Source organism: Rhinolophus ferrumequinum, chromosome 27 (genome assembly GCF_004115265.2).
Source record: "Rhinolophus ferrumequinum isolate MPI-CBG mRhiFer1 chromosome 27, mRhiFer1_v1.p, whole genome shotgun sequence".
Taxonomy (NCBI): domain Eukaryota; kingdom Metazoa; phylum Chordata; class Mammalia; order Chiroptera; family Rhinolophidae; genus Rhinolophus; species Rhinolophus ferrumequinum.
This window is the reverse complement of record NC_046310.1, coordinates 19774208-20062565: the sequence shown is the minus strand read 5'-3', so window position 1 is coordinate 20062565 and position 288358 is coordinate 19774208. Positions and strand designations below refer to the sequence as shown.

General features: G+C 39.4%; 1 protein-coding gene across 2 annotated transcripts; it reads left to right on the top strand.

The window, feature by feature from the left end:
* Positions 1-68343: 68343 nt before the first annotated feature.
* CHRM3 (cholinergic receptor muscarinic 3) lies at positions 68344-278436 on the top strand. 2 transcript variants are annotated; one of them, XM_033099339.1, is made up of 2 exons: positions 68344-68449; positions 275113-278436. In XM_033099339.1, the coding sequence occupies exon 2, from the start codon at positions 275132-275134 to the stop codon at positions 276902-276904; it is 1773 nt and encodes a 590-aa protein (XP_032955230.1). In that variant the 5' UTR covers positions 68344-68449; positions 275113-275131; the 3' UTR covers positions 276905-278436. The 2 variants fall into 2 exon arrangements, with proteins under 2 accessions (XP_032955230.1, XP_032955231.1); XM_033099340.1 differs by lacking the exon at positions 68344-68449 and adding an exon at positions 111210-111242.
* Positions 278437-288358: the final 9922 nt, after the last annotated feature.

Here is a 288358-nt window from a genome sequence, read left to right as displayed (position 1 = left end):
TTACCCAAATGACTCAGGTGCATTTTTAACTTGAAGTTCCTTAGTTTCTTCAGAGAAGATAGAAAACACTGATTGGTACTCCTTATTTAGCAATCTGAATTTTTGGCAGGCTGAATTGCTGGATCAAAACCAGAAAGATTAAATATAACAGGAATAAACATTAAATCCTATATTTAAATTAAAAATGCTATGCAGATTTTTAAAAAGAGAAGACTAACTTACATGAAAAAAAAATCTGAGGATTTTAGTTGGCTATAAACTTAAGTAGAAGTCCATTGTAGGACGTGGCTGCTAAAAAGCTAAGTCAACCTCTTGCTCAAAGTTGGCATTTACGGAAACAGTCTTCCCATCACAGTATTATTTATCCTCATTATGCCGGGCATCAGTAAGAATGTATCTGAAAAATAATCAGCTTGGTTCTGTGTCACATTTACAATTATGGAAAACCGGCAAGCTCGTCTGAAGAAGAAATCCACATGTATATACCTAAGCTAGCCTGGCTGCCATCTTGCAACCAACTGCTGAGCTTCTCTTTCATCTTAGTTTGTAACCTTTATCAGTTGTTCAGTCAATTCAAACAACTCTCAATTCTCCAAAACAAAATTGATCTTCCTTCCCTGTGACGAGCTCCTCTCTCCTTAACGCACGCTTCCATTCCTGGCACCGCGGCTCTAACATCCACCCCGATGGAAAACTTTGAGTTGCTCTAACTCTTTCTGATTTGCCTCTGCTTTTCTAACATGCTCTGGTAGCAGAGACGGGGATGACACACTTCATTGTCTTGCCTTTAGCTTTGATCATCCTGTTCTTTTGGGTCTGGTATTCAGTTCACAGCTAAGGAAAAAGAATTAGGGTCACATGGTCTTAGCAGGCTAAAACAAGGACTTCAATCTGCAACTTAGAAAGTGTTATTTCTTTTCATTTTAAAGTAAAGACTATAGCAACATTTACCATGCATGCAGTCTTTATTGGAAAAATCAAGACATTATTGTGGTCTAATATTCTGCACTGAAATTTTCATAACCACTTGAGTACATGTAAGTGGGTGTCAGCTGAAAGTTCAGAATAATTGAGTCCCGAAGAGCATGTCTGGGAATGCACTAAAGTAACACAGTTTGAAAGTCGAACCGCTACAGATTTGTCTGGACAAATGACAATGTCTTGTCTATTATTATAAGGAGGATGGATGCCATTTCCACTTCCTTGAGAGAGAATGCAGGAAGTAAGATGGGAGACGGCTGTCTCTGCTTAGGCCCAGGAAGTCAGCCTTCAGAGTCCGGGACCGCATGGCCTTTCTTTGTGGGTCACTGAGAAGCCCCGAATGGCAGCTCCAGAGCTCTGAGCTTGCAGAATCCAGTCTTTTATTTTTTTCTCTTGCAGGGTAGTTTGCTGTCTGTAAGTGGAGCTTATTCATTTGAATTAGGTCTTCTCACTATGCCTTCATTAAAAATAGATACAGTCCCTGATACATGACATCAGTACATCCCTTAGTGTCCTGGACATTACAGTGGCACAGTTCTATTTAAAAAAAAAAATGAATTTTATCTTCAGAAACCTTCATTGCAGTGAAGAGGTTTTGGCTTATTTTCCCTCAAAACTATAGCTAGTCTAAAAATGTGTACCCTTATAATTAGTTGAGCATAAATTGATCTACCATGATTAAACTTAAAACTAAAATTTTATTCTTCACCCATAGTAGCCCTGCCATTTTTTTCCTCATCAGAAACTGTCGGGTTTATTTTTTTTTTTTTCTCTTCATTTTAATGCCTGAAGGCCCTGATTTCTTCTTTAGTTTCCAAAATCTGTTTGGTGTCAAACCAAAGTAACAATTGCATATACTTGATTTATTTCTTACTTTAGACCATTCCTTTAAAAAAAATAATTATAAAGCCCAAATATTTCATTTGGCTGAGATCAGTTCTTTGATCTGTTTAGTAGGTTGTCATAATTCAATACTGAGTTCATATCATCTAGGAAAACTATATTCATATATTAAAAACTGTATTAATTTCAGCTGCCCCAAACTTTTTCCCGTTCCATTTCAAAAAAAGAAAAACAAAGATGCCAAGTTTTTTAAATTTATTTTCTCTTGTTTTTACTGATTTCTCTAACAGTATGTACTTGTGGACCAACTCATAAACAGAAGATAGTAGTTTTAAATTTATTGCCTATTGGTAACTTTACCCTAGAGAATATAGACATTTCTTTACCAGGCTCATATTTTCACCAGAAGCACAACTTGCAGTAATTTGAGTTAAAAGATTAATATTACTGTGATTATTTCTGGACGTTGAGTAGTCCAGAAAAGTAGCATTTCTCGACTAGTGGATACAGTGTCAAGCAAGCCCTTAGTGAAGCACCAGGTTCAGCAAAACATCCACTGATAGAAACTTTCATTCGTACCATAGTTGATTAGAAGCTTGTCAAAAGCAATCCCTATCACCTGTAACCCTTACTCGAAAGCAACTGACGTTAAGTTGTAAATAAAATCTTCAGAATTGTAATTAAACTCTGACGTTCAAATTCACTGATAAGCTAGTTCATCATTTACTGCTCTATGTAACTATTTTAATTGTGCTTTTAGGTATTTTCTGTGTTATTAACATCTTTTTGTCCCTTGTGAACTGTATTAATAATTATCAGGCATGGTATATATCAAAGTTTTGTAAAACGTGTACTTAGATAACCTTTTTCTCTCTTTTAACACCTAAATTATTTTGCTAGGTCTAGATTATTTCCGTATTCTGCTGTATGACAAATTTAACATTATTAGTTTTAACATTTGGGAAGCAGAAGTGAAATACTTTCCAAATGATTCGTTTGATTTACAAGCAAGGGAATAAACCTGCATTTCTAAAACCAGACAAATTTAATTCATTTGATTTACAAGCAAGAGAATAAATCTGCATTTTTAAAACCAGGCAAATTGGAACAGTACAGTTGTACTGCTTGCGAGTTGGTTGACTTTGTTTGAGGAAACCAAAAGTGACAGCAACAAAACTTTTCCCCCAAATGATCGGATTTTCTATATGTGGTATGTATGGTGAGATGCATTGGCAAAGAATCTATTTTGCAAGATGTTTGTGTTTGTAAGAAGCACTATTTATGTCTATACAGGATTATCTTTATTGTGAATATAGCACTGGTACTGTCGTACCTATATTTAGATTATAATCTAAAACCTGTGAATTTATTGTTATGAAATCAACCTGTCATTGGTGGCAAGATTCAGTTAATTTAAAAATTGGCTTATGACTCTCTTTAATGTTTCAAACTTTTAAGGTGTTTTGAGAAAGTGTACTTTCACATACATTGGTGACCATTACTCAGTTTGATCAAAGTTTCACTATTTCAATTTTGATAGCCAGAATAACAGTACATTCAGAAAACTGTTGGGACACATGATTAAAAGAAGGTCTTTTAAGAATAAAAAATAGTATTATTTTGATAACTGAAAGAATAGAATATCTTCAGTACTGTTTCCTATAACTTAAGATATTGACACATACAACTAGACCTCTACTATCTTAATTATTTGTCTATAATTTATTTTTATAGAACACAAAATCATTGGATTTGTTTAAGTATTTGAAAACCATGCATTTCTAAGATGTTTGGTATATCAGAACACTTTCTTTTTTACTTTATTAAATTGATTGGTGTGACATTGGATAGTAAAGTTATATAGGTTTCAAGTGTACAATTCTGTAATATATCATCTATATATTGCATTGTGTGTTCACCACCCAGATTCAGTTCTCCTTCCATCACCATATATTTGATCCCCTTTACCCTCTTCTACCACCACCACCCCTTGCCCTTTGGTTACCACTAAAATGTTATCTGTGTCTATGATTTTTTCTTTGTCTTGTTCGTTTGTTGCTTTCAGTGTTATATCCCACATATGAGTGAAACATTTTCTAAACTTCTCTTTCAAATACCCAATTCTCCAAGGCTGTGAGTGTAAGTAATCTTTGAAACTATATTTAGTATTTATTCATCTGGGTGGAAGAGATTAGAATTCTCCTTACATAAACAAATCTTGAAGTACTTTAACCATTTCATTATAAAATAGTAAAATTAGCTCTAGTGTGGTTGAAAATTGAATTGTGTACCAAGACAAATATGTCTTGACATGAACACCAGTGCCAGAATTCAGTCCTATTATTCTTTTTTATACTTTATTTCCTGAATTTTAGAGTTAATTTTTAGAGTACTGCAAGGTTTTGCAGATAGTCCTGTGATTTTGAATACTAAATTATCCCAGCGTTTCTTACTACGTGTTATACTGTTATATTTCAGAGCCAGATCATTGCCTAATACATACAGTCACTTTATACTAAGGATCAGGGTTCATGCTCTAAATTAGCTGTTAGTTGTGTTTTTTTTTAAAAATCCACTTTAAAGTGTGTTTCACCTGAGTGGATTTATAAAATTCCAACTTTAAAAAATGTGATACTGAGTGTGTTTTTTCCATCTCTCTCTTTTCACTAGACCATTTGAAGTCTCATAGAAATAAGTCATGTTGGGATAACTCCTCTCAGACTGCCTTTGTTTTCATCTTTAGTGATTTTCCAACTCTGACTCTACATGAAAATCATTTACAGCCCCTGGGACATTTCAGCTGTTGACACTTTAGAAACCTCCAACTCTGTGTAGGTGTTTTGAAGTAAATTTGAAACACGGAGGTGGAAGAAAAGCCATATGTCCCTAAAAGTTTAATTTTATTTTTTTAAGTGAAAGGATTGCTGCAAGTACAGGACAGACAGTAAGCAGCTCATACGTTAGAAAAGTTGCTAAGAGGAGAACCAAAATACGGCCTCTATTATTTTAAAAAATTGGTAGCAAAAATAATAAACCATTGCTTTACTGTTTGGTGACTATAACAAGTTAAAAAATTAGCTACATAACTATGTTGTTTCTTTTTTATGGGGAAAAATTTATCAAAGCTCAATGTTTCATCAGATAAATTTTAATTAACAAATAATTGATTAATTTAAAATCAGAGAATGGACTCCTGTTCTAATCCTCACACTTTGGAGGAGAATGCTTTCTTGCAGCAAAATACATGTAGTTTTCCAGAATGCGAAATACCTCTTAACATACATTAGTTACCTCAGATGTAATCTCTGTTGATGATTTTAAAGTAGGTGAATATTTAATGGATAAGTGAGCACAAAATCTTTTCTTTGAGTACCCGAATAAATAAACAAATACTTGATATACCTGCACAAGTGGTCAAAAATTTTCAATAAGATTCAGCGCTCAGAAAGCAAAGAAGCTTCATTTTTTTTTTTTATGTGTGTCTATGGGAGGGAATGGAGGACTGAACAAGAAACTTTTTACAAAGAAAATAACTGTTCGTTGATTTTCCAAATAGTTCACAGTTTTAACAGAAGAGTCATAACCCAAAGTAAAATAAAACAAACACATCTGAGTAAATAAAATTAAAACAAACCCGAAGATTTAATGGATAAAAACTTAATTATTGTTCACTTCAATTTATATATTTTTGAAATATTATTCTTTTTACATCATCCTACTATTATTATTATTATTATCAAAATGCATTTTGGGGCATTGCCTATGAGCAGTGTGCTGAAGATACAAGAAGATATAGGGTGTGTTCTGTACCATTATTTTGTGTCTTATAGAAAAATCATTGCACCATTTTTTGTTTGTTTTAGTGGCTTTATCAAGGGGGAAATTTATTTCTGAAATGGTGCATAATCACATAATTGTTAGTAGCTAACCTGTAGCAGATGCTGAGATATCTTGTCAAAGGTATAAAGTGAAACCACAGTAAGAACGCTGATCTCCGAAGTCTGTGATTTCCTGGCTTTTTTGTTGTCTGTTTTTACTGAACTGAGTGCGGTTGCCTTTCTCACTATGAATTGTTTCTCATGATACCTTTTGCTTTGTGTTCACTATCTCATATTAACGTCAGGCCAGTCATTGCCATATTACCTTGTGTTTATTCTCTCAGCTTTCCTTTGACCCCACTCCAGCGTATAGCCACGCTTTTGTATTTTCTTACCTGTGTTTGTTTTTGTACTTTTTTTTCAGTCATTAGCTTTTCCTGTCTTCTGTGAAAGCCTAAACTTGTTGAGGGAATTTTTGCTCCTGTGTGTCTGTGAGGGCAATAAGAAGAAACAGTGACTTGCCAGAGCCCTGCCTCCCCCTAAAACACAACTGCGACAGTTGGGGTCTCTGAAAATCAGGGTCCCTTGTGTCACTCAGTGGCAGTGCCTGGGGACACGGCAAGATTCTGGAGAAAGCTCTAGCATGAGGCTGGGCTTAACATACGGTTCTTAATTGTAAAAGCAGTTCCTGTTCTTACACCCACCACAGACCCAGTGGCTCTGAAGATGAAAGCCAGGGGCCAGCTGACAAATGACAAATGACTGTTCTGATGCATGCGGGCTCCCTCTGTTGTGGCGCTGGTTCATGGGGACACCAGGCCCCTGGAAAGGCCTCTGTGTTGAGATCGTTACCGTTATTGTTTGGATTTCCCTGCCAGCCCTGCAGAACAGAGGCTTCAAGTTGGGTCTTTGTTGATTCAGAGACCATAAGTAGCATGTGACTGCTTGGCTCCCATACGTCCTGAGTGTCCCTGAGATACATTCGTGCCTGGTTACCTTTCTGTTCTCGTGAAATTGGTGTAATGAAAAGGCTGCGGGGCTGCAGATGGAGAGACTCGTTCTCAGTGTGGAATCGCTCCTCCGTCTTTGTATAACAGGGACTAAGTGCCTTGTAACTACATTGAATGATGAAACTGACACTTTACCTGTGTCCCCCAATTTAAAGGCTGGTTTGCTTTATTAAAGGCTTCTCATTACAGATAAGACACAAATGTGGTTCAAGAGTGATGTCACAGATAACTCAGAGCATGGTTGGTCCCCCAGACTTGTTTTGGAGTTTCAGTTTTTCATACTTTAATTTGGCTCCCAAATTTTGAGTGTATACAAACTGCTCTGAACTAACTTTTCTTTTTCACACACCAAAATGCTCCTAGCCTTTTTTTCAAATTTTTCTAGGTTGTGGGCTGTGAAGTCAGAATAGACGAGATTGTGGGCAGCTGTGTTCCCTCTCCCACACCCAGCCCTGTACTGCCATCAAGGTCTGCACAGAGGGCACCGGCTGGAACAGCCTCGACCTCCCATGCTGCCCCCTAAACCTTTATGTGCCTCTCTCACTCCTGTTTGGCTCGTCCGTCATCTATTCTCAGCCGCTCCTCCTGTGACAACTCTTTTGGGATCTCTGTCTGCCCTATGGTTTCAACCCCTCTCTCTTTTGTCTCCTTTCCACAGCCCCTCCTGTCTTTTATTTTGAAAAGAGAAGCTTCCCGTCCTCCGGCTGTCTGAGGTAACACAGCTCCATCCCATACCTTCCCCTTGTTAGCGGACTTCTTCAAAGGTTGTAGGACCTTTGCTTCCTCCACTTCTTTACCTTCATTTTCAGCAAGACCAACCACTATGCAGATTCTCCTTTCATCACCCAGTAAAGCTGTTCTGTCTCAGGTTAACAAGGACCATTTTGTCACCAAATCCTCTAGACAGACACTTCTCCACCCCCCTCGTTTCACTCATCCTTCACAGGGACACCACTCAACTCTCTTCTTCCAGTTTCTACTACATCTCATCTTTTGTCAGCCTCTCCGCTGCTGGCTTTTGTGCCTTTCTTCGATCCTTAAACCTGAATAATGTCCCATAGAGTTACTCACTGAGCCTCAGCTTTTCTTTTCTGATGCTGTATCCAAGGGTGTTGCGTCCTTTCCCTTGGCTTTCATGTCTCACCATTAGCTGGTGATGCCCAACATTTATTTCCCACCCCTTCCTCTCACCACCGTAGTGCAAGACCCACGTCCACAACGTACAGTTCATGCCCACTTGGCTGCTTCTTAGACATAACATGCACACGGAAGAACGGATTTTTGCCCCCAAACCTATTATTTAATGTATATTCTTTCTTCTGATTAAAAGCGGTGCCACCCACCACCAAAACCAGAATCCTCAAAGTCATCTGTGACTGTTCCCCTTTTCCCCCTCTTCACATCCAATTCAAAACTAAGTCGTGTTTAGGTTCAACACGACTCAAATAATCTCTGGTATCTTCCCCTTCATCTCTCTCCTCACTGCCACCTGCTTCGTTCAGGCCCGTATCTTCTCAATCACGACTGTATCAATAGCCATTGGAGGTTGCTGTTGGCCACCCTATCCCAGTACGTTCTGTGCCCTTCATACTGGACTGTGCCCTGACAGGCTGACCTCCATGATGGCACCTCTGCTTGAGTTAAATCAATGGGGTGCACTGCAGGATGGTGGCAAATACCAGGAGAGAGGGTTGGTCCCCATGCTCCTGGATTTGCTTGCCTTCCTCCAGGGACTCAGCTTCTCCAGGGAGGCCTTTCTTCCATCCCAGATCTCTCCAGCCTCCACGGACATTGGTCCCTCCTGCCCATTTTTGCCTTGGGGCGGTAACAGGTTTTCACTGCTGTGGTTCTCTGGGTGCTTCACCTTTATTGTGTGGTTGCTTACCTCTGCACACACCTCTGCAAAGACCCCTTCTCTAAGGTGTCTTAGTTAAACCCCTGAGTTTGTGGTCTCTTTCATGCCAGGGCTCAGACCACACACCTTTTACTGGCTCTGTCCTTAGCCCCCAGCACTTCTGTAATACCTCCCACAGGTACTTATGCAGAATGAACTTTTAAATGTAAATCTGAGGTCCCCCACTTACTGAAAACCCTGTGTTAACTTCCTTCTCTCCAAGAATGAGAATGGTGGCTTCGTGGTGGACGGTGTGCTCCAAGATCTGGGGCCTCTCAGGTTGCTGCCACATCACTTGCCCTGTCACAGGGTTCACTTGGTGACGTCTGAGTACTTATGAACTGACTCTGTGTCCCAGCTCTGGGGACACTAAGCTTCTAGCCACGCTGTTGGAGCTGACGCTGTGTCTTTCCCAGTCCTACCACCATGGGAACTGAGAGGTGTTTTTGCAGATGGTGCCACTTAGGTTAATACCCAGGAAAATCAACGGGAATGACAAAGATTACTCTTTTGCCCCTTCCTCCCCCCAGTGGATGGCTTTTCTCAAAACAATGTTAAATTGGAAAGAAGACATGTTTTATTTTTCACAAAGATAAGAAAGGTGAAGTGATGGGTTTATTCATGAAAGATCAAGAAAGAGGTACTTTCTCACATACTCAACAACCACCTCAATATATCAAAGGAGCATTTCTTCCCTCCCCACCCCCGTGCCTCCCACCCTCTTTCTTTCTCTCCCCATCCCTTTGTTCTTTCCTTCTTTCTCGCTTTCTAGTCTCCATGTTTCATTTTGCATCAGTATCTGGGCACAATGTGTCTGCCCACAGTGCATGAAGTATATTTGAGGTTTTTGAGCCCATTGATTTAAAGTCTGTGGGGTAAGGGAGGGGATGAGAGGAATTTTAAAGCCCATGATGGAAGGCTGGACTCATCCTTTTCATTTGAAATATTACCTGTAAGAATCCAACAGAGAGGATTATGTAATTTCTTAAGTAGATCTTCACATTTCAGGGAAGTTATCAATTATCCTAAGGGAGAGAATCTCATGCTGGAACGTTCTGCCTGTTCCCCATCCTCCACTCTCAGGTCTGGTGTTTTCCTCAGTTAATTTGCTGAGGTCTGGGCTGTTAGGCGATTGATGGGAGATTTGAGAGAGGCATTGACTGTGAGTGATGGTGATACCAGTAATGATAATGTTGCATTGTTTCCTGATCCATAAAACAAGCAAATGATTTTTATGACCTGAATGGTCCCTTGTGATGGAAGTGGTTTTTTTAACTGTATTTTCTTGAAGGAAATGTCAATATTCATGAAAATCTGGCAGCCCTTATTAAATAATAAAGTGGAAAGGAATGGGAATGAGGTTAGAGCCAGATAAAGGGCAGATGTCTGGGCCTATCACAGTTTTATGGTCCTAAGACCAATTAGAAAGAAAAAAAATTGGTAGGTTCGTGGATACCAACTGTGTGACAGTGGCTATATTACTTAAATCCGCTGCGCCTCAGTCTTACATCTAAAATGAGGGGAAGTAGCCTGCCACCTGTACTTATTGTGATGACTAAATACAATATCTAACGAACTCTAAAGCATGAGTGCCCAACAAATGGATAAATGACGGCCCCTGCTCTGTTCTGTGGCTGCTCGAAACATCTGTGTGCTTTTCAGTGTTTTCTGTATCTGTGCTTTTTATGTTAATTCAGTCTCTATCTTTTTGTTCCTGGTTGTGCAGTAACTGTTTCCCCACGTAGGTCTTCAGTTTGAAGCTTCTGCCGTGGCCTCTTTCTTCCTTCTCATAAAACCTTTAATGTACAAGGGATCATGACGCCAAAAGTCGGTCCTGGTTTTTTTATAATCATGTTTTAAGTAGGAGAAGTCACTTCTGACTTGATTATGGTTAAGATTATGATTTTTCTAATAAAAGTCGATTCTAGTAACAAACCTGGACAATTTTAGGTATTGTTAGAGAAGGAATATCCATTTAAGATCATGAATTTTGGTATGAAAGGAAAGGAAATGACTGAGTGTGTGAAATGCTGAACTAATGAGGGATTTTCATTAGTGATGTGTTTAGGTAGGAGAAAATAGAAGGTCTGTGTGCTCTGAAAAGCCCATATCAAACTCTAAAAAAATAAAGTATCCATTGATAGATCTTGCTACAGAGAAACTAGTGTTTTAAACAACAAATAGTAGGTACTTCATACATATTTCTTAAATTAATGCTCAGTCTGTAAAAGTTACAAAGCTGGAAGTGTGTCCATATAGGACTAGAAACACTTTTGTAAACATCTGGAGACAAATTGTTTTTTAGAGCTATTTTCAATAATAGTGTAAGAAACTTTAACCGTTTCTCAGTGTACAGTTGTATGAAGAACAGTCACACAGTTGTGTACCCATCTCCACAACTTCTTCATCTTGCAAAACTGAGACTCTATACCCATTAAGTAACAACGGCCCACTCCCCGCACCCCCTGGCAAGCACCATTCTGCTTTCTGTTTCTATGACAGTGACTCCTCCGAATACCTCATGTAAGTGGAGCCGTACAGTATTTGTGTTTTTGTCACTGGTTTATTTCACTCAGCATCATGTCCTCGAGGTCCATCCATGTTGTCGCGTGTGTCAGAAGGCTGCATGTACACACCACGTTTGCTTATCCACTCACCTTCGGATGAGCCGTTGGGTAGCTTCCAGAGCTTGTGCATAGTGCTGCTGTGAATATGAGAACACAGATGTCTTTTTGAGATCCTGCTTTCAATTCTTTTGGATATATATACTCACAAATGAAAATGCTGGTAATTCTACTTTTATTTAATTTTTTGAAGAGCCTGAGACTGTTTTCCATGGCAGCTACACCATTTTACATTCCCATTTCCAGCCCACTCCTATTTCTTCACCTCTAGCACTTGTTATCCTTTGTTTTTTGATAGTGGCCTCCCTAATATGTGTGAGATGATATCTCATTGGGGTTTTGATTTGTATTTCTTTAATAATTAGTGACACAGAGCATCTTTTCATCTGCTTGTTGGCCTTTTGTATGTGCTCTTTGGAGAAATGAGTATTTAGGGTTTTTCTTTTTTACCTATTTTTTAATCAAGTTATTTGCGATTTTTGTTATTGTTGAGTTGTGTAGTTCTTTATATATTCTGGATGTAATCCCTTAAAAATGGATGATTTACAAATAGTTTCTCCCATTCTTTGTGTTACTTTTGCACCCAGATTATGCTCTTTGATGCAGAGAAGTTTAAATTTTTTTTAAATTAAAATTCATTGGGGTGACATTGGTTAGTAAAATTACGTAGGCTTCAAGTGTACAATTCTGTATTACATCATCTACATATCACATTGTGTGTTCACCACCCAGAGTCAGTTCTCCTTCCATCACCATATATTTGAACCCCTTTACCCTCTTCTACCACTCCCTCCCTCCTTACCCTCTGGTAACCACCAAACTGTTGTGTGTGTCTATGCGTTTTTGTGTATTTGTTTGTCTTGCACATTTGTTGCCTTCAGTTTAATATCCCACATATCAGTGAAATCATATGGTTCTCAACTTTTTCTATATGACTTACTTCGCTTGGTATAGTAATCTCAAGATCCATCCATGTTGTCACAGGTGGCAGTATTTCATCTTTTCTTATGGCTGAGTAGTATTCCATTATATATATCTTGTTTATCCAATCATCTATTGAAGGGCACTTTGGTTGTTCCCATGTCTTGGCCACCATAAATAAAGCTGCAATGAACATCAGACATATATATCTTTACGGATAAATATTTTCAGATTTTGGGGGGTATATTTGAATATAATAAAATTTGTCTATTTTTTAGAATTACTTTAAAATGTGGTTTTTTTCAGTGAATGACTACAGAATCATTTTATAATATTTTTTGTTTATTTTGTTATAGTAAAGAAATACCACTAAAATTTTTAATAGTTCCTCATCACAATAAGATAACATTTTTAAAAAATACAATGCTTTTTAATTGTCATCTCCAGTTTTTTGAAAGGAATTTCTACTATTAAAGGCAGGAATTCAGACAAGATAACTTTTTGGAATAGATAGGTGAATCAAGAGTAAATAATAAAGCAATATTTCAGGAATATCTGAGTTTTTCTAAACAGATGCTGTCACTACTATGCTTCAGCGATAGGTAAGGCCACGGATTCTGTATCCTGTGGGCAGTGTATCACGTCGGAGGAAGGAAGCACAGGTTAGTTACACGTCGGTCATCACCGTGATCTGACCGGGGTCAGTTGTTCAGTCTTTCTTTGCCTTTGGAAGGAAGTAGACTCTAAAGTAAGAATGTATAGCAAAGTCAACGAGCTCTGGGTTTGACCTTTTTATAGCCAAGGGCTTTCTTTTTGTATTTCTGAATCTAGATCTAGAAACTGACCCTTTGCTTTACCAGAGAAAATATAGGAATGCCCCATGAAAAACAGCCTTATATGATCTCTGAGTTATGGGTGCACGTGTCTTTCTTTCAACTTTATGTACACTCATGTATATACAGATATAGACACATTATGGGCAGTTTATAGACATAATACATTTCTCAAAAAATACATGCTTTACATTAAGTTGTTGGGAGTGAAGATTATAACTATAAATAATTTTCTGTAGCTTAGGCACTTGCCTCTGGAAATAGTAGTTTTATGGCCTAAATTCTATTTGATTTTCTTTGATGGTATCATGAAGTTTCAGCCATGCAGTAAAAGATGAACTTAGATAAGAACCACAAGATACCTTGTATTAGTCAAAATGAAGATAATTTGTAAAAAGTAAATCTAACAATTGAAACACATTTTTAAAAATTTCTCTCCTTGGGTAAATTCTTATCCTTTTGAATTAAACATCATCTCTGTTGTCAAGTTTGAGATTTAGATTATGAATTAAACATTTCATGCCCGTACTTTTGTGTTCAGTGAGTAAAAGATGGTAATTATTTATACTTTAAGAAGTAGCAATTATTAAGTTGGAAATTTAATACAACCTGAAATGGATTAGAACACTCTTAGCCTATCTGGGAAAACTGAGGCTGGATTTTTTTTTTTAATCAACCAAAGCATTCTGGGGAAAAAAAAACATTTTCTAAATACAACTTTAAAATATTGCCATGATATTCTTTTATTCCATTCAATTCATGTACCCCACTCCGTTGTTTACTGGACTAGATGAATTCTTGAACATATTTCCACCCTTCTTCTGATAGGACTGAAATTATTAAGAAATGGAAAGATTCTCTAAAGTCTCTGAATAAAATACCTAGGAATAAATTTAACCTAGAAGTGAAAGATTTGTACATTAAAACTATGAGACACTGATGAAAGAAATTGAAGAAGACACAAAAAGTATTCCATGCTCATGGATTTGAAGAATTAATATTGTTAAAATGTCCATACTACCCAAAACAGTCTGCAGATTCAGTGCTATCCCTATCAAATTTCCAATGCTATTTTTCACAGAAATAGAAAAATCCTGAAATTTGTGTGGAACCACAAAGGAGCCTGAATAGCTAAAGCAATCTTGAGAGGATGATCAAAGCTGGAGGCATCACAGTTCCTCATTTCAAACGATTACAAAGTCAGAGCTATAGCTGTCAAAACAGCATGGTACTAGCATAAACGTAGACATAGATCAATGGAACAGAATAGGAAGCCCAGAAATAAGCCCGGACATAAATGGTCAATTAATTTACCACAGACGAGCCAACAATATGCATTGGGGAAAGGCTAGGCTCTTCAAAACACTGTATTGGTAAACTGGACAGACGCATGCAAAAGAATGAAACTGGACTTCAATCTTATACCATACACAAAAATCAACTCAAAATGGATTAAAGACTTGCATTTAAGACCTGAAACCATAGACTCCTAGGTGAAAACATAGGGGGTAAGCTCCTTGACATTGGTTTGGATGATGACTTTCTTGGGGGGGATTTGACGACACCAAAATCAAAGGCTTTTGTTAAAGCAAAAATAAACAAGTGGGACTCCATTAATCTATAAAGTTTCTACACAGCAGAGGAAACCATATCTTCTGTTAACTTGATAATCACAAATGCTTCACATTATACCCTGTGTTCTGTTTTAAGATTGTGATGTAAGTATGCATTATTTTGTTTGTGTTTAGAATTAGGGAAAGCTTTCACAGGGTACTTCCCATTGCCTCCTAAGAGTTTACGTATTTTAAAAGGAAGGTACCTTTTCACTGGAAGAAATGCCCAAGTATTCATTAATACACAAATCAGTTTTCATACTTTCAGAGGTCCTAATTTCCTTTATTTTACTATATGTGTGTGTGTGTGTGTGTGTGTGTGTTTACTATATATATGTATTTACTATATATATGTATTTACTATATATATATGACTATATATGTATTTACTATGTATATATGTATTTACTATATGTATATATAGTATGCTGTTTTATAATATATACTGTTATATAATATATACTGTTTTATAATACGTGTGTGTGTATATGTGTGTGTGTGTATATATATATAAAATGCACCTACATCCTAAGTTAAATATACTTTTTTTATAGTAAAATTTTAAAGTTTATAAAAAAAAAGAAAAAGTTTATGTATAATTCCTTTTTGAAATGATTTAGTTATAAATGACTCAAACTCATTTGTCATTGGCTGTGGTTTCTTGGTAAACATCATGGGAGCTGCAGGATATACCAAAGTATCCGCCGTGAGTCCTTATATGCTTATCACATATGCCTTCCTGAGTCAGAGATTGCTTATGAAAATGTTCCCCACATACTTATTGTGTAAATGAACTTTTGTGGGTTTAAATAAACTAGCTTTTCTGAAAAGAGCTGCTCTGACAAAATTCTTGTTGGCAAGATATTTCTTCCTAGATACTTCCATCTGTTTTAATTGTTTGGTGTGCCCTAAAATAAGCTGCTAGGGCACTCTTGCCAAATCATAAAACAATAAACCTTCATAGTCCTGTGGTTTAGAAAATGGACAAATTTATTTGGTACTTTTGAGACCATCTTGCAAATACAGAGAATGACAGTGGCACTGCTAAACAGTAGCCCACATAGAAACGTTAATAAAAGTCAAAGTGTATCAGTCCATTACTCAATTCTAGGAAAATGTGCCAATTTTCAGCAGGACAAAGGTTTTAAATATAAAATTATTAGATATAGTATTTGTTCAACCAAGAGTTTTAACTTCACAAATCAATGATATATATATATATATATATATAGTAATTCATGCTATATGTAGCAATTCAATCCAAAAGCACCTTTCTTGCAGACCCCATTTTTCTTTATTTTCTTTTTTATTACATTTGTTGACACTGGTTAATAACATTATATAAATTTCAAGTGTACACTCTTTAGTACAGAATCTGTATATCACATTGTGTGCTCACCACCCGAAGTCTAGTCTCCTTTTGTTACTATATATTTGACCCCTTTCACCTCTTCATCCTCCCCCACACCCTCCCCCCTCTGTTAACTACCATTCCGTTGTCTGTGTCTGTGAGTTTGTTTGTTTACTTTGTTCATTTGTTGCTTTCTGTTTTATATCCCACATATGAATGAAATCACATGGTTCTTGTCCTTTTTCATCTGATTTATGTCGCGCAACATAATCTCAAGATTCATCTATGTTGTTGCAAATGGTAGTATTTCATCCATTCTCATAGCCAAGTAATAGTCCATTGTGTATATGTACCACATCTTCTTTATCCAATCACCTATCAAGGGACACTTAACTTGTTTCCATGCCTTGGCCACCATGAATGATGCTACAGTGAACATAGGGAGACATATATCTTAACAAATAAATGTTTTCAGTTTCAGGCAGGACACTGAAAAATACTATAAAATGAGCCATACAGTTGATTTATTATTTTTCAGCTTTATTGAAGTGTAATTGGTAACTATAAATTGCACATATTTAAAGTGTACACTTTGAAGTTTCAACAAAAGCCACATAGCTAATGAGTATGTTTTGTCACTTTGTAATGTGTTATAATTCGTTGTAATCCTGCCCTTCCTCTTCCCACCCTTCATTCCCCATCACCAGGGAACCACTGATAGGCTGTCAGTTGAGATAAGTTTGCATTTTCTAGAATTTTTTATAAATGGAATCATATAATAGGTATTCTTCTTTAATCTAGCTTCTTTTATTCAGCATAATTGTTTTGAGATTTATTCATATTTTGGTGTGTATCAATAGTTTGTTCCTTTTTGCTGCTTATTAGTATTGCATTATGCCAATATATTACAAGTTGTTTACCTATTCACCACTTAATAGACATTTGGCTTGTTTCCAGCAATGAACTATTAAAATAATTCCGCAACAAGTATTCATGTACATGTCTTTGCATGGAAAATGCTACCATTTCTCTTAGGTAAATACCCAGGAGTAGGATGTCTAGGTCATATGGTAAGTGTATGTTTACCTTTTTAGGAAACTGCCAAACTGGTTTTCAGAGTGGTGGTAGTTTATATACCCAGGAGCAGGTGAGAGTTCAGTTACTGTACATCCTTGTTACGCTTGATATGGCCAGTGTTTTTAGGTTTAGTTATTCTGGTAGATTTGTAGTGGTACTTGTTTTGATTTGCATTTCCCTAATAACTAATAATCTTGATCTTTTGGTGTCGTTTATTTACCATCTGTTTATATTATTTAGTGAAGTGTCTACTGAAATCTTTCTTCATATTTTCTCTTGGACTTTTCTTCCTGTTATTGAGTGTAACAGTTCTTTAAATACTTCAGGTATAGTTCTATAAACTAAAACTTACAGCTACCGTTTAAACAGATACTGTTTAAATTACCTTTTATCCACAAATTCAACAACTAAATTTCTATATCCTTAAAACTAATTTTAAAGGAACAATCCAAAATGTGAATCATTTGTAGTATTACTATTCATGCTTCAAGAACTATGGTATCATTACTTATGCCTCTTATATTTAAGTGTGTATCTTATATGTAATAGATTATAATTTCTTCCTAAATGGTATGTTGCTGTCCCATTTCTCATGTCATGATTATTAAGTTCTCCCTAATGCTGTTCCCAGTCTGTAATATATTTCTAAAACCTTGTAATTCTATATAGATATAATAATAGCAAGAAGTGAATAGCACGTTCATTCGCCTGGCACTGTTCTAAGCTCTTTACATACATTAAACAATTTTGTTCTTACAGCAATAGAGTATACTATTGTGATCCCATTTAGAAATGAGAAAACGGAATCACAGAAAGACACCCAAAGTCACGCATGAGTACACAGCAGAAAGCTCTGGACATTAATGATTTTTCTGTCATCAAATTATACATCACACACTTATTTCCCCCCTCCAGTAACCTTTGTAGAAAATAAATAAATTTGAGTGTTAACTTTATTTCCTTTTCTAAGCAATGAAATTGCCAAAATGTATATAATGGGAGGGGAAAAGCAAAGTCAAGCTGACTGGAAAAATCTGTAAATTGTAAACTGAGTTTTGTTTTGTTTTTTTCACCCAGCCACCCACCCCTTTCACCCCCTTTAGCAACCATTAGTTCTCTGTATCTGTGGCTCTGATTGTTTTGTTTTGTTTATTAATTTGTTTTGTTTTTATAGTTATCTCCTAGAAGTGATATCATATGCATATGGTATTTGTCTTTCTCTGTCTGACTCATTTCACTTAGTTTAATACCCTCTAGGTCCCGCCATATGATTGCAAGTGGCAAGATTTATTCTTTTTTATTGCTGGATAATATTTCATTGTGCATTTGTATACCATATCATCTTTATCCATTCATCTATAAGGGACATTTAGTTTGTTTCCATATCTTGGCTATTACTAGTAATGGTGCAGTGAACATAGAGTGTACACATATCTTTTTGAACTAATGTTTTTTGGGGTGTATTTTTTTTTCAGATAAATACCCATAAATGGAATTGTTAGGTTGGATGGCAGCTCTATTTTTAATATTTGAGGAATCTCCGTACTGATTTCAATAGTATCTGTACTAATTTATTATCTCACCAACACTGCACAAGAGTTCCCTTTTCTTCACATCCTCACTAACACTTGCTTGTTGATTTATTGATGACAGCCATTCTGACAGGTGTGAGGTGACGTTGTGGTTTTAATTTGTATTTTCCAAATGATTAGTAATGCTGAGCATATTTTCACATGTCTGTTGACCATTTGAATTATGCCAATATATTACGAGTTGTTTACCTATTCACCACTTAATAGACATTTGGCTTGTTTCCAGCAATGAACTTTGCCAATTTTTTAGTTGGATTGTTTGAAATTTTTGGTGTTAAATTGTGTAAGTTCTTTATATATTTTAGATATTAACCTCTTATCAGCTATATTATTTGCAGCTATCTTTTCCCAGTCAGTGGGTTGTCTTTTTTGTTGGTTGTTGATGGTTGTTGGTTTCTTGGTTTCCTTTACTATGAAAAAAAATTTTTTTTATGTTGTCCTGTTTGTTTATTTTTTTTTTGTTTGTCTTGCTCAAGAAGATATAGCCAAAAAGATATTACTAAGAGCAATGTCAAAGAATTTATCCCTATGCTTTCTTCTAGGAGTTTTATGGTTTTAGGTCTAACATTTAAGTCTTTAATCCATTTTTAGTTTACTTTTATAAATTGAGTTCTTAACCATTTTATTTATTGAGAATGATGTTCTCATGCTAATCTTTCCAACATAACTTTAAAGAGTATTTTATATGAACAGACAATCCATTAAACATTGGCTAAATCCAGTGTTTATACATGACATTTTTTGCATCTAAGAGAAAATATAAGACTGGTCATTTCTCTATATAGACAAATTTCTATACCATGGCAAATTCAGACAAATCTACCTAAAACTTACTGTCAGTGGGTTATAATTAACTTAGTGATATTGGTGTTGATGAAAAATGAAGATAAAATTTTTATAGATTTGAAGAATTCTAAGTACAATTTATAAAATTCTAATTTATGTCAATGAATTTATAAACAGAGATTCATTGATAAAATAACCACTGGATTATAGATCTAGGGGTTGTTGCTTTCTAATTTTGATCTCATTTATCATCTCCTCATAAACCTGGCAATAACTTTCTCTGCTTAAAAGTATTCAGAGTTGAAAATACTATGTCTTTTTAATTATAAATCTCAGTATTTTATCAGTCCAAGGAACAATCACAATTTTTACTACTCTGACATTTTTAGAAGAGAGATGCTTAGAAGACGTGTCAGATTTTTAACTTTTATTTTAATTAGTATATCACAAGACAATTCCACATTATTATTTAGCAGCTCTTGCTTAATTTTTATTAGATAGCTTTATTAATTGATACGTAGCTGTAATGTGCATTTTGTGTATTGTATAGCCATTGCTGTAAATCAAGGATGTCAACACTTTCTGAGTTTTAAAAAGTCTTCTTTACAATTTAAAACTTTTCCTTAAATCAGGAAGTATCTTTTTCCCCATTCTGGAAGTTGCATGCCCTCTACTTCAGAAAATAAGAAGAAAGCAATCAGACCCACAGATAAACAGAAACTGGTCCATTTTTCACTGCTTGCCAACCTCCCTCTTCATAACCACCAAGAAATGCCGGACTGGGCAGCGTGTCACTCAGCTCTTCCAGGATCAGTTTCATTTCTAGTTTTTTTGTTTTTTGTTTTTTGTTTTCCTTTTCCATAATTTATTTTCCCATTCCCTACAGGGTACACCCAAAAGAATGCTCACCACTGTCTCACACTTACAGAACTTGCTCCCCACTCCATGTTTCCCTGTGAAATGAGGTGAGATAGACTTACCAAGTGGCTGTTATGGAGCCAGACAGTCCAGGTTCAAACTCTGCCACTGCCCCTTACTACCTGTGTCATCCCGAGGAAGCCACTTAGCCCCTCCTGACTTGGTTTCCCCTTCTCAATTATAGAGAGGATAATAAGAGTACTCTTGACATAGTTCTCATGAGAATTACATGAGGTAATTCATGAAAACCCTGTGGAATATGTTCAGTGCTGTAGATGTATGCTGTTTTTCTCTTTCAGACATACACACAAGATTAGAAGAATGCTATCTAAAACTACATCACAGAACAGGTAGACATGATTAGGGGTCGTCTCTTCATGTCCGATGTGGCTCTCCCCAGTGCTCCTGAGAGGACCTAACGGGAGTGAAGAGGTGACGTGATATTTCATGAAGCCCACATTTTCTAATCCAAGTTCAAACAGCACTTACTTGTGCACAAGCAAAAGTTAGACGTTCGTTCATTCTCATGGCAATTTCTGCCATGTTAACGCTTTATGTGTTAAGAGCTGCCAGTGACTTGCAGCAGAACAAGAAATTTCAGAGCAACAAATTGCTGTGATTTTTTTAAAAATAGAATTAAGACAATGTACATCTTTATGCATATTTAAGTATAGGGTTTATAGCTATAGAAAAGCGAGGATCACACATATTATATATTTTTTAAAGCTCCCAGTCTCAGAGTATGATTCATGGTCAGCACCCCGCCCTCCCTGGAACACACACACACACACACACACACACACACACGTAGACACACGTACACTCACAAAAGCAGAAGCCGTGAGGTAAGTGATGATAGTGATGAAAGGTCTATAGGTACATGAGAAATGGAAACAGAAGTGAAGAAAAACAATGTCTGTCATGTGTATGTGTGTTTCTGTGTGTGTCCTTGTGTCTCTTCTGTCAATCTTTCCTTCGGCATATGTTTCTTACTCTCCTTTTACTTCTGTCTCTCTCTCTCATTGTCTCTCTTTCTATCACGCACATGATCACATAGACACACTCACCCCAAATTAATGACTCCAGTCATTAATCAGAAATGTAAAGTCTTGACAAAAATAATCAAGAAAGATGCAGTATCACATTTAAGACAAAAGAATGAGAATAGGATACTTCAGATATTCGTGTCTGGCCTGTGCTTTCTTAAAGGCCAAGATTTATGTCTCAAACTAATTAGTTTTACTTCTCAAAAATTAACCTATCATGAGTCTGACTTCTAAAGAAATGCAGAAGCTAGGAACTTGGCTGCTTATTTGATAAATATTTGCAATCGTGTTGATCCCTTAAAACTAAACTAATCAAAGCATCAATTGGGTATTATTTGGATGAATAGCCAAAAGGTACAAAAGAACAATGTTGCATATAATATGAAATTCAGATAAAAATCTGAGTTTTTATTTTAACCTAAATTTTCCGTGTCTTTTTAAGGATTATTTCATCTAGATATTTGTGTTTATAAAATTTTGGACATGTTGTCCAGACAGCTTTAGGTTTTTTGGTTTTGTTTTTCCCTTAACATAACATAAAGGACATTTTGCCATGTAATTGTTCTTTTAAAATGTAATTTTTAATTAAGAGTTTCTTTCTCTGTGTGTTTGCTCCATGGACCAGGAGCCCTGGGCTCCAGACAGACTGTTATTCAGCAGTGTATGTTAACCATTTACCAACCACAGATACTGCTTACACCAGTAGGAAAAAGCTGTATTACCTTGGAACACTTGAGAATGTTTGAAACATAATTAACAAGAAAAACTCCAGTGAAAATGATTAAATATGTTGTTTACACCACTGACATTATTACATTTCCTGAGAACAGCTGTACAATAGTTTTGCCAAAATTATAATTCATCCCATCCAAATTGACCTTTCCAAATATTTGAGATTGAAATTTTAGCTAAATATAGTTTCAGGAGCTCATTAGATTTTTAAGAGTGTGTCTAAGGATGTCATGGTTGCATTTCAACTGTGGTAGTTAAAAATATATATCTCTAAATATTGTTATGAAGTGTTTTTTTCCTATCCCAAATCAATTAATTTTTGTTGTGCAACACACCATGCATTATTTCCGTTTCAGAAAGATAAATTTATTTTTAATTATGTTATAGTCTATGAATTTGGGGAAATTACTTATCCAGAATTAAGAGCAAGTTCATTTTTAAGCTAGGCTAGATTTTGGAGTGTAGATCTTTTTCCTGTGCTGTTTGTGTAATGCAGCGTTGACCTGGGTCCCCTCGGAAAACCTCACCTGGCCAAATGACTAGAAAATCAGAAGTCAGAATGTGTCTTCCTTTAAGAAATTCACAATGCACATCTCAGTTTCCACTTCTGAGTCATCCTGTTGTAGAGATAAATGGTGAAATAGCATTTAAGTCAGTACTTTTCAATTTTATGTGAGCACCAGATCTCCTGTTTTGAGTGTTGTGGAGCCCCTGGGATGTTGGGTGCCATATAGAAAATGTAAACGCCTATGGAGAGTCTTCTGATTGCTTGATTTTGCCTGCTCTAACTGTATCATTCTGGTCACTTACTAGCATCTAGACAGTGGCTCTCCACCACAATACCAGCAAGAGTTAATTTTTGTAAAAATGATGTTGTATGAAAAATTTTGGATCTATAATGTGACATTAAAACACATGTTTTATAAGCATAATTATATGCAGCACGCTGTGAATGATGGAAAGTTCTAACACTAATTTCCATTGCTATACACACAATCACACAGTGGATGTCAGTCTATAGAAGAGATGGTTGCTGTAATAGTCAACTGGACGTTCCTTTTGTGTCTGATTGAAACACTGGTGTTAGTCCGGTTTATGTCCCCATACTATTGCTGTATGACAGTGTCCCTAAGTATCCTGCTTACCTTGTATCTTAAAGGAACATTTATAAATCTTCTCAGTCTCTGCATGCAGTTAAGTTTGTTTGTTTGTTTAGTCCACTATATTCCTAAGGAGTATGGCTTGGCTGCAGTGCATGCTGAGAAGTGCCTGTCACTTCAGGATTTTCCAGGCATGACTTCATTTGCTCTGGTCGGAGCTGTCTGTGTACCTGGGCAGGCACGTAGACTTAAGGGCACATCTGGGGCATTCAGTCCTTACCTACAATCCTGTGAAAGAGGCAGACAGGCACATGAATACATAAGTAGGGATAACTTTTTTTTTTTAATTAAAGTTTATTGGGGTGACAATTGTTAGTAAAGTTAACATGGGTTTCAGGTGTACAATTCTGTAATACATCATCTATAAATCCCATTGTGTGTTCACCACCCAGAGTCAGTTCTCCTTCCATCACCATATATTTGATCCCCCTTACCCTCATCTTCCACCCGCCTCCCCCCTAACCCTCTGGTAACCACTAAACTATTGTCTGTTTCTATGAGTTTTTGTTTCTTCATTTGTTTGCCTTGTCCCTTTGTTGTTTTCAGTTTTATATCCCACATATCAATGAAATCATATGGTTCTCGACTTTTTCTGTCTGACTTATTTTGCTTAGCATAATAATCTCAAGATCCATCCATGTTGTCACAAATGGCATTATTTCATCTTTTCTTATGGCCGAATAGTGTTCCATGTGTATGTATACCACATCTTCTTTATCCAATCATCTATCAAATGTCACTTTGGTTGTTTCCATGTCTTAGCTACTGTAAATAAAGCTGCAATGAACATCGGAATTTTTAATTACCAGGAGTATGGTAGGCACAGAAGCCAGCCGCTGAGAGAGGAAGTGTAGGGATAGAGGCTTAGAGAGGCCAGCAGGGCGTCAAGCATGAAGGTTCTGTGTGACTTGGAGAGGAGATCAGGCTTCATATTGTAGGGGATTTATTTTCAAGTTATTCATCAAAATGTAATACATTCCCATTAAAAAACAAAGTTGGAAAACAAGAGTGTTAGGAAAAAAAAGAAAATTACATACATTCACATCGTTCAAAAGAAAGCCACATTGTCATTTAGATGTAGCGTTTCCTTTCTCTTTTCTACAAGGTGTAGTTATTTTATATTCCTTTGAGGAAAGTTGATGCTTTAAACTTCAAGCAGTGGATGAGAAAACCAAGGCACCAAACCAAGTGACTGCCCAAAGTCCAGACTCAGCTACTACTGAAGACCCAACCTGGAAATGTTCTATGCTTATTTAAATGAACAGTAAAAGAGGCGGGGCCGGGGGGGGTGGGGAAAGGAAAACATTATTCTCCAAACAAGTAAATCCTAGGCAGGTGCAAAATCTACTGTCATTATTAGTATTATTTTAAGATCGTATCTGCCTAAGGGATGATTTTCAACTAAGCCAATATCATTACTGATTCTTCCTCATTGAATCAATTCCAAAGTGAAGTTGATGAGTCTGACTGTTCCAGTACAGGGAGGGATCTTAGGTTGCAGATCCCTAGTGGTCCTTTCAACTTCAGGTACTTTTTTTCCCTTTCAAATTAGATCCTTGAGCCCCTTAATCACTGTTATTAGCTCAGTCTCTGTAACACTGATTGGACCAAAATTAAGAAATACCCCTTCCTGGCTTTCACATTCATATTGTGACTTAATTTCAGAGAGAGGGAGGGAGACTGAGATTTAAGGACTGTAATTATGAGCCACCTGAGTGGGAACTGCTGAAAGGTTACCTGAAGAAAAGGGTGATTAACATTTCCAAGCATCTCAACCAAGTCATCTCGGCCTGAAGAGCAGCGTTTTAAAAATATAATGTTGTTTATGAAATTAAGGAACTAGAGACTGGACCTTTTCCTTTATTATAGATTTTTTTGAACTTTTAAAGAACACAGGAGACCATTTGGTGAGTTAGACAGTTTTTAAATTATGGTGTTATGGAGAAAATAATAGAAGTGACTTTTAAATCAGAATGTTTTTCCATGTAGAGAAAACTTACTGAATGGAACATTTACTCATTTTTAGGCAGTACAATAAGAGCCTTTAAAAACCCTTACTCTGAATAGTAGTTACTGTTGTTTTCCCTAAAACATATTGTTCCAAGCACTATCTGCCTCTTATGCCACAACATTGGAACAGTGGCCAAAGGTTGTTAAGGTGGTACAAGATCATCTCTGAAGCCCAACAAAAAGTAAAGAGATACCACTGAGAATACTGTTTTTCTTGCCAATAATCATGTAGATTTACAGCCAAGCAACAGGTAGATAGACAGAGGTGATACCCAATTATGGTGAGGAAAGTGGTAAACACAACATTTATGACAAGTAACTGGTATTATCTACTAAAGTATAAAATGGAAAGACCCTAGGACCTATAAATTAGAGCTTTAGGCATATATTACTACAAAAATAAACATACCTATATGTATATGCAATGAATATTATTGTTAAATTGTTTATAATAGAGACAAGGAAACACTCCTAATTCCACACAAAGCAGAAAGATTGAACAAATTATGGCAGATGCATGGTGGGGTGGGTTTACCAGCTCTTTGGAGCTTGAGTTAGACCCACAGGGGTTGATGCGAAATATGTACCATATTGTTGAGTGAGGGGAGCTTACTCGTTGTAATATGAATGGTAGGACAATAGTAAAGGAAATGGGTAAAGGTGCATGATAAGACAAGTCACTTAAACAGATAAGCATCAAACTGTTAACATTCACGGGGATTGAATTTGGGACTGAGAATGGGGAAGACAAAAATCATTCATTTTTTTTCCCCTTTAAGTAGGTATCATTTGGTTTATTCAATGAGCATCATGACTTTATAACTAAAAAAAAGAAAAAGAAAAATACTTTATTATCTGTACTATATGAATGGTCATCTTTCAAATTCTGTTCCTAAATTGTTGGTTTCCTGGAATTTGGGCTGACAGAGATGAAGGCCCAAAAACAAAGTTAGTGGAAGAACCTGGGTGAACAAAAGGCCTGCTGCCCACCTTCTATCTTCCCACTCTGTTTCCATAGATTCCTTGGAACTACAAATGAGTTAGTCTCCTAGGCCTACCCATAAATGTGTATATCAGCTCACAACCAGCTCTAAATCCAATGTGGATAAATAGGTAGAAAATAATAATTTTCTGTATAAAAGGAAAAATGAACATGTGTAAACACATGGCTCCTCTTTCTTCCACCTCATTTCTGCCTGTCACACAGACTAAGTCCTTTTGACCACCTTACCTCACGAATTTTAAAAATATGATGAGTCAGATACGATAAATTACCCTTTCACTCTTTAATTCAGACATAGGCCCTCATAAAGCCCATTGCTATGCACTGCCTTCAAATTATACTACGAAAGTAAGTAAGGTTTCAAGATTTGTCTCTTTGTTTTAATCCTTACACTGAATGATGTTGGCAAACAGGGGGATATATTGTCCTCATACATATTCTACTTGAAGTTCAAAGTTCATTTTCAATTCACCACTTATAACCAAAGAACAAAATTCAGAAATGGTAAGACTTGGGCTAAGTGATTCTTTAATTCTTTCAGTTTCAACATTCTATGACTTTTAAAGACAACCAAAAAAAAAAAAAAGAAGAAGAAGCCAAAACTAGAGGCAAAGCTAGAGATCACCTCCAGTAGGTTTTTGTTCACTGTAGAACTGAATATCAAATTAGGAGTGTATTAATCTGCTCAGGTGGCCATAACAAAATACCAACGACTGAGCAGCTTAAACAACAGGAGTTTCTTCTCTCACGGTTCTGGAGGCTGGTTGTCCAAGATCAAGGTGCCAGCAGGGTTGGTTTCTGGGGAGGCCTCTCTCCTAGGTTTGCAGACAGTGCCTTCTCATGGTGTCATCACATGACCTTTTCTCTGTGTACAAGCAGAGAGAGAGGGAGAGTTCAAGAGGAAGAGGAAGTGAGTGAGAGAGCTCTGGCGTGTCTCTTCATCTTCTAAGGACTCCAGTCCTTTCGGACTAGAGCCTTGCACCCCTATGACCCTACTTAACCCTGATTACTCCCTTAAAGAACCCATCTCCAAATACAGTCACATGGGGGGCTTAGGACTTCCACATATGAATTTGAGAGGGATGCAGTTCAGTCTGTAACAGGAAGAAAAATAAACATAGAATACTGTAGGATACTAAAATTGTGTATATTTTGTTTTATGCTAAGTTTCTCCTTTCTAAGTTTTCTTTGCACCTTTTAAAATAATATATTGAAGTGACATTTAACTGCCTACTGCAGCCAACAGGCATAATTTTATAAGGTCATGAATTAGTTTATGAAATTGTTAAAATGACTTTATATTTAACATGTTATGTAAAATATATACATATATCTCTTTAAAAAGTTATACTTAATACTGCTTTAATTTTTTTTTAATTTTGTTTTAAAATAGCTTAATACTGAAGAACTGATTAAACCTCAGTTACCATGTTTCCCCAAAAATATGACCTAGCCGGACCATCAGCTCTAAAGCATCATTTAGAGCAAAAATTAATGTAAGACCCTGTGTTATTTTACTACAATATAAGACTGGGTCTTATATAATATAATGTAATATAATATAATGTAATGTAATTAATATAGTATGATGTAATATAACATACCAGGTCTTATATTAATTTTTGCTCCAAAAGTCACATTAGAGCTGATTGCCTGGCTAGGTCTTATTTTCGGGGAAACACGGTAGATGCAAGAAATCAGTTTCTGTTATTTAACTGGCACTGTAGAAATACTAGTTGTTAAAAACGTCTTTTTCTGAATTATAAAAAAATAAAATATAGGGGAACACTAAAATCACATCTAATTACACAAAAAGCCAGCCAACAAGTGTTAATATTGTTGATGAAATTCCTTCCACTCACATTTCTGTGTACATGGAGTGAAATATGAAATTACAGAGTTCGGATAATACCTTTCACAAAATTTACATATACAGTTGAATTCAGCATTGAACTTTTATCTCGACAGTATGAGATTAGTTCTGCTGAAACTGGATTGGTGGGCAGTCTTTTTTCCATGGACACAGGCAAACTTTTCTTCTCCCATACTGCTGTCTGCCAAAATAGAAATGGGGTACTTTTCTTTTCACTTAATTGTCTGTTGATATTACCTTGAATTTCTAGTACTGTTGGTGTAATGAGACTTTCTAAGCTTCTCAATACCCAGTTTCACAGGCCTCAGGCTCAGGGATCTCTGAGAATTGAAAACGACCACCTGCAAGGCTCAGCCATGCTGTTTCTGTCAGTAAGGAAGGAGAATCGTCCCCTCCGGTTGGTGCCTTCTGGGATTGTGTAGCCTTCAAGAGGTCTGATGGGGTCCTGGGACATCAGTGTTTGTAGTTCATGTTCCTTGAATCCTGGTTTGCTCACCTCATTCTTATTTGAAGTGGGCCTCCCGCCACCCCCACCCAGCACACCTGCTCTGAAGGCTTTGCTTCACCGTCACCAGTCCACTCACCAGAACACTAAACCTTGCTGTGTTCCCTACCACTGGCTGTGGTCTTGTCTGCTTCTGTGAAGCACTGAGCCTGCCACCATCCTGATGACAGCTAAGGAGATGCCGGGAAGACTTCTAATGCTGTACCCCATCAAGCAGCCTGGCTCAGGACATTTCCTCAGTCACTGCAGTCGGGGTGGTGGTAACACTCCTTGACAACAAACCCCACAGTGAGGTTTTTCTTCAGCTCCAGAGCACCATTCCCATGACTGCCTCCTCCCTCCCACAGCGCTGTGTTCTCAAGAAGACCAGGAGCGCCTGTCTATCTCAGAGCACACAGTGTCCACCAACAGCTCCTGTGCCACTTGGACCAACCAAGGCCCACCGAATATCCAGACAGCTCATAAAACTTCTCAAAAAAGCCATAGAGATTGCTGGACCTACTGAACCTTTATGCATTCAAACCAGAAGTTGTGTTAATTTTGTCACTTGGATGACCGAAATGGACAGAGGACGATGGAACATGGGAAAAGATGAAACGGCACCAAGTTTGCCTCAGTAATCCCTGCAGAGCTGTGATTGTACTGCAGAGACAGCAGGTGTCTGTTTTATCATATGTGGAATGCAGATAACAATGGACAGGGCTGTGATGAGTAAATGGTTGGGTGTATGTGATTGGGTGTATGCGAAGGGCTGGGAATAGTGTCTGGAAAATACAGTGAGGATGCAATAGTTTTGCTGTTGCTGTTGTTGAGACTGATGTGTGGGATTTGCAATTAAAAGGATCCAAGCTTATATATCAAGCTTAGCAATTACTTACGGGGCAACTTTGCGACAGTAACTAGATTTCTGAGCCTCGTCTGCAAATTGGGAGTAATAACGAAGGAATGAATGATTTCATTCATAAGAACTAATCTGTGTTTTCATTATCTCTGTGTCCCCCTGTCTAGATGGGTTGGCTGAAAATGAGAAGATGGGCTCTGATGGGAATAGATAAAGTACAACAGGACATCACAGTGAACACAGAACTTAGTGCTGTTTTTGAATAAGAACTTAATGCAAACCAGACGTAGCATAATATATACACTTGGAACTATGTTTCCTATTTATATCCTGTTCCCATAAAACATGCTGTCAGGCTCAACTTTGTCAAAGCACTTGTTATTTAGATCTTTTGATAAGGCAGATTAAAAAAAACTAAAGATACACTGCAAAGTGAAAAAGGAGAATATTCTAGGTCCTCCCTGAGAGGCTAGGATCTAATTTCAGCTGAATACAAGAAGTTAAATTAGTTAATGGAGCTTATTTATTTCAAGACTGTGAGCAGGTATAATGCAGTCCAAGTCAGATGGCTCCAGAATCATTCATCATCCGCTTAGATTGGAAAACATCCGCTCAAATGTTCTGCTTCTTCCTAGCGGTAAGAGCAATATGCACACTCAAAATAATTAGAAAGTAGGCAGATACGATTTTTAGGAAAAGTTTTAAGGAAATGGACGGTTCTGGCTATCATACTAAAAGTCCCAAATGGCTCCCTCATTGATGCTCTTCTCAGTCACCTCCATGAACGCTGATGATCCGGCAGAAGCAGCTACTACTTTGAAGACATTAATAAGAGAGCCTGCATTTCTCAGTATGCATCCTAAATCAAAGTCATGTTTGTTGGCCTGTGGGGAGAAGCCTCTGCTCTGGCCTTCCATGATGACGTTCTGTCTCTGGCTTTGTTTTCCCTGTTTGTTAGACTAACTGCATGCTTATGACAACAATCTCTGGAATCACCAATCATATTTTGATTATGTGATCTTTTCAGCCATGTTCGCAGGGCTTTGGAGGAGCCTGTCATCTATATTCAGAGATTTGAAGCCGGCCCCTAAATGAATGCCGCGTGCGATTAATTTGCAATGGACAGAACTGGAGGCTAGGGTGAAGGCCAGTTCCTGTACTGGTTATCAAAATGAATGTTTTCCTGAGTTGAACTCTCAAGAAACATGGTCAGAAACACTGCAGAGTGTTCCATCTCAGTTATTGTTCTATAGTTCATTTAGTGAACACAGTAGTTTTACTAGCAGACACTTTAATGACTAGTGTTTATTTCTATGTTATCATTAAGGGTAAACTTAATTTTATATTATTGAGACTTACACATTTACTTATTTAAACTGATGTGAATCTCAGTATGTAGTCATGTTGGGACCCCTAATTGTAAATTAGGCAAATATGTTCTGGATAATTGTTAATTTTTATTATAAATACCACATAACAAATACTAATTGAGCAACTACTATGTGCAGGACACTTAGTAGGTTACTGTGAGAGGACTGACACGTGCCTCAGTGGAATTCACTACACCCTTAACCTGTGGCTCATAAGATTGTATAAGGAATCTAAAGTGAAAGGTGAATTCTAGGTTTACTGGTTTGCCCCGTATGGCAGAAAACGTCTGTTTGTTCAATAGAGACGAGGAACAGAAATGACTCTATCCTCCCCATAAGTATTCTTTGATGACTGACCCATCAGTGCCTGTAGTAGGAATGGGATGTTAACACGATTGAGTTTTCTCCTGAAGTTCCAGTTGTACCCACAGTATTTCCTGAGGAGATGCGGATATCTGAAAGAGGCAAGGCAATTAGAGGGAAGAGTCGGACTGCCTGGATTCAGGTGACGTCCGCTCACTTACACTCTCAGCCTCAGTTTCCCCATGCATAAACTGAGTGGATCTCTTGAGGTGATCAGCTCCAGCCATTTCCTTCCTTAGGACACATGCTTCAGATTGGGGCTCCGGGAGAGAAGCAAGCTAACAGCACTCCCATGGCCAGGTGTCCCCCTTTTGCTGAGAGAGGGTCCCTTGATTGACAGTTCAACACTGTGAGCAGCAGAGCCCCTAGAGAAAGGAGAAAGGGACACTGAGGCGACAAAGTGGTTGATGTTCTCTAAGGTAGTGCTTCTCAAACTGATGGGGGACCAGTGGCTTTTCTTTCTTTTTTCCAGATTGATACTTTAAAAACATGACAATGCAAAATACAAATCTATTTTTTCATTATTAAGTAAACGTTTCTCTTCATCCCTGCACTTACTTTGTCCCAGGCCATACTCTCCCAGGCTGCACTAAGCTCCTGTTTTCCTTGCTGAGGAAATCCCTCCACAGGCACCTTGGACCCCTCTACTTGTCACCTCACAGCCTCTCGTCCGCTTGTCATCTGACTTCACCTTCACCATTCTGTGGAAACTGCAAGGTCCTCCTTTGAAAAATTCAATAATATCAGGTTTCACCCTCAAGTTCTCTAGTAGCACTTCCTCCTCCTTCCTGACCCCCTGTCCCCAAAGATGTCCTTCACAAGGACACACGTCCCTCATTGTCCTCTCATGGAACATAGTGCCTCTTTTTCTTTCTCTAGGTCAACCTTCTGAAAGAGATGCTTTCCTAAGACAGGCTTTCCTGGCCTATATGCCAGGCTTGGACAATTTAAAAATGTGAATATCAGTGTCCAACATGGAGAGAGGGGATTTTATTTAAGATTGGATTGTATCCCTGTGTGAGAATTGGACTAATCATTAGATAACTCTATGTATATATTTCCAGTAGTGTCTGGGAGAAGGTAGCCAACTGGAATTCCTAAGGCACCATTCCCATGACTTCTTTGAAAGTAGACCGGACTAACTTACTTGTTATACGTGGAAAGCAGTATCTCTAACATGGAAAATTAAGGGATGCGTAACTTCATTTTTCTTCTCACTTTACTGATGTGTCCCTTCATTGTGACTGGAGCTTTGGAACTATAGGAAGAGCCATTTGCAGGAAGTTAATAGATGCATTTCTTTTGCCAATGACAGGTTCCTCACCTCTCTGACCACCTGTGCCCTCATTGGTCACATGAGATGGTTAGGTACCATGACCTAGGAGATCACTTTCAATAGAAAATTCTGTATTTTTCCTTCACTTTCTCAAATCTTGTGTAACCTATTGATTTTCCCTTTTCCAGGGTCCTGGCTATATGTTAACCCCATTTTCTTATTCTCTTCTAGCACCTGGGGTTTGATTACAAGCCAAATAAATGACATCCAGAACTTCTGCTGAGATACTATAAGGTAAGATCTTTTTTTTTTTTTTCCATTGAATTACTTGCTTTAGAAAGGGGAGTTGTGGTTTGATCTGAGAGGCCAGATTACTGAGGAATAGGAATTTCTAAGTTGATGTTTCTCAATACAATTTGTAATTGCTACTGTATGCGTCTTAATATAAATATACAATTATGCTCAACTTTTTGTGTCAATGAAGATACTTTTTTGCTTGCTTGCTCATCAGATTCAAAATTACAAAGAAGCCATGTGTTGAAATATGAAGAAGGTTGGTTTTGTTAAATACTTATTTGTATCTTAACCGTAGCAATATGGAGTTTTTTGAAATATAATCATTCGCCACCTCTAATGTCTCCGTTAACAACAGACCATGTATGCGACAGTGGTCCCGTAAGATTAGCATGGAACTAAATGTCCTGTAAGATGTGGAAGGATTTGTGGTCCGGAGGATGTTTTTTCCCTGACAGGAGCCAACAGGAGTATCTGTGGGGCTTGGCAATAGATGCCCCCTCACTCACAGCACCTCAGTTCTGAGCGCACAGATTACCTCCCAGTCACTCAGCCCCTGACCTGCCTGTCAGGAGGACAGGAGGAGCCTGTCCCCCCAGCGTTACACAGTCAGAGGGAGCTGCAGCCCTCCCAGAGCTGGCTGGATGGTCTTCAGAGGACATGGCTATAATTCTTTATTGAGAACCCGAGATCCTGTACAAGGACTCAGGTCCGCAGGAGCCACCTTCACAAGTGTCAAGTGCCACTGCCACTTTAGTGACAGCTTTCTGTGGTGGTGTGGGACCAGCCTGTTCCTGTATTTTGGAAATATTTCCAGGCTGTATTGGTCTACAGCATAGATGAGTTTTATTTCTTTCATCAGTTCAATGCCATAGAGAGCCCTTTGTGTCAAATAGGGTCAACAGAACCAAAAACCAAATTTCCAAATTTAAATACCAAGTCCTTAGTTCTCCGCCCTGTCCGTGTTAAACACCCTCTTTTTTATGAATACCACGGAGTTCCTTAATCTGACCACTGCTCCAGTACGTAAGAGCCCAAACCACATTGCCATGATAACCCCCTATGTTCTTTTATCTCTTTATCTTGGTTTCTTATTCCTACGGGACCTCAGGCCCCTTTCACTCCCTCCCAACAGTCACTATTAAGTGATCTATGCCTCACCAGCCAGTTTCTCCTCCATATTTCCCATCAATCCAGCCCACATCCCTGTTCATGGAGCAGCAGTGCCAGCTGCCAGCTTCCATGTCCTGTTTCTGACCTTGTTGGAAGGAAGCAGGGGAGCACAGTGTTGATAAAGTCCCCAGTAGTGGACAGCCATGTCCTAGGTCCTGACATGCACTCCCCACGCACGCACTGACTCACCCAGAGCAACTTCTGTCCTGCAAGCTCCACTCATGGTAAGTGCCCTGTACAGGTGGACATTGCATTATCTTTTTTAATACCATATTTTTACTGAACCTTTTCTATGTTTAGATATGGTACACAAATATTTACCATTGTGCTACACAATTTGCCTACAGCATTCAGTATAGTAACGTGCTGTACAGGTTGTAGCCTAGGAGCAACAGGCTGTACCATACAGCCTGGGTGTGTAGTCGGCTGTACCATCTCGGTTTGTGTAAGCACCTTTGTGATGTCCGCGCAACAATGAAATCGCCTAACAGCACATTTCTCAGAGCGGATCCTTATCATTCAGTGGTGGATGACTATGTGCACAATGTTTACATTTTTAGCATAATGGGACCTCACAGCTTATCTAATCCATAAGAAGCTTAAATATTACTCCTTGATTTATATTGCCTTATTCAGAATGTTGTGCAAATCTGATTGTGAATATAAAGAGCAACATTGTGAAAAAGCTCAGTCTTTTTTAAATGTTCTCGTTAATACTCCTCTCTGTATTCAGCAGACAGTCCTAATAGGCGACCTGATATCCTCTCTCCCCTTCTTCCTTCCTAAAAAATCCTGATATTCTGAAGGACGGTAAACTGTCTAGTTGAGAAACCTTCGCCTTCCAGACTGTTTCACTGAAGCCAGTGGCCCAGCTCTGGCTGCTGAGCGCTGGGAGGCAGTCCAGCCCCTGGGAGGGCTTCCCTTCTTGACTTCATCCCCTGCCTGAATTAAAAGAGCAGATCTTCAAGAAGGCACTATATTTGGAACATTGTTTTTTGTTATTAATATTACCCCATCTTCCTACCTGAAAAGGCTGTTTTTAAATTTGTAGCTGTGAGAGTTTAATTTATGAAAGTGAATTTACTGAGTGATGACACAGAGAGGCCAATGCCATTTACTAGTTACCTTTCCTGAGAGAAGGCACCACTCCGTGCCACACAGGACCACATGGGTGAAATTCCTTTCCAGAGGAAACCATGCAAGATATTGAATGGGAACTGAGCTGAGTCAGGCAGGTAGTGATAGATGGTGGAAAAGTCTGTGGGCTGGAAAATACGAGGCAGAAAATGCAGGTGACAGCCAGCTCTTTAGGAGCTATTTCACCTCTCTGGACCTTTGTTCTTTAGTTGTCAATTGGAAGTGTAGATATTCTGCCATTCTCTTAGTATAAACTAACAGCGTTCCTCTTGGGTCTCCTTTGCTCATGCAGGGAATGCTGTGTCTACTGAAGCAAACTTTCTCCTTTGGGTCATTGAACCTACAGGTTACCTGTTTTTTCTTTTCCTTTTCTTTCTGTCAAATGCACTCTGAATCTCTTCACTTCTGTGTTTTCTGCCCTGACCCTACTCCAAGTCTATCATTCTCTCTCGCCTGGATAACTGCCTGAGCTTCCTGGTCGTGTCCTGGCTCCCATTCCTGCTGTACCAAGTCCATCTGAGTATAACAGCCAGCGTCTGGGGACGCAGATCAGAGCTTCTGACTCTCCTGTCTGACACCTGCTCAAATCCCTTGCCTCCTTGCTCTACAGTTAGAGTGAAGCCCAAAATGCACTGCCATGACTTACGTATCCTCCGATAGGGTTTCTACATGTACCTCTTCTTTCCTTCCTCTCTCCTCTCTCTCTCAGCGTCCCTGTGTTGTTTCTCTTCCTTGACCGTGTCCTTGTGTTCTTTCCCCTGGGGCCCCGGCCCTTCCTTCAGAGCTCAGCGGCCTTCTCTAGCCATGCTCTCAAAATGAGTGTTATCCCAAGCACCCAAATTTGATTCCTTTTAAAAGCTAGCAGTTTTATTTTTAAGGCGTATTAAAATACCCCCTTATGTATATGGAACAAATATGTATGTAGCTTAAGGGATTTGGGCAGACACATTTGTTCCTAGTTTGCTGTTTATGTGTCGCCACAGTGTGATCTAAGCTTCATGGGGGCAGGGCCTTGTCTGTTTTCTCACAGCTGAACCCACAGGGCCTGCAATGATGCCTGTTCCCTGAGGAGAGTGGCACACATTCACTGACAGAAGGAAGGCAGAGGAAGAAAATGCCAAATATCCCCCAAGAAATTAATCCATGCTTATAGATGTCCCCGGCATGTCTATTGCTTAGACCAGAAGGAAGGGAATGAAATAGAGGGGAAAATGAAAAACAGAATTTCTGGGAGGAACAACAGCAGTGCCCATGGAAATAGCAGGAAGTCCATGGGACGGACTGACGCCTCGGGCAGTTTCACTAGTAGCATTTCTGAGCTCTGATGATGAGCGATAGCACCAGTTCTTGGGTCTTACATCGATTCTTAGCTAAGCTGCCACACAGCGATGAGAAATGTGTATTGAATGAAAGCCCAAAAGAAAGAAATAATAAATTATTGAACTGCTCAGAGCAAAATGTTTCCTTTGGAAAAAAATGGGCATGATGGGATCCCCTTGATGCCAATATTTAGTCCGTGTTCGTAACAGACATCCTAGCTAGAGTGAGTGTGAAAAATGCTCCATGAAAAGAACTCAGGCACTGCTCTAGGCATCTCCCTCAGAGCATTTCAGAGATCATTCCCTCTTCAACTAAGTTGTCACAGTGACGATCCAGGATGGCACCCCGTGCAAATGGATTAAAATGCTGACGGGAAAATGGAAACTAGAAAAGTGTCTCATCTGTCAGTGAAATGATGTAGCCACAAGGTTAGATTACAGCAATTTGGGGCTTTTTGTTTCCTGCCAATTTGAGATTTGACAGCTGTTTATAAAATATTTACATTCTTATTTCAGTCACATTCACAGCACTTGTGGGTCTTTGGAAAATGATAATTATACGTTAGGAAAATGTTAAAGAAAAAGTATAAAGCTGATCTGTGAAGGAGGTGAAACAACTGTTTTTAAAATTGTGCAAAGGAAAGAAATCCACGTAATTAAAAGATACATGTTGAATAAAAGTCAGAAGTAATAGACACTGGTGATCCAAAGACGTGCTGTATGCATGTGGAGAGATACCCTCTCTGTGTGCTCTGGGCACCTCAGCTTGTCATCAGCTCTGTCTAGCTGGGTACATGCTTCTCCCCTTCAGTCACTTCATTGTGCCCCGGGAATATTTCAGGGGTGCAAGGGTAAATTAGATGGAATTTGGAGGCATCTACATGGAAGGGGATGAGAAAAATCCATTACATATTCTTCGTAGTAAAAGAAGAGAAAATAAAAAGTATCAGGAAGAATACTACCTAAGTATTGACTTTATATAAAATTTCCAAATAAAATATTTTCACATCTTAACGATAAGTATAAATTCACATATAACTTGTTCTGAAGGATCAGGGTTATGTTAGAAATAGTGACCTGTGATTCTTGATCAGGGGTGTCCCCACAGCCCTGACATTCATTGTCTGCGTGATGCTTTGTAAGAACAAGTGGATGACAGAAAATTTAAAGCCTATTTTATAGTCCTTCAGAAGTTTCCTGCAATTGAAATTCTATGTCATGACTGTAACAGCTATTACTTTCTTTCACTGACAAATGTAATGTTGAAATTCCTTAGGATAAGGCAAAGGATTTTGGAATCCAACCCAACTTTTCAGTATCGAGGATTTTAAAAATTAGTGGAAAGCGTATATTTTTTTTATAGCTGTCAACTCGCACGTAGTTCGGACCCCACTTAAAGGGCATATTAGCTACAAATGGGAAAAAGTGGGCTTGACCTTGTCTGTGGAACCGGGACATTGGCGGCCCTGTGCCACCCTGGCTCTTTCCTGCTCCTCCGTGAGCCTCATTCTCAGGCTGTGCCTGTGGACACTGAACCTGGAAGTTCACCACACCTCCTCCCACTGTGTCATAGCTGTGCTTTAGCCCCCCAGAGTCCCGGGCCACCAGAGGAGGTAAAGAGACCACCTAATGCCCTAGGAGTGAGCAGACGTCGGCCTTTGGGTACTGGATTCTGGGGACCTGAGGATATGAAGCCTGGTGTAGGGGAGACCCACTCATCGTGGCATTTCCCTTATAGAGGGTCATGGCCAGAGGAGAGCCAGAGGGGACCCCCTGATGTAGCGCTTCTCAAACATGAATGTGTGTGTGTGTGTGATTACCTGCTAAAATGCAGATTCTGATTCCGAAGGGCTGAGGGACCCTGAGCTCTTACATGTCGGAAGTCCCAGGTGTGGGGACTGAGTGCTCAGGTGAGGGGACTGACTCTGACACCAAGTGCTCTCTGAGGAGCAAGGCTGTGACACACAGGGCCCAGGCTGGGTCTCAGAGCAGTACTAGACAGAAGTATCCACTTTAGGTAAAGACAGAGACGTGAGCCTGCTATGCAGAGCTGTCCTACCCCCAGTAACCCCCAGCCTGATCCTTCACACTCTGAATCTTCCCAGTTCTACACTATGCTTTTTGATAACCCGGACCTCCAGTCCCTCCATCAGCTCACAGCCCCATGTCCCTGAGGGGCAGCAGCTCTGCCTGTGCCCACGCACTGAACTGGATGTCCAGGTCGCAGAGCTTTCCTTGCTGTGCTCAGAGCATCGTGGAGGGGCAGGAAGTGCAAGGTGTCCTCACTATGCTTGCCGTCTGTGAGACCTGGAGCTCAGCACCAGACGGCGCCCGGCCACACCTGCCTCATGACTGGCGCCCCACCCAGGCACTGCTGGCCATACAGGGGTCTCAGGGCTCTGAGCCCAACCTGTGGGAATCCCTACAATTAGGTTCAAAAAGGCACGTGAAGTGGAAGTGGTAAATCAAAAAGTTCTGTAACAAGATTGTAATATACTATATGGGAATAGATTAAAAGACAAAATTAAACTTTTCGGAAATGACCTAATGAAAGCAATGCGTTAAAAATATGCTTGCTTACTCATACATTTTTGTAGAAACATTTGAACTGAAAGGAAAAGAAAACCCAAATCAGGAACAAAAGAAAATCAGAGACAGTATTTTTTTTTTTGACATTCAATATTATATTAGTTTCGGGTATACAACATAGTGGTTAGACATTTATATAATTTATTCAGTAATCCCCCTGACTAGTCTAGGACCCACCTGGCACTATACATAGTTGTTGCAACATTATTGACTATATTCTCTATGCTGTACTTTACATCTCCATGACTATTTTATAACTACTAATTTGTATTTCTTAATCCCTCCCCTTTTTTCACCCAGCATCCTCACCTCCCTTCCCTCCTGCAACCATAAGTTTGTTCTCTATATTTATGAGTCTGTTTTTGTTTTGTTTGTTCATTTATTTTGTTCTTTAGATTCTGTGTGTCAGTGAAATCATATGGTATTTGTCTTTCTCAATCTGACGTATTTCACTTAGCATAGGTCCCTCAATGTTGTCGCAAATGGTACGATTTCATGCAGTTTTATGGCCGAGTCTTTGCATAAATGTACCGCAGTTTCTTTACCCATTTGTCTATTGACAGGCACTTGGGTTCGTTCCTTATTTTGGTGTTGTAAATAGTGCTGTAATAAACATAGAGATGCATATATCTTTTTAAATTAGTGTCTTGGATTTCTTCAGATAAATACCAAGAAGTGGAATTTCTGGGTCATAAGGTAGTTCTACTTTTAATTTTTGAGGAAACTCTAAACCATTTTCCATAGTGGCTGCACCAGTTTACATTCCCAACTTGCATGAGGGTTCCCTTTTCTCTACATCCTTGCCAGCACTTGTTGTTTGTTGATTTATTGATGATAGCCATTCTGACAGGTGTGAGGTGATATTTCATTGTGGTTTTGATTTGCGTTTTCTGATGATTAGTGATGTTGAGCATCTTTTCATATGTCTATTGGCCATGTGTGTGTCCTCTTTGGAGAAATGTCTAATCAGATCCTCTGCCTATTTTTTAATTGGATTTTTTTTCTCTTTTTTTTTAGTGTTGAGTTGCATGAGTTCTTTATAAATTTTGGATATTAACCCCTTATCAGATGTATTGTTGGCAAATATCTTTTTCCATTCGGTAGGTTCTCTTTTTGTTTTATTGATGTTTTCCGTGCTGTACAAAGACTATTTAGTTTGATGTAGTCCGATTTGTTTATTTTTTCTTTTGTTTCCAACTTGCCCAGGGAGAGATATCAGAAAAAATATGACTAAGAGCAATGTGTAAGAGTTTACTGCCTATGTTTCCTTCAAGGAGTTTTGTGGTTTTGTGTCTTACATTTAAGTCTTTAATCAATTTTAAGTTTATTCTTGTATATGGCATAAGAAGATGGCCCAGTGTCATTTTTTTGCATGTATCTATCCAGGTTCCCTAACCCCATTTATTGAATAGACTGTCTTTACTGCATTGTGTATTCTTCCCTCCTTTTTCATAGATTAAATGACCATATAGGTGTGGGTTTATTTCTGGGCTCTCTATTCTGTTCCATTGGTTTTTGTGTCAGTCTGTCTGTTTTTATGCCAGTACCATGCCATTTTGAATACTATAGCCTTGTAATATAGTTTGCTATCAGGTAGCATGATACCTCCAGCTTTGTTCTTCTTTCTTAGGATTGCCATAGCTATTAAAGGTCTTTTATGACTCCATATAAATTTTAAGATTCTTTGCTTGTAGTTCTGTGAAAAATGCCATTGGTATTTTGATGTGGATTGCATTGAACATATAAATTGCTTTGGTTAGCATATACATTTTAATGATGTTAATACTTTCTATCCATCAGCATGGTATATGCTTCTACTTATTTGTATCTTCTTAAATTTCTTTCTTCAGTATCTTTTAGTTTTTCGAGTACAGGTCTTTTACCTCTTGGTTAAATTTATTCCTAAGTGTTTAGTTTTGTTTTTTGGATGCTATTGTAAATGGGATTGTTTTCTTAATTTCTCTTTCTGACAGTTGATTATTGGTGTATAAAAAAAGGCAACTGATTTCTGAATATTAATTCTATGTCCTCCTACTTTGCTGAATTCATTTACCAGTTTTAATTTTTATTTGGTGGAATCCTTCAGGTTCTCTATATAGTATCATGTATGTAGTATATGTAGTATCATGTCATCTGCAAATAATGACTGTTTTACTTCTTCCTTTCTGATTTGGATGCCTTTTATTTTTTTTTTCTTGTCTGATTGCTGTGGCTAGGACTTCCACTACTATGTTGAATACAGCTGGTGAAAGTGGGCATCCTTGTTTTATTCCTGATCTCAAGGAGAACACTTTTAGCTTTTCCCCACTGGGTATGATATTATCTATAGATTTGCAATATATGGCCTTTGTATGTTGAGGTATGTCCCTTCTATTCCCACTTTGCTGAGACTTTTTGTCATAAATAGATGCTAGATTTTGTAAAATGCTTTAACTGCATCTATTGATATGATCATGTGATTTTTATCTTTCATTTTGTTTATGTGGTGTATCAGGTTAATTGATTTGCAAATACTGAACCAACCTTACAGGAATACATCCCACTAGATCATGATATAGGATCTTTTTAATGTATTGTTGAATTCAGTTTTCTAGTATTTTGTTCAGGGTTTTTCCATCTATTTTTATCAGGGATATCAGTCTATAATTTTTTTTTTTTTTTTTTTTTTTTTTTTTTTGTAATGTCTGTGTCTGGTTTTGGAATCAGGGTAATGGTGGCCTCATAAAATGAGTTTGGGAGCTTTCTCTTTTCTTGAATTGTTTGGAATAGTTTGAGGATAGGTGTTAATTCTTTTTTGAATGTTTGGTAAAATTTACCTGTGAAGCCATCCAGTCCAAGATTTGTTTGCTGGGAGTTTTCTTTTATCATTAATTTGATTTTGTTAGTAGTAATTGGTCAGTTCAGATTTTCTTTTTTTTCCTGATTCAGTCTTGGAAGATTGTATATTTCTAGGAATTTATTCATTTCTTACAGACTGTCTAATTTCTTGGGATATAATTGTTCATAATATTTTCTTATACTCCTTTGTATTTCTGTGGTGTCACTTGTCACTTCCCTTGCATTTTTGATTATATTTATTTGTGTCCTCTCTTTTTTTGATGCATGTAATTAAAGGTTTATCAATTTTGTTTATCTTTTCAACGAACCAGCTCTTGGTTTCATTGATATTTTGTAGTTTTTTTTAGACTCTATTTCATTTATTTCAGCTCTGATCTTTATTATTTCCTTTCTTCTGATCACTTGGGGCTTTATTTGCTGTTCTTTTTCTAGTTCCTTTAAGTGTAAGGTTAGATTGTTTATTCGATATTTTCCTTATTGTATCCATTGTTTTGAAGTTTATTTTCTCTGATATAATTACTGTTACCCCAGCTTTTTTGTTTGTTTGTTTCCATTCGCATGAAGTATCTTTCTCCATTTCTTCATTTTCAATCTGTGTGTGTCTTTTGACCTGAAGTGGGTCTGTTGTAGACAGCTAATGTATGTGTCTTGTTTTCTTATCTATTCAGCTACCCTGCATCTTTTGATTGGAAGATTTAATCTATTTACATTTAAAGTGATCATTGATAGATACATAGTTGTTACCCTTTTATTATTCATATTTGTCCCTTCTGCCCATCTTCATAAAGAAGTTCCTTTAACATTTCTTGTAATACTGGTTTCATGGCAATGATCTCCTTTAGTTTTTTCTTGTCTGGGAAGCTCTTTATCTCTTCTTCAATTTTAAATGATACCTCTGCTGGGTAGGGAGGTCTGGGTTGTAGGTCCTTGCTTTTCCTCACTTTGACTATTTTGTGCCAGTCCCTTTTTGCCTGTGAAGTTTCTGTTGAGAAGTCAGCTGACAATCTTATGGGACCTCCCTTATAAGTAACTAGTTGCCTTTCTCTTGCTGCTTTCAGGATACAACACTATGATGTCAATGTTGTTATACTTGACATTGTCCCAGAGGTCTCTTAAACTGTCTTCATTTTTTTTGATTCTTTTTTCTTTTTGCTGTTCTGTTTAGGTGTTTCATGCTACCTTGTCTTCCAAATCGCTGATTCGGTCCTCTACTTCATCTAGTCGCCTGGTGACTCCTTCCAGTGCATTTTTCATTTCAGTTGTTATATTCTTCATTTCTGACTGCTTCTTTTTTATGGTTTCTATCTCCATTTTTATGCTCACTATGTCTTTATTGAAATTCTCACTGAGTTCATCTATTCTTCCCCTAAGTTTATTGAGCATCCTTATAACCATTGTTTTGAACTCTGTGTCTGATAGGATGCTTGCCTCCATTTCTTTTAGTTCTTTATTTTGAGTTTTCTCCTGTTCTTTCTTTTGGGACATACTCATATTTCTTTGTTTCCTTAGTTTTGCTGCCTCCCTGTGTTTGTTTCTATGTATTAGATAGGACTGTTATGTCTCCCAGTCTTTCCAGGTGGACTTATGTAGTAAGTGCCCTTTGGGGCTCAGTGGCACGGTCTCCCTAGTCACCTGTGCTGGTGCTCCAGGAGTGTCCCTTGTTTGGGTTTTGTGTGCCTTCCTGTTATAGTAGAGGCTTAATTGCTATTGGCACATCAGTGGCTGGGATTGACCCTCAGGCTGACTGACTGTGGGGTTTGGCCACATCCACGGCTTATGAGGTGCTATGCAGGGGGCTACCCCAAGGAGCATGATTTGTACCAGTAGGCTCGGATACCTGCAGAGACCACCCTTTGGGTATGCCACTTGTGGGACTAATTGGATGGTGCTCTGCTGTAGTCTAAAGCCAACCTCCAGGTAGGCTGGTTATGGGGACTCTTGGAAGGGTCTCCAGTGCAGACCCAGGTCAGCCACTGCCTGTGACCATCCCGTGACTACCTGGTAGGAGGTACAAAGCAATCCACAATTGGTCACTCCCTGTGCTAGACCTAGAGGAATTTGGAAGGGGCCATGCTGTCAACCAAGGATGTCTGCCACCAGTACCAGTCCTGGCGTAGCTCTGCAAAATGCTCAGAATATCCCAAGGCTTGCTGGTACCTGCTAGCTCCTGTAAGGCTCAGCCACTAATAGAGCCTCATGCAGTACTTGAGTGAGGCAGGGTCTCAGGGAGTCACCAGAGTGGGACCAGTGGTCGTCACCAGGTTAATGTAGATTCTGATTTGGTGCCAGTGCTGAGCCTGGAGCTACTCAGCAAGTCTCTGAGCACACCGAGGCCTGCTACTGCCATCCTGGGCACACAGACCCCGAGAGATGTCCAAGAGTGCAGTGCGGGCTAGGCTAGCTGCTGGCCCAAAGAGAGCCAGCATTGCGTGAGTTGGGTGGGGCTGGATCCCAGGGAGTTACCAGGGTGGACTGAGTGGAACACACCAGGCCAGTGCAGATTTATTGGCCGTGTGGGGGATACTCAACACAGAAAAGATGGTGTTTGCCCTCCTGCTGCACAGGAGAGGAATTCTACACAGGGAAAATGGCAACAGTCTCTCCAGTTCTTGCCCTGAAGCTACATAACTCAGTCTGTATGTCTCTGATGCCTCCCGAGTCACAGTCCCTTCTCCAGAACCCAGAGTGAGTGCCTGTGAGCAACTGGTTTTGTGTATGGGCTCTTTAAGAGAATGGGTTTCCTGCAGCCTTTTGTCCCACTGGGAAGGTTGGAATCCCCAGCAATTTTCACAGCCAAATGTTGTGGGACTTCTCTTCCCAGCACTAGTAGTCTGGGCTGGGGAGCGTGGTGTGGGGCTGGGGTCCCTCACTCCTCCAGGGTAACCTCCATGGTTGAAATATCTCTCCCAATTCTCAACTGGCACATGCATGTGTGAAGCCACTCATTTCATGTCCCTCCTACCAGTTTCAGTGTGGCTTCTTCTTTACATCCTTAGTTATAGGACTTCTGTTCAGCTAGACTTCACATGGTTCCACAGGTTGGTTGTTCTATAATTTAGTTGTAATTTTAATGTGGTCATGGGAGGAGGCAAGCACAGTGTTTGTGTACTCTACCATCTTGGATCACTTTAGACAGTATTTTTAAATAAAAGGAACATTTGAGAAACAGATATCCATATTATATGGATATCCATATCCATACAAAAGAAATAAAATCAGGAAAAAAAATCAAAATAAGTTGATTAAATTAGCAAAATGTATCACAGAATGGCATATAAAATAAACTCACAAATAGTATCAGAATACGGACATGAAAAATAAAAGAAATCTTATGGGATGGCTATAAAAACTTGTAACTAAAGAGCAGCTATAAGGAACTATAGTAATCGAGTGAAGTAATAGAGGTGATTAATTCATGAAAATCCAAGTTTGGAGTATACTTTTCAACTAAATGAGGGTTTTAGACACAGCTCCATCACATGGAGAAATTAAATTACATTCCAAGTGAAATGAGAAAACTCTTAGGCTGAAAACATTATAGGAATGAATATGAAAACGAGAGGCATAATCTTAGCACCAAACTATGTGCAGCATGCATGCAAGTGTAAGAAGTAAATTCAAAGCACATACAAGAAAGCCTTGAAAAAACAATCTCATAATGTGATAAAAGGCAAAAGCTGTGGAAGTGCCATATTTACATCTCAGCATACCATGGGATATAAAAGAAAATTCAATTTACAGTTTGTTATTCTTCTGAGACAGCAAACTCTATCCAGTTTTACTTTAAGCAAAATAGTTATTCAATTCCTGCTCTGTTCCTGAGATAGAGACGTGAGATGATCCGTCCTTATGCTTTAATGCACAGCTTCTATCCTTGAAGAGCTTGCCGTTCAGTTTTGATGACAAGCTGCACAGATATGTTTTTAATGTCATAAGTGTTCAATGTAAGGTCAGATGTAAGTAATGTAACCAAGGAATTTAAGTACCAAACAGATTGTGGCCCCATTGTTGTCATGGGCTGTCTCTTTAGCGTGTTTATATCCTTGATGCTTTCACAGTGATAAACATATATAAGCTTTGCAACATGTTTATACTGTATTAATGACATGCCAAGAGAAAATTGTTGTGGCTTCAAGGGCATAGAGATACCCTCTATAAGAAAGAGGTGATGTATTATGATACTTGAGAAAAGGGTAGAATGTATATGGGCAGAAAGAAAACAGAGGGCATTGTAGGGGATTATAGGAGGGGAGTAGACAGGGGATGGTGTCAGAACCGTGGTGTGTGTAGTGTGTCCAAAAGATCCAAATGAGAAGGACTTTGTGTTTTTTAAAAAAGCTTGGATTTTATCGTGAAAGGAACAGAATAGCACTGAAAGGGTAGGAGCAGGGAAATAACATGAGGAAAATTAATTGGACAACACTATGAGTATGTGGAACTAGATTGAAGTGGGAAAATACGTATATAGATCACTTGAATCAGAAAAAAGGAGATTAAAAATTAAGGAGGAAGCTGCCAGAAGGAATAAGGAAAGAATGGACTCAAAGACAGCATGAGCTGTGGGTCTTACTCCTTTAGACCTCAGGTGTGTATTTGCTAGCTCCTGTGTTTTCACACTTTTTAGTTACTTTGATGATTTGCCTTTCACGTGTAAATGTAAAATGGATTCAGATAGGAAACACACAACACCTCAACACCTAGGTTCTCTTGTGATTTCTGTCACTCCTGACTCTTTCTCCCACCATCCATCACCCTGTTCTTTACTCAGTTTCCTCATCTTCCCACTACTCCTCCCCCCACTGAGTTTATCCTGATTCTCCCACTTCACTAGAACTGCAGTTGTCAAGATGAACAAATCCAGTTGGTAAACCCCAAGAGTTCTTGACCCTTAACTTTCTTGTCTTCTCTGCAAATTTTGTTAACCACTGACCTTTTTGAAATTCTCTTTCCTTGAACCTCTTCCTACCACTTTCTCCCCTAATTGTCAGTCAGCATTTTTCCCTCCCTCCCATGCCCCTTCCTTCCTTTCTCTTTTCTTTTGTCTACTGTTTAAGTCAAATCCCCTTCCCTGACTCCCAAAGTTCAGTTCTGAATTATTTTCTTCTTCATTCACTTAACTTCTAGGCTGAAACTCTGACCTTCAGCCCAAGGACTCACATCTGTGCCTGCATCTGCGTCACACCTGTGTAACTAACTGGACAACTCTGCATGGTTTTTGCCATATGCCCCAAATCAGAATGCCAGAGCTAAGCTCTGCTTCTCTGGCCTCCCCACTTCTCTATCTCTCACCGAGCCTGTGTGCATTACGCAGGTACACCCCAGAAACTAGACATATACCTTTATCTTTCTGAAATGAAGCTCTAATCGTACTTCAAACTGAGCCACTTCCCATCTGCGTGACTTTCCGCATTACTTAACTTCCATGCCTCTCAGTTTTCTTATCTATGAAATGGAAAAACAGCAGTACCTGCCTCACAGGGTGTTGTAAAGATAATAAATGGCACATTGCAACCCCTTGACACATATAACCATTTCATTGTTTGAATCAGTCATACTACCCGTTGACTTAAAAGGAAAGAAACAAAACTAGCTTTCTTAGCATGTGATTTGTTTTTTGCCCAATTCTCAAATTTTGTTCCTCGCATTTCCTGACTTCCACCCTTCTCTCTACCCTTGAAAAAATGCTCTAAGTTGCCAGGCTCCACCCCACCCTCCCCCAGGCTCAGTGGTGCCTCTTTCTGCTGCTAGATCATGACTTTTGTGTGATAACATCCACTCATCCTCACAGTGTGTGGGGGGTATCCCTTCTTGTCCTTTTCTCCCCAAATCTAAACTTGTTTCCTCCACATGCTCCTTGAGGGCCATTATCTTAGAGGTGGTTCTTTCTCCATTGCCTGTGAGTCTGCATCTGTACCTGCATCTCTGTCCTGTCAGCTGCTTGGTGGCAGAGGTGCTCTGTGTGTTCACCTGGAAGTGTTTGGGGAGAAAGTATAAGCATAGAGCACCGACAACAATGGAGACAACAGTAGGATAAGTGGCCCTGAGTAGCGGCAACCCAGCCCTCTTTCCTCCTCCACTTACGTCTGAGCTGAAAAGGAAAACCTGTTTGAAGAGGAGAAAGCTAAAGGGAACATGATGGTATGAAGGAAAAGCTAAAACAAAAGTGTGAGGAAAAAGATGGAAGCCAGTTGGTAGCCTGTTCACAATGGATGTGAGATGCCACAGGCACAGAGCTTATACTGACCTTTGGTACGTTTGTATCTGCATAAGATCTTCTGGAAGAAGCGTCAAACTAAGAGTGTTTTAGTCTCAAGAATGAGGAAAGGGCAAGACTGATACGGAAATTTGTGATATTCAGGAAACTGAAATGTAACATGGACATAGTAAGAGCAGTACAAGGTTTATTATGGAAATATTGGTCGTCAGGAAAATGGCAGTCTGATGTGAAATGGGGTTAAAAACAGGATTGGAAGTGAGGGGTCGCGACAACTTCATAGGAGAGCTTGATCTTCAAAGGGGGCAGAAACACATAGGGCAGTGCTTGTGGTCCAGACAGAAGAGGCAGGACCTGAGACCAGGTGAGAGCTTTTATAAGCAAGGAGATACTAAAGCTTATTTGCGAAATGGTGGATATAACTGAGGAAGGAAGACAGGGCAAACACAGAGGATGAGACCAAGGGACACTTGAGGAGTAAAGCCCTTGAATGGGTGAGAAGGAACAACGGAGGATTGGCCCTGGGTGGATGCAGAGAGGGAAGGTGGCGTCCATGGGCACAGGTGTCAGCAGTGGAAATACAATGATGGTCAGAAAAGGAAGTGGTTCTGATATTACTATTTTTTTTCCTTTTCCCCCAACTCGGAGGGACTTGGCAGCAGGGCCTCGTGCTCACTTGAGATCAAATAAGGTAGAGATTGAAACTTGTTCTGGGTTTAAAGGGATGGCTCTGAAGAAAGCCAGCCCTATACAGTGACTGAGCTCTGTGCCCCAGCTCTGTCACCTACCTCCAACTGAGGGACCCCCTTGAGGTTAGCTGGTGGGGATGAGAGCCCAGCTCTGGACTAGGCTCCTATGCTGGGACCCCTTCCTCTCACCGACTGGCTGTGTCAACCTGGTCAGTCAGCCATGTGGCCCTTCCTGCCTTGGCACTTCTGGTGTGACCTGGAGATTAAAGGTGACCTGACTGGTAGGCGGGGTAAGCACGAATGAGAACACTGTCCAGTTTGCAGAGCTGAGCCTCCCATGTGAATCTCCTGCCCAGTGAGGGTTAGGGCTGTGATACGCTGCTTGAGCCTTCCTTTCCATCTATAAAATGGGATGTCAATACGCCTGCCACACATGATGCTGTGAGAATAAAGACCATCACACATAAATCCTCCAGGTTACAGCAAGTGTGTGTAAAGGGAAACAAAGAGGTGTGAGTGAGTGTCACTGGGTAGCCAGAGATTGCTAACTTTCTAAAGATTGGGAGAGAGAAAGTGATTTGTGATTTCAAGGCAAGTTTTAAAAACCTAATTTGTAACAGAGTGGAAGCCAATTACAGCCTGATGATGTGTCCAAGGACCAGCCTTGCCTTTGAAGCTGATAAATTTAATACAAATTGATTCATTTTCACTTCACCAAAGGGGAGAGGAGGTTTTGTGTGTGTACGGGCACATTTTAGAGCAAATACCTGCAGAGGCTAACTGAATGTAATGAGATTTATATTGGGAGGTGACATTAATTTAAGAACATGAAACACTTAAAACGAAGTAAACGCAATGTATTTAAAATACTATGTTTTGTAGTATTATGCATATACTATGAAAATGGCGTATTTAAAATCTTTGGTACGTGTTTTGACTTCCAAATGGAATAAGCGTATCCCAAGGGCAAACCTAGCATAGTTCCTGGTCCATCGTAGCTAGGGCAATGATGGATAAATAAATGAAAGCCCACATGTGCAACTTTGTGCCTCATGTAGGTCTCCATCTAGAAAAAAATAGCCAACACATTCTACTAGTTTCTTCATGAACTAACATAACACAGAATGATGCTTAATGATGGAAAACTAGATAAACTAAGGAATTTTATGAGCTGATGTGTCAAATCAAAGACTAAAAGCAGGACATTGTGAAATGCATATAGTGTAAGGGTAGATAGGATTGTGTTCCAGACACAGAAGGAGGTTATGATGCAAAATGATACCATTAAGTATTACTTGAAATAATGTTGTATGTACTTCAAAATGAACATATTCTTATGAGAAAACAAGGACGGCAAGAGTCAAAGCAGGAGGTGAGAAAGTGTAGCCCAGGGAACAGTGAAGGGGTGTTTAGAGAGGCTGGAATAGGAGTCTTGGCTGAGACAGAGTCAGGGATCCTCTCTCCTTTCTTCTTTTCCTGCCCCGGGCTGGTCCCCAGACTTGGGACATCAGTGACTTGAGGAACTAACTCCATCACTGTCTGAGAGAAATATAATGAGTGTGGTACTTGAGTGTGGCCCATGGGCCAGTAGCACCAACATCACCTGGGGACTTGGTGCAAATGCAGAATATTCTGAGGTTCCATACAGCCCTGCTGAATCAGTATCTCACTTAACAAGTTCTCCAGGTGATTCACATTAAACCAGAAAATGAAGATGTGAGAAGTAGTGGCATACTGATTAGATTTGTGGGCTGGAATACAAATTGATCTGGATGCAAATCCCCGTTCCACCTTGGGCAACCTAATTTTCTGATCTTGTTTCATCGTCAGTGTTCTGTAGTTATAGGTACCTCACAAGTACTGTTGTGTGTGGTAACCGAGCTAGTTATATGCAAAGAGTTGTGCAGTGCCTGCCGTTTAGTAACCATTAAGTAATCCTTGCCTAGCTATTTTTTTTTTTAATCCCTCTGCTAAGGGGGCAGGAAAGGAAAGAAGGGTTCTCACTGTGACCTTTCTCTACTTTCCCATTCTTATACCCAGCACGGACTTACAAACAGGTCTGATAATCTTCCTGAGTTTTCTTCTGCCACTGTAAGTTTCTACTTACGTTACCACAGACAAGTCACCTAACCTCTCCCAGCCTCATTTTCCTCCTCAGTACCAGGGATGGTCACATCCACCGATCTCACAGAGTTGTGGAAGTCAGGGGAAGTGGTTTATAAGCCAGCATTTTGTTCACTGTGAAGAGCTATTCTGTAGAGTTAGCAATGAGAAAGAATTATCTTAAGATGAGAGGCTAAGCAACGAAAATGCTGAATTAACATCACTTATGATATTGCAGGGTATAAATGACTGATGTGGCCATTACCCCCTTGACAGGAAGCGACAAGGAGGATTTGCAAATGGGGATAAGGGCAAGTCAGTTCCATTTTCAGAGACAGAGGCCTCTGTATGTAGATTACAGATTTAAAAATGACCAAGTCATTTGGTTTCGAAGGACCTTGACCGTTCAATTCCTAATTTCTCTTTGATGACTAGTGATATATTGTTTCTGAGTTGGGAACTGACAGGATCAGGGATGTGTTTCAGAACATTTATCTGGCATCCATTTGTGAGTTGCTTTAACTCGGGAATAAGTAGGGAGACTAAATCAGAGGAGATATTTTAGTAGCCCATGAAAAGTAATAAGGCCCAGAGCTGGATTTGCAACACTGGGAATGGAATGGGAAGGGAAGTGCAGAACAATCACCTTTCTAACAGGTTCAGGTTGACTCTTTCGTATCAGCAAGAAGCCTTGATATTAGCGGAAAATAAAAATCATTCACTTCGTTCTGGGCATTGCTCTTTGCCACATCCCATCGCTGGATATATTTTTAAAAGTTAGTATGAGTAGAAGTAACATACTGGTTACTTGTTCTATTTTTGTGTCCCTGTGCAGGGAAAGAGAAAGGGGAAGGATTCTATTCATGTGTCACACTCTGAGACTTATGGTAGTTTGCTAATTATAAGTTCAATTGTCTTGATCTCAAAAGGCATTCAAGAGCCGAACCAAGTATAGTTCCAGTCTCCCAGACCTCAGTGATTACACAGCTGCAAAATTTGTAGCTAAAATGTCAGCCTGCCTAATTTTTTTTGCAGGCCAAAAGGCCAAGCAAAGTCAAACTTTCTCATTTTTACAAAAATTTGCAAGATCTAACAATAGAGCCCAAGACAGCATCAGAAACTCTAGTCCCTTAGACCTCCTGGACTGTTGGATGAGATGGGTTTTTCCATCTGTTGAATGGGGGGGGTGGTAGTCATACTTTTATCTATCCTTGCCTTTGTAGGAAAAGCTTTTTGAGCTCCTTGGTTTCAAGATATTTTCGTAGAACCCCAAATTAAACATACTTTGGATGTCCTCAAACACGTGGCTCTAGGTCAGCTTTTGCTCTTGGTGTAATTCTTTAAACTGAGGATTAGCCATCTTCATCTCAGTTACTCCAAGAGTCTGGTGCCCACCTGAGTTCTCTAAAGTTAATTCACTAACCTGCACAGTCAGGCATGATATTAGTGTAATTCTGAAATCTCTGGAACAGTCCAACAAGACATTTCTAAATGGACAGTCTTTGCAAAGGCTTCCCAAGTAATATGAAAGGAAACAATTAATTTAATGCTATCTCCTTTTTGTAAAAACCATTATTAAGAAAATGCAAAGAAAAGGAACGGATATAAAAATAATTGATGTTGGGATCATAAGTGACTTTTTAAACGTTTTTATTTTTTCTTCTTTTCAAACTCTCCATAATGAACAAATATTACATTTAGGACTTAAAAAAAAACTGTTACTAAACCCTTTTTTGTATTAAAGTTATTTTTTTCTAACTAATCATACTTTATTTTTATAACTTTTATGTTTTCTTTCTAAAAGCACATCCGTTGAAATGTTTTGATGATTGTACACATCAGAGTCATTTTCTTTTATAACAATGGTTCTCAACTTTTAGGATTGTCAAATAAGTTAGGAGACTGATAATAGAATTATGAATTTTTGGTTTTGAAAACGGCGGTCATTTTAAAAAACGGAACTAATCTTTGCTGTCAACATTTTGAAGAAAAGGGAAGGATATTCTAATACAAAGGATTTAGTATAAAAATCAAAAAAGGGACTTTCACAGGAAAGGCCAATAGATATATGTATACAAACATTTGTGCAAGGTATTTTTGTATTCACATATGTATATTCCATTTCGAATCCTTTAAAATTTTATCTGTTGACATTATAGTGAATAAAATTATTTTAGAAGCAGTCATTTGACAGGGGAACATGAAGAGAAGCTGAAATACCTAATACGCCCCCGTGTTTTGTCGATATCATTGCCATCATAAATTGATCCATCCATTTGATCCATTGCCAATTGATCCAGTTGATCCATTGCCATTATAAATTGTCCAGTCCAATCAGACTGCACAAGGATATTGAGGCAAATGGGAAGAGCACCTTTTAATACTGTTGCACTCAGTTTGGAATGTTCCAGGTGATCGACCAACGTATAATCAACCACCTTGGCAGATCTTTTTCCTGCAAAGCCTGGAATTAAGGAGCCAGGTGACTGGCTAATGAGGCAGGCTCAGCAGTCAGGGACTTGATGATTCAACACAAAAGATCCATTAGCCTCTGTGACTTTTGTCATAAAAATCTATATGCATCAAAATTGATCGCAGAGCAAGCATTTGAGAATTCCCTTTCTTCTTTAATTGCCTCTTTAAGCTATGACATTTTTTTCCCTTTGGTCAGAAATATATTTTAGGTTCTAAATCTCATGATAAAACCAGTTTCAATCCAGTTTGATTCTATGAGATGAAGCATGGACAGGTAAGTCCTTAGATCTCAGAAATGTTCACATTGGAAGATTATCTTTTAAAATAAAGCAAAGTCACATTAAAAATACCATCTGTCTTCACTGCCGTTGGTTGCTCTGTGGGCTTTCTTTGTCCCTGATTTCACTAACCTATCCATACTCTTCCTTTTACATTCCTTGGAGAGAAATTACGAGATTTATTTTTTTTAATTCTGACAGGTCTGTTATTGCACAATCCCTGAAAAACTGAGAACAATGGAATATATTTGATCAGGTTATTTTTAAGTGGTCTAGTCTGTGCCTCTTTGTTAATTTTAATTTATTATTAATTCTTTATATGCTCTATTGATTATTCTTAAAGAAAAGTTCCTAGATTAGGCATTGAATAGCTAATATAGTAAGTCCAGCTCTTGAGGTTTACTCTTTCATTCTGATGAGTGATGAACTCTGGATTTCAAACAGTGAGATGAGTTTATGATTATGAAATACATCTGTAGCTTTACCAATGGCTCCCTCTGCATGAGTCACCCTACATTTCTAATACTATTTGTACTAGATTTGCAATCATTTTTCTCTCTCCTACTAACTAGTAGTTTGAATAATGGGTATTATTCATTACCCATTGGAATGAATAATACCCATCCCTTTCCAATACCCCGTGGAAAGGGATCCCAAGGTTTCTTTGGACTCAACCAGCACTGTCAAGATATATTCATGATTTTGGCAAAGGGATAAGAGCCAAGAGTTGCCGTGTGAGTGCCAAGGGGTTGCTATACCTAATTTGAGATAACATTTTAAAGCTGTACTCTATAATTTAGCACTTGTTTATGTTATTCTCTAAGTTCTTTCTGTAGATCCAGACTTTCTAATGTCATTATAAGTTTGCTCAGAATATGTGGTACATTAGGACCTAATAAGTAATAATAATTGACCGGTTGATTAATGGATGTACAAAGTAACACACATGTTGGCACTGGAAGTTGCCAAGTTATAAAAAGTATCTGTGCATCCTCAAAACAATTGTACTGATTTTGACTTTCAGTAAGTACATTTATTCCATATCCATTTTGGGAAATCACGAGTCCGGTCTAACTCCTTCAGCCTCTGCGGTAGTTTGTCCTGCTGCTCAAGGTTAACGGGTATGAGTTCCTAAAACTTCCACTTCAAATTATCTATTTCTATATATGTCCTCACTCCTTATGTCCCTGAAGAGAAAGGAAGGGACTTTTCTCTTTTACCAACTCCTGCTCTGCCTCTCCTGGATCTCGCTACTCCAGTTGTTCCCAAGTTTTCTAATAACTGTGGCCTTTCTCTTATGTGGACCTTCCGCCTTCCGTAGAGACCTACCAGCCTCTCCTGTTACAGTGTAGACTTCACCTGGTTCTCTGTGTTTCTTTCGATTGTGGCCTCTAGACCCTTTTTCTCCCAAGAGACTTTCTACTATGGACCTGTTCTGTGTACACCTGAGCTGTCCAGGGCAGGAGCCACTGGACACTTGTGGTTATCAAGAATTTGACTACTGTGACTTGAAGGGATGAATTTTTAATTATTTGCATTGAATTTAAATTTAAAATAGTCGTATATGGCAAATGGTTACACTATTGGACAATCAGTAGACTTTCTCAAGCAATTTCTCATCTGAGCCACAGAACACAATTATTTGAATGTTTTTCAAATGAATTTTTAATTGCAAAAGAATCGAAATATCTTCTAAATTTTCCCAAGGATGGTACACAGCTAGTACTAATCCAAGATTCACAGAGGAGTTAACGCCCTTCACAGTGGATGCCTGAGGGCATTAGGATTTTAATTCTCTCTGCTTAGGTCACTGACGTCTTTCTTCCCTACCCATTGAAAGAGGAAGTTTGAATATCTGTTGCTTGCAAAGGTCATTAGCATCCCTAAAAGGCAGTCCTATGTTTCTCTTTCCTGTCTCCTAACTATGCTTTAATCAAATTGCTCACTAGTATCTCAGAACGCTTCTTTTACTTTTCTGCTTTTCAGCCTGGTTTGTCATTACATCCTCAACCTCTTACATCACTCCTCCTCTCTGCACCTACCAAACTGTATGCATTCTTCAAGGCTCACTTCTGGGCTTTTCTGAAAAGTCACTACAGACCAAATAAGTCTATGAAAATTGGAATCCTTCAGTCTTTGTTCTTTTGAAATATGTATTGAAGTTTTACTATATTCCAGGCAAACACTAACAATAGCATGAATGATAATAATAATAATAATAATAATAATAATAATAATAATAGATTAATACTTGTTGACATCTTATTGTGTACCAGTTCTTCTTCTTAGCTCTAAGTGTACATGATTCATTTTTTCTCAAAACTAACCAATGAGAAAGATATTACTATTACATACATTTTACACATTGAAACTGAGGTGTATAAAAGTAATGTGCCCAGGTTCATGACCAATAGATGACAGAAAGCTCCTGCTTTTACAAAATTTATATCACTGTCATGGATGGTAGTTGCCAGTGTGTCCGTTTCTTCCTCAATACTAAGGAATTCCTACGTTGTATATCCCTTTTACTTTTGGTTTCTCTGTTGTTGTTCCCTTTTGTTTTATTATTACCATTTTGTTACTAAACATCTCACAGATGTTGACTTTTCCTTCCCAATAATGTTCTAAACTCCTGTTATCTTAGGACCAACGTGTCTGTCCCTTTATGTCCAGCAAGCACCTAAGATTATATTTTAGGCAACAGTTTTTAAACTACAGACGTGATCCATTCATAGGTTCTGGAATCAATTTACTGCTTACCTAATTCACAACCCAATTATTTCAATGAAATAGCATGCATTAGTAGTATCAAACTGCAGTACATTCATTGAATGGAATGCTACTTAGCAACGAAAAGAATGAGCTCTCAAAGACTTGGAGGAACTTTAAATGTATGGTGCTGTATGAAAGCAGCTGTGTGAAAGAAGCCACACACTGTAGAATTCCAACTGTATGACATTCTGGAAACAGTAAAATTGTGGAGACAGTAAAAAGACCAGTGACTGCCAAAGGTTCGTGGGGAGGGAAGGAGTGAGTGATAAACAGGTAGAGCACAGGTGATTCTTAAGGCAGTGCCACTCTTCTGTATGGTAATGCCATGGCCCCTTTTATCCACGGTTTCGCATTTCAGTTTCAGCTACACATGGTCAACCACTGTCCGAAAATATTAAACAGAAAATTCCAGCAATGTTAAACAGTTCATAAGTTTTAAACGGCTTGCCGTTGTGAGGCGCATGATGAAATCTCAGGCCATTCGGCTGCGTTCGGCCAAGGACATGAATCATTCCTGTGTCCAGCGTCTCCAAGCTGTATACCCTCCCTGCCTGTTAGTCAGTAGCCCTCTGGGTTATCAGAGAGAGAGAGAGAGACCACATTCACATACAGAATATTATTGTAATTGTTTTCCTTTTTTCTTAGTTGTCGTTAATCTCTTACTGTACCTAATTTAGAATTGAAACTTTATCACAGGTATATGCATGTAGGAAAAAATACAGTTTATCTAGGATTCGGTACTATCCACGGTTTCAGGCATCTAGTGGGGGGGTCTTGGAACATATCCCCGTGTTTAAGAGGTGGTGAGTGTACAAAACAAAGAGTGACCTGTCAGGTACACTGTAGACTTTAGTTAATGAAGATACATGAATATTTGTTCAATAAATGTAACACATGTGGCACCTTAATGCGAGATATTAATAATAAGGGAAACTGGGGGAGAGAGTTGTTGAGGAGAGGGCTATATGGAAATCTGGGTAGCTTCTGTTTAGTAAATCTGCCAACCTGAAACTACCCTGCAGAATACAGTGTTCTAATGGGAAGAAAAAAAAAGAACAGAAAATATCGAAACACGCCATGCATTGTGAGAATAAATATTGTTTGAGGAAACATTTGTTGCAGTTTTAGATACGTGTGTTTGGCCTGCATGGATGCACTGGATTGCAATATATATATATATATATATATAATCTTACTGTGGATAAGAATTCAAAAAAGTTTGAAAGCCGCTCTTTTAGAGATTATTACAGATACACTATATATACTTCCTTGCCAACTGATTGAAAAGCCAGCTTAGAAGCCTGGTGATGATTGTCAGCCTGGCTCGCCTGCGTAGGTGTCATCTCTACCACACACGTTTGCAGGTATGAAATGTGACAGGGGTGATGTGCCCATTTCTAAAACAGCTGTACAGATAGTTACAGTGATACTTTATGAAAGCCTTTAACTATGGACGTAACAATGTCAACTCAGAAAGCACAGATGACAGAATGATTCTCTTAGGACATGTGTCAGTGTTTCCAGTTGGATGTGGTAGCCACTTACTCAAGTTCTGTCAAATATTGGGAGTATGTTGATTTTTCTCCTTAGTGCAGCAGAACTGTGTGATGACCTCAAAACAATACCAGGCCATGATTTTAGGAAATATTTGAAGTAACCCATGAGCATAGAGACGATGTTCATTTGGTTCCCAATGTTGTCCCCCACCCTTGGTCAGGGTAGGTGCTCAGTAAATCCAAGTCCAGTTTTTGACTGACTCAAGTTAATTTTCTGCAATTGTTATTAATAAAGCATATAAGTATTTATTTTGTTTGTTTTCGTTGTTTGGTTGGTTTTTCTTTCTGTTTGGGGGGTTTTGTTCATTTGTTTCCTTGCTTTTTTTTTTTTTTTTTAATGACTCACGTGAATTCCTGTGTTTGGGAAGCAGAAGGTCTTCATTTGGAGCTAGTGGCATCCTGGTGCTGGGGCAGCTCCTCAGTGGGGCTGAGGTGCTGCCCTCTGACTAACTGGCTTCCTGCCTTCCCAGCTTGCCTCTTTGGCTCTTCCTTTTTCTTCCCCCCTCTTTCCACTCAGATCACTTTTGTCTCAGAACTTTAGCATATCTCAGCAAACCCAGGAGGATATTAAGAGCTAACACATTGAATTTTGTCAAGGGTGCTGAACTCCTGGATCCTATGTAGCTCACAGTGAACATACTTTTCTTTCCCAGCCTCACATCCCAGGAGAGAGAAACATGGCAGCTTCCCCATGCAAATCTACTGAAGGTGACCTCATCACCTGTCAATGCCACAGTTGTCAATGGATGGAATCATAGAGAAAGGAAGAATGTATGGTAGTAAATTAATTTCTAGTTTACTGCCCAGTTATTTTAGGCCAATTTTTTTTTTTTTTTTTTTTTTTTTTTTTTTAAGGAGAAATAAAGCTAAAGCTGTGCATATGAGATTTCCAAATGAAACAACAAGCTAGTCTTACATCTGGGACAGGAATTGAGTGATACCAATGTACTCTTAAAGTTTGCGCAGTGCCGGTAAAAATGTATTTATTTTGCAGTCTGTTAGTTATAATCAGCCCTCAGCAGTAGAAGACTGTTTCAGTATTCCTTTATAGACTTTTGTAAAAATACAGATTCCTGGGTCCTACCTTAGGCCTCTTGAGATGGTACCTGGAAATCTTTCCCTGTAAAGAAATCTTGGGGAATTTTGAAGGGAACCAGTGGGATACAACCGTGGGTGGTAAGTGAAAGCCATTTAAATATTTTTTTAAAAAATTGTCTAAAATATATATAACACTTTAAAAATTAACTTACTTTTTTCTTAATCATGAAACTAAGTTTCACAAATGTGATACTCAAATTTATCCTCTAGGTCTCCCTTCCAGCACCATGAAGAACTGAAAGCTAGCAAAATTCTAATGTAATGTCCATTTAAAAAATATTGTCGTGACATCAGAAAGCAATAGGCCATTCACTTATCTAAGAACTCTCCTTCCCTATAAATATTTAGGGTGCTTTCTTTCCGAGCAGACAGTGCTAGCTTCACGTAAGTCGTCCTGTTCCACCCAGATCTCCTAGCTGATGTGCATAGCCTGGAAGGAAAGCAGCTTTCATTCCATGTTTGATTTGTCACTGATTCAACAGTATCAAAGCATTTTTAAAATTCCTGCTGTGTGTGGCCCCGTTCTTTGCTCTTCATGGAAGTTACAGGACACTGGTCTTGCTTCCTTAGACCTGACGAACCTTCTATATATATCTGAAATACTTTCCAAACGTTTTCCTTTTTTTTATTCTGTGAGATGGAGAAAACAATTACCCTGTCCCTTTGGCAGAGCGACCTGTAGGTTTAGGAAGTTTATCTTGTTCTTGCACACCCTTATTATCTTCGGAGTCTCTCTTCCTCACCTCATCTGTTTGGGGCTCCTTTTCTTCCTCAGGCTCCTGTGCATACTGTTCTGAGAATCCCTACAGGCCGCACCAGGCACCTCGTCCAGCCCGCTCACTGCCACCCTTTCAGATGCACAAGCCTCTCTCACCCCTTCACCCTCTGCTGGGCTTTCCCTGCCACCCTCCTCCTCACGCCTTTTGTCCGACTCTGGACTTTCCCCATCACCCTACTGGAAGCTCTTCTCTTTCAGTGTCAGGAGACGTGACTGGAGAAACCCACAGCTGTGAACGTGGGTCGTGCTGGCCTCTCGGCATACTTCCCATCAGCCTTGCCAGAAGTCCCCCTTCGTTTTGTGCCCCTACTTCTGTTGTCCTCCCACCAGAGGTCTCTCGGAATACCCATCACCTGCTTTTCTGAGCATCCTGGAGCTCACAGATGTGCCCTCACAGATTTGCAGCCCTTGGCAGCAAATCTGTCCCTAGTCCTCTTCTTCTCCTAATACCCCCTCTGTCTCAGAAAAGAAGCGTCTCTTCAAGTAAGACGCTCACTTTTCTCCCTGGAGTGTCTTTTTCTCATCGCAAGAAAAACATGTTTTGTAACTATGTACGGTGACGGGTATTAACTGGATTATTGTGGTGGTCGGTTTGCAGTATTTACAAATACTGAATCATTATATTGTCCATCTGCAACTAATAGAATGTTGTATGTCAATTATACCTCAATAAAAAGTTAACATTTTTGTCTTAAAAATTAAAAGTGCTTCTTGACCTCATTCAAAAAGCCATGAGGCCCCTGTGTGTCTGGCGCTGTCCTCCAGTTAGCATATGTTTCCTGCTTTCCCTTCACTGCCAGGTTCATGGGTGTCACCTGCCCTTCCCCACTGTCCCCTCCTCCCCGTTTTAATTAACTATTTGGCTTCTACTCCTTAATTATCCTGAAGTGTTGGTCTGAAAGGTTATTGGTAAACCCTCTCATTCTTAATCTAAGCTACTTTTTTAGTTTTTCCACCTGAAAACTTCTTAGAATTTGAAGCATTTGTTACCTGTTTCTTGACATTGCCATCGATAATGTTTCCGAATCCTTGTGTTCTTCTGCTTTCTCTTGTTGGTTCCTGGGTTTGGGCTAGATTCTTCTTTTCCATTTCCTGCCTCCAGAAATAGTTACTCTCTGAGATTGAGTCTGCCTCTCCTATTTTACATTTTTTTCCTCTAGCCTACATCTCTCTTTCAAACTACTCCCATAGCTGTTATGCAGGTGAGTCATTTCTACATTTTAATCTTTAAACTACCTTCCCAAAGCTTAATTTCTGTGTCACTAATTGTTTGCATGGCCACGTGAACTGCCCTCACACCATACTCATCATCGCTAAAACATAGATGTATTTACCATTAGTCCTGAAATTTGCACACATGCAACAAGTGTGCACGCATACACACACACACACACACACACACACACACACTTCCTTTCCCCCCCTTTTTTTAACTCAAAAGAATTAATATTCTACTGATTTCGTAGCTTTATAAAATATGTGAATACTCTCCTTTTTCTTTTATATCCAGTCAGTTGAGAAGTTCTTTCATGGCTGAACTTACCCTTGTGGTCTTTATTATGATGACAAGATGCACCTAAGCAAAAAACCATCAGGAAACTCTTAAGAACAAGATTCATTACTCACAGGTCCTGCCGCACAGCAAAGTTCAGAGTAGAGAAAGATGGAAGAGCATAGACCAGACCTGAGGCTTGACTCTCTATTGGGGTCTGAGGGTGGGGTGCCTAGCGTTTCACAGGTTCTCTCTTTATTGGCAAATTTAAACCTAAGAGTGGGAATTAGGGTGTGGAAAGGGAAAAGCAGGGTCATTCAAGCCATCAGTTCTGTAGATCACCCAGGTCTTTCTAAAAGGGTGACGTTCCCAATCAGGAACTTCATGGGTTGGATGACCTATTTCTTATCTAGAGTTTTATTAGCAGATATATATGTACCGATGGCAATATGTTTATTCAAGATGGATTTCTTTGAGTGGATGCCTGGCAATCAAAATCTTAATGTCAGCCACTTAGACTTCCTAAGTCTAGTGAAATGTTTTCTGGAGAACATCCTTTGGCACGTGCCCCTGACATCCCAGCCCCACCTGAGCATTCAGCCCGCAGCTCTGCTCCTGTTCCTGTATGCTGCAGGCGCCCGGGTTCCATCAAGGCCTGTCTGTTCTCATGATTCCCACTGTGACTGCTCCCCATGAGCACTGGATTCCAACACTCACAGATTATCATTCAAATTTGATAGGTCTTCAGTATGAATCAAACCATAAACGTTTAGCGCTTCCTGAGGAAGGTGAAGCTCAAAGGAGAGAAATAATTTTCTCAGAGAAGGGTCCCTTCATGCTCTCCTTTCGTACCTCCCACAAGTCAAAACTCTATTCCACTCTACAGGATACACATGAATCAACTTTTTCCGTGTCCTCTTTTCTTTCTTCTCCTGATGGATGAGAACCCAGCTCATCCTTCTTGTGCTTTGTAACTCCATGACATTCCCTGTTGTGTTTCTCATACAACTTAAAGCACCATGCAGTACGTGTTTTGTGCTGAATTGCTTTGAAATTCGTCAATGTGTGCAGACTCTAAGCACCTCATTTTATTAGGAGTTTACTACTACTTAGAAATGTGCTCTGTTCATCACATAAGGTCAATAAACTTTAAAATTTTGATTTGTCCTTTGCTTCTTCAGTTCCTTGCCCTAAACATTGCTTCCAGAAATCTTTCGCATAAAGACCATCTCAATCATATCTATGTTTCATAGAAGATACATGTGGTATCTTTGTGATGATAGTAACTCTGCATTGCTCTCAGGATAAAGTACAAATTCCTGAAGACCAGCGTTCAAGGTTTCCCCGCCTGGCTCCAACTTAATTTCCTATAGCTCAGCTCCGTGTTATTCATCTTTATTTTTGATCCCGAGCCTTTGTTTTTATAGTCCCCCATTCCTGAAGCACTTCCCTCCTCTGTTATTTTATGAAGTGTACCCATATTTTAAGATCTAGTTTATCTCACACAAAGCATTTCCTTCATTCTCAGTTTATCCTTTCTGAATTGATGCCTTTCCCACAGTGCAGAGGTACTCACTGCCTGTAGCACTGAGCGCTCCAGAGGGTAGACAAGACAGACATACGGACACATAGATATCCATATCATATGCATCTAGTGTAAACACACGTATCGTTTGGACCATTTTACTTACGACATACTTACCTTTTTGACCAAAAGAGAACATAAACTTCCCAAAGGCAAGGGTGATCATTTCCACTTCACTTTATCCCACAAAGAACTTACGTGTCACACTCTCTACCTGACATCTTTGGAATGACTAGATATAGGACATCTTGGAAAAGAAACAGGAGGAACATGTCTCTGTTCTAGGAATGTTTTGACCCTTGTTCTGTACTCAAACTCCTTTTCCTTTTCCTTGTGCTGCTTTAAACCCTTATTTCTAAGGTCAAACATTTTGTAAGAAGTTGTAGTTCGGTAAAGGAATCATGTCTGAAGGACCGTTGAGCTCCGTGGGAACAGGGTCTTGTGCTGCTCTGTACAGCTCATGTTCTTCAACACCATGAAGCTTTATCGTTCCAGTTCCACACTACAAACAATTCCCAGTTCATCCATCCATTCTGTTCGTTTCTAGAGAACAGAATTCTAATTTATCACATCAGAGTATAACTGTTGAAAATGGGTTCTTTGTCGGTGATCACTACTTGTGTTTTGTCCACTCGTGCTCATTAGGTAAACAGTTTGGAGTCTTATTCACAGAAACAACAGGTGGTTCTAGAGATAATAGGATCAGGGTGGAATGCTTTATCCATTTTATACAACACTAAGAAACTGAAAGGGACATTAATTTCTCTAACGGGCATCCCTACCCACTTAGATGAACTCCACCTTCTACATAGTCAATCAGTTTCTGTTCTGACTGACTGTACCCCGAGCTTCAGTCTCCCTGGAAAATCTAAGAGGCCCCGTTAGCCTGGAGCCTGTTCTCACTCGTGTTAGCCAGGAGCGGGCTCAGCACTTCCCAATCCAAACCCCACGTATGTGACCCGAGCCTGGAGCCAACTTTCCCTCCAGTTAGCAAGAATTTGACGCCTTAAAAGGAAAAGGTAGACTGAAGATTATTAAGTGCAATTTCCTTTTCCTTTCAAATTTTTTCTACTGTGTCTTTCTTTGTGTTCATTGTGTTGAATCGGTGTCTTTGTTCTCTTGGTTTCAATCAACATGTTAAAGCAGACTATTCAACTTCACTTAACAGAATGTTGTTTCTCTACACTTTGTTTTGTCATTTGTCCCTAAAAGGGCCTCTCTTTTGCAGGCCAGGCTCACTGAAATTCACAGAACCTGACTCTTGAGATTTAACTAATGTTCTGTCAAATTATTCAGATCTTGACGTCTATGTGTCACACATGTTGAATCCAAGATGAGAGCCGCTGTTGACTAAGCTAAAAGGAGAACAGTAAAGGACGGCATAGAAAGTGTGAGAAAGACCCAGAAAGATGGTACACACAGTCAGGATGAAAATGTTTAGAGGAGAGGCTAAAACAGACATCTGATGCCAACTAATGTACTAACAGTAGTGTTTTATTAAAGGAATGCAATCCACTCAATGTTTCAATGCTTTAAATCAGAACCTGCAGACATGTTCAAAATTAGACAGAACAGCACATTCAAGCCCCTGCACTCACCCCCGAGCTGCAGTACTTAGCAGCACACAGCCAACTTGTTTCTTCTGTATGGCTCCCTTTCTCTCACAAACACTCGATTACTTTCAAACCAATGCAAGATGTGAATATTTCCTAATAAGCCTAAGTTATTATTTTAATATGGAAATTTTTAAATATTAGCCTTTTAAGATATCAGCTCTGATATCTGAAGAATAAGAAGCCAGGTAAAATTTTATTTTAATCAGTTATATTGAGGTATAATGTATGTACAATAACAAGCATCCATTTAAGTATATATTTGGGTAGGGTTAAACAAAATTTACCACGTTTCTAAGATCAGTCATAGTATATATGCATTATCACACAGAGTCCCCTTACATCCCTTCCCAGTCGGCAGACACACACCCACCCCACCTCCAGCCCCAGACAGACACTGCTCTGCTCTCTGGGCCATACATTAGCCTTCTTTCTTCTAGAGTTTTATAGTAATGGAATCCACAATACATATACGTTTTTTTGGCACCCCCGTATTTTGTACCTACTGATAATCAGAGCATACAATTTTACATACTGCTTTCTTTATCAGTATCCATATTGCGACTTATTTATTACTTTAATGTCTACTTAACATACCATGGACTTAATATACCAACATATTCTGAGATGTCCCCCTGTGGGATACACACATAGATTCTATTATTCACTATTATGAATAATGCTACAATGAACATTTTCCTAAGTATACCATTTTCTAATTTTGAATTATTTCCCTGAGAAAATTTGTAAGTGGGGTTATTAGGTCCAAAGAGATTAATATATTTAAGGATTCTTAATAGAGATGTGGGTTAGATTGGTGATTCAATGGGCTGTGTGTATCTACAACATCCCCAGGAATATCTGAGGTTCTCAATTGTTTCCTTAATAGTCCCAGTTAGTACAATCTGCGTCACTTTTTGAAATTAGGATTTCTTTGCTTGCCACTGAGAATTTCACAATTTACATGTTGCTTACTGTGTGAGAATTAGTGCGGCTTCATTAGGGAAATCACTTAACTATCAGACAAGCATAAGTTCAAATCTCAACTCAGGTCACTTTGCATTGTGTATGAAGTGAATTAGCCTTCCAAAAAAAAAAAAACACAACAATTTCTTCATATGTAAATTGCTGATTGTGCTGTCTGCTTCACAAGGTTACGGAAATGAGGTGAGTTAGTGGCCGGTTCATCAGCGGCACACAGGAATTGTTACCACACCTTCCCTGGTCCATCTACAGACACTCCCTATTCTTGCCAGGATCATTCATTCAAATTCTTTGGTTTAAAGCTTCATAAAACCTGTGTCCTCGCTCCAGAGTTTCCATCGCAGAGGCTGATTGTCAGCGCCCAACCCACCAGCACCAGCTGAAATAGATTGGGTATCATTGGGCCCCATGAATTACTGAAGTGTTCACACACATGGGAAATACACTCCAAATAAATGTCTTTCCATGGATTTCTCATTTTAGAATTCTGTGCGTAGTCCAGTTTCTCTTTGAAATGTCTTATCCAACTTTTGTTGCATGTTATTTCTCAGAGGTATTTTGATCTGTTTACTTACTCCTTTGTTTTGGTTTTGGGTTACCAGCGAAATCTTCTATCTGTTGCATCCTACCCAAGAACAAGCTTACTTTTGTGGTAATGGAGTGTAGTTTGCCAAGCAGTTATAATGGCCAGAATTTACGTATCTGGATGACACCGTCACTTGGATTTGTCTGTCTTATGTGTAGTGTCTGTTTTCTGGGCATCATTGCTCACCTTTTGCTAAGATTGGTTTCTGTGTTGAGGACCTTTGGTAGCAGAAGTCTTTATGAGCAGCCACTCTTCTTTGAAGCCAAAATGATTCCTAATATGTTGCAAGACATCAGAAAGCCTCTAACAAGCATACATTTTCTAAATCAGAAAAGCATTGAAAATATAAACTTCTAGCCACTTTCATGAGTGCAAGGCAGTGTGGGGTCTACCAAAAGGTTTTTCATTCTCGTGATGAGCCGCATTTTAAGCAGTTTCACTTTAGGATCTAAAAGAGGAAATGGGGGAGGAGGGAGAAGAAGGGATGATATTCTCCAGTCTTGTCAGCCTCAGCATCTCTATTTCTCATCCTCCAGAGAAATGCACAGCTCTTTTAAGTGTTTTCTTTCTTACGTAAGCCTCTCTCTATGTATCATAAACAAGGTTTCTTCATTTTTTATATTATTAAATTTGCTTTTTCCCCATCCCCATGCCTACCGTCCCCTGTCTGAATAGATGTGTCAATTCTAACTTCTTAACCACATCAAGCCCCTTATCCACAAACTACAGCAGCAAAGTTATAACGTGCTGATGTCTTCAGAGCTGAGGACGGCAAGTCCTGAGAGAGGCTCATATGCAGCAGTTAAGTCCACAGAGGGAATTTGATTGAGGATCACAGCTGAATTTAGACAGAATGACTGCTTTTTTTTCATTGTGTTTCTGGACAGTACACAGTAGCCAGCCATGTCTGCAATATGGCTTTACAAGAAGGCTATTATTGAAAATATCGAAACTCACAAGGTGAAAAAAGATGGACTTAGTCACCGCCTTGTGTTTCTACTCCCTGCTTACACTCCTGAGAGTACAAGTAGGAAGGGCGATAGTGGAGACAGTCCAGTTTTGCCTGGAGCCCACGCTGCAGCACACGCAGGAAGGCACTTGTCAGGAAACCAGGACGGTGACCGTAATGGCCGCAGCACATTCATCATTGCAGCATGTTTGCACTTCCTGAATCCTGGCCTCACGAAGCTCTCCCTGCAGCAGAGGGAGGCCTAGCGCTATCTCAACCTCTAGTCGCCTCGAATCCCTTTATGATCCTAGGCAAGCCCCTCAACCAGTTATACTGTCCTACCTTGGAGAGATTGTGGAGCCAGACCGAGGTAATATTGCACAGGATTTTAGAAAAAGATGTTCAAATTCTGTACAAATATTGGGGCCAGTGCTCTTGTTTGTTCTGTTAGGCTGATTTATAGTCATTTAAATCTGTACAAGGATGTTCTGCCATTTCGATTGTGTACGTCCTGTGCGTCTCACATTGTCACAGGCCCTGTAGGGCAGCTCTCAAAACCTGCCATTTGAACATGCGGCCTGGATGCTCTTCTCCTTCCTCTTGCCTCCACCTCCCTTGGTCCATTGGACACTCCCCTACTCAGCATTTGGACTCAGCTTAAAGACCCTCTGCGTGGTGACATCACCTCAGTGCCCTGTCTACAACCAGGGACAGGCAATGACTAGTTCTCGGCACCCTACTTGGGGATAAGCCAAGCATCCAGCTTGGCTTTTCCTACTTGACTGGGTTCTTTGAGGGCAGGACCAAGTCCCATTCATTTTACAACCTAATACCTAATTCATGTTATTTGCTCAGTAAATATTGATCATAATGATGAGTGAATATCAAACACTTGTTGCCATGAAATAACAAATTGAAGTATTAGGTGAGTGATTCCTTGTATATTTGCTATAAAACTTGTGAAGGAATCTCAACACCTAGATTTCTATATATAACAGAAATATATGTGCATTATGTGTGCATATTAAGGGATGAATCTTATGAAGTATTCTCAACGTTATCATTACTGGAAGTTTCAAACTGAGACTCTGTGACCATATGACAGAGACCACACAAGGCGACCTCTGCGTGGGGAAGCAGATTGCACAGACTCATTGTTTCCTCGGTAACTGCTGAGATCATGCATTCAGCAGGCCAAGGACAAGGGTGTAGAATAAAAGGGTTTCTTGTTGAAATATATTTGGAAAACACTGGGATAAATACCCATTTATGAAACCTATCACTTAATGAAAGTCCCTTCTCACAGTTTAGTGATCTAGGTATCCTGCTTTGCCTGGTATCATGTGTAGATTTATTTAGCACTTCTTCATTTGTTTGATTTTCAGCTTTCATGGTGACATGGCACCTAATTTCTTTCTTCAGAGGAAGTTTAGCACACAGCACGGTCCTTGATACGCTGGGTTGGTTTGACGGTCTACCTGGAGTAGGTATGTAAAACCTCCACTATATTCTCCACCATTCCTTTGAATCATAACTATGAACACATATCCATTCCTGTTGTTCTTGTTGTTTTCTGAGGATGGAATTTGCTCTGAGGAGTAAAACTCATGTGTCAGAGATGACGTTTGTCTTGTCTACTTAGAAGTATGTGTTTTTAGTATGACATATGAGGTTCCTGAAGACCCATTCATCTTGTGTGTTATGTGATAAATAGAAATTAAGAATGCATTCATTTCAGGAAAGAGGAGAAATTCTGTGCTGATGTGGTTCTTAAAATAATAAGACTTATTTACAACTCCATGGAAATCAAGTATATGAAATCAAGTATATGAGATATACCTAATACCTGGTATGTTGGTCAGTGTAATATCAATAGTTCAAAATTCTAACTGAAAGATATAAACTTCTTTTTTCGTCCAAAATTAGTCTAGGCTTAGACAAAACTGAATGCTAAATTATTATGACTATACATTGAATTAATTAATGATCCCTTGATCTCTGAGGTTTTATGACAGTTACTGCTTTGGTGTATCATGACATACATATGACATGAAAGCAAAAAATTCAGTATTTGACAGGGTTTTTTTTTGGATTAATGAATTCTTTTGAAGGGAATAGAAATTAGATTTTCATAAGTTATAAACCTGTAGCTCCTGATTCAATCCAATTAAGACTCCTTGGATGTGTAGTGTGTGGGGGTATATTATCACTTAGGGATACTTTATTACAGGATTCATTGCTGTCTCATATTCAATTTTTTAAATATATTAGGAATATGACTGGCTTATTGATATGCTGATACATATTTAGAAAAGTTTCCCATCTATATATATTGTACTTTCAAAGGTAAAACTCTTTAACAGGTCCTCTGCCCACCCCTTTCCCTCCCCCCAAAAAAAGAATGTCTGCTGAAAACCATGTTTGGGAAGTAATGCCAACCTGAGACTTAATTAGATATGAGACCTAGATTTGCTGCTTAACGTATGACCTTGGTGACCATGGTTATGCTTTTATTAGAAAGAGTGTTATTACTTAATTTGGAAGAAAGGAAGGGAACGGGAGGTGGGGGTCAAAGGGGACGACCAATTCACTATTGCAATGCACCAGATCACCTTGTTGTCATGCTAGAAATCCCGTTGTTAAAGGAGATACTTCCCTCTTCTGATCCTCTCCACATCTGACCCATTGTGTCCTCCAGGGCTAAGCTCTGACCTGGAGTCCTCAACCCTCCCTGTGATAAGATACCAGTGTTCAGGCTACACACTCACAATGAAGTCCATACCTGTGAGGTGGAGCTGGGTCTTCAGAAGGTTTAAAAAGCTCTTCAAATGATTCTAATGTGCCACTGGGGTTTAGAACCACTGCTGGATACCTTCCTTCATCTCTAGCATACGTCACTTCCCTTCCCTTCCCATCTTCCACATTTGTCCTTAAATCATCTTCTCATTTCCATTCTTGTCTCTATTCAAGCTATTTTCCATCCAAGAGACAGACTATTTATTTTCAATATAAAAGTATCTGGTCATTTCCTGCTTAAACCTGTTCAGTAATAATAGTAATAATGATAATAACTGATAATGATCATTTATACATTGGTTGAATAAAGAATCTGAATTCAGGCTTTGTTGGAAGACAAAGTCATTGAGGTAGTAAGTTTCATGAGGAAAATAGGGGGGACTTCATGAAAGGTGCAGCTGAAGATGCCCAGGCAGGTTTATTCAACTCCTACCCCAGGACCTTCTGCTTCTCAGCTCCTCTAGGTGATGACCCTCGAGTATTACCTACCTCTCCTACTAATGTCACCCATTAGTGTCCTGATCTCATACTACTATCAGGGTTTCATAATTTGGCAATGACGTTATTGTAAGATTGTTTTTTATGGCACAGCAACCAAAGTATATTAATTGTCACCTCTTTGTAGTTGCATGAGTCACCCAGCATTGTAGGTTGATATTGGTAAGTTTTTAGGCATAATCACAGAATTAGGGTTGTTTATCAGGGTCGGTTATAGATGGCGTCTTTTCTTCTGCTTCTCAGACATACAGACCTTCCTTTTCACCAGTGAATAATTAAATCCAGTCACTGATGTGAGCCGTAGTAGAGACTTTTTGTCTAAGAGTGACTGTACAGTGATTGTATGGACCATTGTTTTAGCCACTGACATCTCTCATTAAACTCTAACCACACCATAACTGTAGATTTTACACTTACCACTGGAAGGGAAGAAGATAAGGTATCATCAGAGAATTTTCATCAAAAAAGATACCCTTGGGGGGTTTAGTGATATTATTTTAATCAGTTTTAAAAGAAATCAATAAATGCAAGGTGCACTGAAGCGGAGTCATAGCTTGGGTCTGTGTGAATACCCATTGTGCATGATCAACTTTTTACCCCAGAACCAACAGACCTAGTGGTAAGCTTCAGATCACACCAGTGCATCACCCAACCACCTCCACAAATGACACACCCAAAGGGCAGACTGGGCAGGCACCAGAGCCCTGATAAAGCTAACCTGCTCCATAGGGTCAGTCCCTGCAAATCAGCTCCTCCACTGTAGTCGCAGCCATTCCTCACAACCGATTAGCCCAGGGATCAATCCTTTCCATGAATGTACAAACAGCAACCAAGGTTCAGCTACAACAGGAGGACACACACAACCTGTCAGGTGACCAGGGAGACTGCACCACTGGACCCCACAGGACACCTACTACATAAGGCCTCTCCATCAAGACCAGGAGACATACCAGCTCTACCTAATACATAAAACCAAATACAGGGAGGCAGCCAAAATGAGGAGACAAAGAAATGAGGAGACAAAGTAAGTGAAAGAACAGAACAAACTCTAGAAAAATAATTAAACAAAATGGAGACAAACAATCTATCACATGCAGAGTTCAAAACACTGGTTATAATATTGCTCAGTGATCTCAGGGAGGACTTCAACAAAGAGATAACAAATATAAAAATGGAGATAGAAAACAAAAAGTAACCAGTCAGAGATGAAAAATACAATAACTGAAATGAAGAATACATTAGAGGGAATCAGAGTAGATTAGATGAAACAGAGAATCAAATTAACTATTTGGAAGGTTAGGTAGCATAAAACACCCATTCAGAACAGCAAAAAGAAAAAAGAATCCAAAAAAATGAGAATAGTTTAAGAGGCTTCTGGGGCAACATCAAGCCTACCAACATTCATATGATGAGGGGCCGGGGGGTAGCAGAAGAAGAAGGAGAAGAAGGAATTGAAAATCTATTTGAAGAAATAATGACTGAAAACTTCCCTAACCTGGTGAAGAAAATGAACATAAAAGCCCAGGAAGCACAGAGTTCCAAACAAGATGAACCAAAAGAGGCCCACACCAAGATACATCACAATGACAACACCAAAGGTTAAAGACAAAAAGAGAATCAAAAGACATAGGGTGGCTGAATGGATAAGAAAACAAGACCTTTACGTATGCCGCCTACAAGAGACTCACTTTAGATTGAAAGACACACACAGACTGAAAGGGATAGGAAAACATTTCATGAAAAAAAAACAAAAAACCTGGGGTAGCAATATTTATACCAGACAAAATAGACTTTATAGACTTTAAAACAAAGGCTATCCCCCTATAACAAGAGACAGAGAAGGACCCAGTAATTCCACGTTTTTGAATTTATCCAAAGAAACCCAAAGCACTAATATGAAAAGACGCAAGCATCTATATGTTCAATGCAGCATTATTTACAATAGCCAAGATATGGAAGCGACCTAAGTGTCCATCAATAGATGAATGGATAAAGAAGAAGTGGTGCATATATACAATAGGATATTACTCAGCCATAAAAAATAATAAAATCTTGCCATCTGCAACAACATGGATGGACCTAGAGGGTATTATGCAAAGCAAAATAACTCAGACAGTAAAAGACAATTGCCATATGATATCACTTATATGTGAAATCTAAAAAAACAAATGAACAAACAAATCAGAAACAAACTCATAGATACAGAGAACAGTTTGATGGTTGCCAGATGGGTGGGGTTTTGGGGCTGGGTGAAAGGGGAAGGGATTAAGAAGTAGAAATAGGATGTTACGCAGTAGTCACAGGGATGTAAGATATAGCATAAGGAATATAGTATAATAAAAATTACTGTAATGATGTATAGTATCAGATAGATACTAGATTTATTGGCTTGATCGCTTCGTAAGTTGTATAAATGTCTCATCACTATGTTGTACACCTGAAACTAATATAATGTTGTATGTCAACTGTAGTTGAAAAATAAAACATAATTTAAAAAATATTTGTAGAATGATTGAACGAATAATTCAAATACATTTTAATTTTAGACACAAGCAGATGAAATTGTACCAAAACTGGGAACTGACTTAGCCAAGAGACTAGATACACAAAATGATGAATAGTAAGTGGTAATTCATCAGATTAGAGACTGTAACTGGTATTGTCTACTGGAGCAGAGATGGGCATTGTTTTTAAAAGGATTTGGACAAAGTCAGAGGGCCAGAAAGCTAACATGTTGGTTAGCAGCTCATCCTGGTTTTATTAAGACATGGCTGTTTACTTCGCTGTCCTTCTTCAGTAATATTTTCATCTTTAAATTTTTTTCCCTGTAACGTGAAGGAGGTGTTCTAGTAAAGACTCCTGATTGAGGTGTTTTATCTGCAAATATTTACTGGAGTCATGTGGACAAACTTTAAGAGGTGAAATATTACAACATTGCTGTAAATACTAGTTGGTGCAAAAACAGCTGCACTGTGCCAGACCGCTTCCAGTGTTGTCCAATCTGGTGACATGCCACCCAGATAAACTCCAGAGGACACTTGAATTGTTCCCAGGCCTCTGTCTACTTATCTGTTAAGTCTCTGACTTTTCTTGGCAAAGCTCAAACCCAATTACAGATGATATGGTTTACATTGCTGCACTTTTGCATTTTGGAAAAAAAGTAGATGGTCCAAAATGATCGGATCGTCTTATCAACAGTAATGTAAACCCTCATGCATAAAGTTATTTTCTCAGCAGTTGTATAATTTCACTTTGAATTTAAATTGCATTCTTAGTAGAACAACATTCTGTTCCTCAGGGAAAAGTAATTTAATATATTTAGAATTTCTAAATTGTAATCCCATATGGGGGAGATTTTAAAAGCAAACCATTTTTCTTTATCAGAGTATTCATAATATGGTCAATGATAACTTTGATGTCAAGGGTTCTGAAATCAAGAACTTTCCCATATTTAACTTGGCCGTGTCAAGGTTGAAACATATTTTTCTTTACATTATTAGCTTTTCTAAGCATTTTCATCCTCTACCCTTTACTTGTTCTTATTTATATACCTGCTCTCTGCTTTCCTTTTTTTTTAACAAGAAAAAAAAAGATTTTAGGTGGTTTATAACAAGAATAAAATAATTATAAATGAAATAGAAAATTAGGGCAGGACAAATATAAATAAAACTGGAGACATATCAGTCACAAATAGGAAGACCCCAGAACCTACAGTTGCTAATGTTGATCCTGAGACTTGACTCTGAGCTTTTTAGTAGCTAACGTAAAATTTAGTTATATAATTTTGTTATCTTCAAAAAAGAAAAAAAGCCCAAGAAAAGCAAAGCTTTGCCTAACATTAAAATATTCATTCTCTAAGAAAAGAAATTACATACCTGATAGGCATGGAGGTGAAAGCATGCTGATGATACTCCAGGGCCAGTGGACTCACATCCAGGATCACAGCAGCAGGAATGACACACGGTGGTCCTGGCAGGTCTATCTGTCCTCACCCATTTTACTTATATTTGTAGTCAACTCATGGTTGAAAGAAATTCATTGAAGTCAGGATTTTATGTGATGAAATCCTCTGGCCTTTTAACCTCAATGGTCCCAGAGGTCTTGATTTTGTCTTCCTTTCTCTACCACTGTCAATTAAATTTCGAGTGTTTTATGGAATCAAGTTAAAGCGGTAGTTTCCAGATTGTTGTCTAGGTCCTCATAAAATTATTTCAAATTATGTAGTTTATTTCATTAGGCATAAAATTGTGTGTTTGCCTAACACTGTATTTATTATATTTGATACCTGTATGTTTAATTTTGTTACCCTTTAAGCTTTTGAAAAATGCGACAGTCTTTATATATTTTTGAGAACATTGAACAGTGAGAAGTAAACTGCCACTTATTGTACTAAATAACAACTCTTTGTATTAGTGGAACAGACTTTACGTCATTGTCCTTCTCTTCAAATATACTTCATTTTATATTTTATATCAAAGCTATTGTAACATAAAAACTGTTGTGATTGATCTTCATAAAAGTATGGCACACAATTTGATCCTTTTAAGAAGGAAAGAAAGGGGAGTCACATATTTTGCAAGCAACATTCTATGCGATAAAGAGAGTTAGAAATACTTGTGGATGAATTCTGGCCTTAAAAGATTGAAAAGACGATTTTCAATATAGAAAAACCAGTGGAAGTAGATCTGTAGGAAATAGTGAACCATCAATAAAACAGTCCTTGCCTATGTTCATACATAACTTATTTCCAAATACTTCATTAAACCGCACACAAAGTGTTAAAACAATGTAGCGAATAGAACCAAGTAGAATGGCCCAAGTCGCACATTAATATTCTTCTTCCACTAGTTACCTATGACTTTGGGCATATTCTTCACTTCTGGTTGCAATACATTTGCTTCCTGTTTAGAAAAAAATACACAGAAGTTTGAGAGCTTGTCTCAAAGTTGTAAACAAAATGTCATTGTGGTCGTGCTGGAAGCTGTCCTTCTGGGATACATTTTCAACTAATAAAGACCATTTTACACTAAGCTGTTTGTACTGCAGAGCAGTTACCACAATTTAATCTGCTCGACCATCTCATATTTTCGAGGTACTGCTGTGATCCGGTACCTAGGGAGTCCCCTGACACATATTAATTATCGTTACTTCAGGTTATCTAATTAAGCAGCAAAGCAGCCCTGTGAGATAGATAATATCCACAGTTTACATATAACAAAAAAGTGTTACAGAAAGTTGTCAAGAGTAATTCCCATTCACGTCCTAAAAGGGAGAAACCTGATAACCTGAACTTTTCCTTTTTCTCAATGCAAAACCCTAATCCTCTAAATCAGTGCTTCTCATCAAGGGCGATTTTGCCCAATAGGTGACACTGGGCAATGTCTGGAGCCCCGTTTGGTTGTCCCAGAGGAGAGGTAAGTGCTACTGGCATCTAGTGGGCAGAGGCCAGGGATGATGCAAACTTCCTAAAATGCATGAGATTCCCCCCCACCCTACCCCCACCCCACAACAGGGAATTATCCAGACCAAAATATCCATAGTGTCAAGGTGGAGAAACCCTGCTCTCAATAACTGCCTTGAGGAAAATATTCAGTAATCAGTGAAAGGATACATAGGTGAATAAGACAGGGCAGTGCATGGAGAGTGTGTGCGTATTCTGAGATGGGGACCTTGGAGAGAGTGAGATTGGAGGCTGGACAGGGAAAGTCAAAAGGGAGCATGTCTTTGCAGATGGAGCCAAGAAGAGATGCATGTGGAAATATGTATGTAAGGGAGCCTTTTTCCTTTTAAATACAAGATGGCATCTGCCCTCAGAGTATCATGTCCTTTCATGAGAGACAAAGGTAGAGATAGTCTGTCTCCATTTCAGCCTCTACTTGTATTTTGGGTTATCCTCGGTTTCCTGCAACTGAACTGTTGAGCTGTTGCTACTTTCACTCACACCGTTGGTCGTAGCCTTCTCTTGCTCCAGCCTCACCTCTGCCTACCTTCTCTGATTTCACATTGAACCTCTAAGACATGTCATGGCCCACCATGCTCTTAGGGCTCTGTCTTCCCTCACATCTGTGTTTCAATTGTAACAATCATGGAACCCCAGCCAGGACGTCTGGCTCTCTAATTTGAGAAGAGATATTTAACTTCTCTGAGCTTTAGTTTCTTCATCTACAAATGAAAAAAGAAATGTTTTCCTGGGATTGTTGTGAGGAATAAATGAGCATCTTATTCTTAAATGTTATGCTAACTTCTCAGTTTCCTTCTAGAGACCTTCCATTGGCTTTCTCAAAAGAAAGGCAGTTTTATAACCTATAGTCCACGTTCATCCCCAAAGAGTACAAACAAAAGCAATGATAAAAACTTCCTGCGCTGCTTCTCCCATATTCTCAAAATTCGTTCTATCTTTGACTCACGCTTCGTCCACCATCTTGCTGTTGCTATCAGCTAACATCTCAACTGAGTGACTCAAATATCCTCTTTAATAGTCTCCTCAATTGTCTCCTTGCCACCAGTTTTTCTCACTCCGTTCCTCAGTGCTGATTCCAAAATAATCTATATCTTTAAGAAAAAAAAAAAGGACCACATGTTACCTCTCTGCCTTACAAACTGTTGACTCCATCGTCCTACAAACTCACTAAGTTCCTATGTAAGCTCATCTCAGCCACTCCCTTCCATGACTCCTGTATACATCCCACCAGTCCAGTGTCTTACTATTTCCGGGGACCTACCAAACACTGTGCTTGTACATGCTGCTGGAGCACACTGAACCCTTTTCCTACCAAAGCTGTTTTAATCTTTAAACCCAGATTAAATCTCACCTGTTCACTGATGCCTTTCCACATGCCCTGCTCATCTTTTCCCCAGCTGAGCCCTTCCCTCATAGTTACTCAGCACTTACACTCTGTGTTTTAACTTACTGATTTCCTTGATCACTCCCACTTCAGCCTGTGAGTTCCTGGAGGGCTGGGACGCTCATATCGTATTCATCCTAGTATTCCTAATGGCAGTCCTAAATGGTCACTAAACAAATGCTTTATTATTGAATAAATGCTCAGTGATCCATGAAGCCCTCCAGATGTATCATGCCCTTCCAGCTGGAGAGATGATGCAATAAATAAATTTCCCCAACATTCTGGAGCATCCAAAAGGATTAGCAGTGAGTTTCATTCATTGGAGCTTTCACCCTCCCACCCTTTTTTTTTTTTGAAAAAAGTTCAATAGAGAAAACGTAATGTGCCCAACTCCTAAAACTTTAACACCTTTTATAAGATGTAGAGTCATTCAATTTCCTTTATTATTTATTAACATAAGTACTTAGGAAAAAATTATGGGACAAAGGCTATCACTTAGGGTCAGATGTCGTCCATGCATTCAACAGATTCATATCGATTGCCTAATTTGTGCCAGATTACTTGCAACATCATTTTCTTAATAATACTATTTTAATAACAATAGTAATTTTTTGAAAATTAATGAGACGTGAGATGTATCCTCTATGGCCCAAGAATAATTAATGGATTAATTTGTACTAAGAAAACATCTACCAGTTTTATATTTGGTCTTTAAATGTATTTGTTAATGAAGCCCTTGCAATGGAAGCTGATTTTTCCTGTGCAACCCTGGTGCTAGGTTCAGAGATTATTCATCACTGCGATTCATTAGTGAAAGTACTCAAGGAAAACACTATCACGCAGTGCTGTTATGGCAGTGTCTTTCTGAGTAAATTAGATCACACTGATGCTTAGATATTCTTTTTAAAAATCAGTCTATGCATTGTTAAATCCATTCCTTTTATGTTTTAAACTCTTTAACATTAAAAAAACTTAATAAATTTGTGGTCTTCGTATCACAAAACCATAAAAACCTGCCTTAACTAATGTTAAGTGTGACAAATTTTAACCAGGCACTCTCAAGTAATGTATGCATTAGAGTTTATAACTATATTCTTACCACCATCAATACCACTGTTTCTGATGCCGTACTGGATATTGCACCCTAATATACAGAACTGTCTGCCCTTAAGGTAGTTGCCAGTCTGCAAAAAAAATTGGAGGTTTTGATTTTTTCTTTTACTATATTGTAATGATTTTCATTGATCTATGTGCAGAAGGGACTAATATAACATTAGCCTTCTGTTGCTCCAGCCTCACCTCTGCTACCTTCTCAGATTTCACATTGAATCTCTAAGAGATGTCATGGCCCACCATGTTCTTAAGGCTCTCTTCTCTCTCACTCCATTTCAGTCATAAAAACCATGGAACCATAACCAGGATATATATTGTATATATACATACACACATATATATATATTATATAACATATAATATATAATTTATATATAATGTGTATGTGTTATATGTAATATAATACATTATAAGAAATATATATATATATATATATATATTTTTCCCCCCCATTGACTTAGCAATATTGTTTTGTGTTTTTCCTAAAAGTATTTTACCATAGTGGTAAAAGATTCCATGACTAACTATTCAAACTCTATTATAAAATTATGAATACAGTATTTAATGTTTTAAATGCCACGTATTTTAATGCTAAGCTTATTCAAGTCCACTAAGCATATTGTATTTATTTGTATACACGCCCCTCTTCCTTTAACAGCATAGCACGTCGATGTATCTATGGTTTAAAAGCACCTCCCTATAGTTAGTGGCGTAGTGTAATGGTTATGGGCATACATTTTGCAGTGAGGAGCTCAGGGTTCAAGTCCTGGATTAAAACCTACCAATTGTGTGTCTCTGTTTCTTGACCTACCTTAGTTCTGCTTTCCCATCTGCCAGTGACGGTAATTAGGCCCACTTTACAGATGGGCAGACTGTTGAAAAGCCTTAATGAGATGAGGTAAGAAAGGGCTTCCTCTGTGCTTAGGTATGGTTAAGACTTCAGAGGATAGTGATTTTAATTTTGACATCACAAAATTAAATTAAATTGAACCCTTCATGGTTCAATTTTATGTCAAAGGGAGGGATGGAAAGAAAAAATTATGTGTACAGGGATTGGGTAGTGTCTAACTTCCAGTCTCACAGCTTGGGAGGGCCATCGTGAGGGCTCCCTTCCCCAGACCAGCACCACCTCCAGCCCCCATGCTCCTGCAGGCCTGGCTGATTTTTGCATCCTCTACATTCTGAAAGTTAGTAAGCCCTCCAGAAACACTGGGTGGTAATGCATTTAAAGAAAATTTGGACAATTGATCAATTCTAAGGATTGCTATGGAGAATAGAAGTCGTAGATGAGCACTTGGGCCATACGTGAGGAACTGAGGCTGTGCTGTGCCCACAGCCCAGGGCAGGCATCCTGTTCCTCGTTTTCACGTTCCCAGTACTTAGGAGAGCGCCCAGTGCACACACTCAGCACACTTTGGTTTAATAACTCCGTAGTAAGTAGATGAAGTTGAATAACAGAATTGTTTTCGTAAAATATTTTTAGGTTTAGAAAAATTGTCGTTATTATTAATGACTAACATTTTGGAAAGAACATATACCTTAGAATAGATTTTTATTCTAAAGTCTAACTGCATTCTTGTTTGCTAGATTCAGTGTAAAATTATATAGTTACTTTAATTCTCCCTTGAGTTTATTTTATTTTTCTTCTTTATAAACAGCTGGACTTTGTTTTATGAATATTTTTAAAATATTAATCCTTTTTTTAAGACTCTTACTGAAATAGTATAAAACTTTTCTGGTGAGTACTAAATTAATAGAAAATCAAAACGTACAATTTTTTGTTGTCTGTTTTATATAGTATGTAACTCAAATTCAGGTGACACACTGTTGATAGTGCTGCTTTTGAGGAATCTATGTTGTGAGGTGAAAAACAGAGACTCAAAAAGGACAATGACAGATACTTCTAAAGTCTTTTAAATCATTCTGTATTCTTAGAGTAGCTAATCTTGTACTGTAAGATCATTTATTCTCATTTTTGAAATTCACATGAAAGATATATCACTTTGGTTCCAGTATTGTGATAAATTCACTATTGATGAAGTGACAATTAAAGATTTAGTTCAAAACCTAAAGGGTGAAGATAATTTAAAAATACTATATATGTGTATATATAATAAATATACTATATATATTATATATAATATATATAGTGCCTCTGTATGTATATGTGTGTGTGTGTGTGTATATATATATATATTATATATATATATATATATATATATATATATATATATATATATATATCTGCTATATTTGTTTTAAAGTAATGTAAACTTTTCCAGTTCTCTCCATGGGAGTTTTAAATAACAATTAAAGTGAAAAATGTGTGTTTTGTTTGGATGTGACTAATTTGCATTGTTCAAAAATACAGAATGAGACTTTCAGTTCATTTCCCTTCAGGGGAGGATTCTGTATTGAAGTGTTACAAGTTTAAGAGGAATGGTGGTAATGAAATATCGATGGACCTAATCCTTGCCTTAGCTTTAAGCCCTTACTTTGTGCACAGAAAGGTTTACATTGGAGCTTAGGTTAAGTAAACATTCACTTGACAAGATGATAAGAACATGAATAAAAATGTAAATTTCTCTGATTAGAGTAGTGGTGTGTTTTGTTTTTTTTTTTTGAGTGAAAAGAATTGTAAAGTAGGAGCACTCATGAATAAGATGTTTGATAATGCTGTTTGTTAACACATAATATTGGTCCCCAAAAGTAGTAAAATTACTGTGTATTGCAAATTTCTTATACTTCATCAACCTTGCACGATATCTTCAAAGAGAGTATGCTTCCTCTTTCTGAGAGATCCTAAAACTGGGATATTTATCAATTTCGTACTCTGTACCAGACATCCTTTTAGGCACTGAGGCTATGACAGCAATAAAGTGGAAAAGATTGTGCCTTTATAGGAGTTACAGTCTAGAAGGGGCAAAGAGGAAGTACAGAGATAGACATGTAAATATTCCGTGTCCAGGGAGGTCAGTTTTATTAAGTATATTTAAGTGTATTAGGGCAACAGAAAATCATGGCAGTGTCCTCTTGTAGAGAGTGTTCAACAAAGTCCTTCTCAGTAAGGTCCCATGGGAAGATGGATGAGAAGAAGTGCAGGAAGGGAAACAACATAAGCAAAGGCCCTGGGGTATGAGAACCATGGGTTGTTGGGGAAGAGGGAGAGAGGAGCCCTGGAATAGAGGGCAGGATAATGATAAGAAAAGGGAATCAAGTCAGGAGCAGATCACACAACGCCACGTAGACCATTGTAAGGACCTTGGATTCTACATTAAGTGACCTGGGAGCCATTGGAAGACTGAGCAAAAGAGTGACCTGATTAAAGCATGTTTTAGAAGGATCATTCTGACTTTTCTGTGAAGAATAGATGGGGAAAGAATTGCTGACCATCAGTAATATATGGGAGCGTGAGGAGTAGAAGTGAACCTTTTTCTTTTGTGCACAGCCATACCTTCCTAGCAGCAAGGAAGGTAGCCATGTGGCCAGCTGAGTATCTGAAGGCTTTATTGTTCCAAGAAAAGGGCAAGTGGATATAGATGTCATCCATGGAGGCAGGACACGGAGTAAGAGGGCTGAGTTTGTGGAGAGGAGGTCATAAATTAGTATTTGAACACAATGAATAAAAGGTGCTTTGATGAATTCCATGTGAAATGCTTGGGAGGGGCCTAAAGGAGGTCTGCCTTCAGGAGCTGTCTGGTTGGAGAAGATTCATGGATAGTCCGTGTTATTATATGTCAGTGCAAGGTGTGGGAATGAGCCCATGCAAAGAGATGAGAGGTGGATTCTAGGGACTGCCAATACTTCTAGGCTCGTATGGTCCTGGGACATACTCAGTGGGTCACGTAACCCTCAGAGGGAAAGAGGAGTTGTTGGGCAGAGTTCTTTTCTTCAAAGACAGTATATTTCCTTTCTGCCATGACACCCAGCCTCTGTCCCAGGGATTCACATTCCAATTTGTTCCTGCAACTTAATGTGAAGGCAAGTTTTTGGAGATATACCGTGTTTCCCCGAAAATGAGACCCAGCCGGACAATCAGCTCTAATGCATCTTTTGGAGCAAAAATTAATATAACATCCGGTATTGTATTATATAAGATTATATTGTTATATTATATTATACCGGGTCTTATAGCAAAATAAGACCAGGTATTATGTTATATTATATTACTTATATTATATTATATTATATATTACAGTAAAATAAGATGGGTCTTATATTAATTTTTGCTCCAAAAGACACATTAGAGCTGATTATCTGGCTAGGTCTTATTTTTGGGGAACCACAGTAGTACTTGAAATTCCTAAATTGATCCCAGCTAGGTAAAAGAATCACTGGAAGAAAGGGCTGCATTAACCTAAATTGTGCATATTTCATGCTAAAGTACTTTCTCATCTTAAGAAAAAAAAATCCCTTACAAATAGGTCTTTGTTTCTCAAAAATTACCCCTTATGTGGAAATTCAGAATAAATGATTTCCTGTCTGCTTTAGAAAAGAAGTATCATTTAAAAGAGTTGCATATGATTGTATTTGTTAATATTCCTAAAAATTCAAAATGTTGGTTTGACCTGTCATGGCTGAAAAATTTGTCATATATATTTATATCTAATGCATCTGCTCATAACAAAACACCCGAGCATGGATATATCACAATCCAAGAGAAAGGATTCCAGAGAGTTGATGGGAAACTTCAAAGTATTTGAAGTTGAAGCAGTTAGGGTGTTTGGACCCTATCTGAGAACAGCAGAAAGCAGCAACTTTTGTTTAGCTCATACTTTCTGGGTGGGACCAAGGGAGCTAAAGAGCCAGCATCACTGCCAGCAAACTTGCCAGGTGTGGATGGGAGCTGCAGGGGCTGGACCCATTATGCTCAGTTAGATGAAGCTGCTTTGAGGTTGGAGAGACCATGAGATAGACCCGTTCAGGTACCGGACCATCCAGGGCCACAAGTGGGAGCTGGGCAGTGAGGGGATGGCGGGGCCGACTCCAGATCTCTGGCCACAGCTGACTTCACTTTAAACTTGTAGGAAGGAGCCCATCAGCCTTGTAAAGAGAGGGACTGGTCAGTGTGATTCAGGACTTCCAAAGTTTGCTTCTAAGAGTCATTTAAAAAAATATTATGGATATGCCTTGTGTTTGCTTAAAGAATTTTACCTTACTCAAAATGTTGTTAGAACATTTTCCTGATTCTTATCAAAAAAAGAAAAAAAATAACTTAAAGGTCCAAGGCTACAAGCTTTCCGTCATGTAGCCAAGAGGCATAAAGGATATAGTCCACGTATTCAGTTTAATTTAAATAAAATGTCAGCTTAAGGGAGTAACTGCTGAGCAGTTATCTAAAGATAGATTAGAGTGACATTAAGCTATCGCCTGCATGTCTACCTGGGGATCTCATCATATAGTAATTCATCTGTTTTAAGTTTTAAATATTGTTCCTGGAGAGAAAATAGTCAATTGTCATTTTAAATGAACGTAAGTGTTTTATGTTGTATTAACCGTTTCTGTACAGTAATGCTGATGTCTCGTAATTTGGATGTGTATATGATAGCGGATGAAATGGCTTTCTCCATATTTTGATGTAAAAGGGAATGTCCAGTTCTGGATCTCCTAAATGGGGGTTGGGGTGGGCTTTCAAATCCCTGAGGCACACCTTTTGTGGATTTCCCCTCAAGGTCAAGTGTATGGAAAGATCACTTGTGAAGTAATGAAATAAAGAGTACTTATTTCAATGTTTTGACACAGATAACTGTGGCAAAGACACTCCAAGGGACACATCTATCTCAAAATAATTTGCTATTTCAAATGTCACCAGATCTTAGGTCAGTTCCCTCTAGGCTCGTCTCCAGAAATCTATTCCAGGTTCATTCTCTTGAATCTGAAAGGTGGTCTCATCTTAAGCAAAATAGAAATGTCTTCCAGATAAATATTCAGAGGCTGGAATCAGTCAGAGTGGGAAAAAAATGGTGCATCTGTCTTTTGAAGAAACTGGCTTGTTGATGATGGTGCCATTTGTCTTGAAGACAGTTTTGCATATGCACGGAACAAGCGATTCTGTGGGAGCAGCACATCGGAGTTTAAGATAATTAAAGTGCAAGATTCAACACTCCCGAATTGAAACTCTATTTAGAGGTTCTTTCCATGGCAAAAATAATGGAAGGGTTGTGGTTATTTACAATTTGGAAAGACAAACTTTTCTGGAATAAGAAATAGTAGCTGAGGTGACGTAAGGCACCATTGCACCTCTCTGTTTTGAAATTTTTCCATCTAACTTCAAGACTAGCAAGGGAATCTTGCCCTTATGCTCAATATTAATGGGACCCTAATGAGTGAGTGTATTGGTTCTGTAACTCAAGGGGAACCTGGAGGTTTTGAAGAGCGTTTGAAGGAAAATCACCAAGATGAGTAACAGACACAAGGCAGGAAAAGTCAGGAAGACTGAGGAGCTCCTCAAGAAGAACTTGAAGAGTCTTTAAACACAAATAGCTCCTTGAGCAAAGATGGTGGTCCTCTTTGCTCTCACCTGTGAGACAAAACAGATAGATAGCAATCACTGGCAGGGGAACTTTACCTTGGGGAGCAAAGCGGTTTCTTGACAGTGAGATCTGGGAAATAGCAGAAAGAGGAGCTAAAAGGTGTAAAGATTACTTTTTCCATGGATTAGGGTGAGGAGAAGATATATGTTCATATATTTCTTTTGAATTCAGTAAATTCTGACCTCAGATTGATTCCTTCGTCTTTTCCAGCCATTTCTATGAATTTATTCGCGCACTCCATAGAAGTACATCTTCAGCATAGTTAGGAGTAGGACATCAGATCACCAGGTTGTGTGCAGTATTTATATCCCTGCTGAGCTTCCTTAGACGAGTGCTGTGATGGCTGCCATCAGCTCTGCAAAATCATGGCCTCAGGTGCTCTCCACCTTTCTGTTTACAAGGTTACAACAGCTCTTTAACTTTGCAGAGTGCCTCGGATTGAATTGTGTATCCCCAAATTCATATGTTGGGGCCCAACCTCCATGTGATGTTATTGGAAGATAACAACTCTTAGGCGGTAATTACGGTTAACCAAGATGGGATTCTAATCGCACAGGAAGGCTGGCCTTATTAAAAGAAGATAGCGCTCCTTCCTCCCACCTCCCCACCAGGAACCAAGTCTCCTGGAACCTTCACCTAGACTTCAAAGCCTCCAGAGAAATCAATGTCTATAATTTTGAGCCACCCAGTCTGTACCGTTTGGTTATGGCAGCCCAAGCAGACTGATACACAGGGGAAAGTCTGCTGCTTCACAGTCAACATTTCACTTGTCTTAAGTTGATTTGAATTGGAAGAAACCTTAGACATTAGAGAAACCTTTTCTCATAATTATCTCCATAGAGGTGAAAGGTGGGGGGATATGTGATATGTGAAAGGTAGGGGCAAGATGAGCGTGAAGAGAGGCTTGAAGAAGGACCGTCTTTGACAGTTTCTCATTGGAGTGAAACAGACTTGGGGTATGCCGTACAATTGGAAGTGCCAGAGCACCCTTTAATTTGGTCCTGTTTAATGCTTTGGTGATATTAGAGTAGGATATTAAAATTACAGGATTTCCTTCATTTCATACCTGGTGGAGCTCATTTTTTCCAATATGAATAAGACATGGGTTTGCCTCTGGACAATATATGAATTACAGAAAGCCATATTTCAGAGATGACTTTCAGCTCCTTTTCACATAGCAGTAATTTATATATTAGAAACTGTGTACTAGGATGCAATGAGCTTTTATATTATTTGTATGATATGCAGATTTCAGACCTAAAGGTATCTAGGAAGTTTAAGAGAATTAAGAAACGAAGTCAACACTCAGAAATTTTAAATATAATTAGAGAAGAGTTAGGTATCAAAAATAGTTGAAGACTTGTAGTTGGCAATTGAAGACTAAGTGATGTGATGTTTACCCCCCAGTATAGTAGGACTTCAATTAAGGAAGTCATTAGTTAGGAAAAGAACTGTTTTTAAAATTGCTTGAATGGAACTTGAACTTAGCCATGTTTTCTCCTAGTATATCATTGCTGTTTAAGATATCTCGTTCTTACATTTGGGTATTCATGTAGATGATAACAAGTCAGTAGGTGCCTTGCTTAAAGGAATGAATGCCCAAAATGAAAGCCTGAAATTGATAATAGATATTAATCTAAGAACTGACTGAAAGACCAGAAGCTTGGAATTGAATGTAGAAAAGTTTTATTATACTGCACAGGCTCAATATGTCCTGGCAAATTTAGAGAATCTTCAGGCCTGGATTCATCGAGCCATAGAAATTTCTACGTTTTACATTTATTCATTGATCTGTTCCTCATAGCAGTTCTCCACTGAGGTAGGCACTGTGATCATCACGCCCGTTTCTCTGATGAGGAAGTTGAGGCTGAAAGATGTCACATGTGCAAATGCCAGCGATAGGAGTGGAACCTCAGCAGCATGAGGCCATCCCTCTTCTGGTCTTGACCGCCTTTTGCCAGTTCTAATCTTCGTATAGTCCAGACTGCTTGCCCCATGAGCTTCTCGACCTCTCAAAGTAGTCTAATTCATAAAGAATCAGATCAACATGGAACTAAAGTCTTACGGCTGCAGTGGAGACAACTTCACATTATCTTGAGGTAATGAAGCCTCGTGATGAGTGCCCGGTCTTCTGCTTTGTTTTCCACCAGGCACTCGGGAGCTCCCCTGGGTCAGAAGGACACAGCACAAACCATTTGTCACAGGTTATAAGGAGCTCAGCCAAACTGACACATAATAGTGTCTCTGCTTGCACATGGTGGCCTTGTGTAAATGAGCCATCCGAATTCTGACTCTGTAAATGTCAGTTAGATGTTCCAAGGAGCAAATAGAGGTTGTTGACATTGTTGGATAAAGTACTCATGGATTCTACATTAGCTCTTGCGTGATGGAAAGTTAAAAGATTTTTATTTTTGAATAGTATTAGAGCAGGAGACATTTCCCTCCCTCTGTTTCAAGAATATTTTATTTTACTTTATTTTTATTTTGAGATTCTGGGCTTAAAAATCATAGGAATTAAAATGTTCCATTCTGTTGCACATTAATGAACATTTAAAAATGGAATTGAAGAAAACATTCTGCGTCATCATTTGTCTTTCAATGTGAACTTAACATCCTAAAATTATACACTAATCTTGATCTGCATCTTCAATTTAAAAAATATAGGATCCTTAACTTTATTAATAATATATACAGCTAATTTGAATACAAACTACTTTCATTTTCCTCAAATATTTTTTACCTTTTATTGAAATCTGTGCTGCAGACTAAAGAAAAACAAACAAACAAAAAATAAAACCAACAACAACAAAAATGATGTAGGTAAAATTAGAGTTGATTATTAAAGACTATTTAGGTTTTATTTTTGAAAAGTTTTTCTGTATAAAATTTTCAGTATCTTACTATACACAGCGCTAACAAAATGAAACAATATTTTGTAGCTTGTTATTTAGGAAAATTCAGTTTACTGCTTTGACATGTGGGCACACTGATATCACCGGCTCTGCATCGCTTCTTACTCACGCAAGGAATCCAGGAGACGGTCAGGGGACACCGACGAACATCCCCACCTAAGCTCTATCTGGTCAGCTGCAGCCATTGCATGTAAAACAGTAAAGGCTAGAGTTTACTTCATGAGCTTTAGTGATAAAAATTCAAATTTATCTTTTTAAGAATTTTAAAAAATGATTATTATTGTTATATGCATTGAATTTTTTTTACTCAGAGTAGTCATATTTAGAGGAAATGCAAAGGAAGCTTATTTAAAAAATTATTTTTAAGAACCAGAAAAAAATCTTTCATTATCTTTGTAGTATTTATAATTTGCTATTCTAAAAGTAAATTTTGAACTAGACTTACCATTATTTAACTTCACCTCTTTGGGGAATATGTTAAAAAATACGTACAATTCAAGTGCCCTAGTTACCTCCCAGTCATTTATCTTGATTTCTGGTGTGTTTTTTTTTTTTTAATGAATAGATTATCTCTGTAGGCATCATAATGTATGATAAGCACTACCTCCAAATTCAGCATCGTCTGCCCCCTTTCCATGTTGCACTAGCATATTCTCTCTTAAGAATATTACTTATGTGTAAACCATCTCTATCAGGTAAAGTAGCAGACAGCACATATTTGGGTTTGAAACCAGAAGACATGCTCTCTGGCCTTGACTTTGCTATTTGCTAAATGTCTGGCTCTGGGGAAGACATTTAATTAGCCTCCTTAAATTCCAGGCTCTGAATCATTAAACTAGAGATAATGATACCTGCCCTGTGGCTTGTATGGAAATCTTTTAACAAAAAATGTAAGGCTATCTTCTGTAAACTGTAAAGTACTATAACAAAATTCAAGATCTTATATGTTCCACTTCTATGTGGAAGTTGAATGTTATTAAGAGAGTAGGTCTTATGTGTTATCACCACACAAAAAAGTAATTAATTATGGGGGTGAAGGTGTTAAGTCACCTTATTGTGGTAATCATTTCACAATATAATACATGTGTATCAGATCATCATTTTGTATATCTTAAACCTCCACAGACGTCAATAATATCTTCATAAAGCTGGGCAATTTTTAAACTAAAAAAGAATAAATCACAAAAAGGAGATGTTGGGAATCAGTTCAGAGGACGTTTCTTTCCTTTGTCCTGCCAACCTTGTGCTCAAGCATAAGCATAATAAAATGTGTCTGGAAATTAAAAAAAAAAAAAAGATGTTAGAAATAATATAAAACTATGAGTTAAAAAATTATCTGTGGCTAGAACTATAATATCTAATAAGGTAAGCACTAGCCACATGAAGTGTGTTGGAAGTTTAAAATGAACTGTGTTATGAAGACTTACTGTGAAGAAAATGTAAAATAATCGAATAATTTTATTTGATTATATGTTGAAATTACAATATTTTGGATATATAGGGTTAAATAAAATACACTATTAAAATTTTTTAAAATGCAAGTTCTCATCAGGACAGAAGTGTAACTATCTTGGTTGAAGCATAAACATCGGCACCTTCTTTCGATGGCTTATCTCTCACCTGTTATTTTTATCAGCTTTGTGACAGCATAAGATTTTTTTATTCCCATGAGTTTCAGTTTCTTCATCTTTAAATTGAGAATTATAAAAGCATTCCCCTTCCAAGAGCAAAGTGACGCTGAAACAAGAAAGTACATGTAAAGCACTGATAGAAGAGTCTGGTAGGTAGTAAGTACAAAATAAATAATAATTAATACCGTCTTCTTTTAAAGTACACATATTTGACAGCATACTGGCAGTTTTTTTTGTACGTGGCATTTGTAGTATATGCTCAGAGTAGCATGTGTACTACTAAGAAGAAAATAGTGATTTTTTATTTTAGTTTTTATATTTTTAGTAGCTAAATTATACATATTTGCTGTAAAAGCTCAGAATATACAGAAAATCATGAAGAAGATAACAAAAACCACCAGCAATACAATTATCCAGATACGATCGCCACTTAACACGTTTCCGAAGGAAACATACTTGAGCAAAAATGATTCCAGGGCAAACCGTGGTAAATGGACGATGGGGCGAGGGATGGACATGGGTTGCAGAGAAACCAATTCCTAAGGATAGAAATTATTTGGGGTAGGGGGTTAGATTCAGGACATGTGAGAGAGAAGGCAACTATAGACTTCTGAAACTAGGGTAGTTTAAACAAAGACTGAGGATTATTCCAGTGTTCCGAAGGCTAAAACTAAAACATACCCTTCACTTAGGGTGGAGTGGCCCGATTTCCCCATCACCCCGCCATGTGGCTGCTCTGTAGTCAAGGATGTTTCCAAACTGGTTTACTGATGGAAGGAGATGGGTAGGAGGTACACATAGAAACCACTTTCCAATCCTTCCCCAGAAAAATAAAATAGGAAAAGAAAGATGACAAAATTCCCCAGATCATCCTCTTCACACTGGTGGCATCAAAAGCCATTGTCACGGTGGATGGTGAGTGAGAACCGGCAGCATAGAAAACTAGGAAGGCAAGGCAGAATGGGACCTATCCATGCACAGGGGCAATTAAAAAACAAGACGCACGGAAAAATAACAAGCCAAGTGTGTCAAATTCCTTTTCCAAAAGACGGCATTAAGAGGTAACTATTACTTTGTAAAACGTTACCATGACAGGTGTATGAACGCTATGAAGTTTGTACTTGACATTAATACCTAATTAAGAATAGATTATTCCAGATCTTGAGAAATCACTCTCCTATTTCCTCCTCAAAGGTCATTCTTCCTCAGTCATTCATCTAAAGTGAAATATTACAGTACTTTAATAATATATGTGAAAATAACCTAAAAGTTGAAAGCAGATTTATTCCTTACATGCTGAAGTAATTTAATTTACAGGTGTGGACCCTCAAAGGGCAGAATCATGCCTACCTTACATGTCTGACATTCCGGAATTCTACTCAGTAGTTCATTGACAAAGAGTGACGTGAATCAAAGACATTGTTTTTTGGAAATAAAGTACGTATTGCTATGAGGCTATTAAGTTGTTCAGCAGTTCGTGGGATTTAAAACACAATAAATGTAACGTACTTCAAGTCAAGGATAAACACATTTGGCAGAAGTGAATTCTTCCAAATGGAAAAGGCTAATGAACTAGAATGCGCTCGTACCCCTGCTTAGGCAGAAGCCACAGTGGCTTCCCCCGTTGCCACCAGCTCATTGCAGGAACATTTTCAGTAAACAACTCCTGAGGGTCCACCTTGTATCCCCTGGACTATGACTGTTGCATGGCCACGTCTCTCCAGATGGCCAGGTTGCTTGTGTTTCTCCTTCTCCTTGGAGCCTTGTGTAAGGAGGATGGTAGAATCTGAGTCAGTTGTGAGTGAGTCAATGAGCAGGTGTGTTCTGACAAACACTTCTTTAAGCACAGTTTAAAGTTGTATATACTTACTTATTAAAACCTGGAAAATAGACAGTGTAAAAAAAAGGAAAGGAAAAGAAAACTAAAACCATTCATAGTCTTCTCACAATAATGTAACCACAGGTAGCATATTGGTATTTTTCTTCGAAGATTTTTTTTCTAAGATTTTCTCATCATGATTTTAATAATCATATGTATTAATCCCTGAATCCTCTTTTTTATTTAATATATCAAAAATGTGTTCTACTTTATTACATAGTTTTGTAAAACTCATTGTTGGGTGGTGTTATGAACTGAATGTCTGGGTCCCCCCAAATTCATATGTCGAAGCCCAAATCCCCAGGGTGGTGCTGCTTGGAGATGGATCTCTGGGAGGTCTGGGGGTTAAATGAGGTCACGAGGGCGGAACTGAAAAGATTAGTGGTCTTAAGAGAAGACACACCAGGGGCTGATTCTCTCTCCCGCAAACACAAAGAAGAGGTCACGTGAAAACCCAGTGAGAAGGTGACCAGGAGAGGAGAGCCTTCACCAGGCTGAACTGGTTGGTACCTTGATCTTGGACATGTAGCCTCCAGAACCATAGAAATAGAGTTCTGTTGTTTAAGGCACACAGTCTGTGGTATTTTGTTATAGCAGCCTGAGCAGACTAAATAAGTGGCTATGCCATATATTGTTTGTTTCTACGTATTCATAGCAATCATATCATTGTGATGTATGTCTTTGTGCAAAAGTATTTTTTTATAGTTTGCATTACTTCCTTTGTGCAAATTCTCAGAAGTGGAATGATCTTATAAAAGTTAAGAACACTTGCTAGGTGTTTATAAATCGATTGTACCAACTATATAGCCCAAGGGAATATGGGAAAAAATATATCTTTAACCTCTGAGCAGTGAACAGAAATATATGACCAAAAATCTCTAAATGTAATGTAACATATCAGAACTATAGTTGGAACCAGCTGTAGGAAAATAGGGAAGAAATATAGGTTTATTTCCCTATGCATTTCCTTTTCTCCTACTCAGTGTTCTTCCCATTCAGCAGGACTGTTTTTTCCTTCACTTTGGCAGGAAGAAGAACCCTGGATTCCTATGCGTTTAGATTTTAATTGATCCTTTCTCAGAAGGTGATATCTGATAAGCTGATCCTCATGAAAGAAACACTAGATAACAGATGTTGGGCTCTTTCTCACCAACTTGTTTCCTTTCTGTCACGGTCACGATGTTCTCTGTCCTCCCCTACTTGATGTTATATCGTGTTAGAATCTTACATTTGCAAAGGATCTTAGACGCTATCAACCCAGCATCCCATCTAATATATATTATTCCCTCCGTCGCATCTTCAGAAAATGTTCATTTAACCTCCGTGTGAGCACCTTCAGCGATAGGAAAGTCAGTATGTCACAAGTCAGTGTAATTTACTGATAGCCATCTCTGACTATTGGAAAATTGCCCCAAATAGCAAGCCCAGAACTCTGAAACCTCTTCTCCTGAATACTGGTCCTACCCTCTGGAGGGATCACGAGAAGTAAATCTAATTTCACTTTGACTTGAAACCTTCAGAAATTTGAAAAGAGCTTTCAAATAGTCCTCTCCTGGATAAATCTTATCAGTTCACCCCCTGTCCCTGTGTGACACAGCTTTGAGTCCCGTTAGGATCCTGTCACCTTCAGAATGCTTTCCATTTGGGGCGTGTTCCTAGTAAAGCAGATGTCATACGTAGACCCATAGCCTACAGTCTAGTTTTTGATCCTTGAGTATTTGGGAGGAAACAAATATCTAAGGGCTTTGCTTCTTTAGTTTGTTTGCCATGTTCCTATTTTCTTATTCCTAGTTATTACTCATCTAAGTCACCCGCCAACTTGTGGAAGCATTTCTGTTTGTGACCCCTGTCTGAAAGGGCAGGTCCCTCCACTGAACGCAATAATGTAGGGCTTTAATAGTATATATGGGCTGATCTGAACAGGAAACGAGGCCTGTCACCCCCTCATTTTAATTACATTCCACTCATAGGTTAAAATCAATTGAACACTTATATCAGCCATTTATACACTTGACTTTTGGTTACTCTTCATTTGTCTTCTGAGTAATAACTAAAGTACCTAAGACTTTTTTTCACTGTTTGACATCCTGTTGAGTCATTTCTATGCTATCTTTTACTTGTTGCACTTGGTTTTTTGAACCTAAGGATAGTACTTTGTACTTAGGACCACTGAGAGCGTCCCTTGCTAAAGTCTGTCCACCAAGGCGACATTTTTAGAACATCGTGTCCTGGTTCTGTTGGTCATTCACCTAATTGTGTCTGTAAAAAGCTTTCTATCTCCTTCCTGTCCTAATAAACTGGTGATGAGGGGCCCAGAAGCAGGATTCTGCAGAGCTTCCTCTCCCCCGGTTCAACAGCCTCCTTTGTCTTCTTTGAGTCTTTCCTCCTTCAGCAAAACTTATCGCCAAAGTGTAAAAGGTCTGACTTTAAAATGGCTATCAGCTTCTCGTCTGCATTCTCACAGATTAGAGCCATCTCTCACCAAATCAGGCCTAGAGTTTTGCCAGTAATTACCTAGTTTGGCTAGCTGGCTTTTACTTTGAATCCATCTTGCATAACATTGCCTGGCCATTTTTCTAAAATATCGCGTTCATCTCCTGCTGCTGGATCTTTTAATAGACTCCAGTGAGAAATGCAGATTCTTCTCTGAGGGGTCAAGGCTGCCCAGTGTTCTAGGCAACCTGGCCGCCTGTGGTGCTAAACAGGTTTATTTGCTCATTCTCACTGTGTTTCTTGCTCAGGCGATTTCTTTCACCTGGAATTTTCTTCAGACTCCTATTGACTATCCAAAACTTATGTGTTCTTTAAAAGCCAGATTTAATGCCCTTTCCTATATGTAATTTATTTACTCTGGTGGATGCTAATCACCCTTAAATCAACTCTAATTGTCTAGAGAATGAGGATTCTATCATGTCTTTGGTATTTCCAGTTATGTCACATTTCTCCTGGGCTGTAGGGTAAGCTCCTTGAGAAGGCGCCATGTCAATTCATGCTTTGGTCTAAACCATTTCTCCTGAAATAGCATTAAACATATGGTTGATGCTGGCTAGATATTGTTCTTGGGTTGATATATTTATCTTTGAAAGGAATGTGTTGCTTAAATCCCTGATTATGGAATTTCAGGCTGACGATGGTATTTTGGGGCAATTAATTTCTACCCATCCCTTCTAATAATATTTCTGAAGAGCCACCAACTTGCCCTATAAACATGGGTGTCTCCAATTCAATTCTGCCATTCCCGTCAAAGGGCGGCACTGTAGGTAGGTAGTCTTGTTTTAAAAACTCTGAACACAAATCCATCCCTTTGCTGAATAACAGTGTCTACTCTGAGCTCATTGTCACGGATGTTCAGTCACAGCATATTGCATGTATTTTCACTTTAAATCTAGAAAAGTAAGCATTGTCTTTTTCTCTAACAGTTCTTTTTGTTCACGTTAATTTCATAAGAGGAATGCAAATTTAAAATTGTAGTTATTATAAGTTTTTGTAGAAATGTCCTGTCTTGTATATCAAGTTAAGGTCTCTCATTTGCAAAAATAAAATTCACCTAATTGGCTACATAATAACATCTTAAGACTTGAATTCAACCCATTGTGTTATACATTTCCATGAAGACCAGAATCTCCATTCAAAGAAAGTGGCATGCGATGGGTAACTGCCTTTTTTTATCTTAATTTGTAGTGTTTTTATTTTAGCAATACTTGTAGTCTTCAATAGATATCATATGTGTATTGATAAAATTTGAAGGTGCTCCAAAAATTCCACGGATTAAGTGTTATCCCATCCTCCTATATCACATATTGTTGCAAGTCATTCAAGGATGTATTACCACCCTAGAAATATCTGGTTAGGCCCCAAATTAGGCATGGCGTTGGGCTAAAAGTTACATAAAGAGAACATCAATGAGCCGTATTTTCACTCCCCTGGGAAACACTTTTCTGCTTGATTCTCTTGCAGGTTTCCCTCAGCTTCTGATTCCTAGGTGACAGGAAAGTTTCGAAATTCTCTGGAGATTACATATTCTCACACACTACAGTCCTGTCCACTAGACCATTTAGCTTTCACTGCTGCTGTCAATCAGTCCCAGGTTCAGTCACTTCAGGAAGTGTCATGTGAAGGAAACCTGTCAAAGATTAATATTTATTAATACGATTTTATTTTTATTGTTTTGGGTAGAAGTGTGAGAAATGACTACCGTACAAATCAAGAAATTCATAAAGGCCATCATCTAATGACCATTACCTTGTAATCGTTCATTTTTTCTTTGTAACCCCAAAATGTATGTCCTCTTATTCCAGTTAAAGCAATCAAAGTCTTGTTGCTTTTGTAAGATGATACCATAGTAAGCATTAAATTCAAACTATCCAATTTTGCTACACACGTCCTCAAAGCTTTAGGCTGGAAATGATTTAAGAAAAATTGTAGCACTGATTGATAGATACAGATATCACTTTAACAAGTGGTAATGTCATCTTGTAAGAATTAGTCTGTGAACCCACTTAAAATTTCTGCTTGAGTCATTTCTATTCAGAATTTATTTACTTATTAACTAATGTAGGAACAAGCTATTTTGGGATCAAATTTGACATCTCAGCTGGGCATTTCATTTTAAAGGAGAAATGTCGGTGAAGGTTTTGAAATGCACTTTCATAGCTTTTCAGAAATACTCTCTATTAGTCATGATTTCTGAACAAATAACTCTGAGGATAATTCACACAGTAGCAGCAGAAATAGCTACATGTACAAATCCAATGCATGTCTGATGTCAACGTGCATCCACGTCAGGTGCCAAATATGAAGAGCTGGCCATCGAAACTGGAAATGAACGGGGAGTTCCTTCTTCCACTTACCTGATGGATTAGGCATAGGTCTTTTGGAAGAATTGTGAGTTGAATTTTTGTATTGATTACAAAAAGGCAAAATTTGATAGACTGAATTCAGAAAAGATGATACAATTTGAAAGAAGTTGAAAGGAGAATAAACCAGCAAAGGTGTATTTTAGCTTCTTATCACAAAAGCAGGACCACAGTTTGCCACAACGTCTTTCCCAAGTAGCTGGGCCTCTCCTGCAATTCAAGTAAGAAAGAAATATGAAGTGCCTTCTCTGTGCAGAGGAAGAGGTGGTCCTTGCCCCAAAGGACTTGATTTATTTATTAGAGGAAGATAAGATATATATACAAGTAGCAACAGTTTAAGGGAGCACTTATTAATATGCATAATAAAGATACAAATAAAGTGCTAGAGGGACCTTAGAGGACATAAATTTATTCCAGCTAGGGATTTTGCACACTTTACGTGGAAATCATCTTCACGTTAATCATGAATGATCATGAGAGATTCTCTAGGCCTATGTGAAAAGAAAAGTCACTCCAAACAAATTTGGAAAAGACAGAAGTATGGAACATGGTTTGGGGAAAGCAAATAGCCCTCTTTGAGTACAGTTCAAGGTATGTCTTCTGTAAGAAAGTCCCACAGACTGAAATATGTGGTCTCACAGTTCTGCGGGGTAGAAGTCTGAAATCAGAGTGTTGGCAGGGTGAGTTCCTTCCGGGGGCTGGAACAGAGTTTGTTTCCTGTCTCTCTCCACGTTTCTGGCAGCTGCCAACAATCTTTAGGTTCCCTGACGCGTGGATGCATTCCCTCCACTCTCCGCCTTCACCTTCACGGCTTTCTTCCCGTCTGTGTGTCCAAATTTCTACTCTTTATAAGAACACCAGACATCCTGGATTGGGGCCCACCTTAATCACCCCATTTTTGCTTGATTATCTTTATTAAGACACTATCTTCAAATAAGGTCACATTCTGAGGTTCTTGGGGTTAGTAGTTCAACATGTTAATTGGCAGAACACAAATCAACCCATAATAACTATGTAAAGGAAAGAAAATGACAATTCAGCTGGAAAAGAGATCCACTATATGTACCAAGTGGCCTTGATGTTCACAATAAGGAACAGAGATGTTATTCTTGGCAGCAGAGCTCAATGGCCAGTTGTGCAAGGTGATTAACTTGGGGTACTAAATAAGCTTTTTTACAAAGTTAGGGTACAGAGTTGTGAGATGACTGATAGAGGTAGATGATATGGGAGATAACAGACAAATTGGAATTAAATGTCTTAAGTCTGAGATGAGGAGTTTGTTTAATTTATTAGGAGATGGAAGGAAAATTCACAGAGGGAAAAAATACCTTCATTCAGCTTCTGAGACATGGAGAGACCTGAACGTGATAGAACATTCCAGGGCCCAGTGTGCAGACCGTTTCCCCACCCACATCACTCGATCACTGACCTGTCGTTGGGCACCGTCCCCTGCCTTGGATTGGCTGTCTCCTTGGGGTGTTGAAGGGGTTGAATGCCCTCACCATGAAGCAGAATTTGGAGAGATTTCTATCACCTTTCTGAAACTAAACACCTACAAAGAAATGTTAATGTTACTCCCTCTCTGCCACACACATCTCCCCACCATGTGTGCACACACAGGTGTACACAGAGTTACACCCACAGGTGCACACACACAGGCATGCATGGGCTGACATGCACTACGTGTGCACACATGCAGTTATGCACAGGCTTACACCCACCACGTGCACACACAGGCATGCAGAGAGTTACACCCTCGTGTAACTCATAGGTATGCACAGGTTTAAAACTCCCACGTGTGCACACGCAGGCATGCACAGACTTCTACTTACATGTGTACACACATGCAGACATACACAGGCTTACACACATGTATCCATGCCTGCTGTAGGGAAATGCTAAAGGGGCACATGCCAAAACTACATTTATTTCATAAGAAATTCCCAGAAAAATGTGAAAAACAAAGTGATGTTTTTCAACCTCTGTGAGAAAAGTGAAGGCAGTGGACGGTAGTGGAACGAGCAAAGAGTTCACGGTCTGGCAGCAGCCTTGCACGTGAGCTCCACAAGCTGTATTCTGGGTGGCTGTGGGCAAGTGCACTAGTCTTACAAACTTTGGTTAATGTGTTATGTAAGGTGGGGATGAATATGTCATATTTGGAGGATTAGATGAAACAAACTGTGTAAAGAACACAATAAGTGTTAATTATCTCTTTCATTATTATGAATTATTTTTCATAACCAAAAGGGTTCCAGACATTTCTCTCCTTAGATTTAAACATGTGTTTATGCACAGATTGACTGCCATCTTATTCATAAGTTGAAAAGAAATTAGCTGGATAATAAAAACACGAAGTCTGAATCTCTTGATGGATAATCCCATGGCTGTTGCGGACTTGATGATTCTCAGCAAAACTGGGAACTATCGTTCCTGTAAAGTTTCCTTCAGTTTGTTTACTTCTGCAAACCTAGATGTTCTGAATAACGAGGTATCTGTTTAGGAAGTAAATAAAATCTACATTTTCAAATGAACACACCAGTATTTGTTGGAAGAAAACTTAAGAAATTAGTCTAAACTTTTTAAGCAGATGTATAATATTAGGCCTACAAAGATATGTAATGGCACGAAAGCATTAGTTTTGAAATAGGATGTAAATAAGACATCCTCCTTTCTTTATAGCTTTAATATGGTTTTGTCCTCTGTAATTCTAGTAGACATTTTTTGGGCAACAGAGTTTGCCAGCAATTATTCTGTTCAGAATGTAGAAAAAAATCAATAAATACCTTCACTTATCCTACTTTATCCCTGACTCGGTATCGAAACTTAAGCATAGTTTGAAAATAAAAATACCTTGGGATAACTTCATATTAGAAAGTATTGGGTATCCTTGTCCTTGAAACAATCTTTCATACAGTTATAGGCATTGACTGCCTTTATGTATACCATTTTAGCCATTTCCTTCAATCTGTCTTTCGCTTGGTAAATAAACACTCTGGAATATTTCATTAAGTACTCGTCTCCTTGAAGGTGGACTAATGCAGTATCTGAATGTGGTAATTCTGGAACATGGGAGTGGATGTGACCTGAAGGATGTTCAAGTCTATGGAATAACACCTTATTTTATGGATCAAAAAATAGCCAGATAACAACACAAAAAAGAACCAATGCAAGCAATATAACATTACACAGCTTTGTAGAAAATAGGAGAAAATACTTATAACTGCACTCAGCTGTTAAGATTTTTATCCTTTTTCCTATATACAATCAGAGTATGCGCTGGAGTTCCTGTATATCATATTTTGCAATCCTTAAGTAAATTTCCCATCATAATGTGTGGACTTTTACATTGCTTCATTAGATTCATAACTATGATATTATTAGATATATAATATTTTAGAAAATAGTCTTTCTAATTAATATCTTTCTAGTTAAATATGTCTCCATTTATTGGGCATTTATAATACTCTCAATGTTTTAATAATTTCAAAATGATAGTGAACTATTATGAGTTCCCTCTTCTATAGCTAAGAATTCATCTTCTATGTGTTCCCTTGGAATACAGCTTCTGAGGTTGGATTATTAAGGTTTCTACTTCTCAGAACCAAGAAAGAAAACATATTTCAAATTATACAGATGTCTTGGTGGGTTGCTATAAATGTGTGTGATTTTGGGGGAAAAAAGAAACCTGCAATGTAAGCATTAAACATTCCATGAAGAAATGACAGAATCAATTTTCTGAGAACTTAGGATACCCAAATAGGTATTCTTTTGTGGGCCTTAGCAAAAATAAGCAAAGAAGGCTTTGCATACTTCCTGAAAATGAATCTTTATAAGAGAGGAAGATATATAGTTGAATTCCTTTTATGAAATATGCAAGGTAACTTAAGAAGATAGCTATTCCTCAGAGGCAAAGAGCTAACTGGTTAATTACTGAAAGACCTTTCATGAATCTCCAAGCTCTTCTTCCACCTTGGGTACAGAAATGGTTTCTGCGCACTAGAAATAAAGTGCACTTGAAAATAAATTGTTTCACTCACAGTGGTGAGAAATTACCTTAAAAAAAAATTTACCCCTAATGTACTCTTTTTTAAGTCCCGCCTAGTTATTGGCATATCTTTAAAACTAAAATGCTTCCTCTTGGTTTCCCATTGTTCTGCAACTAAATTGAGTATTTATCAAAGGTTTTAGCACTCAGACCTAGTACACTGACCTTGCAGCTCCTTGAGCATGTGAGGCTGTTGCCACCCCAGGCCTTTCCTCTCTCCTTCCCACATTCTGGAACACTTTCACTTACTGCTCCTGGTGAGCAGGGGTCTGCCCAAAGGTCGTCACCTTTAGGCGGCTTTTGTTAAGTTGGTGCAAATGTTATTGCGTTTTAAAAGGTTAAAAATAATTGGAAAAACCGCAATTACTTTTGCACCAATCTAGTACTATTTCATCTAAAATGATCATGCTCCTGACAGTTGCTCCTTTTACCCACGTACCATGCTTTATCTTTTCAGTAAAGCAGCTAATGTTACCGTATTAATTTTGGTGCAATTTTGTGTTTCCCACTAGAAAAAATTCCTTTTAATCAGTGACTATTTTATCCATACATCCCAAGTTAGAACAGTCCTGGCTATGTGGTAGGGACTCTGTATTGGCTGAAATAATGAAGAATGAATGAATGAATGAATGAATGAATGAATGAATGAATGAATGAATAGAGTCCTTATAGACATGGAACTGCTGAGAAGGGTTTACAGATCCATTTAACCTGTTATTGGCTGCTTTTGGAAATAATGTTGTCAGGAACAGGCTTTTAAGAGTTCTCTAATCTATGAGGCATTTTTTTAATTTGTTGTGAAGTTCTAGTTAAATTCAAAATAAGTTTAAAGAGATAACAAATGGTATATGTAAATATGTTCTTCAGTACTGACAAATAATTGATAGCTAAGCTACCCTGTTTTATTTTATGTTTAAAGCCTAAGTATTTTTAAAAAATCAATATTGTGTATCAAAACAATATTCACATTGTATAAATTTAAAATGATATTAATTGGTATTTGGCATGAAATGTGATTATAAGATACTACTAACATAAATTCTGTAGTCTTTCTGTACCCTGGCCAATAAGAAAGGAAACAATTATGATAGTTATAATGCCAATTTATTTATGCCAACATGGACCTTGAAGACTGGTTAATATTGCTAAACTTGTCATGGAACCCCAGGAACAAACCATTGTGAATTAAACAATTTAAAAGCCCAGTTAAAGACTAAAAGATAAACAGTTTTTCTATTTATCTCTATGTATCATCTATATGTGACTATATATTCATATCCTTGAAGATGAATCATTGCAAGTTTCTAAGTTGGGCAAATGTTTCTTAGTCTTTGTAATTCCACATGAGTTGGTAAAGATAATGCAAGAAAATACATCATGACCGTCTGAGAAGTGGTGTAGCCCTATAAATGACTAAGGTTGTTGAAACTGTGGCGACAGATCTGCCATAGGTCTCATTCTTGAGAAATCACTCCTCTGTCACTGTATTTCTGAGAAGTACAGCCTTGATGTGGTGTCTCTGAGCCCTCCACTGCCACGTAGCCAGCACCATTTACAGCTCCCAGACAACCTGCGTGTGTTCCGGGCCAACTTTATTCACGTTATACCCTCTGGGAGGAAAGCCCAGCTTCTTCCAGTTTTGTTTGGCTTCCCTTTAGGAAATTGAAAGGATACTATCCTGAGTTCTCAAAATTATTTGACCACTCATGCTCAGCCTGCAAAACCCACTGAAAATGCCACCACCCCTGTGACACCTGCCAGAGTCCTGGTGTAGGAAAGTGAGCCCTTTTTCGGGCCACATAGCATCTTGCAGATGCAAGCACGGTGGCACAGGGGAGACTGTTTACGTTTACTTCATTGCTTGCCCGTCTGTCTCTCCCTCCACACCAGGAGGCTTTGGGGCCCTGCATGGATTGTGTCTGCAACCTCGATGGCAAGTTGGAGTTTTTCTGCTCCTCTGAGATTTGTTAAACTTTATTCACCCCCATCCAACTGTGTATCCTCTTAGAATCCAGTTCTCCCGACAAGTCCTGGAAATTGCTGAAGAGTTCATTTCTGTTCAGTCACCAGGGTCTTCACACTAACCTCAGTGTCTCTTCTTCGTACTCTAGCACCCAGACCCATCACTCAGCCCCTTCCCAATTTTTCTGAAAAATGTTGACTTTCTCTAGAATTTGATGTGTTTAGTTAATGACTTAAAGATTTGAAGGGTTTTTGAGGAGAACATCATAAAACACAACAAATGCTATCACCTGCTACTTTCCCTTTGTCACTCTTCATCTCTCATTCCCCCTTGAAAGCTACAGCCAGATCCTCCCTAGAGCTCGCTCATCACAGCTCCTCCCAGGCTTAGGCTCTCTGTCATCTCAGCCTTTGTCACTGGCAAGCTAGTTCTGTAACATTCCCAACAAAGGAAGCTCTCCCTTTAAGAGAAACTCTATCCAAAGAGGGAGTGACTTCTTTTATCTCAATGACACATCTTATCCGTCTTTGCCATGAACTTAGGATCAAGATTTTTGCAGGTATTTTAAAAAATACTTTTGTTGACTCTTACAGCCTCTGTTAACTGGGTCCCTGATTGATTTCAGGTAACTTTAGACGTCTTCTATTTCAGTTTTCCTTGGTTGTGATTTGAATTACTTAATTGATCTGTGAGCTATTTTAATTTTCCTTGTGTCCTTTACAGAATTCTCCTTAGATAACAAGAGAAAAAATAAAATTAAAAAAAAGATTGTGTGAAAGTCATGTCTTACTGAGGAAATATTTCTGTATAATAAGTGAAATACATTATTTTAAAAACCTGAACAAAAAATCAAAATTCACCTTTATCGACAAGACCTCATACTAATAGAATTCTGTGATTTGAATCAATGAAAATGAAAACCCGGAGATCTTTGTAACTTGGGGGGCGGGGGAAGGAGACGGGGGATTAACTACCAAAAATTCTCAGCATTAAAGCTCCTCTTTCCAGCATGTAGCAGAATATGAACATGATCACACCTTGCCATTAACACCCTAATTGCAATTTCAAACATAATTTCCCTTAAAAACCTGAGAACAGTGACAAATTTACTTTTAAAGACTGAAAAAGAACTCCATAGTATCAATAAATTAGAATTCCTCTGTTAATGACACGAACAAATAATGCCATTGCGTGTGCTAGAGATGGTCTGTTCTCCCTGAGAGTGGAATGACCATGTCTGGACTGTTTCATTACTCCTCTGTATTGAAATTTGACCATAAAATAGAAGGACATGCTCTTGGCCGTTTAATTTATCAAGGATTTAAACGTGGCTATGCTCCAGTGACGAGCCAATCAGAGACGTGTTTCCGTTCTAAAGCTCCTTTAAATCCTGTCACTGGGCCAGTGCCTAAAAAGGAAGTCCACACAGGCAGTACAGCACTGCCCACGGAGCCTGGCACAAGCTGCTCCTACAGAGATTGTGTAATGTTCTTCGTGGGCATTTCTGCACGGAGCAGACGCGAACATAAAATACATTTAAGTGTGCCATCTCCATTTTGGGAGGCAGCTTAGCGAAATGAACTCAACTGAAAGTCAGAAATCTGAATTACAATTCCAGCTCTGGAATTCATCATCTGCATAACTCTGACTGAGTCATTTCTGAGACCTGGGTGTCCAGTTTCTTCATCTGTAATTATGGCAATGCTACCTCCCTTATAATTAAAACTGTAGCTGCTTCAGGGATGGTCTGTACCTTGTTCTCCCTTCACACCGGCAACTGTGCAGGTCCAGGGCTCAGTACATGCTTCTTGAATAACTGAGTTGGGTTAGTTGTGGGGATCAAATAAAATTGATAAACAGAACAAGGTCCAGATAAAAATACAGAATTATTAATGCAGTTATAATTATATTATCCATGATGCGTTATTAAAGATACATTCCTTATTCCGCGGTTTGTCCAAGTACCAGTACCACATTTTAAGGAGCTTTCTTCTTTAATGGATTTTGTCATCCTATGACTTCGTCATGGTTCCCATGGACAGAGAATTTTGCATTTAGCTATTTTGGTGTGCTGTGTTGGCTAAAGCTCAGGTGACCACCTGTCTCCATGTGGCAGGACCTCTGCAGTGTCCTGTGTTGTCCTGGCATGGCTCTTATTATCACCTCCTTTTACTGGCAAACATGCCCCAATTTGCATGATAAATCATGTGGTCACCCTATTTCAGCATACATGACAATGTTCTATTGTGTTCCATGTGGAGGAGAGGCTTAGCATAAACTGGAAATGCACGTAGCTGTGAGGCTTCAAACTTTGCTCTTTAGACTACACATCCAGGTAGGACAACAGATTTCTCTTATATCATTAGCTATAATAATCTAAATAATAAACTCATCTGTCGGTGCCTCACCAGCAGTGCTTACTAAATCCGATTATGTCTCTGGCAAGGTCCTAACTTCCGTTCTTAGAAGTGCTTTCTGCTTGCCTGCAGGAAATCTAGTCTTCTACCAGTTCCACACCTGAATAACTTCTGAAAATTCCCAAGATCTGTATTCATTCATTCATTCATTCATGCATTCATTCATTCCGTAAATATTCACATGACGAGAACAAGCTAGCCTGACATGAACTGCTGGGTGTGCAGTTGTGAGCAAGAGTGTGACCTCCCTTCATGGAGGTCACTGGCTAAAGAGAGATATCACTAATCACACAAACATAAGGCTCCACCTCCGATAACGTTTCAAAAGAGAGGTAGAGGTGTAGGGTGCTCTGAGAGCTGATAATAGGGGGCTTTGAGCTGGTCAGGAATGTTCCGGGAAAGTTTCTTTGTGGAAACTCCAATTGAGTTGAGATCAGAAAGGTAAGAAGGGAAGAGCAGAGGCAGAAGACAGCTGTGCCTAGATAGCTGGTGGGAAAAGCCTGGGCTCCAGACTGAGAAGATACACAAAGGCTGGCATTTTCACCAACAGCACAGCAGGCAGGGAAAGCCTCAGGGGAAGTGAAGCTCTGGCAGTATCACAAGAGGAGTAGCAGAAACTGAAGTGTTTTAAACCAGGGGTCTGTGATCAGATTTATGCTTGGAATGTATCAGCTCAGCTCAGTTGTGAAGAACAGGCTGAGAGGCAAGGGAGCCAGAGTGGGCAAGGTGACAAGGTCGGAAGCTTTCGTGGTAGTCCTGGCTGAAGATGAAGAACAGATTGCAAAAGGATAGATGTATGCTGGTTTGATATTCAGGAAGTAAAATCTGTAGGTGGTGGTGATGTTACCAGATGAATGACTTCTGGTTTCTGGCTTGGACAATCTCATGGATCCCAAATGCATCTTGGCTTGTCTTTATCTTCCATCTTGACTGTCCATCTAGCACAGCCTTGTGTTCATTCTGCTGTAAGGCATGGCTTGCTGTCCCCAAGAGTTGGTCAAGACCCTACCTTTATTCCCAGGGAGATAACTGACAATTTTTTTGTTTGTTTGTTTGGGATTTTGTTTGTCTGTTTGTTTGTTTTGTTAGCAGACTATACCGAAGTTCAAGGAAAATAGAAGAAAACTATAACCTAGAAAGTAACTTGAAACTACCCAGAACTAACTACTTTTGGAACTCACAAACCCAGACTCATCTCATGGAGTTTGTAACGAGGCACATTGCTGCTTAACTAGAAAATGCTACCAGTTTGTGAGGGCCAGCTTACATTCACCAATGGGAATTACTTCACATATGTAGATGCTTGTTGAAGTTGAGATCCAATCATCCAAAATTGTTCAAAAAGACCATGTCTTTCTTGCCCTATTATAAATTCTCAGCCCTCATTTTCTTTCCTAGGACTAGCTTCATCCCACAATGGACTATGCAAATGATCCTTCTAGCAGGAAAAACTGACCTCTCAGCAAAAGAGGTGTCATCTTGTCTTGTGATCTCAATAGGTCAATGAGATGAAAACACAATATCAGAGCATTCTGGAATATTCAGACTCCTGTGGTAAGCCTTGGAGTCGTGTATGTCCTGAGCACATTTGATAAACTTTATTTGGCTGCATTGTGAAAGATGGACTAGAGAGAAACAAGACTGAGTGTGTGGACATGAGAAACTTCTGCAGTAATCCTAACAAGAGAAGACGAGGATTTAAACCAAAGCAATGACAGTGATGGCAAACAGACAGTAAAAATCAAAACCAGGAAGGCTCAATGAAAGCAGTAAATCTTAATAATTATGAGTCAAAGCTTTGCAGACAACAAATGTAGTCTCCAGACTTGGTGTCTTATATACGAGTAATGAGATCTGAGAAAAATCACTTTATTTCTCTAAATATCAGTCACATCATCTTTAAAGTGAGGAGGATAATACCTATCATACCAGATTGTTGTGAGGACCAGATGAGATAATGTCCCAGAGCACTTTGTCCGGTGCCTGTCACAGAGTGGTAGGTTGAGGTAGAAATTTGATGGGTAAATTTGGTGACTTTTGGGTTTCAGGTGCCTGTTGTCTTGGATCATCTAAATGGACAATTGTACAATGGAAATGCATCATGTGAAAGATGTGGGAGAGAGAGGATGTTGTGACTGATCAGGATTTTGCCAGTAGTTAAAGCCACTGACTATCGAGTAAGACTCCCATAAGTAAGGTATTAAATGAGGGAGAGGCTGAGGAAAAAACACTGGAGAAGAACTTGTTGAAAGTGGGCAAATGAATGATCCATGAAAAGAACCTGAGAAAAAATGGCCAGAGAGGTAAGAGGAAATTCAGGAAATGGTCATATCCTAGAAGCCAAGGAAAGAGAGAATTATGGGAGAGAGTGGCCAGTAGTATCAAATATCAAGGTTAAGTCAGCAAAAACTGGAAAACATCCATTAGATTTATCAAGTAGGTGGTAACTGATTACCTCAGAAATATCAACATCAATGAAGAACTGGTAAGAACTGAAAGCATGTTTAGATTGGTTAGGAGTGAATGACTGAGTGAGTACACACTACATTTTTTAAGTAGTTAGAACATAAAAGGAAAGAGAGAAGGAAATATAACTAGAAGAGGAGAGAGGCTAGATGCAAGGAGTTTTGTCAGTGTTTTTGTTTGTTTTGTCTTGAACAGGCTGATGTGCAATTTGGTGTCCTGATAAACCAGCTTTCCAGGGTGGGAAACAAAAGCCCTGATTTATAGCTTTGGCCCATAGTCATGGTGTAAATACTTCCACAATGGCTAAAGTCAGGCTATCAGTGTGATATTAAGGAATGTAGATACGAAAATAAATGCCTATAATCAACCACCAGCCTCTGTGCACCACTGCATAGAAGCCAGTGGGTTGGGAAAGCCTGCAGGTTTGTATGAAAAAAATGGAATATCTAATAGAAAAGATAAAGAGGAGGAGGGTAAAATCAAGAATAAAGGTAGAAAGATGAGTGTTGGACAAAGAAAAAATACATCTCTTCCAATGAGTTAGGAGGCAGCAAATTGGGTTGAAATAAATTCATAGAGAGGAGAGGAAGTTGAATGAGTTCTCACTTCGTGGGCTATTTCGTTTTTTAATTAAATTTATTCAGGTGATATTGGTTAATAAAATTTCATGGGCTATTTCATCGGTAAATTAGGAGATGGGAGCTTTTCTGAGAATGAGGAAGAGGTGGCTGGTAATTAATACTGGATTGGAAAAAACAAAGTTTGAAGGAGAAGATGTGGAAGAATAATTGAACAGTGTGGAGGTTCGAGTGATGTCGAAGACCAGGACTTTATACCAGCCCCATTCTGCAGAGTCACATGGATTTTTCCAGAACTTAGGAGCCGAGACACAGCAGTACAGAAATAAAATGACTGCATTGTTCTTGGGTTGAAGTTTTGCAGGAGAATGTGGAGGGATGGCAAGAACTCCGGGGTATTGACAAGAGAATGTCTGAAGTGATCGACTGTGATGTCTAGGATGAAGAAAGAGAAGAAATAGAATCAAACGCAGCTGCTTTTAAGAGATTCGAGGTCTCCATGAGGTTGTTGAACAGTCTAGTGGCTGTTGAGACAGCGGAAAAAATGGAGGGTGCTGGTTGGAGAATATTACGAAGTGAACAAGTACAGAGGTAATGGAGTTTTGGGTGGCCGTGAGTGTGATTGGCTGAAGCAGAGGGGAGGTGACGATTAGGACATTGAGTAAGGCAGGTTGTCGGAGGGTCATTCAAAAGGACATTGAAGTCCCCCAGGATCTTAGGTTGGGTATTCAGACTTTAACATGTGCCCAAGTCTTTGTTACATGTGGGGGGGCTCACAGGGATTGCAGCTGTTTGTGGGGAGAAATGGGGTACAGTTGAATAGTGTGAGCCTGAAAAAGAGCATGCTTTACAGGACAGTGACCCAGGGAGTACTGATGTCCTATATGGTTGGTTTTGGTTTCGTTTTTTGTTTTTTTTCTTTAAATGAAGCGCCCGCACTTTATAAAACATTAATAGGCACAGGGAAGAGCCCACATGCAGCTAAGGTGGAAAGCAGGCGAAGTCAGCTTCCCCAAACCATGGAATGCACAGAGAGTTTTGGTTGGTTTGTGTGTCTGGCTTGGTGTAGGTTTGTTAGTTTGCTTCGCCTTTAACCATCCACATGAACATATCTGAAGAGTATAAGTTCCAGAAGATAGTTATGGGATGAAACTTTAAGGAGCAATAACTGAAGTGCCCTCAGTTCCAGAAAGTCATAGGTGTTCTTAATCACCTTCATGTTTTTACATGAAAAAAAAAATAACTGCCATGAGTACATCTTCCAAAAAAGAAAAAAGTTCAAGTGTAAGATCCGGGGTGAGTTGTGAGGTTCTCAGAAAGCATTTTTTGGTTCATTTCTCAACTGCAAATGACCGGGGCCCTGACTACGGCCTAACCCTCTCCTGGACCTGTATGTCTGCTGAGGAAATAGGCCTTGGCCCTGAATGCAAAGAGCTGTATTGACTTTGTTATTCTGGCACCAGGAAAGCATAGAATATATCCTTTTGAATAACAAGAGCCTTGCTGAACATTTCAGTATCACAGAGGAGAGTCGGGACCATTTCTTTGAAAGAAATTGAAAAAACATTTTTTTAAACAGACAATTCCATCACCACTGGAAAATCCTAATACAGAATTTAAGGGTCATACACACATATATGCCATTATGTTAGTAAATAGTAACTAAACGTTGATTATTATCAATTGGTCAGGGATTGGAGTTACATTTCTTCAGGTCTGAGCAGTGACCTAATATGATAAGATCCTTGTGTGACAAAACTTTGGGGTTGGTGTGATTATATCATCTGCTTTCTCAAGATGTGGTTTATTCTTTTATGCTACTTGTCATTTCTGGCTTAAACTTTGTCCAGGAAATTCACCTGCACTGAACAAAGAACCAGCTACCTTACTTGTGTTTTAGTCTTTCTCCTCTGAAATGGACATTCCTGGAGGCCGTGTCCTGAAATGATGTCCTGCTGTAGCTAAATGATAGTAATCTCTGTTTAACTCCATTTAGCAAGCGATCTCCTTTAAGCCATGGCAGACTATATAGCGTGAGGGATACAGCAGGATAAGGAAGTTAATTTTTCTACGTATGTTTCTACTTCATATGAGGCATGATTGTGTGTTCTGACAAGTAAATGGTACAGGTACAGGGGAAAGAGTAGCAACCACCGAATTATTTTGCCAGAATTCTCATGTTATAGTATCAAAAAAAAAAAAAAATGCCAAGAAAGATGACAGTGTGTGTTATAATGTTCCTTTCAAATAAAAGCAAAGCTTTAATCAACTGATATACAGACCCACTCAGGATTGAAATTCAGCTCGCAGGGTGAAGCATGACAGACAGTTCATTGAACACTGCATGGAAGGTAAATGAAGTGTATATTTTCCAATCACAACTGGAATTTTAAGTGAGTGGAATGGAATAAACTCGGTTTGGAATTTGAAATAAATTCAGCTTGGAATGTGTCTCGAGACCAAGGTTTACACAAGAGCTATACAAACTTCTCAGCATGAAACATGACACAAGGTGAAATGTTACTGGCATCCTAGAGCCAGATGGGGGTTTCTGAAGGACCAGGGCACAACATTTCAGTAAAGAGCTATTTGTTTTTACCTGGGGGAAGGAAACGTAGGTGCTTATTTAAAATCCTGGGGTGGGAATAATTTTCCACCTGGTAGATAGAATTGTCTACACTTTCTCAGAGGTGGTATTTATCGTTTGCTGTTGCCAATCAAATCTTTTACCAAATTTCCATTTTTTTCCTTCTCTTGATATCTGCTTCAATAGTTCTAAGTAACTTCATTTATCACATAGTAATACCGATTAGAAAAAAAGCAAAGTGGTTGGAGAATATACAAGGGTCAACTTTCAGTAAATCTAAGAAATCACTCCGTAGCAGTTTACCTTTCTGGTTACCAAAGCGATTTTCTCACAGAACAAATTCTCCTGAGCTAAGAGCTCTGCAGGGGGCTTGTAAAAAAAAACTACAGTGTATGTAAGGTTGAAAAAGCAATAGGCGACTAACAAGTGTTTTTCTGAGGTAAATTTAAATCCCAAAAGACTTAATCTGCAGAGATGAAACATTTACGTGTTTCTTAGGCGTTGAGAAATAACTGGGTTAGCTGGGACTCCTGGGAGGTGCAAGGTACTCGACTCGGTCTGTAGATTAACACACTGGGAAAAGTGGATAACTGAAGAATAATGGAGCAAATAACAAGGGTACAGGGCTGTGGATTAACTAGAGTCTGAGCGTTTCCGGAGTGAGGAGATGGAGTGGGTTCGCTCCAGGAATGCAGGCATGCCGGATTAGCAATCTGGGTTGGAGCATTGCTTGTTTTGAGTCTGTAGTTGTTTGCAGGTCTGGAATTAGTCCCTTGCTCTGCTTGTTACACTTTTCCACTTTAAACAGTAGCTTGTGATTATTTAGCCCTCCTGTGTGTTCTGGTGAAACTAAGATAAAGCCGTATATTTCAGCAAATATTTGTTTTCCTGGTAGTGACGGACCTGCCAGTATCCCAGTTTCAGGGGCAGTTCTACAGTGTTTACAGTTTCCACTGCTTGGAGCTTTCTGTATATTTATCCCTGGATTAGACTCAAAGTGATCTGATTTCATCAAGCCACTGTGTAATTCTGACCATTTCATCTGGCGATCTTAGTCCTGTGTTGTTGCAGCTGACTTGTATACGGAAGGAATTACTGGGTCATCAGCTCACAGAAATGTCTTTTGATTCTGAACACACCTTCAGCATGTGCCCATTGAAGGTAAGAGGGAAGAAGTATTGCATTATCGACTTTAAGGACATTTTTAGTGAAATAAAAGTGGGATTTCAGGCATGGCCCAGTTGCATATCTCAAATTTAAGTATTAGTGCAGCAGTTCAGTGTAGAAACAAGAGGTCTTTGAAGAACAAGTGAACATTCAGAGGAAGCAACCGTGTCCTTCAAACCACATCCTTCCTGCTGCCTGGGGCAAAGGGCTGGCATTTGGGCTGTGCTCTGAGCACATGCAGGATAGGTCTGTGTGTATTTTCATAAATAAAAGGACATTGGGTGTGTGTGTTTGGCACCTATGATGGTGAGAGCAGTTGATTGCTTCTGAAAGCTTTGTCCCAACTCCAGAATCACCAGGATTTTTAAACACCAAACTAGGAACTGGGCACTAAAATACATACGCAGGAGACTTGGGAGAGCATTAAGTTTTGAAGGGTAGGGTGAAGACTTGCAGCCTGTACCATATCTGTGTTATTATGGTTCAAGGGAAAGGATTGCAGGTGTCATCTGTCCCACCTGCAGATTGGTGGGCCACGCTATTGTTCACTGTGATCCAGAGTGATCCAGAGAGCATAGAACGTGAGTGTATGGTCTGCTAAACCTGAAAACCTGGCCCTATTCTCTTAGCTTATAGTCTTCATATCATGTTCAAAAAGCCTCTGGCAATGAATGGTTTTGTCATTTCTTCAGAGACAGAGTAGCACCCGATCAAAAAAAGAAGTTTAAAATAGAATTAAAAGTCGTATTAAAATTAAGCTTGGACTATTAAAATGAAACCGTGTTGCTCTCGTCCATTTGACTCCTACTTTTTCAGGTGCAAATCAGCACCTTTTCTCACTGCGCAAAGCAAAGCAGGACGTTTCCAAGTGAACAAAGAGCTGAGCATGAGCGTGTTTTAAATGCTCCTGATATTTCCAAATGCCTAATCCCAAACCTTAAAGGTACAGAAATGGGAAATTTGAGTGTTTCATTTTCCTATTTTCTATTACGTGATTTCCAGAGCTCTTACTATAAAGTGTACGGACAGGCATGATTTAAAGAGGAAACAAAGTCTTATGTAATTCATGTTGGAAGTCCTGAGTATTGTTAAGTCTGCCTATATATGATCAAAGTGGGAATCTTCTTGAATATGATGAAAATAAAGAAAAGTGATAGCCCCATAAATTTATTTGAATGTATGTTTTCTCTGTGAATAAATTTCCTTCTTTAAACATTTATGGCAGGGAATGATTTTATGAAGAGGCAGTATGTATTTTTAAACTTTATTTTTGTTTCATTTACACTCAACTGAAATAGATTTGAGAATAACAAATTTAAGCAAGGATCTTCATCAATTATTATACTATGAGAATTATTTATTATGAAATTTTAAATATTCAAAATTTTATTTCAGTGATGCATCCAATTAAAGGACTACTCAGTTTAAGGAAATGTGTCAAAAGCCCAAATTCTATGCAGTGTAATGGTGTCTATTTCTCAGAAAATTTCGTATGTTTTAGTTCTTAGAACAGACATAGTATACAAGTACCTGTCCAAGTCTGTAAGTGAAATTCTCTTTAGAGGGAACACTGAATACAGAGACGAGGTTAGTGATGGGTGAGAGAGAAGTATCCTTCTTCAGGTTACTTTACAGTAAGACTCACCGTTTCTCCAGCTCAGCCAGCTCTACTTAGGTCAGGATCCCAGATATTTCAGGATCACGTGGGAAGACATACATTTAAATGATAGGCATGGCATTAAACCTGAGGAATATCATTTCTATTGAGGAATCATTAATGTTTCAGGACTTCAAAAACATAATAAAGAACGTGTAAGCCATGGATGACATAAATGAATTTCATTAATAGGCAACACAAAGTTCCAAACTGAAAGCAAGTCAAAATAGGAGTTTATATTTTAATGAAGTACAGAAAAACTTTTACATATTGTCAGTCCAATTGAAAACATGTCATTGAAATGTTTCCTGCATGGAAAATTCATCATGGGATAGTCGATATAGTATATATTATCTTTATAGAAAGATAATGGGAAATGCAAAAGCAGTGTTAAGCGTATAGTCTGGTTGGAGAATTCCAACCAGATTCCAATGCATTTGCTAAGTTTATTGCTAGGTATTTTATTATTTTTGTTGCCATTGCAATAGGAATTGTTTGTGTGGTGTGTTTTTTTTTTCATTTCTTTTTTGAAACTTCATTGTAGGTATATAGGAATGCAATTGATTTTTCTACATTGATTTGGTATCCTGCAAATTTACTGTATTTCTTTTTATTGTTTCTATATGTTTTTTGTTGGAGTCTTTAGGGTTTTCTATATGCAGAATCATTTCATCTGCAAAAAAGTGACTTTTTTATTTATTTAACTTTTTCATTCCCAACATGGATGACTTTTATTTCTTTCTCTTGCCTGATTGCTCTGGCTAGGACTTTCAATACTATGTTGAATAACAGTGGTGACGGGGGCATCCCTGTGTTGTCTTAGTAAAAGTAGTATAGGAGATGAACCAGTTTTCTTCCAGTCTTGTGAAATGTGCCTTTGTTTCAGTCAGGTTGACTTGATAGCCAACAAAACACAAAGGAACCTGATGGACATACTCCTGGCCCCCATTTGGCCATATGCTCCTGACCCCTCACATCTCCACAGCTGCATAAGCAGATATTATTGCCACCCAGCCTCCCCCATTAAGTATTATTGTTACCAATTAACAGAATCTTTCCTCTTGCAATTTAATAGTAAAAAGGACACACATAACAACACCTGAAGACTTAGATTACAGTCTTGACATTATTGGCTACTGGATGTGTGACTTTGCTCAGTCATTTAACGTATCCTCATCTTAGTTTTCCTCCACTGAGTTATTCCTTAAACACACTGAGCAATACAAATGTATTGTCTGCAATGCGTGTATATTAGAGTTAAGAATCTGCATTATTTAAAGTATTAAATATAACTTTGTACAAATCATACATTTTACTTAGTGCTAAGTTAACATATGCAAGAGTGGCATTTATGATGACCATTTAAATGAATTTCTAGCCTGGAAAACTATGCATTCATTGTAAGAACATTCATAAGCATGATGGTACTTTATTAAATCTCATTATTTCTTTTATCTTGGTTTCTTAAATATGAGTACATTCCAGGGTAAACAGAGAGCAGAAATCACTTAAGAGATTATAAAAAATTCAAAGGGAAATAAAAGTCAAACTAGGTTTCTTTGATGGTATCATTTCTGTATTAATTTGTTTTGATTAAAGTTTGGCAATTCCTTATTGATGCATATATTATTCCTAGATTAGCACTTCTAGTCAATGGAAACTTATGAAGTTACTCAATATTCTCTGTTGTGTGTCTCTTACTTTCTCTCTGTAATGTGAGAAATATTACTGAGTTGCAATGTCAGTGATACCTAAAATGCTTTCATGAGGAAGATGTAATTACTTCAATTTATTTAGCTATATAGAAGGTATCATCACTCAGTTGTTTGTCAGCAATACTAAATATGTGAAACAGTTCCCTTCAGTGAGCATAAACGTGTCTAATAATTTCTATAGATACTTTATTATGAGGATAAATTAAAGTGTTTTCTAAAGTATAATTGAATTATAGCTTCTATTTTAAAAATTTTAATATCTTGTCAATATTTTTCTTTGAAAGATCACTAGTTTATGTTATCTTTAATAGAGGTGATATTATCAGAATTAGATTTTTTTAATATATTTTCAACTTGATATTTTCTACTTTATTTTTTAAATGCCTAATGGGTCAATAAAGACTGGCAAATTCAACAATTAGGCAGTGTTTATTCATCACCCCTACTTATTATTAAACTATGCCATCACTGCTTATAATGGCTAATATACATATATTGGACAATTTGTGTGTGCCAGACGCAGTGTTTAATACTTCATATCCTATATCTCACTACACCAGTGGTGTGTAGCATGTAGGTGATTTAATATGATCCCTGTCCTTTGGAGCAAATTATATGAGATGGTTCTAGAACTAGATTGGGAATTGTTGTGTCAATGTGGTTGACCTAGGGCTGATACAGACCTTTTTGGGGCCTTCCTCTTCTCACCACTAAGACTCTGCTGATTCTAGAACATAGGTATGTGGCCCCAGGGTTCATTCTGCATCTTCGCATTCTGCATCTTCGCAGCCCTGATTCAAGTGAATGCCAAGTTGTGGAGCTTGCCAAAAATCCAGGGGCTTTCACCAAAAGTAGTGGGGAAACAAACTCCTTTTTATGAACGGGTGTGTTTCAGTCTTTAGTTGATAGTCATTGAAGCCAAGATGTGCGATCTCTGTTATTTTCAAATATGGTTGAAAACCCACCAACCTGCCCCTTCTTCTCTACCCAAATCAGTATTGTTAAAGCCAGAAGCCTTGCCTTTGTCAGCCATGTTGTAGATACTGGGGCAATGTTGACTTGACGAGAATGTTCATTTTGGAGGGTGTGAGTACATCGTGATCCTTATAAACCTCCCCAATTTTCAGAAGTATGTCTTGAGCTCTTAATGGGTTGCAGTAAGTGCAATTCTCTTGATCACGTCATTTGCTGATTATACACATGGCAAAGCCCAAACAGTAGTCCTGTTGGGCTGGCGTTGGCAAAAGCAATGGTGTTTTGTGGTATTCTTCCGATTGAGCTGTTTTATTATCAAAAGATATGGTAGTCGTTAAGAAACAATTTAAGAATATGAATTAATGGCTTGACGTCCAGGCTTTGCCACTTATTTAATTGTTTATGCTTTGGGAAGTTACTTAACCTCACTAGACTTTAGTTCCCTGACTTGTAAAATGTGTATATCAGTAGGGCCTGTTGTGAGGATTCAGTGAGGTAATAATACATGTCAATTGCTTAGCACAGTTCCTGGTGCATGGAACACATTTAATACATGCTAATGTTAGAATGCTTTAAAATAATGATTTACCAATCTGGCATTTTTCTCCACATGGATACTCCAAACATATCTCTAATAGAGCTCCTTAATCTTCCTCGACTTGATCCATTTGAGTTTCTGTGTGCATATTTCAACTTTTCACAATATCATCTAAGCTAGAAATTCTAGTTGCTTACTCTTCCTTCCTGACCCCCCACATATAATCAATTACCAAGACCTGATGATTTTACCGTTTAAATAGCCCTAATCTTTCTTTTATGCATTCTTATACTAGTGCCTTAGTTCAGTCCCTTTTTATCTCTGGATTTGATTACTAAAGCAGCCTGTCGCTTATTCTCACGTTTAATCTTGCCTCGTCCCTTCATCACTGCTTCCCCAGCACTAGCTCGAACAGTAAAGTGCTCACGATGGCGCCTGTATGTGTAAGGTAAGCATTTCAGGATGGCATCTCCTTTGCTCTTGCTCCTGCCTCCCTCTCTAATGTAATTTCCTTCCACAACGTACAAGGTGAAATAAAAAAATACAGTGAATGTTTAAATTTAAAAAATTGTTACAGTGAAAGGTACATTGTCATTAATCCCTTTCAAAATACTCCCCCTCGCTTCAAACACACGTATCCCATCATTCTTGCCACTTTCTGAAGCAGTTCTGGAAGTCCTCTTTCATGAGTGTCTTTACTTCATCCTCCATCATGACAATGCTCCGTGTCACATATCGCTCCTGGTATGGCAACTTCTGTCAAATAAAAACATTATGGTGTGTCCTCATCCACCTTATTCACCAGATCTGGCACCCTGCAACTTCTGGCTCTTCCCTAAATTCAAAATGACCGTGAAAGGAAAATGTTTTGAATTAATTCAGGACATCGAGGCAGGCACGACAGTGCAACTAAAGACACTGTGGAATAATGGCAGTATATTTTCTTTGCTTTTGTGGTATAATACTAGTATGCTTCAATTTTTCTACCATCATAACAATTAAATTGAAGCTTGGAAAGTGAATTTTAAGTAAATTACCGTTTGTTTCTAAAGCATTGTAAGTTCAATGAATAAACATATTAGGTAGAAATATACATAACATAAACTAAAATTGAATATTTTTCTACTGAAGAAGAATGCATGTATGCTAGAGTATACACTAGAATGATTATTAACATATACTAGAGCATATATATCTTATATATATGATATATATATATATATATATATGATATTAAATACTAGAGTAATTCCTCCCTATGATGTACATTTTTGTATCTTTTTACTGGACATGCCAGTTGTTTCTATGGATGTTCATACTTTTTATGCCAAGTGTTCACTGCATAAATAAAGGTAATACAGTTGACTCATATATTGTATTGTAAGCTTCTTGCTGACAGGGAAACTCCTCCACGTGTGAGTTCTCACTATGCTTAGAAATGGCAGAATACTTTGTGACCAATCTGTAAACACTGTTGATTGGCTGCCTGAGAGTCAGGTCATGAATTTTGAGTTATTTACCAACAGTGATGAGAGTTTTGCTGTCTGGCTAAATACTTTAGAAAGACGCCTTGCCCTAAAGTCCAACCTGGAAATTGCAAACTATTTCAAGGGGGTAAAGGTGGATTGGGTAAAAAAAAATGGCTACTGGTTTGAATTCAAACTAGCAAATGATTGATATCTTGATTACTGAGATATGTATATTTCTCCCCTTTTTAACATGTATTAAAAATATTATAAAATATTACTAAAAACACTAGTGTAATTGTCTTTAAACTCTTCCATATGCCCACAGTATTGTATAGGGATCAGAAAACAACAACTCTCAGATAAAAGCTGCCCACTGCCTGTACTTGTCAATAAAGATTTATTGGAACAAACCAGGGTCATTTGTTTCCACATTGTTCACGACTACCTGTGTGCTAGAATGGCAGAATTGCGTAATCGCAACAGAGGCTGTAAAATAGAAACTCTCAGGTGCTTTAATGGAAGGTTTGCTAACCCCTGATCTAGCATATTAGCCATTATAATTTTTTTTGTCTAGTAGATGTAGTTATATGTAAATTTGCTGTATTGTGAGTGGTATATGTCTTAACTCTGTATTACAAATAGTGTATTTATTGGGACTGACTGTTAGAATTAAAAATGATGGTAAATTCATGATACCCTTGGGGTTAATGTACCCCTAAGCGAGGCCTCATTTGTTTGCCTTTTAGGTTGTTTTTCTGTTTTTAAAATATTTTAACTGATTTTTATTTACCTTTAAAAATTATGATACCATATATTTTAACGTATAAAGTATTCAAGTAGCTTTTGTGTCTAGAGAGGTCTATCAAGTGGTCGAACCAGTTTTGGGGGATAGAACTCACCTTTTTGGTCTCAACAGTTACTTCCCTGATTTCTCTACAATACACATGGGGATACCTAGTAGACAAAACACGTGGCTGAATTGGTGGGTGATAATTCTGTTTTTGATTGAGTGTAAAATCCTGGACAATCTCTGGTTTAGTTTTCCTTCTCGGAAAACAGAAATGACAATGAATCTCCACCAAACCAACTCTAGGAAATGATATGCTGATGAAACTGGGTGTTTATGAAAACATAAGAACAATTTCTCATTTATTATTATAATGTCAGCATCTTCCAGTGACTGATAAGTAGCAGCGTTTATTATATATTTTTGTCTAAATGAATAATGATGCAATAGAGAGTTATAGATGTCCTGGACAGCTACCAGAACAATTGAAAGTATACCTTTAAGAGCTAGCAACCTGGGCTCGAATGCCAGCTCCACCCTTCATTGTGTCAATCACTTTACACACATTAGTTAATCTTTAAGCCACAGTTTTATGATCTATATGGTGGGATCTAACAGTACCTACTTCATAGAGCTATCGTGAAAATCAAAGTGTAAAATCCAAATAAAGCACCCGCAATGTACTTGGCACACAGGCAGCTATTTGTAAATATAAGTTATTATCATGTATTAATATAGCCTGTTTGGAAGGCCGTTCTTACTTGCAGGTCTTCATCTACTGTTTGGATATAGTTGCTATTCTGAGTCGCCGGCCCCTGATCCCAAAAGAATGAATATTAAAATGTTCTCTCCTTTCAAAATGTCAGTTTCATAATTTCTTTGCCAATTGAACCCTCGACAGCGAGGCCCTCTCTCTGACCTTTTTTGGTATCACCAATTGTTTATAAGTCTCTATTTAATTTTAAAAAGCTTTCGCGGTACTTTTCCTTGATGCTTATTAGAGGTTTAAAATTGTGTGATACAAAAAGTATTTGGCTGTATGTGTTTTTATAATGGAAGCAGTTTAATTGGGCACACTGCCTGCACAGATCAGCAAGGGGCAAAGTAACTTACTTAAGAGTCCATAAGAGGAGTAGTGGAGATGGGGAAGGAAAAAAAAAAAAAAAAAAACGCCTCTCCATTTGCTTTCAGCACTGAATGACACATGCTTCATTAAGGCCAATGGTGAGTCTACATGTATATTTGCAGACCTGCTGTACTAACAGGCTCTCCGCACCGCACATATTCTCCTAGAGTGGAGGGCTAATCACCCACATCTGTTTAGTTTGCACCTGCACAGTTTGACAATCCTGGGATGAGGGCACCTTAAACATACTATACCAAATACACTTGAAGTTTCCCTATTGAATTTTTCCAAGATTATATTTGTCACTCTGTAAGAGGACAAGAAAAATATATCTTTCTTAAAGAGGTGACACTCCAACCATGCTAATTTACATAACAACTTCCTTTTCATACCATGTCAGCAGGATTAGAGTTAACCTCCTCCCTGCCTGTGTGTTAAGTGTTTCACATAGTGGAGCAAACATCATGCTTCTCCCTGATCATACACATACTTCGTGTCATCCCACGGGCAGAAACTAAATTTAACATTTGTGGTCAGCGTTACAGGCCATTTGAATGCGATGAGGATATAAGAGAATGAGACCTTAGGGTTTCTGGCAAAAATCCTGAGATTCTGATTTATGTAACATTAACATACACCTATTTTGTGGCCAGCTCTCTGGTAAAGGAATTAATGTAGACACAATGATGGGGGAGGGGCAAAATCTCCTAAAATACACCATGCCCATCTGTCAATATTCCTGTCTCAGTTTGGTTGAGTGAGTCTTTTAAATCTTTTAATCTTTGTCCCATCTTTTATAATTTCACACTAGTAGCTCAGTTGTGGGGATACATTGCTTTTCAGAATAATTAAAAGAGCATTAATGACAAGTTTATATAATACAAAGCAATAATGTTATATTCCGTTGTAGTTGAAGTTGGTACAATTAATGGAATAACTTAGTCCTTTCCGTGTAGTATATTCCCAAATCAGAATGGAAATGTTTAGCACAAAGTCTGTTTTTCATTCTAACTTTGATTCAGGGGTCTCCTAAACCTTTCATCGGCAAACAGAGTCTCCATTGTGTGTACACACACACATACACACACACACACACACACGTACATTCACATTTGTCCTCTGAGCCATCTAAAGGACTATTATATTGTTATAGATGAAAGCGACATGGATTCCTTCATTTAGAGTGTTCTGAGTGCACCTGTGTTCTTGGTGTCATCTAAACCAGCAGTTCTCCAAGTGTGTTCCAGGAGCTGTGTGTGTTTTCAAGACCTTTTCAGGGAGTTCCAGGTCAGAAGAGGTTCTAATGCTAAGATGATGTGTACTGCACTAGCATTTGCACTGACTAAAAGTTGTAAGTAAAGCTGCTGGTTCCTTCCCAGGAATCGAAATAGGGCCACAGAGCAGCACTAATCCTTCACGATCCCTTGCCCACATGTATTTCACTTAAGAATGTTTGTGAGGAAGCAATTAAGAAAAAAAAAGCCAACTGATTTTGTTAAACCTCCATCCAGAGTACACATCTCTTTAATATTCTGTGTGCACTGTGTGAGGTACACGTTAAGCTTCTTTTTCATATTGAAGCAGATGTTTGCCTTGAAAAACTTGAGCACTTATTTCAGATGCAAACTGAACTACCTGCTTTTCCCATGAAATAAATGGCATTTGTACTTGAAAGAATGACTAACAGACAAACTGGTTATTCAGGTGGGTGTTTTACAGATATTTTCTCAAAAATGAATCAAATGAGCTGTCACATCAAGGAAAATAGTTGACAGTACTTGTTGTCAATGGTAAAATTTAAGCGTTCAAGTAAAAATGAAAATTTTGGAAAAATTATATCCACCACTGTGAGTTTGACAGCTTCGTAATATTTAAAGAGTTTTTCTGATGACACAGGTTATAATATTAATTAATGTCATTTATTTTTGTATTATATAATGAAATGTGTTGAAATTTGGAAGTCCTGCGTAATCCAGGGAGCCAATGTTTCTAAAAACTCCAAGATGCTACCAGATCATGCATGAGCAAAAGATTCTTTCAAAATACAATGGATGTTAATATAACATAGTATAAAAACTTATTGTTTTAGACTCCACTGCATCTCAAATTTACGAAAACACTTCTGTTGAGTTGAGGTGTATTTTCAAAGTAAAATAGCCACAGTTATCAAAAAAAGAAAAACCTATTAAAATGCTACTCTACTTCTAACTACATATCTGTGTGAAGCTGGATTTTCTTCATGTATATCAGCCAAAACAACATGTCTCCTAACAGATTGAATTTAGAAGCAAACACAAGAATATAGCTGGCTCTATAAATCCAGACATCAATGCAATTTATAAAAATGTAAAGCAGTACTACTCTTACGAATAAATGTTTGTTTTTAAAAATGCAACCTCTTTTCAACAAAATTATTTTATTTGTGTTAACATATAATTGGCCTGTTACTATTTTAAAATTATTTTTTAAATTCCTAGTTTTAATTTTTAATATGGTAAATATTGATATATATAGAGAGCCTCATAAATAAAAGGTCTTTGGTGTCGCAATAATTTTAATAGTGTGAAGAGGACAACAATTTGAGACTACAGTTTTGAGAGCCGGTGTGTGAGATATGGGTGCTGCAGAATCAAAGACAGTCTTTACCTGCACAGTTTAGTAAAGGAAGTAGAAGAGCAATGCAGCTATGACATTTTTGTGTAAAACTGAAATAGACGTCTGTGTAGAGGCTGTGGGAAGAGAAAGGCAGGACTTCTAACAGAGGTGGGACAAGGAAGGCTTCTGAAGGGAAATGTTACTATATCTGAGTCTTAAAGTTTATCTGAATCTTGAGGTTTATCTCACTCTTGAAGTTCAAGTACATGTTAGGCTAATAAAGAGAGAGTAGGCATTCTTATAGAGAACAGTCAGTTCAGAGAAACTGATTATAAGAGAACATGCAGTGTTCTGGAAACTGCAAATGTAGGATGCATGAGCAAGCCTTGGGTGCTGGAGCTAGGGCATGAGGATTTGCACCTACTTCTGGCTGTGGGGGAGCAACTGAAAGATTCCTGTTGTAGGAAGGTAACTAGCAGTAGTGTGGAGGGTCACGTGGGTGTTGGGAAAGACTGGAGAGGGGGAAATAATGTAGGACTCCACTGCAGTGGCCTGAGAGAGGATTGATCAAGACTGTACTAAGGCATGGCCGGGAGAATGAAGAAGTGGATACGAGTAACATTGACGAGGTTCGTATTTATAGACTTGGAACATGATGAAGAAGGTGAAAAAATATAGCTTTAAGTATCTGGCTCGCATGTTTGGATAGCAATGGTGCCATTTTTTTTTTCAGTGAGAGAGGAAAGGAGGGAAAACTGGAAAGATATTGTTGATGAATATACTTTAACATTTTGAGTGATACGTGACTGTGGGTCATCAAGTAGAGAGGGCCAGTGAGTGGTTGAATGTACACATCTGTTCAGAGAAACACAGAGGGTCCAAATAGAGATGTGGGGCCATCACTGTGTACATGTCAGCTGGGTCCACAGGTCTGACCGAACTGAGAGTACAGGACAAGAACATGGCAGGGCTGGCATCTGTGACAAACAGATGAACAGGGCAAAAGCAATAGACTGCAGTGATATTGGCTGTTGGGGTGTGCATAGTCTTATTTAAGGTAACCTCAGGCTGAGATTAAGGAAGTTCCCAGTAGGTGAACTGTTTATAACTGAAGAATTCAGTGATTGATTCTGTCAGTTTTTGTGTGCTATTAGTATATTGAGCTGTATGCATTCTTGCAGTGTGAGCAAGAATAAAAGAGGGATGAGAGGGAGAGAGAGAGAGCAGAGAAAAGAGAAGCAGAGGGAGGACGGAGTGTAGTGAAAATGCATGTATATGGAAACTGAATGCATTCTAGTACAAATCTTCTCTTTTTAAGTATCTGGCAGCGTTTAGATAATGTAAAACATTTTAATTTTGGTTTAGATTCATATGCATCTTTTGCCAACCATTTATGATCTATAAGTAGCCATTCAGATTGTTCCCTCAAAAACATTTTAAAATGTTTACTGCTAGCCTCAATGATTTGGCCAAAATAATGGTCCAAACTGAAAAATTAACCAGAAATTCACTACATGTGCCTGTGTTTTTACATTTTAAAATATATATTAACTGCTTTATGAGGACTGTGCTTCTAGAATACAAAGAGTAAATGTAAACCATTAGGTTCAAACACAATTACTTAGCAATCTTTACATTTTAGTTCTAACTTAAAAGAGTCTCTGAGTCTAGAACAATTTCAGTGTTGTAGCCATGGGACATGGCTTGCTTGCGCAGAGGACTTTCTTCATAAATTTGCACTTGGTTGACCCCCTGCCCACATACAGATGAAATTCAGTGAGTCACATGTAGTTGTTTAAAACATATTACATTTGGATAACCATAATTAATCTCATTTTGTTTGATTAATGGGGTTATCTTTATCCAAATGGAAGAACAATGTCATTTTAACATTTGTCACATTCTTAGAAGTAATATTTTCTCTCCAGATGTCTTCACTGTCTAAATGCCATTTTATTCAGTAAAGAGTTTATGCCATCTTCTCTTTTCATCATCTGTTTTCCTGGTTATTTAATCAAACCGATCAAATTCTGTCCCCGAGATCATCACCTGTTTGAGTTACCTCTCTATGGCCTCTAATCCCAAAATACCACCACCTACCTCAAATCAGCTTTGAGCCAAAGCATTGACTGCGTCCAGCTCCAGCATCTGGACAGCTCCCCAAAGTGTGCGTAGTGGGAAGGGGCTCCCAGAGCAAGAGGGTTGCAGAGGAGAAGGAAACGAAATAAAAGTTTCTCCAGATGTCTCAAAGATTTATAAATGAAAGGAAAGAACTGAGGCAAAAAGTTCTATTAACAGTGGGCAAGTGGCTGTAGACACCCGACATACAGTAAGCATCCAAGACATATTTCATTGCTATTGTTATTCGGTTATTATTTTTATTTAATGATTTTCAAGGGAATCTTAAGTTAGAGACTAGCAATAAATTCTTGTTTTGCTGCCAGCCTCTGCACGTGCACATAAAGTTACTGTAGTTTAATCGCAAAGCACATTTATTTTCATTATAGAGGGGGGAAAATGAAGGATGAGGATTAAATAGGGAATTGGGTTGAGTTAAGAAGTAACTCAAAAGTTGTTTCTAGTGTGGCTTCAGTAGTTTCCTTATATAGGCAAAGATGAGAGGAGGTCACCTGAGCTGAGTATCTCTGATCTGTCAGACATAGAGCTTTACAGATCTTACCTCATTTAATTCAATTTAACATAAAGCGTTTTCTCTCTTACCCTTCTTGGCGTAAGATGCTAAACTATACTGAAAGTGATTCTAGATGTTGTGGATCCAAATTTAATTTTTATTTCAGCAGTTTTTAGATGACAGAAATTATTGTGCCCCGAAGACTTTCCGCACTTTCACACAGTGTAAGAGTGCTGGTCAACTGTCAGGCACTTTCTTCTGTGACGTTACTGTTACCTCCATCTCTAGCCGGCTACTAACCCAAGAGCAGTGAGCATCCCAAGCATTCATATTTGGTCTCTAAAATCATTTTCTATTTGAAGGAAAGGATTCCTCTTGGAGAAGCATCTCCAGGTCTGGGGCAGGAAATATTCAGGCTGGACCTGGAATACCTTGCTACACCAACAAGGGAGCCGAAGACTAGGAATCAATGTTAGCAGACTTCCACTAGTGACAGATGGGACAATTTGAAAATCAAAAAGTATATACATAGATAATTGAAACACATTAAATGTGTTGTAATTCTATGGATTTGTAATAATACCAAAACGTTGGTAACTTTTAGAGAATGCTAGGAACTCAACTCAATATTCTGAAAACTGGCAAAGGAAGGGACTCCACATGTTTTTCTGCCTTTCCTTTGCAAACAGTATCTTGGGCTGCACAGAGTAATTGATGAGGCAAATGTTATCTTTTTAGAAAAATTCCAGTTTATAACTAATGAAGAAACGATAAACTTAGAATATCACTGCTTTTTAAAACCAGTGAATGAGATAACGAATCTGGGCAGTGATCCTCAACCACTGTCAAAACCAGTAGCAGAAAAGATGATGAATAAATCAGAATCTTCAACAAAGGGGAAAAAAAGAAAAACGGGGACTCATAGATTACAGGAGAACAAAGGCAAAACAAATGCAGTGTGTGGACCTCATTTTGATCCTGATTTGAAAACACCAACCATAAAATAACACTTATGATATAATCAAAGAAATACTATTAGTGAACATTAGGGGATCTTTGTCAGAATTTTAGATGTGATATTAATATAGTGGTTATATATCTGGGATTTACTTCCGAACAATCCAAGATGGAGAGAGCAAGTGGAAATTTAGATGCAGTAAGATTGCCATGTGTTAACAGTAGTTGAAGCTAAGAAATGGAGTTCATTACTATTTGTGTATGGTGGAAATTTTCCATTATTTAAAATAAAAATAAATATTTTTTTATTCCGTAAGGCATTTTCATTTGCTTCAAAAAGGGTAGTTATGTCGGAAGGGGAAAGAATTACCATACTTTAAATTTACCCATTTCTGTAGGAGAGAAAACAGACTGAATATATGTGCTCAGATATGGAAACATGGTATGTACTTTATTATAAAATCAATTTAACATGACTGTGTCATCCTTAATGTCACCCTAACTGAGATCACTGTGACTGATCCCAACTCCAGTGGCCATGCGTGGACTTCTTTCAAAGCAGAAGTCAGATAGTTTCATATGGTTCCAACTTTTTTTCTCTGATTTATTTCACTTAACATGATAATCTCAAGATCCATCCATGGACCCATACTGTCGCACATGGCAGTGTTTCATCTTTCTTATGGCCGAGTAATATTCCATTGTATATGCTGGAGTGTCTTCTTTATCCAGTCACCTATCGAAGGATGTTTTGGTTGTATCCATGTCTTGGCCACTAAGAATAATGCTGCAATGAACATCGGAGCACATATATCTTTATGGATAAATATTTTCAGAGTTTTTGGGTAGATACCCAGGAGGGGGATTGCTGGGTCATATGGTAATTCTAGTCTTAATTTTTTGAGGAACCTCCCCACTGCCTTCCATAGTGGCTGCACCAATCTGCATTCCTACCAGCAGTATATGTGGGTTCCTTTTTCTCCACAACCTCTTTCAACATTTGTTATTACTTTTCTTGATAATAGCCATTCTAACAGGTGGTATCTCATTGTGGTTTTGATTTGTATTTCCCCAATAGCTAGTGAAGTTGAGCATTTTTTCATATACGTATATCTGTTGGCAGTTTCTCCTCTTAGGAGAAGTGTCTGTTCAGGTCCATTGCCCATTTTTTCATTGGCTTGTTTTGTTGTTGTTGTTGTTAGAGTTGTATGAGTTCTTTATATATTTTGGGTATTAGCCCTTTATTGGAGTGTTGTTTGCAAATATCTTCTCCCATTCAGTTGGTTGCCTCTCTGTTTTGTTGATGGTTTCCTTTGATGTGCAGAAGATTTTTAGTTTGATATAGCCCCATTCATTTATTTTTGCTTTTAATTCCCTTGCCTTTGAAGTCAAATTTATAAAAACCTCCCTAAGACCAAAGTCCATAAGTTTAGTACTTATGGTTTCTTCTATGCATTTTATTGTTTCAGGTCTTATGTTTAGGAATTTGACCTATTTTGAGATAATTTTTGTGTATGGTGACAAACAGTAATCTAGTTTCATTCTTTTGCATGTGGCTTTCCAGTTTTCCCAGCACCATATATTGAAGACGCTTTCTTTTCTCCATTGTAAGTTTTTGGCTCCTTTGTTGAAAACTATCTGTCCATATATATGTGGGTTTCTTTCTTGGTTCTCAGTTCTGTTCCATTGGTATTTGTATCTGTTTTTCTGCCAGCACCATGCTGTTTTGAATATTGTCACTTTGTAGTATAATTTGAAGTCAGGGAGTATGGTTCCTCCAGCTTACTCTTTTTTCTCAGGATTGCTTTAGCTATTCCAGGTCTTTTGTGGTTCCATACAAACCTGATGACCTTTTTGTTCTATATCTTTAAAAAATGTCATTGGGATTTTGATGAGGATTGCATTAAATCTATATATTTCACTTATATGTGGGGTATAAAACTTAAAGCAACAAAATATAAAGAATAAGACAAACAAACAAAAACTCATAGACACAGGCAATAGTTTAGTGGTTACCAGATGGAAAGTGGGGAGGGGGTATAAGTTTTAAATGACAGACAGTTTTACCCTGCTTTTATTATTCTTTAAAAATGATAAGCCAAATAAAAAATCATGGATAGTTTTGAATATATTTGTCAAAACAAGTGATTGTCAAACTTTTCTTTCACAGGCATGGATTCATTACTTTTGAATCAAATAAAAGCAGTGAATAAAAACAATAAATGATAAATGAAGCAGCATTCTGGCTAAGGTATAAGTTGTTGTCACATTTCTGTTTCTGACCACTTATCCAACATTATTTGATCATTACCTCTTCAGGGCTGAATTTGGTTTAACTACTTCTTTCTTCTTTTGTCCTTGAAAATCTGCCACCCAGAGAGAACTGCCTTCCTAAGATGAATGCTGAGAAATTAACATTATTGTATAATTTACACAAACAGAATACATCATAAAAGCAGTTATGCTGATAATTTAGCAGTTGAGACCCCACAGTAGGATTTCCTTAGAAAAGCATGAATTTGCCATCATGTTTGCTGGTCACACCCTTCAGCAGTCAAGAGTCTTCTGGAAATGCTGTGGACAAAGAAATTAATGACAGCCTGGTCCCCGTCGTCACTACCTCTTCCCATGACATCTGAGCCTAGACAGCAAGGAGAACTAAACAATGCTAATGTTAAAATATTCTTCACTAAATGATAGCAGCCCCTAGAGCCATAGAAGTTCTCCTGCTTTTTATACATGTATAGCCGTGCCTTTAATCTTCCCAGAAGTTCCATGAGGAGCAAGGGTGTTGTTTGTTTGGGTAGGCATGTGCGAGATGTGATCAAAACATACGGAAAATGTTTAGTGAAAAAAGAATTAATTACAGTAAAAGACATATTGCCATTCATCCCCCTCAAAATATCCTCCCTCACTTCGAACACACTTATCCCATTGTTCTTGCCACTTTCTGAAGCAGTTCTGGAAGTCCTCTTCCCCAAGTGTCTTTAGTTGCACTGTCATAACTGCCTCTATGTCCTGAATCATTTTGACTTTGGGGAAGAGCCAGAAGTCGCATGGTGTCAGATAATGTGGATGAGGACACACCGTAATGTTCTTATTTAACAGAAATTGCCATACCAGAAGCGATGTGTGACACGGAGCATTGTCATGATAGAGGATGATTTACAGCACACTTTAAAACACACCTTTTCTTAACCGTAGCTCACACCCGACTGATTGCACCAAACAAGTTGAAACTTGCCACACACTGTTACTAAGGTTTGACGCTTCCCATATTGAAGATCTCTGCCTTTCTGTTGAATGGCACTCGGCAGCAGCATTCACCGCATTTTGTGATCACAGTGGAAAGGCTCCATGTCACACTTTGCCTCTGGTACAGCAATTTCTGTCAAATAAAAACATTATTGTGTGTCCTCATCCACCTTATTCACCGGATATGGCACCGTGTAACTTCTGGCTCTTCCCCACTCAAAACGACCATGAAAGGAAAACGTTTTGAATCGATTCACAACATTGAGGTAGCCATGATAGCGCAACTAAAGACATTCATGAAAGAGGACTTCCAGAGCTGCTTCAGAAAGTGGCAAGGATGATGGGATAAGTGTGTTCAAAGTGAAGAGGAGTACTTTGAGGGGGGGTTAATGGCAATGTGTCTTTTACTGTAATGATTTTTTTTATTTAAACATTCACCTTATCTTTTGATCATACCTCGTATGTTATATGAGGAACCGGTGGTGGTATAGGAAATAAGCTGCCCCAAAGTCAACGGGCTAGATTGTGATAGGACCAGGATTCGAACTCTGCAGTCAGAGCTAAACCCTACCCTTCTAATCTCTACTCAATAAGCCTCTTTGAAGATGAATAGGTTATTACTCTCAGCTGAAAAGTAAAGTGTAGTTAAAAGCTTAACCAATCACCAATAATATAACAACAATGATAATAATTATAACATAGAACTTGTTAACTCCATCTCCTCATTAGTCCTGCCCTAAACACAAATGGCACCAGTCTCCGTTGCTTATGTGTTGGTGTGTCCACAGTTATTGCTGTGTGAATAAAGGGTTTATTTTAGGATGTAATCATCAGATGTTGAACGCGATGTCTGTCGGATTAATACAGAATGCTACAGATTTTGCTTTACATTACGGATATGAAATTCCATCTCAGTTTTTGTTTTTTGAAATTTTTCCAAGATTAATGGCTGATCTTGCTGATGTTAGCTCCATAACAGATGATGCCAGTAAAATTCACATTTCCAGCATTGAATTGGCAGCATTTGAGTTGTTAATATTTTGTTTCCTTAAACATAATAAAGTGTCATAAAGTAACTTGTAAAGAAATTGCCTATAAAAACGGCTGCAACTTGGAATCTACTTAAAATATTCTGTTGGGTAATCACAAAAATTAATTTTCTGCTTTTAATTTAATTTTTCATGAAAGTTGTCTGGTTGAAAATCTGTGAATGCATTTATATAACACATTTTTATTTGTATAGAATTTTTGCTGCTGCACAAGTATTTTCAAGTAGTTTATTGTTTTGGGGTTCATTTCAGGGATTTTTTCCCAAAAAAAAACTAACTTCTGGCCAATTAAGTATATATTTGACTTAATATGTACATTTTCCATATACATGTCACTTCTCCAATATATCACTGTAAGGTATACGTATTGAGAATGCTGTGCCAAAGTCTACTCACCATCAATAGTTATCCAGGGTATATTTACTTGAGTATATTATTTACCAGAACTTTTAGCCCCATTTTAATAAAACGACTGACTTTTACGATTTAATTGTTGTCCTTTATCACCAGTGGTAATGAGTATAGCCACTTTGTAATGGATGATCTCAACCTGAGTTTTTCGCAGACTATTTGGGCAAATAATGGAACCTGATTCTAACCACTAAATCCAAGGTCAGTCCTGGAGAGGGTGGTAATGTTACTATTGGGGTGATTGCTACAAATCATTTCAAGAAAAAGCAAGACACAACTAACCATAGGTACAGGGGTTCAGGTATTTCAAGTGCCATTTACCAAAGTCCCAAGCACACAGTTCAGTGCTAGAGCTCTGCCTGGTAGCTTTGACCTTGCTTGCTTTTTTTCAGAGGTTTGGGGGGATAGTCATTGTGTATAAATGGGAGATTGGGGGTGCACTAATCCCAAGGCAGCAAAAATCTCTTCCCTCGGAAAGCATGACTCTGATTGGATAGGTAGATGGGACAGGTTTGGTTAACTAGATGTTTGGACACAAGGGATAAAATGAGCGAGAGCAAAACCCCAGGCAAGGCAGATCCATGCCTTTCTTTTCCAACTTCTTGTGCACTGGGAACAGAAAAAAATAATTGACCACTTTGGCACTTTTTCTGCTCTCACAAGATACGTAGAATGTGCTCAGTGCACGTGAAAAAGCCCTGTGTAAACAACAGATGTTATGCAGGGAATCATGCATTATTAGAAAAGGAGTGTAAAATGTCCATCCACGTCTGGCCCTGGAAAAGATAAGTGTCCTTTAAGACTTGTCTCGAACACAAGTCTCCACCATTGCTTAAGCATCCTGCCTGTTGTCTCTCCCTCCCCCCACCCTTCATTGTTTCCTCTCACCATCCTACCTGTTTTCATAGATTTCAGTTGTTTTGTTAATGTCCTCTACAGGAAGCCCCTAAGAATAGACTTACTGCTCTGAGCAGATTCTATCTTGGGACATGATGGGTGGAGGACAGCCAAGAACAGTGTAGCAAATAGGTGTCCGGTTGGGCTTTTCAATATTGCCTGTTTGCCAGGGCACAGCAGCACGGGCACTGGAAAAAATGCAATGCCCCATTCTGTTTGAAAGCTCCCTGTCATTTCAGAAGCACTTGAAACCCGGCTTTGCTGCTGTGCTTGCAAGGCTATTAATAGTTCAAGACTTGTACTTGCATCTCCCTCTTTCTCTGAGAAAAAAAATCCGAAAGCTTTTCTCTTCCCAAACAGTACCCATCAAGCCAACTGGAGCAATCTTCCAACATAACATCACATCGCTGTTAAAACTTTAGTCAGGCGAGCTAAATCACATTCACTTTTAGGCAAGATACTGCTGTAAACATGTGGCATTATAAAATTCATGTGCAATGAGGATGGTGAATGCTGGGGCTTCCTCCCCGGTCTGGGGAACAGCCAGCTCAGCTATAATTCCGGGCATTGTGCTACTTGGAGGCGCTCAGCTCTTCTCTACACTGAGACAGCCTCAGTCTCATGAGAGGAGATACATACAGGCTTGTTTTACATACTGCACTGGGTAAAAAATGGAGCATGGACCCATGATTTCGGGGGAAATGGTGAAAATGATGTCCGAAAACTTAGTGTCTCTTTTCTTTAACAACCTAATCTTTTTTAAAGAGACTCATTTTTCTTACACCTGACTGGCTTGGCATCTGGAGGCCACTGGCTTTGTTCCGTGCACTGTTGCTTAGTGAAGAGCATGAGCTGCTCTGTGCGGGGTCGCTGTCCTGGGAGGTGTATGCCTGTGTTTGCTTCTCTCCTCCAAGGGCATCACAAGAGTAACTATGTTCGCTTCCCAGTCAGAACAGCAAGAGGGAAGGGAAGTGTCCCCCAAAGGGTGGAGCTCGGGGGATCCTTGTCACAGAGAAGAGTCCACCTGCCGTGACGCATTTGGGTGGTTCTTCCAAGATCCACCCAACCTTCTTTTTCCTGTTGGGGAATCAGATGGCCTTAAGTCCAGGAATTTTAGAGGTGACAGCTGAAGTTAAGAAAACTATTGTCTTTTAACACAATTGGAAATCTTTTGAAAATAACACAGTGAAGTGCTTTGCCTGGGATTTGAGGGAAAAAAAATATTTCTTTTTCCTTACTAATGTTTACCTATTTTTAAAGCTGGAAGTTTGGAATTTTGACAAGAGGTTCTAGGCTCAAACTGAGCTGCTTAAACAGGAACCATGAGCACTGTTTGCTCTGAGGTACCCCTGGAAACCAAGGAATTGCACTGAGGATGTTTTTACAAACATATACTGAGGTGAGGGTGAAGATTAAATTTAGTTAAATAAATCGTTGTTTTTTAAAAATGATTCTCCCTCCTTCATCTGTTGTCACTCCTGTCATTTAAATTACTTTAAGCACTGCTCTCTCACTGTTTTTCTTTTTTCCTGATATGTTCATACATTTTCTTGTCAGCTCTTTGTATGTATTCTGTAAGCTATTTCATAGCCTTCTAGTAAGACATCTGCATTTGAACAAATAAATGAAAGGAATTCCATCACTGAAGCCAACTGAATATTGTCTGAATTCAGTCAGTTAAAGCCCTTTTATGTTTTTACAATTACGCACTGGCACCCCACTCATACATACTTACATTCATACACACAATCTTTTATTTGTTTGGACACTCGGTCAAAAGCTATATGTAGCGTCAAAAAGAAAGTCGTCGTAGATCAGAAAAAGAAAGTAAGACGTCTTTCTAAAAAGTAAACCTTATTGCATTTTCTTCTTTTTCTTTTTCTTTTTTTAATTAAAGTTTATTGGGGTGACGATGGTTAGTAGAGATGCATAGGTTTCAGGTGTACAATTCTGTAATACATCATCTATTCATCACATTGTGTGTTTCCTACCCAGAGTCAGTTCTTCTTCCATCAGCATATGTTTGATCCCTTTTACCCTCATCGACCTCTTCTCCTGTTCATCAGGCAGCCAGTATGAGGCACAGTCGGCCCCTACATCGCGGTGACTCGGGCTTCTGCCTGTCTCCTCATCCTCTCACCTGTCACCATCTGCTCCAGCCACTTCTGCCAAGGCTAAAACCTTTTTACGCTGCTCCAAACCCCAGGCCTCTCTCGTTTTTCTGAAGGTCTGTTGCATTTTTGTTAAGCCCCAGCAGTTAACATTATTTATTCCTTAGATTATTTGGTATTTCTGCTTTCTAGGTAGGTTGTGTGTGCAAGTGTGTACGATTTCTAGGTCTCGTGAGTCACAGAACAAAGTGCACTGGGAGGCACCCAGAGGGCACTTGATTCTAATTAGTCGAGAACTAATATAAGAATTGGCTTTACAATACGCCTTGGTGCAATTTCTGAAATTTTTAAAAGTTCTTCAGTGACATGATGAATCTAGTTGTTTTTTTTCCTGAAAAAAAAAAAAGTCAAAACACTAGTTAAATGCATTGACTGAACAGAATGTTATAATTCTTGTTGTATCACTGCAGCATGCATACATTTTTTTGCTCCTTCTCTGTTTAGATAGCCTTGGCTGAACTTGATACAAGGGAAACCCTATATTAAAATGACACATTTTAGAATATATTTTTGTCATTTAAATTATTTTAAGAACTGCTCTCGCAGTTCACTGTTGCTGTACAACCACCCCAAAATTTAGTGACTTAAAGCATAACCGTCTATTGCTCACGTTTTGGTGTTTTGGGCTAGTTGCAGCTGGGCAGGTCTTGGTGGATCCCGCCCAGGGCCACTCGTGCAGCTGCAATCACCTGGAGGTTCAGCTGGGCCAGGTGGCTCAAAACTGTCCCACTCGCCTGTGGCAAGTGGCAGCTAGCAGGCTCTCTGCAGGTGTCTGGGTTGTCCTCCACTTGGCTGCTCTGCCAGGAGACCCAGGTTTCGTAGGACAGTCTTGCCAGTCGAGAGTAGGACAGCAGAAGCAGCAGGCTTCTTGGCATATGTGACTTCCCAGACTTGGAAGTCACATATGCCAGGACCTTCACATCCTCTCAGTCAAGGCAAGTCACAGGCCAACCTGGATTCAAGGGGTGAGGAAATACGGTCCCGTGATGAAAAGAGCAGGAAATAATTTATGACCATACTTAATCTATCACCACCTTGATTTTTGACAAATTCATTTCATTTGTAATCCATATGCAAATAAGAGAAATAACATTTCCATGTTGCAAGATTGGACATTAAAGAAACAAGAGTTTTGTGTCATTTTAAAATCTCTAACAAGATTCATTCAGAAACTGTGGCCCAGTGATAATTGAAAGAAAACCAAAAAGCTCTATTACTCTTTTCCATTTTACTCATACTTACCATCTTCCAGCTCTACCTAAACCTCGTCTGCTGAATCTAGATCTATTTAGAAAACTACCGGTTTCTATTAATTATTGAGAAGGGAAACAGTTTCAGGATATGTTCAGTGTCTAGTAATATTTAATGGAGCCCTGACCTGGAGCCCATAGTAAAAAAATCAGAAAAAAGAATGACTTCCATTTAGATGGAAACTCTAACAATTGTTTAGTTAATGAGGAAGCCTTCGTTTTACTACTTATTTTATTTATAATTTGAATTCAGAATTGACAGTGACTTTCAAAAGACATGATTTTTTTTTTACATTAGCTCCATGTGACTATTGGAACTATTCATCATGAATCACTTTTTTTTTTATATTTTAGACATTTTTTCAGTATGTATTTTTCAGTCAACTCCAGTTAAGCATAAATATCCTTTAATCATTATATCATTTGTGTATTCTTGCTAGGGAAAACCAATTCCTAATAAAATTCATGCAAACCTATCAACACTGCAGTTTCGTGAAACATGGAAATTAGATTCCTACATGTAGAGACCCATGCAAGTGACCCTGCTATGTTAAAGTGCCACTTTGACACAAAAATACGGCATAGATTTGTCAATTATACTTCAGTAAAGCTAGGCTGAAAAATACCCATTTCGGGAGAATGGAAATGTTTACAAAAGTGGATCTCCTTATTCGTGACCATGGCGTACTCTGCATGTAGGAGATTCTGTATCACAGATTGTCAATAAGGTTTTCCAATTTCCTCCATAAAAACAAACAAGCAAACAAACAAAAAAAGTACAGAACATGATTGCTTTCTAAGAAGACTTCCCCACTCTCATCACCAAATTAAAGATAAGTCTAAATTATAAATTTGTTACTTCCAACCAGATATGTTAAAAAGTCAGTTTGAATCGGTGAAAAATCTGAGTATTTTATCTTCAACTTGGATAAGTCAGGAGAATATTACTAGAGAAAGGGTGTTTTTATTAAAGCCATGTATAAGCTAGTACTACCATCTGGGGAGCTCTCACCAAGGATTAATTTAGTCTCCACCGTCAGCCTGGGAGGAAGCATGGTTGTCCTGTTGTTCTGACGAGAGAGCTGAGCTTCAGTGTCATCAAGTAACTTACACCTAGTCCAGGGCTAGGAAGTGATCAGCTAGGATTTTAACTCAAATATATCTTTTTCCTACCAAATATCAGTGTCCTTTTATAATTCACACTTTAAACTTTTTTTAAACGACAAGCCTTCCTCCACATGTTTCCTCTCTTCTTTCAGTGCATTTGCCTTTGTGTGCAGATGGTATAAAAACAGTTCTGGTGTCTTTCCAACCGCTGTCTTTATTCTTTGAATATTTTGGAAGGAAAAGGAATCTTTAATACCAAATACAATGGGCTTTTAGCCTCCAGAAATGACAGACCCTTAAGAAAAAACAAATTAAGGTAAGGACAGCAGAACCTGTGATCCTGGATCTACCCCCCAAGTTTTTTCTCTTTTCTCCTTTTTTGGGGGGACAGGATAGGAGGGAGGCCTCTGCTTTTAACCAGGGTCCAGGCTACAGTGGTTTCTTTCACAAACTCTTCTTTTTGCTTTCTTAGAGAATTGTAGATTTGAGTTACATAAGGAGTGCGCCCCTAATTGTGTGCAAAGGTCAGCTAATGATGAAAATAGTAACAACAGCTGCTGGTGCACTAATACTGCCTACTCTCTTTAAATTACTTACCCCCTTGAACCCTGTGTATGCCTGACAGACCTTGAGATGCTTCAGGATTAGGGAGTTTGTTCAGGGTTGTCCAGAGCACAGCTTGGAAGCTTGGTATGTCCAACACCTACTCAACTTTTGGAAACAAGAACCGGTGTCCCACCTTCCCACGAACTTCTCTGTCGGCCTCTCTGAATTGCAGTTCAGTGCAGAGCCAGCCATCACTCTCTGTGTTGCCTGGCTTGTCCGTCTCCTCTCTTGTCTAATGTCTGCTCTCTGAGAGAGGCTAAGGGCCATTTCTCATTTGAATTTTAATCCTAGTATCCAACAGACCACCTGACTACATTCCTTAATAATTGGGCTATAGAACTAAGTGGTGTGATCTTAAGGGGGTGTCCTGGACATAAGAGTCCTGGGAGTGGGTTGGGGTAACAGGAGCAGCTGACCTTGATGAGCCCTTGGGGTGTGCTGGGCCTCCCGTGGCATGTCACACATGTATCCCACACAGCCTTCCAAGCGAGCTATCTTCTTTCTCCCACTTCTCATGTGAGCAGACCGAGGCCTAGGGGCTTGTTCACATGTGTGGAGCCACAGATCTAGTATGGGACAGAACCAGGATTAGAGTCCAGACCCAAATGTGAGCCCTTAACCACCAGGTTTCATACCTTTTCCGGGCTACTCAGACTGATCATTTGATATCCCCGTCTCAGTGCCCTCCATTTTAATGCTAAAATTAATACCTTCTCATTCCATATATATCCCCTGAGTACAATTTGTCCGAGGGATTCCGCAGCGAACAACACCGGCCTAGTCATTGTCATTAAGCCCACATTCTAATCAGAGGACCTCACAAAACAAGTAAGTAAATTATATAGCATATAAGTAGGTGATAAATTCTATAGGGATAAATAGGAAAAGGGAAAGTGTGGGGTGGAGGGTGATGGGGGAGTCCTCGAATTGCAGCCCTGCAGTTTTCCCGGGACGTCAGGAAAGCCTCTCAGAGAAGACGACAGTTACGCAAAGGCCAGGAGGTCTCGAGGGAGGGTTGAGTGGCTCTGGCAGAAGGGTGTTGGGGCGGCGGGAAGGGAAGCTGCACATATCCTGGGGGAGGGGGAATTGCTTGTTCAAGAGAGTGAGGAGGTTGGCAGGGCTGCGGTACAGCCAACGAGTGGAGGTTCACTGAGACTGGGGGGGGGACAGGTTGGGAGGGGAGGGTTGACGTTGGATATTTTCATTTTGAGATACTCATTAAACGTGCATGGGCAGCGTGGACGAGGCACGTAGACAGAGATAGGAATAGGGAGTGTTGGAACACAGCTGGGCTGGTGCACACACACGCATGGTGTCGGCTCATGGAGCGTTTAACTCTGGCAACATGGACAGGGAGAGAACAAGACCCTGTGGCGAGTTGTGCATGAGGAGGTGATTCCGGGCTGAAGCCTGAACACCTTGCTTGACCTCAAGGAGCGGGAATCTGGGAAGAGAACACTGGCCTTGTGATAGGACGCTGGACAGAGACGATTGTACCTTTGAGATCATGTCAGGTGGGGCTGCCCAGCAGGTCACAACACTGAAGGGGTGGGGGTTGGGGAGGAGCCGGTGACAGGGTTCAAGACGCAGACTGCAGGGCCAGACTGCTACGTCTTAAAGGGCGTGCTAAGGAATTGCGTGTTTGTTCTGCAACCAGATGGGAGCCATGCAGGCTTGTGAGCAGGAATGTAACATGATCAGATGCGCCGTTTAGAAAAATAACTGACAGAAGGCTCAGTTGGAGAGGGGGGAAGACTTGGTCATGTACATAATAACTGTTGCCAACGTCACACAACGTACAGGTTAAGTGCTATGGAAAGATGATAGGAGGTGCCTCTACTTCTTTGTGTCAAAAATATTCCTAAAAGGACAAATAGTGGCCTGTGTTTAAAGTTACCTTTTATTACAGTCTTTGTCACAGCACAATATCATATGACTGACTTCTTTTTCTTGAAGCCCTTTCCTATAAAGTTATAATCTGTGTTGATGTGCAAGTGAGTGCCTTGTAAGTATTCATATCTCTGTCCACGGGGTTGGACCCTCCAGGGTCACAGATAACTATTTCACTTTGTGCCTAAAGAGACCGATCAAACTTAACTTGTGATTCAATTCCATTTCAATTTAATACATGAAAAAGAAAGACGGCGGTTCAAAAACGCTCCCCATCTTTTCTAGCCCAGAATAACACGACCCACATCATACTGATCAAATTGCGGTATTCCGTTGTGGGAAAAACGGTGGAACGTTTCCTCTCAAAAACCAGATGTAGGAGCCAGGTATATGCATACCGTGACACTGAAGTGAACTCCCCATGGTGAAACAGGCACTTATTCTTGATGTGGATAGAGCCTGAGCCCGAAACTTCATTTCTCGCCTGTCTATTCTGTGCCGGCCACTTTCACATGAATTTTTATTTGATTTTTAAAACACAGTATAGGTGTAATTTTACTAGTGACAAAATTGAGACTCAGGGGTTTAAATAACTTGGTTAAGGGCAAACGGCTCTTACCTAAAGTGTATGTTACCTCGATTTCACCCGTGCGTCACTTGTATCAAAAAATATGCTAGACGTGTAAAGCACGATAAGCACAGACATGGAAAAGGGGCCTAAAACTCTTGTTTCTCACAGAAGATTTTGAATGCTGCTATGAAGATTTATCCATCTCATTAATAAATATCAATTCTCTTTCTAAGTCTTTCCTTCTGTCACCGGTCAGGATATGGTTATAAGAAGGGTTGAAAAAAATTTTAATAGATTTCTTTTGTCTGCTTGCCTGCCCAGACTTAAAAGTCTTACTAAAGATTAGCATTTATTACTCTAAATATGTCAATCAATTAATGATATACGTAGCTAATTTTGGTGAATAATTGATGAAATTAAAAGAAAAAAATCAAAGTTTATTCTATCATGTAAAACATGTAAATTATTTGACTTTTCTACATCTAAATGGACTGATTTCTATTATTGTTTGCTTATCGAGGAACTAAATAAATATCACCACTGCACAAATATTTACTGGGTACACACTATCTACTAGGCATTATTCTAGAAGCTGAATAAAGAACAGTAAGCAGAATAACCACAAGTTCCTGTCTTTCAGAGCAGACATTCGGTTTAAGTTGTATATTCAACCATGGATGTGCCTGAGAATTACCCACGGAGCAGACTACAGGTGCAGGGAAATCCCACCAGGGTCCTAGGACATTTGCATGTTTAAAAACTAACACAGAGGATTCTGATTCGGAAACTCCAGCTGAGAAATTTTTGTTAGACGGCAGTGGTGGTGCTCATATTATTCCTCCATAAGAACCATTCTTTCTCCTCTCTTCTTATCAAATCCCCACCCTTTGGTCAAGCATGGAGAGTAGTTGGAGAAAACACAGGGCATCGAATTCTTGCTCTGAGAATGTGTGGTTGGCTCTGTATTGTAAAGGTACGATAAAATGTTGTATTTTGATTTTACATAGAGCATAATGCTTTTGCTCCATTAGAAATACTGATGTGTAAAGGAACGCTATCCAAATAGGAATAAGGAAGCAATTTTATTTTAATTTGCATATAGATTTCACTGTTTTGTAAGATTTTACTGGATTATCAAGTATTGAGATATCTTAAACCACCACCTAAGAAACAAGTATACACACCGTCACCTATTATCTGCACTGATTTAAAATGTTGGGTATTAACTACTTTTTATCATTAATTCTCATTTTGAGAGTCACATTCCTTGTTTTGTTTTAATTTGGTTTTCCAAACATCAGTTCTCTCGTGTTGTAAGGACAGAGTTTTATTGGCACTTCTTTCTAGTTCTCAGCCTAACCAGTTCCCCCATCATATGGTGGGCTTTGGCTCAGCCATTCTCCTGGTAAAGGGTAAATCATAACACCCATCTGTCCTTGACTCTTTAATTCCAGAGAATGTTTAAATATACAGTGTTTTTCAGTTAATTAAATATCTGGACAGCTAAGTAGTAAATTCTGTGCGGAAGTCAATTTCTACATCTGAAAAATGTAAACTCTGAAGTTATTAACTAGAATCAATTTGCATATATCTTGCTTCGTTGTTACCTCAATGTTAGGAAACAGAGAGAGAGAGAGAAGGAGAAAGAGAGAGAGAGAGACAGAGACAGAGACAGAGACAGAGAGAGAAAGACAGAGAGAGAAGGAGGGAGGGACGGAGGGAAGGAGGGAGGAAGGGAGAAAGGAAGGAAGGAACAGCCGGAGAATGTGTGATTCGTCTAAATGGATGGACTGGATTCATTTGATAAATATAATTAGCCTTTAAGCACCAACTTCATTAAACACGGAACAATTTTTAGAAGACAAAGGAGGTTTATGCAAAACCTGGTGTGTCTTCTTTTTTATGTTAGCCTTTCGTGAGATAACTTGTCCTTCTTATTGAGTGGAAGGAAAATTATTTCTGTGGAATACCGAGGCTGTACTGTTGATTCTGTGAAAGATGCTTAACTCTTTCACAGAAAGAAAACAGTTTGCTGGAACGAGCATCAAAATGACATGCACAGTAACAATGGCTCCTTTCTCATGGGAAGATGAGGAAAACCTGGGCAGGGAGCAGTGCAGTCACCAGGGCCACAAGCTGTGTTTCTCACTACCTAGGAAGGCCAAGTACATATTTATTTTTCTCCCCTCCGTGTTTGCTTTCTCTTTTAGTAAAATTTGGGTTAAGCACTGTTTGGTAAAGAAAGAAGAATCATTACCAGTCGTAAAACTACCTTTTCACCCTTGACAACTTGGCAGTCATGAACTTAAACAGATTTTTTTTTTTTCCTTTCGGGAGACTGTTTTTGATCAGAGCACTGTGTGTGGCTATAATATTCCAGATAAACCCTAAAGCACAAAAGCAAAGTGTTCTTGTTATCTCTCCGAACTCTGAAATGCTCAGCAAGAAGTTTGGAAGGCCGCTTTGCGTGCTGTGTGTGTGTCTGAGCTTCAGGGTGCTGGAATCCCAATTTAACAAGGGCAGTTTAATTACTAACCAGAATGAATGTGTTAGGTTTTATACGAGTTTCTGTTGTAAACAAATTAAAACTTAGGTAGTACATCCTGACCTCAGATTGTAAAATCATCCACTAGGGTATTGAAAAGCTTACTTGCCCAGGTGGTCAGAGGAGATAAAGCGGATGTGAGTGATACAAAGTAAAAGTACTGTGGCTGTGAGTCTCCTTACGGGCGAGGATACTCTGTGACTGCTGTTTATGAAGTAGTTATTCGTAGATTGAATTTTTATTAGTGGGGATACTACTTGTCTTATTACATCAAGTTTTATCTTAAATATCACCCATTCTTCAACACTTCCTCTCAGCACTCTTTTCTGAGCACTCCCTTTCTCGACCATTCTGACCCGTAAGTACCTCCGTCTTTGTACCTGTAATGCAGCATTAGAGTTTGCAATCTACTCAATGAGCTGGCTGGCACAAGATTTAGTAAAAGTGTGCAGGATATAACTGGGGGAATGATAGAGAAACAGACATAAATGTGCTTAGTAGAAAGTACATGAAATGTAATAATGAAATGCGTCAATCATATGCAGGACCTCTCATAAATGGATATTCTAGGAAGTCTCCTAAGGCATCTAATTATTATAGTCAAGTGCAGTTTTGCAGTTTATTTAGAAGTTTTTCCTTGATCGCTTGTGTTGCTGTCATCATTTAATCAACTCTTCAAATCCCATTTCCACGTGAAGACTTCCCACTGAAGGAATTCATATCACCACCACCCTGAAGTGTTCTTCCTACCAGGTAACGTCCTGATGATTCTTGCATCTTATCCTTAACAAGGGATGAAGGGTCCCTTCGGGATTTCTTGCTAACATCAAGATATAGAAAATAACTCTATTATCCCCTGGTGGGGAATTCTTTGAAGTGATATGCATTATCATCTCCTATATACATCCTTTGTAATGCTGGAGGGGAAAACAAAGGCAAGTTTCTGGGCGAAAGGTGGTCCCCACTTCAGTCAATTTCTGCCGTTTAATTTCTGCAGTATCAATCTGCTGGTTACAGCCATTAAATTGACTTGTGCTGCTGAAGTAAGAACAAATGGACATTGATCATCGAAATAATGTTCATACTGATGGATTCTGATAAGCATTTTTATTAAAATGATTTTACTTATAACATCATTTCTTTGAGGTGCGGGACTGTGGCCCACTGTTCATGTACATAACTAGCCAGGCTAACTTCAGAGAAACGAAGAACTCTCAGGTCAGGAGAAAGAACATAAGCACTCACGCACACTGGGATTCGCATCTCAGATCCACCAAATTATTGGCAGAACCTCCATGTTCCCACGTGAGACATGGGGACAGTAATAGAATCTACCTGAGACAGTTTATGGTGAGTACATAATGGGATCCACGCAAAGTGTTTAACATTGGGTGACACACAGACAAAGCATTTGAAAACTCGGAGCTCTCATAATATGAACCCATTATTATTTTAAAGGGATGTGAGAAGGCGTGAAAGGTAATGACTCTGCTGGGGAGCCCAGGAGGACGATGTGTTAGGTAGGGAATGCCGTGCTGCTCTAAGGCGAGACCCCTGCAGCTCAGTGCCTCAGCGGATGTTGAAGCTTAGGTCCTGTTCACGTAAAGCTCCTCAACATGTGTTCCACATCAGTGAGGTCCATCCGTGTCATCACTTTCAGGACCTCTCTGGCATCATTTCAGCTCATGGAAAGGACAAAATAACATGGAGTAGAAAATGTGGGGCGTTTAGGGTCAGGCATAGAAGTAGCCTCTGTCAGGTTCACTCGGATTGCCCTGGGGGGGAAATAGTCACAAAGCTCTTCACGTTGCAAGGGAGGATTGGGAAGGATCGCAGCTGGGCATCCATCTGCCACTTGGGGTGAAACATGTCCCCTCTTAACCCTCTGAGTTCTTCTGGCCTAAGAATTAAATTGACAGGCGAAAAAAAACATATTTAATAACGTGTGCATATTGGGCACCATAAGAATATGGAACCCAAGGACAAATGAGGCAGTTGAGGCTTAGATGGCATCTTGAACTAAGGGGAAAGGAGGTTGTGGTTTGGTACTTCCAAGGGGAGGAAGGCACGTTACATGGAGATGGAAAAGCAAATGTGCGGTAAATAAAGGTCTGCTGGGCCACCTCTAACAATGAGACACAGAGAGGACTGATCCAGGGGGCCCTGTGAGGCTCCTCCTTGTCTGTCACACTTACTTCATATTAAACTATCATAGTTCATAGTTATCTATGATGATAGCTCCCTTCCAGGAGCAGATCCTCTATCTAAACTCCTTTAGGCAGTTAGGGGGAAGGTCAAAGATTCTTTCTGTGTCTTTTGCTTCTTCAAAATAACCAGCTTCCAATAATCAGTATCCCCCCAAAAAAACACATTTGAGGGTGGCAAACCCTCCTACCCTCTCACCAGCCACAGATCTGCTTCTATGGAAGAAACAGTGAATTTTTCTTGAGTTGCTGGTCTTCTATGGGAGATTGGCAGAGTACACACAGGTCTTAAAGATATTGCCCATGTTTAGAGTCTATGAGTCAAGCCTACCTACAGTTTATAATTTTGTGTGTTTCTTTTTATTAAATGGAAGAGTGGGAATAAGCCATTTACAGGAGCACTTAAGGTTCCTGGTACTATAGAATTAGAGAATGCTGACTTTTAGCAAAATACCACCTTGGTTAAATACCTTTCCCAATTGAAAATCACCTGCAAATATATAAGGTATGTACTCGATGGATTTGGTTTTTGTTTTCCATTTTCAAATGTGAACAACATTAAGGAAACTTATGACAAACTTATGTATTCAACAGTTTTAAAAACAAATAGAATAGTTTACCTATGTCAGTTTTCCTAAACTGTTTCTCTAAATTAGAAAATTCTGAAATTCCTATGATTATGTATTAGGTGTTATAATAATACTTTTTAAATATTTTTCAGTAGCCTTCAGCTGTTGTGGGATTTGTATCAGAAACCAAAGGGAAAAAAAAGGATTAAGGTCAGGGTCAACCTCTTCATATCTTCATAAAAGGATGTGAAGTTTCATTATATATGTCATTATATATGTCTTTTATTGATATTTACATATAAGATAAGTGATATATTTTTTTAAGTTTCTCCTTGGGGTAGCACAGTATTTCTTTGGAAGAACTACTTTGATAAGCTGCCTAAGGTAGAGGGCAAGACTTCAACAATATAAACTACTGTGTGTAAGACAGTAGTTTCCTGAACACTATTGGAGTGAGCATATGAACCTCACCTGAGGATGTCAGCACTTAGAATGACTTCGGGTCAAAAATATAGAAATGTTGTTATAGTTTCCTGAAGGCAGGAGTTATATCTGTCTTATTCACCAGGGGACAGCCTCAGGATTTAGAGGAATGCCTAATAGATGTAGACATACATGTAGATGTAGATTAGATACAGATATACATGTAAGTATAGAGATAGAGATAGAGATAGAGATGATAGATACAGAGAAGATATAGGTGATGGGTAGTAATTCCTCCTATTTCATGGAATGAATGAATGATTTTAGAAATCGGGGTATCAGGAGGCCTCGGCTGACTCCTGGGTTATACACGCAGCCTGCACATTGGGAAGATGTGATTTTTCAAATGACCATGGTTGCTACAGTCAACAGAGGATATTTCTCCTGAGAATTTTTCAAAAGATGTGTTTTGACAGAGTAAGAAAAGTAACTGAATAGAAGTAGACAGTTTTCTTCTGTTGACCTGTTGAACGTCATAAATCACATGTGACAGAACCCATTCCTGTTTGACTGTAAGTGTCTTGTATGATTGGTAGAAGTGTGTTCATTTATTTACTCGTTTATTTTGTTTTTTCAACACTTATTTATGCCAGACACTGTGCTTAGCACTGTGATTACAGTGACAAGCAAGGAGGACAAAACACCCTTCCCTAAATGAGCTTATAGTTTAGAAGCAAATACAGACGTTTCACCAGGCGGTTAGACATTTGCAGACTGTGTAATAGAGAGCCGCCAAGGAAATGTCTGTCGGTTGCAGTGGTTGGTACAGAGGAAATGTATCTGAGAAACACAATTGTATACTATAAATATTTACTTTCTAAGTGAATAGAAACCTTAGAACCTAAACATCTTCTGCATGTTGACTCAGCAACTGTTTAATGGGATGACCCGTGCTGGCCTAATTTTAACCTGGATGTTTTTGTTGAGATGCTGGTGGTAGTGACTGTTCCTGCAGACCTTTCCAGCACAGCAGTGTCAAAAGGAACTCTCCACTGAGGACAGTACCACTGTCAGGAAGCATTTGGAAATGAGAGACATTTTCAGTTTTTACAGTAATGGTGGACACTGGGCAGAACTCGAGATTCCTCGATGCCCTATAGTACACTGGCCACTCAGGACAGTACACGGGACAGTACATGGGACACTCAGGACAGTACACAGGACAACTCAGGACAGTACACGGGACACTCAGGACAGTACACAGGACAACTCAGGACAGTACACGGGACAACTCAGGACAGTACACGGGACACTCGGGACAGTACACGGGACACTCAGGACAGTACACGGGACACTCAGGACAGTACACGGGACAGCTCAGGACAGTACATGGGACAGCTCAGGACAGCGCATGAGAAAGCTCAGGACAGTGCAAGGGACAATACATGGGGCAGTTCAGGACAGTACACGGGACACTCAGGACAGTACACGGGACAGCTCAGGACAGTACATGAGACACTCAGGACAGTACACGGGACACTCAGGATAGTACACGGGACACTCAGGACAGTACACGGGACACTCAGGACAGTACACGGGACAGCTCAGGACAGTACACGGGACAGCTCAGGACAGTACATGGGACAGCTCAGGACAGCGCATGAGAAAGCTCAGGACAGTGCAAGGGACAATACATGGGGCAGTTCAGGACAGTACACGGGACACTCAGGACAGTACACGGGACACTCAGGACAGTACACGGGACACTCAGGATAGTACACGGTACAGCTCAGGACAGTACACGGGACAGCTCAGGACAGTACACGGGACACTCAGGATAGTACACGGGACAGCTCAGGACAGTACACGGGACACTCAGACAATACATGGGACAGCTCAGTACAGCTCAGGATTGTTCTCCTCACAATGTCACTGACTCCCCACTGAGAAGCCAGGGAGAGATCAGGTCATTCTTTCCCCACTTCTGTGTTCTAAAGATCCTGCTCTTTTCCTGGTCTAAGCATATGAGAGGAAGTACGTGCACACTCTGGAGCACAGGACAGAAAAGCTGGATCTGTGATGACTAACACTATGTCCGTCTGTTAGGGAGCTGTGTCCAAGCAGAGGACAGTGAGGAAGAAAAACTTCACATCCGTGGGTTATGGGCTAATCCTTAGAGGCTGAAAAAGGCAGGAGGGAGGAAAAGAAGGTTTCCTTTCATGGTGTGTCTGATTGTGGAAAAAAATGCCCAGTCTAATTCTCAAGTTAAGATCATTAATGAATTTAAAGTGTGCAGACCCAAGGCTGTGCTACCCTGTCTTAAAAGGATTATGGGTTGGATTAAGGGACTTTTCTGTTCTGTTAAAGTTTACAGGAGTTCCCTACTTTCCTGAGGTCGAACTCTCTTTAATTTTAATGAGATTTATCCTTTCTTTGCTCTCTTAAAATTGAATCCAAAGCATGTCCCTATCAGTTCTTCCTTAACCAGGTTGAATATTCCAGAAGCCTCTATCCTTCTATTTTTTTTTTTTTAAAGGAAATCTGTTCAAAACCACTGGGGGTGTTAGCATCAAAGTTCTGAAAGATTTCACTTACATTAGGCATGTCAGGTAACCTCCAGGCTGAATTTTGTAAACCATTGTGTTTTATTTCAGTAACACAATAAAACTTCACTTATCAGGAAGTGCCTTATCTGTGAACCTCAAATATCTAGGACATAGTAAACCCAAGCAACAAAGGTCCTCATTTCTGTGCCAAAAATGGAAAACTTTGAGGCTCTCCTGGAAGTCAGTGGATTCTCAATTTACATACAATTCTAAGAAGCTTGATGATCTGGCACTCTAGTTTGCAACTGATGGAGAAATGAACAGCCAGAGACTAGTTTAGTTGAGGTTAAGGACTGGAGCAGGAGACTGCAGGTAGCCAGGGAAAGGTGCAGGGGGAAGGTACTAAAACTTTATTTGAAAACAATAAAGGAACTCCAAAACCATGTGAGTTTGGGACCAGGTTATGTCCAGCTAGGTAGTTCCAGTGGGACTGCTGGTTCCCAGCTATAGTGGTTGGTGATTATAATAATCAAATTATAAGAAGTGAGAGGAGTTCGTAGCACATTTTACAAGGTCCCCCCTTCAAATGTGTAATTTTTAAAACTTGTGTTAATTATAAAACTAAGCTCTAGTTGTCTGGGGGAAAGAAAAAAAAAGCTTTATTTACAATATCTTATTTCCTAATAAAATTGGATCAATCAGGCAGTCGTATGTGAAATTCAGTTCAGAAATCCACCTTTGCACATTGAAACTATCCAAAGCCAAAAATAGCAGTTCTGTATTTTCTTATGCCTTTCAAAGGACATATGTATCTTTCTGGCCTACAGATGTCTTGTTACTGTGTGTAGTTCACTTGGTTTCCTCATACACACTAGTGGGTCCGTAATGGCTCAACTCACGCTGACATGCATATAGTCAGGTGTAGACTGTGGATTCCCAACATTCCTGGAAACTGAGGGTGAGAGCTTTTGTTTATGTGGGACTAGTGTGGATAAGGGGGACTGAGGAGTCAGACTGAAACCAAACGCTACCAACGTGAAAAATATCTATCACATAATAAGTCAAGCTTATGTGTTAGATCCCTTTCATCTCTTTGTTAATAACTGTTAGATTGCTGTAGGTCCATTTGTATTTGTAGACTAGGCTTCTGCTTATCAGTTTCTTGCAGAGAAAGAGTAATAAGTATGAATAGCGTAAAATCATAGCTCTAAAATGTTTGTATATACCAGGTCATTATTTTAATACTCAATGGCCAATAAGGAAGATAAATATAGTAGTTACTGAAATAATGATAAAAATAAATGGGGTGCTCTAAGAAAATGAACTAGATGCTATATGTGGGGAAAAATGGCAAGCAGGGCTAATCTGTTTTCTGTGTGGAGTTTTGAGTTATAGAACCATCTAGTTGCAGTTAAATTTGGTGCCCAGCGTGGGCAGCAGAAGTAAACTGTTATCCTAACCCAGTGCCATGTCTTCTTTTCCAATCCTTGCCTGAGTTTTTCACATAATATTTCTGCCCTCTTACTATACAAAGGCACATTTTTTAGACCATTTATATTTTGTTTATGAGGAAATTCTGAGATGTCAGTTATCATTTGCATTTTTAAGCATTAGATAACTGACTTGTAATCACTGAAGCGTTTTATAAATACATAGTCTAACTAATAGAATCTAAAGTAGACCACATGCCTTGCTGTAGCCTCTTACTTCTCATTTTAGAATAAAATACCATCTTTCTCCCACATGATGATGCTGTGATATTATTTGTGAAAGACTTTGAGAATTTCATGACAAAGGTGCTGAAGATGTTTTAAAGTACAAAAATGAGTACTGTTGCAATTTTTTAATTTATCTGCCTTATCCATGCTTCCCAAACTTCATCCAGTTGTTAATTCAAGGAGTGAGATACTGAAAGATGAGCTGTTCACGTTTCTCATCTCATCTTGTCTAATCAATGAGTTTTATTACATCTTCTCCATTCAGTATATACAACTGTTACTAAATAACAATTATTAAGAATGTCTGAATAGTGGAAATAAAAGCATGTTTTATGTACTTGCCGGTGGCTATATAAGGTAGAAGTTCAATATAAGCAGTTCGTTTTAATCCTTTGCTTTTCTTTCTTTAAAGCTCCATAAACATTTGGCAAATGAATGTTGAACGCCAATGCATTCTGTTTGCCCATCTCATGAAATAGACAAAAGGAAGCAGGTACCTTAATAAAAGCAGTAGCGACTTAAGGACTTAATCCTGGTGATATGAGGATGTTTAAATGCAACTCACTCTTCCCGAGGGGCTCTAGGTCAGAAGCAGTCAGTCAACTGCAAACATGTTATGTGTGGTAAAGAAATCCAAGTTAATTGGTAGAATTAAATAATGTCCAGCTCTACCCAACAAAACAGAGCTGGATCTCAACAGTTTGTTGCTTAAGTTAACATCACGTATATTGGTTTATAACACTGAGCATCTTACAAAACTTTCCCAGACTTTGCATGGATGCTTGAAACAGCCCAGTTCTGTGGCCGTCATAGTAAAGAATAATACATTTTAGAAGAATCTTTCAATTTGCCTGTTACCCATGTAAATTTAGGCCCTCACTATATCCCCAAAATATTCAAATATAAATATAAAACTTTAGTAAATTATCTAGCTTTCTTTTTATTAAAAAAGTCCAATATCCAGATTTAATTGAAGATCGCAGTTGAGGATAAAGGGTAGGGGTAGGGCAAAGCTTGCCTTGAGCTAATATAGTATTGTCCAAGGACTCCAGCTCTTGACGCTTTCAATAGGTGTCTTAAAATAGTAATTAGGAGAGAGCCTTCTAGTGTCAGTATTTTATTTTGTAGTTTCAGGTGTATAAAGCAACGCACTAGTTAGGCATTTACACCCCTCCCAAAGTGATAAACCCCCCCAGTCTCCTACCCCTCTGACATCGTATATAGCTGTCACAATACCATTGACTATATTGCCTATGTTGTACTTTACATGCTGTGAGTATAGATCCCATGGAAATATATTCATATATATATACACACACACATATATTTGTATATATACGTGTGTGTATGTGTGTGTGTGTGTGTATATATATATTTAATTATAGTTGATATTCAGTATTATTCTGCTTCAGCCTCAGGTGTACTGCACAGTGGCCAGGCATCTACACAGTCTATGAAGTGATCCTCCCGATAAGTCCAATACCCATCTGACACCGTACATGTCTTTACAACATTCTTGATTATGTTCCCCGTACTGTATTTTGCATCCCTGTGACTATATTGTGACGATCAATTTATACTTTCTGATCCCTTCTTCTTCTTCCCCATCCCCACGCCCCTCCCATCTAGCAACCATCAGTCCATGTAGCCAGTATTTTTAATAACTGTGTCCTAAGTGGCAGATAGGAGATATATTTTGTTCCTGTATATATTTGTTCCTGTATTTTGTCCCACAGCACCTAGTTCTGTGCCTGCACATAGTAAGTTTTTGTGAATGAGTGCTGATGCCTCAGGAGTGGTCCCCTGCCCACCTCCACAAACAAGGTGCTGGATGATGAATTTCTGTATTTGATGATATACTAGGAGAAGTAACACATTTACATGAAAATTGTGGGCAATTGCTTATCGGAATATGAATATATATAAAAACACATATGTCAATGATTCCAAATTTACCCAACTTTTAGGGGTTGTAGTCATGCTTCAAAATTTTTGAGGTAACTGCAATTGTTAAGTGCCTGAACTTTTTTTTTAACTTGACTTGTCTACTAAAAGTAGTTCTGAATATTAACTGGTTCAAAGGAACAATTATTTTTTTATAGTTCTGTGATTTGTTTTGTTAGCAAACCTCTCATCTTACAGAACCTATTGTGGTTTTTCTGTAAATGATTGCCGTTAATGATGAATTTCAGAAGTGTTTTGTAAATATTCGTGTGATAGAGCTTGTGCTGCACGAATATGATTTCTAATTCCCATCTTCTGGCTATTTACATCTTCCTGCCAGGAAACTGGACGCCTCGGGGAATCTTTCCTAAGAAGTCAGGGAATCAGCAGTGCAGATTATCTCAGAATCAGGTACAGGACGCTTAAATGTGTAGTGTTTACCAGTGTTTGCAGCCTTCCATTCAGATTTATTAAATGGATCCAAGCCTAAATTACAAACGCAGGGGTCGGGGGAAAAGCAGTCCTGGGCATTTTCTTCCTAACTCGGTGTTTAGTTTAAGAGGCTGATCCAGAGTGTCTGTGGGCTTTAGCGGGAGGAAACTCATGTTTAAAAATATATGCACATGCAGTTGGGGCTGAATTTTTAACTCCATAAAACTATGTTATTTTGGAATATTTCTATGCTATGTTATTTCTTTAATTTTACCTAGGATTTCATTTTATATTTATCAAAGAGGAGATAAGGATGAATAAGGACATCATTTAACTTTAAATTAAAAACTGTAAGCAAATAATAATAATAATAATAATAACAACAACAACAACAGGTTTTTGGGTATGTTCAATAAGTCTGCCATGGAATCGCAAAACAAAAGAGGCTAGAAAATTAAACTGCAACATTTTGCAGCCTTTTTTAATTGTCCATGTCTTTTGGGGTATCTAAATTTATTCTTCGGTCTGTGTATAAAAATAGCAAAAATAAACACACTGTTACTTTAAATTTCTTTTGAAACAAACTGGAAAATTAAAAGATTTTGAAACAGAAAAATGGGTGTAGTCATGCTATGCTTTGCCCATTTTACACAGACAGGAAGCAATGGAGAAAATGAGGGCAGAACCCTCGCTCTCTCTTGTAAGAAAATTTTGAGTACTTAGTTGATTAAAGAATAAGGCCACTATTTTTTAAAGCACCTAGACAGGTGCAGTTGAATTTATACCCAGCTTCTAAGATGTATCCCTTAATGTCTATTGATATATTAATATTCCATACTTATATTTAAAATAATTATATATAGTCTATAAAATACAGTATTGTTATATAACATAATTTAATGCATTTACACACACACACACACACACACACACACACACACACACACACGGTGCCAAAAAAATGTATGCACATTTTAAGAAAGGAAAAAAAAAACTGTATTAAAAATATGCTGATGGTAACCACTTAGAGCACCTCTTGTAATTGCAGAAGTCAAATGTGACTTGTATTCATCTTTTGTTATCGGTATATATTGAGTATTACAATTTTAATACAGTTTTCTCCTTTTTTAAAATCTGTATACATTTTTTTGGCAAATTTGCCCAACCAACTGGTTCTCCAGCCTTTATTCCAAATGGATTTCCAAAATGCTGTGCACCATATCATCCCATTTAAAATTTTTCTCTGAAGGCCCCACTTTGCTTGAAAAAAGTAGTGTCTCTATTGTAGCTTGAAAGTCAACGGCCTCTTTGATCTGCTGCTAACCCATCTTCCCCCTCAGGGCCAACCCTGCTCTTCCATTTTTCACCTGTACACCACCCTTGTCCTGTCTGTTCCCTAGGTTCACAGTACCACTTCCTACAAGCACACCATGGCTTTTTTTTTAATTTGACATTCAATATTGTGTTATATTAATTTCAGGTGTACAGCATAGTGGTTAGACATTTATATAATTTAAGAAGTGATCCCACTGACTGGTCTTGTATCCATCTGACACCATACATAGTTATTACAATATTATTGACGATATCCCTTATGTTATACCCTACATCCCCATGACTACCGTGTTACAACCAATTTGTACTTCTTAATCCTTAACCCTTTTTTTCACCCACAGCCCCAACTCCCATCCCATCTGGCAACCATCGGAATGTTTTATGTATCTATGAGTTTGTTTTTGTTTTGTTTGTTTATTTTGTTCTTTAGATTCCACATATAAGTGAAATCACGTTGCATCTTTCTTTCTCTGTCTTACACTCCACTCAGCATAACACCCTCTAGGTCCATCCATGCCACCACAGAGCAATATTCTACTGTATATATGAACCACCATATTCCACTATATATATGAACCATTCCTTCCATGGCCGAACAATATTCCACTGTATATGAACCACCTCCTCTTTATCCATTCTTCCACTGATGGACACCCAGGCTGCTTCCACATTGGCCTTTGTAAACAATGCTGCAATGAACATATGGGTACATATGTCCTCTCAAAGTAAGGTTTTGTGCTTTTTCAGATAAATACTCAAAAGTGGGATTATTGGGTCCTTCTTCGTCTCTTGTTATAGCCTTTGTTTTAAAGTCTATTTTTTCTGGTATAAGTATTCCTACCCCAATTTTGTTTGTTTATTTGTTTGTTTCCATTTTCATGAAATAATCTTTTCCCATCCCTTTACTTTCCATCTGTGTGTCCTTCAATCTAAAGTTATTCTCTTGTAGGCAGCATATGTAAGGGTTTTGTTTTCTTATCTTTTCAGCCCTCCTATGTCTTTTGATTGGAACATTTAATCCATTTATGTTGAAAGTAATTATTGATAGATATACGGCTATTGCCATTTTATTATTTTTTCCACCTTAAAGAAATCCCTTTAACATTCTTTATAATACTAGTTTGGTGGTAATGAACTCCTTTAGTATTTTCTGGTCTGGGAAGATCTTTATCTGTTCTTCAATTTTGAAATAATAGCCTTGTTGGGTAGAATAGTCTTGGTTTTGTAGGTCCTTGCTTTTCATCACATTGAATATTTTGTGCCAATCCCTCTAGCCTGCAAAGTTTCTGTTGAGAAATCAGCTGACAATCTTCTGGGAGCTCCTTTATAAGTTACTATGTAGTTGCCTTTCTCTTGCTGCTTTTAGGATTCTCTCTTTGTCTTTAACCTTTGGCATTCTAATTATAAAGTGTCTTGGTGTGGGTCTGTTTGGATTTATCTGGTGTGGGTCTGTTTGGATTTATATTGTTTGGGATTCTCTGTGCTTCTTGGACTTGTATGTCTATTTCTTTTGCCAGGTTAGGAAAGTTTTCAGTTATTATTTCCTCAAATAGTTTCTTAGTCCTTTGCTTTCTCTGTTCTTCTTCTGGTATTCTTATGATGTGAACATTACGCTTGATGGGTGTCTCAGAGGTCTCTTAAACTATCCTCATTTTTTTTGGATTCTTTTTTTTCTTTTTCCTGTACCAACTGGGTGTTTTATTTGTCTTCCAAATCGTTAATTCAATTTTCTGCTTCATCTAGTCTGCTCGTGATTCCTTCTACTTCTAGTGCATCTTCATTTCAGTTATTGTATTCTTCATTTTGATTGGTTCTTTTTCATGGTTTCTGCGTCCTTTTTTATGCTTGCTATTTCTCTCTTGAAGTTCTAAGTTCCTTGAACATCTTATAACCATTGTTTTGAACTCTGTATATCTGTAGGTTGCTTGCTTCCATTTTTCGTTATTTTTCTGGATTTTTCTCCTGTTCCTTCATTTGGGATACATTTCTTTGTTTCCTCATTTTGGCTGCCTCTCTGTGTTTGTTTCTATGTATTAGGTAGATCTGCTATGTCTCCCAGTCTTGGCTGGGTGGCCTTATGTAGCAGGTGCCCTTTGGAGCCCTGGCACAGTCTCCCTAGTCACCTGCTCCGGGTGCTCCAGGGTTGTCCCTTGTGTGGGCTGTGTGTGTTCTGTCATAGTTGAGCCTTGATTAATATTGGCATGTCAGTGGCTGGGATTGGCCCTCAGGTTGATTGGCTGTGGGCTTTCACCACATCCATAGCTTACAGGCTGCTGTGTAGGGGGCTTACCCCACTGAGTGGGATTCCCCCTAGTGGGCTTTGGCTCCTGTTAAGACGGTCCTTTGGGTGTGCCACTTGTGAGGTGTATGTTGAAAAGAGTAAAACTGGGCAAAAAAGGCTAAAATTGATGGTGACTTGGAAGAATTATCTATGTGGAAGACTCTCCTCTTCCATTAGAACAAGGGTAAAAGAGGAATGAACTGGCATAGCAGCTGTGGAGTGTGTAGATGCTGAGTGAGTTTCCACAAAAGTGATCTGCTTTCTCCTAAATTCCCTGGAGCATACCAGCTGCTCAGATGTGTGTTGGGTACGAGACCTAGGTATCGGGAAGGTGGTGATGTAAAATTGTGGTTTCAATCCAAAGGAGTTTTCGGGAGCTGGTGTGGTACCCTAATTCTCTGAATCCCTTCATGTCTTTCTGGGTGTGCAAATCCCCTTTCTGTGTGTGCATGCAGTTTTCACAACAGAAAATAATGTTGTTAGCTTCTGAATGTCCAGCTATAGCATAATGGGTTGATAAAAAAAAAGTACATTAACTCAATTAGAATGCTTTTGGCAAAAAGAGGCTATTCTCTAGCCACTTCTTAGATTTCTCTCTTGGTGGACAAATTCTGGACAGGTAAAGACATACTCCACACAGTTACTATTCAAGACAGTCTTGTCCAATGAGCCTGAAATGGCCTTTTGTTGGATAACAAATGTGATCATGTAAAGGAACTTAGTCATACAGTTGAGTGGCTACCACGGAGATGAAATTACATGACTCTAGAAAGTCTTCTCTGCCTTTTTTCATACTCTACAACTCAGAATATTCCAGAATAAAAGAAATCCTAGCCCCATTTAGAATCATAGACTTACAGCAGTCTGGAAATGAAAGGGACCTAGAGATCATCATTTTATTCCCTTGTTGTAGAGATGAGAAGACTGTACCAGTCATGAGTGCCTTAATCAGAGTGTCCCAGAAGGTTTCTGTGGTGCTGCCTTCTGCTGCCCAGACTTCTCCAGGGAAATGTTGATCTTTTACTGGGGAAGCCAGCAAACTTCTTTACAGGTCTCTCTATTAACAGAGTCGGGGATGCAGCTATCCTTTGCCTCCTAGGGAATACACGAATCCCTTTGCTACTGGCCCCGGAACCTAGCTGGCTGTCTTAAGTCCTCATCACTATGGCAATAAGTGCTGTTTGGGGTCAGGTCCGGTTAATGCTTTATTATTTTCTAGTTATGACGTTTGTGATGCTAATTGTTTATATCAGCAAACAATAGGAACTTACTCAGACTTTATTTTGACAGTCTGTGATGTTTGACAGAAATAAACTGAAAACACATTTTTAGGAGAAAAGACATAAAGTTGAATTTTTTGATGTGCTGGTGTCATATTGGTCCTAAAAATTAACACCTACTTTTTCCCTTACACAAAATGTGGCTTTGTAGGGAAAAGAGTGCTACTTCTGACTTTTGTCTATTTTATTTGCTATAAGAATGATAGAAACATTTAGAAAGGTGACCAAGCAGTCAGTATGTTCATCGTCATTTATGTGGTCAAACTGGGGAGGAAAAAAACAAACTAGTGATGAAATAAATTTAATAAAATGAATGGTATTTTTCTAAACAAAAATAAATGCTAGAAATGGGAGGGATATGTAAGAAGAAATGGTGTATATATAAATAACTGAAATTTTGAGAGTTTATCATCAAATGTGGGATTACCATATATTGATGTAATGCCACGTAGGGAAAATAAAATGGAGGGAAAACAAGTGAAAAAACAGTACAGATATCACAGTGTACAGTCTCACCAAGGCTTGCTGAACTACAATACAAGCTGAATAGCAGGAGTTCTTTCAGCCTAGTAAATAAACAGAGACCACCAATACTGCAAATAACGTTGAAAATATTACCCTCTTAAACTTTAGGATGCGATAAACTCTTAATGTCATGTTTGTTTTTACTCGGCATTGTTAAGAGTACACAGGAGCTGTGGAGAGTTCATCAAATACCAAGCCCTTCCTCTCAGAGAGCTCTCTCTGTGTGAGATGGGATGGAGAGCATCAGAGGGGAAAAACACCCAGGCTCCCATGGGAATTGCACTCACTCTCCTGGCAGATGGATGGAAATGGTTTCTACACAAGAAAGGCATTCAAGCTTCCAACTAGCTAAGCTACTTTAAGACTATGCATCCTCCCACACTTCAGAACCAAAATTTCCAGAAGACTTAATGTTGATGAAATAGTAGTAGGTCTAGCAAAGGAATGGAATACAAACAACAACAACAACAATATGCACACAAAATGCTACGTTCTTATCCTGGCTTTGCCTGTAAAACACTGTGTATTCCTTTGAACATTTAAAAATATACCATGTGTGTGCATATGTGTTATATGAGAGTATATTACATAAATACATAATAGATTGAAGCAATTTGTAGAACTTTTTAAGCCTAAGAAAAAATTAAAATGTTTTGGCCATTTAAAGCATGTGCAGGTACAAAATACAAATGGTGTTCACAGGATATGTATTAAATAATGTGGCAAAAGTAAAAAATGTGGACAGAAAGGAGTTTACTTGCTAATTAAATTTTTTTTTCATTTAGTTTCACCTTTTCTCCAACTGATTTTTGTATATTTTTCTTTTTGAGTTAATATCTCAGGAACTATCCACTACCTACAACATAAAAATGAGGCTGATGTGATTTTTTTTTAATGGATATTGTTTGCACATGCCTACGATAAATGGAAGTTGAATTACTAATTCAATATTAGGGTATTATTTTAATGCCATAAAATGTGTGGTCCTCAGGAATCTAAGCATTTCAGGCATGAGACTTGAATTCCAATTCTGTGTCTTCTGTTTCTCCTGCAGAGGAAAGAGAGGAAAGTCAGAAAAGCACCATCTTAGACCCACCTCAGGCAGCTTCCTACTTCTCTAAGAAATACAAACTCTTTGAAGAAGAAGTAAAAAGGGCCTTTTTGGCTTATGGAATCCCCCTTTCATTGCAGTAAACATGAATTATGCTAACCTAGAATCAAAACTATTGAATCAATTGTAGTGAGCATTTGAAATAAATAGCTATAATTATATGCTATATACTATATAGTGAGTGAAGTATATGTAAAGCATGAATAATATATTATGAATTATTATAATTCATTTAGTATTTGTAATGTGCCAGGTGATGTATGTATATTATCTCATCTTTACAATGACCATGCAAGCTAAATATTTTCTTGCGGGAGATCACACAATTTGTAATTCATAGAATCAGCTAGTTCTCTCTGGTTCCAAAGCTAAAGCCCTTTCCAGTACACTGTAGTTTTCTCAAGTGTGTTCTATGAATACTGAACACTGATGTGTGTGTGAATCACCTTGTGTGTCTTTTGAAGTGCCTGCTCTCAGTCAGCTGGGGCTTGAGCTCCTGCATTTCTAACCAGCTCCCGGCAATGTCAGTGCTATTGGTCCAGGGACCACCCTTGGAGTAGCAACATTCCAAAGTGCATATTCCAAAGTCTGTTAATGGAAATGACTAAAACAGAAAAGTATTCCTATGCAGCATAAGAGGAGAGTCTGGGCTAAACAGGGCCAAGCTGATCTCTTCACTGCAGATCTTTTCAGAGCCTTTAAATCACGAATGTGCAGTCACTTTCTGAAAGGAGAATAGCGTACGCCCCATTTTTCAAATCTATTTGGCAGTAGAAATATTTTCTCATAAAGCATACCTCGAGATTAGTGTTTTCTTTGGAAGCATTGCATTCCATCAAGCTAGTTGCTTGAAGGCAATGCTTTTTCCTGGGAAACACAGAAATGAAGACTTGACAGTAGTCAGGATAGGGTAAAATTATCTAACAGTTATTGTGCCTGATGTGTCAGGTGGTTCCTGGAGTTGGAAGGGGTGGGTGAATAGTGAACACAACATGAGTACTGCAGGACCCGTGTCTTCAAGGACAGCTTAACTTGGTGAAAATAAATGTGTAAAAAAATTAACCACAGGGCGTGATTGAAAATGCAGGTTGATAAAAACATGCTGTAATAGAGGGAGGGATTGTTAATGCTAAACTTTTGTTAGTAGTTTGGATGTCTCCTTTTCTTCTTCATCTGATACTTCCTTTATTGAAATCCTTAGATACTGTAGGGATTGCTTGTGGAGAGATGTAGGGGGCTGAGAACATTTTCCAGGTGTAACTTTTTCCCCTACTAGAAGTTTCTTTGTTGCCTTCCTTCTCCATGAGGGCCCAGCTAGAACATCAGTGATTTCTTTTTTCTCTTTCGGAATGTACCGTACATGATTTTGCACATCTATGTTTGAATTTCTCCATTCATTCAATTGCTTTATGGGGGAAGTGGCAGGATCTATGACCCATTTGCTCGTCCCTTCCAGCACAAGGAGAACCTAGGCCATCAGCATCGAAGGACAGCTGTGTGGCTTCCTGTGCCTGTGGCACCTGGGCTGGCCTCAGCCGGCTGTGATCAGTTGCCTCTGTAGCTTCCAGGGCTGTTCTCAGAGGCTCGGCAAAGGCATCTCTGGTGCTATGTCACTAAGAGCTGTCCAAGGATTTTAGTATGAGAGCTGGTTCTCACAGACGGAGAGCTCTGAGATCTTTGCTTTAAAATGTGGATTGTGGTGTGTTAAATGATTACTGACCTACTCAGCATGTAGGACAGTTGTATAAGCACCGTGTGCAAAAGAGATCATGACATTTTGTATCAGCTTTGTTGCTGTCACTCTTCTGTTTCTAGATCACTCAATAATTCCATTGCATTTTTCTTCTCAGCGTTCAAAATCAATCATTTGTTTGGGGTCCACCTCTTCCTTTCAGGGCAACACTTAGCTTTCTTTGGGTTAAGTTCTGTCTGTTATGGGGGCTCCTTTCCTCTTAAAAATTGTGAAAACAAGCAAACCACAAATGTAACATTACCTCATTTTTAAAGTACTTATTTTAAAGTACTTATTAAATCTTAGAGCACTCTGGTTTAAGACTCACAGAAGCTCTGTATTAAAAGATGTACAACAGTACCCTGTAAAGTCCCACAGTGTTTGGAGAGTACAGCTGGCCTATGGCATTTTCAGATTTAGTAGCTTTTGTTTCGACCATGTGTCGTTGCTCTGAAATTCGATGGATGTAAGCTTGTGGAGGCCTAGATCCGAACAGGCTCTGAGACCAGCTCAGAGGCCTGCACAGTATCCGTGTTTATATATCCCATGACTCTCTATCCCTCTGATAATCTTAGCTTAATCTGTAAAGCCTGTGACATGGAAAATTTATTTCTTTGTGAGAAATGGTCATAAAGTGAAAGAGATAATTTTAGCAAAATGTGAAAATATGTTTAACTTGTGGTGTGAGAATATACACAGGAAATATGTGACTTCCTATGAAAATATGATTCAGAAGAAAGCTAGGCACCTGCATAAACATTTCAATAATCATGATTTTGAGGATTCAAGGATGTTTGCCTTACAAGTGTTGTCTGCTGTCATGGTGGATGAGGAAAGGACCGCAGGGAACATGGCAGCTGAGGGGACCAGGCAAGGCTCACAAGGAAGTAGAAAACAGCAGAGTAATGAAACCACACATGGGAACTATTGGATTCAAGTAACCAACACTATTAATGTACGGATGCAAACTGTGGTTCACCATCACATGTACTTAGCACAAAATGAAAGCACTCATGGGAGTTTTACATTAATTTGTCATAAAAAATGATATTTAAGTAAAATATACTTCCTGAAGTTCACATGACTGGGAGTGCTTATCCTTTCTTTTCAGTGGAAGAGTTACCCCAACTTTTGATTTTAGAAGCACTTCAACCCGAGAAGCATTTAACAACCCGCTCCCTTCCACCTTGACTTTATCCAATGTGCATTCTCAATGCTTCCTCCTGAATATCTCTTCCATTGCAACCCCTCTGCTGTTGTCTTAGCCTACATGATAGGAATAGCCTCCTGACTGACTGATCCATTTGCCCTACGACTCCTGACTCCAGATTCCTCTCGCTGCTACCAGGATTCTCTCCAAAAGAGAAACAATGAAACGAAAAAGAAAAATCTGTTAATATAACAAATCCCACTTCTAGAAAACTGTTTTATAGAAATAGTCACTTAAAAGGATACAGATTTATGTATCAAAATATTGGTTATGGTTTTATTTGTGAGAAACCATTGGGTGACCTGTCTGTCAGTAGTGGAAACGATGACATTTATTTTAGTGCATTGATACAGAACAGGAGTCCGAAAGTAAAGGGCCAGATAGTAATATTTTAGGCTTTGCAGGCCATACAGGTCTATCGTAATGACTCAGCTCTGCTCTTATATCGAGAAAGTAGCTATAGATAGTGAATAAACAAATGAGCGTGGCTGTGTTCCAGTAAAACTTTATTTACAAAACAGGAGTGTGCTGATTAGGCCCATGGGCCCATAAGCTGCTAAGCCCTATTGTAGATAAATCCATATATGCTGACAGGGAAGAATGTCCGCAATATGTTCAGGTAAAACAGCGTACTACAGATATATCCTATATGTGTTATCCTGTCTGTCTTTGTGGTTCTATCTTTGTTAAAAAGATAGATGCATACGCAGACAGAGGGAGGAGGGACAGATACAGAGAAATGAATGGATAAAAGATGCAGTATGCACACAAAAAGAAAAATCCAGAAGAATATACACCAAATGGTATTAGGAACTTCTCCTGAAAGAAACAGGTATAAAGGCAAAGAAACTTTCCATTTTTATATACTTTGCATTTTTATATGCTTTCTGTGTTGTTTAAACTTTTATATGATTGTGTGTTATATCATAGAAAAACATTGAAACATGAATCTCCAAAATCTGATTCTGCCTCTGCACTGTTTGAAGACTTTCTGTGGCTGTGCATTGTCTGCAGGATAAACTCTAAGTATTTTATGGCGCGTGTGAGGAAGGTGTTGATCTGCCCAGCCATCTACTCTGGTCTCATCTCTAATTTTCCTTCCTCCTCTGCATGCCATGATTTTCTGTGACTCCCTCACTTTACAAATATGGCTTCTGAATGGCTTTTGCCCTATTTCTTCCCCAAACAAACTCATACTCATACTTCACTGCCCCAGCTAGATTTCCCCTTCTCTCTCTCACATCTTTCCTGTCCCCTACAGACAGAAGTTGTTCCCAATACTTTATTTTAATGTATAGTCGTTTCCATTTTTCATATCCACTATGAGACTGCGTTTCTTCAGGCAAGGATGAGATTGTCTTGTCATTTCTGAATCCCCACCCCCAGCACAAACCTTAGCACACAGTATACACTCGTTAAATCTGTACACTAGAAAGCTTCCAGTTAAGGAAATATTTTGAGTGTCTTAGTGATAGGACAGAGATTTTTACACTGAAATTTAAAATTTTCAGGAAAATCTACAATATAGACTCACTCATAAGGCAAAAGTTTTTAAGCATCCCCATTTGGAAAGGGTTATTCATTAGTGCTCTGTAAGAAAGTGCACATTTGGTGTTTTCACACACACCAGTGTGTTCAGCACCATCTCAGTAGCCAACACACACAAAAGGTTTTTGCATTGTACATCAAACAACGTATGCTAGTTTATGACATTGACTTACAGCTGTTTTGACGGTGAATGTGTTCAGCTGCAAGTGATAGAATACCCTATTCATGGCCTAGATAATTCAGTGCTTACTTGTCTCATATATGAAGAAATCTGGAGAAAGGCAGTGTCAATACTCAATGCTACAGCATTTCCATCTTCACTTTTATTATTTTTAGCACATTGGCTTCCATCCCTACCTACCCTTGTTGCCGCACGCTTGTAAGGTGGCTACTGCACCACCAGGAAGCATGTCCACATTCAGGGCAGAAGATCTTATGTTCTCTGTCTTTTAATTCTGAAAGAGAAATCCTCACCAGCAGTCTTTGTCTTACTTTTCATTGGCCCCTTACCCTTGGTCACTCAGATATCGATCACTCATCAAGCAAAATAAGAGGAACATGACTAGTTTAAATCCATCATGATTCAACCCTAGACTTGGGCGAATTAGCGTAGCCTCCCTTAATGAAATGAATCATTCACAAGGGTTTTGTTGAATGGAAGAAGCAGGTAGGAAAAGTCTTTGATGAGCAAAGAGTGCATCAGTGTTATTAGGTTGATGCAAAAATAATTGCGGTTTAAAAGGTTAATAATTGCAATTTAAAAGGTTAAAAGGTTTAAAAGGTTAAAAACTGCAATTTCTTTTGCACCAACCTAATAGTTCGCTATTGTCAGATTGGTAGGTGATTGGACCTAGATGTACCAGGGGAAAAAATCATGAAATTTGAGGTTAGACAGGAGGATTCTAGAAGTATTATTTACTAGCTATGGGAACCTGAGATAATTGCTCAGATTCTCTGGACTTTGAGTCCTATCCACAGAACAGGAGAGAATCCCCTACATCTCGCAGGATTACTGTGAGGACTGAATTCACGTGACTGAGCATGTCAAGCTCTGTGCCCACAAGACCTGGCACTGCTGATTGGTCTGGGAGCAGGGACTCAACTTGATAGATGCTTCTGGGTCCTTGAGTTTCAGTTCTCCTTTGAATCCACTGGTGTTGCTGTTTTTGGTACAGACAAGGCTGGGTCTGTACCAAAAACAGCGACACCAGTTATATCTAGATGAGACTAGATATAAATTAGGTGCTTCTAAAATGCTAAGTATGTATTCAAACAGTCAAAGTAGGAATACTCAGGCAATGTATTTATTTAAAGAGAGGGGTAAAGTGCTCACAAAACATAGCAGCTCCCATGTTGCTGAATCATGAAAGCCAAATATTGTTTTGTTTCAACGTGGGGAAAAGAAAGATTTGTACAATCAGGATGTAGGAAAAGAAATTTTAATTTAGGAACCAACGCAAAATGACATTTCTTTTGACTCTGAAGTCCTTGGATAACATAGCTTTGATAAAGTAAAATGTTTTGTTCATCGGCAATGACAGACCTTGCATTTAATAAAATAATGAGTCTGGGGGATAATAGTATCATGCTTCACAATAGAGCTGACCATCCTGGGCTCTTCACCCATCCTTTCTTCTATTAGCTTTCTCCAAAATCTGGGTTTGCATGGGGTCATAGAAAGACACAGGGGAAGCCTCTCAATTTAGAAACAAGAATTATCTGTTCCCCACCTTGTCAGATATTCCTACTAATAAAAAAGATCAGGAAGGTTTTTCCTTTTACAGAGGAAAAGACACCATGTACCACTCAGGCGTTTATCTTCTGACAGTTATTCTGGGATGCGGAGAGGGAATGATTTGGGGAAGAGGGAATAGCTTCCTTACATCTTACTGTGCGATAGTTCTGGAACCCTTTAATAGGGGCGGAGGGGGAGGAGAATCAAGCTCCATGGAGAAAAAGAATCTAAAAGAAACCAAAAAGCCAAAAATCTCCCATGTATTCTTTACGTGAATTCTGTCTTTTTGGAGCTCTACTACATTGAAACTTTACAATAAATGCTGTTTGCTGTCCCCTTCTTATCTGACAGTCTAAGTCTCCCTTATCTGATCTAATTTGGGATCATGACCAAAAAAAAGTTTATTTTTTTAGGTAAGTATAAAAAAAGAATTCAGATTAGTTTTGAGAATTACTAAAATATCAAGCAATAACTTAATCTTGGACATCTGTATTAATAATTCAGTAATACTCTTGTATTTGCTATTTTGGAAGTAGTTTGAATTTGAAAGATTTCCTACTTACTTTTTCAAGAATATTTGAACTGCATCTTGCACAATTACGTGTTGGTTTCTGAAAAGTACTTATTTGAGAAACTCCAGGTATTCTTTTTATATTTAATACAGTCAGCTATTAAGATAATGCAGGACTGTCTATGAAAAGTTCAAGATTCTACCCAGATTGGGGGAGGGGAGGGCGGTGGTTTCATTTTCAAACATTATCCAAAAGAATTCTTCTGTGAAAAGGTTTAAAAACACATATTATGTTTTGTACTATGAATAGAGGAGTGCCCTGGATCTCCTTAATCAGTAAATTCAGTTCAGCCTTTACTTGTACTTTTAGAACTTCCAAAATCCCAGCACAAAACTTTTTGTTTTTCCCGACTGCCTGTATCACTATGGCAGTAACTTAGTCTGTTTAATCAAAATTCCTCTTTGGGCTGCCTGGTGAAAGAAAGCACAAGGTATCACAAATCGTATTGTAGCGCAGGATCGTGTGATGGGGCACATGTGTGTCATAAGGCAAGTCATTTTATAATCAGTGGAAAATAGAGAAATAGACTCATTGTCGGGAGGCTGTGAGGACAAGCAGCCTGAGTGTTAGGGTTGCTGCTAGTGATAACAGAAAGGGCAGGAAAGAAAGGCTTTTAGTTCAGTACAGGTACGTTTATAAGAAGAGATTTTTAGGAAGAATTGATTTGGCCCTAGTGCCCTATGGTGTCATCTCAGCTCCCAAGATCTTTGAACTTGCCTAGGTATTTGTACACCTGAAATCCTATCATGTTTCATACATGTTACAATAAGGGAAATGTGATCGGTTTTGTACATCCCTGCTTTCTTTTGTGTGTGTTGTGTACTTGTTTCTCCGTACATTTTCTCTTACTGACTTCTCTGTTGAAAGGGGCATCAAATGGTGACCGGACCTCCATGGACATTTCTCCTGTCACTTCCATAGCATCACATCAGTGTCTAAAACCACAGATCTTGGAGCCAGACTGCCGGGATTTGAATCCAGGCTCCACCTGTTTCCAACTTTGTGCCTCCGTTTTCCCATCTGCAAAATGGGGATAATAATAGTTCCTACCTTTTAAAGTGGTTTAAAAAATTATATGAATTAATGATCATATAGTGCTTACAATAATATTTAAAACAGAGTAAGCATTATATAAGTGTATCTTTAAAAAAATGTAAATATAGTGCCAGTTATTAAATGGGGTAATAATGTAAAGTATTGTTCAATATATTCTCATCTCTTTCAACATTGTTACTCAGAACTAGATACCATTCTCCATATGTCCCTTACCTGCTGGCACATAGCAAGCCCTTCACACAATAATATGAAAGGAGGGAAGAAGAAAAAGAAAGGGAAGGAGAGGGAGGGAAGACTGTGCCCCTGGGAAAGGATCTGCTAAATGAAGACTGTTCCAGAGGGCTGACTGTACAGTGGAATGTAAAATAATGTGTCCATCATCCATGAACTTGAGCGGTAATTCTGTCAACTAAAGTCTTTTGACTGTCGATGAAATGCACGGTACTATTTATATTCTAGAAAAGTTTGTAAAACAGATGGTTGTGAACAATGGAAAAATAGAAGGCATCCCTAGGGATGAACAAGGGCTCACCCAGAGAAAGGAAAGCCAAACCAACATCATCTACTTGATAAAAGAGATGCATGGAGTCAAACATTGTGCATCTTGATTTCAGAAAGACGTGAAAGTTTCTCAAGGCACTGTGACAGATAAAACAAAGATATATGTATGTGTGTGTGTGTGTGTGTGTGTGTGTAGAGAGAGAGAGAGAGGAAATGTATACGCATTTTAAGAAAGGAAAAAACTGTATTCAAATTGTAATAATATATACCGATAACAAAAAATGAATACAAGTCATGTGTATACATTTTTTGGCACCCCCATCTATATCTATAGCTATAGCTATAGCTATCTATTTATATATATATATATATATATATATATATACACACACACACACACAAGGGGAGGGGGAAAGAGAGAGAGAGAGAGAGAGAGAGAGAGAGAGAGAGCTCATGAGTGCAATGAGATGGGTGTTTAGTTAGATCAATAGCTATAAGAAAGAGAGCTAACATTCCATAAAACTTTGTTCTGAAAAATGTGCTATTTGGGGTCGGATAGTAAGAATCAACTGAATTGCAACGAAGACTTCAGAAAAATCAAACGTTAGACATGTCACATTTAAGTCAGTAACTATTAATCCCCAAATTTGGGCACAGATTTTGTGTAAAGGAATTGAGGGATAGGTGCTGCACAGAGGTGAAAACGCACAGCCTCTTCTGTTCTTTGAGCAGACAGGTCCTAAGGCTGTTCTCACACAAATGAAGAGCAGAAGAAAACTAAGGAACACTTGTGGGAAGCTGACTGTGTTCTAGGTTTTATGTAAGACCTCAGCAACCAACTCGAATCATTTAGTTTGTTGGAGGATTCTATTTCCGGATACCTAAATAATGTGCCTTTGGCCAGTTTCTCTTCTTAAGGGGAATATAAGGAACACAGAGTTGGGTCTGAGCTGTGACCATCCTCTCTGATATTCTGCTTAAGAGCAGAAATCAGGGGGCACATCCAGCAAGGCTCAAAGGTATGAGAGTATCGTCTACATCTCAACATTATTTGTGGTCTCAACATGAGGGATGTAGTCTCAAAACATAAAATTGAACTCTCAGACGTGATATTATGCACGCCATCTTTTGAAGTTCTACATATTTTTAGCATTTAACAATTCTTGAAGTAATTAATGAATGACAAACATTTACTCTATGCTGTTTGAATAGTATTTTTTAGGTACTTCTACATTTTCTGCCATCTCCAAGGAGGCACCTTCTCCCCAATTCTGGATTTTAATAGCATCTGGCTATAAGCGTTCTGTGTTTACCTTGCTCGTGCCCTTTTGATTTTATAGACTTCCGTCTGCTCCCTCTTCCACTTGCATCCTGGCGGACAAGGATTTATACAGATTTAACAGTCCCCTCCCGACCTTGATCGTTTACACAGCCTCTCTCTGGCCTTTTTCCAGCATCACTGCAGGATCCTGGCAGAGCAGTGACAAGGACCGCATGGCCCTGCTGTGGCAGGGTGACTGTGAACCCATTGGTTTGCATACAGTGTTTTCCTGATAGCAGCTCAGGGATTTGGGTTTGGTTCAGAAATGACTTGGCCATGAACCACAGACAGTCCTGTGATTCCTCTCCTTACAGCCACAATTACAGGGGGTGCCAGGTCCTACTCATTTTGGCCTTTTTTGTCCAACTTTTCCTTCTCCAATTATAAACACTTGTAATGACCATATAAAGGCCTATCCTTAAAGAGACTCGGTTACTGGTTCAGAAAGGTGACGTTTCCACTTGTGGCTCCACTTCTGCTCCTATTCCTTCCAAAAGGGCAGTTTAACAGTATCCTCTTGTCACTTGTCCGAAGGATAATTAGATAGCGTTCCTTGATATTTATAGGGATCACTTACTAATCGATCTTGATTTATAGATCTGTTTGTTTTTATTTGTTTACATTATAATCTGAATTAACTCATGAGCAGCAAGGCCTTCCACAACTCATTTGAGCCTCTCTAAATCTTTCTCTTCCCTTGATAAATATTTGGAGTGGGGGGAGCTAAGTAATTTCTAATGCCTCTTTCAACTCTATTTTTCAGTGGCTTTTGTATAGTCTTTTCCCTCTTTCGTTGCTTGCTAGATTTGCATACCAAATTGTTAGTTAAAACCAAGAGGCATTGTATCCCACAGTCGTCTAGCATTCCCCTTGTCTCCTCAGGCCCCTGCTCTCTTTCCAATTTGCCATCTGTCGGTTCGCTGACTTGGCAAGATGTCCACTGCCTGTTTGCCAGCTCTGCACCCTCTCAGCCAGGTTGGCAGCTCCTTCCATGTGATTTGAGGGTCTCTGTGTAAATACAACCAGGAAGGTAGAGGAGCCTTTCAGCCTCTGCGGTGTGATTGCTTCCTGTAAAGCCATGAAGTTCAAGGCCAGCGTCCTCTTGGCCCATGATTATAGATGAACCCCTGTGACTTAAGTTAGGAGTGTTTCGTTTGTATAGATCAGGTGAGATCATGAGGTGGGAAACAATATAAAACCCAGTTACGTAACTTCATGAAGTCAAAATCTGAGTTATGTCTGCGTTATTTTAAATTGATCTTGGAATTTAGTTTAGATGAGCACTTGAGGATTTAAAAATAGAAAAATAAAACATTTAAGCCCCTGGCTTTCTGTCTGGCTGCATGGGGACCACCTAGATAGCTTTTTTTCTTTTATCGCATTCTCGCTGACTTCTCTGTGCTCTGTTATCTGCCTCTTAAGTGTTTGCCCAACTCCTTTCTCTTCTTTCCTATGAGGTTTCTCTTCCTTCCTTCCCTTCTTCCCTCCTTTCTTTTTTTCCTTTGGATGTCCATCTGATCTCTGATTATCTCTGCTGATATTTTGTGGATTTCTCAGCTCATTTTTGCCTTCAATGAAGATTTCTCCTGGTCCCACATGTATTATCTGAGATTGATGGAGGTTATAGTTCCTTCATGAAAAAATGGGGACTAAACTGATTGTGGAAGTAGCCACGACTAGTAGGCTATGGTTTTTATTTTAATCTTCATGGAAATGTGTAGTTTATAGATCCTCCCTGTTTGGGCACTTAGAAGCCTTTCCTATCATGTGTGCACGTGTGTGTGTGTGTGTGTGTGTGTGTGTGTGTGTGTGTGTAAGGGTTTAAGTAATATTAGGTAGTAGGTCCAAGTACTTTCATGATATTTCAAACATATTATCTCAGGTTACTTGTTTTGGTATGCTGTACATTAACGGGTTCGTCAGCTGCACATCCAGCTCATTTCTTCTGTTTCCTCTAAACAGCTTTAGTCTGTAGCTCTTCTGATGTCCTCTGAATTTCAGGAGGACGGGGCAGTGCTTTAGTCAAGATGCAGTCTGATCTGATTTCATTTTTAAAGCACACCGTAAGAGCACTCCCTCCTCAGTTGTGTGTAATCCATCGCATGAACACTTTCTGTCCACTGTGCTAGGTTATGGTGAGGCAAAAGTAAATCGTAATTATTACCAACACTGGTAAATACTGTGTGCCAAGCACCATGCTGAGCACTGTACGTGTCGTGCTTCATTTCGTCCGCACAACGTCCCTGTCGTTAGGCAAAAGAGACAGCGCTGTGTGTTGACCAGCTTCGGGAACCGTTTAGCACCATGGAAGGCAGGGTAAGAAGCGAGAGGACAGAGCGCACGACGGGAGGTTGGAAAACAGTATGCCAGGTTGTGGAAAATCATATAGCTAAACAGGGAGTTTGAAGGTATAGGGAGCCATTGAAGGACATTCTGTAAGCAAATTCAATGATAGGATTTATCTTTCAGACAGACCAATCAGGCTTGAAGGTAGAGATGATGGCAGAGGGTCAGACAGAGGGCAGGAAGACTAGTTAGTGGGTGATTGCCGGGGGAACGTGAGGACAAGAGTTAAATCGAGGCTACTGGCTTTTGTAAACGGTGAATGAACCGTGTCAGTGCAGAATGCAGGAGGACCAGTAGGAAAGGAAAGACGGTAAGTTCCATTGTAGATCTCTCAAGTCTGAAATGCCAAAGTCATCAAATTGTGTTTACCAGGATTTCAATTGTGTTGAAGAGCCATGACTGGAGCACAGAGGACATCCGATTTGAAGGAACAGAGTCTGGCCTCAGGTGGCTTGTAAAAGCAGGGGATCCCAGCAGTAGATTAAAGCCACCCACACACATGGAGTGAGAAATCGCGGGGCAGATGCGCAGCCGAAGCTGTGTAGAAGCTTGAAAGGAGCCTGCAAGGAGGAATGAAAACCAGGAGAGAATCAAGTCTTAGAAGCCAAAGCTAGAGTTTCCAGTGGCAGGAATGATCAATGAGCAAGATTCCTAAGAGAAATAAAATAAAGATAGAAAAAGAGTTGTTAGACTCAGTAATTCAGAGGTGGTTGTGACCTTAGGGAATTCAGTGGAGTGAAACAGACGCAGACTGCAGTGTGATGCTGGCCCACGCTGCGACGCCACGAGAACAACTGTCTCCAGCAACTCTTTTAATGAGAATAAACTGAGTTTACATTGCAGCTCTGTCATTTGTAAGTTGTCTGATGTTAGATAACAGCACACTTTACCTACAGGTCTCGAACACTTAAAGTTAATACCATGTATCTCAAAGAACATTTTGGAGACTAAATGGGCCGATATATGCAAAAAGATTTTACATATAAAATAAGTTATATATTCAAACAAAGAAGTATATAACATATATAAGTATATGTTAAATACAAATTTAAAGTACATTGTTAATGTGAATAGTTGTTACTTTTACTTTTGATTCTTAGGTCAAATAATTGTTTTTATTCCCATTTAATCCCAAGCAGGACATATATTGTAATATTGGGAAATCAGACAACCACTGAGATCTAGCAAGTAGACTTTTTAAAATTTTTTATTTGAAGGAGCCCACATGAAAGACTCTGTAGTACATGCTAAACCACCAAAAAAAGATGACATTTCATTTGATTACTGACTAAAGTATATTTATGCTCTTTTAATTCTTTGAAAGGATATTGGATATGTATCAATTATGGCAATTCTAGCTGACATAATTGATGAACAGTAGTGACTTCTATTTCACTTCTGCAGGAGCCTGCTCTGGGTTTCCTGCTCAGGCATCTCTTCCCTGAGCAGGGATTTGAGGACATTCCATCCTCTGGCTCCATCATGTTCACATCTGGTTTCCACAATCACCCTACCGGTGTTTCCACTGCAGCCATTTGAGAGAGGAAAGAACCTGTGAGATTGGCCATGGGAGGCACTCTGAGCAGGCCTGAGGGGTGCATGTTACTCCCGCCCTCATCCCCTGGGAGCACTCAGACCCTCCTAACCAGAGGAGACTGGAGACTGGCATCTCATGGTACACTTGAGAGGAAGACAAATCAGTTTGGCGAAGATCAGCCAGTCTATGCATAGTATGTAAGCGATAAGAAACGGGGAATATATTTTTACTGTTATCCACCGGAATACCACCTTCCCAACCACACTGAATAAATAAATACGCAGTTAGTTCCATTGTAGTTAATCCACTAGATAATTGAGGATTACCTAAGATAAATATCCTTTCTCTAGCCTGGCAATTATGCAAACCTAAACAGAGGCAAACACAGAAATGTTGGTGGGAGAACAAAAAGTGGAAGATGAGTTCCCGGACCTTTTGACCTCTAGTTCCTATGTCATGTTACCCTCCTAGAGCACAAACCCTGTGGGGCCGAGACTGGGCTGCACCTCAAAATGCAGCTTGATTGACATCAGAGTCAGTTGAAGGGTAAACCCTCATAGACTCTGTGCGTGTACAAAAGGTGTAACTTTGGGAAGAGAACTGTTAAAAAGAAAATATACAAAGAAAAATAATTTCATTTTTCAAAAGTAATTTAAAAATGTACTATTTTGGTTTGTACTGTTTTTTACTAGTAAAATTCCACACATAACCCCCCCCAAAAAAAAAAAATCAGAACATATCTGCAGAAGTCTCTCCTGAAGCTTGTCAAAATCAATAGAATTTCTGTAAAAGGGGCAATTTAGCAATTTCAGTAATATCATTAAGGATCTGCTGAGCTAGGAGAATCGAGAAGAGTGAACACGTCGAGTGTCTCTGCCTTTCTAGCATCCACTGAAATGTAACTGCTGGCATTTCAGTTTTTCTAATCAAGTTGATGTTTTGATGTATAAGGTAATAGTGCATTTTCCTGGCCATCCTAAGATTTTCTTCACCTTGGGAGCTCACAAACAAAACTGAAGGCCCAGTATAATCTCTGCCATTCTGAGAGCAAAGGGAGAAAAGAAAAAAAAAGTTATTTCTTCCACACAGGCACTAAGAGGGTGTGCAAAGGAGGAGACAGGTCCTCACGGATTAAGAGCCTATGGATTCAGCTGTAAAGATGAGAAAGTGAGGAAGATGAGAACTCCAGAGCCACATTGGTACGAGAAGGCAGGTACAAAGAAGGCTTACGATAGTGAATCTATCGTTATATGTAGTTAGTCTCGTAAACCCTACTCTGAATACTGGTTTTAAAAATGAAGGGAAGAGTCCTGTAAGGAGGAGGGCATTTGGGCAGGTCAGGACCCAGAAGAGGTTTCCTCACTTCCCTTTCTGTGCATCTCACTGTCACCACTATCCTCAGGTCGGCTACCTGCCAGCCTCTCTCAGTTCCTTGGCCAATGGGGCATCAAGGCTAATCGAAAAACAACAACAACAACAAAAACAAAAACACAACTATTTCCTGTGCCCTTTTTTTCTCTCTGATTTTTACTGCCAGGATCATGGAAGAGAAAAAGCTCTGCTATTTATTTGTTATGTGTTATTGAGTACCTACTATGTGTCAGGTACCAGGGGAACAATGATAAACAAGACAGACATCCCTTTCACTGAGAGCTTTAGGTCAGTTCATTAAAAAGTTTCTGAGAATTAATGAATTCAGAATTCATGTCCAGACATCCGCTGAAGAAAAGTCGATCTGCCAGGCGTGGGGCGAAGTCTTGGAATAGACAGAGACAAAAATCACTTTAAGCTTTTATGCAGGTCCTCGTCAACACAAACCGTGAGGACTTTCAACATTAACATGCATTTTAGTGTTCACAAATGGATATCATTTTATAAAATGTTGCTCATATTCAACGAAGTATAAATAAGATGACTTATGGAAATTCATTGTTCTTCTCTTGTTTATAGCAATTCGTTAAAACCAAAATGTGTTCATGCAAAGCTATAGGATGTTAGGAATTGAATGGATTTTAAAGATGGTAAAGTTCAAGACTCAGATAAGATAACTGTTCTTTCTGAGAGCATTCAAATAGCAGACCACAGAATGAAGTTTACAGCCTAAGTCTGGAGGTCTGTTCATCAAATGATGGTGCCGCTAGCGTCTTCAGTAAATTATGACATGCTTGAATGACACAGCTCTGATTTACATTCCACAGAAAGCCCTATTCTGTGTTTGTGAATGGCCTAGTTACAGATGCCATTAAATAGAAAATGATTATCTTACACAATACAAGTGTCAATAGAAAGCCGAACCCTGAACTGGCTGGCTGCTCTTTCCGGCTAGAGAGAGAATTAGACTTTCCTTACACTTAGTTTTCAAGATACACACCAATGTGTTTTAGTCATTTCTGATTACTTGTCACATACTTGGATATTTCCCCAGTATTAGACTATGAAGTACTGAGCTTCAGCACAATACTGCTGTGTTTTTTTGGCCTTTTAAAATGAGTAGTCATTCTAAAAGGTATTATAACACCAGTTTCTTAATTCTCTAGGAATTGCTTCATGATTGTTTGTTTTCATATAGTTTTATATTTTATTTCAAGAGATCAAGATTTTCATCTGCCCTTGGAAGAGTGATAAACAAACTCCCCGTGACCTCCTCGTTTTTCATGGAGATGGAATGGTCAGGAGTGCCCTGGCCTGACCGCCCCTTGGAGGAGAAATCAGCTCTAGGATTCTCCTCCAAGTTAGCACAATTCCAGAAAAGCATGAGGGGGACCATGCTGACATTAGGGACTTTTTGAAAACTGATGGTAAACAATAAGACCATAAATTTGAAGCCAAATGATTCCTTGAAACATCCAAAATGTTATCTAACTACTCAGGCAGAAGAATGAAACACATCCGATTAGGAGTCATGGAGTGAAAGCATGCAGGTGCTCTTTTGCACTTCTAATGCCTTCATTTCATCTGCTAGGATTAGGTAGAGTGCCCTGTATGGTGGGATATCAGCATATTTCCTCAGCTTTTTTATTTTTCCCCTACAACTTTCTGTGTAAGACGTGAGCAAATCTGTAACTTGCAGGAAATGAAATAATGAACTTCCTTCTCAGATTACCGGCTGTCAATGGTTTAGGTCAGAAAAATTTGATTTAATACACAGCAAACATTTCTGAATAGAAAATACAGAGATTACAGTAAAATTACTGATATACCAGGCATTAGCTCTCGCATTTCTGACTGGAACAACACAGAGCACAGAGTGAAATAAGTGATAGTCTATTTGCTATAATGATGGCGTGTACACGGTCAGGGGAAAATCTCACAAGTAGAGCAGACACCTTAGAATTAACTTGAGTTTTGCCTCTCCCCTTTATTAGTTTGTTCCTTTTTTGTTTTGTTCCCTTGGGCTGACCTGTAACTTCTATTAGACTTACTGTGTGACCATCATATGACTGAAATGGATGTATCATTAACGGGCCAGATTTCGGACATTAGAGCAAGAGCCGCGGTGACTAAGAATCTGCCATGTGTTTGCTTTACAACTTCTGCATTTTCTTTAATTAGTGCCAGTTGGTCACTTGATACACAATCTCTCTTTGTGTTTTTATTTCCCTACCAGTAAAATGTGAGAGTTAGGCCATTCAGAGGTTTGTTTCAGCTCTAGTTCTGTGCTTTAAATTACCACCCTCTGAACAAGCAGTAGTGTTTCTGTTTATTAATTTTCAAGTTTTATAAGATTTTACACCACTTCTAATATTAAGCAACTAATTGACCTCCATTCCATTATTTTTCTCCTTCATTCTTTATTTTCAAGATTTCTCTGATCATATCAATTAACTTAGTAGGTCTTTTAAGTAGCAGGGTCGTTATATTGGCCAGATAACAGCATTTAATTTGTTATCACATCTCCGTAAATATCTAATACTGGATAAATTCCAAAATGGCTTATATTATCTATACATGAGCGCATATTATCAATCCATTAATTAACTCACATTTGTGAAATGCCTGTTGATGTTCAAAATCTTTACAATATTATACTGGTTATTATCAAGAGCGTACAGTTGTCTTTAATAATTATTTTGCCCTTTTTATGGGAAAAATATATTAGTATATTTGCTGTGGCAACTATATTTCTTTTAACAAAAAATTAAGAAAGTATCAGCTTCTCTGGTATTAACTTATCCAAGTCCTTTGATTTGTGGAGTAGCATTTTGAAAATGAGCTGGCATAAAAAGTAGGTGCTGAATAATGGATATTTTTATTGATGATCTTTAAGAGTAATTTTTCTAAAATAGATGCGTTTAATGGATATTTTTATTAATGATCCTTAAAAGTAATTTTTCTCAAGATCATCTAAGAGAATACATGACTTTGACTGATGTGACTAAATTTTGTTCACCAGTAGAGTTTAATTGCATCGAGTGATTTGTACAACCACTGGTCATTTCAACCCCTTACACAGTGAGTTAGTACCTTAGTGTCTCCAGGGATGCTTCCTGAATCATTTTGTGTGAAGTAGATCTTCTCCATGCTGTCTACGTAGATGTCTTTCAGTCCTTGTTAAATGACCAAGTACATGTGGACTGGAGCCAAGCCGGAGAATAAAGACGATAGCCTTTCTCTTAATTTTTTCATGCATTTCCACCATTCTAGAAAATGCTTTATTAATCTGTGACAGTGATGCACTTTTTGAATGGATTTACTACAGCCTCAGAAATTAGGGAAACGTTGAAAAGATTCCTACTTCTTATTGAAAGTTGGTCATCTTTGCATTTTATGAAGAGGGGATTTTTTTTTTTTTCAGATTTAGGAGGATCACATTTTGAAATAACTGAATTTTTTTTTATTTGCTTAGCTGGCAGGACATTAGATCTGACCCATTCATCTTAGTCTGAACTGAGTATAAACTATTGTCTCCACACAAAAACGTGAAAGGGGAGTTTATGCTGATATTTTTACATTGACTGTGTTCACTGACGTTAACATGCTGGCGTGGGGACGTGAAAGAGGTATTTTTTGGAGCCTTCTGGCTAAGTATATTTTTAATTTTATCGAAGAAATACAAATGTGGAAAATCATATTGCTGTTATAGTTTGTTTTAAGACATTTGTTAACTACTGCTTTGAACAAATATATATTAAATATGTGCCTGATGGAACCTCCTCTTTCTAGGAGAGTGTCCAAATGCTGGAGTTTCGATGTTTTCCTCCTTTCTCCATCCTCTGTCTTTGCCATTAGAGTTGAAGAAAGAAAATAGAATACAGAGAAATGAGAAGGAAAGCTGTCACAGAGAAAAAGAGAAGTGGGAAACAGTGATTTTACCTGTATGTCACAAGGGAGAGAAAAATCACAATACTTTTTAAGAGACAGAGGTCTCAGAATGAATATACACCACCAGAGGCCCTTTCAGATCAGCAGAGTTTCAGTGTAACTTTCCAATTAGTTCATCAGTACTGAATGGAACTGTTACAGAACAAGGGCTAACTAGCTGTCCCCCACACAAAGAGGCGAATGCTATGGCACTGGCTATTAAGAAGAAAAAAAAAAGGCTTTATTGCAAGTCAGCCAGAAAAGAGACAGGAGACAAGGCTCAAATCTGTCTCTCCGACTAAGGGTTTTAGGTTAAACCCTTAGTTAAATAGTTAAAGAAAGAAGCGGGAGAAGTTATGCATATCCTATAGAGTTATATTATTTCAGCATAATGAGAGCTTTTTGCACAGATGCTAGGGGATTGCAGCTTTTATCCTGTCCCCCTAGCCCCCTTCTGACCCAGTGACGTTGACAGGTTACTCTGGGGTGAATTATTTTCTGTGCACGTGTCTGACTGCAGATTTCTGGCCTTGTTCTGTTATCTCTGAAAAACAAGTTGGTATCTGGTTAGAAACAGGGCAAAGCCAGTTTGGACCAGTTCTGTGGTTACAGAAACAGGATTCAGTGATGTAGGCTCCGTGTACATTTTGGTGCAAAGAGATGCACGCTTAGAGTCCTGTGTACTAGCAGATGTCTGTGGTCAGACACTTGGCTGATCCGCCTCTCAGAGGCTTTCTCTCCATCACTGAAAACCATATCCCCATTGTCCCTTCTTGACCAAATCATACTATGTAGTATATTTTGTCCACTATTGTTTGTAAACAAAATAAACGAACTCATCAACTATATGAATATTTCAGCTGACACTATATTGATAGTTTTTGCAATAAGAGTAAGACAAAAGATCTGAATTGTTCTAAAACATTGGTTTAAAATATTAAAATGGTTAGGCCTATTTAAAGGAATAATTCCGTTTTATAATGGAAACGGCTTTATATGGCTGTTTTCAGTGTGTAGCATGCCCAAAATGCAGTAGCAGTTTGTGTGATATGCCTCATTCCTTTCCCTGTGGGATCTGCTTCCTTTGTGCAGCATTTTAAAAGCTGTGTGTTCGGTGCAGTGGTCATTTAGAAGTGAGGCGACATGGCATTGATAACAAAATCGTGTCCTTTATGCTCACCTTTGCGCCTAACGTACACCTCAAACTTAAAAAGTCCACAACCACCGTCCACATTCCCACAGCCCCAAAACTACTCCTTCTGTCTTCTGATGCCTCCTTTGCCCAGCTGCTCAGAGCTCACACTTTGGACTTGTCCCCGTTTCTTTCTTTCTGTCCTGCTGCTATGGTCTTTATCTGTTTTAAAAGCATAATACCTGACCAATTCTGCAAGCCTCACACCTACTTCCCAGTCCCATTAGCCATCGAGTTTCATCTAGATTGTTTTGTTTCTCCTCACTGCACTGTCTGCTTCTATTTTTGAAAGTGCAAGTCCTTCCTGCAGTTTCTCAATATGGCAGCCGGAGTGACTTTTACAAAATGTAAGCCAGCTCATGATACTCAGACACTCTCATTCAGCACTCTGTAATGGCTTCTCCTCTCCTCCGGGACAAAGACCAGAGTCTCTGCGGGGACCTGAAGCCCTCAGTGACCTGCCCCCTGCTGCTTCTCCAGTGGCGTCTCCGAGTGCCAGCCCTTTCCTGACCGCCTGGCCCACACTGACTTCATCCCCGCCACTCACACGTGGCAGCCATTCGCTTCTCTGGGCACTAGGAATGCCCTTCCTACAATTGTCCTCATGATTTGCTCTCTCCTCCTCTAGATCTCTGCCCAATATCAGTCTATCAGACTGACGACCCTAAATAAATAGCCCTCCTCTAGAAACACAACGTTTCCTTCCTCCTTACTTTTATTTACTTTTCTTCATGGTCCATATTACCACCTGAAGTATACATCTCTTTAATGGGCCAGATCTCCCTCCCAGTCCAGAATATAAGCTTCTTGAGGGTAAACAGTGTTTGGTGGACTCTTCTATTCCTAGCACATAGGACAGTGCATGGCACACAGTAGACACTTCATAAATATTTGTTAAATGAGTGAGCGATGCAAGGCAGAAATCTCACTCTGCACAATATTGTAGCTCAATGCTACATCGTCTTAAGGTTCATAGGGCGAGAGCTCTGTGAAATACCAGAGCAAGTACTACTTTGCGCAGCTCAGTGAGCACGCTTCAGTAAGGAGAGGGAGACAGTTCGGGGCATGAAAGTCATTGAAGCCTGGGATGATGGGTAGTGGTCAGAGTTAGATGCGGGTAAATGGAGAGGTGATCAACTCTATGCAAATGCCAGGCAGACGGTGGGAGACATATTTGATCCTGGGGAATAAAAACCTCAGATTTTAATAAGTATGTGTGTTCTGAAGGTATTTTCAGTGAATATGGTTTGAAGGTGTTGGAGTGGATGAATATCTAAAAGTGAGAGTGTCGCTGAAAGAAGGCAAAGACTGGCCTTCAGGAAGTGACTGCGTTTAACAGACAGGGTAAAAATAGACAGGGATTAAGCCATTAATCCCTAGCAGACAGGGATTAAGCCATTAAAGCAGGGGTGTCCAAACTGCTGCCCGTGGGCCAACTGCGGCCCGCAATCCGTTTTTAATTGGCCCGCAGCAAATTCCAAAAATATATTTAGTTTACTTAAATAAACCAAATGAGGCAATACGTACTTCACCTTGAGTGAGTGGCCCGGCTGTTTGTGTATTTTACCGCGTATGGCCCTTGGTGAAAACCGTTGAAAAAGTTTGGACACCCCTGCATTAAAGGAAACACAAAAGAGAAAAGCTGCTATGTTGAAAAGAAGCACAATAGTGAGGTACCAAAGGAAGAGAGGATGTTAAACAACAAAACTGTTTCAGATATTGAAGTAAGGTCTAGTAGATCTTTCGGAAGGCCACTGGGCTTAAACCTTAAGAGGTCATTGGTAGACTTCAGGCAATTTAAGTGGACGGGGGACTGAGCCAAATGGAATGAGCTTAAAAGTGAGCATGTGGGAAAGAAGAGTGGCTGGTACTGATAATATGTGTATGAAGTCAGGCAGGAAAAGGACCAAGACATCATAAATGCCATCTAGGAATGGGCCCCCAGTTGAGGGATCTGCCTTTCCAAAGGGCAGATCAGAACTCCCTCTCCCCTCCCTGTGGAGGCTTAGAGGAACCGGGCAGCCTCCTCTTAGAATCCTCCATTTCAGCCCACCCTCTCAGATAACCCACTGCTTCTGTTGTTATCTTCCTCTTCTTGTGCCCAGGCCTGCAGATGACCCTCTGCCACCATTGTCACTTTTAGTGACACTGTTCTATTTGTAGACATCAGGAGAAACTGTCAGATTGGGCTCTCGTTGACTTTTTGCTTTTTCTGCCTTGACATTCTTACATAACAGTACAGATCCTGCTGTCTTCAGGCGCAAATGTCACTCTGCACAACATCAAACTTCAACTGCTTGACATGACCCTGTCTGGGGAGGAAATAAGGACTCTATGATATACGGAGATGCATTTATTCCCTCACAACTTCCACCGAACCCATGACTTATTAGCAACAAAGTCAATGAGAGCATGTCAGGAGCTTGAACTGCAAACAGGTGTCTGTAACATGGACACCTCATTATGCACCTATGAGTTGCCTTAAGAAAACTGCTTACTGCCAGTTTCATTAAAATAGGTCTTTACTTCTTCTTCACACCAGGTAGTTAATTTTTCAACACTTATATGTATAGGAATGTAAGAATAGTTAATTAAAACACTGGAGGATTTTTAATAGGGCTGGGGATAGGGAGGGCTGGAGATAGGGAGGGACGGAGAAAAGGCAATAGAAGGACCGAGTATTATAGTTATTTACCAGGATTTCTGGGTTAAGATCACCAATTTCCTTCACTTTCACTTCTCATTAAATGTGGACAATCTCTAAAGAATAGCTGAGTAAATTTCTAATGGAGCAGATAGCAGGTTCCTGTGAGGTCAAGTCATTGCTGCTCTTATGTTCCCAGTTAGAAAACCCTCAAGAGAAGGAGACATCTCATCCTTATCTCTATGTTCTTCACACTAATTAGAGCAATGTCAGGCTCTCATTAGATGCTCACTGAATGTTTGCTGATTTCATCTAACTGAATCATAATACGCTAGCTCCCGTAGTTCCTTGGAGCCCATCTAGTTCAGTGCTTCTCAATTTTAATGTGCATACTGATCACTCAAGGGATCTTGATAAAATGCAGCTCTAATTCTGTAGGTCTGGAGTGAGGCTTGATTCTGCACTCTTCACAAGCTCCGTGGTGGTGGTGGTGGTGGTGGTGGTGGTGGTGGTGGTGGTGGTGTGCCAACATGCTGGCCCCACACAGTAGCAGGGGTCTGTCTGATGCAATGCACCCGCTGGGGTCCACCTGCCACTGTGGGGAACTGATCAAATGTCCTCTTCCTACAGTAGCAAATGCAGTGGAATATAATTCAAACTCTGATATTTTTTAAAAATGTATTTAAACAAAATTTATTATGAAACAACTCAAAATTTGATTAAGAAAATATGAAAGAAAACTGTAAACTGTAAAAATGTAGGAGATGTAAGGGCTTTTTGCAGCTGAGATCTCCCCTTCTAGGTTATTCTCCCAGGTGGCCTCCAGGGGACACAATAAAATCAGATACTATTACGGTACTTTACAGAAAAACATTTCAGAAGCACTAATATAGTCCTGATGAAGAAATGAAAACCTGGGGATGTTCAAATAGCTATTAGCTTAATAATACATTGACGACAACAACTAACATTTATTGGGCTCTTACCATGTATGAACCAGGCATGGTGCACAATACATCTATTACCACATTGAATATTCATGGCAGTCTTCCAAAGTACATTTTACTGTTGTTTCCATTTGGATCTGAGGAAACTGACACTTAGAAAACCTGGGTAGTTTACCCCAGAACACACGTCTATCTTACGTTAGAGTCCCTGTGTCAGCTATGATGTTTCAGGGCCCCCTGAATTAGTTAGAGAGAGGGCTAGACTCAGACCATCTCACTTCCATCCAGGACTCATGGAGAATCTGAGACTTTCTCACTTCCATCCAGGATTCCATGAAGAAGCTGAGACCATCTCGCTTCTGTCCAGGACTTCGAGGAGAAGCTGAGACAAAGCAGGTTGATGCATTTGGCAGCATTTAGTGTTTCCAAAGAGTGCCTTTGAAAATTATAGAAATGTACCCTATATGAGTCTGCATAGGGTCTAGGTTCATAGAAAATCTGTGCTTTGTCAATAATAAGTACGTTTCCTGCCAAGCAGCCATCAGAGTTAAAGAAAACGAGTGTAATGAGCTTTTATAAATTGCATTACTAGGTGACAATTAATGGCTGTCATTCCTTACACAAATGGAATTTAAAAGGGTAGAAATTGGATTGTATGACAAATGTATTCTCTACTGTGCATTTCTCCTCAGCATCAGATAAAGCTTGTAGTATTTTTCCATGCTTGTGATACTAGTACGTCCATGTTTGTGATACCAAATATGCCCTGAGCTCATTCTGGGACAAGGACAAACCTGCCTCCTGTCCTCAGATCTACCTGGTGACCAAGAGAAGGGCAATTTTTGTGCTGCATCACAGCCCTCTATTCTACAAAGATAGACTAAATTTTCTCCTCTTCCTTATAATGAATCCTTGACATTTCCAAAAGAGAGAAACTCTGGATCATTTCTGTGAGATTTTTGTAGAGGTTCAGGTTTGGATAAAGCCAAGCAGCTTTGAAATTATACAGTCTGAATCTCAGAGACCATTGATGTATTCCAGAGTAGGCAGAAGCCCTCACGTTTTGTATGTCTCTCCTTAAGCTAATAACCATTAAGCATATGCTAAAGAAAAAGATATTATTCTAAACCACAGACTAGCATCATTTTGCAAATTATTTCTTACTGAGGGCTGAGAATATGTAAAACTTTAACACAGTTCATTAAGCAAGGAATACAACAGGAGCTGGAAAGACCAAGTGATAGAACCATTGAAAACAGGACCGCCCCTGTCAGTTACACGCCAAGGTCCCACCTAACAGCTCAGCCATGCCCTCATGGTGGGGCAGGGACAGGAAGCAACCTGTAACATTTGTGAGGAAACGACGCTGAGGATTACAGGACTCACTTTAGATGTCATTGGCGTGTGTAGTCGTCATCAAACCTCAGTCTGATTTGATTTGATCGAGAAGTGCAGAGAAGCGGCCCCACAGGAAAACGTCTCCTCTAAGTGAGGCCTCAAATCTATCATATGCAGTCTATGACTCATGCTAGATCTTGCCATAGTCTCCCCACGGTTTTTAAAACACAAATATCCCTGAGAAGGGTAGCATGTGAAGTTCCCAGCATCACAGTGTGAAGACACTTTTGGACACTTCCTTCGTAGGGTAACGGAGAGGAAAGCTGTGTTTCCCTAATGACCAGGAGGTGAGGAGATACCCACATGTCTCACCTTCCTGCCCGTTTTTGGCAGCGCATGTTCCCATTGTGCAGGCCACTTTGATAGTCCGTTATTTCAACACAAGCCTAACATGGGGCAACAAACTCAAGAACACTGTCCTGAGAGCACATCCTGCAGGTGAGTGTAGGTGCATGTTTGCTGGTCATTTGCCAGCCTGGCCATGGTAGAAAAATGGAAAGAATAGGACTTCAAAAACAAAGGCAAGCATCTCTGTCATCATACTCCCTTCAGAACCATGATCGGTTCACCACATCCTTCTAAAAGACACACATTACCCAGAGAGAGTGTTCTATCACTATGTCAGGCAAGCGTCCTGGGAGACGCTCTCCATCTTCATCAGCTGAGGCCGATACAAAGAGCTTTGAATCCCCAGAGGTGCCTTGTCTCTCTACCCATCCTCACTCATCATCAACACTGTGATCATTTCAGTGTCAAATTTCATCATAGATTAAATTCTTGAAGATCAAATTTTCTTACAACGTATTTTATAGGTTTAGCCACTAAAATGAAATCTGAAAGGCACTGGGTTGGCAGTGATAGCTAACAAGTTCAGGAACACAGACAGGCTGAGACTATGCACCACTTCCCAGGCAGAGTGGGCTCTCATCCACTGAGCAGAAGAGCAGGGCACCAACCCTCCCTCTCAGAACAGCCCACTGGAGGTTCCAAAACTGCCTTAAGTCACAGCAGTATTTGTCTGAACTTAACTGTGCAGACGCAGCCCTGGACACAGCGGCAGACCGGTGCCTTGCCCTCTACAACTTGCCAGACTTACCAACCAAATCAATCTGCCTTTCAACTACGGTGGTCAGAGATTTATAGCTTCCAGGAGCAGTAGGCATTGTGTTAATGAGAGGGAGGCAGCATACCCCCTCTCAGGGAACATTTTTCTCTCCTCAATGATGACAGCTTTATGATTTTACTGAGAAAATCCATGGAAGGTGCTTTTACAAAACCGACTGTCTTTTCAGATATTGCCAAGGTTGATGGCATGGGAAAGTAGTACCATATGATGAAGTATAAGCTGAGTAAAACTCAGGAGTGAAAAACGAGATGTCCTACCATGAGGGCAAATTGACTTTTTTCCCCTGGATCTATACCACCGCATGCGCACATATCATGCATTGCGTTTCTTTAGTGATAAAGGACCACAGCGTGGAAGGTGCTCTTGCTGCGGTTGTGTTTGCTGTTTGACACTGTGCATTTGCTGTTTGACACTCTCTCCTGGGAAATGCTCCAAGTTAGTGGCCTTTCGAGCTGCATTGGTCCCATTTAGCATCGGTGGAGGGCCCACGTCCCGCTCCTTAGTGCTTGCTGTAAGCCTTGCCTTGAGGTGGATCAGAACTGCCTTTTGTTTTTAAGGGAGTTTGTTCTGCAGTCGGGTTTCGAAGAGAAACAAGCTGATGGTGGTGACCCTGACCTCCACAGCCTCTTTCCTGCACTCTTGTGGTCCATGGGGCATGTGCAAGTTTGTCCCCAAACCTTATGACTCAGCTTGAGCTAAATGCAGTCCCTTCATCCTAATTGGGACTGAGGAGGCAGCAGAAGCAGAGCTATTATTTTTCAAAATCGTCTTCCTCCAACCTCTCACATTGATCTTTTTTTCTCTGTGTTGCTTTGTGCTCGTATTCCCCTTCATTTCTGTCTGCCTGACGGTGATTTGTGCAAGCTTCTTTCTTCTCTCTAAAATGTTATCCTTTATCATGTCCTTGTATTAATATTTCTACTATTTAATCTCTTCTCCTTTTCCCTGAAGATCATTAACTCATTTCCACCTATTCTTCCTCCCCTCGTCTGAAATCATCCTCTGCTCATTTCCTTACCGCTTATATTATTTCCCTTCTAGACCTAAAATAAGCTATAATGTTGAGAGTAATAATTAGTGCATGTTGAAGCTGCTATGTTTCAGGACACGTTTTACATTTGGCATCTCATTTAATCCCTGCAGATGAGAGGATGGTATCGTGACCTTTGAATTGATGAGATCCGATGAGGTTCATACGATGATTAGCTGACAGAGCTGCTGGTCCAGCACAGTTTATATGATGCCTGATGTGCAAAAAGGACATGGCTTGCTTCATTATGAGCTATAACTCATAGGCCTCAGGTGAAGCCTGACAAACATTTACACCATTTCTCTCAGGGCCCTTCACTGACCCATATCCATCGATGTAGACAAATTCTTTTTACTGCAAACCTATCAATAATTATATATTGACTATCTTAAGCAGCTCATAAATTTAGGTATTATAGATGGATACAGTGGAGGATGGGGAGAAGGAAGAAGCAAGGATTGGGATAACAGAAGCAGTTAGGAGAGAAGAAAAACAGAGAGAGAAGACTGGCTTCTGTACATTTTTAAGCCTCTGCTCTAGCTGAGCTCCCTGGAAATCTGGGGCCATGATGACAGGTGACAGGTGACAGGAGAAGTCAGGCCATGGGGTAGTGAGACAGGAACAGCCGACTCGTCTTGGCCCCTTTCCCCATTCCCGGTGAGCCTCCCGGGAGTTGGGGAGAAAACGAAACATTTTTAAACTATAAAGTGGGTTTACCTATGCATCAAGATTGACAGGGTTAGTTTTCAGTCACCTTGTACAGCATGCCTATGTAGTTCTGAATCACGTGAGCTTGGCATAACCAGCATGGCGTGCCTTCCTATGGCTCTCGTCCCCTCAGCTGTAATGTTACCACCCAGAGGATGCCAACTCTATCATGAAACCATTAAATCAGTAAAAATGAATACGAAGTGAAAGGGTTAAGGATATACATAAATGGAAAACACACCTGGGTGTGAATCCAGCTCCATCCTTCATACATATAGTCCTCTCTTAGCTACATTTTTTCTTTTTTTGAATAATGGAATCCTAGTGCCATATAGCCCATCGTATTACTGTAAGAACTAAATAAACTGGGCTACTTCAAAATGCTTCATGAAGGTGCAAAACACTCTCCAAGGAACGGTATAATTAGCATCATCACTTTTTAGTATTATTAGCTGTGCTGACTTCAGAGCACTTGAATTCCCTTATTAGTTAAGCCTAAAGAGGTTTGTTTCTTTCTGGCGTCTTAAAAACTAGCATATCAGTGCCACATTTTTTGAAAAGGACCTCTCTCAAGCTTCATTCTGTAGTTTGGAAGCTTCTGATTCCCTAGGCCATCAGGGAGCCCAGCCTGCTCAGACACCGTTGGCAGAGCTCCACATAAAGCCCCTACCGGCTCCCGTCTGCAAATCCCTGAAAGAGCTTCTGAGATGTGGTAATGAGCCCTCGGCTGTCAGCCGGCAATTCAGTGGCAGGTTTGCCTAGCTTTGAGCAAACATCTGATGAAGAAGGGACTGAAAATCTCAGAATTTCTGCTCCCCAGTGTCCTGACTAAAATCGCTTTGGCCTGTTCACTTAAAAACCACTAGTGCCCAGGAGCCTGCAGTAGGGGATGGACTTACATACAGCACACACATCTGTGGCATCTGTGGACATCCAGGGGTTATAACTGTTGAGTCCACTGGGAGCAGATGGACCTGCTCAGCCATAGAACAGGATCGAGGCAGGAATTAAGCTGAGAGCAGTGTGTGAATCACAGGCCCGGAGCTTTAGGCCTGGGTAGCAATGGCCTGCAGTGTTGTAAGTCACGTGTCCTTGAGTGTGTGGACCAGCCTTGCGGTAGGGTTTCCTCTGGGAAATAGACCATCACTGTGTTCACCTTTAGAAACGCATATGCTGTAGAAAATAAATGCGTACATACCTACATGCTAGTTCCCCTTCTAAAACAGAGGTAAATGTTAGCTTCCTTTTCTCTTCCATTGTTCAGAATAGGCATATGGGGTAAGGGAAGAGAAACAGTGAAAAAAGAACCAGAAATCCAAGGCATCTGGCAAATTCGATGTACTTTCATTATTATTCAAGACATCAGGATAATAAATAGTTCACAGGAGAACCAAAAAGCAGCTTGTATTCTCTTTTGAGAGTAGCACCTCTCATCACTCCATAGGCTGTTCCCAGGTCAGAAAACATCCCAAGTGGCTGTGGTCCCACATTAGTTTGATAGCGATGACAATGAAAATCCCCACTTGTTCAATTTCTTTATTTGGCTTAGTATTGGACCGTGTCTAGCAAAGCACGAGGATTTGACAAACATTCTTCTGCAGGTTTTCATTCACACGATGAAAATATAAGAAAAGTTTTATTTGGGTTGAAGAGTGTGTGACTTTTTAATCTTTAAAAATTCATTCCTTTTTACTGCTTTAGAGAAAGAAAAGTAGCTCAAACTCCTTAACACATCGTTGTAAATAATTATTCTTCTGGCCTTTTATTAGTGGGTTTTAGTTTATAGTTTTGTCACAAGAATATTGTTTATAGGTTGGCACAACCTGGAAAAAAAAATCACCTTGTTTAAAATTGACCTACCATTTAGATATCGTCATTTTGGCAGTGATCACCTTCTAAACTTAACCTTCTCAACTGTGGGCATTAAGCCCATAAATAGGAACGCTAGAGGGGAAGGGAGGGGTTACTTCCAGGAGAAGAGAAGCTTTGGAGAAGTGAATGGAAAATATTGCCTCTGTTTAGCATGAATGAGCTGGGATTTAAATAACATTCTTCAGGACAGATAAATAGTTTTTCTTTGGCTTAGTAATCGTGCATTGCCTTCAAATATTTCAGTGAAATGTTTTTTGGCTCTCCTCAGTTTGTCTTTGATCTTTATACAGTCTGTTGTGTTGTAACTCATCAGCTTCACCAAATAAAAAATCTAATTTATACCTTTGGTTACGGGTAAGAGAGGCAAATTTGCTGTAAGGTATTGGAAATGCATATAACTGAGTTACTGTCTGTATTTATTTGGCTTGCAAACACACATCCCCCAAAACTGAACGACACGCAAATAATGAAAGTATGTGCCACTTGGTGACTGCATCATGAGTGATAATGGTGATATCATTTATTCTTTTCTTTCATCTGGTTTCAAGCTGTTCTGCAATGACTATACATCGCATTTATAAAAAAATGAAGATGCTTTTATTTTATTACTTTTTTATTAGTTTCAGGTAGCAAAACAATGTAACAGACATTTCACCCCTCACAAAGTGGTAACTCCCTCCCCCAATCTATTGTCCCTCTGGCATCGTATATATCTATTATAATTCCATTGACTCTATTCCCTATGCTGTACTCCATATCCCGTGACTATATATATATATATATATATATATATATATATATATATATATAAAATTATAGTTGACATTCAATATTACTCAGCTGCAGCTTCAGGTGTACACTGCAGTGGTTAAGCATCTGCACAGTCCATGAAGTGGTCTCCCTGATAAGTCCAGTGCCCATCTGACCACAAAATCTTTCCAACATTATTGATTATATTCCCCAAACTGCCTTTCCTATCCCCATGGCAAAATCCCCTCCCCTTCTCCCTCATCCCCACCCCTCTCCCGTGTAGCAACCATCAGTTTTTCCTCTATATCTCTGAGACTGTTTCTGTTAACTCATTTATTCAGTTCTGAAAAATGAAGATGCTTTTAAAGAAACCTATCCCAAACTTCATTGGAATTCTTTGTCAGTATCCATTCACTTTTTGCCACTTTGAGATACTGGTTGTTTAGGCCCAAATCTGAATAGCCTCCGACTCTAGTTGCAGCCAGGCTGCTCTGAAGTGTCTGCTTCGTGGGGGTTCCATAAGCAACCTTAGTGAAAGTCGAGTATGCACTCGTCACCCTGAAGTCAGACGGGCAGAAAAGAAGGCCAGTTCTCTTTTGTCTCCCCCATGTGACCTTCAGGCAAGGTAAATCAATACAGCCCTGATGTCACTAAATGAAAACTTAGGTTATTTTATGAGCAGGATTCATCTGCACCAAAGAAGGTGGGAATTCATGTCGGACATTTGAACAAAGGCAGAGAAAGAGAATTTGCCCTAGAATTGTTCTGTCAGTAAGGGGACAACCTCATGCTGCCTTAATCACATGCTGTGTGAGCTGCTTTCACGCTTATACGGGTGATCTTTTCTAGGTGTAGTGACATATCAAAGCCAAACGAATTTAGAAGAAAGTCTTTTATTTGGCACTTTGTTGAACGTGCCTAGTGATAATCTTTGCTGCATCGATAGGGCTGATTAATCAAGCCCAAGACTGCTACCACCACACCCCCACCCCCTTTTCTAAAACTATAAGTGGATCATGAAGAAAATAATCAGCCACTGATTTTCTTCATGACCTTTAACTTTACATAGACGCTGCATAAGCCTCCACACAATGGCCCAAAAGATTTGCATTTCCTGGAAATACACTGACTGTAAAAAGACTTAATCAGGTCTTCTATAAAACCCATCATAGATGACTGCTTGTGTTGATGCAGCAGACAGGCCATTACTGAACAGGTTTATTTATAATTCTGCCGTTTTTCCTGTTAGTAATTTGACAAGTTCCGAGTTCAGCGTTGCATGTTAATCTTTGCAAAATGGGGGAATACTGGCGTTCTTGAGCTGATGCTTCGCTCATGCCATCAAGCTCTGTAGTAGGGGTCTGTGTTTCTAAAGCCCACTTTTTTCTCCAAATCTCTTGGAAAGATCAGCCTTTCCACCCATACGATTTCAACTCTGAAGCCTGTGTGTCCTCCCCTGGCCTTTTTCTCTCCGTCTGCACACCCAGCTCTTTCCAGAAGCAAATCTTCTGCCCCCTTGTTGGTGGCTGTTTTTCCTTTGTGCTTCACCAAAGGCTCCTTTTTGTCCTTTCAACTGAGTTGATTTATCACCTAAGAAGGTGAGGCAGCCATACACTTCTCCACCTGGGTTCAGAAAAGGTGAAGGGAGCATCTGCTCGACGACAGAGGAGCAGGTGTTTGTAGCCATTGCAGTTTTTGATCTTGGGACTGGGCAAGCTTCCTCGTGTGCCTTGAGATCCTGCGCACTCCCAGGAGGCCCACGTGTGGAATGTGGTCACCATTATTGTGTTTATCAGCCCGATGCCAAGCCACAAGCTTGGGGGACCAGGCTGCTCTGTGTGCTGCAGCTGCCAGAATGTAATGACTGCTCTCCCAAGTATCCTTTTGAAATCCCTGGGGCTGTGATGAAATGCCAGCTGTGCGGTAATCCTCACCAAACAGGCATCTGCTGCTTGGGATTCCCAGGCTGTGAGGGCATGCTCTGCCGTCCTGCTGAAGCTCCAGGAGGAAGAGCCTGCGGACCGGACTCATGGGGGCGGCATCATGCCTGGCTTCCCCATGTCCCTTCAGAGGAAAGCAAGACCAGCAGGAATGCGGGCTCCTGCTTTCAGATCACAGAAAAGGCTCTGCCCAAGGGACACACCCTCTGATCTTCAAGAGGGACAAGCTTAGTGGACTGGGAAAGGGAGGGATTTCCAAAGCACGTGCTTAGGGTCCCAGAATTTAAACGCTCGCCGCTTATTCCAAAAGTTAATTCTCTGGAATTTACTGAAAATTTTGTTTCCCAATAACTTTCATTAAGGGCCAAGTGACGTTCAATTTCAGAGTGATTATAATGATCATTCGTGTGTCCTCGGCCGAGTGCAAAGGCACCTTGATCCTGTGTCAGGAGAGCTAACAAATAGCGCTGACCGCCGAATTCGGATTCAACGCTGCCACCTGTTTATCAGCACTTTGAGGCAAAGAAAAGTGGTTGTCCTCTTCCGACCATTCACACCCTGTAATATGCCTGTAGCATTTGTGAAAACGGCCACCTGTGAGTGTAAAGTTCACTGCCACGTGCCTGTACTTGTGTGTGGTTCTCATCAAACCACAGTTTCCAAAGAAATCCTTAGGATCGCTGTACATTTAGCTTCTAAGAATAGAGAGCATCCTTGGTGTCTTGCATGTTCAGGGTGTAAGCATACTCAAGATTTGTGTGCAGCTTAAAAGTCTCAAAGCAAGAGACTTGCTTCCTCTCAAAGCAAGACACTGTCTATGAATTTGCACTTGCCCAGGATTTTACTTGGTTGGTGAAAGCCATCCTGATTCCAAGTCTGGATAATATTTCAGGGTATCATTGAGAATGCTCTGTCTGTGAACAGTGAGCAGATCAACATTACAATGAGGCTCTGCCTTTTGTGCTTCTCAGGTGGTCTGTGATTAGAGTTATTTTAGCCCTTATGATATGGCAGCTCGATTGGCACCAGATAGCATGCGACCGCAAGACCTATTATCTCCCAGTCAGGCCATCCAAGACCACTGTGAAAATTACCTTCCTCGCCAGCCACTTTGATCTGCCACTCCTGCCTGCTATTTCCTAACGCCCCTCCCAGTAGCCTGCGCCTTCTCACTGTGGCTGCCCCAGCTTGGCGCGTCCCTAACAACAGATGTTCTCCTGCCTTCCCCTGATCTCCTGTCACCTCCTTTGCTCCAGCCAAACAAAGCCATTCTCACTCAATCTGATGTTTTTGATGCCCCGCTTTTACCAGTAGAGTTTACAAAATAGAATGAGGACACATAAACCAAAGCCTTTGGCCTGGGCTAGTCCCATTGGCTCCCTTACCTTTTTAAGGATTGGGAAAGGATACGCCTTGATGAGACCTCCATGTGGATTCATGCTTTGCCTATTTTATATGACTGGCAGGCTACCCAATGTTGAAGTCCTCCAGGGGAAGTTTCTAGGAGGAGAAGGAAGTATTTCATATTCTTTAAGCCCACTGCAAGGATGTTTTAAAAACAACTTAAAGACAAGATAGAGGAAACAGAGTTTATAGCAGCAAAAAGTGTCAACAAGTGAGGAGGTAACCAAAATGAATAGAAGGAAAATCTGTTTAGTGACCAATGGATAGATTTTGCAAGTAAGTGACATAGAACAAAGTACAGGGCATAGATCAGTTTTTAATCCACATCTATTTATGCATTTATTCATCTGTTTGACAAAAATATCAAAGCCTCATATGTGTCAGGTGGAAATCAAAATAGAAAAAAGCATTGTCTCCACCCTTCAAGACTAACAGAACAAGTTACTGGTTCCAGGAAGGAAGGACATACAATACAGTGTGGACAGACACCATGCTGGGGTCCCCATGGCAACCTTTCTACACTAGAGAGCCTACTTCTTTCAAATACTATTTAAGATTTATGGTTTATACTAAGAAAACTGTCGGACAAGTTTTATAATAAAACTCATTTCTTTGCAGTTGTATCTGGGCATTATTTTTCAGCCCTTCTCTTAGAGCCTCAGATATCTACAGTGGCTTCATGTTTGAGCCTGAACCTTGGCTACCAGCTCAGCAGCGCAGATCCTGGGCTTAACACCCGGGGTAAAGCTCGATTTCATCTCAGTCATGCGTGAATTGGCTGGTTGCCACTCTCCTGGGGAGGATTCCATCCCCTGGATTCTGTATCTGTAATCTAGTATCGGATGAAAATCATCACCTCTCATACAGGAAAGACCATCCGGGCCTTCTATGATGATGGACCCCTAGGAATGGGGAGGGCTGCCCTGTGTAATGGTGGGTCTCACTGAGGCACCCCCAGAACTGATGGTGAAACGTGGGGGAATTCCCTTAACCCTCTTTTTTTTAAAATCTCCCCTACCAAATTAAGAATATTCTAGCAAGCATGTATGTGTTTATTTATAAGTGGTATGTGGTATGGCTTCCCAGAAACTATTGTGAAACATTTCACAGAGGAAAAACACATATACTAACTTGATAATTTTTATAGAGGATTCAGCGTATCTGAGTGATGTATCCAAAACTATTTGATCGATGGTGGCATTAGATCATGGTAAGGAAGACACCCCTCCCTGCTACATAGGATAACTCAAAAAGGGCTACTGACAATGAAAGATGGGTATAAGGAGATTCCGGGTTTCTGCAAATTAAGTGTGAAGTAGGAGTGCTCTTTAGGGTGGCTTCATTTCAAAGATTCCACTTAACGTGAATTTGTATAAATATTTTTGAAAGATTGACTTAGCTGACAACAAATCGTATTTGTCTACAATTTCAAATAATGTCTGTTTTCAACCAATATAATCATTATGAGCAAACCATAATCCATCATGTAAATGAAAACAATGATATGGCCTCCATTGGTGGAGTCTACCTGTGCTGGCACTGTGCCAAGCACACCGCTCAATTTTCAATGCAATAGTCTAGATGTACACAGTATTTTATTTTACAGAACAGGCAGAGACTCGTAAGCACTAAATGCCCACCATCACATGGCGAAAGTGGCCGAGTCAGGGTCTGCTCTCCGGTGTATGTCCTCCTCTGCCCTGCCCTCTTTCCACTAACGTTCTACTTCCTAAAGAGTCTTCTGCAGAAAGCTAGTCCCATGAAATTTCCTTTGGGAAAAAAATGGATTTAGTAAAGGATGCCCACTCTATTCTCCTGTTCAGACTACATATCAGTATATTAATGGTTCTAAGAAGTAAAACCTACCCTTAAAGAGGGAGGGAAAAATTAATTTAGGCTAACCAGCATTTCAAATACTTGTTTCACGAAAAAAAAAAAAAAAAAAACTTTTCCATGAATTAAATGGCAAATACTCATCTTTCTAAGCTGCTTCAGCAAATATTTTATCTCCTACTCCCCAGTCTGGTTCTAGTGGAGGGGAAGGGATTGGGAAATGCCAACCAAATGAAGTGCCACCCACTGTCCCACCTATAGTAGTAGACAACCTTCCTAGCGACAAAACCCTTTCCCTTTATTCACACCAATTCCACAGTGATCCAAAATGCAAAGGTTATTAACTTGCTTTTGGAAAAAAAACTGATGAAACAATCTCAAAAGGCCAATTTGGGATTTTTATTTTCGGGCATGGGGGGCTATTTAAGCTCCATTTTAAATGAAGGCTTATAATGGATTATTTTAGGTCTCCCAGACTAGAAGTCAAATGGTTAATTTCAAAGTGAGACTAAAGTTCACTGTGGATCCCTTCCCTCTTTCCCTCTCTCTCTCTCAGTATCATCAAATTCATATGCATTATCTAGTTCTTGCTCATCGCAGACGAAGTTCAGTGTTTAAAAGGGCACTGGAAAGTTTGTTTCATGTGTTTCTCAGCAAACCCAGCCTCTTCTGCTTTACCGTGTTGGCTGCTTTTCCTCTTAGTCACACACGAGAAATGGTCCTGAGTCACATCAAAGCTCTCTGGCCCTGGGGATGACTATAATGTGCATTTCAGATGCACCTGGCTTCCTTTCCCTGTCTCCCCCTGCACCCCACAGGAGGGTGGATCCTATTTTCCTTTCATCTGAGTAATTGCCACGTGTGCCTGCTGGCACCTTCAGCATTACGGATGCCAATGAAATTGCCTCTAATGCTGATTCAGTCATCCCAGGGATGAGGCACCTGGGTTCGCAGCTCAGCTAGTGAGGAGGATGCTCCACAGAAGGCCCCACGACGACATCCTATAAATGGTAGCTTGGGTTTCAGCCTCGCAAGTGGGTTCTGAGGGTGACTCACGTCGGCCTCTGAGATGGAACAGGATTTCGGCTCCTCCTGAGTTTTCAAATTATTATGCCATTTGCTCCTCTTTCTCTTTCCTCTGGCAAATTATCCATTGGTCCCTTTTATACATTTTAGTCCTTTATCATGTTAACATAAGGTAGATATAAAACAAATTTTGCAAAATCAAAATCAATGGAAAAGGATTAATGCACAAAATTTAGAGCACCTGTGCTGATTCATCTGCACTTCCCTCTGCCCTGTCCTGGCAAATCAGAGTGTGCCCATTCTCGTGACTCACCCAGTAAGGTGGGTGCGTGACTTTGGACTAGGCATTTAAACTCTAATTGGTTTGGGGATTTTTTTTCATCTTTAATAAAGTTTCTTTTCTGTCAAATGACGAAGTTTGTCTAAAGTGTTCTCACAGCCCTTTTGCCTTTTTCTCTGATTTTATAAACTATGCATAAATCTGTATCTTCACGTGGCTAGTACTCATTTGGGAAGTTATAGTAATTAAAACCAAAAATATAGTACAATGCTTCTGAAAGCTTGCAATAAAACTAATTTGAAAAGTGGAAGGGAGTGAGCTCATAGACCCAGGATAAAGAAAATGCAGAATATGTACCAAAGGTAGGTGTACCTTGCCCGACAGGCTATCAAGTCAAATGTAAAACAGAACGATGTTAGTTGTCCTATAACTTGAGGGACATGCTGCCTGGGTTTAAGGCTACATGTTGAATCCAGGTTTTATGTATCTTCCAATTGCACTCTTACTTGACTCTTCCCTAAATGAGTGAAGCGTGGTGATAGCACTTCAGCAAAATCGATGCAGCACTTTTATCTCAATGATGAATTGGACAGTAGGTCATTGCAGTTCATCAGACATCGATACATTTCATTTGGGGTGTTTTTTTTTTCTTTTTTCTTTTTTGGCTAAGACTTTGTCTTCCAGGAAAACAAAAACACAAAATTGAGCTTGCATGTCAGCTTACTCCTCTCAGACTCTCCTCCAGTGACTTCATCTCCAGAGGATTCACCTCAAGTTGCTACCATCCAGATGCTCTTGTAGCTGGCAGAGCCACAGGGCTGCCAGAAGCATCTAGAATGCAGAAGAGGTGGGGCCTCGGTGTGATTGATGTCTGCAGCTGTCCATTCCCCCTGAGCTGATTCAGGCAGAGGGAATGTATTTGTCTTGCTTCAAAGAGATGCTCTTCCTAATACAGTCTTGCTGTTGGACTCCAGCTGTGCTGCTGTTTCTTTTTTTTTTTTAATCCACGTAATCCTGTTTTCCTGAGGAGCTTTATTAATAACTTCTAAGCATTCCTTCTCTAATAACCACCGATATCTATATTGAATGACAGTGTTTAAAGCAAGGTGGCATAAGAGAGGATTCAGTCTCAGCCCTTCTAATACCAAGCTCAGAACTTGCTTGCCATGCCTGCCCTTCTCCTGGTCCAGAAGGTACAGAGCAGGGTGGACTTCCTCAGGACATCACTGGGCAGTGCAATCTCATGGTCAAGGGTAGGGGCATGAGACCACTTGGACTCAAAGCCTAGCCCCTTTACTGTGTGACCTGAGAAACTATGCCCAGCTTCTCTGTGCTTCAGTTTATGAATAGACTAGGGGTATTAGTACCTGCCTCACAGAACACATTGAGGATAGGTGAGCTCATATATACCCAAAGCTTTGCACAATGCCTGGACACAGGTGGTTCCCCTAAGGGTGTGCTGTGCCTCTTTGCAGGACAGGAATTCCCCTCACTGACTGCACTGCCCTGTGTGGGCAGTGAGACCATTCTGTGAAGACTAGTTGTGACGTACCTATCTGACTCTGAAGACATACTTCAATCCAAGCTAGCTCTTCCCTCCAGATCTCCTTCCCGGAGTTGTTCGTGGAACTATCCTTTTCTCTTACTGTTTCCTTCCTAACAGGGGTGTCTCAGTGAGCTTGACGTGAGTTATATCTCCTAGTTATCCCACCCCAAGAACTGCCCAAATTTCAAGGCGGGACGCAGCGCCAGTGAGATGTTCACAGGCCAGAGCTCACCCTGGGTCCCTGGGCCTCCCACGACCTCTGAAAGGCACATAGGCACCTGGAGCCAACGTCTTTGCTTTCCTCTGCCGCAGTGACCCCCAGCTCTTCTCGGCATATGCCTCCCCGTAGCACAGAAGCACACAAACCTGCATTCTGTCCGTGATAAGCCCACTACCGCACCCACCCACCCCCACAAACACACACAGATCTCTAAACTCAGATCTTTAAATCCTAATAAGATTCTCTGTCCAGACTCAAAGAACTGTGGTTCAGTCAAAACTTGAGCATCTGTATTTCTGCACCCCCTTCCCTGTTCAAATGTCAGCAGACACTGGTCTTACAACTTTTGAGAAATGACTTTCTTTATCTGAGCCTGTTTCTACATGTATGAAACAGAGGTAATAAAGCTGGCCCCACGTGGAAGTTTTTGAGAATTAAATGAGCTGATAGTCTATACGATGTTCACCATATCGTCTCTGTCTGCTCAGGCGGCCTCAACAAAGCATTACAGACTGGGCGGCTTAAACGACAGACACTTTGTTTCTCACAGTTCTGGAGGACACCAGTTCAAGAGTAAGGTGCCAGCAGAGTTGTTTTCTCTTCCATGTTCTCGCTGTGCCCTCACATGGCCTTTCCTCTGCGCATGTGTGGAAAGAGGTCTCCGGTGTCTCTTCCTCTTCTTATAAGGACACCAATGGTACCAGATTAGGGCCCTGCCCTTAGCACCTCATTTACCCTTAATTATCTCCTCAGAGGCCCGTCTCTAAACAGCCATATTGGGGGTTAGGGCTTCAACAGAAGATTTCTGTTGGGCCACAGGTCAGCCTACAGCACGCATCATCGGTGCACTGCACAACAGGTATTCATCTTGCCCTTCCTGGGATCCTACCAGCCCTGGCAGCACCTCATTTTCAGTCTTTAAATCAAATGCACATGCTCCTCTCATCCTGGAGTGCAGCCTCAAATGTAACACCTTGACTGAAAGCCGCAGCCCTGCCTCCCAACAGCTGGCATCCTTTGTGCCCCTGAAAACACGTCATGTCCTAGGACGTCATGTCCCAGCACGTTTCACACGTGCTGCCTACGTCAGTCTTCCCTCAGCTCCCTGCCATACGGAGGGCTTGCCTGACGGGGGCCTGTGGCCAAGCTGAGCAGCTGTGCCCTGTGGGAGCTCTGCTTCACCCTCCGTGGCCCCAGCCCTACCCTCCCTCCGACCAGCACCACCCCCAATAAATGAGCCTGGTGAGCACGGACCCCACCATTGCAGGTGGGTATCTGGGTCCCCTTGAAGCGGTCTCTAGGCTATCGCACGCATAGGAAGGGGTTGGGTCAACTCTTTCTGTGGTTTGAAAAGTCTAGTATTTCTAGAGGTGGGGTATCATCTTGGGACCTGTCACCCTTTCAGAAGAAGAGCAGCAGATGTATGAGTCCACAGTCCCTTACCTAGCTCAGCTGCACTCGACTCAACTTCCTGTTGTTTCCTGGCAGTGTTGAGAAAAATAGTTAAAGGTGTTGAGCTGCCTACTCAGCTCAACGTTTATTTATACATTTTATACATTTGTTTAATTTTTCAATCAATTTTCCCTAAACCAGCAGGGATAGTTGATCAAAAAATTAAATATATAAAAGCCCAGTGGAAAGATAGATATCAAGATCAGATAATGGCATAAGATGAATATGGGAAGGATTCGCTATGTTGAAATGTTAATTGAAGACACGCGTTTGATAAAAGTCTTAGGGAAGTGCTGTTACCCTGAGCGTCCACACGTAGGCCTGCTGAATCAAAATGCCAGGATTGTGCGAATGTGTTGTTTATAGTGAGGCTTGAAGTACACAGCGGACTAAAGGTGTTGAAGAGCTGTATTCCCTGCTAGTCATCTCCTGGGTCTCATAAAAGAGGAGGCTGTGTGACTGAGCTGGGATCCCCTGTCCCCTTCCCAGCCCACTCACCACCCTGCTCACGGCTTCATTCACTGACCTTGCTTTCCAGGCCGCCTGGCAGGCGGCCCCAGAGCTGTAGGCCTGCCCCTGTGCCCACTGGGCAGGGAGGGCTGGGCAAAGCCACACCCTGTGTGGAGAACAAGGGAAGACTCCAGCATATTCAGGTCATTTGTTTTCAAGTCCCTGTGCCCTAAAGAACCAGTAGTTCTATAGCACAGTAAATGGGAAGATGCCACATTGGTCTTCGAGACACACAGCAAACAAGTGGCCAAAAGGTGCGCCCTTGTTTTTCTGCGTTTAGAAGAAATAATGTATTTCTTTAAACTATTTTGGTAATGCTACTCAGAAAGCAGCCACTTAAAACTAATCGTACCTGGGTTTCTGTGCTCTTCGTCAGGGACTCGTACAGTGGGGACATTGAGTGGGACTTCTTTTCTCTCCTTATGTATATTACCTTACAGTGTCAGAGGGCCAAGTAGAAAAGTCACAGCCTGTTGTGATTTATGTGGCTTGTTACTATCTTACATACGATGTGCATCCAGACCGTCCAAGGAGGACAGCAGAGAGAGCTATTTGGTCTCACTTATGGGTTAAGTGGACATCCCAAATCAAGAATTAAACATCTCTGATACAGTTGTTTAGAAAATTCAAGGTGTCTTACTTACTCTATGGTTTCCATCATGCAGGACAAAGTCAACTGTTACTTTCAGTGACACTGTGGTTAGGGTCTGTGACCAGCAGCATAGCCCTGACTCTGCTTGGTCTAAAAGCACAATTTAGCTCTGCACCAGTTAACCGACATTAACATGTGGGACAGATCTGAGTCGCCTCCTTGAAAACAGCAAATAGACCCCCCTCTGCTTCCTTTACTTTGATGCCACTGCTGGCCTTTCTGTGACTCTCCAGTCATATCAGTCATCAGGATATTCCCAGAAATTCTCTGATGCACATTCTGATCACACCCACTTTCCAGTCTTAACAGAAGGCATGCATCACCTGGTGCTGGCTGGGAAATAGGAACCAAGTGACAGGTGCCCTGGGAGTGTCAGGAGGAAGGGATGGAGGGCTGTGGGTGGGGACGCAGGCCTTATCTGTGCCAGCCCCCAGACACTGGATACAGAAACTACCCCCTGGCCATGCACACCGATGTTTAATTCCTGGTGGCATACCAGCGGGTCAAATTTGAAACCACTTTATGGAAAGTTAAATTCAGCTGGAACAGAAGTTTTAAATTCCAGAATCAGAATATAGCTTTCTAAAACTGCACTTTGAACATTTGGAAGGTAATAGATACAGGAGAAGCATTCATGGAAGTATTTCTGGATAGAAATCTAATCCACTAAATTATAATATCATTAAAAAATGACGGCACCATGACCAACACAATTAAATAATAACTGCTCTCTTATAGCCATGAAACAATACATATAACTTAGTTCTGATGCTGGGATCTCTAAAGAGTGTCTTGTAACTTGTATTTGTGTTTCTAAAACCAGAACTAGCGCAAAAATGGCTAAGTTGAGCAGAACTGGTTGCAGGAGAAAGGCTCTGTTACTTTCTAGGGATGGTGGATTGGTTCCAGCAGAATCTGCTTCAGCACATCCGGAGGTGGGTGTGCCGTGATGAGGATGGCTTCTCCAGCACAAAATGTGAGCATGTTGAAGAATTGCTGTTCTCCAGAACCCGGTCGTTACTTCTTCAGATAACTTTCGCAACGCGAAAAATGACTGATAAAAAGTTTAGAGTGAGACCCAGCTCCTGCTTCTCAATATCAATCCAGGAAAGTAATTTTATGCTTTTGTGTAAATAATCATGATCCTAGAAGGCAGAGATTCCTGTTTTGTGTCTCCATGTTTATCCTAACATGCGAGGCAAAAGAACGTAAGCGATTAAAAGGGGTTGAACTGTGTAATGGACACTAACACCATTGCTACTGATGGAGACATGGAAGAGACTTTTTCATTCAGTTGCGCCTTGAAGGAACCTGGGGAATCTGAAATGTTTGCATGATTACCTAAGTGACATAGGTACTCAGAGTGGCACTGAAACAGAAGAAAACACTTTTTTTTAAAGAGAGAGAAAGAAAACAAAACAACAAACAAAAAAGACATGCATGGGGAACCAAACCCAAGAGTTGGAACTTCCCCACAGTTATCAAGTGGCCAAGAAATAAACTAGAACTCTAATCTTCAAACAAAAAAGAAATGACGAGTTAATATCAGAAAGAATTGCTTGGTCAGGTGCTCCAGAGTTTGAGACTGAGCTATTACAGACCAATGGCAGAAAGTTTATCACAGATTTATGTCAAAGTGAGATTGTTGTCATTAAACAGAACCTAATAATCGGGAATATGTGCTCAGCCGTTTATAAAGTTTAAAGCTCTCTGTCCCGCATCATCTTATCTGATTGATGATGAGGGGCTGTCCCTTACGGTGCTGAGACTCGGGGATCAGTAGCGTAATCACCTTCCACTGGGAATGTGAAAACTAGCAGCGGCCGAATGAATAAGAGCTAACAAAGGCCTCCACGCACATGGTGGTCATGAGTTGTGCCTTCGAGCTGGATGGTACCCAATGCTCCCAAGAAAGTTAACAAGCCGATGGGCGAGGACGCTCTCCAGGAAGGCCACTTCCGGCTTCCCGAGGCCAAGCCACCTCTGCTCACTTCCAGTGCGTCCTGTGCGTCCCCAATGTGGACACTGGTGCCTTTGTTCCTGCACCTTCCCGTCAGCTCCAAGTCAGAACTGTGAACACATTATGTGATCAGTGGTTATTCAAAATAGTCCCCAGTAAATAACGTACTAGTAATGCACTGGGATCGTCTTTAAGAAATGAATCGGAATACAGTTATAAATTTAGGACACTGATCAAAATATTTTCCTCATAGCTAAGTGGTTTAAGTGAGATGTTTCAAATAGTAAAGGCAGAAAAAGTGAACAACTCAGGAACACAGAAGACCCTTTTGTGATTTTTTTGTTAAGTAAAATGACAAATGGGGACGGGGGAGAAACAGTTTTCCAAAAGAAATGGAAGAGAAAACTGGCAAGCCGATAGAATGTCAATAGATACTAAAAGAGTGACAAAGGCAGTGAAGGGAACTGGAGCTGTGCAACTGTGGGTGGCATTAGATCAGAGGCTGGCCTTTGACAAACACCTAAAGAAAACAGCCCCTGAATATTAACTGTTGAGAGGAGCCTGAGAGGGCCTGGGCCTCCCCGGAGCGTGTGCCTGGCCATCTGCTACCCAGACATAGAAGTGCCTGCAGCCCACGCCAGCTGTGCCTCATTCAGTTTCTCATGGCACATTTATCGAATATCTTTGTTCTCTACTCTAAGACATATCCATTTGTTTTATATTCTGAGTCTAGGATTGAAAAACTTTTTATCACCAAAGGCACCGTGCTTGAGATGAAACACTACAGAGAACCCCAGTCAGCAAATGTATTCTCTCCCATTTAGGACCCACACGTACACAAGGTGGACTTGGTGCCTTCAGCTGAGGCGTTCCCAGCAGGAAAGTGTAGACTGCCTGGCTTTTCATACCTAAAACCATCAAGTCCCCACTTCTGGTCCTGGTGTAATGCCAGCAGCATTCCGTTTATGGCTGGCACGTATTCACAAAGTTAGGTGAAAAAATAAAAACCTCAGTTGTTTGTGGAGAAACAGAAGATAATTAATGAGTGTACTGCTTATTTTTTCCCTGGAAGAGATCGTGATTGACTAGTCTAAAAAAACAAAATTAGTATACGTATCGTGAGTTAGGGTCAGGTTTGTGTTTCTGTAGCCCTTAGGATTTTGAGTATCTTAATATGAAAGTACTGACTACAAGTGAGTCTTGTAAAAGAAAAGCAGTGATTCAGAACACATTTAGGGCAGAGGGAAAGAATTGTGGTTGTTAGGGTATGGGAAATTATTTTCTAATGGGTTTTGCAAGATGGAAAGAGTTCTTGAGAAGGATGCTGATGACAATTGCACAACAGTGTGAATATGCTTCATGCCACTAAACTGTACACAAAAGGGTTGAGATGGTAGATTTTATATAATGTGCATTTTAACACAATTAAAATATACCTCTTTAAACAGTTATCCGTGCTCATTTCCCCACCCCATTCAGTTGTGAAGAATTTGAGGGTCCCTGCCCTTGCTATCTTATAATGCTGTTGTCATTGGTTCTCTAGACACTGAAAACGTAAAGTAAACAAATATGCTCCATAGACATACTTGAATATGACTGCAAAATGACACTACCTGAGAGAGAGAGACGTTTCTTCAACATCAAAGCATCTCTGACCTTCCTCTGGTTTCAGTGTTATGTGACAGTCATAGTATGATTAAACCAAGGTCCAGGTAGCCAATATTTTAAGGAGAGGACTGTGGCAAAAAACCAAATAAGCAAAATTTACCTTAATCCACAGGATTGGAATAAATAAAAAAAGTCAGGTAAAGTAATCAGTAGAAAAGCTTTCAAGGAAATGTGAAAGTAGGGCACTTTATTAAATAGATTTTGATAAAGAGTGGAAGCAAGCGCAATCATGAATAAATATAAGAAATATGGGTGAACTAAGATGAGAGAAAGCATATCAATATTTTGAGGGGAAATGCAAGGAAATATTGTTTCTATAATAGACGGAAAGATAGGAATGAATAGAAATAATAATATATTTCTTTCCAGGCCAGTACTAAATGCAAGTTGCAGACCTGACCTGTGCTGGAACGCTCCCATTTTATTGGCAATGTATGTGAGGAGACAAAAAGCAGTATATAGAGAAATACAAAAATATTCTCCCTAGGGACACTGTCTCTTCAGATGTCAAGAAAAATCTAGAGTACAGCAAGTAAGTGCAGCAAGAGTAGCATGCTGCAAAGTTACCCATGCAAGGCCACCCAGCGAACCCAACAGTAAGGCTGAGGCGGTTTATTACTGAAGTAGTCCATTTCTTTTCTGGGTTCAATAGAAGACGCCTTGAAACTGGAGGGAGAGCCTGGATCACTCTGTGATGCTTAATGACCCCACCATTAAAGCCCGAATAAAAATGGGAGAAGGGACCGAGTCCTTCACCCCTGAGGCATTCCTGCTTTGCATCTCCTGGCCTCCTGGGCAGCCTGGCATCTTGTCCACTCCTGGGTGCCATCGGAGGGTAGAGGTTGCATCACCATGTTGCATCCTTATTACTTAACTCAGTGCCTGGCACATTGTAGCTATGTAAAAGGTTTTTTGTTTTTGTGTAATTAAAAATGGATGACTAAATAGAATAGTGGACAAATTGCCATTTGTATCCTGCTACACTGCTAACTAGGTTTGTGACCTTGATTAAGATATTTTAACTCTGTATTTCAGTTTTCTCATTGGTAAATCGTAAGTAACAATAGTTCCGACCTCAGAGGCTTTATGAGAACAGGTGAAAGTTTAGACCAGTGCCCGGAAATCACACACACCCCAATAAATATTAGCCATTTCTCATATTACTTTTGCTAAGTGATTGATTAAACCTAGTAACCGACATAAATGTCACTAGGCATAGAGAATAAGAAAGTTTCAAAAGTACAAATTTAACCCACTTTAAAAAATTCAACATAGTTTTCCCCTAATAGTAAAAATCTCAACTTTTCTTAAATTTTAGGCACTGTATCATATTGAAGTGCAAAGATTTTTATGGTACTTAAGTATTAAATGCTAAGATAATTTTAACGTGCTTTAAATAAATCATTAAAAAGCAGCACCATAGAATTCTTTACATTTTCTTCAGAATATATGGGAGATAATTTAATTTTCTCTTTGTATTTCAGATTCATTATAATTATTATAAATTATTCCTCATTAAATATATTTGTATTAAGCATGAATTAAGTTCCAGGCATTGTTCTAGACACAAGGGATGCAGTGGTGAATTATACAAAGCCCCTGGTCTCATGGAGCTTATATTCCTGTCAGGAAAAACACACACACACATACATCTACACGTACACATATATATGCATATATACAATAACACACATACCGTGTTTACCCGAAAATAAGACCTAGTCGGACAGTCAGCTCTAATATGTCTTTTGGAGCAAAAATTAATATAAGACCTGGTATTATAGTATAGTATAGTATAGTATAGTATAGTATAGTATAGTATAGTATATTATTACATAAGACCTGGTCTTATTTTATTATAAGATGCATTAGAGCTGACTGTTTGGCTAGGTCTTATTTTCGGGGAAGCACAGTATATACAATAACCTATGCACATATATATATATATATATATATATACACACACACACACACCACATATATCTACACAAGTATACAGTGATACACTTATATGCAGGGACACTACATATGTACATACACACATACACACACATATATACAGTGACACATATTTACAATGAAACACACATATACAATAACACAAAAAATACACATATATACACATATACACATAGACACACACATATATATGTACACATATTCACACATATACGCACGTATCATAGGGCAACATTTATTATGAAGGAAAATGGTAACAGGGCATTGCATGAGGAAGTCAGCTTATGTAGTGTAGTCAAGGATAGACTCAAATACAGTGCCATTTAATGAAAGAATTGGTTGACGTGATGGTGTGAAGATGCTCTCTGGGAGGAGACCCGTTTCAGGAAGAGAGGACAGGTGGTGCAGAAGCGCTGAGGTGGGAGCACGTGCGGAGTGTTCACGGGCCAGCACAGAGACTGAATGGCCAACAGCAGTGGGTAAGGGGAAGAACGGTATGAGAAAAATTCAGGAAGGTATAAGATGGATTTGGATTTTGCTCTACGTATGAATGGGAAGAGATTGGAGGGATTTCATGCCAAAGAGTGATATGATTTATGTTTTACAAGTGCCATGCTGGCTGCTGTGTGTAGAGTGGATGGTAGGAGGCCAGAGAGAGCAGAAGGACGTGCCTTAGGAGACTGTGGTGTGAGATGATTGTGGCCTGGGTAGGATTCTGGACATACTTGAAGTAGAGCCAAAGGGACTTGCTGATGGGTTGGATGAACTGAGGGCAGCAGATGCCCATGGAGGTTCTGTGGGATGCAGCCAAGTGTGATTTGCCACCACAGGTATGCAGAAACTTGCTTTCTTGAAATGTCCTTTATGTTCATTGCTTTGTTTTTTGTTGTTTGGTTTGGTTTGGTTTGAACTTATTTCCATCCTTTTCTGAAGTACATAAATCTAAGTGATGAATTGGATTGTTTAACTGTAGATATGTATACATCTAACAGTTGTCTAATTCCAATAGCAAGAATCGTAGCCTCTCCGAGCCTCAAATTCCTCAAATATAAAGTAAGAAAAATTGCTGCCTCTGAGAGTCTGTGACTCTCCTGCCAGCAGTTATAAAGTTATAACTACAGCTTGTTTGCTCAAAGGCCTAGTTTAAAAATTGGGTATTTTTTTCTTTTCTTTCTTTCTTTTCTGTTTTTTTGTTTGTTTGTTTTGGTCACCGATGAACTTTAAAACTTTTAAAGTTGATTAGCTCTGTCTGTTTACACTGAGGTCAAGAATTATTCCAGCAACCTTGGCATTCTAAAGCACCTGCTAACCATTACAGTAGTTTACTTTCCATGTTTAAAAAGCATTTATTTTCAGATAAATTTTAGTATATCAGTCTTTGGTGTTCCTTCTCATAGCGGCCTTACTAAAAAATGTCTGGCCCATGTTGCCTCTGCAGGTTGGAGAGGGCTGGACACAACAAAGTGGTTAGAGCAGGGTCTCTGGGGCCTGACCAGCTGGATGTCAAACCCACCTCTGCCATTTACTTGCTGTGTGATCTTGGGCAAACTATTCAACCTCTCTGTGCTCAGTTTGCTCATCTCTAAAATAGAGATATCTAAAATAGATATAACAGTAGTACTTTCTCACAGATATACTGGGAGGGTCACAGGAATTAATGCCTGATAACCACTTCCAGCATTGCCTGACATATGGAAAAACTAAATAGGAGTTTGGTATAATTATTATTCCTTCTCCCTACTCAAAGACTGTATCCACCTCTGCTTGAAAAGAATTTGAAAAATGCTTAATATTTAAAATATCTGTCTCTCTTTCAAGGAATTCTTTTTAATGGTAAGATGATACCCATGCCCTGGAATTATGATTTATGACAGACTTTTGTGAAATGTGCCTTTTGAAACACCAGGGATTTCCAAATCAGAAAGAACTCAGTTAATCCCGTCCGCCTATTTATTGGCTTTATGTATTTGGGGAGAGTCTTTCTGAATTTCGGTTCCTACATCTGTCAAATAAAGATGAAAATATATACTCCTCAAGGCTGTTAAAAGGATTAAAAGAAAAAAAATGTATGTAGAGGGCAGGAAAATACATCCTTTACCCCTCTACCCCAGGCAAAATGTGTGCAACAGAAAGGAGCACGTGTGGAATTTATCATGATATCCCCAAAACTGAGACGTGAACTGTTCCTGTAGAACAGCCTTGGATGAGGGGAGCTGCTTACAGGAAACGAGGCCATGCGAGGCCACAGTGCTGTGTGGCAGTGGGACCAGTCCCTGAGCTGTGAGCACTGACAGCACATGCTCTGCACGGACCCACTCCAGCCTCTCGCCACCCTGGAGCTACTGTATTTTTGTTTGCTGTTTCCTCGGTCCCAGTTCCAGAACATGTAGTACCAGTTGGCTGAGGAAGTGGAAAATTTTCGTATTCGCTTCACGAGGAGGTTTTCAAAATTGTCTTTATTTGTGTCTGGGACTTTTTTTGAAAGTGTGGACTTTGTTTTTTCAAAGCACATTTAAGAAATGGTAATGCTGCACACATATTATTTCCTTTTCCTTCACATGTCACCCGGAGAGGGACAAGCAGCATTGTTCAAGGGGACAGGATGCCAGGAGGGGGGGCCCCAACACACCCTATAAGCCAGGAGGCCTTTAATGAGTCACGTCATCTCTGCATTTTCTCAATGCTAAGTGGAAGACATTGACTGGGATACTTTCTAAATCTTCTTTCCATCTGTAACCCTTGGATTCCCTGTGATCAGATTATCTGAGAGGTGACAATCAGAGGTGCTCACACCCCAGGGCCTCGATGGACCAGGAGAGGGTGGTGGTCTGTGAGGTTCACCCCTTCAATGAAGCCTTTTGGCAGCAAGTGTTTTTTAAATATCCCTTTCACTGACTTGAGGGAACAAACACATTATTAGAATCCCAGAAGGAACCATTTTTCTTTTTATATGACTTTTTAAAATGTATTTCTATTCCTCACCCTATGATTGTCCTGGTGGCTTGAACAGACCTGAGCAGAAAAATGAGAACCCATCCTCCACAATTCTGTCTCGTTATAGGAGTCTCAAAGAGACTGATGGAACTGTTGACAGCACTTAGGAAAGGGATTGTTTATAATCAAAGTTAGCTTGGCAAATATCCATTCTGTGAGAATTAAGTCAGAAGTTCAGCCGCAAATGTGAGGTCTGGAGGTGTCCTGACCTAGACAGAGCCAACAGGGGGGTGGGGGGGTGGGGCGCAGGAGTCTCAGCCAGCGGCATTCTGGAGACCATTTACTCATGGAAATTAGCTGTTATATAGATTTTTATAGGTTATATTTTTATACTTTATCAGGAATCAAGCAGTAAGACATTTAGAACAGTTAGAAATATTTTTTTTCCCCTTAGAGGTATCCTACCCAAAGGCAAATCAGCCTCAGCCGTCTCTGTGTGATATGTTCTCTCTGTGTTTATAGAAAGACCATTACATTTTTACCTCAGCCACCATGTTCATTTTTTGCTCATGACCTTTATGGAAATGAACAAAATAATTAACTCGACCGGCTGGTGGTCTAGGGCAGAATCTGTTGTCACTTACTGTTTTATGATAAAGTCCCTTGAGAGAAAACTGCTACACGAGGACCTGCAGGGTCCCTGCACTTTGCTGCCAACCTTCCGTTTTCTGGGGACAGCAGGGCTTCTCCCTGGGTTGGCTGCCAGCCATTGCCTTTGTCACATTCTTGTTCTTCATGTATAATTTTGTCAAACGGAGACAAAAGCTTCCACATCTTGTGAAAAGCAAATGACTATTAGTGTCTATGCTGGCTATGATTTTGTCTAGATTTCCATGGCTACTGGTTCCACTTGGAATTCTTTTCTTCCTTTGCAAAAATCCCTAACATTCGTCTTCATTCTCAGACATGTCGGCACCATCCCCTGTGTCCTTTCCTTATTTAACACCCTACACAGGTGGTAGGTTCACTGCCGCTGGGCTCAGGCACACAGCAGAGCCACAAAATCTGGTTGCTCAGTCATCCCAGAGACTTAGGGAAACTCCGCTTTTATATTGACTTGACTTGAGGTACAGCTCCCTTGTTATAGGATTGAGCTGGAATTAAATGATGGGTCACTTCCCTTGGAAGTGAGGCTTTTTCCTTGAATTGAGCTTATGACCTCAAACCTATCCTCCCTTGGGATGAAATCTTCCTCAGCAGACTTCTTGACAGCTTACGCAGACACCCAGGCCTTGTCCTATCATTGGGATGAATAAACCCCACAACCCAGAGCTTGGCACCCCGGAAATCAGGAACTGGCCCACCTGAAGCAAAGAGACAGATGGAAGGAGAGATTTCTCAAATTCCCTGAGGTGGTGACTTCTCGGGGCTTCTTCCTGGGTCACATCGTCTTATGGTCGGCGAGCTATGCCCCAGTGGAGGCTGACACAGGACCCATGGAACAAGGCTGATATTCTCAGACTCACGTATTCATGGGACTTGGCCAAAACTCATTGTTCTATTCCAAAACTCATTGTTAACCAACAGAGGAATCCTATACACTAACTAAAGAGAATTTTCTTTTAACTCGCCGAGGAGGGGATGACCTTCTGCGTGGGCTGTTCCTGACCAAAGAGAAAAGACACCCTGGTGGAATGCACAGGTTCTTGCTTCTGGTTGCTTTTGGCATAAAACTGCCTCATGACCAAATCCTCCTGGTGCCTCGGTAGCTCAGTTCCGTTGGACAGTGCCCAAATCAAAGCTACCTTTTCACCAAATTCCTCTGTGTCCTAAACAGTAGGATTATCGGATACACCCACCTGCTGTGTACTTCCTTCCTGCTCAATTTCAATACACAGCGAACTGTTTTTCTTTTTGACGAAGAGCCAGTCTGTACAACAGCAGCAGGAAGATTGCTTCCTATCTATATGCAAATAGGCTGGGTTCTTTCCAACCCCTGGGAAGAGACCCTTTTAACCAAATGACTTATACTTCTGTTTCTTCATGTATAGAATTAGTGGTTCGGGGATAAATCACCCGAGTTTCTTTCCAGCTGTATAATCCTCATTATGAACACTGGGGAGGGCAAGCTCTGCACAAACTCAACAATTACAGAATAAACTAAGTGTGCATGTTTAAATGCCCAATAAATACTCCCTGTCATGATACTCCAGTTTCTTCTCCACTTGATAGCAACTTGTCCCTGCTCCGCTGGCACACACACTTTGCAGCCAGTCAGCAGTCCTGCTCCTGGCAGCCAGGTCACGTGGTCCCCACTAACCCGAATGCCCCCTCACCTTTCTACTTTTGGTAACTTCAGTCTTCAAAGCCCTGCTCAAAAGTCACCTCTGTCAACCCTCCACCTGGACTCAACCTCTCATTCTTGGCAGAAAGAGTGAGACACACACTCTTCTGTGTGTCCATGGCCCTTTGCCCTGACCTATGGTTCAACACTTGAAATATTTGATTACTTGAAGTGCAAACCTTCCTGTGTACATGGCTGCCTCCACCAAACAGACTGAGAAGTGTTCAGGTTTCATTGCCTTTTCTGCCCCTATGATCTAGCGCTACACCTGATACAGAGCAAGTTCTCAATGACATGTGTTGAGTACAGCTTCAGTATGTTCCATTAAAGAAAGGCCTTGAAAATGAATCTGTTTAATATGTAGACATGGCTGTAAATTTAAGGTCAATGCTTTGGGAAAAAACCAATGAAGATATAGGCAAGCTTTGGTTCCTGGCTAATTAGTTCATTTTTATTACTTGGAGATGTAGAAGACAAATCTGCTGAAGATTTAGGTGATAGGGCTAGAGATCAAGGGCAAAGGACTGCTTTAACTTAAATTGCCATTTTGATCGAAACGTGTTTCTCCTTTAGCAGTGTTTGGCCTAACAATCCTATAAATCACGTGGAGTTCTCACTGGCCACCGTGGGACTCAGCAGACTTTCAGTCTTTCCAGATTCTCCATGCCAGCTCAGTCCTATACCTTTTGATTGAAGATGAACAGGGCCAGCTGTCTTTCTTCCTTTTCTTCCCCTTTCCTTATTCCTTCCTTCAATGAAGACATTAAAACATGAATCTTTTATAGATTTCTGTAGTCCTTCAGGAGGCAGCTAGCCATTGCCCTCTGTGTTCTCTGCACCACATGAAACACAGTGAGGGAAATCAAAAGATCGTTTGGACAGTGCTGTCCGAGAGATTATTCTTTTCACTTGGAATAAACAATGTACCAACCTTTCTTGACTGTCTTCTATGGTGGAGGCTTGAATAAAGCATGTTTCTCGACCTCAAAGTCCTTAGAGTTTCAAACAATGGCTTTCAAGTTTCAAGTTATGAAATCAACTTATTCGACTAGAGAGAGTGTTTTTATTTATTTATAATAGTATAGGATAGAAGACACCAAAGTACCTTCTGTGAAGTGCGGGTATTTTCACGGGAAATTTATTCTCAGTATAGTGGGTATGTGTGTGCACTGGATTACAATGTAGAAGGTATTTCTTTCTGTAAGAAACAGTCAAAAAAGTTAGAAACTCATCGATTCAGAAAAATCAATGAATTTGTACATAAATCATTGCAGCTCAGAAATTGAAGTTGAGAAGAGATGTAGGAGTGAGAGAACTCAATGCCAAACTAATAAGCTGCAAGGTTTCGAATTGCCAAAATTGCATCATGTCTGTTTCATTTTGTTACTCCTTTCCAGGACCAGTGAATTCTGTATCTGTTTTATTCTTTTTTAGTATTAAATTTATTGGGGTGACATTGGTTAACAAAATTATATAGGTTTCAGTAGACTGTATTATATAGTCTCTAATGCATCATCTATATGTCGCACTGCATGTTCGCACCCAAAGTCAAATCTCCTTCTGTCACCATGTGTTTGACCCCCTTTACCGTTTTCTATCACCCCACCCTCCACCCCTCTTTCCCTCTGGTGACCACTAAATTGTTGTCTGTGTATGAGTTTTTATTTGTTTGTTTGTCTTGTTCCTTTGTTGCTTTCAGTTTTATATCCCACATATGAGTGAAATCATATGGTTCTCGACTTTTTCCTTCTGACTTATTTCACTTAGCATGGTATTCTCAAGATCCATCCATGTTGTCACAAATGGCAGTATTTCATCTTTTCTTATGGCTGAGTGTCATTTCTAAGCATCATGCAATATTGGACTTAGATGAACTAATTCTTTGAATGTCCTGTTTCAATTATTCGTTAATATTCATAATAAGTAGGAGGGCACTGATGAAAAGACTTCACATATATCATCTCTTGTATGATTAGTATTATAATCTTTATTGTAATTATAACAGTAATACATGTTTACCTTATTCCATAACAATATATAGAAAAAATGACCTATAACCTCATTTTCCAGGATGATAAATTTTGATTTTTTTTTTGAGGTTATTTTCTGTATATAGCAAATCCTCTATGCAGATAGATCACTTTTTTAAGTATCTAAATATTTCTGAGTAAAACTCATGTATTCAGTCTTCTTAAATAATCAACCATAGCCCTGACATAATTTTTGCAGCAACTGAAAGAATATCTTCAAGATTTTAAAGTTACTAATCTTTAGAGTTTCATTTATAAGTTAAGTGTAACAAATATGAGTTAACCATCTATGTGCTAATTAATAGGAACACAGAGATATACAAAACATTTTCCTCTCCCTTAAGTAGTTTATAATCTAGTGGGGGAGGGGGAGGGAGGAAGAAAAAATTAAATCACCAGAAAAACAAAGCAATGCAATGAGTTCAATAAAAGAAGTAAATATCAGGTACAGAGGCAAAAATGAGCCAACTTATCTGGGGGTGTCACAGAGCTTTCCAGGGGAAGTATCCTAGGTAGACAAGATGCTTGGAGTTGTCAGACCGGTAGAGATAACCTACCTGATAAAAAGCCAATTTAAGAATCATTTCCAGTCCTAGGGACAACGTTTGAAACCAGGTAAGAAAAGCAAAGTAGGAAGAGTGGATAAATCAGACTCCTTTGTCCTTGGATTCGTGGAACCATGTCTGTGTCCCCCAGAAACCCACCCATTGTCCCTGCGAAAGTCTGTCTCAAGGCCCAGTGAATAGTACCATGCACAGCCCATGATGTCAGTGCAAAAGAACACAGGCACCACGATACATTCAGTGCAGAAAGAATGTCATTGGCAAGATTACTTAGAGGAAAACTTCTTATGGGTTGATGGAGACACTTTAGTAGAGGTCAGTACCATGTGTGCACAGGCAGGATTGCATTTCAGAAGTGGCTGCTGGCGCAGATTCCAGCCAATCACCTGGCGTGACCTCTTGTTTCCACCCAGGGGTATATGGGCTCCATATTGATGAAGCGCAAGTGACCAGTTCCCCATCCCTGATGTTTGACAAACCATCAGAAAATGCAAGTTATGTTAGTCCCATCTCTCTCAGCTGTTTCAAAAACAAATTCTTCTCCTCAGACCAAGAAAGGGTGTAGCTTTAGAGGAAGTGTGCCTTTGTCCATTCTGTTGCCTAACCAAGAATCTGAGCCTGGCACAGTGTTTGCTGAATAGAGCCATACCAAACCTCTTTTTTTAAACAGGCAGGATATAAATACATTTCAATTGATAAAAATATAAGAACCCCTGTGATTATGTTATTCCTATTCCAGTATTTTTCTTGGCTGGGGAGCTGCAATAGGATCTAATTCTGTCCTTAACATCGAGCTCTGCTAGAAGGATCCAAATTCATTCCCACCATCCCCAAACACAAACCTCAGAGCTCCTTTCACCTGAAAGCAGACCTTCGTAGGAATCCAGGAACACTACAGACACGTGCAGGAACCAATAGCAAAAGGAAGTTTCTTAAAAGCGTAAGATAGATCAAGGGATGGGGAATATTTTGAGCACATAATCAACATCATTTCCCGTTGTTAGAAATGCATAATGAATAAGGTTGTAAGAAGAAACTGAACACTTTGCCTTGTGCTTCGTGGATCACCCCCTGAAATGCTAGCTAAACCATGAACTGAGGATCTGTCATGCCTCACATCTCACTTTTCCTTCATTTCCATGCTTGTCCTTTGATGAGTCTATTTAGAGCCAATAAAATGATACATTTGGCACATTCTTAATGATAGCTAAAGAAAGCCAGAAAAATATCCAGGGGCCTGGAATTGCAAAATTGGAGTGAAGATATGGAGACCATACAATCCAACCTCGCCACCAGATCTTCCCATGCCTGACGTTACCAAGTAGTCTTGAGCAGGAAGGGACCATGGGGAAGGGTCAGGGACAGGTCCTCACTGTTCCTCTCTCTTAGCCTTGTTCTCCTTAGAAAGCTGCAAACTCTGACAGGCATTTGCAACCAATTAATTCTTAAGGGCTACATTATGTTAAGTTTTGGGTTAGACTCCACAGAACTAAAGGTGGAGCACAGCAGTTAAGAACTGTATGAAAGTGGTGAATTTGAGTTCCTGCAAAATGTCTTTGCACTTAAGCTCTTAACTACACAAATTACACGATGATTGCTAAACATTTCTCCTTCTGAATTTTATAGATTGCTGATTTTACTTGTTTGTCTGAAATCCCCAGTCTCCAAACAGGGTTCGAGTTAGGGGTCTCCTTTTGACATTCCTTTATCAGTCGACACTGAATGCAGTCTCACTCATTCATCTATTCCTCATTTCTGAGTTTCTATTAAGTGTGACATATTGGGCCAAGCTATGTTGCTACTCTGAGACTGACACAGGATGGTTTCTATCCTCAAGAATTTGGTTCCTGGACCCCGCAGATACCAAAATTCACAGATACTCAAACGGCTTCATCCATGGAATTCCAACTGCAGATGGAAAGCAGTACAGATATTTACTGAAAAAAATCTGCTTGTCAGTGGAGCCACACAGTTCAAACTTGTGTTGTTCAAGGGTCAACTGTATATAGGTTTGTTTTGGTTGTGGTCTTTTTTTTTTTTTTAGTACCATTAAAAGATGTCACTTACCTTAGGACACTGTGAAAATTAAAGAATTCACCCCATTAACTGGATTTCTATTCCCCATAACTCATTCACCAGGCAATCCCTGGCCTGCCATTCTCGGACACTTCATACAACCTTGATTCCCTATTCTTAATCACAACCAAAGAAGCACTCTAACTCTGCAATTTCAGTGTAAAGCCTACGAAACTGGTATTTGGAGGAAAGTGACAGATAATATACAAAGAATATTTCACTTATGTAAACAAGCAAATGATGGTATCCAAACATGGTGGACTGGCCTGGTGGGAAAGACTTGGACAGTGGAAGTGGACTCTCTTCATCGATGAAGAATGTTCCATTTAGAATTGTTACTAACCAAGGTACAGACTGTTATTCTGGGATAACGAGAAAAGGGTTTAAAGATCTGATTGGAAAAGCCCAACCCAACAAAATCTCATTTTTGCAATTGCTCAAAAATATCATCAGTTAGAATAAGAAAAAGACTTAACATGGCATTTTCCCTTCCAAACTTCCAGGATTATTTCATTTTGTAGTACGCCCTTCAGAAATTGAGCATCACCACTGTTCCATTTCTTTGTGATTAATATCCATGACTGTCTCCCTGGCATATGAAGTGATTGTCCCTTGATTCGTGGTGCACATGTGGGCAGCAGCAGACATTGCGAAAGCATCATAATTTTAGGCCATTTACAAAAGCTACCACAACAGATTGCCTAGAGTCCATCCACCTACACCACTCTTCAAGAGATCCTGCCTCTCTGTCAGCTATAAAACTGACCTGAGGTATCTTCTTTGGCAAGAAGCAAAGATTAAGTAAGAACGTATAGTGTTGCCTTTCATAGATCCTTAAAGGTTGAGAAATGACTTTAGATATGATAAAGCTCTGTACTCTTGGCTCTGAATTTTCTCATGGAATTGGCCTCTCCTTGAATAATAGCAATGTAATATGCATCAGATATTGACACTGGGGAGATAGTTTGCTACAACTTTCAATATGAGTCTTGATTTAGTATACTCTGGAGATGACGTTAGAAGAAATGTGGGATTTGGTGGCACACGTCTAAACTTGATGTTGCATTTTGGTAAAATGGGATTATGTTCATTTTTGTTGATCTGTTGGGATTCACTGTAGAATTTTATCGTGTGCAGATTTGTAAACTTCTAGCTGTCTCTATGGGGCAGGGAAAAAACCAAAATTCTGTTTTTTATAACTTGTTACTTTTCATTAGTCCCACAAGGCCCAAATATTTTCTACCACAAAGAGAAAGTCCATTCAGATGGTTAGAAACCCAAAAGGCTATGGGTCTTGGTATCCTAAATCCATTGGCGATTAAGGTCAAAATAGAATTCCAACAGTCAGATGGCCAAAGTCCAGGGAGCTGACCATACTTAACTCATTTTCAACTTGGAGTTGTGAGTAGTGTGTGACTCTTGAATAACACTTTTCAATACATTGATGTCAGCACAATTAACTTCTTATTTTCATTTCTAATGAAACAATGGCCCCAAAGCGTAGCCTCAAATGCCCAGAAAGTTGCCTCCATCTCTAGAGACTGAAAACTGGAAGTGAGCAGGGTAGAATGAGGAAGAGACTTGGAGAGAAATTGTGCAAAATAGAATTATAGAATAATAAAATTTTGTATCTGGATGGAAACTCATGGGATTTATTCCAAGGGATTCTCAACTGGTGGAGCTGGGGAGGATATCAAAATCTTGGGCTTGTCTTGTATGCAAATCTCCTTCAAGTGATGAGGACATGAGCTACCCCTCATTTTACTGGTGAGGTTCAGAAATCTAGAAAGATTGAATGTTATACAATTTATAACAAAGTTAGAATTTGAATCCATATCATCTATCTCCAGGTCCTATGATAATTGCATATCATAGAATTACAATATTTCACCTTTAATCTCATTTTCTTCTTCCTGATTGATGAAAACTGAAGGAGAAAAGAAAAGGGAAGAAACGAGAAAATGAAAGACCAAGAACTGAAAAACATAGTAGAAGAGGACAGAACTACATAGGTATCTTTTCTGCCCCAAATTTTGATCACTTTGAAAAATCGGGAACCCAAGTGTCTTCATAAAATCCCAAAGTTAAATGGATCATCTAGACCGCACCCCATACACACACACACACACACACACACACACACACACACACACACACACACAATTTAAACATAAAGGATAGCAGCAGATTTGGAAAATGTTGAAGCAATGTCACTACATCTCAAGAGTTCTTAGGTTTCCATTTTCATGGCTACCATCCAGGATTCAGATCTCATCACTCCTCACCCAGACTATATCATCAGACTCCTCAATGGTCTCCCTGCCTCTATACCCTCCACTGTGTTGTCCATCCTTCAAATCACAGTCTAAAGTTTTGTGGTGATCATCTCATGCCTCTCCCAGGTATACCTCAGTGAATCTGATCCCACCACCACTTACAAAATGAGAACAAAACTCCTTATATAGCTTTCTTGCCCCAAGTTGCTTTTAGAACTTTTTACTTCTTCTTTTCCAGGTAATAACAGTTTGTTGCCTGAAAACAAGGACCATGCTTTGACGACTAGTGGCTTTAATTGTATTAATCTTTCATCATCATACTCCTTACCTCCATTTCCCAAACTTTTGCCCATCCTTCAAACTTAGCACAAATGTACAGTGTGATATTCATCTCCTGGGAACATTCTGTAGCAATGCCTTTGTGGCACCCAGCAACCCATGTGAACTTACGTTATATTTATTTATGGCTATTTCTTACCTATTCTGTTAGGTTATAAACGCTGTTGGATTCTCATTTTTCTTGGCATTTCTTTGAGTCCCTATCATTTGTCTTGATATAACAGATGCTGGAAGCATGCATGATTTAGCAGTGGTCTTATATAGGGAGAGGAAGAAATCTAGCAGAAGATTTAGTTATTAATAAAAGATTAAGTGTATCCCATACTGAAATTTAGATTAACTCAGTATCCTTAGCATTTCCACATTTTACCAGCTAGAACACTTTGTCCACGTAGAAGTACCATGCCTTTGTCCCCCTTCTAAAAAAAGGAAGAAACCGGTCATTTTTTTAAAAAACAAGGACCCGAAGATGCTAGTTTTAATTTCCCTTTCAACAGATCATGGACAGAAATTTATATCTAGAGGAGATTATTTGCCAATTTTTTTTCTGAAATTATATGTATTTTTCCCCTGAGGCTTAGGAAGGATAAAATGGGAGGCTTCTATGCTTGGATATAAAAATCAAGGTTCAGAGATTTGCTGTATTTGTACGCTCAATAGGAATCATTAATATGATGCACCCATTATTTTTTATGGCAGATGTGTGATCCCTGACTACAGGAAAAGAAACACAGCCTGGAATAAGGGAGGTGATAGTAAATAAATCTCCAAATAAATCAAATTGCACTTTGAGGTTATATTTAAGAAGAAAGTTGATTGCTTGGGCTCTAAAAAGTAGCACTGAAACCAAAGGATGGCATTTTAACTCGAATTTAGGGAGAATTCCCTGAGAATCAGAACCACATAATGATGAAATGGGTGGCCCTTGCTCATATTTACTATTTATGATTGAGCAAACTATGATTTGTTATTCCATTCGCTCCTTCCCATATATAGGTCCTATTATTATCAAGTCCATTTTACCAGTAAGGATATTTAGGTGCAAAGAGACTTAAGTAATTTACCCTCGTTATCGGGTAAGTGGCACAGCAAGTAGTCAACCACATGTTTTGACTATAAAGTCCAGGTTCTTAACAGAGATACTGATATTCATTTTGGTAACAGAGTGGGGGGAGGGAAGGGTGGGGAGAAGATGGCAAGAGGAAACTGTAGACAGAAGGCAATGCAAACAAGTGCAAGGAGTTCATACGATGTCTTAATGTTTTATTCCAACCTCCAGATGAAGGTGAGATTTAATCTGCCTTTAAAAGATATGTTTATTTTAAACAGAGCAGAGTTTACAGATAGGCTGAACAGCACGATATCAGCAGATAAAAGATTGTAATCAGTTCACAGTGAGTTTTCCCGTACACTCTGCTTCGTATAAAGATGCTACAGAATGCCTATGAAAGAGCCAGTTAACAAGGAGAAAACTGGCAGAAATGCTTCCTCAGTGAGGTGTTTAGTGAGGAAATGAGATGGTATAAACAAGATGTAGCAACTGGCAGCTCTGGGTCAAATTAGGAATTAAAACCAGTGTTTTGTCTTTCCTTCCTTCCTTCCTTCCTTCCTTCCTTCCTTCCTTCCTTCCTTCCTTCCTTCCTTCCTTCCTTCCTCCTTTCTTTCTTTCTTTTTAATTTTCATTTTATTTTTACCCTGCTACCTTTTTGGAGTCTATTTGTTTATTTTTTTAATAATTAGTTGCCGATATTTTATATGCTTTACTTGAAAAGTCAAATCTGGCACAGCTGGGCTTGAATCCACAGGTCAACAGTCTCGCGTTTCCAGAACGTTCTTATCATGTCCTATTGTCTTATACTTTGTCTGCTTTATTCTGTACGTCCTCTGCCCCGCTTCTATACTCTGTTGAGCAGGAACCCACCGTTTACACCAGCTTTAAGAATACTTTATAAGTTGCTAGAATTCATTAAATGAACACGGCATCATTTTATTTCTAAAACAGTTTGGCATAAAGAGGCTTTAAAGAAAAAAGAACTTTCAGTAAATCGAAAGCACAACAACAAAAGAGTTACAAGCTTAGGTCTTGCATACCAAATTATAACTTCTGACTCGTTTTATAGATTCATGCTAAATGTACACACTTCAAAAATGAACATTTATGTATCACTGTAAGCCATCTTCCTCCAGATGGGTACTTGCTTACTCTTTTTAACTTTATTTTTGCTTTTCCAAAGGAAGATCACTCTTAAACATTGCCTTTATGGAAATGGATCTTAAAGTTGTATTGATGTTACGGAATAAAGGTTTGGTAGAAACTTATTTGTCAATACAGGGATAGGTAGGAACATTTTTTAATACTAATAAAATTGTGACTGTTGAAGGAGAAATTGTGTCTAGATACACTTAACTCAGGTTCAGCTATTTTAAAGTTAATCTTATAACATTTTTAAAAGCTATGATTTAATAGACATTTTCTGGGCCTGGGCTCCTGTTGATAAAATAGATCTGTGCTTTGTTTCCTTGTAAATTCTCTTCCTGACATAGATGGAAGTGTCCATGTCATTTGTAAAAGTAAGTTGCAGAAAAGGCTCTCTCTTGAACGGCCTATAACAAAAATAATGTTCTAGGAACTGCTATAGTTATTGGCTAAGACCTGAACATTTATCTAGGCATAAAGGGAAAATTATTCCTCCTAGTAGATACCTACTTTTTGTTATAAACTCAAGAAAAATCCAACAGGCTTCATCTGAATTCAGTCAAACTAATCGCCTCCATGTCACAGATGGAAAGGATTCTCAATCTAATGCACCAATAGACAAGACGATGAAAAATATTTTCTCCAGAGGTGCCAGCTTTGCCAGATCTGAAAAAACTGAGAGGCTCTGTCTCCCCAAGCAGCAAGGGAGTGAAAGGCTGAGCGATAGAGACAATTTATGACAAATGCTAATTCAGAGGAACTGCAACATAGATTAGCTTCCCCAAGTGCATTGTGTGGAAGGAATGCAAATAACCCAGGATATTAATAGGTATTATTCCAAAAATAAATTTAAAAAAAAAAAAACAACCTGTGGTCTAGAAGATTAGGAAACAATGGGTTGATGAAATCAAACATTTTCTGTTATGATAGGATTATCTGAGCTTTTCTGTTATTATGTAAATATGAATGGTGAAATTTTCAGGAAAGATATATGGCATATAATAATTCTTAAAACAAATTCAGTTTGCATAGAACATCTCTTTGGATGAGTACTCTCTATAAGATAACGTGTATACTGATTAGAGTTAAGCTGAGCGGTAAGAGACAGAACACTAAGCTTCAGTGATGGTGACTTGTTTCTCTTACATTTAAAGGAGTTTAGATGCAGGCCAGGACCGACATGGCTCCACGTTCATAGGGTAGTCAAGCTCCTCTGATGTTCTGCTCTGTCCAACATAACATCCAATCCATGCTACTGTGATCGGAGATGGCTATTGTAACTCCAACCAGCATATCTGTATTTCAGAAATAGGTAGAAGTGGAAGTAGTATGCCACCTGTCTTTCATGGTACTTTTTAAAAAAAATACAGTCACCACTTACTTTTACTTCTCATTAGCCAAGACTTACGGAGTCCTGACTGCTAGGGGGAGAGGAAATGCAATCTTTTAGGCAGGTGGTCATATGCATGGCTGAAAGTAGAGGATCTGTTCATTTCAGAGAGAAAGGGAGAATGATTATTTTGTAGGCTGTTAGAATCTATACCATGTTGCAGAAATCAGTAAAATAAATAATCAAAATAATACATAACATGAATATTTACATTTGATTTAGATACATTTAAGTATTAGTAAAATGGTTTTGTGTTTTTTTACTAGTATGAATTTCTTGAACCTATAACCAAAAGAAAGAAAGAAAGATGTAGGGTTGAACTACTTGGCAAAAATTAAAAATGTAAAATTGCAACATGGATTCATGGTAGCAAGAAACTGAACTCATTGTGTGACATATATAGACTATAATCACCATTTAACACAGTCTTCACCCTCATATGAAAAATATCTTTTTGTTAAGATTTTTGTGCATAAATTTGCTTAATTGCAATAGTTATATTTATTCATCCACGACTAGGGAGACATTGTCCAAATTCAGAAAACTTTCATAACACCTAATAATATTAGCTCTGACTCAGCTAAGGAATAAATCACTACCTGAATGCTTTAAAAATGAGAAGGAGGAGTTGTAGAACAGCTTTTCTGCCGTTCAAAATTGTTCTGAAAGTATGTTGACTTTCAAATTATCCTAATTGGCTCAGTCATTTGTTCTTCTAGATTGAAACCCATAGTGAATTACAATATGTTTTGCTTATTGATACTTTCTAAACATCCTGGTGCTGCCATTGATTTTATATGATTTTAATAAATCTCAAAAACAATTATAGAAAACAGTTACAATTCACTGACTGCTGGGTATTGTGGTACGTGGCCTATATGCATTATGCCACTTTATCCTCGTAATGTATTAGCTCCATTTTTCAAATGGAAACTGAGATAAAGAGAGATTAAATAACCTGACAAATGTCCACATCTAGGAAACAGCGGGTGCAGGCCTTGGTCTTAGGTTCTCATCCCCTATGCTATATTTCTCCAACTTGGAAAGAGACTGTTCATCTGTTCAAAAGTATTTATACTATTTGAATTTATTCCTGCAAGGGAATCTCAGTAACCCATGTTTATTTATAACAGAACAACACATACCTATTGTTTCTAATCAAGGATCTGTAGAATGAAACTTGAGTCACTAAATTACCTGTGGTAGAAATGTGTTGTTTTCCACAGCACACACAGAAACAAAATTCAAAATATCCATGGTCCTATAAGATTGAAAATAATTTTATCATCTAAAATAATTTCATCAAACCATTGTTACAATATAGAATTTTCAAAATAAATTATTCCATGTGCACCATGGAATCTTTGAGGCTTAGTTTTTATGGGTAAACTTTAAACAATCTTAAGAAAAGAGATTGAATGCTAGTTTCAGCTGATTATATGAAAAAGTGATGATGGGTAAGTGGTCTTTTAAAAGTCAACATCTGTTTCCTATGTATCCTCTAGTCATATTTGCTTAGTTTACAATTCAGGCAAAATCTGGGCTGCTTTTAGCAAAGCCAACACATCTATGGAGGAAGACGCTGAATACCATTCTGATTTTGCATATTTACTTCACTGTCCCAGGTGTCTTTATTACTGGTGATGATTCACGTGTCAGTGTAGCACAAAGATAAGACCAACAGCTACATTCTTCCATCTGGAGACATCTCCTATTTTAGGTACAGTGACTGCTTGGGAGTTCAGTTTTAAAACAGACTAAAAATCCTGACTACATGTAGGGTTGTTTACTTCATCTCTTTGAATATTAGAAAACTTGTCATATGAAATGAAAAAAATTACAAGAAATCAAATACAGGTATTTCCAGTGCAGCAAAATACAAAGAGACTCTATTGAAATATTTTCACATTTCCCCGTATTCTAAGATAGTTAAAAGCACAGGCTTTTAAGTAGCCTGATCTTGATTTGATCGTAAAAGCTGCTGCTTTTATTAGTTGTGTGACTTTGTTGATTAACCTCTTGTTTCGTGAGTTTCCTCATCTATATAATGAGATAATAACGGTACTTGCCTCATAGGGTTTTTCCAAGAAATAAGAGAGTTATTGTAGGTAAAGCTCTTTGGAAGTGACCAATAAACGTTGGCGATTTTTGTTACTAATTGGTATAATTAGTATCTTCAGCTCATGAATCCTGGTTTTCTTGTTGAAATGTATCTGCTCCCTTTTATATATTTGGCTTACTCTTTTAATGTAACTATGTTTAAATTCCTGGGGAAATACTTCAGAAATATATTTTCAAAAGTATGGCATCATTTCCTGGGAAGTATGTTATAATCATCCATCTATGGAGGGTAGGTTTCCAATTATGGTATATGCAAATGATATCCAGCAATATTGTTCGCTATATGTTCTCATTGGTAGGGGATAAAATGGCAACCACCCAATGTAGAGGAATATGAGAGCTCTAACACCCTCCATATTTACATCAAGCAGAAGAAAAATAACTTCTGTTTCCCAGACTATGGGCATCCATGACACATGTGGCATTCTTATATCTGTTATAAACCCTGAGATTCAGATCCTATATCCCACAGAACAGTGAAGTTTTATTAAAAAAATGAGTAAAACCAAGGCTGGCCTGCCTTAAAAAAAATAACATTGATAAGGAAAACTCACTGTTACTACATTCTAGTGAAATACATAAAATGAGCTGAATGAATAAAAAATTGTAAGCTGAGGAGTAATAGTTACCTAGCAAATTTAGTCATTGATCTCAGAAATTAATAAAAATTTGAAGAAAGCAATACAGTTTTTTTAATCCTTCATTAAAAAATAATGCTATTTTAGTTGAAATTTGTATCACTTTTAAAGATTGTGGAGACTTGAAGAAAAAAATAATCCCCATCTCTTTTATTCAAGAGTAACTGTATATCTTTGCTAAAGTATTACATACATAATTAAAGTTTTTATCTTATCTTCCAACATCATGTGACAGGAGAAGGAAAAACAGTAGAAAGACAGGCTTACATCTCTTATTTAACCCTCACTCATTGAGAAGAAGCTAGTCTATATAATATAATTGACCAACAAATGAAATTTAGGTATTTAAGAATCCAAATTTGATTTTGACCAGTTTTTGATAAAATAAAACCATCCTGAAATATATTTAACACCGACAGCCCTTTTTAAATAGAAAATAAATAACAAAACTTGACACCTTCTTAGGAACCCAGTGTCATCGTAATATAGATACGGAAGAAGTATGGGCTCTCAGTGGTGGCCTAGAAATTAATTTATAGAAAATGTTGCTGCTGTCTGCTTGCCTACTACGTATTTGCTTTCTTCCATAAAGCCAGCATAGGAAATGCGTAGTTTTCTTACCTGTAGGGATGAGTCTGGATTAGTTACCAAATGAAAGCTTTCTCCTAAATGGCTTTCCTACCATCTAGTAGACCAGCAACGTCGGCTCCCATGGAGCTTGTGAGGACTGAGACATCTCAAGCCCCGCCCCTCAAGGAAGCAGAGTGTGTATCTTAACAGAATCTCTGGGTGATTAGTAGGCATGCTGAACTTGGACAAGTACTGATTTAGTTGATCTTTCTCACCATCCTGGTTAACTTATCAGCAGAAACATAAGACAAGATCTCCAACTCCAGTTAACTCACTCCTATTCTTATTTACATGGATTATAAAGGACGTTTCTCCCTCACCAATTCAAGGAATCGTGGTAGGGTATTTGGGGAAAGGTTTATTTTTGAAGCCTATGTTTGTTTGATAAAAACAAAAAAAAGTAGAGGAAAAGGGGATAGTCTGACAAATTTGAAAAAAGCAGTGAGTTAGGCCTTTACCTGGAATGTGACCTTGTTCTAATCATTGCAGCTCTGAGCCTGTTTCCACCATGGAAACTCCTCCAGTCCCTTGTAAGTGATGGTCGCGATGGTGCACTCCTGCAAGTAGAAAAACAGGCATATTTTTCAAGTCTTCGATTAGTTACATTCTTTGAACAGAATTTCAGGCACAAGCAATACCATGTCCTTCCAAAGAGGGAGTTTTTCATTTGTGACAAAGACATAAAACTACTTAGTGGCCAAGACTGGAATCCGGTCTCCAGACTCAGCATTTTTACCCACAATGCCAATAGAGTCTACAGAAAATAATGTATGAATGAAAACGGTGTTCTAAAAATCTTGGATTATGATCAGCAGATCTAAATTGTTCCACTTGCCCATATGTTATCAATTCTTTGTATATTCCAAAATTATTCAGCAAATACTTTCAATTCATGACAAAATATTTTTAAGAAATTACAACAACACTCCTGTATGGTATATTAGAAAGATGGTAAGAAAGCAGGTCCTAAGAGTTCTCATCACAAGGAAAATAACATTTTTTCCTTTTTTCTTTTGTATCTATATGAGATGCCGGACGTTCGCTAGACATATTGTGCTAGTCATTTCACAGTATGTAAGTGAAGTTGTTATGCTTTATGGCTTCGGCTTATACAGTGCTATATGTCAATTATATCTCACAACACTGGAAAAAATAAACAGTGAATAAATAAAAGATACAGCATACTCAAAAAATATTTTCAGTAATTTAAATTTAAATTGAAGCAAAGTTTAGACTTTGTGGTGTTACTATAAGGAATTCACCTATCATTGTGCACACCCTAATTTATTTATTGACAGGTATTACATGGTCATTTTTACTTGTAGCTTTGTTTTCTCTTAATCTCTCTTATAAGAAATTAATATATTCTGTTGTTTTGGGGGGGACCATTATTATACTTGGTTTTTGTTTCCCTGTGTTCAGATAAATGTAGCACTTTATTTCCATATGTTGCTTGTTTCTACACCTTGAGGTTTTGTCTTTGTTCTTTTTCTCCCTTCTTAGATTGAATACTAGGATGTTTATTTTACTTGCTTCTCTTATTATAGTGAAATCATTTTGACTAAAATTAATCTCTTATAAAAATATGGTCTCATTCTACGAGTTTATGTTTTTTAATTTGAATATCCTCTACATGACCAAATATATATTTGGGCAAATGGTTTTAAAAAGCTGAAGAATTGGAAAATTTAAATCCTTTTTATTATAAATTTCTAGTTTTATTAGAGTTCATTTAAAGTCATATTCTTTTGGAAAATGTACTTTGACACTTTCCTAAATTTTAGAAAGTAAAAGTATATCCATTTTGAAACTTTTTCTTTCATTTCAAGGCTAACGAAGTACCAATAGCTTGCAAAATGAAATTTCTGTCCAAGTATGAGTAACAACTATTTTTGTTGTTAAATGAACATATTACTTTTTCCTTTAAATGAATTATATCTCCAAGTTCCAATATTATAAAACTTTTCTGCAGAATTTCATTATTTTTTAATTTAAAGGGAAGAAAAATAGTGAATGCTCTTCATACCTCCTCCATTTATTTGTATAAAAATTTGGTCAGTGTGCATGTCTCCCTGTCTAGATAGCAAATTTTTTGTCTTTGGGAAATATGTCTGATTCACCTGTATGTTCTTCTTCCTGTCCTTTATGCACAGTTCAATAGAAAATCAGTATTTATCAAATTAGACTAAGTTAAAAAGAGAAGGGATTATGGAAGAAATTACATTGCCTCCAAGCCCATTTAAAAAACTTAATTTTAGAAGTGATCATATTGATCTTTCTATATTTTTCATATTATAAAGACCTGACACTAAATCTTGAAAGAAAAAATTTGGGGGGGGAAAAAGAGTATGTGATCTGATATTCTTAGTTTTGATAAAGGCCCACCTTGGTGGAAAAATTAGGAAATGGATTGCTCACTGTTTTGAAGAATTTAAAAAATTTTACCTGTAGCTTTTCACAGGATTGAGAGGGGGTAGATATATGTGATTTTTTTTTTTAAAGGCATAAGTCATGATATGAAATCTAAAATAAATACCCTGTTAAGGTAAATGCATTCTTTTTTAGATACCCTATTAGGGGAAACTTATTTTTTTTTTTGAACTGTGAAATTTATAGAAAAGCATCAACTATAGTGGTCAACATTAATGACAGTCTTTTAAGGATTCTATCAGGAATAGTGTCCATGCTTTTAGGTTATGATTGTACTCTTCAGTCCCTCTGAAAATGGAACAATTCAAGATTTACTTAATAGTATCCATTCATTCATTTAGTCATTCATTGATCAAATACTAGTTGACTCCTCTGTGCCAGGCTCAGCAATGGGGATGCAGCACTGAACTAAAGAAATCCCTCCTCATCAGGCTTATGGGTGGTCTTGTGAGCAGAAATAAAGCACAGCATCGTGTGTTTTACCTGTGAAAGTACAAGTGAGAGAAAAGGATATAGAAGGAAGGAATTCCAGTCGCTGGCAGCGATAGATAAACGGGTAATAAGTGTTGCCACAGAAACAGACTTCTGAGAAGAGAAAACCAGTTGGGTCAAAGTACAGCAACAAAGCAAACAACTGGAAATAGAAGAATATGAAAACTGTTCCTTATTTTCATAGGCTCTCATTCAGAGTATTGATTTTCGAAGTTCTTAAGATCAATATAAATTATTGCTATTCCCTGCCTGCTGTGATGGATAAGTGGAAAACATGAATGCTGGAAGACAACATATTAGTCATAAAATATGGTACAGAAGGTGAACTAAGAGTGTCATTCATATACATTTGAAGAGAATGATATTTCAGGAGAAAGTTTAAAATGAAGTGATCAATATAGAGATATAGATAAAGATATATGAGTCCATATATAAATATACATATATTGATATGTACATATCTGGAAAGAATCACTTAAAATGATTATGATAAAGGGAAATTTAAAACATTTGAGTTACAAATAGATTTATTGACGTGTAATACTATTAAGGTGATTTTTAATGAATAAATACTGTGTCAAGACATAAATAAATCTAGTTTATATATAACTGTTGTTAGGCTGTAAATTCGCATTATGTTATGTGAAACAATATGCATATAGCATGGATAAGGAAATAATGTGGAAAAGAGTTGAATTACTTAGTTGTTTAAAAAATGTTTTTACTATTGCTTTAATTGAGATATAATTGACATAAAACATATTAGTTTCAGGTGAACAACATAATGAATTGATATTTGTACGGTGTTTCCCTGAAAATAAGACCTAGGCAGACCATCGGCTCTAATGCATCTTTTGGAACAAAACTTGATATAAGACGCAATATTATATTATATTATGTTATATTGTATTATATTATTTTATACCCCGTCTTATACTAAATTAAGACCAGGCCGTATATTAATTTTTGCTCCAAAAGACGCATTAGAGTTGATGGTCCGGTTAGATCTTATTTTCGGGGAAACACGGTATATATTGTGAAATGATCACCAAAATAAACCTAGTTGACATCCATCATCACACATAATTACAAATTATTTGTGTGTGCTGAGAACTTTTAAGATCTACTCTCAACAACTTCCAAATATACAATACTGTATTAGTAACTGTAGTCACCACATTGTACGTTACACCCCCAGGACTTATTTATTTTAAAACTGAAAGTCCATACCTTTGATCACCCTCACCCATTTTGTCCATCCCTTCCCGCAACAACACTCACAACACCAATCCATTCTCTGCATGAGTTTGTGGTTAATTACTTTGTTTTATTTGTGTGGTTTTGTTTTCATTTGTTTTGGATTCCACAGATAAGTGAGAGTGTATGGTATTTGTCTCTGTCTGACTCATTTTACTTAGCATAATGCCCTCAAGTTTTTTGTGTTTGTAAATGACAATATTCCTTCTTTTTATGGCTGAATAAATAATATTCCATTTTATATATATACATATGTGTGTGTGTCAGTGTGTGTGTGTATGCCAAACACACACACACTGACACACACACACACACACACACACAGAAGGTGCCAAAAAATGTGTACACATTTTAAGATAGGAAAAAACTGTATTAAAATTGTAATTCTCAATATGTACAATAACAAAAATCACGTTTGACTTCTGCATTACAAGAGGTGCCCAAAGTGGTTACCAACAAGCATCCAGACACTTCTGATTACAGTGAACTACTGCTTGAGCAACGCTAACCAAAGTGTCCACTTGTACACATTTGTTGGCCCCCCGGTGTATACATACACACCACGTTTTCTTTATCCATTCATCCATCAGTGGACACTTAGGTTGCTTCCATGTCATTATGAGAATAATGCTGCAGAGCACAGGGGGGATGATTACATATCTTGTTTAGTGACATTATTTCCTTTGAATAAATACCCAGAAGGGGAATCAGTGAATCATAGGGTAGTTCTGTTTTTAATTTTTTGAAAATCGCCATACTGTTTTCCATTGTGGCTGCACCAATTTACATTCCCATAACAGTGCACAAGGGTTCCTTTTTTCCACATCCTCGCCAACACTTACAAGTTTTTGCTTTTTAAAAATAGCCTTTCTAGAACATGTTTGAGGTGATATCTCATCCTGGTTTTGATTTGCATTTCCCTGATGATGAGTGATGTTGAGCAGTTTTTCATGTACCCATTGGCCATCTGTGTAACTTCTTTAAATAAATGTCTGTCCAGATCCTTTGCCCATTTTTTAATGGGATTGTTTGGTTTCGTTGCTGTTTTAGTTTTTAATAAGGGTCACTGATATAGTGAATTATTTATTCTAAATTACAGTTCAAATGATTTTATAATGGAAGTTACTTCAGGTCCTGACGTGCAATTTTAGAAGTCATTTACCATGGTTGTCACACTTGCAAGTGATGATTAGGAGGAATGTAGACAGATACGCACTGCGCACCAGCTATGCATTGTGAGCACTGTAAAATTTAGTGAAATAAGAGTAACTTAGCAAATATAAAGTCATTCGCATACCACTCCTTTCCAACTAACATAAAAGACAGAGCCAAAAAAATAATAGAACTCCAAAGATGATTTGAAAATTAAGTTCCATGATTCCTGCTTCTCTCATTTTTTAAAGATTTTTATTAAAATACAGCTAACATACAATATTATATTAGTTTCAGGTGTGCACAATAGTTATTCAACATTTATATACCTAAAGAAAGATCACTGTAAGTCCAGCAACCATCTGACACTGTACCACGCTATCACAATATTACTGACTATTCCCCATGCTGTACATTACATCCCCATGACTTATTTGTTTTATACCTGGATCTTTGAACATCTTATTCCCCTTCACCTTTTCCCCCCTTTCTTTTAAATTTTTCAATACAGTTGACATTCTATATTACTTTATATTAATTTCAGGTGTACAGCACAGTGGTTAGACATTTGTATAATTTAAGAAGTGATCCCCCTGAGTGGTCTAGTACCCACCTGGCACTATACATAGTTACTACCATATTATTGACTATATTCCTTATGCTTTACTCTGCATCCCCGTGACTATTTTGTAACTACCAATTTGTGCTTCTTAATGCCTACACATTTTTTACCTGTCCCCCAGCCCCACTCCCATCTATCACCCCAATAAATCTAGTGTCCATATGACATAGTTATTACAATATTATTGACTATATTCCTTATGCTGTACCTTACATCCCCATGATTACTTTGTAACAACCAATTTATACTTCTTAATCCCTTCCCCTTTTTCAACTATTCCTAACACCTCCCCTCATCTGGAAATCATAAAAAGGTTCTCTGTATCTATGAGTTTGTTTCTGTTTCGTTTGTTTCTTTGTTTGTTCTTTAGATTCCATATATAAGTAAAATTACATTGTATCAGTCCTTCCCTGTCTGACGTACTTCACTCAGCACGATAACCTTCAGGTCCATCCATGCCCCCACAGATGGCAAGAACCATTCTGTCCCTGGGCGAGCAATATTCCATTGTATATATGTACCACCTCCTCTTTATCCATTCTTCCATCGAAAGACACCCAGGCTGCCTCCACATCTTGACCATTGTAAACAATGCTGCAATGAACACATGGAGCAACACGTCCACTTCAAGTAGCGTTTGGGGTTTCTTCGGATAAATACCCAGAAGTAGAATTACTGGGTCCTTCTTTGTCACTTTTAGTAGCTTTTGTTTTAAAGTCTGTTTTGTCTAGTGTAAATATTGCTACCCCAGCTTTTGTTCGTTTGTTTCCATTTTCATGAAATAGCTTTTCCATCCTTTTACTTTCAGTTTACTTTCAGTGCCTTTCAATCTGAAGTGATTCTCTTGTAGGCAGCAGATGTAGCGGTCTTGTTTTCTTATCCATTTAGCCACCCTATCTTTTGTTTGGAGTGTTTAATCCATTTACATTGAATGTAATTGTTGATAGATATGTACTTATTGCCATTTTATTATGCATGCTTTTTATTTTTCTTCTAAAAGAAATCCCTTTAACATTCCTTATAATACTGATTTGGTAGTGAGGAACTCCTTTAGCTTTTTCTTGTCTGGGAATCTCTTTATCTGTTCTTCAATTCTAAATGATAGCTTTGCTGGGTAGAGTAATCTTGCTTTTAAGTCCTTGCTTTTCATCACTTCGAATATTTTGTGCAAACCCTTTATGCCTGCAAAGTTTCTGTTAAGAAATCAGTTGACAGTCTTGTGAGACTTCCTTTGTAGATAACTAATTGCTATTCTCTTGGTGCTTTTAAGATTCTCTCTTTGTCTTTAAGTTTTGACATGTTAATCATGATGTGTCTTGGTGTGGGTCTCTTTGGGTTCATCTTGTTTGGGACTCCCTGCGTTCTTTGGGCTTGTATGTCTAGTTCTTTGCCAGGTTAGGGAAGTTTTCAGTCATTATTTCTTCACATAGGTTTTCAATTCTTTGCTCTCTCTCTTATCTTTCTAGTACCCCTATGATAGGAATGTTGGTACTCTTCATGTTGCCCTAAAGGCCCCTTAAACTCTCGTTTTTTGCATTCTTTTTTTCTTTTTGCTGTTCTGATTAGGTGTTTTCTGCTACCTTACCTTGTAAATCACTGATTCGATTCTCTGCTTCATCTAATCTGTTGATTCCCTATAATGTATTCTTCATTTCTGTTATTGTATTCTTTATTTCTGACTGGTTATTTTTTATGTTTTCTATCTCCATTTTTGTCTTTTTTATCTCTTTCCTGAAGCTCTCCCTGAAATCAGTGAGCATCCTTATAACCAGTGTTTCGAACTCTACGTCTAGTAGATTGCTTGTCTCCGTTTTGTTTAGTTCTGTTTTCTGGAGCCTTGTTCTGTCCTTTTATTGGAAAATGTTTCTTTCTCTCCGAATTTTGGCTCCCTCCCTGTGTTTGTTTCTATGTAGGGCTGCTATGTCTCCCGGTCTTAGTACAGTGGCCTTATGTAATAAGTGTCATGTGGGGCCCCGTGGCACATTCTCCCTGGTAACTAGAGCCGGGTGGTCGAAATACATCCCTTGTGCAGGTTCTATGTGCCCTCCTGTTGTAGTTGAGACTTGATTGTTATTTGCAGGTCATTGGGAGGGATTGATCGTCAGCCTGATTGGTTGTGAGGACTGGCTGTGACTACAGTGGAGGAGCTGTTGTGCAGGGGCTGACCCTGCAGAGCAGGGTTCCCTCTAGCAGGGCTCTGATGCTTGCCCAGTCTGTCCTTTAGGTGTATCTTCTTTGGGGATGGCGAGGTGATGATCTAGCCCAGTCCAAAGCTGGCCACTGGGCCTGCCAGCCCCAGGGATTCCTGGGAGGGGACCCACTGCAGGCCAAGTTCAGCTGTACTCTGTGCCCTGCCCAAGTCCACCTGGCATGAATCACAAAATATTCCAGAGATGGCCACTGCCCTTGCTGTGCTTGGAGTTGCCTTTAAAGGCCTACCCGTGAACTGAGGCCAGCTGTTGTTATTGCCAGGCTTAGAGCTGCTCAGCCAGAGGTACAGAACATGCTGAAGCCAGATGCTACTTGTTTGGGTTTTGTGAACTTTGGAAAGATTTTGGAAAAGTCTGCAGCATGAGCCAAGGCAGGCTATTTATATGGAAAATCCACTGGAAGCAGCTTGAGTGTACCCAAAAGTTAGGTGGGGCAGGGTCTGAGGGAATAACTAGGGCAGGGCAGACGAAAGGTGATAGCCAATTTGATGGAGACTCAGATATGGAGTCTGCATGCATCCGCAGGGAAGAGGAGGGTTCAACAAAGAAATGAGGGCTTCCGCCAGCTTCTCCATCCGGGAGAAAGCTGCCCCTCCAGCCCTTATCCTGAAGTTAGACAATTCTGTTCCTCTCTTTATGTCCCTAGCACCTTTTGAGCTGCTGCCCCAGTGCTGGAGCTCAGAGTAAGTGAGTCTGTCAGCAAGTAAGTCCATGCATGGGCTCTTAAGAGGAACACCTGGAACTTTAGCTTCCCTCTGTCTTACTCAGCCACAATATCTGCTGGTTTTCACAGCCAGAAGTTACGGGGACTTCTCTCCTGGGCACTGAAACTCTGGGCTGGGGAGAGTCTGGGACCCCTCATTTCTCAGGGGGAGACCTCTGCAGCTGAGATACATGTCACTCTTGATTTTCAATGGTCACATATGGGTCTCGAGGTAGCTTCTTCTGTATGTCCGTAGTTGTAGGGCTTCAGTTCAGCTAGACTTCAGGCAATTCTCAGTAATAGTTATTCTGTGGTTTAGTTGTAATTGATTTGGTCCTGAAAGGAGGTGAGTGCAGTATTTACCTCCTCCACCATCTTGACCGGAAGTCTTCTCTCATTTATGTAAGACTAGAGATATTCCTCAAAAGGGAAACTAAATTCCTATGTAGGATATTTAAGTATATTGAATTCAGTTGGCCTAGCTGAATTGATTTCTCCATGAGCTTTCAAACTTTCCCAATGCTGTGGAGATCTAACTTTCCAAGGTCAGCAATGCCTTGATGCTGTTAGGAGAATTTAAAGCAAATATATCAATTCTATATGCTTTCTGTGTCTCACTAACAATATACTTCTGTAATCTGTGCTACCCTCATTACTACTACTTTATATTGGATATTTTGTCATTCACAAGTTGTTTCCAACCAGACGACAAGCTCTCGAAATGTCATGCTGTGTGCTTTTCATTTCTCTCTCAGTTCAGCATACCACTGGGCATAGTGCTGGCCCCTAATATCCACTTGACTGACCATTTGAAATGCAGTGTGTGAACTGAGCAGTCAATGATTTAGGAAGGCTCAAGTAGATTATTTCCTGTTACCCTCCAGAACACTTTTTATTCTGCGTGTGAATCTCTTTCTTAATAACTCCTGGAAAATTCTTGGTCATAACCTATGGGTCTGAATATTAAAAAGTTAACAGAATAGCAATTTTATTTGAAGGCTTTTGTCTGTTAAAATCATCTGGTCTCTCATTAAATACTCATTGGCATCTCTATGATTTGAGATTATTAAATAGCACCATCTGCCTTCAAGCCGTGTCACTAGAATGAGGGAATATAGCAAGATGTATCGAGACCATAGGCACTTAAGCTTACATCTGTTCTTTGCCCAATATGCAAACGCTTCTACTGGACACATTAAAGGGAAAAAAGCAAAATGCCAAAGGCTTCAACTTTTATGAGCTCTATTTAGCCATGGGTGATTCACAGAACACACAACTCATACACCACATGGGTTCATACTGAAAAAGACTAAACCATGCACCTTTCCACGCCACCTGTTGCCTTGTCTTTCATGCGTAAGGAATCATATCCAACATGAAACATAGGCTCACTGCCGTTATTATTTCCAAGAAAGAAATAAAATTCCAAAAGTTTTACCAATCTGTTCATTGTAAATCACTATGACTATTAGAGATTTCAGCAATTTTCCTATGTTGAAAATATGGAATTTTTTACTTTAAACTCCAGCATGTTTTTTTCGCTCTTAAAGCTTAACACTGAAAGACTCAAAAGAATTCAGATAAATGGAGGGCATTTTCAATTTAGTTGCTCCATTTTACAAATTGCATTGCTCAGATTCAAAAGTTGAAGCCATTTCCTAGTTCTTGTCAGGTACTTTTTTCACTGTGTATCACATGTCACTTCATTCATAAAGTCTGCAAAGGTTTAACAGCTATATCATGCAATTGTTTCTGGTATGGTGCTTCACTCTTGACTCTGCAAATGGAAATATGTTTATTGATCCAGATGCATTAAGTTCAGACAGTCTTCAGCATATTCCGCCTTGCTTTACATTAGTAGAATCTGTTTGACCATAAATGATGAGTGTCCCTTAAATAAATCTTTGCCTTGAAATAATGGCTTTGTAATGGTCCAAATGATCATGAGTCATTATTCATTCCCAAAACATTTTCTTAGCACTTGAGTGAAAAAATTACAAAGGGGTTTTTAGGTTTGAAGTTGACTGTCTTTGATTAACAACTTCATTGTGAAATCCATTCATAAACCCATAATTCAGTTTTGCAACAAATATTTGTATGCAACCTTTAGATAAATGTCTATTTCTAAAACATTCCCACTGATTCGACAAGAATTTCCTTCACTATATGTAGACAAAGCAGACTACAGGTAAATCTAATACATTGGTATGGGCTGTGAACTTAGTTATGGGCTTTATTGACAGGTAAACCTGTCTGCTTTTAGATTGACCAGTGAATAAAATAAGAGAACATCTCTTTATTGACTTTTTACACCGTAACTAGCTTTTTCCCCAACACTGATTATAAACATTTTCAAATGTACTGAAAAATGGAAAGAATTTTACAGTGAATGTCCCTAAACCTTCCTCTTAGAGTTAGTAATTAGTGTCATGCTGTACTTGCTGTATCACATATCTGCCCGGCTATCCAGTTGATAAAAGATAAACTGAGGCATATTAAATTTTTAAGAGTTTGTTTGAGCAAAAATGCACTCAAATCGAGCAGCATCCAATCTAGGAGATAGAAAGAAGCTCCAAGAAGCTGTACAAAATGACTTTTACAGGCAGAAGGGAGCGGGAACAGGAAATTATATGAGGTGAAAAAGCAGGTTATTGCACGGTCAGTCCCCTTTAGGGGATGACAGGGGTGTGTGAGACAGATGCCTCACTTGTGTGGATCAGGCAATTCCTGCTTGATGTGTTTAAGGTTCCAGTTCTGGGAGAACCAAACTGTAAGTCAAGTCTCCGTTTGGCAGTGCGGGGTTCAGCATAATCAACTCCATTTGGGGCCTATTGTCTTATTTCTAACGCTATCCAAGGATCCATATTATTTATTTGATGTATTTCAAAGTTGGTTGCAGACATTAGCATATGTTCCCCTAAATATTTCAAAAGGCATATCAGTGTAGCTAATTTTTATGTTTCTGTGGGTTTTTTTTTTAACACAAGGGATCATTTTGGGTGTTCTTTAATATTACAAGCTACTCCAAATTTTGGGTTAGTTGTTCCACCTTCTGCAAAGATCCAATGTTCTCCCTTTTTCTTTTTTCTTTTTTTTTTTTTTTTTGGCTTTATCCACTGCTCCTTTGAGCGTGGTGCTAGTTGTTCCTAAATCTATGTTCCCATCTCTATCCCTTTCCCTACATCACACTGACTTATGTATGCAACCACGAATCAGTTACAATTCTCTAACAAAGGTTCTCATAGCTCTTTAGGTGGTATGAGATCACTACCAGCAAGACAATTGGCAGCCATAGAATATCACAAACATAAAAAGCAGGGATAATTGACAAAGTGCCAAATACGGTGTCTGGTACATAGATGGCACTTGATAAACATTTATGGAAGGAAGGATGAGAAGAGAGAGGAAGGGGGAGAGGGTGCCAGGCACAGCACTGGCTAGTATGGTAAGTGAAGGCTTCTTGGAATAGCTGACATTTATTTGAATGAGATTTCATAAAGAATGTAGGTAAGACTCATCTCAGTAGAAAATTTTAACCTAACCCTCAGCTGAATGTAATCTCTATGGCACATGAATGGAAATGAATCACTTAATATAGAGAAAGCCAATGAACACATACTTGTATTCTTTGTGCCAGAAACTTGGCTGGAGAAAGCTTCCTGAAGACAAATAGCGTTCAAGAACATCTTTAAAACTTAGAGGATTTTGTAGGAGACTGTTTGAAAGACTTAAAGTTCAGATAAAAGTCACAAGGTAGAAATGAGTAACTCACAAGTTTGGAGCACACAGAAAGTTGTTAAAGAAAAAAAATAGATGAATAAGTTTCAGTCGCTGATCCCTGTATTTATAAGGAAAATGATAAAGTCTCAACATACATTAGGAAAGAGCTAAAATAAAAAAGTTTTGACATTTCCATATGGAACCAGAATCTCTCATATTTAATGTATGAAGACTAAGCCACTTTTCCCTACTCCGACAAATAGGCAAAATATTAGTCTGTTCCCTAAAGATGAGGAGATGAGGTTTATTGCTTTCAAGACTGAAAAATATGAAATAATAAAGAAAAATGTGTATGTATATATAATACATTTCAAGATAAAAAGAAAACATCTTTCTAAAATTTACCCTATAATTCCAAAAGATTTTGAAGTTACAGACGAGGTCTCTGGAAACTGACCTAGTATGTGTCCTTTGTTTTTATTTATATCATTTTTAAATTATTCTTATTATTTAGTGACGCCAGAGGCTCTTTTTGAGTACTTTGAACTTTAATTTGGTCTATGAGAAGACCTAGAAACAGCTGGATAGGCATAATGAATGAAAGCACAGTCAGACTTTCTAGTTCAGTCAGACACAAAGGTTAAAATAATTTATCAGCTAACAAAGGGTTTGTTCAGTTATCCATAAGTCTTATATGAGCTCAACTTGCTTTGGATATTATCTAGTGTGGTCCCCCAGAAAAATAGGCCGTTAAAGGACATGGATTTTGATTAAAATAGTTGATTCTGTAGAAATATGGCTATAAATATGTATTCAAGATTACACAGTTTGCACTGTGTCCGTCATAACTCTTACTGGTTACCAAAGAGCAAGGTGACTTCCAGTTAATTCACTTAATTGGTCGTTTTATTAGAGCAATAAAGCACCGGCAGTTAAATCCATTGACCATTTTTAAGAGCTCCCACAAACTGGCATCTTTGTTGTGATTTCACAATATTGCAAAACCAAGTGATATTGTTCCTTAAGTATACACATGAAAGCATTTACTCTTAGTATACTTTGGATCATCCCTTTCTTTCCCTACACTTCCCCCTTTAGAGCTGGCTCTTAGCTTTGATTGACCCCTGAATCAAATCAAAGAATAACAGAAAGGAATAATAAGAGAAACCTTAGTGTGTGGTGGTTTGAGTGTGTGTGCTGAAACCAGACTGCTTAGATTCCTGTTTTGGCTCTTCCACTCACTACCTATGAAACCTACAGCAAGTTATTGAACCTTTCTGTGGGTATTTTCATTTGTAAAAAAATGGAGATAATAATCATACTTGCTTCATACAGTTGGGATTTTTTTTAATTGCAGGTAAAGCTCATATAACATAAAATTAATGTCTAGTATTAATAGCCTTCAATTTGTATTATGTTCTGTTGAATGTATTTTATGAGTCAGGCCCTCTGCTAGATCCTAGGGATTCAATGAGCTTGTAAAGGAGAAGAGAACTGTTAGTCCAGGAACTACACAAAAATCATAAAATCACAATTGGAGAAATGTCTTTGAAGGCAAGTGCTTTGGTACTGTGGGAGCCTATAATGGGAGACTGATGTATGAGGAGACTGGCGTGAAAAGAAATAAGGCCAGTGTTATAGACTGAAAGACAACTAAAGCATGGAGTTCAAGGATGTGCAAGAAAAGTCCAAGATGAGACAGGAGAGGTCAGCATGGTCAGGTGATGCAGAGTCACACAGGGCCTTCAGTTGTCCACATGACCGAGTGGGGTACGGTGGGGCAGAGGGTATGGAGTGATGTGTTCAAGGTCTCATGGACTCATTGGTCCCCTTTTCAGTGAGCACGAACCTGAGAGCTGGAAGCTCAATCTCTAAGGCCTTTGGAAATGTCCCTGAGAAACTCAGACCAAGAACTCCCGATCCAACATTTCATTTTGTTTTGCATGTGGCTGTCCAATTTTCCAGCACCATTTATTGAAGAGGCTTTCTTTTCTCCATTGTATGTTTTTGGTTCCTTTCTCAAAAATAATCTGCCTGTGTATATGTGGGTTTACTTCTGGGTTCCCAATTCTATTCCATTGGTCTATATGTCTGTTTTTCTGCCAATACCGTGTTGTTTTGGTTATTTTCACTTTATAGTATAAATTGAAGTCAGGGACTCTGCTATCTGTCACCACAGACCAAAATTAACTCGAAATGGATCGAAAACTGAAATATAAGACCTGAAACCATAAATTGGATAGAAGAAAGCACAGGTACTAAACTTATGAACTTTGGGATTAGAGAGGACTTTATGGATTTGACCTCAAAGGCAAGAGTAGTAAAAGCAAAAATAATTGAGTGGGACTGTATAAGACAAAAAAGCTTCTGCACAGCAAAATAAGCCATCAACAAAACAAAGAGGAAACCAACCAAATGGGAGAAGATATTTTCAAACAACACCTTCAATAAGGGGCTAATATCCTAAATATATAAAGAACTCATACAACTCCAAAACAAAAATACAAACAATCCAATTTAAAAAAAAGCGCAGAGGACCTGAATAGACACTTCTCTCAAGAAGACATACAAACAGCCAAAAAATATATGAGAAGATTCTCAATATCACTAGCTATTAGTGAAATGCAAACTAAAACCACAATAAGCTCTACCTCACCCCGGTTAGAATGGCTATTGTCAACAAGACAAGGAGTAACAAGTGTTGGAGAGGCTGTGGAGAAAAAGGAACCCTCATACACTGCTGGTGGGAGTGTAAACTGGTACAGCCACATGGAAGAGTATGGAGGTTCCTCAAAAGATCAAAAATAGAATTACCATGTGTCCCAGCAATCCCTTTTCTGGGTATCTACCCAAAAAATCTGAAGACATTTTTCCATAAAGATATGTGTACCCCTATGTTCATTGCAGCATTATTCACAGTGGCCAAGACATGGAAACAACTGAAGTATCCTTTGATAGATAATTGAATAAAGAAAATGTGGTGCATATATACAATGGAATGTTATTCGGCCCTAAGAAAAGAAGTACTGCCATTTGCAACAACTTGAAATTATCATGCTAAGCGAAATAAGTCAGACGGAAAAAGTCGAGAACCAGTGTTTCATTTTGTTTTCTTGTTCTAGGCCTTTTTAGTTCCAATAATTTTAGTAATTGTTTAAGCTGATCAAATCATAAGAAAACAAATAAATGTTTTTGTAGAAAGAATGATTTGGGGGGGGGGAGATAAACAATTTTGCAGATGGGAAATTCAATTCTATGAAGTTGGTCTCTTTTGAGTCTATCAGTAGGACCTACACAAGAGCCATAAGGAAAACAACACATGAAACACCTTTCAGTAAGTCAGCCCTCCTCTCTGGTTTCCAGTGGGGGAATAGCGTGACTCTCTCCACACCCCAGCCTCTCAGGTTAGACAGGATTACCTGTTTTAACAAGGCTGTGAAATCAGGGAAGACTGCAAAGCCTTTGGAATCTAGGGAATTCTCTCATTAGTTTGCATTATTTACTATGTAATCACAAGAGGAAGTTCCCCAAATTTCTCAATAATTACGCAGAATTTTAGAAAATGCAGCTTTGGTGCTAGTTTATTTTCCTCTCTTGTGAGAACTCGAGACTATGAAAAGGGAATCTGTGACAGAAAATTGACAGAGCCCTGAAACATAACTTCTCTGGCAGTAGTCATCCTTCAGCTTCACGTACAGATTAAGTCAGAGCAAAACATTCACAAGAACAAGTTTATCAAAATAATCAGTGCAATGATGACTAGACTTTGAAAGTCATTAAGTGATACTTCCCATGACATTATGTAATTTTTACTGTTTTTCTTTGCCAAGTCCCAAAAAAATAAGCATTGAATTTTAAAAATAGTACTTAGAGGTACAAATGTTCAGGTCGTGTGTTTGAACATGTAGGAAACTAATTAAATTTATGTTTTGACAGTTATTGATTTGATTCCTATAAGTGTCCTATGACTTTGTAACCTGTTGTGAAAATAAATATGACTAAGATGCTCACACTGTTTCATGAAACAAAAAGCAGAGCAAGGAGCTCATAGGCTCAGAGCTACCTAAGTGCAGTGTGTTCACTGAGCCTTTTTCCATTTAGCGACATAGGTCAAAGCATATATTCTTGTGAAATCGAGGAACCCTTTAGGGAAACCATCATAAGGTTTTCTAAATTATTTTCCACCTTGTAATTCCAAATGAAAAGCTTTTCAAAAATGGTTTACAGAAAAATGTACATAACCCTTGAATCATTAAGATGAATGTTAGGTTACAGAATCTGTTTATTGAATAAATGCTTTGAGCCTCAGGATACCAGGTGTTGGGGGATGTGCCAATCTTGGAATGAGTCATGCAGTGGGCAGTGGGAGGCTGATAGAGGACGCAGCGAGAACTCAAACCCCGGCCAGTTCAGCTCCAAACTCTGTACCCCTAATGGCTCAAGCATATCGTCTCATAGAATTGTGGTTCTTAAGTTGCAAGGACACTTCAGATCGAAGCTCAGACCTTGTTGTTCTGAAGGCAGAAGGACATGTTCAGCAGTCCACTGCGGGGATAGAGACAATGGTGTAATGGCAGCACCTGCAGTGACCCAGCCAGCATCTTGTGTGACCCTGAGCATCCAGGGCCACTTTCTGTGTGTCCCTCCTGTGTGGGCAGCTCAGACTCAGCATCCCCAAGAGCAGAACACCTCAGGTCCTAGGTCACTTCGCAATGTGAGTGACCTCACTGGCCAGAACCTTGCCCCAAAGCACCTTGGCCCGGCCCCTCCAAGTCACTCACTGGACAAAATCCTGTCTAAACAATGGCAGCAGCCAGGGTAGCAGATAGAACCACCAGTGGCTTGTTCCTTAACCTGGGAGCAAGAAAAGCACTGGTCTAAACAGTGTGCGAGGAGAATTCTACCAAACCTTTTAATAACAAATTATCCCAGTGCTGTTAAAAATTGTTCCAGAACACAGTGGGTGAGGGGCTTCCAATTTCTTTACCAAAACAAGCATACAATATTATAAAACTCACCAGAGGAAACAAAAACAAAAACTACCAAACAACTTTATTTTTGAGAAGTGGTGGGACAATCGTAAATATAATCATTGTAGACAGGATACAGTAGCACATAAGGAAGAACCGTACCACGACTAAGGAATGTAAGCATGGTTCATCATTATGAAACCTATTAATATAACTCAACATACTAAGAGATCTAAGGAGAAAAATAATATTCTACATGTATCTGAAAGGGCATTTGATAAAATTCAGTCCATTCGTGACTGAAAAATAGAGAGAGATAGGGAGAAAGTTAACATCTTAACTCTCTAACTGGGAGCAAACTTAAAGGGGAAAATCTAGAAGCAATCCCATTAAATCAGGAATGAGACAAGGATGATCACTATCCCCCGTATCACTAGAATTGTTCTGAAGTTGTTGCAATCAGAAAAGAAACTGAAAATATGCAAGATTCTTTAGTTGATTCTCTTGGAATCTTTAAATATAGAATCATATGCAAATTCAACTTTTTTTTTTTTTAACCGATCGCATTGAAGAAGACTAACAAACGTGGTGACACAATGTGTTGTCAAGAGTGAGAGGGAGCTGGCACTCTGGCATGTGGCCGATGGGACATCTCGTAAGGTGGAGATGTGGCAACATCTGTCACAGTCACAGTTGCATGTACTCTTTGACATCAAGTCCACTTCTGGGAGTACTTACACATATCAGTTACATGTGTTACATAAGTACAGACAAGAAGTGTACATCGCAGCACTGTGTGTTATGGTAAAAATACAGAAGAAACCTAAGTGACTACCAGTTGACTAAATGATGGTCCATTCATGCAGTGGAGTCTAATGGAGTCAGAGAAAGAATGAGGGATTTCCATTGGAAAGGACATGATATTGCTCTCCTCTGTGATGTATTAAGTGGGGAAAAAGCAAGATGGAAAACAATGTCTGTAGTAACTCCTGTTTCTATACAGCATGCTCACATTTGTATGAAAAAAAGGAAACGGAATGCATGACCTTGTATAAAATAACTCTAAGAGGCATCATGAGACACTGAAAGTGTTGGTTGCCTGTGTGGCAGAATGCTGGCTGTCTCGGGGAAAAGGATGTCAGGAAAACATTTCCATTTGGAGCTTTTGAATTTCGAGCCATCTGAATATATTACCTCCTCAAAAACTAAATGGATAAAATGCAAATTAAGGAAGGAAGGAGAAGGCAGAGGAAGAATGGGGGAATGTGGCAGGAATTTAGAGGTCAGGGGCTGACCCAGTGCAAATGGCAAGAAGGATACGTGACGCAGAGTGGGGCAGGGGGTTCCAAGGAGCAGTGTGGGCTTTCCACATGGAGGCAGGGTGTTCAACTACAAGAGGAACTCCAGTTTGACCAGAAAGAGCAGAACAAAAATCAAAGGTGGACATATCAGGACTGCGCTGCGTAGTGTGTTCAGCACCAGGCTTGAAGGAGCTACGTTTCACTTGGCAGACAGTGGGAAGCCATCAGAGGCTTTTCATTAGAGAAGTGACATGATCAAAACTGTCCTATTAAAGCTTACCCTGTTACCAACATAAAGAATGAATTTAAAGGAAAAGGCACTACATGTCAGCTCCTTGAGCACAGGCACTCATGCTGGTTCCCCCCCTGAAGTCCCTGTGCCTAGAGCAACGAGGTAGCATTAGCCGGAGTCCTTACCACATACCAGATACTGTTCTAGCATGTTCCATGAGGGGCCTGATTTACTCCTGGCAACAACCATGTGAGGGGGCTTCTACTCTTGTCCCCATTTTACAGATGGGACAAATTGAGGGTGGACATGATTAAGAAGCTTGCCCAAAATCACAGCCAGGAAGAGGTAGAGCCTGTACTCACCAAACATTCTGGCTGTAGAGCCTATTAAACTTTGTTTTAAATGCCTCTGTAAACTGTCATTGTGGCAGTGGATGTGAATAGGAAGGCAGGGGTTCAGAAAAAGAAGTGCAACAGCACATGAAGCCAGGAGATATCAAGGTGACATCTTTATCTTTGGCATGAAATTAGAGGATGACTGTGAGAAGAGTTTAAGGATAAATAAGTGATAATGCAGCATAACACTTCATTCAGCAAATGTTATTAATTATTGTGTGTAAGGAAGTTCCCTTGACTGAGTATATGATGAAAAACAAATTTTAGCCCTACTTTTAAAAGTTGTTAATATAGTAAATATCATTTATTATCAATCACCTAGAATTAATGAACTTTTACTTGGGATTTTGCATACATCATGCTATCGTATCCCAACAATCATGCAAAAACTAGATATCACCACCCCCATTTTACATAGGAAAAATGGAAATATAATTCGACATGAAAACTGCTAGGACAAAGGTCACACAGCTTGTGGGTGGTAGCGCCACAGCCACGCACGCATCTGTCTGACGCTGGAGCCTTTTCTGAGACATGGGGTTCCTCCCTGCTCACCTCAGAGCACGAGTGTCTGCGCAGAGATCTTTTCTCACCCAGAGCTCGAACCCAAAGCCTCCAGGCACGCACGGTATGGAGGGTCATTGCTCAAATCAAAATACTTATAAAACAAATAAATACGATGCCACTGCCTTTCCCCGACACCAACCCTGGTAAGGATTGCTTTTAAATGAAGATCGTGCTGAGGACAGCAGAGTTTGAACATGCAAAATCAGTGGGTGTATAGAGTTTTCTGCATATTTGAAACCTGAATCAGGTTGTAAGAAATAGGGACATATCACTAGGAGTAGAGTATTTTCTAAGTGATGCTGAAAGTCACATAGCTGGATGCAACTGTCGTGATGAAGGAATCTAAGAGCATACCCAGAGAAATGCCCTGTACTCATAGCTGGGAAATTAAAGGGCTCTGCGACGGCAGTGGGTGCTTTCAGAGAATATAAGGGAACTACTGCAGCTCATTGCTGTAGGCCTGCCAGGACCTTCGATGATAACGCTGCGTCAGGGTACCCTCGTACAGATTTCCTCTGGGCATGTTTATTGTCCAGCTGTCACTAAATAGCATATGTACTTATTACAAGGTGCAGCCAGACTGCCACCCAGGGACCTCACGGAGGGGCTGCTGTTCTTATACTCTCTCTCTCTCTCTCTCTCTCTCTCTCTCTCTCTCTCTCTCTCTCTCTCTCTCTCTCCCCCTCCTCTTTTGTCCTCCCTCTCTTTCTCTCTGTAAGGGGTTGCTGCTGACTGTAAATCATAATTGAGATAGATACAGATATTTCATAAGAAATGCCCCAAATCCCACTTCACTGTGAATGTTAAGCTGCTGTTTTCCCTGACACACAGCTTCAAGCCAAGGATTACTGCAACTCTCTTTCTCACACGTGACCTCAAGTTCATTCTCAAGCACCACCAGGTGCTCAGCATCCTTGCCTACCTCCGTTCTCCCTCCTCCCTCCTCCCGCCCTGCTGCGTCAAAGAGGATCCAGTACTTCTTTTCCTTATATTGGTGATCTGCCTCGCCTTGGAGTCACAGACCACATATACCCCAAGGGTCCCTTTCTTCCTATGATCCCCAGAGCTCTAAATTTGTCCCTATTAAGTATTTATTGCCTCTTACTAGGTACTATTTCTTCATCTGCCCACATCTTAATTTGCCCAAACTGTGAATTCCTGTAGGGAAGGGCCATGTCCAACTGTCTTCTTATGCCTTGTTGTACGTGCGTGTTTGGTGACTAGTCATTGGCGGGACATTCATTATTGATTATAGAGTGCCAGAGACTTCAGGCACCTGGAAAGGAGAATCTGCAAAGGGAAGGGACACTTGGAGTCAGTTTCAACTCATCAGTTTTTGGCTTCAGGAACCTTGTCCTCTACTCAGAACAGGTCATTTTGGCCCCAGTGTTCCTACTGCCATGTGTCCTTTAACTTGGGGGGCCCTTCTGGTGTTTATATTCACGACTTACCCCTTGGTACTCAAACTGAGTAACATGAAGGCACTTTGTCTGATGTTCTCCTGGGCAGGTTTGAAATGCGTAAATGGCAGTCTTTGCACACAAGGGGTGTATTATCTAAGGAGGGAAAGAATAGGCATTTGTACGCTGACAGAAGGAAATAGATCTAGAAGTCACCTCTCTCTACGGTCACATGTTTATACCTAGGGACATTAGCAGGGCCAGGAGTGAAGAGCTGAGTGGCCGTCCATTTCCCGGGTCTGTTACACTTGTCCAATAAGTAGAATTACCCCTTCCGGGCAGGGAGAACAGATGAGACCTTGTCTGTTAGTTTCCTGCGCAGGCTTTCAATTAAGTCATATGATAAGGATTAATATTGTTTGTTGAGTGTCAGCAGTGTGCCAGACATATGACACCATCCCTTCCTGGGAGCAGTAGACAGCTGAACAATTCAAACATAAAATGGGTCAGCTGACAAGACGGCTCAATCTCAGAGGTGAACAGTTTCGGAGATTTGCAGGCTGCTTTTAGTGTTTGTTTGTTCTCCAGGCATTGCTCTGCAAACTTTCACCTGGTGTTCAGGGAAGGCAGAAAAGCACCTCCTCTATATTCTGTGCTAGGCCTTCCCTCTGCAGTTATGCTTCTAGAGCTGCTGTCAGCCTCATTAGCCACCTTCCTTAATGTTAAAATCATCTCAAGCAGGCCCTGCTCTCCTTACGGGCTCAATGGCACGTTAACTGGATGAGCAACTGTAAGTGCTGGGGGAGTTCATCCTCTTTGTGACTCCAGTGAAGTCATTAGTTTTCGCCTGAGGCATACCTGAAAGGTAGCTTCACTTCAAGTGAGCAGAGACACACAGGATGAGCTACAGACGTGAGCTTGCGCCTTCCTTCTCCTCTGTTATCCAGACTCATGGTTGATGGGCTGTGATGCTGCCCGAGGTTCCACGCGTGACCCACCCCAAAGGTGTTCCCCACTTTGAGATGTGTTCCCAGTGGGTTCTGAGAAGTTCGGATGGGGAGTCACTTCCAACTTACGAGTGAGAGAAGATGGTCGAGAAAAGTGGAAAGTTAGTATTATAATGATATTTATTTAAGCGTCTAATATCACATATGAAGAGGATGTCTGGGGTTGAAAGATTGAGGGATGGCTGGGATGCACAATAGACATCAAGCATAACGTGCGGTTATTCTGCAATCCTCTCTGTTTCATGTACCACGTGGATAGAAATAAGGACTGCAGAAAACCTGCGTTGGAATATATGTTAGTGTTTTGTTCCTTCTTCCCTCTGCTCCGTTTTGGTTTGTACGTTTGTCATATATCCCTGTTGTCATATTCTGGGGAGATACTTGCAGTTCTGTGAGCTTCCCAGCTGAAAGGGGGTTCTGGAGCTCTAAGGTTTACTGCTTTAGAATTCATACAAGTGCCTTAATCTAGTAATTTCTGCTCATCTCACCAGTGAAAGGCAGCATTCCCAAATGTTGCCAATAGAAGAGGGACACTGAAATTTTTAACTGGGCCCAAGAATGAACAAAGTCCTTGGGCCATAAATATGCCCGTATGTACATGCAGCATCTGTACTCCTTGCTAACTTGAACAATTGGGTTGGTAGAATCCTGAAAATAGAAACAAAAAACAATTAGTCCAGTTGTTCTGATACACTGGATAAGGCGGCCAACACGCCTCACGTCCACCCTAGCCCCTGGCCTCTTTGGGGACTCCTAGTGTTTATTATATAGTTGAGGCCTGAGTGCCCCCCACTCTGACCTGGAGCTGTTCGTTGAACACTAGATCAAGGGGAGACTTGAGTGTTTAAAGAGGTGACAGCAGGTGTGGTCAAAAATACAAATTTTCTGTAAGTCAGGAGAACTGAAACTTTGTCATGCTGCCGCTTTTCAGTTTTAGACTGGAACCCTGAGGCCTCAGTTTCCATGTCTGTAAAAATGAGGTGACGAACTGGCATGTTGGTTGAGGTTGGTGTGCTAGTGACTCTACCTTCCAGCTTGGACAGGACACTGTGACCAATCACAGCACCAATTATCCCAGCAGGCATTCGGGCATGGCTGGGCTAGACACAGGAGTGGGTGTGTCAGACGCTTCCCAAAGTGTGACAGGGGCCCACACCCAAATCAGCCCCACCACTGAGCAAGGGAGGTGACTGATGCATCTAGAACCAGGGAAAACAGCAGCTCACAAAACTCCTTTCCTGAGGCAGACCTCTTCAAGCCTGAGTCGACAGCAATCCACTTTTATAAAGAAAAACAAAAACAGGGTAAACATTATACTTGTAAAATATCCAAATATCAGCAGGAAGTATAAAAATCAGAATATACATTCTGACAGCCTGCAGTCAGGCTAGACGGCAGAGTATTTTTAGCATTGTATGTTTTTCTCAAGTCCTATACATGCTGTGAGAGGTGTCATAAACAGACCACAAAAATCAGCAGTCTCTGAATGCTTCAGAGCACAAAGCCACCTGCACCTAACAGGGCTCTAGTCAGTGTCTCTTGATCAGCTTGAAAGTTTCACAAAACAACCCTCCAGTTCACGTTTTTCCTTCCTGAATTACATGCAGAATCTAGGACCAGGAAATTGTTTCCACAAAGTACTTTGTAAATTACCCTAGTACGGGCATTGCTGGGGAAGCACACTCTCCATGGGATCCCCAAGTAGTTTTAAAACCATGGTGGGGCCAGCAGGTACCATCAGGATACACATATCCAAGTCTTCGAGGCCAGAACTGGGAAGAGGCTCAAAGCCACACTGGTGACATGATCGCATGGAGGGGAGCTTTCTAACATGACTTTATACCTGTCATTTCTGGTTAAAAAGCCTTTCGCAGCTCTCTCTCTCTCTCTCTCTCTCTCTCTCTCTCTCTCTCTCTCTCCCTCTCCCTCTCCCTCTCCCTCTCCCTCTCTCTCTCATTCTCCTCCATTCACACATTTGGGTTTATTTGGAATAATGTCCCATTATCATTCACTAGTGTAAGAAATACCAGGAAACAGAAGGGGCTGGTTGTTTCTGTTTGTATCCCTCTATTATTTTTAGATAAGGGTTGAAACTCTGAAACCAAGCTCCACAATTGTGCTGTTTCTCTCCCTGTCTGTCTGTCTCACATTCCTCCATACGTGAACGCTTTGCTGCTGCCACCTTCGTTTCACCTTCCTCTTCATGTGCCAAGCACTTCCTGAGCCTGGCCTGGCCTTTCCTCTTGGATCCAGGAACTGGTTCTTTACACGCCAGCTGAAGTACCTCAGGCTGCTCTCAGTGGTGTCACTGAATACCTAATACAAGAAGACTGTCATTTATGTAACACATACGAGTATTATATGCCTACACCAGACTAGGAATTCTACATACATAGCCATATTTTATCCTCACAAAACCCAAAGAGGTGGGCATCATTCCCATTTTATAGATGAGAAAACTGAGGCTCAGGAGGACAAGGGACTTGCCAAACATATTAGCACTAATATCTGGCTTTGGGTGGGTTTTTCTTTAATTTTGTAAAGATTTTTATTAAAAATATAGCTGACACAGTGTTATATTAGTTTCAGGGGTACACCATAGTTCTTCAACATTTATATACCTAAAGAAGTGATCACCATGATAGGTCCAGCAATCACCGGACACCTTACTGTGCTATCACGATATTATTGACTGTATTCCCTATGCTGTACATTACATCTCCATGACTTATGTGTTTTATACCTGGAAATTTGGACCTCTGTTCCCCTTTACCTTTCTCCTCCTTTTTAAATTTTTCGGTTACAGTTGACATTCAGTATTATTTTATATTAATTTCAGGTGTACAGCATAGTGGTTAGACATTTATATAATTTAAGAAATGATCCCCCAACTAGTCTGGTACCCACCTGGCACTGTACATAGTTATTACCATATTATTGACTATATTCCCTATGCGTTACTTTACATCCTCGTGACTATTTTGTAAGTACCAATGTGTACTTCTTAATCCTTTCGCCTTTTTCATCCTGCCCCCCCAAACCCCTCCCATCTATTACCCCAATAAATCTAGTACCCATCTGACACCATACATAGTTATTACAATATTATTGACTATATTCTTTATGCTATACCCTACATCCCCATGACTACTTTGTAACAACCAATTTGTACTTAATCTCTTCCCCTTTCTCACTCACCCCAACCCCCCTCCCATCTGGAAATCATCAATATATTCTCTGTATCTATGAATTTGTTTCTGTTTTGTTTGTTTTATTCTTTAGATTCCACATATAAATGAAATCACATTGCATCTGTCTCTGTCTGACATACTCCACTCAGCACAATACCCTCCAGGTCCATCCATGCCACCGCAGATGGCAAGAACCCATTCCCTTCCATGGCTGAGCAATATTCCATTGTATATATGTAGCACCATTTCTTTATCCATTCTTCCATTGATGGACACCCAGGCTGCCTTCACATCTGGGCCATTGTAAATAATGCTTCCATGAGCATATGGATGCATAGGTCCCCACAAGTAGCGTTTTGGGTTTCTTTGGATAAATACCTAGAAGTGGGATTACTGGGTCCTTCTTTGTCACTTGTTATAGCCTTTATTTTAAAGTCTGTTTTTTGCTGGCGTAAGTATTGCTACCACAACTTTTGTTTGTTTATTTCCATTTTCATGAAATATCTTTTACCATCCTTTTACTTTCAGTCTGTGTGTGCCTTTCAATCTGAAGTGATTCTTTTGTAGGCAGCATATGTAAGGGTATTGTTTTCTGATCTATTCAGCCATTCTATCTTTTGATTGGAGCATTTAATCCATTTACATTTCAAATAAATGTTGATATGATAGATGTGTAGATATTGCCATTTTATTATTCACATTTCTGATTTTTTTTTTTTTTGTCTTAAAGAAATTCCTCTAACATTCCTTGTAATAATACTGGTTTGGTGGTGATGAACTCTATCAGCTTCTTTTTGTCTGTCCTTCAATTTTAACTGATAGCCTTGCTGGGTAGAGTAATCTTGGTTGTAGGTCCTTGCTTTTTATCACATTGAATATTTTGTGCCAATCCCTTCCAACCTGGAAATTTTCTGTTGAGAAATCATCTCACAATCTTATGGGGGCTCCCTTATAAGTTACTAGTTGCCTTTTTCTTTCTGCTTTTAGAATTTTCTATTTGTCTTTAATCTTTGACATTTTAATTACGTGTCTTGGTGTCAACCAGTTTGGGTTCATCTTGTTTGGGACTCTCTGTGCTTCCTGGGCTTATGTGTCTATTTCCTTCACCAGGTTAGGAAAGTTTTCAGTCTTTATTTCTTCAGATAGTTTCTCAATCCATTGCTTTCTCTCTTCTTCTGGTACCCCTATGATGTGAATGTTCTTATGCTTGATGTTGTCCCAGGGGTTTCTTAAAATTCCTCATTTTTTTATGTTTTATTTTTTTCGCTATATTGATTGGGTGTTTTATGCTACCTTGTCTTCCAAATGGCTGATTCAGTCCTCTGCTTCATCTAGTCTGTTGGTGATTCATTCCAGTACCGTCTTTATTTCAGTTATTGTACTCTTCACTTTTGACTGGTTCTTTTTTATAATTTCTATGTCCTTTTTTGTAATTTCTATGTCCTTTTTTATACTTGTTTTCTCTCTGTTTAAGTTCTCAATAAATTCCTTGAGCATCCTTATAACTATTATTTTGAACTCTGTCTCTGGTATGTTGCTTGCCTCCATTTCGTTTAGTTCTTTTTCTGGAGTTTTTACCTGTTCTTTCATTTGGGACCTATTTCTTTGTTTTCTCATTTTGGCTGCCTCTCTGTGTTTGTTTCTATGTATTAGGTAGATATGCTATGTCTCCCAGTTTGGCCAAGTGGCCTTATGTAGTAGGTACCCTGTGGGGCCCTAGCACAGTCCCCCTGGTCACCTGCTCTGGGTGCTCTAAGAGTGTCCCTTCTGTGGGTTTTGTGTGCCCTCCTATTATAGTTGAGCCTTGGTTGCTATTGACACATCAATGAGTGGGATTGGTCCTCAGGCTGATCAGCTATGGGGTTTGGCCACATCCACAGCTTATGGGCTGCTGTGGGGGGGGGGGTCTTACCCCACTGCATGGGATTTGCCATAGAGAGCTCTGGTGCCTGTTGAGACCACCCTTTGTGTTTGCCACTTGTGGAGCTAACTGGGCGGTAATTTGCTGTGGTTTGAAGCCATCCTCCAAGTATTTTGGTTCTGGAGCCTCTTGGGAGGGGCTCCATTGCAGGCCCATGTCACCCACTACCTGTGACCAGCCAGGGACTACCTGATAGGAGCTACAAAGCGATTTGCAGTTGGTTGCTGCCTGTGCTAAAGTTGGAGGCATGTGGGAGAGGCCACACTGCAAATAGAGGATGGCTGGCCCCAGTACCGGGCCTGGGGTAGCTCTGCAAAAAGCCAGGATACCTGAGGCCTGCTGTCACCTACTGGTTCTCTTAAGGTTCAGCTGCTGTTGATACAGCCTCATGCAGTGCATGAGTTGGATGAGGCAGGGTCTCAAGGAGTCACTAGAGTAAAAAGAGTTGTGTTCACAGGTTAATGTAGACTCTGGTTTGGTGCCAGTGCTGATCCTGGAGCTACTCAGCAAAAGTCTCAGAACACACTGAGGCCAATCACCACCTCTGCGAGGCCCTGCGGACTCCAATAATTTTCCAAGAAAGAATGCAATGTAGGCAGGGCTGGCTGCTCAGGAGAAAGTTCCTCCAGTGTTGGGGGAGCTGGGTGGGGCGGGGTGTCAGTGAGCCAGCAGGATGTAGCAGTGAAGCTCTATAGCCAATCAGATTCAGATTTGGCCACGTGGGGGCGGGTTCAACACAGGAAAGATGGCGCCCACCTGCCAGTTGCATGGGAGAAGGACCCCACACAGGGAAAATGGCTACTGTTCAGCTCTCACCTCGAGTCTGCCCCTCTGTATACCTCCAATGACCCCGAGTTACTGTTCCTCTGCTGGAGCCCAGGAGGAGTGCCTGCCAGTGAAAGATTCTATGCATGGGTTATTTAAGAGGATGTATGGGACTCCTGCAGCCTTCTGTCCCACCTGGATGGTCGGAATCCACACTGTTTTTCACAGCCAGATGTTCTGGGGGCTCTTCTTCATGACACCAGTACACTGGGCTGGAGAGGCCAGTGTGGGGCTGGGGTTCGTTGTCCCTGGGGGAGAACCTCCACTGCTGAGATGTTTCTCCTGATTCTCAACCACCACACGGAGGTTTGCAGCCAGCCTGTTTCATGTTTCCACTCCTCCTACCAGTCTCCACCTGGCTTCTCCTTTATTTCCTTAGTTATAAAACTTCTGTTCAGCCAGACTTCAGATGGTTCTCCAGGTTTATTATTCTATAATTTAATGTAATTTTAATGTGTTCACAGAAGGAAGCAGGCACAGTGTTTATCTACTCCACCATCTTGGATTTTACTGATCTGGTTTTCAACACTGATCATTTGAACTCTCTTGAACATCACTGGGTATAGGTTTCCTGCACAGAGCTTCAGTTTAGTTTTAGAATACATATATATATAATATATATTTGACCTTTGAAATACACAGGACCATTTACATGCAGATTTTTTTCAGTAAATACTAAAGATGTGTTTTCTCTTCTTTATGATTTTCTTACTAATAGTCTCTTTTCTCGCTTACTCTTTTTCTCTTTATTGTAAGAATACAGTATATAATACATATAACATACAAAATAGGTGTTAATTGACTATGCGTGTTATTGATAAGGCTTCCAGTCAAAGGTAGGCTATTAGTAGTTAAGTTTGGGGGAGTAAAAAGTTATACGTTGATTTTTGATTCTGTGGGGGGGGCCACACACCTAATCTCCGTGTTGTTCAAGGGTCAGTGGTGCATGATATACATATGTGTGTGTGTGTGTGTGTGTGTCACACGTGTATATGTTCAATGTCCCTAGTTAAATTTAAACTTAATGGCATGGTAGGTATATTATGTCTTTGTTATCTGACATCTGAATAGCAAAATGCCCAAAAGGTAGTTGTTCCTGGTTCAATCATTTGACAACTATATTTGAATGCCACCTATGTACAAAGCTTGCCTCACGTGCTAGCTAAATGGCATTAATAAGACAGACACAATTTCTGCAGTTCAGGTCCTATAGACTTAAGAGGAGATGAGTATCACAAAGAAGGTAAACATGTTTCTATGGTGAGGTCCACAGTCTTTTTCTGTCAGGAGCAGCGCGTAAATTTGTTTGGATTGCCTTCACATGGTCTTGGTTGCAACTACTCAACTCTGTTGTAGTGTGAAAACAACCATAGACTGAACATAAACTGTTGGTTCTTGCTGTGTTCCAGTAAGCTATAGACACTGAAAATTGGATTCCATAAACTTTCCATACATCAAAAAGTGTTCTTCTTTTGATTTTATTCTGAACCACTTAAAAATGTAAACATTATTTGCTCACAGGCCTTACAAAATCAGGTGGCTTGACAGATTTGGTCCACAGTCAGCCCATGATTTATGGGACAATATAACAATGGGAACTTAGCTGAACTGTGTTTTTATTTGCAATAATGATGTAAGAGGCTATATCTGAAGACAGAGTTGTAGAGCCATTATCGTTTTAAGTTCATTCTGTGTCAGAGTGTTGGCCTTCTTTTCTTGGTGTTTGATGTAGCATGTTGGGGGAAATGAGTAGCAATTGGTCAAAACTAACGGAAAGTTAGTATTTTTCTATGTAATGTTTCTTATGCTATCTCCTGTTGTTTCTTCCAAGACAATATCAAATGAATTAAAAGACAGAAACTTGCTCCCTCCATCCCCAAATCAGAGCACTTATTGCCAGCCCAATGTCCTCCCCAAACTCTCCCCCAAGAAGTAGTTTTACACAGTGTTGTAGGCGAAGTACGTAGCCTCCCCAATACTTGACCACATCTTAATCCCTAAATTGTAGGGGTGGGAGCATCAAAAACCCAATTTCAATACCTTTTTCCCAGTAACATGCTGAGTAATTCCACTTTTGTTTATTATTCAGAACTGAAGAGTGGCAAAACGAGAACAGGTTCGGTATTAGCCCTCCTTAGATGTCAGTAGCATTAGCCCGTGAGACAGGAGTCATTTGACTAACCAGCTTGATTTTAAGGGACCTACTTGCAGAACTGAACTGTTAGTTATACACAGAGATAAGGAGCACCCCATTCCTGACAGTGACCTCATTTCTAAATGTTAAAATATCGGTATGCCCTTATTGTCGATACAACACTCCTCATCACTCCTGTGGTTATCAGCTTCAGAAAGCAGCTGGAGGTAGTGAAAACGAAAAGGAAAATTGATGGTATGATGCTGAGGTGTCACAGGAAACCTGAGGCCAGAAAAGGGCCAGGCTTATGTGGGGCCCTTGCTGGGACCGGGAAAACCATTAAACCCTGAGCAGGACAGTGTCTTCAACTGTGCCCCACTGTCCTCTGCAGCCCAGCTCTCTCTATGCCTCCATATAAATGGTGAGCGGAAAGCGACATCCATAGCCTGAGTGGACATCTCCACTGTGCATGAGACTAGCCTCCACCGACCCACTAACTGTGCCAAATAAACATTCCTGCGACAGAGAGTGCCGTGGTGCCATGGCCTTGCTCTGGTCAGTTCAGGCTGCCAATCATACGTGCCAGCATGATGGGGTTAAAAGCAAACTCTAGGAAGCCAGAGGGATTGTTACTGAAGTTACTCTACATTTGGGGCAGGCTGTGTAACTTTTTTTTAAATGTTGGCTATACCGACAACCAATTCCCTAGAGTGTTTATTCAGCACACACTTCGTGACCTTGACTTTTCTTAGTTTGCAGAGTCACCAAAGGGTTTCGCAAACCAAGCACCTTTACAAGAAGTCATCTGATTATTAACAACTCGGAGGGAGAGCTAGAAATGTCATTTTTCTTTTCACCTTCCACAAGTCACAGTTGATAACTTCAACAAAAGGGGCTTACGGAAAAATGAAGCAAATTTATGTTAGAACTGCCCCCCTCTTTCCCTTTCTCTCTCCTGGAAACACAGACATACGTACACACTGTCATCATGTTTGCTTGCAGTTTTACTCTATAAAAGGCACTCACAGGGAATTTAGATTCCAGTTCCAGGTTCTATCGTAAGCATTCTTTCAGAGAGGATTCAAAACCCAAGGGTCAAATGCCTGCTCCGTGCTTCTTTCCATTAGGGGGAAATAGCCAAACTTTTTTTTTAACAGAAAATTTTATGAGATGACTTACCTCTCAGTATTTTTAAATTGATAGATTTTAAACTAGATTCTGTCTTCTTTCTTCCCACCCCCACGTACATCTATCTGCTGCCTCTGCCAGGCAGTTTCTTAGACATGAGCCAAAGGGGGATGATTGAGAGCAGACTTGCGCCCTGTGATGACCACAGGTGCCGAGGGAGGTGAGAGGTCAGACAGACGGTTAACATACAGTTGGTTTCATCATTGCCCTGTGAGGACATGTTCTGGGTGCTCTGTGACTGCCCAACAAGGCCAGCTAATCTAGCCTGAAGAGAACGGGGCTCCAGCAGCATCTTCCTGGGCTGAACTAGGTGACTGTGGATGGTGAGGCAGGACTCCCTGGGCCGAAAGAGTGGCAAGTACAGAGGTACAGCAGAGAGAATGAATCCAGACTCCTTGTAAGCAGGAGTCCTCGAACTTGAGTGTGCCTCAGAATGCATACGTGGCTGGGTAAACATTGCTGGGTGTCCCCCCAAAGTTTCTGAGTCAGCAGGTCTAGAGTGAGCCCCGAGAAATTGCATTTTAACCAACGCCCCGGTGATGCGGGCGCTCGTGGACCACCCTGGAGAAGCACTGCTTTAAACATCACAACCAGGCAGCCTCTGTTGGTCGTTCCAACTGGGCTGTGCTTCCCAGGTTTTATCAGTTTGGTGTTTCTATCCACATGGTCCCACAGAAACCAACTTTGAGTTGCTTATGTTTAGTAAGACATCCACAAATGTGCCAGGTTTTCGTTTTTCAATCTGTGGATTCCACTGGCAAGGAAGGTAGGACTCACTGAATTGGAAACCAGTCTCCTGGATAAACTGTCTGGTCAGGGGCAGGGCCACAGGCTGGCAGTGCCCCGAGTGCAGAGCCAGAAGCCATGAAAGCAGGAGAGGAGAGAGGACTGGCACCTTCCTCTCGGCCCTCCAGCCCCCTCAGAAAAGAACTTGCTGGTCCAAAACAAAGCCAGTCGCGCACCCATGCCTCCAGGCTCCCACGCAGCTTCCTATCTGGTCATTCTGCTTGAAGAAAATTCTCTCCCTCCCCATCCCGAAAAGCAGCAGCACTAGTCATCCTGGAAGTCGTATCTGTTTCTGAGACCCATGAAAATACAGTGGATACTTTCAAACATCTGCTTGTTGATGTTCATTTGTATGGTATTCCTGTGAGTTCAGAAGAGGAAACAGACTAGTTTTCAGCTGAGGAAGCAGAGGGTAAGCTGTTTAGTGGGGAAGGCAGAAGAAGGAAAGTGATAAAAGAACCCTGAAGCAGAGAGGAGTTAGTGCCATTTTACGAAAGTGGCCTACAAATGGCCAAAGAAAGTGGGAGAGAGGAAAAGATAAATTTAGGGGAAAAAAGGGGAAGGAGGTGGAGGAAGGAAAGAATAAGAAGGAAAATAAAACAAAAGGGCAAATCAATTGGGGCTCTGTCCAAAAATAAACCGGGGTCACCCTTCAGGTACTCATCAATTGCCTCACCCTGTCTTCAATCGCATTTCCCCAGGCTTCCTACATCCTAAATCAAACAGAAAAATCCATATCTCCAGATGGTACCATAATTTTCCCAGAGTTCTCTCCCAAACCACTGACTTGAAACTCACACTCAACCATCTGCTTTCTATGCCCTTTGAATAACTATTTAAAGTAAGTTGTGTGAGCTCCAGTTTCACCAATGGAAGAAAACCTTTTTCGTGGTTTTCTCCCTACAAGGCAGAAGAAGAGCCAGACCATTTGTGAGGTACTAGAGCAAAAGAAGCACTGGGCAATGTAGAAACAAGAGTTCTACAGAATTATAGCTAGGAAAACTGAACTCTACAGGGAAAAACTACTTGCCCCAAATCCTCTGCTAATTAGGGCAGAACTGCTCCAGCTGCTGTGGTGGTGGTTTATTTTGTTTGTTTTCACTTTGTTTTGAATTCAGAGGTTTCCTGGGGATGCGAGTCATAAAAACTATAATTGTTTAACACTTTTTGGCTTCTTGCTATGTGCCAGACACTGTTCAAATATTAGTTCACTGAATTCCCGCACAATCCTACCAGGGAGGTGTGAGTATCATCTCCTTTACCACCTAGGAAATTGAGATACAGAGAGATATAGTAACTTGCCTAAGGTCTTTCACATCACTATTCATGCATATTTAGGAAAAAATGAGAGTGGCTCAATTGCTAACTGGCACGGGAGCGATAAGAAGGCAAAATTGAAGGAGAATCTCACCTGTGCTAAATGACAACCTGCAATGCACATATCTTTATAATATCATATAGGTCCGCTACTACATGGCCATGTGGCCTAGTGTTTTGTCACAGGCCATGAGCTGCTAGAAAGCAAGGCCCCTGCAGACCCCCGTGTCAGGCTGTGTGCATGTGCCAAGTGTCGTAAATGTATGGTGAATGAAATGGTGTGATTTCTCTTCCCGGAGACTCCACAGCTCTGAGGCTACTTGTTGCACAGAAAGAAATCTCTTCAAGATTATTTCAGGATCATCTTGTTTTAGTAGCTCCGGAAATACATATCTAAGTATTTCCCTCATCATGGGATGTTTTCTTTGTGGCTCAGGAGAATTGCCTGCTTATTTCCAGCCCCTGCAGTCTAGATACAAATCGCATTTAACCAGTTACTCCATAGAATAAGTGACATTCTCCCTCCCACCCACTTTTTTGGCTCATTAATGTAAAGTATAAAACAATCTATTTTCTCAATAGGCAACATCTTAAAGCTCATAATGCTCCGCCAGCCAGTTTTTTCATGGCTTCACTTTTATGTCTTCGTCTTCCAGTTAAAAGCCGCCTCACTGGAGTGTGGACCCTTCCCCACACCATCTAAAATAAGGCCCCCCAATTTATACCCCTTTTAACTCCAACTCGGAGCCTTGTTCATTTCCTTTGTGGCACCACAGTTGTATCCATTTGTTTTTTGAAAGATTCTCTTTTCTACCACAAGGTAACCTTTTCTTTGTCTTGTTCTCCCCAAGGCTAGCACAGAACCTGGCACATTTATTTTATTTACTTAGCAAACACAACCTATTCCCTTTGTGCCCAGCATTCTAAGTGCTTTATTAATTAATTTAATCTTCTTTACAGTCACGCGTCCAGGTATTCATTACTCCATGTTTTACAAAGGAGGAAATTGAGGCATAGAGAGGTTAAGTAATTTGCCCAAAGGCACAAAACTAGTACTCGTATGTGGGTTTGAACCCATACAGTCTCGCTCTGGGTCTGCTTTCACCCATCAGTTTTAACAGATATGTACACATTCAATTCTTTTTTGTTAAACATATGAATAAGTTAAAGAAATTGAAATGTAAGAAAAAGAGCTGAGAGTGAAATGTCTCCTACCTACTATATCTGCTTTTCTGGCACTTCACTTCCACATCTATATTCATATTTATCCGCACCTCTAATCTTTTGGTCTTTTTTTTTTTTTTTGAAGTATTATTGGAAATACTTCTCCCCTCTTAATTGTTTTTTCTAATGCAAATAAAAAACACACTGAGAAAGCTAGAGTTCCAAAATAAATGTATTCATCATATGAAAAGAGAAGTCCATCGACAAACACACACATCAACCTAGTTTGAGAAAAAGTTTTGTCTTCCAGAGGAGAGATAAACGTGCCTGTTTTAGGTGAAGGTAATTATAGCCCTCAAAATATATGCCCACCTCTTAAGCCCCCAACCCGTAGATGTTACCTTATTTGGAAAAAGGGTCTTTGTTGATGCAGTGAAGTGAAGGGCGTGAGATGAGGTGATCATCCAGGATTATCGATGTGGGCCCTTCATCCAGTGAGTAAGGGTCATTATAAGAGACACCCAGAGCACAGATGGAAGAGAAGGACACCACATGGCTGTGCAGGCAGAGATTAGGGGGATGTGGCCACAAACCAAGGAATGCCTGGGCCACTAGAAACTGGAAGGAGCTAGGAAAGTCTCCTCTCCTAGAGTCCCTGGAGGAAGCACCTTGACTCTGAGTATCTAACCACTAGCACTGAAACAATACATTTCTCATGGTTCAAGCCACCCAAATTGTGGTAATTTGTTATGGCAGCCACAGGAAACCAATACACTGACACGTGAAGACTGCAGTAAGTGGTCTCAGTTTCATTAATGAAGCTTTTTGAGACTGATTCGGTTCATCTCTCTTATGTAAATGGATGGTAAAGGGTAAGAAAAATAGCTCACCACAGGCATCTTAAACTTTCTTTTTCCTTTTAGTTATTCTACCTTTATTTTGCGTGGCTGTGTGTGTAGATTCAATCCAGCAGTTGGATGGGGCTTACTAGTAAATTTTAAATGCTCTTTTTGCTAGGTAGTCATTCAGTAGGTCTTCAGTACATGTCTGTTCTGGCCCATCACGTTCTTTGGCATTATGGAGAGAAAACAAAATGGAAGCCTGTTTATAATTTCAATGTTCCCTATTGTTTCATTCTCTTCAGCTAGACTGTAATTCCTTGAGTTAAAGGAAAACATGCCTTGAAGTTTGTTAAATGTCCCTCGAAGCCTTACGATGCCGAATTTGTAGTGGTGACCTAAAATAAAACAATAAGTTGTTATTGGTGTAGAAATTGGTTTACTAGGGAGTAGCAGAGAATTGCAAGTCCAGACAAAGAAGCTACAGCAAAAGCCATAGGCAAGTCCCACAAACAAAGGAGAGTCCTGTTATTTTATGGAGCAAAAGGAGGAAGTTGGAATGTTTGTTTTGAACAAAAGTCCATTGGAGGAAAGGGAGAGTTCGGGGAGGTGACAGTTTCTTGCTGGCTGAGTGGCTGGGCAGTAGGTTTCTTGTAGGAAACGCAATGTACTTCTTTCCTGTTGGGGCCTGTAATTGATGATTTTTTTTCCTGTAGAAGCTTCTTCGGATGGGGTCTCAAGTGGTACTGTGTGAGCACCCCCTTCTGGCCTCCCAACTCCCTTTTTCGTGAGGTTTGCCCTTATAAATGTTCCTAGTAGGAGACATGCAGAGTGAATTCTTATTGAGCGGATGGTAGAAAACATGGACTATGCTTAGCCCCCACCAACACATGTCTTAATAAGACATGAATCATGCCAGTGGTCTCGATTCATTCATACTATCAAACAGCTAACAATCTAACTGCCTGTTTAGAATCTGATTGATTAAAATGGGGGAATGGGGAGGTGACCAGGTGGAATGCCTGAACATAATTTTTAAAGATCTTTGGAGAAATGGTAACAGTCGGGTGCCTTAGAAAAAATGAACAATAATTGATATTCCTGAACTACCCCCATGCTACCCCGTATTTGCGGGTATCTTGATTCGGCAAATGTGTGAGATAAAAGACACATGCCAGTCTTCTAGGACAGTAGTTCTCAAACTTTAATGTGTCTTAGACATACCTGGAAGGCTTGTGAAAACACAGATTGCGGAGCGACACCTCCAGAATTTCTTATACAACAGGTCAGCAGTAGGGTCCAAAACTTTGCATGCCTAACAAGTAACCAGGTGGTTCTGATACTACTGGTGCAGGGGCCATACTTTGAGAAACACTGGTCTAGCAAAGTCCTGTGAGTGAAGTATATAATCATCTATAATCAAATTGGTTGGCTTGTTGACTGTTATTTGGGATCAGATCTTGTACCCTGAGAGAAATATCACTACATGTTTTAGTGCTAAAGCCCTCGGTATATTTTCAGCAGCAGATAAGTTTATTCAGTGACAACTTTGGTACCAAACAGTAACTTTCTACAACGTCACATTGTGCTTTAATCAAGTAGAGAGTATACCTGCCTGGTGCTACCCATGAACATACAGGTGACTAAGCCATTAACCCTCTGTCAACACAACACCTGCAGGGTTTTTCCCTTAATGGCCACAGAGGAAATCTTTAGCTTCCATTCTGATAGAGTGTAAGGTGACTCTAAGCCAAACAGCTGACTGATCCAAGTACACTGGGCTGAAATTGTTCTAGGTCTCGCTCCTTCTCTGGTCTGTCAAATGGAAACTTCTGTGGTTCCTCACTTGCTTGTTGAGGGGAATGTGATTAAAATGCTCTCAAACCTATTGCCAAGTGATCAACAAAGTCCTGTTAGGATATTTAGTCCCACATAAACTGCTCCTGTTACGTATGCTTTGTTATTTCAAGTCAGAATAAGTCACGTGATGGTGATAGTTTTGAGAAAGCAAGGAAGACAAATAAGTTTCCTGAAGTTTGTTGCCTTGAAGTCTAAGCCTTGAAGATCATCTCTATCCCCCGATCTTGGTGACAAGAGAAAGGAAGGTCTTGGGTTGCAGTTGTGGGCAGCGCGAAACGTGTTGAGCTGTGTGGATGGCGGGAGATGGGCGAAAGACTGGTGATTTTCCAGGTATGTGCATTGAAGGTTCCCAACCCTGATGGATATGTAGTATTCTAATTTAAAACATCCCAAGAAAGAAAAAAAAAAATAGACGTTCCCATGGAAACATTTTATCAGGGCCAGCTCTTCTGTCTCATTATCATATCTTATTTAAATATTTCCTGTAATCCCTTTAAACTTAATCCTCTGTGTGTCTTCTGTCTTCAGAGCCATGGATAGCATAACATCTGGTCAGAGGTTTTCTTTAAATATATTGTAGAATTGTTGGCAGTTCCATCAAATTCCATATATCTGCTTCTGCTTACAATAATTACAAACCTAACATATGAAAATTTCATTAGCTTTCATTTCCAGATCTCTCATTAAGAATTTTAATTCGGCTTCACCTAACATTCCTTCAAGAACCACAGTGAGCACCTGCCTGCAGCTGGATATTGGTCACGTCTGCTAATTGTATTCCAGCCGGGTCCCAAGCACTACTGGGCTTCTGTGTGCACACCATAGTGTCGCCATTGTGCCAAATACATGGAGAAAAGTTTCTCACAAACATTCCTTTGACATGTTAATTTATTCCTTTGACATATGACCTCCTCTTTGTTCTTTATCATTCTCAGAAAAACTGAATCCTCCAAATGGGATGCTTGCATGTCCTAATTTGTCCCTTTGTCCTCATGAAAGGACTGCTTCTGTGACTCAGTTTCTTGATGTTCCCTGTGTTGGGCCCCTTGACTTCTGGCTCTGCATCTTTTAAAATTATTTCCCCCTTCTTAAAATGTGATCATCTGATGGCATAGAGTGGGAACTCATGGGTTCTCAAACAATTTCAAAAGCTGATTGAACCTTCGGAAACCTGTTCCGTTGGAATGCATTATACCTGGGTGAATTGCATTTCCTTCCTCACAGCCTCAGAATTTCCAGCCATTCTATTTGCATATGTTTGTTGAGATGTGTTTGAAGAGAATTTCATTACCTCCACGTATATAAATGCACATCTTGAGTTCCTTAGATATATAGAGAGAGTTTTGAATACTTTCAGTATTGCAAGCCTAACTAAATCATCTCAATCTTTATTGGAATCAGAGGCAGATTTACTATGAAGCTACTAAAGCTAAAAATTCAAGTGCTCTCACTTAAATGGGCCTGCCTGCATGTTTTAAATTCCTAATTTTGTATTCATGTTGTTAAAAGGGGACAATAAAGATATAGATGCTTCAGTCTCCACAAAGTCTGCCCCTGATTGGAATATACTGAAACACAAGTTTTATAAAATGCCTTTTCTTTCACTAGTCTGTTTTTATAGTTGAAAAGTTTTGTTGTTGTTGAGGTAGTGGTGTTGACGGTCATTTTGGTGTTTTTCTCTGGAGACAAATGCAGTCGGACACCAACCGTTTCAATTAGAACAGCAGTGAAGAATACACTGGATAGTGCTACCTGTTCTGGTGCAAGATCCCATGCCTTCACGGGGAAGCCACGGAGTGATTTATCAGCTGGCCTGAACAATTAATTTTCATCAGTAGTTGCCCACAGCCAGGTTTCCTGCTTTGCTGGGGTCAGAGAAGGAACATGGAGATTTCAGTGTTACTTCCTCTAACGTGTAACACCTGCCCAGAGGACACAGCCCACCTCAGTGTACAGATATCCCAATTTTGGCTTGTGCAGAATGGATGAACACTGGTGTTCTACACCAGTGATGGAGAACAATGGAGTACTGTGTCATCTCCATGGCAGCTGGCAACCATGAACCATTCTGTTCACTTTAGAAGTGGCCATCAGTACTGGGCTGGGATATGCTTAGCCTGTGTCCAAAATTAACCAATTCTAAATGACTCCCGCCAGAGGACATCAAGCATAATGAGGGAGATAAGAATGGAAAAGATGATGCTTGCATCAAGGTGTAGAAATTTAAATTCAGGAAAGGCATAACCCTATTTCGTCTTTAATTCTCTTATAACCTGTTTTCTGGTTCATATATTGCAGAGTAAAGAGGAATCAAATATGTTGATTCTAGAGCTAGCACTGCATGAACACAAAAATAATCTCATGGTTAATACCAACTACAAGAGGACCCCACTGTAGTATAGGTTAAACAAATGGGAGTATGTTTTAGGGTCAGACATAGTCCATATTCCCAGTACTGCTACTTAACTAGTCCAGAGTCCCTTGGGCAAGTTCTTAACCCCTCTGTGCCTTAGTTTCCTCAAACATAAAATACTACGAATATCTACTTTACAGAGTTACTATAGGGATTTACTCTAATGAATACATATAATATATATAGTGAACATAATACTTATTATGTTCTAGTATACATATTCCATAGATAGTATATAATATTGATTACATTTTTGCCATATACAGAGGGCATTACCGGTTATTATACAGTTGGTCATATCATAGATTATGTTGTACACACTGAAATTTGTCATCAATTCAGTAATATCAACAGCACTGTGCAACATGCAGTGTCATCTCCAATGTTAACATGATGTGCCATGTTGAATCACTGATATCATAAAGACTTCAAAATCACTGGACTCTGGGAGTTGATAATTGCTAAAAGAATTCCTTTGGAGAAGCATGTCCACTCCATCGTGGTATATTAATTCTTTAAGGCCTTTGATGCATGGTATCAACAGTAAGATACAGCTTACAATATTTATCATAGAGACTTCCCATCTTGGCCACTGAATTCTGTGCTTGACAAGTAATTAACCCAGGAATACAAGCTTCAGAGGGTGAAGTCAGCTGCCCAGTTAACTTAGTTAGGTTCACACAGATAGTTTGCCATCAGGTCTGTCTGGATTCAACTCGCAGACTTGATGGGTTATATATGCATACGACCCCCATTCCTTGCCCTTGGGGGGAGATGATGCTTCGGAGCTCAGCAGGACAAGGTACCCTCCATGCCACGATCCCCAGCCCAGACTCAGGCAGCCAGTGCTGTATCGCTCAGAGAAAATGCAATTTGATGGGCACTTCTAAAAATAATTCCAGGCGCCAAACCTCAACATTTGAACTGCAGTTATTTTTCATTTGTTTTTATTCACAAACCTCAATATAATTTATTGTTTTCTGCCTGAATTAATCTTTTCATTGTATTGATTTCACACTTTCGCTGTTTAATTTTTTTTTCCATTCATATTCCTGTCACATTTTAGGATAAGGATTCTCACTGTTTTGTTGGACTGTTTCAACTTTGTTCCTTTGCCTCTTTGCTTTTAATCCCATAGAGCCTGAATTAATAGTGATATGAGCTTTAGTTTCCATTTAGCTTCAGGAAATTCAAAATAAGACATCATTGTTTTCCAACATTCAATTATGCAGACTGTGCCAAAATATACATTTAATTATTTTATTTTGATTCGCACAGTTTCTAGCCTCATTGTTTCATTTTAATAGACAGGTAGTACTTTTGTATCAAATTGAAAGAATTTAATTTCTATTTTGTTTTTTAATCAAAATCTGCAAATGCCATTGGAGTTTAGTATCTTCAGAAAAGAGTTGTTTAAGCTCCTGATCCATCTTATACTTCATCAAAATCCTTTCATTTGTTTGATTTTCTACACAATTTCATGATGTGGACCATAGCCAATGATTAGCTCCTTTAAACATGAGGCGTGGGCCTTTAACTCCTTGTTAAAATTACAACAGAGCTATTGGGGAAAAGGAGTCTGGAAACCGGCCGTTTTATTTTCAGCATCTCTTAAAGATTTATATTGGCCACACTGATGCTGAGCTCTGCAACATTTCACTTAAAAGAAAGACTCTTCAGCAATCACGGTGTCTCATGCACTTTAATTCCCTGAAAATTCTATTTGAGCCAAGGACATAATGTGCCAATGAATGAATCCTGGACAGTCCCTCTTTGTTTTTGTGTTCTATTATAACTTGTGTGACATAGATTTATTTGCACTGAATAAGAAAGACGTCTGTGGTATATTGTTATACGCAAAAAAAAGAAAAAAAAAAGGCAAACTAGAGAACATAATATATATTGGGTGGTTGGGAGAAAACTCTTGGATCAGTCTGCCTTGGATCAGATCTTAACTGCACCCTAGGAGCTGTGTGACCCTGGCCTAGTCACTTAACCTCTCTGTACCTTCGTTTTCTTATCTGGCTATTAAATAAAAGACTCTTAACTCACAGGCTTATTGTGAGGATTAAATGACTTAACATGTGTAAACACAAAGAACAGTGCCTGGCATACAGTGAATGCTTAAAAACACCCACATATAATTCTTTTTGCAAAAGGACAAATTTTGGAAGAGCATATCCATTCGTCTAACAAGTGTTTACTTACTAAGTAAACTGTTACCTCTGGTTACCTCTAGGGCATGGGAGTAAGAGAAGCAAGGGCAAGAGGACTGAATTTCTGCTTTATACAATTAGGTATTGTTTGAAATTTTTGCTTGTTTGTGACAGGTCTGCTCCCAAGGTAGAGGTTGGGAATAGACTCAGGAGCCAGCCACATCTACATCTTACAATTAGCTGTGTGACTTGGAGCATCTTTTAACCACTTACTGTACCAGTTTCTTCCTGCTTACTGTGGAAAGCCCAGTAGCCCCTTCCTTCACATGGTGATTGTGAGGATAGAGGAGTCAGCACGTGCATATCACTTAGAAAGGCACCTGGTCCTGAAGGACAGATATTATCAGTAATAGCAGGAGGAAGGAAACACCTCAAAACCCGCAGTGCCCTGAGGTCACCATGATGTTTGTCTTAAAATCATAAAAAAAAAAAAAAAAACTTAGAAAGCATGTCCCTGAAAGGACAATAGAAATCAAAATAAAATGTGGTATCTTATTTTCATTTCCATGGTTTCCTCTCCTTCCCACAAGGCTTTTTAATCTCTTAAGCCATGTATAAAACTCTTTGCTGAGTATCCAAAACCCATCTTGCCAGTTTGTGTATTTTTCTTATTACTGGTGGGGTTTTTCCACTTTCTATCCTGTTTCCTCCTCTTCATTCTCCATTTCTTCCTCTTCTTCAGTAGAATTAAATTTGATCTTAGGGGTTTTTTGCTTTCATGTTGTTGAGAGAAATCACAGTTACTCTGTCTTTTCCTTGCCTGATTTGCTTTTATAAGAAAAATTAATTATCAATAGAACCATATGCACCAAACATCGATCCACTAAAATAAATATGTTATTTACTGAGGAGCCACTTTATTTTAATCATAGTTGGGGATTCTAAAACAGACTTGGAAACTCAAAAAACAAAACAAAAACACAAAAAAAGAAAGACAGAAAAAGAAAAAGCCTTTGATATTGTCCCCAAGAGATTTACAACCAAATAGGTAAAATAAAAATACATGTATATAAGAAGTGATATTTCAAATATTTAACCAGAAAATGGTGCAGGTGACCAAATTGTGCAAATGAACCCCTTACGATGGCCACCTTGCTGCATATCTCAGGGACAGCAGCTCCAAGTGTGATCATGAAGCAGGAGAGAGAGGACTCCCATTTATAAAACACAGACTGAGTGATGGCAGTTGTATCAGAGGCTTTACCTATAATTTCATTGAATTTGCTTAACGATCATACAATCTTATTATTCTTAATTTTTTTTCCTGTGGACCCTGAGGATCTCAGAGCTTTAATGACAAACCTGAGGTCCCACAGCTCATAAATGACAAGCTAGGACTCAAACCTAGGCTGTCTGTCCCCTGTGGCAACTCCTAGTACCTTCAGGGTGTGTGACAAGTGTTAACAGTGTGAGGTCCAGAGTGTACTCAAAGAGAAGTTACAAAATAATTTTTGTATTACATAATGCTTGTTTTCCCAGAAAACTCTGTATTGTGCCCATTATCAGACAGACATTTGAAGAGATGGTGAGGTTATTTGCAAACTCCTCTGTCTTCCTCTGAAGTGGAAGAGGCTGACGCAGTCCCTGGAGGGGCCCAGTTATCAAGGGAATGCCCCTTCTTTCCCAGCCACACCTCCTTCCTGTCCTGAAAAATGGATTCCACTGAATTATTCCTTTTCTTGGGTCAGTCCCAGAAGAATGCCACTATATCTGAGATCATTTTGAAAACCCAGTGTAGTTTCATAGCCTTCCCTACAGCCGCCCCTGGAGTCCCCAGCCTGTGACTCTCGGTCCCTTAAAGTGACTGCTCAAATGCAACCTCTATTCTGCCTTTCCATGTCTTGACCTTTTCTTCAATTTTATCTCCTTGAGCCCTTTTGTGATCAGTTCTCCAGTCCAACGTGTAACTATGTTAATCCTGATAATAGTTCTGGGTCTACTATAGGCAGGAAATTGTGCCAGATCTCAGTAAAGAGTTTGATGGGAGAAGATGGAACTTTCCCTCAAGGCGCCTTTAGTGTAGTGAGAAAGACCAATTGAAATGCTGTGTGCACTGAGGGGGCACTTCGGTATGCTAGCCCCTCTGTTTGGAGGGCTGTGTTCTCTCTTTACTGCTTGGCAGCTGCAGTTTTATTCTTCAGGATTCACAAAATGTCCTCTACGTTGCTCCCTCCTCACTGACTCAAGCAAAGCCAATTATTCACTCTCCTTCTGTTGCAATGATTTTGTTTAGTTGACGGTGGCTACAAGTCGTTCCCGGGGAGCAAGAACTCTGTGTCCAGTGGAAGCTGCAGTGAGCACTTACATGCGCTGACTATCTGAAGTAACAATTGAGGAGTAGTCAAGTAAATGAATACGAGATTCATCCTTGGAGGGAGGGTGGAAAGTGTGATTTCCAGAGAAATTAAATGTGAGCTGACTCTTGAAGACATTTAGAATTTGCCAGGTTAGTAAGTGCCAGGACATTTTCCAGATTTTCCTGGCAAATAAAAATGCTACAACGTTCTTCTGGATCTCTGTTACACTAAAATTTCTCAACTTCAGCACTATGGACCTCTTGGGCCAGATAGTCCTTTGTTGTAGGGGGCTGTCCTGTGCATTGTAGGATGTTTATCAGCCTCCCTGGCCTCCACTCACCAGATGCCAGTTGCACATTCTCCACAAGTTGTGGCAAGAAAATGTCTCCAGACATTGTCAAATGTCCCCTCGGGGCCAAGTCACCCTGAGTTGAGAACTCAACCCAACAAATGTTTATACTCAACAAATGTTAGATCTTGTTAACCTTGGGGGGAAAAAAAAAAACATTCCATAAAATCAAAAATCATAGAAAATTATTAGTCTAACCATTTTTTAAAAACCGCTATGGACCAGTCAGGCTATTCTGAGTGCTTTGTACACCTTCTGTCTAATCCTAAGCGATGCTCGTTTATGGATGAGGAAGCAGGATCAGAGTGCTCAGGCGATTTGTCCCCGGAGCAGAATCAGTATGTTTCCTGACCCTAAGGCACGATGGCAGGGCCGGTTTCACGAATTCTGCCTATCTCCCACGTACTTCTACTTTCTTTCCAACCCTACAGTCTTCTGTGCGTGTGTGAATTGGGGCGTGCAAATAAGCTGAAGTTTAAAAGGAGACGAGATGTATGGAATATGTCCAGATTCAAAAATAAATACTCTGATAAATATAGATCTTGAAAAAAATCATAAATAGTCTAACGTACAGTCATCATAAATATCAAGGCAAAAGAACTTTCTTCACCAGGTGTCCTCTCAGTACATAAACTGACATGTTAGAAATACTTAGTGCAAATGACGGTTTGTACTCGAAGGTTTTTAATCAGAATCACTTCTACAATTATATTAGCTCTAATGGCATTTCAAATGAATCGCGTATGAGCCTCTATTACAAAAGCACTGTCTTTAAAATAAACAACCCTAAAATTTCAGAATGTTGGAAAAATAATAACTAAATCTTCGGTCATAAAGTTTGCAGTAGAACATAATCCGCACGTTACCGCTTTTTCCCTCAGAACTGCAGAGGCCCTCTGGGCAGAGCGGCCTTTTTGTAAATGTTTAAAAAGAACTGCTTAACATTTCTGTTTTACTTCTTGCCATTTCTCTAGAAATTCTAATAACAGAAGGTTTTAGGCTTCAGCGTGATAAAGCAGATAATCATTAGTCCAATGTACTTTTGTTTTTGAGGTAAAACACTGTTATTTCAGCAACAGCTGTTGAGATAAGCAAGTACGTTTGCAAACATCCTTCACTTCTGTTGTCAATTTGAATAAAACTTCCAAAAGGCAGCAACCAAGGAAGGCAGCATGGTACCTCCACTGTCTAAACGCAGGCTTCTCCTTTTCAAAAGGAACTTTATTCCAGTTTTGGCCTCCTGGAATGTTTTGTTCACAACATGAGGAATTGCACCATATTAGGGCACATCTTTCCACCCTGCAGCTTGAAACGAATAACTGGAGTTCACAGGTTAGATTCTGACTCTGCAAGTCTGAAAAGGTTTGATTCCCTTTAAAGACACGTTTGAATGCAGAGGGTTTGTTGACCCTGTTTGATATCCTCCACGGACTGCATGACTGAACTAAGCCGAAGTTCCCAGTCATCACCTTGGCAAAGCTGTGCCGCCTTGGCACCTGCCGGGAGCTGTTCTCCCAGCCTGCTTTGCCACCTGGTGGCTGGCTCTGGTTTTGCCTTCCCCTGACCAAGAAAACTTTGGGAAAACTTGTGTTAGCTGTTGAATACTGTAATGAATTATAACAGAAGACAGACACTCTTAACAAGGAAGGCAATTCAAAGAAAGTCCCAAAATAAGCCCTTTTTATGCATACTGGATTCCTAATATGGAAGAAGCACTAATAATTAGTCTTGCAAACTGCAACGCAATTTTTAAGTTTTCCCCTGGCCCTTCATGATCAAAATAATAGTAATAGGGTGGACGGGTAGTTCAGTTGGTTAGAGGGCAAGCTCTGGGCAACAGGGCTGCCGGTTCGATTCCCACATGGGCCAGCGATCTGTGCCCTCCACAACTAGAATGAAGTCAATGAGCTGCCCCTCAGCGCCCAGGTGGCCAGATGGCTTGGTTGGTTGGAGCATGGGCTCTGACCACAAGATTACCAGTTCGACTCTTCGACTCCCGCAAGGGTTGGTGGGCTGCGCCCTCTGCAACTAACAATGGCAACTGGACTTGGAGCTGAGCTGCGCCCTCCACAACTAAGATTGAAAGGGCAACAACTTGACTTGGAAAAGTCCTGGAAGTACACACTGTTCCCCAATAAAGTCCTGTTCCCCTTCCCCAATAAAAAAAATATTTAAAATATAATAATAATAATAATAATAATTATAGTAATGGAGGTAGAGTAGAATTAATTTAGACGTCTATAAAAAATTAACTTACACATTTTCAGTTAGTTCAGAGGTTTAAAAATTGAGAGTCCCCAATCCGTTTTTCAAGATAGACACTGCCGGGATGGCTTCGAGGAAACAAAATGAGTTTGTCTCCTTCAAATTCATCACAAAAAAAGTTGTCATGTTTATATTGGCCTTTAGATTTCTCTAAGCACTTTTACGTGTGTTTCCACGTTGGATATTTATGCATACTTTTAAATTTTAATAGTTATCTATGAGTTTTACTGATTTATAATCCCAGAAAATTTTATGCCATAACTAGGGAAAAGAGAGTCAATGTCTCATAGCTCTTCTTTACTTTCCCCTAAACTTAGTAGTCTCAAATTGTTTCTTCAAATTTTCTGTTTCACTTCCTTATTTAAAAGGGTTAGTAAAAGATGTCAAACTATCCATTTCAGTGGCTTTCAAACATTGTTGACCATGACCCACAGTACAAAACACATTTTACATCATGACTGTGTGCATGGATGTATATGTGTATGTATCTTAAACAGAAGTGTTTGAAACAGCACTTACTGTCATTATGTCCTATTATGTCATTATGTCCTATTATGTCATTATATCATTATGTTCTGATATGTCCTATTCAATTCTGTTTTTTTGTTGTTATTTTCATGTTGACCCAATAATTGTCTCCTGACTTACATTTTGAAAATCTTAGTGAATCAATTCTGAGTATGCTCCTAAATGTAATGCAGTGAAAATGGTCTGGAAAAATACATACTCGTAGATGAAATCAAGAACCAACATACACACACACACACACACACACACACACACACACGAAGGTCTGACAAGTTTACGGAACTTGTTGCACCAATGTTGCTAACCTGTTTTTGATGCCAGGGAGATTATTCATTATGAATTTGTACCAACTGGACAAACAGTTAACCAAGTTTACTATTTGGAAGTGCTGAAAAGGCTGCGTGAAAAAGTTAGACGACCTGAACTTTTCGCCAGCAATTAATGTGTAGCTCTTGTACCACAACAATGCACCAGCTCACACAGCACTGTCTGTGTGGGAGTTTTTAGCCAGTAAACAAATAACTGTATTAGAACACCCTCCCTACTCACCTGATCTGGCCCCCAGTGACTTCTTTCTTTATCCGAAGAGAAAAATAAATATTAAAAGGAAGACATTGCGATGACATTCAGGACATCAGGGGTAATACAATGACAGCTATGATGGCCATTCCAGAAAAAGTTCCAAAATTGCTTGGAAGGGGGGACTAGGCGCTGGTGTCGTTGGTGCATAGCTTCCCAAGGGGAGTACTTCGAAGGTGACCGCAGTGATATTCAGCAATGAGGCATGTTAGCACTTTTTCTAGGATGAGTTCGTGACCTTAATTGTCGAAACTCATAGATAAATGGAACAAAATAGAGAGCCCAGAAATAAACCCATGCCTATATTGTCATTTAATCGATGACAAAGGTGTTAATATACAATGTGGTAAAGACAGTCTCTTCAATAAATGGACAGATACATGCAAAAAGAAATGAAACTGGACCACCTTCTTATGCCATATACAAGAATAAACTCAAAATGGATTAAAGGCTTAAAAACATAAGACCCAAAACCATAAAACTCCTAGAAGAAAACATAGGCAGTAAACTCAGACATTGCTCTTAGTAATGTTTTTTTGGATAGCTCTCCTTGGGCAAGGGAAACAGAAGAAAAAATTTTTAAAAAATGGGACTACATCAAAATGAAAAGGGTTTGCACAGCAAAACAAACCATCAACAAAACAAAAAGACAGCATTCCAATTGCAAGAAGGTAATAGCCCATGTAACCTAAATAAGGGGTTAATATCCAAGATTTATAAAGAACTCATAAAACTTAACACCAAAACAAAAAAAAAAAAACACAAAACAATCCAATTAAAAATTGGGCAGAGGACCTGAATAGAGGTTTTTCCAAAGAGGACATACATATGGCCATTGTGCATATGAAAAGATGCTGAATGTCACTAACCATCAGAGATATGCAGATTAAAACCACAATGAAATATCACCTCACACCTGTCAGAATGGCCATCATCAATAAGTCAACCAACAACAAGTACTGATGAGGATGTGGAGAAAAGGGAACCCTGGTGCACTGTTGGTGGGACTGCAAATTGTTGCAGCCTCTATGGAAAACAGTATGGAGGTTCCTCAAAAAATTAAAAGTAGAACTACCTTATGACCGAGCAATTCCACTTTTGGGTATTTATCCAAAGAAATGCAAAACACTAATTTGAAAAGATATATGCACCCCTATGTTTATTGCAGCACTATTTATAATAGCCAAGATGTAGAAGCAACCTAAGTATCCATCAATAGCCAATTGGATAAAGAAGAAGGGGTACATATATACAACGGAATATTACTTGGACATAAAAAAGAATGAAATCTTACCATTTGCATGAATGGATCTAGAGGGTATTATGCTAAGTGAAATAAGTCCAACAGAGAAAGACAAATATCATATGATTTCACTTGCATGTGGAATCTAAAAAACAACAACAACAAAAGAAATAAACTCATCGATACAGAGAACAAATTGCTGGTTGCCAGATATCAGGGGTATTGGGGGACTGGGTGAAAAAATGTGAAGGTATTAAGAAGTACAAATTGCCCGTTATAAAAAGTCATGGAGATGTAAAGTACAGCATGGGGCATATAGTCAGTAACATTGTAACAATTATGTATGGTGTCAGGTGGGTACTAGACTTATCACGGTGATCACTTCCTAAGTTATATAAATGTCTACTCACTATGCTGTACACCTGAAACTAATATAATACTGTATGTCAACTGTAATTGAAAAATAAAATTTTAATATACCTGTATCCTAGAAATATTCAAACTGGTTTGGTCAATTCAGAACAGTCTGGAAAAGATTCTGCACATTATCCAGCGTAAGATCGCTGACTTGTATACTGTTACCATCCATTAAAAAGAACGAGTGCATTACTTTTTCTACCTGTGTTTTAAAGAGATAATGTAGTGGGAGGGGATTCCCGCTGATTTCCCCCATTTACTCCGGGTCATTGTTCCTCATTGCAAGGAAGCTTGAATGGACCGTATCGCCTTAAAGTCACTTATGTCTGGAGCCTGGCATACGTAAATGCCCAGGTGGATAAAATGCAAATGAAGAAGCTTAACGTATCCAGTAGCATGATGATAAAACTACACTGGCTGAGTATCACATAAGCATCTATTTTCTCTCTTCTTTTTAAAATAAGAGAAGTAAGGAAGATTTTTGTCTGATAACAGCATTATGTGGAAATAGATGTGGTATATATTTAGAAATATGGAAAATGTGGGGGGAAAGTACAATGTCCAGTGCATGCCACTAGCTAATTGTGCTACCTTGAAACAGTCGAGTCGATCTCAGCCCATCCTAGACTCGTGACCTTTAAAAGAAGAGAATAAATTTGATGTTTTGGCCTCTCTGAGATGCAACATCTTCTCCTAGGTCTTCTGCCTTTTAAAGTATGCAATGCAAAGAATCAATCAAATGAAGGCAGACATTTTCCTAACTGCATCTTTTCTCTCTTTTGTCCCCAGACTATGTCAGAGAGTCACAATGACCTTGCACAATAACAACACAACCTCGCCTTTGTTCCCAAACATCAGCTCCTCCTGGATGCATGACTCCTCGGCTGCAGGGCTGCCCCCAGGAATCGTCACTCGTTTTGGCAGCTACAACATTTCTCCAGCAGCTGGGGATTTGTCTTCTCCAAATGGCACGACCAGTGACCCCCTGGGAGGCCATACCATCTGGCAAGTGGTCTTCATTGCATTCTTAACGGGCGTCGTGGCCTTGGTGACCATCATCGGCAACATCCTGGTGATAGTGGCATTTAAGGTCAACAAGCAGCTGAAGACTGTCAATAACTACTTCCTCTTAAGCCTGGCCTGTGCCGATCTGATTATTGGGGTCATTTCAATGAATCTGTTTACTACCTACATTATCATGAATCGATGGGCTTTAGGGAACTTGGCCTGTGACCTCTGGCTTTCCATTGACTATGTGGCCAGCAATGCTTCAGTCATGAATCTTCTGGTGATTAGCTTTGACAGGTACTTTTCCGTCACGAGGCCACTCACATACCGGGCCAAACGAACAACAAAACGAGCTGGTGTGATGATAGGTCTGGCTTGGGTCATCTCTTTCATCCTTTGGGCCCCTGCCATCTTGTTCTGGCAGTACTTTGTTGGGAAGAGAACTGTGCCCCCAGGGGAGTGTTTCATTCAGTTCCTCAGTGAGCCCACTATTACCTTTGGCACGGCCATCGCTGCCTTTTATATGCCTGTCACCATTATGACTATTTTATACTGGAGGATCTATAAGGAAACTGAAAAACGTACCAAAGAGCTTGCTGGGCTACAAGCCTCGGGGACAGAAGCGGAGGCAGAAAGCTTCGTCCACCCCACAGGCAGTTCTCGAAGCTGCAGTAGCTATGAACTTCAACAGCAAAACATGAAACGCTCAGCCCGGAGGAAGTATGGCGGCTGCCACTTCTGGTTCACAACCAAGAGCTGGAAGCCCAGTGCTGAGCAGATGGACCAAGACCAAAGCAGTAGTGACAGCTGGAATAATAACGACGCTGCTGCATCTCTGGAAAACTCCGCATCCTCAGATGAGGAGGACATGGGCTCAGAGACACGAGCCATCTATTCCATTGTCCTCAAGCTTCCAGGTCACAGCACCATTCTCAACTCCACCAAGTTACCCTCATCAGACAACCTGCAGGTGCCCGACGAGGAACTGGGGACAGTGGACTTGGAGAGGAAAGCCAGCAAGCTGCAGGCCCAGGAGAGCATGGACGACGGAGGCAGTTTTCCAAAAAGCTTCTCCAAGCTTCCCATCCAGTTAGAGTCAGCCGTGGACACAGCCAAGACCTCTGATGTCAACTCCTCGGTGAGTAAGACCATGGCCACTCTACCTCTGTCCTTCAAGGAAGCCACGCTGGCCAAGAGATTTGCTCTGAAGACCAGAAGTCAGATCACCAAGCGGAAACGGATGTCACTCATCAAGGAGAAGAAAGCAGCCCAGACCCTCAGTGCCATCTTGCTTGCCTTTATCATCACCTGGACCCCCTACAATATCATGGTTCTGGTGAACACATTTTGTGACAGCTGCATACCCAAAACCTATTGGAATCTGGGCTACTGGCTGTGCTACATCAACAGCACCGTGAACCCTGTGTGCTATGCCCTGTGCAACAAAACATTCAGAACCACTTTCAAGATGCTGCTGCTGTGCCAGTGTGACAAAAGGAAGAGGCGCAAGCAGCAGTACCAGCAAAGACAGTCCGTGATTTTTCACAAGCGTGTGCCCGAGCAGGCCTTGTAGAATGAGGTTTTGTCAATAGCAGTGACCAAACGCACACATCAACCCACAAACCTTAGGAGGGAGTAAGGTGAGGGTGGGATGTTTTCTGGTGATGAGAAACATGTTCTTATCACCCAGATGTGAAAGAAGCTGCCTGTTTACTGATCCATTGGATAAATCCATTTTAATATAAAAGTCAAATACCAATTCAGCAAAAAACAAAAAAGCATATGACTGAATATAAAGAAATTTATTCTGAAATAGACTTTAAGTGTTTTTTTCTTAAAGAGGAAAAAAATTGTTTCATAGCAATTATACACCCAAATTGATCTGCTTGGTTCTTTTAATCCCCATTGGTTCTGGAATCTCAGCTAAGCATAAGCAGCTGGCCCAGTTGCCATGTTCTTTACAAGGATCTCAAAAGTGTTAACGCACACCCCACGTGGCACACGTCAGGATAGTGAATCTGCAGTTCTGAAATTATTTCATATGTTGCTAAGCTGAACTTTCTTGTCCCAATACAGCTTTTTGTCTTATCTTTGCTGTGTTGCTAAACTCTATTTGTAGGCTTGATTCTTGATTCCTGCAAAGTATTGTTCCGTGCAGTTCAATTTTCTTACAAATAAAAATATATAAGTGTACATATATATATATGTGTGTGTGTGTGTGTGTGTGTGTGTAACACACACACACACACACACACATAGTGTATATAATATAATGGGAATCACTGAACTGGCAAATTATTCCTGCAATATATGCTTTCAGTACTTTGGTAACTGAAGTTCTCTGGGATCCTAACACAACATAAAAGTGAAATAAACCCAGTGTAGTGTTTTGAAAACTGGGGCTGTTTTATACAAACCACCCTGGAGAATATGCAGCAGAGAGCAGCCAGGCCCTCCCGGCAGGTCTGTGCAGAGTGGACAGCCTTGTGATAAAGGTCAAGTGCCATGGCTTGACCAGACCCTGAGTGTAAGCTATGTTCTTGTTGATATCCTCAGCAGAGGTAAATCAAATCAGGCCCCTCTGAGCAAAAAAATGGACCATGTCCACATGTTTGCATTTAACTGTCCAAATCTGAATGCCTCCAAACAAAACGTCTGCTATCTCAGCGGCTCACAACTCAGTAACAGTGTCACGTTTGAATGTCATACACAGCAATATATATGGCAAAGTAAAAAGACATTGTGAGGGGGAATGAAGGAGAACATGGTATTCTATTTCTTGCTACCTGGCATCTTCTAAATGAAAAACTTTACACCTTTGTTACTTAGCTGTGGCCAGTGCTTCTTGGTCTTCTGAGCTTCCCCCAATAAGATGTGAAGCTTCGCAAGTCACATGTCCTCCAAAGAAAGGAATACACTTTGAAAAGTCATGCTTCAAATTGATATCCTTACACTTGGAAAAACTGTTTTGTTTTGTTTTTTTATTCTCTTCTGAATTGAACAAATTGCTAAATGTTCTATTTGGGGGATAGGAGGGGTGCTGCGATTGCTGTCATTTTTGTTGCTGCTGTAATTGTTGGGGTCCCTTCTTTTCCTTTTGCTGGGGCTGGGTGGGGAGAGGGAAGGGAGGGTGGTGGGGTGGGTGGGGGCGGGTTGAGGAGAAATCTCACCTTTGTACAGGGCTCCGTGCTGACTGGAGCCAGGGTAGAAGCTGCTTTTGTATTCCGTGTGAGCTGGTGTTTACAGGTGACTTTGGCCACAGTGGACGTGTACTCAGTGGTGTCTGTGTTTCTGAACTATTTAATTTCGTGTTATGTTTATATGAAGAAATATTTATGCATACTTCACCAAGTGTCTATTTAATGTCGATAAATATTACTCTTCGGTTTTCAGCCATGGTACCTTGAAAGTGATTCTTCAAGGTCCAGCGAGTAGGGTATATTGAGCTTTCATGTGGCTAAGAAGAAAAACGTCATTCTGTGGGCGTCAGCAAGTACCTAACTCTTTCTAGGTAATAAAAAGTCAACTGTAACTTCAACACAAATGTTTAAAATCACTCTTTACTTAATCCTGATGGGAGCTGAACAAGCACCCTCCACCATTGTGTTTGAAATCACGTGACAAGGGGAAAAAAGTAAATCAGTGTAACTGAAAGAGTTGTTGTTTTTTTGTTTTGTTTTTTTTTTGGCCCACATTCAACCAAAGAACAAGAAAAACCAGAGACTCTTTTCTAACGTGTATAGCAAACTACAGAATGTTATGTTACCCACCTGTGAAACGTCTAGTGAGCAATTGCATCTATATTTAATTTCTCAAGTTGGCCTGACACTAATAAATATGTGAATGCTGATTCAAGTCTCCCCGTACTTCAGTAATTCCCATCATTTTCGAATCTCCGAAACTGCTTCCCCCCACAAAGGGACGTTTCTTGTATTTAAAAAAACAAAAAGAAAAATTAGAATTAAATTTAAGAAACAGAGAAACCTTGAACTTTGGAAGAACTGCGAAGGTTTATAACAATTCTTCTTAAACATGATTATCTACCTATCCTTGTTTTGTTATGATGCTAACTATGGCAGAAAAGAAACAAGTCCAAGACACTAGTTCTCCTTTTCTGTTGCTGGTTTAATTAGAGAATTGTTTTCAAATCTCTTATGGATGAAAGCTGCTTTAAAATACTACTATGTTTATAGAAAGGTTATGTCCAACTCAGGTCGTCTACAGAGAAGGAAAATTAAAAAAAAAACACAAAACATTATTTTGAATATGGACAATTTAGAAATATAATCAAAGATGTAGTAAGTGTTCGTTCGTTGCACCTGCATTTCTCATAGGGCTGTTGTTGGAGAAGGTATTCAGCATTTACATAAGATTGAAATGTCTTCATCCTCAAGTGGGGAATCAAACTATTTTGTTCCATTTGTGAATCAGGTTTGCAGAGCTTTCATGATTATTCACTTTAGTTAAAAGAGCAAAATAAACCTAAAGTAAACCACACATGAGTACCCACCTCGACACATACACACACACAAACACACACACACACATTCTCCCATCCTCTGTTCTCCAGGCCTTGTCAGGTGGACTAGAGAAATGAGCTGTCTGGGCCTCTACTTCCCTTGGCTCTTCTTTCTATTACCTACCTGTGTCCTCTGCTAGTTCTCCACATGATCTTGAGTCATCCTTGCATTAAATCCAGCTTGACTCTCTAAACAGGTTCCATTTCTGTTCACTCTTTCATGCATAATAGTTCTGGACTCTGACAGGAAAAAAAAAATAGCAAGAAAGCACAAGCAACAGCTGCAGAGGCTAAAGAGCTAGAAGGCAGAGCAAACCTGTGTGGCCGATGGGCAAGTTCAGTGCTCTGGAGAGGACGAGAGCTCTGTGTGCTGACTGCGAAGCAGGAGGGCAGAGCTCTGATGCCACAGTGGCCGCATCGGGTCTGCGTCAGGAGGGAGAGGGGAAGTGAAGCCTCCGGCACGGCGGAGAAGCGGATGTAGACTGATAGGACGACAGAGACTGATCCTGGCTCTCATCCCAGGTGTCCTGTACTTATCTGAGTAGAGATGCAGTACCGATGGGGACATGATGCTGAAAAATTAGACAGTCCATTACAGCAGCTTCAGGGGACAGGATCACACAGACACCCTCCACCTGGGAGGAAGAGCTCGGAGGTCTTGGCCCAGTTCTGTCACCATGTACTTACATGTCCTCTGTCATGCACGTCATTTGCCTTTCAACACACTGGGCTGTCTCTTTATGCTCCAAGGAAGCAACAACAATAAAGCATCTCTAATTTGTCTTCTGGTAGCAAACAGGTCAAAATTGAGATGTGGCATTAGTTAAGTAACTACAGTGATAAATGTAAAATAGTATAACTGGTGAAAACTTGAAAATTTCTGATTTTATGCAGTCCTTTGTCAATGATGGGGATACATTCTGGGGAATGTGTCATTAGATGATTTCATTGTATGAAAATCACAGAGGCACTCACACAAACCTCGGTGATACCGCCAACTACACACTTAGGCTCTCTGGTACAGCTCACCGCTCCTGGGCTACAGACCTGTACAGCATTTACTGTACTGGTTGCTATAGGCAACTATAACACAATGGTAAGTATTTGTGCATCTAAACATATCTAAACGTAGAAAAGGTACAGTTAGGGTTTCCAGGTGGGAATTCCCTCCTGTTCTCAGGAATTGTTTTTTTTTTGCTTTCCCGTTCCTGAATCCCCAGATATAAACTGTTTTCTGTTCTCCAAGATGAATCGTTTCCACAAAGTGATGGCCCATACTACCAACCACTGGGTTCAAGGAACCGATTTTCCCGATTTCCCAACCAACTTTTCTCGGGATTCGGGAACAGGAAAGTGAAAAAAATTCCTGAGAATGGGCAGGAATTCCCTCCTGGAAACCCTAGGTACAGTGGGTAATGGATGGGGATGAAATCTGTGCACTCAAAATTAAGGTGCTGTCAGTGAGGGGAAATCTATTGCCAAGCTCCACAGATATTGCTCCAGTCAGAGAAAAAAAATTCCCCCTGAACAACAAATCCTTCCATGTCTTATAGGACATTCAGTTCCTTTATAATCTAATGGGACCACTGTCATATATGTGATCCCCAATAACATTGTCATGTGGTGTGTGATGGTACAGCCATCACAATTATTTACTGAGTACATTTCAGTACAACAAAATCTAAAGAACTCTAACGGTTTGTTGGTAAACCTGGAATTGTATTGTTAAAATACCACTCTAGGCTGGGATCATCACCTAAGGGCCTAACAAACAGAGTCACTGGGTAGTTGGTGTTTGTGTTGGTTTTACAATCTTATTTCTCATAATGGTGCTGAAACTTTGTAGAATGCAGCACTCAAAACAGTTATCCTTTTTTCAACATAAAAACCCTACTTCCATCACCTATAAAAGAGTATTTTTTCAAATATAATATGCAACAAATATGGTTTGAACAACAATGTCAGCTCCAGCCCACAATAGGTTCAAGGGCAATTTTACTACTTCCCTTTAGAGACTTAAGTCATGCTCTCTTTCCTTGTGTTTCCATGACACTATTTTGTAGCTATTTGGCTTCTACCAGGATTAATGCCATGTGAGTAAGTAGTCCAGACTTAAGAGACTGGTTTCAGGGACAATAATCCCAAGATATTTAGACTGGAGAGTTCTGTTTTTCTTTTTCTGGCTTTTGTGTTACTTCCTGAGAAAGGAGGCTCACATTGAGATAATAAAAATGGATAAATAAGATCAAACTCATAAAGTGACTATACTTAACATAAGTGTGTAACTGCACGATGTTTTATCGACTGGCTCCAAAATGGGTAAACATTAGTATTGTTGTTATTTGGCCATATGAGGCCTGACAATTAAGTACACAACCTTGTTGCAGCAATGTTGCTAACATTTTTTTTATATCAGAGGGATTATTCATTATGAATTTGTACCAACTGGACAAACAGTTAACCAAATTTACTATTTGGAAGTGCTGAAAAGGCTGTGTGAAAAAGTTAAAACGACCTGAATTTTTGTCGACAATTCATGGCTCTTGCATCACGACAATGCACCAGCTCACACGGCACTGTCTGTGAGGGAGTTTTTAGCCAGTAAACAAATAACTGTATTGGAACACCCTCCGTACTCACCTGCTCTGGCCCCCAATGACTTCCTTCTTTACCCAAAGATAAAGGAAATATTGAAAGGAAGACATTTTGATGGACATCAAAGATAATAAGATGGCAGCTCTAATGGCCATTCCAGAAAAAGAGTTCCAAAATTGCTTTGAAGGGTGGACTAGGCACTGGTGTCAGTACATAGCTTCCGAAGGGGAGTACTTCGAAGGTGATTGTAGTGATATTCAGCAATGAGATACGTGGCACTTTTTCTAGGATGAGTTCATGAACTTAATTGTCCGACCTCATTCGTTCCATTCACAGCTTCATGCTCAGATATTTACAATAGACTTGGGCATATGGAAATGGACACTATAATGTTTTACTAACATGTTAGGCCTGTAGTTGCTCTATGGAACCACAGAGATTTAGCACAGAGTTTGACTCCACCACTCTGGTCTGGCCTGGGACCACCCTAACTACTCACCTGGACATACAGGTGGCTGACATCTCAGTTGCAGTAGACATTCTGCATGAAAGGTAAATGGAAAAGGACTTTGTACCCTCAGTCACAGAGAAATGTGAATAACACTTTCCTCACCCAAATTAGAATCCAGTAATCCTATCTTAAACTAAAAAAACTACCCCCAGAATATTAAAGTTTATTATTGTTCTTTCTTTAAGTCCAAAATACTTACCAATTCTGTATTTACTTACCAAATCCCAAACATTTTTATCCTGGATTCTGTGAGTTCCTTAATAATAGAAAATGGGTCTTATTCATCCTTTGGCTGGCACATTGTCAAACAGCAGACATTTAATAAATGTTTAATGTTTAACAAACTCTGCATTAATTAATACAAATATTTATCAAAATTATGTGAACATCAATGCTACATGTTGTTAATGTAGTCAGGAGTCATTGAACTGGGAAAGTAACTGAAAGGAAAAATGGTTTATTAATCTGATGGTAATCGAATAAAAAAAGGTACTAAGCAACAAGAACTATTTTAAATAGATTTGAAGTAGTGAATATAATTAAAAGTACAGAAAAAGAAAAAAAAAACTCTTTCTTTAAGCCCTAGAACTCAGAAACTTTTTACCAGATGGTCAGTTCTACCTGGTCCTTCCTGATTGTCCTAGTAAGAGAAGTCTTGGGAGAGCCTGGAGAGTACATAAATATGTTTTTTGTTGGTACAAGTGAAAGTCTGTAGTTTGGCTTAAAACATTCTTGCATGTAGTTTTGCTTGGCATGGAAGTTAGGAGAAAATCCATTCTGTTCTGCAAGCTATTAAACAAAAGCCTGTCTTGTATTCATTCCTCATCCTGCACGTGCATTTTCATCCTGCAGCACACAACACTTCAGAGAATCTTCCTTGGGGCTGTGCTTACAGCTATGTCAACGCAACATTTTGAGCATTGCCCTTCCTCTCTCTCTCTCTCTCTGTCTCTGTCTCTCTGTCTCTCTGTCTCTCTTTCTATCTCTCTCTCTCTCTTTCTCTGTCTCTCAAACACACCAGAACTGGTTCTAAGTCTGGTGCAGGTTTGAGGGATAATTAAATTAAAATGAACTTCCAAGTCGGTGAATCAGCACATTGATTTTTCTTGTCAAGAGGCTTTCCGGGAAATGCCTATGAAATGTTTAGTGACACTCACATCCTTCTAATTGATGAGGGTGTAGAGGGAAATGGCTGCCCATAAAGAGATGGCTATATATTTGCTTTGTAAGCAAAAGGCATATGTCATAGTTGCATTTAAAATAGTGCCCCATCTTTATCAAAGGCACTGAATTTTACCTGTTTTTCTTTCCTAGTGGCCAGTACATCCACAGTAGTCATTTTAGGTGTGTCATGTGACAATTTCCATCTTTTTCCTAAACACACGTCAATTGTCTGTACTTTAAAGTGATGCCGACAATGTCATGGTGATATTATCCCCTAAGTTTAACAGTGAAATAAGGGAAATAAAATGATTCATAAAAAAAGAATGTGGTCTGTTTTCTTTTTAATCCAAGGTCAATACGATAGCAGCAGTTTTTTATTGTGTAAAAGGGTAGAGTACATTGAAGAGAGAATTCTGAAACAGACTGTTATTTGCATACACTAGAACTTTCTTCAACAACCAACATGGCTGCAGTCATAAACCGAAATACTTGCCATCATGTGTTTAGGAGTATGTAATAAGCACGGTAAATTTTATCTTGACACACAGTCCTTATTCCAAGTGTATGTAGAAAAATTATTTATCTCTACATATATACCTTGAAAGGGAGTTTTATATGTCTCTTTATAAAGGAAAAGCTTATCTTTTCCCCCTTTTATTACAGTTCTTAATCATTGCTTTCGGACCCATCAGAAAATGTTTTCCTACTGAAAATAAAAACCAAGCATCATGTCATATTGCATTGACTTTAAATTACTACAAGTGTAGGTATGAACTGAAGCTGCTGTCAGCAAGAGACATGGATTTTTGTAATGGCTTGTTTTGTGACTGTATGGCTATTTTACTATTTCACTCCCTGTGCCATAGAAAGCAAACATTGCCACTTCAGTGTGGAAACTTCCTGACTTTCATCTTGCAAGTGGTGCAGGAAAGAGCTTTCTCAGTCTTCCTCTCTTTCCCTCTCTCTAAGACCCACTTTCTAGCTCAACATATACCAACAGCATTTATCTCCTGTTTATTCTGATAATAGCCATTCTAACAGGTGTGAGGTGATATCTCATAATGGTTTTGATTTGCATTTCCCTAATGATCAGTTATGTTGACCATCTTTTCATGTACTTGTTGGCCACTTGTATATCTTCTTGGAAAAAAAGTCTATTCAAGTCCTTTGCCCATTTTTAAATCAGATTGTTTTTTGTTTTTGCTATTGAGTTGCATGAGTTCCCTATATATTTTGGGTATTATTGGTATAGAATATATGGTTTGCAAATATTTTCTCTCATTCTGTTGGTTGCCTTTTCATATTGTTGGCTGTTTCTTTTGCTGTGAAGAAGATTCTTAGGTTGATGTAGTCCCACTTATTGATTTTTCCTTTGTTGATTATATTTTTGATGTTATATCCAAAAATTTTTGCCAAGACAGATGTCAAGGTGCTTTCTCCCTATGTTTTCTTATAGGAATTCTAGAGTTTCAGGTGTCATGTTTATTTAATTTTGTATTATTTATTTATTTATTATTTATATATGTATGTATGTATTATTTTCTGTTTGTTGCATATTTTTGACGTAAAGCATTGTACAAATTTAAGGCATACAGCATGTTAATACCAATTACATTTTGTAATATGATTGCCATCGCAGAGATATTTAGCGCCTCTATCGCATAATTATAGTACAATATTGTGGTCTATATTTATCATATTTTGCATTAGATCTCTATGGGTTATTTATTACTCGTTGCAAGTTTGCTCTCTTAAACAGCGTCCGTATCATCCCCTGTGATACTGTGTTTGCAAGAAACATGTATTTACTCATTCAGATGTCCACAATTCCTGACTCATAGCTCTGGGAACTCTTGGAATTACCTAAGTGTTGAGAGTTAAAAGGGTGTCTGTTATGTTAATGAGGTGACTTTTGGAAAGCACCTAAAGATGAGGCTGGTTGCCAATGAATTAGAGGGTTGACACTTTCAGTCCCACCCCGAGACTTACCAGGAGGGCTGAGGGGCTGGAGGTCGAATCAGTTGCCAATTATAAAATGATTTAATCAATTATGCCTATGTAAGGAAGCCCCTCCAGAAACACCCAAGAGAATGGGGTTCAGAGAGCTCCCTGGATGGCTGAACACATGGGGATTCAGAGAGAAGGGCATGCCTCAGGATGGTGTGGAAGCTCCACATCCCTTCCCACATGCCTTGCACTATGCATCTCTTCCATCTGGCTATTCCTGAGTTATGTCCTTTTATTGTAAAGCAGTGATCTAGTCAGTGACCTGTTTCTTGGAGTTCTGTGGACCATTCTGGCAAATGAATCAACCCCAAGGAGGGGGCTACGGGAACCTCAGATTTACAACCTGTCCAGCAGAAGCCTGGAGGACAGGCTTCTGTCCTCCATTCTGAGTTGGAGGGGTCATTGGAACCTCCAATCTGTAGCCAGTTGGTACAGAGAGATCAGGCTTGCTGCTGTTGTCGAAAATGTGTGTGGGGCAGGGGACGGTTGGGCAGTCTTGTGGAACTGAGCTCTTAACTGTGGAATCTGATACTCTTTCCAGGTAGATAGTGTTAGAATTGAGGTGAATTCTGGGACACCCTGCTGGTGTCTGAGAATTGTTTGTTGTTGTGGGGGAAACCCCACCCCCACCCACAGGAACTGAGTCTGGGAACTCAGTCTAGCCTTCACCTCCATCCCCTGGTAACCACCATTTTACTCTCTGTGTTTTATATTTGTTTTTTTTTTTTAGATTCCACATATAAGTGGAATGGATGCTGTATAGTACTTGTCTTTTTCTGTCTGACTTATATCATTTAGCAAAATGTTCTCAAATTCTATCCATGCTGTTGCAAATGGCAGGATATCCTCCTTTCTCATGGCGAAATATACCACATCCTTTTATCAATTCATACATTGATGGGCATTTAGGTTGTTTCCATATCTTGTCTATTGTTAGAAATGCTGCAATAAACATGGGAGTGAAGATATCTTTTCAAAATCCTGTTTTGAATTCTTCAGGTATATACCCAGAAGTGGAATTGATAGATTATATGATAGATCCATTTTTAATGTTTTGAAAAACTTCCACATTGTTTCCCACAATGGTTGAACCAATTCACGTTCCCGCCAATAGACTTTATGGGTTCCCTTTTCATGACATCTTCACCAGTACCTGTTCTCTCTTGGCCTCTTGGTAATAGCCATCCAAACAGGTGAGCGGTGACATCTCACTGTGATTTTCATTTGCGCTTTGCTAATGGTTAGTGATGTTGAGCATCTCAGTTCTTACATTTAAATCCTTAATCCACTTCAAGTTAATTGTAAATGTTGTAAGATTGAGGTCCAATTTGAATCCTTGACAAGTGAATGTGCACTTTTTCCAACACTATGTATTGAACAGATTATCTGTTTCTCATTGAGTATTATTCTGACTTTCTTGTGAAATACTAGTTGACTGTATATGTATGGATTTATTTCTGGGCATTTGATTGTGTTCCATTGGTCTGTGTGTCTGGTTTTATGCCAGTACCGTACTGTTTTCATTTTATAGCTTTGTAATATAGTTTGAAATCAGGAAATGTAATGTCTCCAGCTTTGTTCTTTTTTCTCAGGATTGCTTAAGCCATTTAGCGTCTTATGTGGTCCATAAAAATTTTAGGATTTTTTTTTTCTGTTTATGTCACAAATCCCATTGGAATTCTTATAGGGTTTGCTTTGAACTATACATGGCTTTAGGCAATGTAGACATTTTAACAGTATTAATTCTACCATTCCATGCACACAGCATATCTTTCTATTTATTTGTGTCTTTTTCAATGTTTTCCATCAGTGCTTATAGTTTTCCATTTATAGATATTTCAACCCCTTAGTTAAATTTATTCTTAAGTATTTTATTGTTTCTGATGCTATTGTAAATGAGATTTTTCTTTATTTCTTTTTCAGATAGTTCTTTGTTAGTATTATATATAACGATACAACTGATTTTTCTGTTTATTTTGTATCCTGTAATTTTCTTGAATATGTTTTACTATTTCTAACAATTGTTTGGTGGGATCTGTAGGATTTTCTACATATAAGATAATATCATCCGCAAACAGACATAGTTTTACTTCTTCTTTTCTGATCTGGATGTTCTTTATTTCTGTCTTTTGATTAATTTCTCTGGTTAGATCTTCTAGTAGTACATTGAATAAAAGTGGTAGGAGTGTAGACCCGTGTCTGTCTCCTGGTCTTAGAGGATGAACTTTCAA

Excerpts from the sequence above, each read along its gene's own strand:
- CHRM3 (XM_033099339.1), top strand. The coding sequence starts at position 275,132 with ATGACCTTGCACAATAACAACACAACCTCGCCTTTGTTCCCAAACATC.